At 53.6% G+C, this 257,427-nt stretch overlaps 3 protein-coding genes, 4 long non-coding RNA genes and 1 pseudogene across 31 annotated transcripts; 4 read left to right on the top strand and 4 right to left on the bottom strand.

Annotated features, from left to right (window-relative positions):
• Positions 1 to 14,360: 14,360 nt before the first annotated feature.
• On the top strand, positions 14,361 to 29,491 carry LOC117088178. 2 transcript variants are annotated; one of them, XR_004439040.1, is made up of 3 exons: positions 14,361 to 14,885; positions 28,689 to 28,966; positions 29,435 to 29,491. It is a non-coding gene; the product is annotated as an uncharacterized LOC117088178 (long non-coding RNA). The 2 variants fall into 2 exon arrangements; XR_004439039.1 differs by lacking the exon at positions 14,361 to 14,885 and adding an exon at positions 25,536 to 28,122.
• Positions 29,492 to 29,837: 346 nt separating this feature from the next.
• LOC117088177 lies at positions 29,838 to 35,407 on the top strand. The gene is made up of 4 exons (XR_004439038.1): positions 29,838 to 29,874; positions 31,236 to 31,661; positions 32,737 to 32,933; positions 34,777 to 35,407. It is a non-coding gene; the product is annotated as an uncharacterized LOC117088177 (long non-coding RNA).
• A 23,730-nt stretch (positions 35,408 to 59,137) lies between these two features.
• JPH3 (junctophilin 3) lies at positions 59,138 to 163,874 on the top strand. Of its 3 annotated transcripts, XM_033219262.1 has the most exons (5): positions 59,138 to 60,146; positions 100,279 to 101,056; positions 150,567 to 150,691; positions 155,875 to 156,755; positions 162,313 to 163,874. In XM_033219262.1, the coding sequence occupies exons 1-5, from the start codon at positions 59,765 to 59,767 to the stop codon at positions 162,391 to 162,393; spliced, it is 2,247 nt and encodes a 748-aa protein (XP_033075153.1). In that variant the 5' UTR covers positions 59,138 to 59,764; the 3' UTR covers positions 162,394 to 163,874. The 3 variants fall into 3 exon arrangements, with proteins under 3 accessions (XP_033075153.1, XP_033075155.1, XP_033075154.1); XM_033219264.1 differs by lacking the exons at positions 100,279 to 101,056; positions 150,567 to 150,691; positions 155,875 to 156,755; positions 162,313 to 163,874 and adding an exon at positions 60,708 to 61,258; XM_033219263.1 differs by lacking the exons at positions 100,279 to 101,056; positions 150,567 to 150,691; positions 155,875 to 156,755; positions 162,313 to 163,874 and adding an exon at positions 60,859 to 61,258.
• LOC117088185 lies at positions 158,118 to 159,660 on the bottom strand. Its single transcript, XR_004439056.1, has 2 exons — positions 159,254 to 159,660; positions 158,118 to 158,462 (listed from the first exon to the last, which is right to left on the bottom strand). It is a non-coding gene; the product is annotated as an uncharacterized LOC117088185 (long non-coding RNA).
• Positions 161,685 to 165,184, bottom strand: LOC117088182. 4 transcript variants are annotated; one of them, XM_033219272.1, is made up of 4 exons: positions 164,790 to 165,184; positions 164,654 to 164,700; positions 164,197 to 164,306; positions 163,864 to 164,042 (listed from the first exon to the last, which is right to left on the bottom strand). In XM_033219272.1, the coding sequence occupies exons 1-4, from the start codon at positions 165,127 to 165,129 to the stop codon at positions 163,997 to 163,999; spliced, it is 543 nt and encodes a 180-aa protein (XP_033075163.1). In that variant the 5' UTR covers positions 165,130 to 165,184; the 3' UTR covers positions 163,864 to 163,996. The 4 variants fall into 4 exon arrangements, 2 of the variants coding, with proteins under 2 accessions (XP_033075163.1, XP_033075164.1); XM_033219273.1 differs by having other exon boundaries at positions 163,864 to 164,306; positions 164,790 to 165,044; XR_004439054.1 differs by lacking the exons at positions 163,864 to 164,042; positions 164,654 to 164,700; positions 164,790 to 165,184 and adding an exon at positions 161,685 to 162,398 and having other exon boundaries at positions 164,197 to 164,584.
• LOC117088184 lies at positions 164,453 to 165,349 on the top strand. The gene is made up of 2 exons (XR_004439055.1): positions 164,453 to 164,585; positions 164,670 to 165,349. It is a non-coding gene; the product is annotated as an uncharacterized LOC117088184 (long non-coding RNA).
• Positions 165,350 to 166,070: 721 nt separating this feature from the next.
• Positions 166,071 to 168,667, bottom strand: LOC117088181 (annotated as a pseudogene).
• A 45-nt stretch (positions 168,668 to 168,712) lies between these two features.
• On the bottom strand, positions 168,713 to 232,290 carry KLHDC4 (kelch domain containing 4). Of its 19 annotated transcripts, XR_004439046.1 has the most exons (16): positions 232,064 to 232,284; positions 228,041 to 228,132; positions 222,425 to 222,508; positions 220,921 to 221,019; positions 217,172 to 217,250; positions 215,935 to 216,071; positions 198,776 to 198,868; positions 193,118 to 193,277; positions 179,524 to 179,599; positions 176,049 to 176,257; positions 174,117 to 174,519; positions 172,888 to 173,010; positions 172,472 to 172,644; positions 169,651 to 172,126; positions 169,037 to 169,115; positions 168,719 to 168,853 (listed from the first exon to the last, which is right to left on the bottom strand). XR_004439046.1 is itself a non-coding variant. In XM_033219268.1 (13 exons), exons 1-12 carry the CDS (start codon positions 232,157 to 232,159, stop codon positions 172,889 to 172,891), a joined length of 1,650 nt encoding a protein of 549 aa, XP_033075159.1. In that variant the 5' UTR covers positions 232,160 to 232,290; the 3' UTR covers positions 168,722 to 168,853; position 172,888. The 19 variants fall into 19 exon arrangements, 7 of the variants coding, with proteins under 7 accessions (XP_033075159.1, XP_033075158.1, XP_033075157.1 ...); XR_004439042.1 differs by having other exon boundaries at positions 168,713 to 171,529; positions 171,910 to 172,126; XR_004439044.1 differs by having other exon boundaries at positions 168,713 to 169,791; positions 170,208 to 172,126.
• Between the last annotated feature and the right edge of the window lie 25,137 nt (positions 232,291 to 257,427).

Consider the following 257,427-nt stretch of genomic DNA (forward strand, 5'->3'; position numbering starts at 1 on the left):
GCGCCAGGCTCAGGCTTTCCAGGGCCCGTGGAGGCCGGCAAGGGCGGTCGATTTCCACCAGGAGGCCCTGACTCACACCCACCGTCAGAGACCCCCGGGAGTGAAGAAGACAGGCTCCCCACCCTTTTCCAGCAGGGCTGGCTGCATCCAGGAAGACAGCGCTGCTGGTGAGTGGTTCGATTTTGTTTCAGACCTCTCCAAGAAATCATCTAGAACAACTTCCACAAGACTGGAGGTGCTCCCGTCCCCCATGGAACCTCTCGGGAACACAGCCTCCGACTCCTCACCACAGAGCAGCTGCGCCAGACTCCCGGACGGCAGGGCCTAGGGATCTGTGTTTTGGTTTTGGGAGCTGTGCAAATCCACATGACTCAATAATCCAAACATACAGAGAGCCTGGGAACCCTTACCCCACTCTGGCGCCCTATGTGTCCGCTTTCATTGGCTTCTTGTATTTCCGGCTTGTTTTCTTTAGGGAGGCAGCAAATACCAGATACGGTCCACTTTTACCTTTCCCCGCTCAGAAAATAAAGATGCCACAGCCAGCCGTCTGCACCTTGTTTTTCTCACTAAATGCTATTTTCCAAAGCTGTCACCAAATTCGCCGCTTCTTTATTTTTTTTCTTTTACGGTGGGACAGCGTGGGTTCCCTCCTATGGGTGGGTGTGCCCAGGAATCTGCTTGCATAACCAGACCTTTTTCCTAGGAGCAGTTGCCCAGATGCAGCCCCTAGGATGAGGATGTTTGCAGTGACTATTCAGGGAGTACTCCCTGGAGACACAGGTTGGGGGTGGGACGCTGGACTGGAAAAGGAAGGAAGCTGGGCAAGGTGCTATGTGGGCACAGTCCTTCCACAGCCTGAAGGAGCTGGGGCGGGCGGGGCATGCCCGACCCCGCAGGGGAACTGTGGAGGGTCAATCACACCCTGGGATATCCCAGTCTGAGACCAGGGAGCTGGGGGCTTCATATACCCATCCAGAACCCACCTGTCTTTGGTTAAGGGCGGTCTAGGAAGGTCTAAATTCCCAGGCATTTCCATGCATGAAGGCAAAGCGGCTTCGGGAAGCCCAAGGGCCGCCCTCTAAACCAGAGGTCTCCAACCCCTGGGCCACGGCAGGAGGTGAGCAGCAGGTGAGTGAGCAAAGCTTCATCTGTATTTACAGCTGCTGCCCATGGCTCACGTGAATGCCTGAGCTCCGCCTCCTGTCAGATCAGTGGCGGCCTGAGATTCTCAGAGGAGCGTGGACCCTATTGTAAGCCGCATATGTGACAGATCTAGGTTGCACACTGCTTATGAGAATCTAATGCCTGATGATCTGTCACACGGCAGTGACCAGCAAGGACACACATCCCTTCCCGCATGAAGTTTACATTCCAGACCAGTGTTGTCCAATAGAGCTTTCTGCAGTAATGGAATGTTCTAGATCTGCATTGTCCAATGTGGTGACCACTAGTCCCATGTGGCTGTTGAGGCTTTGAAATATGGCTGGTACTGGTTTGTGGCCTGTTAGAAACTTGCCTGCACAGCAAGAGGTGAGTGGCAGGTGAGTGAGTGAAGCTTCCTCTGTATTTACAGCCGCTGCCCATCGCTGGCATTACGGCCTGAGATCCCCCTCTGGTCAGATCAGCTGCAGCGTTAGATTCTCATAGGAATGCGAACCCTGTTGTGAACTGTCATTCGAGGAGTCTAGGTTGTCCGCTTCTTACGAGAAACTAATGTCCGACGATCTGTCACTGTCTTCCATCACCCCTAGATGGGATTGTCCAGTTGCAGAAAAGCCAGCTCAGGCCTCCCACTGATTCTACATTATAGTGAGTTGTATAATTATTTCTTTGTATATTACAATGTAATAATAATAGAAATAAAGTGCACAGTAAGTGTAATACGTTGAATCATCCTGAAACCATTCATCCTGCCTGGTCCATGGAAAAATTATCTTCCATGAAACTGGTCCCTGGTGCCAAGAAGTTTGGGAACCACTGCTTTCAGCAGCTGCTGGTGCTGGCTGGTGGAGGTATAAACGCCCCAAAGCTTTGGAGTGCACAAAAATGGTGAAAAGGGATCCAGGGATCCGGCAGGGGCCCTGCGGTTATCCAATACATGTTTCCAGTGGATTCTGTTACAACTGGTTCTGACAGGGAGCTGCCCTGGCTTAGAGACAATCTGTGAGCAAATTATCACCCATTTACTCAGCGCTTCCATGAACCAGGCCCCGGCTAGACCAAGGAGTCCCAGGTGTGTGGACCCCAGTGCGTTTCCTCCAGGGATATGGCACTGGGCAGGAGAGGGCTGAGGGCCCCTCAGCTGGAGGTAGCTGGTGGCCCCTGCGTGCTCGCAGCCCTGCTGCAGCTTCCTCAGAAATGACACGACCTCACTGCGCCTCCTGACCTTGAGGTGCACTGAGAAGCCCTGCAGAGGACACGCTGCTCATCAACAAGTTTTAGTTCTCTGTGCATTCAGCACAAAATATGTGTATTGGTATAATAGACTTTGTAATACGTTTCCAACGTTTTTTCTACAAAGTTTCAGGTCTTTCCCATAAGCAGAGCCCTTGAAGGTGCCGGCACAGATTCCACGATCTGAGGCCTCCTAACGGCCTCTGGAGCCCCTTTCTGGCACTTCCCACGGAGAGCTGCAGTGCATGGTCCGAAAATCATCCTAAAAATGGAACCTTAGGCTCAGGCAGGCACCGCACGGTTCTGTGTGAGCCGCACGCTTCTCAGCCAAGACACGGCTGTGTAGGAAGTTCCTTATAAGGATTTTCTACTCTTTGTGGGCCACCCGTTTATGTCATGACCAACCTCATTTGTATTCCCAAGTCTGTGCCTCCTGTGGGCAGGAAGGGCCTCGTTGCCTTTTCCCTTGTGGGTCGTCAAGTCCATGAAGTGGGGGCTTGGCCGGGGTATGAGATGTCTTTCTGCAAATTAGAGAAAGGGACATGCTGGGGTTTGTCCTCTCCGACGCTTATGCTGACATCGAATCCCTACCGTGGCAGTATTGAGAGGTGAGGCTTTGAGGAGGTGATCGGGTTGAGAGGGCTCTGCCGTCATCAGTAGATGAATCCGTTGGTGAACTCCCGGGGGAACGGGTGAACGTTGGCGGACTCCCGGGGGAACGGGTGAACGTTGGTGAACTCCCGGGGGAACGGGTGAACGTTGGTGGACTCACGGAGGAACGGGTGAACGTTGGTGGACTCACAGGGGAACGGGTGAACGTTGGTGGACTCCCGGGGGAAGGGGTGAACAACGTTGGTGGACTCACGGGGGAACGGGTGAACGTTGGTGGACTCCCGGGGGAATGGGTGAATAACGTTGGTGGACTCACGGGGGAACGGGTGAACAACGTTGGTGGACTCCCGGGGGAACGGGTGAACGTTGGTGGACTCATGGAGGAACGGGTGAACGTTGGTGGACTCACAGGGAAATGGGTTAATGTTGGTGAACTCATGGATGAACGGGTTAATGGGTTAATGGTTATCCCAGGAATGGGTCAATTATCATGGGAGTGGGACTGGTGGCTTCATAAGAAGAGGAAGAAAGACCTGAGTAAGCAGAGTCAGCCTCCACACTATGGGATGTCCTGTGCCACTTGGGGCCTCCGTAACTGTAAGAAATTAATTCCTTTTCTTTATAAATTGTCCAGTTTCAGGAATTCTGTTATAAACAACAGAAAACAGACTAAGGAAGCACTCCCTATCTGAGTGGACTCAGCCTGGAAAGGCACAGTCTTCTGCATGGAGGGATTTTTATAGGTGCCCCAGGATGGCTGGGACCCCATCCATGCTGATCACCCATGCATCATTAACCTGGGATATTAATGAGGACATTGGTTTGGGTGCTCTAACAAAGACAATCAAAGTGGCAGAGATGCCAGAGGTGGAAGGTGATTTCTTTCTCTTGTCTCTCACAGCTGGGGTCGAGCTGGTGTGGCCTGGGCACCTTCTCATTTGTCGTTCCACAATTCCCCTTGTGTGTGGTCCTTGTCCATGTGCTGCAGGGCAGGGTGCTGAGAAGCAGACCTGCAGTGGAGATTTGCATGCAGGAAGGACCTGGGCATACTCTTGGGGAGAGGCAGGACCAGCAGAGGGAGGAGGTGGCTGAGATGCTCCCATGGGAGCTCTGAGGCTGGCATGGGCCATCACAATTGTCCCAAGTGGGAGTGAGGGGCTTGGCCTCTATAGCCCCCCTAAAAGTAGGTGTGCCTCTACGTAAGCCAGCTCTCTTCTGCTAAGGGTCATTCCCAGAGAGAGCTGAGAGTGGGCCACACTCCAGCCAGCAGGAAGGGGCAGCGGAGGGGGAGACTCCGCAGTCTGTGCAGGGAGAGGCTCAGAAGATACATACATCACTTTTCATCCTCATCCTTATCATGTGGCCACATCTACCTTCGAGGGAGGCTGTGGGGTGCAGCCATATGCCTGTTCAGAAGTCAGGGTTTGTCTCACCATGAGATCAATGGGAAGACCGTAACACCTGGCACCTAGACGAGCCAGCCCACCACCTCGGTGCTTGGCAAATCAGTGCATGAGCAAAGGAGAGATTAGGAGCAGAGTGCCTGCTGTTGGTAGGAAGAACGGGATGTTTTCTCTTGGCTTGGGAGCACACAGAGTGATCCTGTGGGTATTTGTTTCCAGTGCTGCATTGTATCACACATTTAACCACTTAAAACAACACACGGCCAGGCAGGGTGGCTCACACCTGTAATCCTAGCACTTTGGGAGGCTGAGGCAGGAGGGTGGCTTAAGCCAAGGTGTTTGAAATCAGACAACATAGGAAGATCTCTCGTCTCTACAAGAAAAAAAAAAATTAACTGGGTGTGGTGGTGCGTGCCTGTGGTTGTGGTCTCAGACATTTGGAAGTCTGAGGTGGGAGGATTGCTTGAGATCAGGAAGTCAAGGCTGCAATGAGAGATGATTGCACCATTCCACTCCAGCCTGGGTGACAGAGCAAGACCCTGTCTCAAAAAACCAAGCCAAAACACAAACACACACACATTTATGATCTCACCATTTCTGTGGGTCAGGCATCCAGGCACAGCTTAGTTGGTCTGTGCTCAGGGTCTCCTGAGGCTGTATTTGAGGTGTTTGCTGAGCTGCATTCTCATCTGCAGGCCCGAATGGGGCAGAGTCTGCTTTGCGTTCATCCAAGCTGTTAGCAGAATGTATTTCCTGTGGTTGTAGGGCTGAGGGCCTGCTTTCATGACTGACTGTCCCCTGGGAGCTGCCTTTGTCCCCTGCTATGTGGCCCCCTCCAAGGGTATATCACCATGTGGGTATTTCCTTCCTCAAGGCTGGCAGGAGAGCTCCTCACTCTGGCCTGCTGAGATGGAGTTAACATAATGGAACGTGCTCACAGGAGCTGCCCCTCACTTTGCCACTTTCTGTTGTTCAAAAGCACGTTCCAGGCCCTGCTCACCCTCAAGGTGAGGGGACCACCCAGGGTGTGATTCCCCGAGGATCACCCTGGAATGTGTCTGCCACACCCTGATATGGTGAGGACAGATGCCAAAGGCCTGTGCTCCCGGCCCATTTCTGCTGCCACTGGGTGCCCTCTGGGTGCCATCTGGCCAGCCACTCACCTCTGTTGGGCCTTGAGGTCCTCCTCTGTCCAGCAAAGCCATGGAGGTCAGTGGTCATTAATTCAACACTGAAATTGATGCATTGTTTTTCTTGTGTCCAGAGAACATGTTGAGCTCTGTTTTTTTGTGTTAGTTGTAGGAATGCTCCCAACTGCAGCTGTGAAAGCTAAGGGTGGCTGAGAGCTCGCGTGGGCTGAATGTTTCACAGACACTTTTTGTGTAATCCTCAGAGAGGCTGAGGGACCTGCCCAAGCCACCCAAGTAGGAAACCATAGCGGGGAGCTCAGTAAGGGCAGGTAGGACTTCAGAGCCAGGCCCTTCCCACTACGGCACCCTCTCTCCTACTGTCCTTGCTCCCTGATGGAATCTAGCTTTCCAGCAGGCAGGGGGATGGTGGGAAGAGGCTACCCCTTTTAACCTTGATGAAGTGCCAGAGAAGACTTCGGCAAGCCGGGCCCTCATGCCCCATGCCTCCCACCCCTCCCTTCACCCCATTTTGCTGCTTTCATCAGCACTCAGGGCAGGGAAGGGCTGGTCTGACCTCCTAGGCTTCCCCAGTGTGCCGACCATAGGTGTCTATCTTTATGACAGCCCGTCTTGGGGAGCACAGTGATCCGACCTGGACACACACAGCCATCATCCGCCACTGCATTAGCTGCCTCTGAGACCTCCTAGGACGCCCACTGCCAGGCCTTTCTCACTTTCCTGGGGCGTGTCTCTCTGGGTTGGTAGGGACTGGGGGTCTCCGAAGGAGAAAGGCGGTGTTGGTCCCTCGGTCAGGAAATGCCTGGCACGCTTGCTTCAGAACCACCCCAGGGGATGATTTATAGAGGTGCAGGTTACCAGGTAAGGGCAGATGGGGACCACAGCAGGCCCAGGGATGCTCAGGAGCTGGCTGCAGGGCTGAGGGAGGAAGGCTGTGGCGCTGGAACCTGAAGGGGAAGGTGTGTGGAGTTCAGAGCTGCAGAGGGTGTGACCTTCAGGGAGAGACAGAAGGGCTCTGGGGAGGGAAGCACCAGCCCTCCTGCTGCTGCCCTGTGCTGATCTCATGCCAGGGCATCCCACAGCCAGCCAGAGGCCAGGGGGCAGCAGGGTCTACTTTTGCTGTCAGCACCTTGAGCAGAGAACAGAGTGGGCAGGGGCAGATGTGAAGGGCAATGGAAGGCATGGGGCGCAGGACCCCGGGTGCTTTTGGCTCCCTATGATGTGGCCGACACGGGGCAGGGTGTTTGGAGTGGGCATGGTGGCATGTTCTGTGGCTGGAATGGGGCGGGACATTCGGAGTTGACGTGGTGGCATGTTTTGTGGCCTTCATGGGGCAGCGCATTTGGAGTGGGTGGTGGCATGTTCTGTGGCACACATTGGTGGCAGGCTAAGAAACATGGTCAAGATCACACTACGGGCGAGCAATGGAGCTGGGCTCAGACCCAGGGCTTTCTGCCTCCATGTGCCCCCTTCCTGCTGTAGCAGACAGAGCAGGAATTCCGATCTGAAGCCACCCTGCCTTTCCCTTGGGCTGGGGCCGGTGTCTGCAGTCCATGCTTTTGTTGACCATGGTGTGGGCTGGAGCCGAGCTGGGAGGAAGTGCTGGGGAGGGTGGGGTTGTGCCGCACTCTAGCGTGGGGGGGAAGGGGTGTGGATCAGAGGGAGGAAGGAAGAGAAAATGGGGGTGGAGAGAGGGGAGAAGGCACCAGGGAGAGGGCAGGGGGCTGGGAGTGCAAACTACCCCTCAGTTCCAGATGGTCCTCTACTGGTGAGTTGGCTATTAACAGCAAAGAGGGCTCTAATTGCAAAAAGCAAAACACATTAAGGTTTTTTTGAAAAAAACTATAATATCTTTATGACTTTGGGGCAGGAAAGGATTTCTTTAACAAGATCTCCAAAGCACAAACTGTAGGAGAAAATACTGAGGACTTTGATGTCAAAATTTTAAAACTTCTGTTTAAAAAACATTCTTGTAAATAAAGTGAAAATGCAAGTCTCACAGATTAGAAGTGATCTGCAATGCAAGTAATGGACTAAGAGTAAGTGTCCACACTCTGTAAAGAGCTTCTGAAAATCTACACATAAAAGACAAGCAAGAAAATAGAAAGGTAGAGGCTGGGTGCAGTGATTCACGCCTGTAATCCCAGCACGTTGGGAGGCCACAGTGGGCGGATCACCTGAGCTCAGGAGTTCAAGACCAGCCTGAGCAGCATGACGAAACCTCATCTCTACTTAAAATACACAAATTAGCTCGGCGTGGTGGCGCATGCCTGTAATCCCAGCCACTTAGGAGGCTGAGGCAGGAGAATCGCTTAAACCCGGGAGGCGGAGGTTGCATCAGCCGAGATTGTGACACTGCACTCTAGTCTGGGTAGCAGAGTGAGACTCTGTCTCAAAAAAAAAAAAAAAAAGAAAAAGAAAAGAAAGAAAAAAGAAAAAGAAAAGAAAAGAAAGAAAGAAAGGAAGGCGGGCAAAGGGAGCCACAAGCAAGTCAGAGAAGAGAAAACGTGTGTGATTACTAAATGTCTGAAGAACCAGTGCTTTTGCTGGCTGAGAAATTGCAAGTCAAAGTCACAACGCGATGCTTGTCCGCGCCCAGCACACTGGCAAAACTTTAAAAACCTTGCCACCCCAGTGATGGAGGGGAGGAAGGGAAGCGGGCATCGTGCACTTTGCTGAAAAGAGGGTGGCTGCATGCAACGGCCAGTGGAGCGGACAGCCAGATGCCCCTCTTTCAAGCATAAGCTTCTATTGTTCACAGTAGTGTCGCCCAGGATAGCAGGCAACCTGGAAGCATCCATTGACAGAATGAAAAAATAAATTACGGCAAATTCACACAATGGGACACTGGAGCCATGACAAGAAATGAACTAAGGCTACGTGGATACAGGTCCAAAGCAGAATGTCAAGGCATAAAGGCTGAACAGTGGATGCTGCACAGCTCTGTGTACACAGGGCTGGAAGCATGCCCGGGAAAGGTGGTCGGGAGTTACGTGGGAGCTTGGGAGCTCCTTCCTTCTCCTCACTTCCCTTCTCAGGGAGAACTGCATGGGGAGAGCAGGGTGTGTGTGGCAGTGTGTGTGCATGTATGTGTGAGCAAGTGGCACGGTGCATGCATGAATGTGTGAGTGTGGCAGTGTGCGTGCACGTATGTGTGAGCTTGTGGCAGTGTGCATGCGTGGATGTGTGAAGGTGTGGCAGTGTGCATGTGTGGATGTATGAGTGTTTGTGGCAGTGTGTGTGCATGGATGTGTGTTTGTGGCAGTGTGTGCGCATGGATGTGTGTTTGTAGCAGTGCGTGAACATATGTGTGAGCATGTGGAACTGTGCATAAATGGATGTGTGTTTGTGGCAGTGTGTGTGCACATATGTGTGAGTGTTTGTGGCACTGCATGCATGGATGTGTGTTTGTGGCAGTGTGCATGCATGGATGTGTGATTGCGTGGCCGTGTACGTGTGCCAGCATGTATGTGAAAGGTGTGTTTGTGTGGGTGTGTGACAGTGTGTGTGTGGGTCTGAGTGTGTGGTGTGTGATGATGAGTGTGAGTATAAGTGTGCCGAGGATGAGGTTTTAAGGCTCCCTGGATGCAGGTGTCCTTCCTGGGCCACTGCCCGGGTCCTGACTCCCTCTTTGGCCCCTGCCTGTCACAGGGCATGGGGCCACTTGTGCCACCGGGAGCTCGGGAGGAAGGGGGCTCCTGGCCTTTTCCGCCCGAGGGAGTGGCCTCTGAGGGAAGGGTGGCCAGGCGGAGCACCTGGGGCTTTTTGGAGCCAGCTCCCACCGCGTGTGCTGCCCTTTCCGTCCAGCAGGTGGCGCGCCCGGGCAGTTTCCAAAGGACATCAGGCGTCCCGCCCGCCCCTTTTTGCAGGCGGGGAAACTGAGGCTGGACTTCTCCTTCCCCTGAACACCAGAGAATCCATTCTCGCAGTCCACGTGCTTGTGGGGCCTGGCTGGGTGCTGGGGTTGGGAGCCATGGTGAGCAGAACAGATGGGGCCTCCTCCCCCTCCGGAGCTTGCGTCCCAGTGAGGACACCGGGATGCATCCCGTGGGGAGCGCCCGACCCTGAGACACTGCCGCTCACCCCACACCCAGCACAGTTTGCACGTGAGACCCCTAGTGTCTGCAGCCCTGGGACGCCCTGCTGCCTACACAGCCATTGCTGTGCACCGCACACCTCTCCTGTTAGCCCGAAACCCCTGCGAAGGTCCCGCCTCCTCCACCTCCGTGTGCTTCAGGGACAGGCAGCCCATCCTGGTGGACCGAGTGTGGGGGCACAGGGTCCGCACACCCGGTCCACGAGGCTCCACCACGCTCGAGCTGTGTGGCCATGGGCAGGCTGCGTGTCCTCTCAAGTGGGTCAATGATGGTCACCACCACAGAGGGTCCTGGTGGGGCTGACTGGGTGTGAGAATGCCTTGCAAAGGCACCGGCCTCCCCACACAGGCACGCGATCAGACCATCCCTGCTTTCATTGGAGGGTGTAGAGAAGGGAATTTTGTCCCTAAAAAGATATATCCAACGCCGGGTTCAGTGGCTCACACATACAAACGCTCCTGAAAAGGATGGATGAATGACTGCTAAGACAACCCGCCCTTTGGTTTCCATTGGGAGGTGACCCAGCCCTGGAGTGGGGGGGCTGTCAGCAGGGTTCCATGGAGTGAGGGGTGGGATCAGAGCCCAGATGTGCATGTGGCTCTGGCTTGGCATTTCCTCAGAGGGACAAGATTTCCTCAAGGGCAGAGAGGGGAGAGTCCACATAACACCCACGTATTTGAGAGAAAGCAAAGGTTTTGCTGGAGGAACACTGGAGTCAGATGAACATTTGATGCTCTGAGGCTCCAGAGGGGAACCTGAGCACTTCGGAGGCGTCGGATCCAGCAGGAGGATTTCTGAATCGGGCGGAATGAAAGGTGCACGCTGGATCACGAGGTTTTCTGCAGCACATGTCAGAGATTCCCTGCCAGTGACTCACTTTTTCAATGAGTCCTGAAATTCATTCATGCCAAGAGGAGCAACGGATGACAGACCCCTTGTAACCAGCAAAGGCTCTGTTCCCGGAACAGAGGGCTCAGGAGCCCCACGAGGGAGAGGCACCAAACAGAGGCCATGAGCCCAGGCCTTTCCCTGCGCTGTTAGCCTGGCTGGAACACAGCAGCCAAGCATGTTTAGCTTCTGTGTGTAGGAGGAAAGGGAGCGGGAGCAGCAGTTCTGGGGGAAGCTTTAGGTTAGATTTTTTGCTTATTTACTCATTCTATTATTTATTTATATTTATTTATTTATTTATTTGAGACAGAGTCTTGCTCTGTCGCCCTGGCTGGAGTGCAGTGGCTGGATCTCAGCTCACTGCAAGCTCCGCCTTCCGGGTTTACGCCATTCTCCTGCCTCAGCCTCCCGGGTAGCTGGGACTATAGGCGCCCACCACCTCGCCCGGCTAGTTTTTTGTATTTTTAGTAGAGACGGGGTTTTACCATGTTAGCCAGGATGGTCTCGGTCTCCTGACCTCGTGATCCGCCCGTCTCGGCCTCCCAAAGTGCTGGGATTACAGGCTTGAGCCACCGCGCCCGGCCTTTATTATTTATTTATTTATTTATTTATTTATTTGAGACAGAGTCTTAGTCTGTCACCCAGGCTGGAGTGCAGTGGCACAATCTCAGCTCACTGCAACCTTCACCTCCCAGGTTCAAGCGATTCTCCTGCCTCAGCCTCCCAAGTACCTGGGACTACAGGCAGGCATCACCATACCCAACTCATTTTTGTATTTTTAGGAGAGATAGGGTTTCGCCCTGTTGGCCCAGTTGGTCTCAAACTCCTGACCTCAGGTGATCCACCTGCCTTGGCCTCCCAATGTGCTGGAATTACAGGTGTGAACCACTGTGCCTGGCCACTTCCTTATGTTTTGAAGGTTACATATTTCTGTGCAACTGTGTGTGCTGTTCTCCTAGTGGAGATGCTATGGCCTTGATACCAATGGACGCACAGTGATATGGGCTGGGTGTGTCCCCCTCAAAATTCCTATGTTGAAATCCTAACACCCAAAGTGATGGCGTCGGGAGGTAAGGCCTGTGGTAGGTGATGAGGTCTGGAGGGTAGAGCCTCGTGAATGGGATTTGTGCCCCCCTTCCTTCATGTGAGGACAAGGTGAGAAGGCATCATCTGTGAACCAGGAAGCAAGCCCTCACCAGACACCGAGTCTCCCAGGGCCTTGATCTTGGACTTCCCAGCCTTCAGAACTGTGAGAAATAAATTTCTGTTGTTTAGAAGCCACCCAGTCCCTGGAGTTTTTATTATAGCAGTCCACATGGACTAATACACACAGACATCTAGAGATAAAGCAGTTATAATTGTTAGTTTTTGCCACTCAGAGTTGAACTCCTTTGGCAAGTATGCTTGTTGTTGTTGTTGTTGTTTTTGTTTTTTTTTTTTTTTTGAGATGGAGTCTCTCTCTGTCGCCCAGGCTAGAGCGCAGTGGCACGATCTCGGCTCACTGCAAGCTCTGCCTCCCGGGTTCACGCCATTCTTCTGCCTCAGCCCCCTAAGTAGCTGGGACCACAGGCGCCTGACACCACACCTGGCTAATTTTTTGTATTTTTTTAGTAGAGACGGGATTTCACCGTGTTAGCCAGGATGGTCTTGATCTCCTGACCTCGTGATCCGCCCGCCTTGGCCTCCCAAAGTGCTGGGATTACAGGCATGAGTCACCGCGCCCGGCCAAATATGGTTGTTTTAAATGAACCGTCAAACACTGCCTTAAAGGTCCCTGTGTGTCCTCTCTGAGCCGATTCAACAAAACTACACAGCCAGGAAGCAATCCTGGGCACAGATGAAGCTTCACACGTAAAGATGCTCATCATAGTGTAATTCACAATAGAAAATATTGGAAGCAACTTACACATCCAGCAAGAGGAGATGGAAGAATAAATGATGCCTTTTTCTCTAGATGGAATATTGTGAGATCATCAAAAGAGACATTTTAAAGAAGGAGAGAGCGATGGTTGGAAATGTTAAAACGTGCCTACCCCGGAACCCCACAATTTCACTTCCCAGAATTTATCCCAAAGACAGGCACAGGGCAAGCATGAAGAAACAAGAGTAATGGGGTTTCACAATTATTGTGAAAACTCGGAAACCACTCACGGTCACTCCGTAGAGGCTTGGTGACCTGAACCGATGAACTTGCACAAAACAGAATGCAGTGACAGCATCAGGTTAGAAACAGACGGGCAAGTTCAAGGACCTAGTGAAGGGGTGGGTTTTAAAGGTGTGTTGAGGAGGGGGTGAAAGGAGGTTATCGAAGGATAGGAAGCAGCGCAGGACTGGAAGAGGGTAGCTGGGGCCACCCGTGGGCCCAAACAGAACTGAGGCTTTCAGAAGGCAAGGAGGCCCCGCCCACCACCAGCAACCAGGAGAAGACAGGCGATAGGCACGCCCCCCTCTCCTCCCACTCTCTGCTCTGCCCCAGTCTCCTGTTGGCCAAATCCAACTGAAAGGCAGAGGGCTCAGTGGGGTGGGGTAGGTCAGCCCCCAGAGCATGGGGCGGGTGGAAAAGAGAGGAGATTGGATGTGACGGGGCCGGCAGGAGAGGCCTCACATAGGGGCAAGCCGAAAAGACGGCACCACATCTGAAAACGTGCCGTGTGTGTCCAGAAATTCTGAAGATGACATATTTTAGTAGGCTCGCTGTCCTGATCTCAGCGGAATTGTAAGAGTATAAAATGAAATAAAAACATCATATGCATAGATGTAGAGTGTGAATATATATGAGTGTATGCACATGCATGTGCATACCCATGCAGATGATGTAAGAATATATATAGCAGATCTGTAGGTACGCTCTTAAATTTGGAAATCGATCATTCAATACATTCATGTGGAGAGTTCTGAAAATCACGATCTGGCAGTCCGCGCACCACGGGGCTCACAGTGATGACTCCTGGGTCATGAGATGATGGTGGCTTCTTGCCCTCCCTCCTCTCATTACGCTTTCAGTCTTCTGAAAATTTTGCAGTGAGTATATATGGCTCTCACAATGAGAAAAACAGCTATTTTGCAATAAATAAATAATTAATGTTTGCAAGGACAAGCAGTGTCTACGAGAATTACAGCGTAACACGCACTGCTGCTTAATGGCACGACATGAGGTGGGGAAAGCAGTCCGGTGCCCACTGTGAGTATCTGTTTGGTGTGATGATGAGTGAGGACATGTGTGAGGGGAAGCAGCCCTGTCTGGGATGGATCGGGGGAGTGGACTCCGATGGGGTGGAGGCCACGTGGGGAGTGGTGCTTTTGTTCTTTCTCCACATTGCATGCGCAAAACTAAACCAAACGAGCTTTTTTTTTTTAGACAGGGTCTCGCACTGTCTCCTAGGCTGGAGTGTTGTGGTACAATCTCGGCTTACTGAAACCTTGACCTCCTGGGCACAAGCGATCCTCCCACCTCAGTCTCCCAAGTAGCTGGGACCACAGGCATGTGCCACCATGCCCGGCTACTTTTTGTATTTTTTGTAGAGATGGAGTTTTACCATTTTGCCCAGGCTGGTCTCGAACTCCTGGACTCAAGCGATCCTCCTGCGTTGGCCTCCCAAAGTGCTGGGATTGCGGGTGTGAGTCACTGCACCTGATCCCAAATGAGCTTTTAAAGGAGAGCAGGAGGCTCCATGATTGGCCAGGGAGGGGGCTGGGCTCTGTTTCCAGGGAAGAGGAAGCAGTCAGGTCAGTTCTAGAGGTCAGCTCTCCCAGTTTACAACTGGGGAAGCCGAGGCCCAGAGGGCGCCTGTCGTTAATCAGCGCTGGCACGCTTCTCTCCCCCGCCCCACACGGGCCCTGCTGCACCTGCTTCCTCTTAGGACTGAATGCCCTATGATCCCCACCGAATGGAGAAGGACGCCAGAGGTTACAGGACTGGCCCCTAACCGCTCAGCCGGAAACGGGCTTTGAACCCTGCTGAACTCCGGTGGCACAGGCTGCGCAAGGCTTGCGTCTCCCTGGAAGGGCTACTCCTCTCTGGTCAGCGAAATCTCCTTCCTGCCCAGGAATCTGGCCCCTGACATTTGCCTGGTTGTTCCCCTACCTGAGAGCCCTCGATTTTCCCCTCTGGCCGGGGCAGGAGTGGCAGGGCTGGATGCCAGGGCCCCAGGGGCAGGAATGTGAGTGGGCACCACTCCTTCCCCCACGGGTAAGGTGGACATCCAGCTTTGGACCACATCACAGACACCCAGGCCCCCAGCCACAGCCGGGATCACTCAGCTGAGTCATGTCTCCACTTCCCAGCTGGGCCAGAACTTTTCCATGCTGCCAGGACTTTCAAGAAAACAGCTGTCTGGCTGGTGAGTAGAGGGGCCTGGCCCTGGGTGGCCTTCCTGGCTGGTTGGCCCCAGGGACTCAGCAGGCACAAAAACAGCCTCGCTTCTCCCCAGCTGCTGGCTCAAGGTCTGAGGGACCCTGACAGGCCTGTCCCCGGCTCAGGGCTGGCTGTGCTTCCCTTCCAGGCTGAACAGAAAGCAAAACATCGGCCTGCTGGCCCATGGGGGTTGGGAGGGCGGGTGTCATCGCCCTCTAACAGCCTGGACATTCTTGCAGCCACTTGAGCTCAAGAGGTTTAAAAGTTCCCACTGCTTGGAGGACAAGGACAGCCCAAGAGAGTCTGCTGGTGCAGGCAGTGGATGTCTGATTCCCCCAGGAGCAGGGATTTCTGTGGGACTCATGGAGGACTTTGCGGGCCTGTGAACCTAGCAAGAAAAATGTATGTACTTGTTTTCACCAACATTTAACTCACACACACAGACCCTGGACTCAGGCGGATCAGTCAGTTGTGACTTTGCTGCTCACAGAGACCTCGATAGGGATCCCGCAGCTATTGTCCAGAGAGACATCTCATAGCAGCACTGTCTTTACCTCCTCTTCCAGGCAGGTGCTGTGATCACCCCCACTTTACAGATGAGAAAACCCAGGCTGGGTGATGCCATTACTCAGGGTTCCCCAGCTTGTGAACTGGTATTTGAGCCCAGGTCCATCTGACCCCCTGGGGTTAATGCACTAAACCAGAATTACAGGATTCCACAGTGGCAGACCGCCCCACGCAGGCCCACCTCTGACAGAGGAGAGGGGATGGTTAGAGCTGGTTATTTAATGTGTTATAAAGAAATCCCTATCACTAAATCTCCATCTAGAGTTTTATATGAAACTGACTTTGATTATAGTCTATGCATTTATTTATGCATTTAAAACATTATTCTGGGCAGGGATCCACAGACTTTAATGGAATCGCAAAAGGATCCATGGCATGAAAAGTGTTGAGAACCCTTGCTTTAGAACCTGCTGGTAAAATCATAATGAGGAGGTGGAAAATACAGTGCCACTTCCATGAGGGCAGGGCCTGCCTGTCTCTTGTTCTGGCATCTAAAGGAGTTCTTGGTCAGGAAGAGCATCTGATTTCCCTAAGTTTACACCTTTTTCCTGTTCCCACCCCACTATCTCCATCAGTACCATCAAAGCTGTTGTAGAGTGTCCTGCAAATGCAGCCTCAAGACAAACCCTTCTGGTGAGGCTGCTGCCAGGACGGTTTTCCCATATAAACCCTGGAACAGCCATGTCCCTCAAAAACCACCTATGGGAAAGGTGAGTTCCAGAGGGGTGTACAGAAATGGCTCTGCAAAACCAGTCCAGGTGCAAATCCTGGCCCCATGATTCACTAGCTGGGTGACCTTGAGTGATTTCCCTAACCTTTCTGGCACTTGTTTCCTTATCTGTGACATAGGCTCAATCATAGAACAATAAAAATATTCCATATTTGCTTGATCACATATCTATGCATTTATTCACCCACCCATCCAACCATTCACTCACCCAGCCATCCATCCACCCACCCACCTATTCATCCAACCAGCCAGCCAGCCAGTCATCCATGCACCCATTCCTCCACCCACCCACCCATCAATTCATCCATTCACCCATCCATCCATTCACCCATCTATCCAGTTATCCATCCATTCTTCCATCTACCCATTCATCCACCCATTCCTCCACCCACCCACCCATCAACTCATCCATCCATCCATCCATCCACCCATCCACCTATTCACTGGCCCATCACTCACCCATCCACCTACCCACCCACGCATTCATTCACCCATCCATCTATTCATCTACTCATCCACCCATCCACCCATCACTCCACCTACCCATCCATTTTATTTTTTGATGTGTTTCAGAATACATACATTTCCCCCTAAATACTTCCACATGCAAATCATGAATCAGGCTTTAATATTTCAGAAACTTAATTTTACTTCTAGATATTAAGGTGGCCAAGTCCTGCCTCCTTCTTGCCTCTCCCTACTCCCACTCTGCCTCTCCAGGCTGGGATATCCTAGGGCAAGAACCAGCAGGACCGTGTGAACTCCTCCCAGGCCCCTGGTTTCTGGAGACCCCTCTATGGAGGAGAATCTAAGGACAGCCTGAAGTTGGGTGGTGGAGGTGGCGGTTGCTCCCCCTGAAGCCCCTCAGTGACAGCCAAGCACTTGCTTTTCTGGCAGTTGAGGCTTTTACTTAACTTCGCCTGGGGGTCTCATCAGCTTTGGCACTGGTGCAAGCTCATCACCTTGGACCAGCTGCCTCTAGAAGTGGTGAGCTCGCCATCACTTGAAGTGGTTAAGCAAAGACTGAAAGAAGCTCTGGTGGGGGTGGGAGAATGTTGTACAGAAAATTTAACCCAGAACGGAATTGAACTACATTGGGGCTTCTCAGCTTCTGCACTGTTGATGTTTTGGGCTGGATAACTGTTGCGGAGGCTGACCTCTGCACCGCAGGGCATCCTGCAATAGTCCTGGTCTCAATCTATTATATGCCAGTAGCATCCACCTCCTAAGCAAAATGACAACCCAAAATGCCTCCAGTCATTACCAAATGTTCCCTGGGGGTGAACTTGACCCCAGGCGAGAACATCTGGACTAGAGGAAACCTACAATCCCTTGGACCTTGAAACTCCGCGATTGATCCTGCTCCCCAGGCACCTCCCTCCTCGGTCCCCTCTGTTCACGGTCCTGTAGCCTTTCCGTTGCCATGGAAACTGGAATTGTCTTTGCCTCTTTTTCTTCCTTTGCCCACCCCATTTACACATTCTTTCAACCAACAAACTCCCATGTGCTAGGTCCAGGGAACACGGATGCAAACAGCCCCCGTCTCCTCTTCTGGGGCGAGAGTAACAATGGTCTGACCTCCCTAAGCGGTTTGAGGATTAAGTGAGACGGACAATGCCAGGAAACGCCGAGCAAAATTAGGCGTGGTGGACGTCGTCAGCTCTTAGAATTGCAAGCTCCAAAGAGGAGAGGGGCACCGGGCGACATAGGAGTGGCTGGTTCTGGCTGGGGGACCCGGGGGCGGGGGGAGCGGATACCTCGCCTGCCGTTGGAAGCAGGGTCTGCAGGGTGGAGGCGCTCTGAACGGCGGGGCACAGCAGGTGGCGGGGTTGGAAGCAGCACGTGTGTAGTAACAGAAAAGCCAGGGAGGCAAGTACCGCAAAGCCCCGGAACCCGTCTTGGGGCTTGGTCCTCACCATGGGGGCGCAATGCCCCTGGAGGGTTTTAAGAAGAGTGAGTGGCATGGATGGGGAGTGAGAAGAGGGCAGGAGTGGGATGAAAAGACCAGCAGGCAGGCAGTTTCAGCAGCCCAGGAACTAGGCCGTGGGGGCTCACCCAGTGAGGGAGAAAGAGCCTGGGGGCGGAGCCAGGCTTTTGGAGGAGGAGCCAGACCTCCCGGGGTGGGGCCATGACTGGGGGAGGAGCCATATCTCCGGGGGTGAAACTAGATCTCCTGGGGGTGGAGCCAGGCCACCTGGGGTGGGGCTAGGCTTGGGGGCAAAGCCAGGCTTCTGCAGAGAACCAATGTCCCCTGGTGTTGGAGCCATAACTCAGGGGAGAATCCAGATTTCCCTGAGGTAGAACTAGGTCTTGTGGGGATGGGGCCAGGCCTGGAGCAGGAGCCAGACTTCAAGGGGTGGGGCCAGGCCTCCTGGGGTGGTGCCTTGCTTGGGGATGAGGCCATGACCGTGGGAGGGGCCAGATCTCCTTGGGGTGGAACCCCGTCTCCCTAGGGGTGGGGCTAGGACCAGGACAGGTGCCAGGATCTTGGGGCTGGAGCCAGGCCTGGAGGAGAAGCCAGACCTCAAGGGGTAGGGCCAGGCCTGTGGGTGGGGCCAGGATTCCTGGAGGTGGGGCCATGCTTGAGGGGCCAGTTGTCCCATGGGCAGGGCCAAGTAGGGATGGGGCCAGGTCTTCTGGGAGCTAAGGGAGGTCCAGAGGGTGGAGCCAATTCTGGGGCGGGTCTACACTTGGGGGAGGGCCGAGCCCAGAGGTAGGGCCAAGCCACCGCCTGGTTGGAGAAGCAAATCAAAAGGGATGCCTCCTTGCTGGCCTTCTGGCTGAGCCTCACAGCCTGGTTTTCACAGGGCGCCTTCGGCTTTCGTCAACATCTGTCCAAATAGTACCTTTAAAAATCATTGCCAAAGCGTTTGCTCCCAACGGTTGGAAACGACCATCGGCAGGGGACGGGTTAAACCGATTAAGGTGACGACACCGCGCAGTGATGTGCAGCCAGCGTAACTGTCCCTGTGGAGAATGTCTCGGTGCATCGTCTGGTAGAAGGTACGAGGGCAGACAGCGTGGTCTGCATGCTCTATGCCACCATTTGGGCACGAAAGCAAAACAACGTATAATCGTGTGGTTATCTATGCGTCCAGAATTTCTGGAAAGACCCCAAGAAACTGGTCATATTGCTTGCCTCCAGGAAGCTGGGAGCGGAACAGGGCAGTGAAGGAGACGTCTCACTTCATTCTTGCTTTATTCCTGAGCCAGCCGGGGCTGCGTGTGGCTGCAGGCCACAGAACCAGACACAGGGCCCAGTGCGCCAGGGTGAGTGTTTTGTCCAGTGACAGGTGGCATCCAGGCACAGGCAGTCCTGGCCAGGCAGCAACTCCACTGGAACAGCGACCTCACCCATTCCTGTCCTCTTGACTGCAAGACGGTGGCTCCACCACCAAGGTCACCAGGTGTACCAGGCCGGAGGGAGAGCAGTGCATGGTACAGCTGAGGTAAAGGCTTTTCCAGAAGCCCCCGAACTGACCTGCAGATCTCACTGGCAGCGCTGGGCACATGGCCCTGCCAGCCACAGAGAAGGTCATTTCTCAGCAGCACCCTGGTGCGCTGGACAGAGCTGGAGCTCTGTAGGAAGGAAGGCAGCATGGAGCTCGGGCTGGCACCTCGGGAACTTTGCACTCTGTAACCAGTTCCCTGCCTAATAAATTCAACAGCAGCCAAGGAACCATGGCTGAGAACGTGCCCAGGGGAGCCAACTACTTGTCCCGCCATCCGCACCCCCAGTTCATGTCTGTGGCACGGCCTTGGTGCAGCACCCCCTGCCCCCTGTGGCAGCAGAGGCAGGCACGACTTGGTAGAAGGAGGTTCGAGGCAGCAGGGCCCTGCTTCCTGCTGACGGGAGGATGGGGGCCGTGCCAGGTGACAGGTGAGATGGCAGATGGTGGCGGAGGGGGGTGCCAGTCTGGGAAGTAATGAGGTAGCTCATTATCAGGCGTTGTTTGTGGCTGAGAACTCAGCACTTAGAGCACAGCACCGTCTGCATGCAGGGTCCTCGCTGCCCCTCTATAAAAAGTGCCTTCTGGTCAGCTGGAGATGCAGATCCCAGGCTCTATTACCCGGAGACTGAAACCTGGTGGGTCAGAAGGGGATCAGTAACCTGCATCTTTTTTTTTTTTTTTTTTTTTTTTGAGACGGAGTTTCGCTCTTGTTGCCCAGGCTGGAGTGCAATGGTGCGATCTCGTCTCACTGCAACCTCCACCTCCCGGGTTCAAGCGATTCTCTTGCCTCAGCCTCCCGAGTAGCTGGGATTACAGGCATGTGCCACGACACTTGTCTAATTTTGTATTTTTAGTACAGATGGTGTTTCTCCATTTTGGTCAGGTTGATATTGAACCCCAGACCTCAGGTGATCCGCCCACCTCGGCCACCCACAGTGCTGGGATTACAGGCGTGAGCCACTGCGCCCGGCCTCAACCTGCATTTTTAGACAAGCTCCCAGGTGACTGGGATGCAGAAAGTCCCTGACTTGACTACAGATTTATATCCAGAGGCAGTTTCTTGGGCGCCTCTATGGGTGGGCACAGCTCTACACCCGCTATACATTTGGTTCTGTTTGGTCCCCACTGGAGGATCGCTACCCATGAGGCCAAACTATCACCACCCCATTTCACAGACAAGGAAATGCAAGCCCAGAGAGGTGCAGTCCCGTGGTCTAGGTCACACAGCGCTTCCGGAGGAGCCTGCACCTGGCAGACAGCCTTGGCCTCCTGGGCCAAAAAAGCCCTTGCAGCTGCTCTGTCCTGTTTGGTCTTTTTTTTTTTTTTTTTTTTGAGATGGAGTCTCGCTCTATTACCCAGACTGGAGTGCAGTGGCGTGATCGCGACTCTGCAACCTCTGCCTCCCGGGTTCAAGTGATTCTCCTGCCTTACCTTCCTGAGTAGCTGGGACTATAGGTGCCCACCACCATGCCTGGTTACTTTTTGTATTTTTTAAGTAGAGACGATATTTCACCATTTTGACCAGGCTGGTCTCAAACTCCTGACCTGAAGTGATTCACCCACCTCAGCCTCCTGAAGTGCTGGGATTACAGGCGTGAGCTACTGCGCTTGGCCTGTCCTGTTTGGTCTTGCAACGTATTTGAAGGTCTGGTGCTGTTACCCGCCTTTAACAGACAGGGCGGACTGAGGCCTAAGGGGCTGGGTGACCACTCTGAGTTCCAGCCGTTTCAGAGAGTAGGTGTCTGTATTGGGGTTCTCCAGAAAAACAAAACCAAAAGAGTGCATATGGGTGCGTGTATGAGTGGGGGTGTGTGCGTGTGTGTGTCCATACATATGTGTGCATGTGTGCATTGTGTGTGTGGGTGTGTGTATGCATGCGTGTCCATGCATGTGTGTGCATATTTGTGCACGCACACGTGTGTGCACACGCGTGTGTGTAGGGGTATTTATTTTAAGAAATTGGCTCAAGTGATTGTAGAGGCTGACAAGTCCACAGTCTGCAGGGTGGCCACCAGGCTGACAACCCAGGGACGCGTTGATATTGCAGCTGAAGTCCCAGGTCGTCTGTTGGCAGAATTCCTTCTTGCTTGGGGAATATCAGGTTTTTTGTTCTGTGTTTTTTGTTTCACTGACTGGATGAGGCCCACGTTCTGGAGGGCGGCCTGCTTTACTCAAAGTCCACCGATCAAAATGTTCCTCTCATTCCAAAACACCCTCATGGAAACATCCAGAATAACATCTGACAAACATGTGGGCGCCATTGCCCAGCCAATTTGACACATAAAATTGACCATCACAACACCCAGTAACTTCTTGTTGAATGACTAAATGAACCGTCCCGGGGCCAGGCAAGGCCCGGTTCTGTTAGGACAGATTCCTCATTCATGGGCATGAACTCAGATCTGAAAAAGCTCCCTGTGGCCCATGGCTAGCACCTGCCCGGGTGGCCGCCTCTTGCTGTGGCCTTAGTCCTGGGCTCCTACCTGCTCCCTGCTGGAGGAGACAAGTCCAGGCCAGGGCCAGCTTGACTCCTGCCCGCTGCTTCCGCATGCAGCCATGCCCAGCCCTGCAGGGCATCTCCAGTTCCCGCCAGAATGCTGGTGGCCTCTCCGGAAGCCTGCTAGCTTGTTCCTCACAGGTGGTGGCCTCTGAACACCTACAACCACTTCCTGAGGAATTATGGAGCCTTTTGATTTTAGACATTGACCTTGAGCCTGCAGCTTGGTTTCTCTCTCTCATTATGTAACCTGCCACCTGGGGAGGGTTCCAAGGCTCAGCATGCTGATCAAACCTGGCCATCGTAGGGGAGTACTCGGGGCCCAGGTTCCCTGTTGGCAGGTGGTGTCGCATGGGGGCTCTGGAGTCCAAGTCTGGCTGGAATCCCCACTCTGCTGAGCCTCCCTGGGCCTCAGTATCCTCAGCTGTAAATGGAGAAAACACTAGGACCTGCTTCCAAGGCTGCTGTGGGAACCAAAGGGAAGGAAGCAGGAACCGTCTGCCGCAGGCCTGGGGTGTAGAGGGCTATCCATGAACCAAACACTGCCACGGCCATCAGCATCCTCATCTTTGTGCGTGCCTGTGTGTGTGTGTGTGTGTGTGTGTGTGTGTGTGTGTGTGTATAGGGGCATTTATTTTAAGGAATTGGCTCAAGTCCCGCCTTCTTCCCTTTCCCCACTGTCAGGGGAAGGCTTTGGTGGGGAGGTGGTGTTCTGCCAGGGGCCATACAATCCACCTATCTTCTTGCTAACTTTCAGCGAGTGGCTCACCCTGCCGCCACCCCAGGTGAGTTGTGGATTGAGGAACCCTAGTCCTGATCTCCCATCAGTGGTAGGAAGCCAGGTATCTGTATAGACCAAGAGCGGCAGCAGCCCAGGCCATCTAGAGTGTGGCCTTTGGCAGAATTGTCCAAGTCTGGCTCTGCCCTCTGTGACTGGACAGGAAGCTCGGCTTCTTTGGGCCTCTGACTCCTCCTCCATAAAATAAGGCAGCGCCTCCAGGACAGTGTCAAGAATGAAACAAGAGGCCGGGCGCGGTGGCTCAAGCCTGTAATCCCAGCACTTTGGGAGGCCGAGACGGGTGGATCACGAGGTCAGGAGATCGAGACCATCCTGGCTAACACCGTGAAACCCCGCCTCTACTAAAAAATACAAAAACTAGCCGGGCGAGGTGGCGGGCGCCTGTAGTCCCAGCTACTCGGGACGCTGAGGCAGGAGAATGGCGTAAACCCGGGAGGCGGAGCTTGCAGTGAGCTGAGATCCGGCCACTGCACTCCAGCCTGGGCGATAGAGCGAGACTCTGTCTCAAAAAAAAAAAAAAAAGAATGAAACAAGAGATTGCAGGTGCTGTGGTTTGAATGTCTGTCCCCTCTGAAATGCATGTTGAAACTTAATCCCCGATGGGCCGTGTTGAGAGGTGGGGCCTTTTAAGAGGTGACTGGGTAGTGAGGACTGTGCCATTCCTGGGTTAATGGGTTAACAGAGGAGTGAGTTCTCATGGAAGCAGACTGTGGCTTTATTCGAAAGACCTGAGCTTGATGCTCAGCCCCTGTACCAGGGGATGCTCTGTGCCACCTCGGGGTGCCACAGAGGGTTCCTATTGGCAAGAAGACTCCCCCCAACCTTGAACTTCTCAGACTCCATAACTGTAAGAAATTCCTTTGCTTTGTAAATTTCCCAGTTTCAGGTATTCTGTTATAAGCAACAGAACATGGACTAAGGCAGTAGGAAAGGGGCTTATCCTATAGCCTGGCAGACAGTGAGGACCCCAAATAAAAATACACACCAAGGTGTTGTCAAGAGCGGCCTGTCCATGAGGGGTCCGGGCCCTTCTTATACTGGGCTATTCGCCTGGTACTGCATTAACTTCTTTTTAACGTGTGCATTTAGTACATTCACAGAGTTGTTGCTACCGTTACCAGTATTTAATTCCAGAACTTTTCTTTTTTTTTTTTTTTTTTTTTTTTGAGACGGAGTCTCGCTCTGTCGCCCAGTCTGGAGTGCAGTGGCGCAATCTCGGCTCACTGCAAGCTCCGCCTCCCGGGTTTACGCCATTCTCCTGCCTCAGCCTCCTGAGTAGCTGGGACTACAGGCGCCCGCCATCTCGCCCGGCTAGTTTTTTTTTGTATTTCTTAGTAGAGACGGGGTTTCACCGTGTTAGCCAGGATGGTCTCGATCTCCTGACCTCGTGATCCACCCGTCTCGGCCTCCCAAAGTGCTGGGATTACAGGCTTGAGCCACCACGCCCGGCCTCTTTTTTTTTTTTTTTTTTGAGATGGAGTCTCGCTCTGTCGCCGGGGCTGGAGTGCAGTGGCGCCATCTCAACTCACTGCAAGCTCCACCTCCCGAGTTCACACCATTCTCCTGCCGCAGCTTCCCAAGTAGCTGGGACTACAGGCACCCGCCACTATGCCCGGCTAATTTTTTGTATTTTTAGTAGAGACAGGGTTTCACCGTGTTAGTCAGGATGGTCTCGATCTCCTGGCCTCGTGATCTGCCCGCCTGGGCCTCCCAAGGTGCTGGGATGACAGGCGTGAGCCACCGTGCCCGGCCCTGTACTAGTAGAGTTTTAATGGACGTATATGGCATACATGCGAAAATCGCACGAGTCATAAATGCACCACGAGCTGAATTTGCACAGGGTGCACACAGCCATGTAACAGCACCCAGGTAAAGAAATAGAGCATTACCGGCCCCCAGAAGACCCATTCATGTCCCCTCCTAGACTGTCCACACCCTGACAGTAATCAGTAATCTGACCATTAATCAGCTTTATCTCTGAGATTAGGCCAGGCTCAGCAGCTCATGCCTGTAATCCTAACACTTTGGGAGGCCGTGGTGGATGGATCACTTCGGGTTAGGAGTTCGAGACCAGCCTGGTTAACATGGTGAAACCCTGTCGCTACCAAAAATACAAAATTTAGCTGGGTGTTTTGGTGTGTGCCTGTAATCCCAGCTACTTGGGAGGCTGAGGCAGGAGAATTGCTTGAACTCAGGAGGCGGAGGTTGCAGTGAGCTGAGATTAAGCCTCTGCACTCCAGCCTGGGCAACAGAATAAAACTTCATCTTAAAAAAAAAAAAAAAAAGCCAGGCGCAGTGGCTCATGCCTGTAATCTCAGCACTTTGGGAGGCCAAGGCGGGTGGATCACAAGATCAGGAGATCAAGTCCATCCTAGCTAACATGGTGAAACCTCATCTCTACTAAAAATACAAAAAATTAGCAGGGCATGGTGGCACGCGCCTGTAGTTCCAGCTACTTGGGAGGCTGAGGCAGAAGAATGGCATGAACCCAGGAGGTGGAGCTTTCAGTGAGCCGAGATTGCTCCACTGCACTCCAGCCTGGGCCACAGAGCAAGACTCCATCTCAAAAAAAAAAAAAAAAAAAGGTTTATCCCTGAGATTTCCATCAGTGAAAGTAGACAGCATGTGCTTTCTGTGTGTCGGGCTTCTTTCGCCCATTGCTACATTTGTGCAAGTCATGCATGCTGTTGTATGCTGTTTTAGCTCATTCATGTTCATTGCTGCATAGTATTCCCTGATATTCCATGGTACAAATAGACCAAATCAGAGTATTCATTTGTGTGGGTTGCTCACAGTTAGGGCTGACACCATTCATGCTGCTGTGACTATTCCTGCATATGTCCCTTGGTGGACAAATGCAGTCACATCTGTTGAGCCCTGGGAGTGAGACCTGAGGTCATGGGCGGTGCGTGGTCAGCTTTCATAGATGTTGTCAGTTCCACAAAGTCCTGCAAGTAAAGACTCTCTAGTTGCATCAGAGAGTTCCCATTGTTCTACATTTTTGCCTTCCATTAACTTTTTTTTTTTTAACTGTTTTGTTGAAATACAATTCACATACCATACAATTCATCCATTTAAAGTTGACAGGCCAACAGCAGTTAGTGGATTCATGGGGTTGTGCAGCCATCACCACAGTCAGTTCTGGAACATTTTCATCACTCCTGAACTCCTACCTGTCAATCCTCAATCCTTCCATCCCTCAGCACTGTGTCTACAATTTGGGCATTTCATACACATTGAATCATACGATCTTTGTCTTTGGTTTGGCTTCGTTTACCCAGCATGATGTTTTCAAGGTTCATCCACACTGTAGCACGCGTAAGGATCCATTCCTTTTCATGGCTGAGTAATATTCCATCACATGGACAGATCAGGTTTTGTTTAACCATTTGTCATTTGATGGGCATTTGGGTTGGTTCCACCTTTTGGCTGTTGTGAACGTGGCTTCTGTGAACATTCACGTGCAAGCTTTTAGACGGACAGATGTTTTCCATTTCCTTGGGTAGATATCCGGCGCAGCGGGGGGCACAAAAATGTGGTAACTCTTGGTTAAACTGTTTGAGGAACTGCCAGACGGATTTCCATGGCAGTTGCGCTGTTTTACATCCTCACTAGAGCTGTCTCTGTGGCGAGAAAACATGCCGCTCCTCCACACAGTGCTGCGCACAGGCAAACCTCGCAGGGCTTGGCATCTTTTTGTTGGGGTCGGGAGGGGACGAGGTAGTGTCTGCTTCGATGATGGGGTCAGCATCTGGGCAGTGTCCAAGGGGCAGGAGGGGACGAGTTAGTGTCTGCTTCGATGATGGGGTCGGCACCTGGGCAGTGTCCAGTGTCTGCTTTGATGACGGGGTCAGCATCTGGGCAGTGTCCAGGACACTCTTGTTGGTCTGGCACGAATACTGTGGCCATGGCGATGTCTCAAGGTGGCATCCTGCCCAGAGTCCCCAGCAGGACCTGCTGCCCACAGCCTCGAGCCCCTCACTGTGAACTGTCACGTTCCCTGGTTGGCAGGAGTCTCCGGGGAAGAACAATTGGTGTGAACTCCCCGTGCGGGGTGGGGGCTGGGTGCAGGGAAGTCTCATCATTTCTAGGGAATTTCACAGAGGCTGCCCAATGGGCTGTTCCAAACCCATGTGTGCCCAAAGCCCACTCCGGTCAGTTGGAGAAGGGGGCCCTCAGACAGCCCTTGGTCCTTAGTCCCTTGTAATCCAGAGAGTTCCCTTTGGAATGGAGAAATTCCCCAGAACAAGAGGAGGGGTGACCTTGGGCAAGTCCCTCCCCATCCCGGGTCTTTGCATGCCCATCCGTGGGGCACAGGGTACACCTAGCGATGCCCAGGGCTCTCCCTGCCCTGAGCTCTCTGGGGAAGCTGGGATGAACTGCAAAGCAGCCAGCTCTTTTTGGGTAAAAATCCTCCAGGCTCATTTGCCAGGTGGTGGCTGTCCCTAAGGCCTTGTGAGTCTATATTCCAGAGCCTAAGAACGCCTGGTGGTGAAGGCCAGCCACCCTGGCCGCAGACTGCCCCGTGTCCACAGAGCCCTTGGGCCTCCCAGTGGTGAGGAGGGAGAAGGAACAGCTGCTGGAAAATGCCAGACGTCTTCATTGTGATCGGCATGAGGGTTCGCTCCAAGCACGGAGGCTGGTTCTCCTTCCCTCCTTTATTTGCTCAGCTTTGAGCTCACAGACTGACACTTACCAGGAGTTTAACAAATATTTATCGAATGAATGAATTCATTCATTTGCTTATTCAATCAAGAAGATTGAAATCTTACAGTCAGAAGCTGCAGCCACAGAGGCAGCCCAAAGCTTGTTTATTAAATGCCGGCTCTGGTGGCCGTGTCCTGCCAGCATGGTCTGGTGTGGCCTCCATGGCGCCCTTGGGAGGAGGCTGATAATATGGCACAAGGTGCTCACAGCTCCTGACATGGCCCCACCTGGAGGCTGGGGAGGTGGGGAGGGAAAGGTGAGCACCATCATTGCATGAGGGGGACTCCTGCCCAGCGACAAAGGCAAGGCTGCTGGGAACAGTGCTGGGTGCGGGGGTCGCCTTTCCCTCACCTGAACGCCATTCACACCCGTCTTCATTTTTCTTCTGAGTCACATTCTCGAGCCTGGAGGAGGTCATCTATTACTGGAGTTTTAAGCTGCTTTGTGAACCACAGGACAGCTGGCCGCTTGGTGAGGCCTGTTCCGCCCTGGGGGCCTCATGGTGCGGGGAGAGCAGGATTTTTAAAATCTAACCAGAGGTGGGCCGGGCGCGGTGGCTCAAGCCTGTAATCCCAGCACTTTGGGAGGCCGAGACGGGCGGATCACGAGGTCAGGAGATCGAGACCATCCTGGCTAACAGTGAAACCCCGTCTCTACTAAAAAATACAAAAAAACGAGCTGGGCGAGGTGGCGGGCGCCTGTAGTCCCAGCTACTTGGGAGGCTGAGGCAGGAGAATGGCGTAAACCCGGGAGGCGGAGCTTGCAGTGAGCTGAGATCCAGCCACTGCACTCCAACCTGGGCGACAGAGGGAGACTCCGTCTCAAAAAAAAAAAAAAAAAAAAAAATCTAACCAGAGGTGATGAGCAGAGCAGCCCCAGCAGAGCGAAGACAAATGAGGCAGGGGCCAGGGGACGTCCTGGGAAACCCAGATCCAGGTCATTTTTTGGCTGAGACCCACCGTGGGGCTGTGCTGGGCCAGGAAAGACCTATGACTGCTCAAGGCCATTCTAATGCCCTCAGTTCTTTTCTTTTTTAGGGATGGAGTCTCACTCCGTCACCCAGGCTGGAGTGCAGTGGCATGATCTCGGCTCCCTGTGGCCTCAGCCTTCCAGGTTCAAGCGATTCTCCTGCCTCAGCCTCTCGAGTAGCTGGGATTACAGGCGCCTGCCATCATGCAGGAGGCTACACCTGTGCCTTACTTACAGGCTGTGCACTGTCCATGAGCCCTGGTGGGGTTGTGATTATTGCTGGTAGGAGGCCGGGGGCAAGGCCAGAAGCCTGGAGGCCGTGTGAGGATCACGCCTCGTGAGCCAGGTAGGAGGCTGCTGGAGAGAGAGATGACAGGGTGCAAGCTGCACAATATAGAACTGAAGGCATTGGCTGAGCGCGGTGACTCATACCTGTAGTCCCAACACTTTGGGAAGCTGAGGCAGGTGGATCACTTGAGGTTAGGAGTTCAAAACCAGACTGGCCAACATGGTGAAACCCCCGTCTCTACTAAAAATACAGTAGCCCCCTGGCATGGCTCTGCTGCCTGGGCTGGGGTCTGCCCAATGCTTCTAGTTCCCACCCACACTCCCCTCCCCAGGAGGATGCCCCTGAGAAGTTGGCCTACCTGGTTCTCTGCAGTCTCTGGGGTACCTGCCCCCTGACCTTCAGCCAGGTCCTGCCCCTAGTATGTCCCCTGAGGTGAGAAACCTGTCTATCACCGTGTTTGTCAAGGACCAAACTTCGTTGTACACACAAATGTGCACTGCACAATTTTACTCCACCCTTTACCAGGAACGCAAGGATTTTGCCGATGGAGGGGAGACTGCTTTGTGTTCAGAACTCTGGTTCAGGCCGGGCGCGGTGGCTCAAGCCTGTAATCCCAGCACTTTGGGAGGCCGAGACGGGCGGATCACGAGGTCAGGAGATCGAGACCATCCTGGCTAACACGGTGAAACCCCGTCTCTACTAAAAAATACAAAAAAAAAAACTAGCCGGGCGAGGTAGCGGGCGCCTGTAGTCCCAGCTATTCGGGAGGCTGAGGCAGGAGAATGGCGTAAACCCCGGAGGCGGAGTTTGAAGTGAGCTGAGATCCGGCCACTGCACTCCAGCCCGGGTGACAGAGCGAGACTCCGTCTCAAAAAAAAAAAAAAAAAAAAAAAAAAGAACTCTGGTTCAGAACAGAGGTTTTCACACTTTGGAAAACCACATCCCCCGTGGCCAAGTGGTATAAGGTAGGGGAGTGCTCCAGGCGCCGCCCAGGGCTGGGTGCCACTGTTTGCTGTCATGCCCACTGTGGGCCACCATGGCAAGCAGATGACAGCCCTGTTCTCTTCCCCGGGGTGACATGGAAAACCCATTATTTTATATTTATGTTTATTCATTTCTGATCCACTGCATATTTCAGTTGGGGCGTTATTGAAAAGGTGTTTTGTAGGTTTACATGCATTTCATTTCAGGATAGCAATCGGCATATAAAATTATGTGCTGTAAAGAAGGAGGTTGATCTGTCGGGTTGAACACTACCAGCTGGGCAGATGCACCCTTGGGGCTGGTTGAATGCTTTAAAAAAATTTTTTTTAGCTCAGCCACTGCTTTTTATTTTTAAAGCTTTATTGAGGTATAATTAATATATTGAAATCTGGCCAAGTACAGTGACTCATGCCTGTAATCCCAGCACTTTGAGAGGCCAAGGTGGGTGGATCACTTGAGATCAGGAGTTCGAGAACAGCCTGACCAACATGGCAAAACCCCATCTCTTCAAAAAATACAAAAATTAGCCGGGTGTGATGGCACACACCTGTGATCCCAGCTACTTGGGAGGTTGAGGTATGAGAATCACTTGAACCTGGGAAGTGGAGGTTGCAGTAAGTCAAGATCATGCTACTGCACTCCAGCCTGGGCAACAGAGCAAGACTCTGTCTTAAAAAAAAAAAAAACTGCACATATTTAATGCATAATTTGATAAGTTTGGACATAGGCAAACAGTCATGATACCAACACCATGATCAGAGAAATCAACATATCCAGCACTTCCAGAGCACTCCCCATGTCCCCATTATTTGTGGTAAGAACACAGTGCGAGATCTGTCCTCAAAGTCTTTTTTTCTTTTTTTTGAGATGGAGTCTCGCTCTGTTGCCCAGGCTGAAGTGCAGTGGTGCGATCTCGGCTCACTGCAACCTCTGCCTCCAGGGTTCAAGTGATTCTCCTGCCTCAGCCTCCTGAGTAGCTGGGATTACAGGTGCCCGCCACCAAGTCTGGCTGATTTTTGCATTTTTAGTAAAGACAGGAATTCACCATGTTGGCCAGGCTGGTCTGGAACTCCTGACCTCAGATGATCCATCTGCCTCAGCCTCCCAAAGTGCTGGGATTACAGGTATGAGCCACCACGCCTGGCCTATTTTTTATTTTTATTTTATTTTATTTTGAGACAGTGTCTCACTCTGTCACGCAGGCTGGAGTATAGTGGTACATTCATAGCTCACTGTAGCCTCAAACTCCCAGGCTCAAGTGATCCTCCTACCTCAGTCTCCCAAGTAGCTGGGACCACAGGTGCATGCCTCTACACTGGGCTAATTTTTAATCTTTTTGCAGAGATGGGGTCTCACTACTGCCTTGAACTCCCGGCCTCAAGCGACCCTCCCGCCTCTGCGTGAGCCACCTCACCCAGCTCCCAGTGATGTTTTTACGTGATTTCTTAAAATTAGGATCCAAATATTATCCACGCCATGCATCTTGTGGTTCTGTTGCTTTTCCCTCCCTGGCCCCTACCCCGCTTCCCCAGCCTACCCCACCCTAAGACAGCAGGGACACCCACTTTCCCCGTCCAAAGTGGCCTTCCCATCTCCCATCTGTGCATCCAACCAAGATTCGAGGAGCACCCACCTCGTGCTAAGGACTGGGGCACATTCCTGAAGATGACTCTGGTCCCTGCCATGTGGACAGCAGAGACTAGAGGAGGAGAGAGCGGAGACAAGCGTTAGAAAAAGAGTGGCTGATCACTCCAGACTCTGCTGAGAGGTGAGGTGCCTCCCCCTGCCTGCTCCCTCCTCCCTGCACTGATCCCTTCCTCCTGCCCCCAGCGGGCCGCCTGGTTAATTACCGCTGCCTCCCAGCTTCTCCAGCTCCCACACCTCCGACTCCCCAGCCTAAGGGAGGGCTCCTTGGTCCCCTTCCTGAATGATATTTACATGCCAGCCACGCTGGGCTCCAGAAAGAGGAGGACTGTGGCAATTTCCTTTTTATCAACCAGGCTCAGAGAAGTCGATAACATGCCAGAGTCACCCAGAAATGAACCCTCGGAGGCAGGATTCAAACCCAGCAGGGCCTCAGGGTCACGCTGTTTTTTCCCCTAGGGTTGAGAGAGCGGGATCCGGGTGGACACTGAATTCCTCCGAGCTTAGATGAGCTGTATCAGGGTTCGGCAAACCACGTCCCTTGGGCCAAATCCCACGGCAGCCTACTTTTGTGAATAAAGTTTTATTGGAACACAGCCACACCTGTGCATTGACATATTACTTATGGCCGTTCTGTTTCTCCAATGGCAGAGCCCAGGGGTTGCAACAGAGACCATTTGTGCAAAAGCCAAAAATCTTCACTATCCAGCCCTTTACAGGAAAAGTTGGCCAAACCCTATGCTATATGTTTAGCAGAACAAAGAGAGAAAGAAACCTGTAGGAGCCTCTCTTCCCCAAAACCTAAATTATTTACAATTTAAATTTAAAGCCACTTTCATTCAGTGGCCTATTCTTGAACTGGCTCTGAAAAGGATTCCTTGTTCTGGAAGGCAGACGGTGTGAGACTGTAGAGGTGAGAGTGAAAATCTTAAGGCCCATGTCTGAATTCTAAGGATATACTTCCCAATCTGTGTGCATTCCTTGCATGAACTATTCAATTTAAATTTTTAAAAAGAGGAAGAAAATAGCCATCTCCATGGTTTTTCCTTCTCATTGCTCCAATTCCATAACAACAAGCCCTCCAGCAAGCCTCAATTTATTCAAATTCCCAAGCTGGGTTTGGAGGGGCGGGAGACAGAAATCCTGTCCCCCAGATCGGATCATGCTGTCACCAGAATGGGTTTGGTATTTTTTTCCAGCGAGTGTCTTGGTTTGTGTGAGGACAGATGATGGTGTCACGCCCACGCTGGGTATGAGAGGGGAGAGGAGTCCGCAGGGGGAGCCGGGAGACTGCCCGCTTCCTCAAAGCCTGGACCCATAAGGAGGCGTTCCCCGGCATCCATGAACCTCTCCAAGCAACTGCCTGCCCACAGCCGGCAGGAATCAGTCCTGGCCTGTAAGTGCATGAATTTCTCTGGGCTGCCATAACAAACACCACAGCCAGGGACTTAAGCTACAAGAATCATTCTCTCACTCTGGAGGCCAGAAGGCTGCGATCAAGGCGTGGGCAAGGCTGGTTCCTTCCCAGGGCAGTGAGGGGGCACCTGGTCCAGGCCGCGCTCCTCAGCTGGTAGCTGGCAACTTCCCTCTGTGTTTCTTCACGTCGTCTTCCCTCAGGGCATGTCTGTGTCCAAATTTCCCCTTTTTATAAAGACCCTGGTCATATCGGATTACAGCCCACCCTAATGACCTCATTTTAATTTGATCACCTCCCTGTCACCAAATAAAGTCACATTCAGAGGTACAGGGGTTATGACTTGGGAGAGTTCGTATGATAGCTTCACCCATGTCAAGGAGTGGACAGCGGGCTGGTTGGGCGGACGACGGAGCTGGGTGCAGAAAGCTTTGGTGGAGGTGACCCAGATGGCAGGTGCAAGCAAGTGTGGCAATGGTGGCCCCCACCCTCATGACCACAGGACCCCAACTCTTTTTTTTTTTTTTGAGACAGAGTCTTGCTCTGTCGCCCAGGCTGGAGTGCAATGGTGCGATCTTGGCTCACTGCAACCTCCACCTCCTGGGTTCAAGCGACTCTTCTGCCTCAGCCTCCTGAGTAGCTGGGATTACAGGCATGTGCCGCCACTCCTGGCTAATTTTTGTATTTTTAGTAGAGACAAGGTTTCACCATGTTGGCCAGGCTGGTTTTGAACTCCTAACCTCAAGTGATCCGCCTGCCTCGGCATCCCAAAGTGCTGGGATTATAGGCGTGAGCCACCACATCCAGCCTCTTTCTCCAATCCCAGCCTTCTGGACTCGGAGTCACCGTGGGCATCTATGGGGCAGGCAGCCTGTGGGGGTGAACACAGTGATTCATGCTGTCTGCCCCGATACGCCAACAGCGCCCGGGGAGGAATGGCTGGTGTTGCAGTTGAACCCCTGCAAGGCAGCCACTAGCATCTCATATTCCCTGGGTAACAGCAGGTACCCTCTCCCACTCATCCACTGGGGGGGTCTCGTGGCCTCCCAGCTGAATGAGGGGCTTACCCCTCCCACCCCTCTGTGAGGCACAGACTGCACCTGAACGAGCCTGTCCTCCACACCCTGGCACCAGCTACCCCTCCTCAGCTTTTAAAATACTTCAAAAAGCAGTTATCAAGAAATAATACTGATCAGGCCAGGCACAGTGGCCCATACCTGTAATCCCAGCACTTTGGGAGGCCAAGGCGGGAGGATCATTTGAACCCAGGAGTGTGAGGCCAGTCTGGGCAACATGGAGGGACCCCATCTCTAAAAAATAAAAAATAATTAGCTGGCATTATAAATTTAAAAATTTACTCCCAGTTACTCAGGAGGCTGAGGCAGGAGGATGGCTCGAGCCCAGGTGGTTTCAGTGAGCTGTGATTGTGCCACTCACTCCAGCCTGGGCAACAGTAAGACCTTGTCTCAAAAATAGGCCAGGCACAGTGGCTCACACCTGTAATCCCAGCACTTTGGGAGGCCAAGACAGGTGGTGGATCACTTGAGGTCAGGAGTTTGAGACCAGCCTGACCAACATGGTGAAACCATGTCTCTACCAAAAATATTTTTTAAATTAGCCAGGCGTGGTGGCATGCGCCTGGAATCCCAGCTTCTCAGGAGGCTGACGCAGGAGAATTGCTTGAACTCGGGAGGCGGGGTCTGCAGTGAGCCAAGATCGTGCCACTGCACTCCAGCCTGGGTGATGGAGTGAGACTCCGTCTCAGAAAAATAAATAAGTACATGAATAACACTAATCAGAATTTCTTGTGTTCCATATTTCACAGACGCTTTCACACAGAGCCCTTAGAAGCCCCATGAGGAAGGCCCTGCAGGGAGAATGCTCAGAGATGGAAAGTCACTGCGCAAGGCCACACAGCTGAGACCTAAACGCTGAATATCTCCAGGGCTGTCCCGTTGATATCTTCCAACAACACGTGCACAGAGACAGCCGTCAGCGGGGACGCTGCCTGGATGGAGGACAGCTAGTTTGGCATTCGCTTTGGAACAATCTGGGGGAGGTAGAATGGGGGTATGGAGGAGAAAAGATGCCTCCCAGGTGGAAGCTGGTGATAGGCCCCAGGTGGGCACCCCAGGTGGCACCCTAGGTGAGCACACGGGGTTCATGACACTCTGCCTTCTTAGATAGATGCATGTTTGTCATTTTCCATAGTAAATGTTTTTTTTTTCAATGATCTTGAGTAAGCATATGAGATAGCATTAAATATAAGGCAAAGCTTCCCTCCACTCCCAGAACAGATCCCTTTCAACAAGGGGTGTGGTGGATGTGGTGGAGCTAACACAAGGCTGGCTATGCAGGAGAATCGCTTAAACCCGGGAGGTGGCCGTTGCAGCGAGCTAAGACAGCGCCATTGCACCCCAACCTGGGCAACAAGAGGGGAACTTCGTCTCAAAAAAGAAAGGACTAGCCACGTATTGATCATTATGGAAGGTCACTGGCAGGTACACGGGTGTTTTTTTTTTTTGGGAGGGGGGAAGGAGTTTTGCTTTGTTGCCCAGGCTGAAGTACAATGGCACAATCTCAGCTCACTGCAACCTCCACCTCCCACGTTCAAGTGATTCTCCTGCATCAGCCTCCCGACTTGCTGGGATTACAGGTGCGCACCACCACGCTGGGCTAATTTTTGTATTTTTAGTAGAGACAGGGTTTCACCATCTTGGCCAGGCTGATCTCGAACTCCCAACCTCAAGTGATCCACCCACCTTGGCCTCCCAAAGTGCTGGGATGACAGGCGTGAACCACCGCACCCAGCCATGGGTGTTTATTATACTATTGACACTACCCTTTTATGGGCTTGCAAATCTCCAAAATAAAAAAGAAATAATCATAAGAACAAACTATATCAGTTTAAAAAGAAAGTCATCTCATAATTGAGTCTTTACAGGTTAGTTTTTTTTTTTTTTGAGGCAGAGTCTCGCTCTGTCGCCCAGGCTGGAGTGCAGTGACGCAATCTCGGCTCACTGCAAGCTCCGCCTCCCGGGTTCACGCCATTCTCCTGCCTCAGCCTCCTGAGTAGCTGGGACTACAGGCGCCCACCACCGTGCCCGGCTAATTTTTTTAATTTTTAATAGAGATGGGGTTTCACTGTGGTCTCGATCTCCTGACCTTGTGATTCGCCCGCCTCGACCTCCCAAAGTGGTGGGATGACAGGCGTGAGCCACCGCGCCCGGCCTACAGGTTAGTCTTTTAATGATTTCACGTTGCACAACCAAGTATTGTTTGGGGAAGACACCTTGTTCTGAAACAACCTCAAGTGAGGCTCTACTAAGAAATTCTGAGGAGAAACTGAGGGAAGCAATAACAAAGGAGGCAAAAATAACAACAACAACAACAACACCACCCTACAAATTCAGCAGCTGTCCCTGGGTGAGGAGCTCCCAGTGTAGATGTGGCATGAATAAGCCTTTTAAACATGTCTTTAAAAAGAAATACTGGGCCAGGCACGGTGGCTCACCCCTGTAATCTCAGCACTTTGGGAGGTTGAGGCAGGAGGATCACTTGATCCCTGGTGTTTGAGACCAGCCTGAGCAACATAGCAAGACCTTCTCCCTACAAAAAATAAAATAAACATCAATTAGCTGGGCATGGGGGTGGGCGGCAGCAGTCCTGGCTACTCAGGAGACTGAGGCGAGATAATCGCTTGAGCCCAGGAAGTCGAGGCGACAGGGAACCATGATTGCACCACTGCCTCCAGCCTGGGTGACAGAGTGAGACCCCGTCTTGAAAAAAAAAAAAAAAGAAAGAAAGGAAAAAAAGAAAAGAAAAAAAGAAACACTGGTTGTGAGAAGCAGAACCCAAGCCAGTAAGTCAGAAAGCAGGGGTGGGTGGGCGGGGGGGCACGGAATAAAACCTGTGGTAATTTTCTTTTTTTTTTTTTCAGAGTCTTTTTTTTTTTCAAAGTCTTTCAAAGTCTTTTTCAGAGTCTTTTTTTTTTTTTAAAGTCTTGCTCTGTCGCCCAGGCTGGAGCGCAATGGCATGATCTTGGCTCACTGCAACCTTTGCCTCCTGGGTTCAAGAGATCCTCCCACCTCAGCCTCCCATGTAGCTGGGACTACAGGTGCACACCACCATGCCCAACTAATTTTTTTTTTTTTTTTTTGAGACGGAGTCTCGCTCTGTCGCCCAGGCTGGAGTGCAGTGGCGGATCTCAGCTCACTGCAAGCTCCGCCTCCCGGTTTACGCCATTCTCCTGCCTCAGCCTCCCGAGTAGCTGGGACTACAGGCGCCCGCCACCACGCCCGGCTAGTTTTTTGTATTTTTTAGTAGAGACGGGGTTTCACTGTGTTAGCCAGGATGGTCTCGATCTCCTGACCTCGTGATCCGCCCGTCTCGGCCTCCCAGAGTGCTGGGATTACAGGCTTGAGCCACCGCGCCCGGCCCCAACTAATTTTTATATTTTTTATAGAGACGGGGTTTCACCATGTTGGCCAGGCTGGTCTCAAAATCCTGGGCTCACATGATCTTCCCACCTCGGCCTCCCAAAGTGCTGGGATTACAGGCGTGAGTCCCCATGCCTGGCAGAGGGTTGTGTCTTGACAAAATGACCCTCAACAGTGCCCCGAGTGGATTAAAATCTCAAAGAACTCAGAAGCGAAAAGAAGATGATGTGCTTCGGAAAACAGAGCTGGAAGACTCAAGAAGTGGTTCTTGAAGATAATGACACCGATGTTGATGACACAGGTGATGGATGGGAGTAAAGGGACCCGAATGTGACGCAGAAGAAGCATGTCTTCTAAATCAATGCATTGCATGAGGGTGAGTCAACTGCTGCACTGTCAACCCAGACATTTACAAGAGGTGACGCTGTGGGCTTCTTCACACAAGTTCTAGTTGGGTGTGTGTGGGTGGTCTTCCACATGGTGACTCAGGGCCCAGGCCCTCTGCTTGTGGTGGATTCACCATCACCTAGGCTCCAGTGTCTGGGGAGGATTCCCGGCATCCAGCCAGCAGATGGTGAAGACTTGGGAAGGCTGGGTGTGGGGAGTTTCCAAGGCCAGGCATGGAAGCAGTGCCCACCATTATGTCCCAATCTCATTGGACAGACTCTGTCATGTGACTGTCCTGACTGCAAGGGAGGCTTGGAAATGGAGACAACCTGTATTGTTAGGAGTAAGAGGAAGCAATTTGATGAACAACTGGCTACTCTCTACCACACATTCTATCTTATCTCACTTTTGATTTCAAAATGCATTTCTAATTTAATCAATGAATTATATTTTATAAGCACTCTTGTGACTTTTCCATCCACAATCAAAACATTTACATCTTCAAGATGGATAAAAAACATTTTGGAGGATCCAGTTGGACATTGCCCTGTATTTACAGTTCCCTTGTATGTAAGGCACAAGTGTTAGTTCTTGGTTTGGAAAGATGTTTGCATTAGAGTCAGTGAAAAAAGCAAGTTAAAGAGCTCACAGCTACGGAGTTCCTACTGTTGCCCACACGTCAGCAACTCGGGAGGTGAGTGGCTTGGCTGGAGGGTTCGGCGTGGGACCCCCACAGCGTGGCTTCAGCATGTATTGCCTCCTGTGACGACACAGGAGGTAGAAGGTGATTTTATCTCTCTGAAAAAAAAATGTGGTGTATATGCATGGAAAAATGTGTATAAAGAAACACCCCAAAATATTAATAGTGGCAATGCCTTGAGAATAGAAAGGGGGGGAATTTTAGCAAAATAGTCGTAAACATTTTATTGCCCGGACATATGGAAAAGTGCACAAATTGTGAACGTCCGGCTTCAGGAATTTTCACAAATGAAATTCCCACGTATAATCAGCATCCGATTAAGCCATAGAACATTCCAGACCTGCTTCCAGGCCCTCCCTCTTCTCCCAAGGGTGGCCAGCCCAGCTCTGAATGCCCCAGGCCAGTTTCCAAGGTTGTGGTCTCTGAGTCATCATAAACGGAGCCTCCTAGGGTCTGGCCTCTTGCACACAGATTCATGCTGTGAGAGTCATCTTTGCCGTGTGTGCACGAAGCTGTTCATTCCCTTGCTGTAGAGTGGAGTAGAGGCGATTTCAACTTTATGATGATTTATATTTCCCATTTCTCTACAGTGAATATATATTGCTTGCAGAAGGAAACAAATTTTCAAAAATCAAATGGAGAAAAAAAAATACAAGTTGATTTTCCAACAACAAAAACCCAGCGCTGTCCTGGGACCTCCGGTCCAGGAAAATCTGCAAAACATACCATTTCTGGCCTGGGCCAGCCTGTCTGTCGGCAGCGTCACCGCAGGCGGCGTCCTCTCGGGTCCCATGATCCAACTCCAGCAGGCAGCTGAGGCCTGGAGCCAGGCGGGAGGCAGCCCAACTCCGGCTAAATATACGTGCGGGAGGCTCCTCCCAGCCTGTGGATCTCTCCTGGCCCTTTTCTTTCCCAGTAAAGGCGGAGGAGGTTCGGGAGAACAAAGGCAGGTCCCGGGAAAGAGCCAAGGCCAGGCAGGAGGAGCCCTGGAGAGCCGGAGAGCCCGGGCAGGGCTGCCTCAGACCAGAGAGCTGGCCCCGCCAGCCATCGGCGGTCGGAGAAGACGTGCAGCTGACGCAGACCTCGGGTGATTTTGGAGCAAAGCTCCCAGCACTTCGCTGAAACGGAAAGGGCTCTGCAGCCCGGAGGACATGTGGGGTTCGCCCTCCCCTCCGAGGCCAGGCTGCGGGCAGGCGTTCTAGAGCCTCCCCGTCTCCCACACCACCCACGCCCCCTGAGCTTGCAGGAGCCGCCTGCCTCCTGGAGTCCTTCCTCCTGCGTGTGGAGTGAGCACACGCCCTACATACACGCTGGCGTTCTTGCCTTCCCAGCGTGGGAAGGAGCTAGAACCAGGGGAAAGATGGCGGGCCAGAGCGTCCCTCTGCCACGTGGCTCAGGGGAAACAGCTCTGCTCACATCTCCAGGATCTGCCTTGGAGGCTCAGGAGGAGGTGGGTCTGGAGCCAGCCGGAGGGCTTGGCATCCCAGCCCCGCTGGCCACCACCTGTGTGATCGTAGGAAAACCACTTTGCCTCTAGAGTCTCAGTTCCCTCATCTGTAAAATGGGGATGACTGTAGGACCTGAATTATAGGGTTGTGAGAATTAAGTGTATTAAAAAAAAATAAAACTCTTAGAACAATATTGGGCTCATGATAAGCACTTGATAAGTATTATTAGGTGTGCAAACTCACACATGCACACATACACTAATACACACATATACACACACGCACACATTCATGCATGTACACACACACCAGTACACACACACATATACACAGCCATGCATACAGGGACAGTTCACACATATACACACACATATATACATGCAAGCACACATCTATACATATGTACATTACACATGTACACATGCTTACACATGCAGAGACACTCTGACACACACATGCACACATGAGTCACCTAAAATCTGGACCAGGGCCACGTCCAGCCCTAGAGAAGGAGAATCTCGCCTTGCCTGGTGCAGTGGCCTTGGGAAGGTCTCCTACTTGTTATTCATTCTCCTTCTAAATTATTATTCATTCTTACTAATGACAAAGCGGTTCCTCCCTTGGGCCAGAGGCTGGCCCTGCTGTCTTAGATTGGATTCTCTGGGGAGCCGGTTCCCTGGGAGCTGGGATCTGAGTAGAAAGAGTCTGTCGGGAGGGGATCCAAGAAGCACAGTGGGAGAGCGGAGGTGCGGTGGAGAAGGGAAGGAGCCAGACAGGATGTGGCAGTGAGCAGCTGGGGCTCTGTCCTGCTGCAGGGTGGGGGCAGGGGCGGTCGTAGGACAATCCCCAAACCTTGACTCCTGTTTGTTGTTGGACGAGGGCTGCTCCTGGGGTGTAAACTCCCAGCACTTCCAGCCTACCCTGTGTCCCGGACTCTGGCGTGGCCCTCACTCCTAGATGCACAGGCTCCCTGGCAACATCTCTGCACAACTGTTGGCTCACACGTGGTCCTCTATTCACAGGTGAACAGATGCTCAGTACAGGCCTTCATGTGCCATGCCAGGGTTCAGGGGAGCGAGGCACACAGCCGTGCCTGCAGGAGGCTTACCCCCTTCATCCGGAAGTTTCCACAAAGCCAAGTAGAATGGAAAAGCGTAGGGGAGGGATATGAAGGAGATGGACAAAGGCCAGACAGCACTGAGCTCTGAGGGGCGGGTAAGGATTGCATGTGTGGGGTGGTTCCTCAAAAGTATATGGAGAATCATCCTATGACCTAGCAATTCTGCTCCTAGGTGTCTGCTCAAGGGAATTCAAACAGGCGCTCAGACAGAGACCTGCGTACCCGTGTTCACAGCAACATTATCCACAACAGCCAGACGCCGGACACTACCAAGGGTCTGTCACGGATGAACAGATAAACACGGCATGCATACAATGCGGTGTTATTCAGTCACGGAAAGGAGAGAAGCTCTGAGTCACACCGCAACATGGCCTGGAAACTGTGATGCAATCGTAAAATATGATGACACATTGTGGTTCCATTTATGTGAAATGTCTGCAATAGGGCAAATCTATAACCACATAAAGCTCACGAGTGGCTACCAGGAGCGTGGGGCAGGGGTCAGGAGGGGAAGGGGGAGTGGCTGCTAACTGGGACGGGGTATTTTGGGGTGATAGGAATGCTCTGGTGCTACATGGACGGTGCTGCTGGTTGCAACAACTCTGTGAATGTACGAAATGCCACTGTATTGTTCAGGTTAAAATAGGCAAGGCGTGGTGGCACATGCCTGTAGTCCCAGATACTCGGGAGGCCAAGGCAGGAGGATCACTTGGGCCTAGAAGGTCAGAAGCTGCAGTGTGCTGTGATCACACTGCACTCCAGCCTGGGTGACAGAGTGAGATGTCATCTCTAAAACTAAAAAATGAAATCAAATAAGTAAAACAAAATGATTAAAATGATACATTTTGTTATGTGAATTTTGCCTAAATAAAAAGAGTTAGTAGGGAGCAGGGGAATTCCAGGCTGAGGGATTGGCATCATTAGGGCCCAGGGACAGAGGCACTGCTCAGCGTGGCACCCAAAGCAGCAGCAAGGCCTTGTACACAGCAGGAGGGATGCAAGAGGGAGCCTCTCTGGCCAATCCCCAAGCTTGCCTGGACCATGACCTGAGATCTGGCATGCCCTATGCACTGGCTGCTTCGTCTCCCGGGATCTCTGTCATCTGGAGGTAGGTATTTGACTGATCCCACTTCACAGATGAGGGGAGTGAGGCCTGAGGCTCAGGGAGAAGGGTGGTGGGCAGGGTTGGGAAACCCAGGTCTGTTTGACTCCCAAGCCCCTCAGCACTCGGGGGAATCCCAAACCCCTCCTGTGGCGAAGGCTGCTGGGTTTGGTGTCAGCATGTTAGACCCAGTAAGAAACCTCCACTGAGGGCTGGCTCTGTGCTGATTCCAGAGTCAAGGCAGCGAGGGAATTGGCAGAGGACAGGGGAGAGAGGGCAGCTGACCCGGGGAGAGGGAGGGGAATTGCGAGAGGGAGGCGTCACTATCCCCATATCCCTGTGCAAATGGATGTGCTGGGGGTCGGCCCCTGTGTGGGCACAGCTCAGCACACTGTGATGGGGTCCATGTCGGTGGCTGCGGCCTCAGGCCCAGGGTGTGCGTTGTCACATGCCCTCTGAGGCCAGGACATGATGGGGAAGAGACGTCTCAAGGCTGTGGGGGGTGGAACCTGTTGGGCCCAAGTTCATCTGTGTCCCCTTGCCTGGCCTCCTTGTGATGAACACATGCATCTGTTATCTGCTGATGCCTAACACACCCCCAGCCTCGGGGACTTAAGACAATACACATTGATCATCTCATGGTTTTTGTGGGTTGGGAATGTGGAGCTGCCTGGCTGAGTGGTGCCAGCCCAGGGATCTCATGTGGTCAGAGTCAAGGCACTGGCTGGGGCCGGGGTCACAGGGCTCCAAAGCAGGCTGCGGGACCCACTTCTATGTCATTGGCCAAGCCTCAGGCCCTTGCTGGCTGTTTGCGGGAAGCATCTGTTACTTGCTACCTGGGACTCCGTAGGGCAGATCACAGCATGACAGCAGCTTCCCATAGAGAGCGAGAGAGGCTGAGACACTAAGGCGGAGGTCATGGTCTTTTTGTAACCTCATCTCGGAAGTGACATTCCATGTCTGCCGTAATCTCTTGTTAGAGGTGAGTGACTAAGTCCAGCCTGCACTCAGGGGCAGGAGAATTAAGCTGTCCGTCTTGAGGAGCAGAGTGCCCAGGAATTTGCGGACCTGTCTTTAAAACCAGCACCAAGGGTGTGCTCAGCCAGGGGTCTGTAGTTTCACCCAGGCTCTGTGAGCTGCTGTGTAAACTCTGGCCTATGACGTGGCAAGAATGGGAAATGTGGGGTTTGCAGCCTTGTGTGCATGTCCCCGTCTTGCCACTTCCTGGCTGGGTGGCCTTGTGCTCTTCCTCTGAAAACAAGGACTGTAAGGGAAAATTGGAAACAACCTTTCTGCCAGGAGGATGGTGCCTGAGCTGTGGCGTAGCTGCAGGTGGAGAAGCATCCCGCGCCACGTTTCAGGTGAACAATGAGAGCTACCTGAGTTAATGTTGATCAACCAAAAATGTTATATCAGTGGGGAATGGTGGCTCACACCTATAATCCCAGCACTTCGGGAGGCTGAGGCGGGCGGATGGCTTGATGTCAAGAGTTCAAGACCAGCTTGGCCAACGTGGTGAAACCCTGTATCTGCTAAAAATAAAAGAATCAGCCAGGCACAGTGGCAGGTGCCTGTAATCCCAGCTACGCAGGAGGCTGAGGCAGGAGAATGGCTTGAACCTGGGAGGCAGAGGTTGCAGTGACTGAGATCATGCCGCTGCTCTCTAGCCTGGGTGACAAAGCAAGGGTCCGTCTTGTAACAAAAACAAAAGAAAACAAACAAAAACGTAATATCGAGTAGAAAAAAGCCAGTTGTTAAAGGATGTGACAGTGTGATGCCCTTTACACGAATCCCATGGTTTCCGGGTGTTGGCATAGGAGCAATGGAAGCAAAGCCGCGTGAGAGGCACGCAGAGCTTCAGGGAGGGGTGACCTCTGCGCAGGCACAGGGCGAGGGGGGAAGAGCTGCAACTCTAACTTTCATCTCCTTAACAAACACTCTAAAGCAAATATGGAAAGGATGAACATTTGTTAAATCGGGGGGTGGTACAGGGGTGTCTGGTACATGTTGAACTGTTCATAGCTGGAAGTCGTGAGTGTATTTTGACAGGCTCACTGCTGTGAGGATGCTCTAGGGAGAGGCCTGGGTGGAACACCCCCCATGTTGACGGGGATGCTGAAGTGCCAGAGCTCACGGGGCCGTCATCCTCCGTCAGGGACACACGTGTGAACACAGATGTGTTCACCGCCCCTTGCTCTCTGCCCCAGACCCAGGCAAGGTGATGAGAGGGCCCAGGTGTCCCCACTAGACCTGGTGCTAGCACAAGCTACAGCCCTTCCCACGTGTGCGGAAGCCCTCACCCGCCCCACACTCCGACCACAACACAGCCCCCAGGGGGTCTCTGTCTCTTGCTCCAGTAGCCATTTTTGGCCTGGCTTGGGCAGCCAGCCTCCTCTCCCAGAGAGCCTCCTTCTGTGGGAGGCTCGCTTCTCCCTCCCGTCCTGGTGTGTCGTGACATCTAAATCCAACTGCAGGTTGGTGGGGGGCCATTCCACTTCCTTGGTGTGGCCACAGCACGTTGATACCTGGGAAGCACTCACCTCCAAATTCTGAAAGGGCAGGGCCAGGTGAGTCAGGCCTCCATCAGCTGGCACTGGCGCCCTTGTCTCCTGGGCTCAGCCTCAGCTCGGCCCCAGCCCCTGGGTGAACCTTCTCCTCGCTGACAGCTTGCAGTCTGGCCTCCCTCTCCCCACCACAGTCCACGGCTTTCCCCTAGGACTGTCCCTCAAGGCCTTGGTGGTAAGAACTGCCTCTGCCTGCAGGAGGCAGATACTCGTGGGTGGGTGGGGGACGCTTTCTCCTGGGCCAGCTCATCAGTCCTTACAGGTGTGTGGCTCTGGGCATGCACAGCAGCCCTAAAACACTGGGGAGAGCAAACTGTTTGCAAATCTGCAGAGCTCCGTCAGCAGCTCGCCTCAGCTGTCACCAGGCAAAGGGGCCCAGAGCCCCTCACGCTTGGTGGCATCTTAGGTTCCATAGAGGGTATAGCAAAGGCCATTGGCAGTTGTGTGATGATGATTGTGCACGGGCCTGCCAGCATCGTGTGTCCTGTGCATGCAGTAGTTACAAAAACTACCCTGAAGGTTTGCTGGGAGGGTGCACATCGGACCATGTGAAATTGCCCTTTAAGAGATGTAAAACAGCCAAATGCTGACGATTTCATATGGTTCATTTGAAAAGTAAAACAAACTAAATATTTTGCACTCTTTCCCCCAACATTCACATGGGTAAGAAGGTGGGTTATTATTCCCCCCAACCCCGGGGAGCGCACAGGTATTTGCAGCCTTTTGGGGGTGGAATTGGCAATACGGGCATTTCCATGGAGAGAAGGCGGCTGTAGTGCTGCACGGTCGCTGCCGTCCAGACGGGGTCTCCCTTGGTCCGTGATCCTCTCTGGGCCTGCTCGCCAGGCGGCCTCAGGAATGGAGGCCCACAGGCTGTGAAGCTGCAGGAGAGCTTTCCAGCCCCTCTGCGCGCGGGGCTCCGGCCTTTCCCGATGCCTCCGGCCAGGCCCTTCACTGCCTGGTCTCCATACGGAGAGCGGGTGGCTCTGATCCTCCCTGGGGCCGATCGGCTTGGCAGGAATTGGCTGCATCAACAGCCTGGCTGAACTGGCGGCTGATGGCAGAGATTCAGGTACCACGGAGAAGGCAGGAGCCCTGCCCAGACGCAGGCAGCGTCCCAAGAATGGGCTTCTCCAGCCTGATGACCACATGTCAAGCCTGGCCATGAACACACTGCCCTGGGCTGCCATCGGCCTCCGGCTTCCTGCAAGAGGGGTAGTAGGGGGAGACATGTACACCTGGGGCCCTGGCCACTCAGAATGTGGGCCCCAGACCAGCAGCATTAGCACCACCATAGAAATGCAGAGTCTCGGGCCCCTCACAGACTTCCTGGACCAGAACCTTCATTTGAACAAGTGTCCAGGGACTCTGATGCATGTGGGCAGGTTGGGCAGCCTGGCACACAGAACCACCGGGCAACAGACAGAGGGTTTGCAAAGTGCACATGCTCTGCTGTTCCACCTTTTGGGATTTATCGGAAGGAAGCAGACACACACACACACACACACTCACACACACACACGGAAACATTTGGAAGAGTGACTCCGTGCTCACCACAGATGTCATGGTGCCCTGGCTATGGTGGAGGCTCCCATTTCCTCTTCTCAGCAACCTTGGGAGGTGGCTGCTCTGACAGGGAAGAAACTGAGGCTCTGGGGCCCTAAGGAGCCTCAGGCTGCCCAGCCAGGAGGAGGTGGCATTACGAGTTGAATTCAGACAGCCGGCTTCTAGACCGCTTGTCCCAGCCACCAGCCTCCCCAGCCTCCATGCGCACATAGTCCCTGCAATGGCGTTATTTACAATCGCGAGGCAGTGACGCATGTCTATGCGACTCGCGTCCTGGTCTTTACTTTGGGGCATGAGTACCACCCTGCCTTGTGATATGTTCATGTTCTCTTCACCCAACTCTCCAGGAAACACACAGAGCTCCCAGGCCAGTGGCTCTGCCTCTCCCACCTCTTGAGGCTTCTGTTCCCTTTCCTGGGGGTGCCTCCTAAGGGGGATTGTGTGGACACAGTGGAGTCGTGCTTAGCTCTGGTCCTGCCTCCCGAGTGGGACTGTGTGGGCACAGCGGAGTTGTGCTCAGCCCTGGTCCTGCCTCCCGAGCGGGGCTGTGTGGACGCAGCGGATTCGTGCTCAGCCCTGGTCCTGCCTCCCGAGCGGGGCTGTGTGGACGCAGCGGAGTCGTGCTCAGCCCTGGTCCTGCCTCCCGAGCGGGGCTGTGTGGACGCAGCGGAGTCGTGCTCAGCCCTGGTCCTGGTACACAGTTGTACATGGACAGGAGGGATTGCTGCTGTTAACAGGGACAGTCAATTACATTTGCAGTGTGCGCACAGCCTCATTCTGTGCAGAGAGGAGGGGGTGTTTTCTTCTTCCCATTTGACAGGTGACAACTCACAGGCTGAGGAAGGCTGTGTGATTTGCCCAAGACCACGCAGTTAGCAAGGGGCAGAGTCAGGACTGAACACAAATCTTCAGAGCTCACTTCGGGTTTTCAGAAGTTCTTTAGTTCCTATTCAGTCCGGAGATTCTGAAACTGACGTAACTACTTGCCAGCCAGACTCAGTCTTCAAGTCATCAGCAACTGTCCTCACCGATGGCCCACCGAATGCCCTGAGCTTCTACAGTGGTGTCATGCGCCAGCCACACGGGTAAGGTCTGCGTCCGTTTTGCTCTTGATCGCATTCCCAGCCCTGGCCTCAAGTTTCTTGGATGAATACTGAGTGAGCTGTTGAATGTTCAGGGTGGAGGGTCTGGTTTGGGGGCAGCAAGGTGGGTGGGGAGGGGGTGGAAGCATAAAGAAGAGCCTTGATCCCGCCCAGCTCCCCACCTGGTGAAGGGCAGAGACTCATTCCTGCTAGCCCAAGGCAAGACATGTTCTTGGATAAGATGGAGCTCACAGAAGCCGTCATGGGGTGGGCGAGTCACTGAGGCTTAAGGGAGCTCCGCGGTCTTTGGCCCCCAAAGGGGTGGGGTTCCACTTGAGCTCTCATTCTGTGACCTCCCCCTTAACCATGTCTTCCACTCCCCGATGGCCATTCTGGGTCCAGTTCTTCCTCCAGGAAGCCCTTGGATAGCCCATCAGCTCTGGCCACAGTGTGGGGCAGGAGTGAGTGTCTCAGAGCCAGGTCTATCCTGGGCTGTCCAGGCTCCTGAGTCACTTTCTTCAAGAACAGATCATGGGGGTGGAATGAGACTCATGTCTTGGTTCCAACACATGCCCCATCCTCAGGGCACAAGGCTCTCATTTGAGAGGCAGGGCTGCCACATCTGAAATGGCGGGGGTCGGCATCCCACGCTGAATTCCTTGTCCTCACAGGGCCATGAATGCATGGAGCAGAGGAGGATGGATGCGGGTGAACATCCTCACAAAGAATGTGAGTGTATCACTTAGGCTCCTGCAGCCACAACATCCAAAGAAGGAGCTAAAAAAAGAGAAAGATTTTAGATTGGGCTTCATCGAAATTAAAAATTTGTGCTGCAATTGATACCATGAAGAAAATGAAAAGACAACTCATGGAATGGAAGAAAACATTTGCAAATTATATATCTGATAAGATATTTGTATCCAGAATGTATAAAGAACTCCTATAACACAGGGCAGGCACGGTGGCTCACACCTGGAATCCCAGCACTTTGGGAGGCTGAGGCAGGCGGATCATGAGGTCAGGAGATTGAGACCATCCTGGCTAACATGGTGAAACACCGTCTCGACTAAAAATACAAAATATTAGCCAGGCCTGCTGGTGGGTGCCTGTAGTCCCAGCTACTTGGGAGGCTGAGGCAGAAGAATGGCGTGAACCCGGGAGGCGGAGCTTGTCGTGAGCCGAGATGGTGCCACTGCACTCCAGCCTGGGCAACAGAGCGAGACTCCATCTCAAAAAAAAAAAAGAAAAAAAAAAAAAAGAACTCCAAAAAAAGAACTCCCATAACTCAGTAATAAAAGTACAGATTTTTAAATGGGCAAAGTCTCTACCAATAACTTGTAGAAAAGTAAAATAAAATGGGCAAAGGATCTGAACACGCAATTCTCTAAAGAGGACATAGAGATGGCCAATAAGCACTTGGAAAGATGCTCAGCACCTCTCATCATCAGGGAGTGCAAATCACCACCCAGCTGGACGCCCCCACACCAGCGAGGACGCCCGATGGATGCCCCCACACCAGCCAGGACACCCCCACACCAGCGAGGACGCCCGATGGATGCCCCCACACCAGCCAGGACACCCCCACACCAGCGAGGACGCCCGATGGATGCCCCCACACCAGCCAGGACACCCCCACACCAGCGAGGACGCCCGATGGATGCCCCCACACCAGCCAGGACACCCCCACACCAGCGAGGATGCCCGATGGATGCCCCCACACCAGCCAGGACACCCCCACACCAGCGAGGACGCCCGATGGATGCCCCCACACAGCCAGGACACCCCCACACCAGCCAGGACACCCCCACACCAGCGAGGACGCCCGATGGATGCCCCCACACCAGCAAGGACACCCCCAAACCAGGGAGGACGCCCGATGGATGCCCCCACACCAGCCAGGACACCCCCACACCAGCGAGGACGCCCGATGGATGCCCCCACACCAGCCAGGACACCCCCACACCAGCCAGGACACCCCCACACCAGCGAGGACGCCCGATGGATGCCCCCACACCAGCCAGGACACCCCCACACCAGCGAGGACTCCCGATGGATGCCCCTACACCAGCAAGGACACCCCCACACCAGTGAGGACGCCAGATGGACAGACATCCCCACACCAGCCAGGACATCCGTCGGATGCCCCCACACCAGCGAAGATGCTGTCATCAGAAAGACAGACAAAAACAAGTGTCGAAGAAGATAGGGAGAAACTGGAACCCTGTATGCTGCTGGTGGGAAGGAAGGATGATGCAGCCGCTGTGGAAGCAGTTTGGCAGCTCCTTAAAAAGTAAAACACACAGTTACCATGTGATCTGGCAATTTTACTTTTCAGTATATACCCAAGAAAACTGAAAAAGTATGTCCACCCAAACACTTGTACATGCATGTTCATCATAGCCCCAAGCTAGAAACAGCCCACATTTCATCCACTGATGAATAGACGAACAAAGTGTGATGCAGCCACGCAGTGGAAGATTAACTGGACAGAAAAGGGACGAAAGCACCAATGCACACTACAACACGGAGGAACCTCAAAAACACTAGCTGAGTGAAGGAAGCCAACACAGATCACATATCACAGAGTTATATTCACAGGAAATCTCTGGAACTAAGAAATCCAGGGAAACAGGAAACAGGTGAGTGGTTGCCAGGGACTGAGGGCACTGTGGGGAGGGAGGGACTGCTAATGAGTATGGGCCTGCCTGTCTGCCTGCCTGCCTTCCTCTCTATCTCTTTCTTCCTCCCCTCCCCTCTCTTCCTCCCTCTTCTCTCCTCTTTCCTTTCCCCTTTCCTGTCCTTTCCTTTTCTTTTTTGAGATAGGGTCTCACTCTGTCGCCCAGGCTGGAGGGCAGTGGTGCCATCACAGCTCACCGCAGCCTTGACCTCCCGGGCTCAGGTGATTCTTCCACCTCAGCCTCCCGAGTAGCTGGGACCACAGGCACGCGCCACCATGCCTGGCTAATTTTTTGGTTTTGGTAGAAACAGTGTTTCACCATGTTGGCCAGGCTGGTCTCTAACTCCTGGGCTCAAGGGATCTATCTGCCTGCCTCAGCCTCCCAAAGTGTTGGGATTACAGGCGTGAGCCACTGCGCCTGGCAGGGCATGGAGTTTCTTTCTGGGGTAGTGAAAAGGTAAAATGACATTGTGGTGATAATTTACAACTTGATGAATCACTGAAAACATTGAATTGTACACTTCAAACAGGTGAACTGTATGGAATGTAAATTCTCTCTCAGTAAATGTTTTTTAAAAGTTTTTCATTTTCAGCCAGGCACGTTGGCTCACACCTGTAATCCTAGCACTTTGGGAGGCTGAGGCGGGCAGATCACCTGAGGTTGGGAGTTTGAGGCCAGCCTGACCAACATGGAGAAACCCCGTCTCTACTAAAAACACAAAATAAACTGGGTGTGGTGGTGCATGCCTGTAATCCCAGCTACTCAGGAGGCTGAGGCAGGAGAATTGCTTGAACCTGGGAGACAGAAGTTGCGGTGAGCCAAGATCATGCCACTGCACTCCAGCCTGGGCAACAAGAGTGAAACTCTGTCTCAAAAAAAAAAAAAAAAAGATTTTCATTTTTAAATGCTAGAAAATCCAACTTAAAGTGATTTAGGCAAAAAGTGAACTTGTTGGTGCCTATTCCTTGGTAAATGGGTCAGTTCAGAGGTAGTTTGGCTTCAGGTACTGCTGGATCCAGGGTCTGAAACAGGTTGTCAGCACCCAGGCCAAGCCCATCCCACACAACAGCTGAGTGTACCGAGACACCTGAGTGCTTTTGCACCAGTAAAGGGGAGTTGCCCTTGGGCAACCCCAGCCCCCTGCAGGCTGCACTGGCACAGGGGTGGAGGAGAGCAAGGCCTTCCCGGCCGTCCAGGCAGAAGGCAAGGTTGGGGAAGTTCTGGGAGAGAAAGGGAGCTGTCCTCAGTCCCTTGTTACTCTCAGCTGCTCTGTGATCCCAAGAAAATTCTTCCCCACCATATTCATTCATTTGGTCACCCCCACACATTTGTTGAGTACCTAGTGTATACAGACACTTACTGCCCTGGGGAAAGAAAGTGAACACAGCAGATCTGGTCCCTGCCTGAAGCATTTAGTGACAAGCATTGATGATGATACAAACCCGGCCACAGGGGTGCTGAGCGCTGATACAAATGGCCTGAGAGGTGACAGGAGCACAGGGCAGGAGCACCCATCCTGGCCTTGGGTGGGGTGGGAGGCCGGGCAGGCTTCCTGGAAGAAGGAGAGACCTGAATGAATACACCAGGCAGAGGGAACAGAGTATGGACGGGCAGAAGCCAGCTCAAGTAGGTGGGACATGAGAACTGGAGCATGGGGTGAAGATGGGGAGGCAAGAGGGCTCGGCAGACAGCAGCTCGGGAGAGTCTTGGGATCCGTGTGAAGGAGACCAGGAGTTGTCCTGAGGCCAGTGAGCACTGATGAAAACCTGCCTTGACGGGACAGGTGGGAGCTCGCCTGGGCTGCGCTGCACGCTGCAGGAAGCTGGTTTACAATGGCCAGGGCTCTCAGTGCACTATTGTGACTTTTGGGTTCATCTCCCCAATTTCTGAGCCTTTCCACCCTAGCTTTGACTTTTAGGTGCACCCACCCTCCTGGAGTAGCTCAGCCCCTTCCCAAAGCCTTGCCCAGACTCTATGACTGCTGCTGCCTTCCTGGATGAACCAGCAGATTCACGAACCTCTTCCTGCCGCCCACACTGCTCAGTGACCTTCCACGGGGATGGACGGATTCACGGTAGGTAAGACAAAGGTGTGAGGAAACCACTAGCCACCTCATTCTAACGAGGTCTAATCATAGTTGTTAGCCCTGGGAGCCAGACAAGGAGGAGGGAAGATATAAAAGCAATCTATCTGGGAAAGTGTTTCTTTGGATGTCTTTTTCTTTTTTCTTTTCTTTTCTTTCTTTTTTTTTTTTCTTTTTCTTTTTCTTTTTTTTATTTTGGAGACGGAGTCTTACTCTGTCATCTAGGCTGGAGAGCACAGGCGCCATCTCAGCTCACTGTAACCTCCGCCTCCTGAGTTCAAGCGATTCTCCTGCCTCAGCCTCCCAAGTAGCTGGGACTACAGGTGTGTGCCACCACGCCTGGCTAATTTTTGTATTTTTAGTAGAGGCGGGGTTTCACCATGTTGGCCAGGCTGGTCTCAAACTCCTGACCTTAGGTGATCCACCCGCCTCAGCCTCCCAAAGTGCTGGGATTACAGGCGTGAGCCACCGCGCCCCGTCTGGATGTCTTCATATGCTTGGCATCATCTGCTGAGCAGGAAGGGGTGAGTGGGACCTCTGTAACTCTCTATAGCCGTCCCCAAGTGCCATGTTGGCAATATCAGCTCATGTCAAACAAAGTCAAAACATAGATCACAGAAATAAGCATAGCTGAGTGTCTTAAAAGCACTTTCAGACTACACCCTTCACTTCATGTGACAAGCATTGATTCAACAAATGTTTAGGGGAGGCTGACTTCCCAGTCATGTCTTTGTTTGTTCATTTATCATTCACTCAAAAATGTAACGATTGCATCCCTACTGTGTGCCGGACACTGTGCCAGGTGCTGAGGAGGAGAAGAGAGAAGGAGAGAGAAGAAGAGAAATCTAGCAGCGCTCCCCACTCCCCACTTGAGTGGATGAGACCATGAATTAGAAGATAGTTACATGGCAGAGCGGCATATGCTATAATGGGGGTGCATGGGGTGCTGACAGAGCTCAGAGACACCTAAAGTGGCTCCAGGGGACCCCTGGAGAGGGTGTTTATGGTGAAGGCAGAGAGTGAATGAGTGTTCTGCAATAAAGAGACGTGTGCACGCATTCTAGAATACACAGACAAGAAAGTGAAAGCAGTCGTTTTGAATAAAAACAGCCACAAACCATAAGCAACTCTTATGTCTACCTACAGTAGAAGGGATCAGTCACATTGGAGATATTCATAGGATGGAATATTATACAGCAAAGAGAACAAATGAACCTAAGGGACCCAGCCACAGGAGTGAATCCCAAGCATGATGTTGGGCAGAAAAGAAAGGATTTGGTATGATTCCAGTCCCACGAAGCTCAAACACAGGAAAAACTAGGCCACAGAGCTTAAGATGCACATAGACAGGTGGTAACATTATAAAGAAAAGCAAAGGTGATCACAAATTCAGGTTAATGGCTCTGTCTGGAGGGAGGAGAAGGTTTTGATTGGAGAGGGATACACAGTGGGTTTTGGGGGTTTCAATAATGTCTAATTCCTTGACCTGGGTGGTCATTATCTGGGCATTTACTATTTAGATATTCATTAAATTATACAAATATGTGGGTTGGCCAGAGACAACTCATTTTTTTCCCAGCAAGGGGACATTTGCACACTTGAGACAGAAGAGTGTGGTGGCTGCAAGCCTGTGCTCTGCTATCAACTGCTTCTTCACTTCCACCTTAGGTAAGTGAGTTGGCCTTTATGAGCTTCAGATTTCCTCATTTGTAAAATGAGGGTAATAATACTACCAGCCTCATAAAGTTGCTTTAGGATTAAATACGATATGATAATATAGGTTCAGCACAGAGCCAGGCACATACATGTAATAATTATCACTATCATTATCACTACCATCATCACCATTCCCATAATCCTCATCACCATCACTACCATCATCACACTACCATCATCATCACTATCACCATCATCATCACTACCATTGCCATCATTATAATCACCATCATCACTATCCTCACCACCATTACCATCATCACCATCATCACTACCATCATCACCATCACCATCACCACTATTGCCATCATTATAATCATCACCATCATCACTATCCTCACCACCATTACCATCATCACCATTATCACCATCATCACTACCATCATCATCACCACCATTCCCATCATTATAATCATCACCATCATCACTATCCTCACCACCATTACCATCATCACCATTATCACCATCATCACTACCATCATCATCACCATCATTACCATCATTATAATCATCACCATCATCACTATCATCACCATCACCACCATTACCATCATCACCATCATCACTACCATTATCACCATCATCACTATCACTATCACCACCATCACCATTACCACCATCACATCACCATCACCATCACCATCATTACCACCACCATCACCATCACCATCATCATAATCATCACCACACCATCGTCATCATTACCATCATCACCATTACTGTCATCACCATCATCACCATCATCATCACCATCATCATCATCATCATCACCATAACCATCCTCACCATCATCATCACCATCACCATCATTAACATTGTCACCATCTTTATCACCATCACCACCACCATCAGCATCACTATCATCATCATTACCATTATTACCATCACCACCACCACCATCACCATCATCATCATCACCACAATCATCCCCATCATCACTAACACATCATCATCTTCATTATCCTTTATATCATCATCACAATCACAGAGTTTATTTTTCTTTCGTGTTAATCCATCCAGATTACTTCTGCTTTATCCCCCTCTTCTTCCTTCCTCCCACCTCTCTTTTCATAATTATCTTCATCTTGAAATTGAATGACCAGTGACAGCACTATCTGGAGTCATGGGTAGTTCTAGATCTTAGTAAGTAAGGAAGTAAAATCATGCTTATCATTTTGTCAAAGCTCTTCCATTCTCAATTTTACATCATGTCTTATTGACAGACCCCTATATCCCAATTTTTGGCTCAGTTTACTTCCTCTACTTGTACTAGAAATGCTGATCACATCTTTCTGCCATCATGAGGGAGAACCCTGGACCCCACTACTTGACCACAGCTAATCGAGTCAGAAAGGGACACCTGACCCAAGCTGAATGTCTCTCCTAAGACTCAGGCATCAGGATCCCCAGAGTTCAGGTTAGTGACTGTCAGGATGGGAAGAGCAGATTGCAGCAGATAAAGCTGGTCTATGGAAGGCAGAAACATAAGGCAGGATGGCTGAGAGCAGAGATGTAGGGCCCAGTAAAATAGAGAGGTTTGGGTCGTGTCATAGTGAGAAGGTGGCCATCTGCAAGTTGGGCAGAGAACTCTCACCAGGGACTGAATCAGCCAGAAGCTTGATCTTAGACTTTTAGCCTCCAAAACTATAAGACATTTCTGTTGTTTAAGTTACCCAGTCTGCGGAATTTTATTATGCTGGCCCTTGAAGACTAGTACGCAGGGCTTGGTAAACGTTTTCTGTAAAGGACAAGATGGTAAGTATTTTATGCTTTATAGGCTATATGGTGTCTGTCACAACGACTCCACTCTTACGTTACAGTGTAAAAGCCACTCCAGACACACAAATGAATGGCCATGGTTGTGCTTTGCTGAAATTCTGTTTATGAAAAGGCAGTGGACTAGATTTGGCTTCTGGGTTACGGTTTGTGTGGTGCCTGGCTTAAAACAACAATTTTTTTTTTTTTTTTCAGAAAATTGAAATGATGACAAGGTGTGATGGGGAACGTTTGTCTCAGCTGCCTGTGGCTTTAGCTGGGGTGGCCTGTATGGGGTCTGGAGGGTCTACTTTCAAGATGGTACGCTTTTATGGCTGTCAAATGGTACTGGCTGCTGGCTGGGAGTCTGGCTGGAGCTGTAGGCTGGAGGACCCTGTATCTCTCTTTGTTGGCATGTCCAGGGGCTGCTTGAACCTCCTTACATCATGGCAACTTGGTTCCAAGCTTGAGCACCCCAAGAGCATGAGGCAGAAGCTGTGTTGCTGTTTCTGAACTGACCTTTGAAGTCACATCATGTCACTTCTGTGATAATCACACACTGGCCCAGATTCAAGGGAAGAGAATGCAAAGCCCATCTCTCAACAGAGATCTAGAAATACCCAAATGGCCGTCCCACTTTGCTCCCCCAAAGCACTCCCTCAACAGGAGGGGTGTCAACACCACCCTGAAAGAAGATCACATGGAATGGGGGATCTTGTGGACATTTCACAGTGTTATGGTAAACACAGGCAAAGACAAGAAGGCAAGCACAGATAAGTTGATTGTGGCTCAGTTCTTTGAAGGAGATCAGTAGGCTTTTGTGGGGATGAAGGGGGAACTAACTTTCTGCAGTACAGTCAGGAAGCCTCTCTGGAGCTGAGACCAGAAAGCTCTGCTGTCATGGGAAGAGGCACCAGGCAACAGAGGCAGTAAGGACCCACACCTGGAGGCTAGAAAGGGTGCAGGCTGGAAGGCCAGGCAGACTTGGGCTTGAATCCTGCCCAGTCATTATTTTCCCTCTGGCAAGGCACTTTACCTTGGTGGGGAAAAATGAGTCTTTTAAAAAGGAGAGTGTAATTCCAAATCACCTGAGTCCACAAGATGACTAACGTGCTGTCTTCATCCTCGTGCCTGGCTCACATGTGGGTTACAGCTTTTTTATCTTTCTCCATGGTTTTTGTTTTTAAACTGCTGGGTGGTACTATGTTTATGGGCTTGGAGAGTTTCCTCCAAAATGAAATCAATACTGCCAGCCCTACTTTATGGGGGAGTGATTTCCAAATTGCACAGAATAAATGCCTCTAATATCTGCATTTCAGAGACTAGAGCCTATCACCGCTGGAGTGACTGACTGCAGGAGATGAGAGAGGGTCAGTTGGCGGTAGGGGTGGGGGGCTTGGAACTGCAGGAGCAGAGGGTACACTGGCCAAGGGTGGAAGGTGCTGACCAGTAACTGCTTGGAAAAAACCACCATGTTTCAATAGGATCTCAGTTGCGATCCACTGCTTGTGTGAAGGAGGGCTGCTGATTCAGCAGCAAAAGGGTTGGAAATAAAATGGAAGAAATGAAAAGAAGAGCATATGAGTGGTGGCAAAATGTTTATTTCAACAGGCAGAGGGCTGGGCGCCTCCATGTGGGAATCCATGACCCTCCCTGGGAGGCTGGCTTCTGGTAACATTACTTCTCACTGCCTGAGCTCTTACTGAGTGCTGGGCGCCTAGCTTTTGAATTCCCACGGTAACCCTACGGGAACTATGTCATCTCCGTTTTACAGATGAGAAAACTGAGCTCAGGGACATTAGGTGACTGCCCAAAGCCACCCTGCTGGTGGGCCCTGGAGCCAAGGTTTGAACCCGAATCTCTTGAGGACAAGGTGCAGTTCCTTTGGCCCATACATTTACAATAGAGAAATTTTCATGGACATGAAACAGCCCAGAGATATTATTTCATATCCATTTAGATGAATCAAGTAAAATAAATGGAAGGAAAATCAGAAGTTTGAGGACACCAGTGCTGGCCAGGAAATAGAGAACCACAAACCTAGGCACACTGAAAGGTGAGAGGTCAACTGCTCCAGGTGTTTGGAAAGCAATTTGGCAGCTTCCAATAAAGTCCAAGAGGTAGCTGGTCCAATGATGCCACCGCAGACATTTCGAGAACTTCTGTAGAGGGGCACAGGGAGACAGCTCTAGGAAGTTCACTGAATCACTGTAACTGCACAAAACACAGCCGACCACCCTAAATGTCCCTCATTGACAGTGGGTGTATAAGGAGGTGACTGTCCTCCTGGCTGCTGGTACTCTGGGGAGGAGGCTTTGGTGCCCAAGGCAGGAGACTGAGGTTGAACTCTGGGACTCCCAGGAGGGGCTAATTTTCCTGATAGCCCCATGAGCCAAGAGTGAGCCAAGAGTGGGGACAATCGTGATTCTCTCGGACAGGGGAAGATCTGAGCAGGGCTCCTGGCTGATTAGAGGCTCCGAATCGCACCTCTTCTCCTGTCCTAATCTCAGGCTCCAGGCCTGGCTTGCAGTTCCTGGCTCACCGCGCCGCGAAGTCACCGGCCCACGCTCCCAGGAGCGAGGACCCTGGGCAGCCTCCCCACCTCGATCAGCCCACTGCACCGGGCTGCTGCCATTTCCTTCACGCATTCCAGGAGGGCTGGGGACGCCGGCTCCTGCCTGAGGATTTATGGTCCAGGAAATGCATTTTAAATGGGTCCCAGGATGCTCGGATCCAAGAATCAGACACCATCTCTTGGGGGAGGGTGGGGCGGAGGGTGAGAGTATGTCTGGAGAGAGACCTAGAAACGCCCGAATGGCGGTCCCACTTTGCTCCCCCAAAGCGCGACCGTTCCCCGAGTGGGAGGGCTACCTGTTGGCCAGGGCGCACGGAATTCGGGTGACTTTGCTCCAAGATACGTGCGTGTGCCTCGACTCTCACTTAATTTATAGGGGAGAGGGATTCGCCAAATCCCTGTTTTCTGGGGTAAGCCCCCCTCCCCCCACCCTTGGATCCAAGCTGCCCGGAAGGAAGAAGGAAAGAGTGTTTGTCACCGGAGAAAACCACCTGTGGTTTGCAAAGGGCCTCAGTCGAGTCAGGGGCAGGCGGGGCAGATCCGAGCCCGGCGGGAGGGGCGACGCGCGGGAGCGGGCAGGGGCAGGGGCGCTCAGCTCGCCGGGCCCCCTCTGCCAGCCTCACCGCCTGGCTCCCGGGAGGGGGCCGAGGGCGCCCTGGGTGCTGGGCGCCTTCCCATTACGCAGTTCCTGTGCCTTTAAATCCCAGTCCCGGAGGGGGCGGGGGTGCCCCGGCTGGACCCCGGTTTACAGGCCGGCGGGGTACCCGGGGAAGCCCCGGGCGGGGAGCGCGGGGCGGGGGGCGCGGAGGGCGGGGCGCCCAGGGTCCCCGCCCGCGCGCCGAGCCCCAGCCTGCCGGGCCGCGCCCCTCTTGGGACCGTCGCGCTCAGGGGGCGGGGGCCGGGGCGGGGGCGGGCGGGGGACGGGCGGGGGCGCGCGGGCGGGCGGGGTGCGGGCGCGCGCCGCGCGGCTCGAGCGCGCGAGCCGGGTCCGGAGCGCACGCCGCCGCCACCGCCGCCGCCGCCTCCCGAGCCGCCGCATTGCTGCTGCCGCCGCCGCCCCGCGCCCGGCCCGCGGCCCCCAATATGGTGCAGCCGCCAGCGCCGCCGCCCGTGCCGCCGCCGCCCGCGGGCCCCGCCGCCGCCCTCGGGCGCCCGCAGCGCGGCAGCCGCAGGTGGGGGGCCGCGGCCCGGGCCTGAACCGCCCCCCGCCCGGCCTCGGCGCGGCGCCCTCCCCGCGGGGCTGCCGGCGAGGGGCCCTCTCGCCGCTGAGGTGGAGCCGCGGGCCCCGCCGCCGCCGCTCCTGCCCCCTCCCTCCCTCCTCCCCTCCCCCTCCCCTCCGGTCCTGTCTCCAGCGGGAGCGCGAGACGCTGGTCAGGCTCCGCGGCGCAGCTCGAAAAGGAATAATCGCCCCCGATTGACTGAAATTCCTCCGGAGCCGGCGCCGCGGCCGCCCGCGCCCGAGACCGCGCTCCGGGGCCGCGTCCTCCTCTCCTCCGGAAAACGCTCGCGACCCAGGGCCGCCGGCGGCCGCGACTCCGCTGTGTCGATCGCCTGAGTCCGTTTTCACCGTTTGCGGGATCTGGAACCGAGTTACATGCATGTCCAGTGGGGGCAGGTTTAATTTTGACGACGGAGGGTCCTACTGTGGAGGCTGGGAGGACGGCAAGGCGCACGGCCATGGCGTCTGCACCGGCCCCAAGGGCCAAGGCGAATACACCGGCTCGTGGAGCCACGGCTTCGAGGTGCTGGGCGTCTACACCTGGCCCAGCGGCAACACGTACCAGGGCACCTGGGCGCAGGGCAAGCGCCACGGCATCGGCCTGGAGAGCAAGGGGAAGTGGGTGTACAAGGGCGAGTGGACGCACGGATTCAAGGGGCGCTACGGGGTGCGGGAGTGCGCGGGCAACGGGGCCAAATACGAAGGGACCTGGAGCAACGGGCTGCAGGACGGCTACGGGACCGAGACCTACTCGGACGGAGGTAGGTGCCGCGGGCCGGGCCGGGCCGGGGCGGGAGGGGACCTGCTTCCGATCGCACCCCTTCTGTGGATCTCCGGGGAAGTTGAGCTGCGCCCTCCGGTTGGGCCGTGGGCACCAGGGGCCTTTCCCGGGCTTCCCTGGAGGCCACGGAGGCTCCTGGCTACAGGTTGCCCCGCTGCCTGGTGGGGACAGTGCCCCTGTGCCAGCTGAAGGGTGTTGGGGGCTTTCCAGGGGCACAGCCAGGCGGGGCCCAGCAGAGCCTCCGTGCGTCGGACACAGCAGGCCGGAGACCTGCGGGCAGGGCCAGGCTGGGCCCGCGGCCCTGGGGAACCCAGCAAGGACAGAGGGGCCTGGGAGAAGGGCCCCTCCCACTGTTGGCTTTGCCCCCCACCCAGGAGGCCGCCCTTCGATCAGGCCTCAGCTTCGCTTCTAGTGTTCCTGCGGCGCCCGAGGGCCTTCCTCAGCCCCGAATCTGCCCAAGCGGAGGGAAAGGGAGTGATGGGGAGCGCTAGGGGCGGGGGATGCCAACCCGAACCAAAACAGCCAGGCAATAAACTTCTAGGTGGTTGGACGCGGACTAGAGCTGTCGAAGCAGGCTGCTGGAGGGAGGAGGGAGGCCCATCTGCTCAGTGAGAGCCCAGGAATCTCGCCTTTCAGTGGCTGCATCATTTTCACCATTAGTTAAGGGAATCGGTCTGTGCTTTCATTCTAAGATGCCACCACATTCTGGGCAGAGCCGGGGCCGGAAGCCAGGGAGCTGCCTGCTGCTGCTGCTGTTGCTGCTGCTGCTGTAAGATGGTTTCTGTGCAGGGAGCCTTGGCCGGCTCTGCAGCTGCCCGCCTGCCTGGATACTCCGATATCCACTCCTCAGTGCACCTGACACATACGGAGCCGGTCCTTTCCTGGAAGCCAGACCCCAAACAAACAGACTGGCTTCCCCGACCAGTCCACCCCATGTGGGAGCTCATCCTCAGAGGCCCTGGGTCCCCTGCCTCCCTCGGGCGGCTCGCCTGTTTCAGGCATGGATGCCTGGGAAGGGAGTGAGGTGCAGCGATGACTTGTGCTTCTGCCGGGAATAAAAATCCTGAGCTTACGTGTGGTCTGGTCCTCCCCGCCCGCTCGCTGCCTCCGAGTCTCATGAAGAAAGCTGGAAACACCTGCTCCCCGGCCACATCCAGGAGTGGCAGGGGGCTGGAGAGTAATTATTATTTTGGCTTATGCAACTGAAAAGCAGGGTTCATTATTACCCGAAGAGGAGGAGGAGTCTGGGGCAGTTAATTATATAATGCTCTTGCCTGTCAACCAGCCCCGGTCTCAGGCGGCCTTTTCTGTGCCGTTGTTGTTTTCATGGGGCAGGTTGGAGAGCTTCCCTGACCCTGGGGCGCTGAGGGCCGGGCGGGAGCAGACGGTGCTCCCTTGGTTCCAGGCTGTGGGCCTGTGTGTGTGTGTATGTGTGTGCGCGCGCGTGCAGGCACAGGGAGGCCCGGGCAGCAGATGTGGGTGGCTGAGACAGGCAGGCAGCCTGGCGCTTCCAGCTGGGCTGTTTGGAGCCCAGGGGCTGCTGTCACCCCCAGACTCTGGCCACAAGGCTCTGCAGACCTGTCCTCCAGAGGTGCTCCCAGCTGAGCCTGTTCCAGAAGGACTGTGCAGACTGGGCTCATGCAGGGCATGGGGAAGAGAGGAGCCAGGGCTTTCATCGTCTCTGAAACTCCCGAGAATATCTGGGGGTGAGGCTGAGCACCCCACTCTGCCCACGCTCCTCAGACATCTCCAGTGTCCTGAGGAATCATTTCTTTCATTCAACAAATACTGATGGAATGTTTACTATGAGCCAGGTGTGCCAGGCTCTGGGAAAACCACACTGAGCAAAGCAGACACAGATCTTTGCCCTCATGGAGCTTACATTTGAGGGAGAAGGAGCAGCGATTATGTTGTGGCTTTTGGGGGAAGAAAGGATCTGATTCTGTGGCTGGCCGTGAGTTTAGGATCTGACGGGTTAAGGGGAGAGATGTTTTTCTCCATAGGTCCACTTCCCTGGGCCCTCCACTCCAGCCAGCCAGCTCCCTCAGCGTCCTGCTCCCCTAAGCCCTTCCCCTCCTTGTGGTCCTGCCTGATCGTGTCCATTCTACAGATGAGGCCAGTAAGGCCTGGGCTGTGTGATTCAGGAGTCCCAGCCTTTGTCTGCAGGGATCCCTGATCTGTCTGGGACCAAACCCCCCTTGTTCCGGCATCACATTGCACGGAAGAAGCCCAGATTTTCACCATCCTCTCAAGGGGTGTGCGGTTCTCAGCTGTCCCATAGGCAAAGCCAGGCAGGGACGCAGATGGGGAGCTGCATGGCCGGCTCTCCCTTTTGGTTGGCGACATGGCATGACGGGAAATAGAATGGACCCTTCTGGTCTTGGGGACTCGGGCCTGGACATCTGGGCCATTTTTCTGGAGGGCTCTCAGCTTCCTGTTGGGAAAGGGGTGACTGTGGCACTGAGTGTCCCCAGGCAGCCCATGGAGGGAGCCCACAGGATATGGGGATCCCCGGAATGGGGCAGAGGCCTCCATGCCTCCTTCCCAGTCAACTGGTGGGTGGTGACAGCCATGTCCGAGGGGCAGTGAAGAAGGCGTTAATGGCCCCAGCTCCACTCCGACTTTTCCTTTGCACAAGAAGTGGGGGAATATTGGGCAACCATCAGCAAAGCTCCGGAACCTTAGCCTAGCTCTCGGCGCTGACTTGGGGAATGATGCACCAGCGGCCAGTGTATTCCACATGTAGCTGGAATTGGTGTGGAATTTCAGCTGGGGACACCTGTGCCAACTCCTCCTTCTCCAGGTGTGTCCTCCCCTTAGGGTCCTCCCTGATGGGGCTGAGGAGCTTCTACTCTCTGCATGGTGAGGCCTGGGGTGTGGGGTACAGGCACACATGCTTGAAGTCACAACCCCAGCTTGCATCCCAGGCTTGAATCCCTGCCCTACATGCCCTGTTTTGTGACCTTGGGCGGGTTACTTAACCTCTCTGAGCTTGTTTCTTCCTCTTTACAAAAGGTTGATAACAATACCTATAAGGTGGGTGAGGATTAATTGAGAATGGTGTATGTGGCTATGCCAGGAATATAGTAAGCATACATTATTATTTACCATTAGTTTTGTCATTACAGTTTCCAGGCAATGCATGTCACTTACAATGATCATTATCAGAACCAATATCTAGACATGAGACTGGTGATCATGTAAATGATGATAAATAGCAACATTAGATAGTTACTGTCTGCCAAGCATGTGGCAAGTGTTAAATGAATTATAGCGCTTAATTCTTACACCTCTAGAGGGCGATTTTCTTGTTATTCCCATTTTCCACACTGGGAAGTGGAGGCTCTGAGTGGGTGTGGCTTGGGAGGAGCCACAGGCGTCATGCTCAGGACAGCCGTCCCAAAACCTGGGCTTTTGCTAGGTACACCTCTGTCTAAATGCCCCTGTGCAAAAATACCTCCTGTTCTTTCCTCTCCTTTATATCCCTCGTTCTCATGTGTGTACAGTGGCCCGGAATTGTAGGTGAATGCCCATGCACAGATGGGCAAATCCACACCCTGCCCAGGACCCCGGCCCCCTGAGGCACACCATGCACGCCTGTGCTGCACTGTATGGGTAGATCTTTCCTTTGGGTGCTGTGTACACAGAACCCCTCAAATCAAAAGTTATCCCCTCCAATAAGCCCTCCTACACCCTGAAAGATATGAGTCATCTCACGCCCAAGCCTCTCCCCCTCATACTCAGGTCCCGTTCACCGGCCCAGATTCCTCAACCCACACAAATCACACACACCCACAGTCAGAATTCAGATCCCCCCAGGCGCCTGCGCACACACACGCGCACAAAACACCTGCCACCCGGAGACATTTTCCACCCTGTCCCCCAAAACGCAGCCACTGTGCCCTCACGGCCTTGCTTGCTCCGCACTGGCCAAGGATTCTGAATCTCCACCAGGCCTGTAAACCAGGCTCAGATGACTAGAGGCAGTAGTGTGCTTCGTTTCCATTTTAAACACACGTTTATGCTGTTAGTGCCCCTTTTAGGGAGAAAAATCTCTCATCTAAACAAAAGAAACGCCCATTGGGCATATGCTTTGTGCTTGGCCATGACTATGCGACAAGTGAATTCTTTTTAAAATGAGTGCCCAGGTTAGGAGGAATCAGGTTCATTGGTGCAGAGGTTATGCCAACAGAAACTCATTTCAGAAACAAGAAGTCAGCCCTGAGCAGTTGGAGATGAAAGCGTTTTCTCTGAGATTCTCTTTCCGCTACTTTGGGGGGCGGGTGGTGAAAGGCTCCGTAAGGTGAAAAGGGAAGGGAAGAAGCAAACAGCTAGTTTTTTTGTTGCCAGTTATAGCTGAGAAACAAATGTGGCTGAAGAGCACCCCTACCCACGTCGGTCCTCAGGCCATTTGACGGGCTTTATATGAGGAATCCTGAGATGAGCTGGCCGGGGAGTAAGGACCAGCACCCACCTACAGCAGCGATCTGGAGTAGTGAGTGAGCAGTCCTAGCTGACACAGAGAAGGAGGGAGAGAACTCTGACCCCTTCTCTTCTGAGGACATCCAGCAGGAGAGAGCAAGAGAGGGTGGGGTGTGAGGTTGGGGGCAGGAGCCTCTGCTGTTCCTCTCCAAGACTTTTTCTTCCTGTTTTCCCCAAGCCTCCACGACTCTAAATATGACGAACTCTCAACTCTGAGCTAATAATGTTGAATGTAACGCCCTTTGTGTCCTTAGATGACAAAAAGACTTGTGAGTACTAGAGGAGAGGGTGATGTTGGTGTGAATTTTCCACATTGGTCCGTCTTTCCGTGGGTTGGCCACTTACCCCGCTGGTAGCTTCCTGGCTGTGAAAGGCCACGCGGTGGATGGAGTCACTGCTGCACTGGGGTCCTGGCTGGAACTTGAGTCAGGTGCTGGCTTCCAGTCTGGAGAGGAGAGAAGAGAGGCAGTCCCTTCAGGACCTTGGAGAGCACTCCCGGCTGCTGCCTGGCCTGCCTGGGTTTGGTGGACGGCTGGGCTCACTTTCCCTCTAGGCATCCTCTTCAAGCCAAACCGCCTCTCCTTGCCAGTGACCGCCTGGCCCCGGACCCTCCAGCACACTCAGCCACCAGAAGTGTGCCTATACCTGCACCAGACGTGGGGGCCACGCCTGCAATCCCAACACTTTCGGAGGCCGAGATGGGAGGATCACTCGAGCCCAGGAGTTTGAGACCAGCCTGGGCAACATTGTGAGACCCCGTCTCTACAAAAAATACAAAAATTAGCCAGGTGTGGTGATGCACGCCTGTGGTCCCACTACTCGGGAGGCTGAGGAGAGAGGATTGCTTGAGCCCCGAAAGTCAAGGCTGCAGTGAGCCAAGATGGTGCCACTGTGCTCGAGCCTGCTGACAGAGCCAGACCCCATCTCAAAAGAAAAAAAGGAAATGTGCCTGGTTCTACTCAGTCAGTACATGGATTCCATGCTCTAGGAAGGGCCGCCACCTGGCATGCTGCCTATTTTTTCACCCTCATATTGTCAGTCCTTCCTGAAGAAGTGCGTGTCTTTTGGGGTCACATCCTCTTCTGGTCAACTGGGAGAGCAGCTCCCAGCTTGTGGAGGTGGGTTTGGGGGGGAGACTTTATTTTTTTGTTTTTTTAAATTTATTTATTTGTCTATTTTGAGATGGAGTCTCACCCTGTAGCCCAAGCTGGAGTGCAGTGGAGTGATCTTAGCTCACTGCAACCTCTGCCTCCTGGACTCAGGCGATTCTTGTGCCTCAGCCTCCCGAGTAGCTGGGATTACAGGCGCCTGTCACCACACCTGGCTAATTTTTTTGTATTTTAGTAGAGACAGGGTTTTGCCATGTTGGCCAGGCTGGTCTTGAACTCCTGAATTCAGGCGATCCGCCTGCCTTGGCCTCCCAAAATGCTGGGATTACAGGTGTGAGCCACCGTGCCCGACCTGGGGTGAGACTTTAGTAAGATGTATAGAAGTTGCTCTGAAGTCTAAGGTGTATTCCTGCCATAGGTTGTGTGTGTTCAGTTCTCTTGGAGCATAATAGGGGTCATAGGTGCACAGCCGAAGGCAGGCAAAGGAGTGATTTGTCTGTATCAGTTAGTGAGACTGGCCACCGTTCTCTTTCCATCTGCCTCAATGGGTGACTCCTCTAGACCAACGGTCTCCAACCTTTTTGGCACCAGGGACCAGTTTCATGGAAGACAATTTTTCTACCGACCAGGGTTGGGGGATGGTTTTGGGATGACTCAGGCACATTCTATTTATTGTGTGCTTTATTTCAGTTATTATTACATTATAATATATAGTGAAGTAATAATATAACTCACCGTCATGTAGAATCCGTGGGAGCCCTGAGCTTGTTTTCCTGCAACTAGATGGTCTCCCCTGGGGGTAATGGGAGATAGCGACAGATCGTCGGACATTAGATTCTCATAAGGAGTGTGCAAACTAGATCCCTGGTGCGAGCAGTTCACAATAGGCTCTGCATTTCTATGAGAATCGAATGCTGCTGCTGGTCTGACAGGAGGCGGAGCTCAGGCAGTAATGCAAGTGATGGGGAGTGGCTGTAAATACATACGAAGCTTCACTTGCTTGCTTCCTCATTCGCCACTCACCTCCTGCTGTGTGACTGGGTTCCTCACAGGCCACGAACCAGGACCAACCACATTTCAAGGGCTCAACAGCCACATGGGACTAGTGGCCACCATATTGGACAATGTAAATCTAGAACATTCCATCAGCACAGAAAGCTTTATTGAGCAACACTGGTCTGGAGTGTAATCTCCATACGGGAAGGGGTGTGTGTCCATGCTGGTCACTGCCATGTGCCCAGTGACTAAAATAGTGCTGGCACGTGGTGGTCAATAAATATTTGTGGAATGAATGAATTGTGCAAGTAAATGCGGTAGTATTTGGTAATTTTGTTTACCATCATTATTTCATATGCCTGTTTCATTGCAAGACCTTAGAATTGGACATAGTTAAAGGGAAGTTTTTCCCTGAGACCCTCATGTCCACAGGTCAGTCTCACTTTACAATTAGCGTTAAAACATGCCTGTTCAAATTCCTTGATCAGTTTTGCTTTGTGGTTGGCTTTGTCATTGCTCCTTAAGAGACTGCCAGTGTTTTATGTGAGAAAGACGATGGTGTTGAATGCCGTGAATCATGGAGTGATACCATTCTAATGACGAGAAGCAGTCATGACTGGGAGGCCTTTTTGGACCACAATTTAATGAGTAGCATTCATTGCAAAGTACGAAGAAAGACCCACAGAGAGATGAGTACCCTCCAGTCTGCTTAATTTCTCACTGTCTTTTTATTGCTCCCTTTTCCTTGGCTTGATTCGTTCAGTCATTGGAGAAGCATTTGCCCAGTTCAGACTGTGTTCAAGGCACAAAGACAGAAAAGCTCAGGTCCAACCTCAGTGAATCAGCCTGTAAATATTTGCTGAGCACTCACTGTGTATGCAGTACAGAGTTTGCGGTAATGTGGAAGATTGGAAAGAAAGAAACAAATGAAAATGCAAGAAATAGGAGTCCTGTGTTCTACCTGGAAGAATAAGAAGTCTGAACAGGGGTGCAAAACCAAGATATATGGAATAATTGAGGGTTTTTCATGCCACAGTGGGGATCCTGAATGGGAGCATCGCAGGGCGGGGCCTGAGGAGGGGCAGGGGAGGTGTGTATGTCCCTGCAGGAGCAGCAGCGGCTTCTGGGGGCAGGCAGTGCCTGAGTGGAGTCTGGAAGGGTGGTAGGGTGAGAGTTGTTATTCCAAGCCCGAGGCTGCAGATTTGTTGGAAGCCACGTCTCCCTCAGCCTCAGCTTCCCTGTCTCTATGATTTAGTCATGACATTTTTTTTCCTTCTCAACATGTACCATCTCCCTCCTTCCTATGAATGTAATGGTGTCGTTCTGGACCCAGGGAAGGCTCTCTGGTGCAAATGCTTTCCAAAAACAGCGAGAGTCGCCCTCTCTGCTGCTGGTGGAGTCTGAGTTGGGCAGGACATGGGCGTGCCTCTGTCTGCTGCTCTATGCAGGTGCTTGCCAAGCTTGAGTGTTATAAGAACCACCTGGAAGGTGTGTCAAGACACAGATTGCCAGCCCCACCCCTGAGTCTCTGGGCCTGGGATGCCACCCAGGAATTGATATTTCATACAAATTTCAGGTGATGCTGAGGCTGCTGATCTGGGGACCTCACTTTAAGAACCACAGTCCTGGCCGGGCACGGTGGCTCAAGCCTGTAATCTCAGCACTTTGGGAGGCTGAGACGGGCGGATCACGAGGTCAGGAGATCGAGACCATCCTGGCTAACACGGTGAAACCCCGTCTCTACTAAAAATACAAAAACTAGCCGGGCGAGGTGGCGGGCGCCTGTAGTCCCAGCTACACGGGAGGCTGAGGCAGGAGAATGGCGTAAACCCGGGAGGCGGAGCTTGCAGTGAGCTGAGATCCGGCCACTGTACTCCAGGTCGGGCGACAGAGCGAGACTCCGCATCAAAAAAAAAAAAAAAAAAGAACCACAGTCCTGGGCTTGTACCTCCTAAGTCTGGCTACACATTCGAGTCGCCAAGAATGTGTCCCTGGGAGACTGTTAGAAATGCAGGGTGTCAGGCCTGCCACCGACCTCCAGGGTCAGAATGTGTGTTCGGAGATGCTCAGGTGTCTCCGATACAGGAGACGCTGCTTTAGTGTACTCACTTTAATCTTAGCTGTGCATGGGCTTCATCTAGGTTGCTTTAGAAAATGCAGATGCCCGGCCGGGCGTGGTGGCTCACGGCTGTAATCCCAGCACTTTGGGAGGCCGAGGTGGGGGGATCACGAGGTCAGGAGATCAAGACCATCCTGGCTAACACAGTGAAACCCCATCTCTACTAAAAAATACAAAAAATTAGCCGGGCGTAGTAGCAGGCACCTGTAGTCCCAGCTACTCGGGAGGCTGAGGCAGGAGAATGGTGTGAACCCAGGAGGCAGAGCTTGCAGTGAGCCGAGATTGTGCCACTGCACTCCAGCACTCCAGCCTGGGCGACAGAGCAAGTGAAAATGCAGTTGCCCGGACCCCACCCATAGGTGCTGATTGAGGTCCTCTGGGTACAGCCTGGGCATTGGGATTCTTTTTATTTTAATTTTTTTGAGACAGGGTCTGGCTCTGTCTGTCATCCTGAAGTGCAATAGTGTGATCGTGGCTCACTGCAACCTGTGCCTCCTGGGCTCAAGCCATCCTCCCACCTCAGCCTCCTGAGTAGCTAGGACTGCAGGCATGCACCCCTACGCCCAGCTAATTTTTGTATTTTTTTAGAGACAGAGTTTTTTCATGTTTCCCAGACTGGTCTCAAACTCCTGAGCTTGAGCGATCCGCCCACCTTGGCCTCCTGAAGTGCTGGGATTACAGGTGTGAGCAACTGCGCCTGGCCTGGGATTCTTTTTTAAACATTCCAGGTGATTCTAAGGTTCAGTGCAGGTTGAGGACCACTCCTCTGGAACATCTGTAGCTGGACATCTCTTGGGAGCTTTGATAACTGACCCATGCCAGGGTCCATCCAAGACCACTGACACTGGAAACTTTAAGGCTGGGGCCTCGGCCTGAGTATTTGGTCACAGCAAGCAGGGCCTAGAGTTGCAGCTGTAGAATTTTTCAAACTCTGGGTCAAATGGTTCATGAAATTAATATAGTACATTAAAATAGACTGGAAAATTTCCAAGCACAATACCTACGTTTCTTTCTTTTTTCTTTTCTTTTCTTTTCTTTTTTTTTTTTTTTTTGAGATGGAGTCTTGTTCTGTCACCCAGGCTGGAGTACAGTGGCATGATCTTGGCTCACTGCAACCTCTCTCTGCCTCCCAGGTTCAAGAGATTCTTGTACCTCAGCCTCCTGAATAGCTGGGATTACAGGCGCCCACCACCAGGCCTTGCTATTTTTTTTGTATTTTTAGTAGAGACAGGGTTTCACCATGTTGGTCAGGCTGGTCTCAAACTCACAATCTCAGGTGATCCGTCTGCCTTGGCCTCCCAAAGTGCTTGGATTGCAGGCATGAGCCACCACACCTGGCCAGTACCTACATTTCTATAATGATAAGTGCTGCTCTTTTTCTTTGTGATTTTGTGGCCTTCTCCTCTGTGTCTGTGTCCTCTCTTCCTCTTTCTTTTCTTTTCTGTTTTCTTTTCTTTCCTTTCCTTTCCTTTCCTTTTCTTTCCTTTTCTTTCCCTTCCTCCCTGCCTCCCTCTCTCCCTTCCTTCCTTCCTTCTTTCTTTCTTTTGAGACAGTCTTGCTTTGTCACTTAGGCTGGAGTGCAATGGCACGATCTTGGCTCACTGCAGCCTCCGCTTCCCAGGTTCAAGCAATTCTTTTGCCTCAGCCTCTCAAGTGGCTGGGATTACAGGTACATGCCGCCATGCCTGGCTAATTTTTATACTTTTAGTAGAGACAGGGTTTCACCACGTTGGCCAGGTTGGTCTCGAACTCACAGCCTCAGGTGATCTGCCCATCTTGGCCTCCCAAAGTGCGGGGATTACAGGCATGAGCCACCATGCCCAGCCGATACCTACATTTCTATAAGGATAGATGCTGCTCTGTTTCTTTGTGATCTTGTGGCCTTCTCCTCTGTGTCTGTGTCTTCTCCTCTTTCTCTCTTTCTTTCTTTGACAGTCTTGCTTTGTCGCTTAGGCTGGAGTGCAGTGGCACGATCTCGGCTCACTGTAGCCTCCGCCTCCCGGGTTCAAGCAATACTCTTGCCTTGGCCTCACAAGTAGCCGGGATTACGGGTACCTGCCACCATGCCCAGCTAATTTTTGTACTTTTAGTAGAGATAGGGTTTCACCATGTTGGCCAGGCTGGTGTCGAACTCCTGGCCTCAAGTGATCTGCCTGCCTCGGCCTCCCAAAGTGCTGGGATTACAGGTGTGAGCCACTGCACCTAGTCTCCTCTTCTGTTTCTTACAAGGACACCTGTCATTGGATTTAGGGTCCAGCCTAAATCCAGAATGATCTCATCTCAAGGTCCCTAACTTAATTACATCTGCAGAGATTCTGTTTCCAAATAAAGTGCTGGGGGTTTGGACCCAGGCATATCTTTTGGGGGACACGATTCTACTCACTACAGTGTCTTCCAGATGTCGGTTGGAAAGTGCTGCAAAGCCCATACGGTTGTCCCTTGGCATCTTCAGGGGATTCGTTCTAGGACCCCCTGTAAATACTGAAATCCTCAAATGCTCAAGTCCTTCATAGAAAATGGTATAGGCCGGGCACGGTGGCTCACGCCTGTAATCCCAGCACTTTGGGAGGCCGAGGCAGGTGAATCATGAGGTCAGGAGATCGAGACCATTCTGGCTAACATGGTGAAACCTCGTCTCTACTAAAACAATACAAAAAATTAGCCGGGCGTGGTGGTGGGCGCCGTAGTCCCAGCTACTCGGGAGGCTGAGGCAGGAGAATGGTGTGAACCCGGGAGGTGGAGCTTGCAGTGAGCTGAGATCACACCGCTGCACTCCAGCCTGGGTGACAGAGTAAGACTGTGTCTCAAAAAAAAAAAAAAAAAAGAAAGAAAAAAGAAAATGGTATAGTATTTGCACATAACCTACACACATCCGCCCATACACTTTCAGTCATCTCTACATTACTAATACTACCTAAATGCTATGTGAATAATTATACCATGTTGGGTTTTTTTGTATTATTTTAATTGTTGTACAGTTATTTTGATTGTGTTGTTTTTATTCTTTTATTTATTTATTTTTTTTTTTGTTATTCTTTTTTTCTGAGATGGAGTCTCACTTTGTCACCCAGGCTGGAATGCAGTAGCGCGATCTCGGCTCACTGCAGCCTCTGCCTCCTGGGTTCAAGCCATTCTCCTGCCTCTGCCTCCCGAGTAGCTGGGATTACAGGTGCCTACCACCACGCCCGGCTAATTTTTGTATTTTAATAGAGATGGGGTTTTACCATATTGGCCAGGCTGGGCTTGAACTCCTGACCTCAAGTGATCTGCCCACCTCAGCCTCCCAAAGTGCTGGGATTACAGGTGTGAGCCACTGAGCCCAGCCTATTGTGTTGTTTTTAAATATATTTTTGATCTGCAGTTGCTTGAATTTGTGGACTTGCAACCTGAAGCTATAGAGGGCTGACTGTGTCTGATAACTTAGAACTGCAATGCCAGGGAATTCCTTTGAAAGCAAAACACTTTTTCTTTCTAAAACATCTGTTTTGTTCCAAGTATTGTGCTGGGCATTTTGTCATAGACGTTATGTCTTTCATTCCTTAAGATAATGCTTTGAGATAAGGCATTCTGGTCCCATTTAAAAGACGGGAAAGGTGAGGCTCACGGGGTCACATTTGTTGAGTTCACACCGCTGCAAAGTTGTTTCTGGCTGCAGAATTGTTTCCAGTGCCCCAAGATGCCTTTCGTGATGGAACCAGCATTCCAGGGGCCCCCTTGCTTTACAGATGAGGAAACTGAGGCCCACCAAGGAAGGGGCCCTGCCCCAGGTCTCACAGTGAAGCAGGGGCAGAGTTTTGCCCAGCAATTTGTAAACTTGGGGGACTGCCAGTGTGGTGTGGACACAGAGCTCTGCATCCCCCCCCAGGGTAAACACTGGTCCCTGCACACATGAGGAGCCGCGCATCCCCTCCCAGGATAAATGCTGGTCCCTGCACACATGAGGAGCCGCGCGTCCCCTCCCAGGTAAATGCTGGTCCCTGCACACACGATGAGTTACACGTCCCCTCCCAGGGTAAATGCTGGTCCCTGCACACACAAGGAGCTGTGCATCCCTTCCCAGGATAAATGCTGGTCCCTGCACACATTAGGAGCTACGCGTCCCCTCCCAGGGTAAACACTGGTCCCTGCACACACGAGGAGCCACGTGTCCCCTCCCAGGATAAATGCTGGTCCCTGCACACATGAGGAGCCGCGTGTCCCCTCCCAGGGTAAACACTGGTCCCTGCACACACGAGGAGCCACGCGTCCCCTCCCAGGATAAATGCTGGTCCCTGCACACATGAGGAGCCGCACGTCCCCTCCCAGGATAAATGCTGGTCCCTGCACACACGATGAGTTACGCGTCCCCTCCCAGGGTAAACGCTGGTCCCTGCACACACAAGGAGCTGCGCATCCCCTCCCAGGATAAATGCTGGTCCCTGCACACACGAGGAGCCACACGTCCCCTCCCAGGATAAATGCTGGTCCCTGCACACATGAGGAGCCGCGTGTCCCCTCCCAGGATAAATGCTGGCCCCTGCACACACGAGGAGCCGCGCGTCCCCTCCCAGGATAAATGCTGGTCCCTGCACACACAATGAGTTACGTGTCCCCTCCCAGGGTAAACGCTGGTCCTTGCACACGCGAGGAGCTGCGCATCCCCTCCCAGGATAAATGCTGGTCCCTGCACACACGATGAGTTACGTGTCCCCTCCCAGGGTAAACGCTGGTCCCTGCACACACAAGGAGCCACGCGTCCCCTCCCAGGATAAATGCTGGTCCCTGCACACATGAGGAGCTGCGTGTCCCCTCCCAGGATAAATGCTGGTCCCTGCACACATGAGGAGCTGCGTGTCCCCTCCCAGGATAAATGCTGGTCCCTGCACACATGAGGAGCCGCACGTCCCCTCCCAGGATAAATGCTGGTCCCTGCACACATGAGGAGCCGCACGTCCCCTCCCAGGATAAATGCTGGTCCCTGCACACATGAGGAGCTGCGTGTCCCCTCCCAGGATAAATGCTGGTCCCCTGCACACACGATGAGTTACGCGTCCCCTCCCAGGGTAAACGCTGGTCTCTGCACTCACGAGGAGCCGCGCGTCCCCTCCCAGGATAAATGCTGGTCCCCTGCACACATGAGGAGCTGCGCGTCCCCTCCCAGGATAAATGCTGGTCCCCTGCACACATGAGGAGCTGCGCGTCCCCTCCCAGGGTAAACGCTGGTCCCTGCACACGTGAGGGTTGGTAGCTCTCCTGAGGGTTCACGGGTTCCTGGAGACCCATCCACAGATCCCCAGATAAGAGCCTGTCCATCCTCCCTGGGGCCTAAGTGTGCCCAGATTGATCTCAGTTTGCACAGTGAGTAAAAAAATAGTCTGGATTCAACAGATTCCTACAGGCCTGGTGGAGGCTGGGGCTGGAGTAGACCCAGGCAGAGCTGGTCTTTCACCTCACCCCGTCCCGGAGGCCCTGTGCCCTTGGGGTCAGCATCCAGGCAGTGTGAGATCCCCAGACGCTTCTTTCTTGTCCTGAGCCCTTCTCCGCCAGCTCGGCATGGACTTGAGTGATGGCTGCTGTGGTTCTTTCCTGCCCAGAGAGTGGGGCCGGGCACTGGAGCGTTCCCTGTTCATTTGTTTCGTCTCCTTGTGAGGAAAGCATGTCTCCCCCATTTTCCAGATGGGAAACAGACTCAGAGAGGCAACGGAAGTGGGAAGTGATGGAGCAGCGACTCCGTAACTCCAGTCACGAGTCTCAAACTCTGTGCACATCTGGGTCGCCTGACCCGGCCTCCCTGACCTAGGCTGCCCAGAAGGGAGCCCGGAAATGCCTGGGAGGATCACATAGCCAGGGCTGTTCAATGCAGGTGGTGCTGGGACCGCCCCTTGAGAAGCCATAGTCACCTTCCTTTCTCTGCTTCTGGAAACAAGCAGAGGAGGCATTGCTAGGGGGAGGCAGGTGGGGGCAGAGACCAGGTCTGTCAGGGTCATCCCCGGGCACAGCGCCTGACAGCAGAGGAGAGCTCCGGAAGTCATGGCTGGATGGATCAATGAGTGGTCAATCAGCCGAGCTCTGAGGGACGGGAGGGGCCGGCAGTGTGGAGAGAGGGAGGAAGAGCCTGCAGGAGGGAGACGGCGCATGCAGGGGTGCCACGGCCAGAGTCTGCTTGGTGTTCAGAGAGCCCTCTGGCTGCTGCAGTTGGGAGAAGGGCACGGGGTCTGAACACAGAGAGCTTCCAGGCCCCCGGGTCGGAGGACTTTGAATTTTGTCTAGGGCCTGGGAAGGACATCTGATTTAAGCAGAACAGCAACACAATCTGGTTTTGTGTGTGTGTTTTTTGTTTGTTTGTTTTGTTTTTTTGAGACAGAGTCTCGCTCTGTCGCCCAGGCTGGAGTGCAGTTGCACAATCTCGGCTCACTGCAAGCTCCGCCTCCTGGGTTCACGCCATTCTCCTGCCTCAGCCTCCCGAGTAGCTGGGACTACAGGTGCCCGCCACCATGCCCGGCTAATTTTTTGTATTTTTAGTAGAGATGGGGTTTCACCGTGTTAGCCAGGATGGTCTCGATCTCCTGACCTCGTGATCTGCCCGCCTCGGCCTCCCAAAGTGCTGGGATTACAGGCGTGAGCCACCGTGCCCAGTCAGGTTTTGTATTTCTGTAATTACACTTTTTATTTTGAGATCACTGTAGATTCCCAGGCAGTGGTGAGGAATAGATCAGAGATCCAGTGTCTCCCTCGTCTGGTCTCCCCCGAGGTAGCATCCTGTGAACTGATGGCATGTCGGAACTGGATATTGACATGGACACGGTCAGGATGGGGAGCACCCGCGCCCCAGGGTCCCTTGTGTTGCCCTTTTGTAGCCACACCCACTGCCCCCGCCTGGCAGCCTCTGAGCTGTTCTCCATTCTTTCAGTTTTGTCGTTTCCAAAATGCTCTGTAAACGGAATCACACAGTTCATCATCTTTGGGCCTGGCTTTTGTCACTCAGCCTCATTTGCTGGAGATTCTTGCATGTGTTGCCTATATTAATAGTTCGTTCCAGGCTGGGCTGGATGGCTCACCCCTGTAATCCCAGCACTTTGGGAGGCCGAGGCGGGTGGATCACCTGAGGTCAGGAGTTCGAGACCAGCCTGGCCAACGTGGTAAAACCCCTGTCTTTACTAAAAATATAAAATTAGCCCGGTGCAGTGGTGTGCACCTGTAATCACAGCTACTCGGGAGGCTGAGGCAGGAGAATCACTTGAACCTGGGAGACAGAGGTTGCAGTGAGTCAAGATCATGCCATTGCATTCCAGCCTGGGTGACAGAGTGAGACTCCGTCTCAAAAAACAGACAGACAAACAAACAAAAAAACAAATAAAATAGTCCTTTCCTCCTTATTGCTGGGCAATGTCCCACGGTGTGGATGGACCAGTTTGTTTAACCATCTGTCCCTTGAAGGGCATCCAGGGTGTCTCCAGCGTGGGATGTTGTGAATTTAAAAAGCTGCTGCCAGCTCTCAGGTCCAGGTTTTTCTGTGCACAGACGTCTTCGCTTCTCCACAGTGGATGCCAGGAGTACTGGTGCTGGACCATGTGGGAGTTGTATGGCTGAGTTCAGGTGGTCACTCTGGTGCTGTGAAGACAGGGAAAAGGGGGGCCAGAGAGGAAACGGGGGGTCGTGGGAGGGATGCCACCTCTAGGGAGGGGTGCCTGTGTCCGAGGAGTGGAGATAGTGGCTGGGTCTGGTGGGGACTGTGGAGATGGGAGGCTGCACGGTAGGGCAGAGGCTAGGGGTCTGGGGCTGGGTGGTCCTGTCTTTGAGGGGATTTGGAGGAGGAGCAGGTGCAGGTGCAGGGGCTGAGAGTTGCCCTATGAAACATGCTCAGCAGAGAAGCTGTGCACAGCTGGGGCAGGGGTGTGTCCGCGGTGGGGATGGTGTGTCTGGGTGGAAGGGGTGGGGCATCTCCCAATCGCGGTGGCATTGAATAGTGGGAGGGGAGTGGCTGGGCGCGGTGGCTCACGCCTGCAATCCCAGCACTTTGGGAGGCTGAGGTGGGCAGATCACTTGAGGTCAGGAGTTTGAGACCAGTCTGGGCATCATAACGAAACCCTGTCTCTACAAAAAGTACAAAAATTAGCTGGGGCATGGTAGCCTGCACCTGTAGTCTCAGCCACTCCGGAGGCTGAGGTGGGAGAATTGCTTCAGCCCAGGAGATGCAAGTTGCAGTGAACTGAGATTAGGCCACTGCATTCCAGCCTGGGCGACATAATGAGACCCTGTCTCAAAAATAAATAAATAAATAAGAAAACTTGGAAATAAGGCAAAAAATATTATTTAAAGAAAACAGAAAGTGGGAGGGGAGAAATGAGCAGGTTGGAGCCTAGGGGAGCCCCAGGACTTGAGAATTGGGCAGAGGAGGAGGAGGAGGGAAAAGGAGGGAGGGAGGCCAGGCAGTAGCTTGGGGAGGAGGGTGTGGACGCGCCGGGAACAGGAGCAAAGGCAGGATGAGATGCCACACTGGCCTGTGCCTGGCCTTGTGGCAAATACCTCATCCCTTAGGCCATTGGCCATCGTCCCTGCTGTCCTACAACCCCGTGAGGCCAGGTGCGTCCATGTGCCGTGCCGATTTTAGAGACAGTGTAGCCCAGGTCTGGGAGACAGTGACAGTCATGTGGCACTAACTCCACCCCAGCCTTTTTCCACCTGGCTGCACTGTTGACTCGTTCCTGCCAGCAGCATGGGGGCTCCGGTGTCTCTGCGTCCTCGTCTGCACCTGTCATCGCCTGTCTTTTTGTTTGCAGCTGCTTCTGAGATGGATTTCCTGGTGGCTGGTGCTGAGTCTCTCTGTGCTTGCCGGGCATGGGCACATCTTTGGAGCGATGTCTGTTCAGATCCTTGACGCTTTAAAAATTGGGTTATTTCAGTTGGGGCATAGTGCTCACACCTGTCACTCCAGCACTTTGGGAGGCTGAGGTGGGCGGGTCTCCTGAGGCCAGGAGTTCGAGACCAGCCTGACCAACATGGCAAAAACCCATCTCTACTAAAAATGCAAAAATTAGCTGGGCATGGTGGCGTGCACAGCTACTCAGAGGCTGAGGCAGGAGAATCACTTGAACCTGGGAGGCAGAGGTTGCAGTGAGCTGGGATTGCGTCACTGCACTCCAGCCTGGGCAACAGAGTAAGACTCTGTCTCAAAAAAAAAAAGAAAAAGGGGGGGCTTGGGTTTCAGCCTGGGCAACATGGTAAAACCCCATTTCTATAAAAAACGCAAAAAATTATCTGGGCATGGTGGTGCCTATAGTCCCAGCTATGAGGAAGGCTGAGGCAGGTGTATCACTTGAGCCCAGGAAATCAAGGATGCAGTGAGCTGTGATCATGCCACTGCATTCCAGCCTGGGTGACAGAGCGAGACATTGTCTTTTTTTTTTTTTTTGGAGACGGAGTCTTGCTCTGTCACCCAGACTGGAGTACAGTGGCCCGATCTCAGCTCACTGCAAGCTCCGCCTCCCGGGTTTACACCATTCTCCTGCCTCAGCCTCCCGAGTAGCTGGGACTACAGGCGCCCGCCACCTCGCCTGGCTAGTTTTTTATATTTTTTTAGTAGAGACGGGTTTCACCATGTTAGCCAGGATGGTCTCGATCTCCTGACCTCGTGATCTGCCCGTCTCAGCCTCCCAAAGTGCTGGGATTACAGGCTTGAGCCACCGCGCCCGGCTGAGACATTGTCTTAAGAGAGAGAGAAAAAAAGGATTATTTGTCTTCTTACTGTTGAGTTGTGACATTTTCGTAGGCTGTAGACACCCCTGTGACCCCCCGACTCCGCTGCACCCCGGCCCGCCCAGCTGCAGGCTGACTGCTCTGTTGGAGGTTGGACTTCTTGAGATAAACTGCGCTGGGTGTCTGTCTTGGCTCCAGAGTACCAGGCACGGTGCCATGCACACAGTAGGTGCTCGGTAAGCGGCGACAGGACAGAGCCAGGATCACACAGTCTGTGGCTTGGAGGGGTCTGGGGTCCGGCTGTCGCTATCCAGCTCTGTTCACCAGCTCCGGTCCTCGGATACCACAACGGCTGCAGGCAGAGGGAGGAGCCACGGAGTCTGGGGGAATGTTGGGCCACACAAGTATCTATTGAGTGCCGACTGTGTCCCAGGCAACAAGCTGACCCTGAGGACAGTGGTGAACAAAGAGCCCACGGACTTCTTGGCTGGGGGAGTGGGACCTGTCAGTCAGCCCTGCACAACTCCCTGCCGGGCAAGGATGGGGCGGGGCACAGATGGAGCTCAAGGAGGGGCTGGAGATGCCTTCTGGGGAGTGAGGCTGGTGAGCGGGTCAGGGAGGAACCGTGGGGCCTTCTAGACGTCAGGAGGAGCATCTGCGAGCACCAGGGGCAGAAGGAACAGGACCACCCTGGGACCCAGCACACAAGGAGCCCAAGGGGCCCTCACACTTCACCCTTGGGTCTGCCCAGAGCCAATCCGGTTGTTAAGAGAAACAAGAGTCAGGAGATAAACCCTCTGGGAAATGGAGGGCCCAGCCCACAGTACTGCACGGGAGGGAGGGAGAAGTGTGGGAGTCACCTGGGCTCTGGGGTCCCTTGGGCCAGCAGTGGGGACTGGGATCCCAGCACAGACTGAGCCCGAGTGGCCGTGTCCACACTGCAGAGACCCATCCTGAGTAGGTTTATGGTGCATTCCTGTGTGGAAGAGTGCAGCAGAGGCCAGTGTGGAGGCGCTGCAGAGACAGTGACCAGGAGACACCCATAGGAGCAGGGTCCTGGTGTCCTGGGCCAGAGTGACGGGAGCAAAGGGAAGGAGCATTTGAGCCTGGATGGGGGTGTGGTTAGCAGAGAGGTGGGAGGGGAGGGAGAGAGAGAGAGAAGGAGAGAGGGAGAGAGAAGGAGAGAAGAGAGGGAGAGAAGTGAGAAAGAAGAGACAGGAAGAGAGAAGGGGAGAGAGAGAGGGAGAGGGGTGGGCTGTGGGGAAGGGGGGGAAGGGCTGCAGAGGGGGAAACGTCAGTCCTGCTGTGGCGGGGGTGAGGGGGGTACGCATTGTTCCTCGCTCCTCCCTTCTAGGTTTTGACACTGCCATTCCCTGCATTTACACCACAGCTCTTTTTGCGTCTTTCCTTGGATTCCACATGGCAGCCCTGTGAGACGCTGTCCTCCTGCTGTCGAGAGGAGGAGACTGAGGCCAGAGATGTGGCAAACTTCCCGAGACCGCACATCCGGCTGTTGGGGTGGCACTGGGCCTCCCTGCCTGCCTGCCTCAGTTTCTGGCCCTGTGAAAAGGTCTCATGGGACTGTTAGGAGCATTCGATAGAAACTGGGCCCCTGGGCTGGGTGCAGTGGCTCACGCTGGCAATCCCAGCACTTTGGGAGGCTGAAGCCTGATCACTTGAGGTCAGCAGTTCTAGACCAGCCTGGCCAACATGGTGAAACCCCATCTCTAACAAAAAATACAAAAATTAGCCAGGCATGGTGGCACGCACCTGTAGTCCCAGCTACTCAGGAAGCTGAGGCGGGAGAATTGCTTGAGCGTGGGAAGCGGAGGTTGCAGTGAGCTGAGATCAGGCCACTGCACTCCAGCCTGGGCAACAGAGCGAGACTCTGTCTCAAAAAGAAAAAGAAACTGGTTCCTTGGAGCACGGGGGTCAACAACGAACTTCTCACCCTGGCAGCTGGACCCGACTTGGTCCAGAGTGTCAGGGCCAGTGCCCCCGTCTGCTCTGTGTTTGGAGGGGCTGCTGGCAGGAGGAGGTGGCCACTGCAAAATCCTACAGGAGGAGGGGAGTTCCGGACGGGAACAGCCCAGACCTGGGATCCCCAGCCACGCAAGGGGCTCCAGGGTGGTCTGTGCCTGGTTCTGAGCTCTGTGAATCCAAGGCCACAGGGCTGGGCCTGGGAGCTTCTGGATCCCCACCAGTGCCTTCTTGCTCTCAGGAGTGTTGCCTGACCCCAGGCCCCAGGGCGTCCCCTCCGATTCTCCTCTGAGAGAAACACACCCACCCACAGCCGCCTGCGGGGGGCAGTTGGTATGCAAACACCCAGGACTGTCTCAGACAGTGGATGCAATCAAGCCCCTAGAAGACTCTGGTTGAAGGGCCGGGTTTGTTCCTCCCTGCAATGAGGGCAGACACTCCCCCAGGAACCACGGGGCGAGAGGGTTTGGGGTTTGGGTGGGTTGTAGGGAGGGGAGAGTCTAGGGATGTGGGGCTCACTAGACCAGGTGCTGTTAGAAAGGGGTCGATTCTCTTGTGGGTACCTCGGTCACTATCACCTGTGGACATGGGAGACCTGCACCAAAATAATGCGGAGATTGGTCAAGAAGCAGCCCCTCATCTTAGCTGAGAGAGGGGGTGATTGGCGATTGTGGGTGGCACAGTGACCTGTTTTTGTCTCACTCCACTGTGATCTCAGAGTGACCTTGTCCACAGGTGGTGTTCTGGGAGATGGTTTATATCCAACAGAGGAACAACGCAGCCTGGTGGGAGCTCCAGGTGTCAGGGGGGCCCCTTTGGGGTGCAGGGGACACCTCAGTGCCAGCCACATGCCATCAGCTACCTCTCTGCCACCGTCTGCCCCAGAGCCACCTGCCTTCTGAGTCCTCCGCTGGTCCTGTGCGTCCCCGCATCTCCAGGACGTCTGCCCCAGAGCCACCTGCCTTCTGAGTCCTCCCCTGAGCCTTGGGTGATGGCTCAGGGGAAGTTTCCAGAAAGCCCAGCCATTTCCTTCTCTCCTCCTGGGCTTGGGTCTGAGGTCAGCATCCCGGGGGCACCAAAGCCTCTGAGAAAGGGCAGAGAGTGGCTGGAGTGAGAACGGGTGCTGCTGACCTTCGGCAGGGGCAGGGGGCAGTGTCTTCAGCTGTGTTCCCAGTTCTCAGTGGCTACCAGGTGCCGTGGCCCTTGGCTGCAGATTGGGGTGCAGCCAGCCCCTCCTGCCTGTGTAGCAGCAGCTGTGACAGGACCGGGAAGGAGAGCTCCCTTCTGCGAGGCTGTGGCTGGGGTGGGGGTCTGCCAGAGGCAGGCTCAGAAGAAGTTCCATGAGGAACTGAGGGCTGGGACCTGCAGGAGGAGCTGAGGGTGCATGGGGTCTGGGGGAGCCCCAGAGATGGTCAGGGTCTCCTTCTGATAAATCAGACCCTCCCTCCCCCTAGAGGCCTGGTCCCGCTCCAAACCTGGAGTGGACCGGGAGTATGGGTTGGGGCTGGGGAGATGGTGTAGCCAGTGCCCTGCCCCCAACTCAGCCTCTGGTTACCCTTCCAGTGCTGGCAATGCACTGGGGGTGTGAGAGGGCCCTGGGGTCCCAGGGTCGCTGGAGGACTTGTGTTCTCTGCAATGGCCACTACTACCTGGGTCCCGCAGGGGTGTAAGGCCAGAGGGGGACCTGGTGGAGGTCGGCTGTGGGCAGGGGAGCCACAGGAGTGTCCAGGCCCCTCCCAGGCCAGCCCCACAGATTCTGAGGCAGCAGTGGGGGCCTTGATGGAGGGGTCCAGTCTGCCTACCCGAGACACTCCCCGGCCAGTCTGGGTTCCAGTGTGGGCCAGGCTCTCATCCTGGCCTCCTGGGAGCTATGTGGTCCTGCACACTGCAGATCCTCAGCACCTTCCTTGCCTTGGGCATCCCTCCCACAAGGCCTGGCTGACACTCGGAGCCAGTGTCCATGGAGGGCTGCAGGGGCAGGCGAGCGTGGACACTGCTGTCCTTGGCTCATTCCTCCCTGGCTGGCTGCTCTGACGTCCGGCAGGGTGGGCATGAGGCTCGTGGCGGGCTCCGCAGCCAGGGCAGGCCTTGGGGTAACCTGTCCTGGGGTGTTAGATCCTGCTGTGCTGGGACGTGCCGTTTCCGTGAGTGACAGAGTCACCAATGTGGCCAGTACCACTGTGGGCTGAGGCATCTTCTAGTTTAAGGAAATGCTAAATTTTGAGTAAAGCTTAGTGGAAAATAAGGACACGATTTCATTCCCTGACAAAACAACCTCTAATTCCCTCTGTGAAAGAACCCCTTGGGAGCTGCAGATCCCAGGTTCCGGACCCCTCACCTCACCCCCTTTCGGAGCGAAAGTGGTGCGTGAGTCTGAGGCCCCGTCTCTGAGTCCTGCGTTAGTCCTGACCAGCACTCCCCCACGACACATGGGCCGCAGGGACCCTCTGGGCAGATTTTGGGGTGTCTGTGGAGGTTTAGGGGCACAGCTTGGAAACTGTGGGGTCCTCCCTGGGGACCACATGTCCAGCTGTGGGGTCCCCCGAGGCTGCAGAGCAAGCTTTCTAGGAAATCCTCCTCCTGTGAGAGCCCCCCATGGAGCCCCCATAACGGGAATGGAGGGTGTTGCTGTCAAACGTGGCCTTGGCATTGCCCAGAAGTCTAGGTGTGTCCCTGCAAGCTGGGAGGGAACAGGGTAACTGTGCGGCCCTCCCCAGGGCTGAGGCTGGGGCAGCCTCCAGAGGCCAGGTTGTAGCTATCGCTCCCCAAATGGACGGTCCCCTTTGTTCTCTGATGGCAGAAAAGGGCTCCAAAAAGCCTGGCTTTTAAAAAATACAGCTTTCCTGGCGTCAGTTTCACACACCGTCCAATTCACCCACTTCAAGTGTACTGTCCAGTGGTTTCTAGAATATTCAGAGTTGTGTCACTCTCACCATAATCAATTTGAGAACATGTTCATCGTCCCAAGGAGAAACCCTCTAGCTCGCGATCGGTTCCCCGTTCCCGCGGCTCCCGCCCCCGGTGGCCCGACTCATTTCCTGTCTTTGTGGGTTTGCCTGCTCCTGATGTGTGGCGTGCATGGAGTCCTACGCCGAGTGGCTTGTTGTGTGTGGCTTCTGTTCCCAGCGTTGTTTTCAGGATTCACCGGTGCAGGGGCTGCCTGAGTCCACTCCTTTGTATCGCTGAGTGATATTCCACTGGGGGCGCCGCGTTCTGTGTGACGCTGTCACCACTCCGGACAGCCCACAGGTGGAAGCAGCTCAAACCTGGCAGAAGTGTGGGCTGTTTGCTAGCCCTGGGTCACTTTTGGGCTGTTTCCACCTGTGGGCTATCCGGAGTCGTGCTGCTGTGAACATTTGCATGGTTTCGTTTCATCCTGGGTGGAGATTCGGGGGTGGCCTGATTGGGTTGCTGGGTAGCTCTGGGTCCAACTCTCTGAGAAGAGCTGTTAAACACATACCCTACAGCTTCTTTTAATGTTTATTTATTTCATTTTATTTTTTGAGACAGAGTTTCACTTTTGTTGCCCAGGCTGGAGTGCAGTAGCACGATCTCGATCTCGGCTCACTGCAACCTCCGCCTCTCGGGTTCAAGGGATTCTCCTGCCTCAGCCTCCGAAGTAGCTGGGATTATAGGCATGTGCCACCATGCCTGGCTAATTTTGTATTTTTAGTAGAGACAGGGTATCACCATGTTGGCCAGGCTGGTCTCAAACTCCTGACCGCAAGTGATCCACCTGCCTCAGCCTCCCAAAGTGCTGGGATTACAGGCATGAGCCGCCTTGCCTGGTCTTAGTTTATATATTTTTTGAGACGGAGTCCCTCTATGAGCCTGCACACCTGGCCCATGGCTTCTTTTAAAAGGAGACTTCTGAAAGCTGAGAAGTTTTTTCCAGGGCTCCACCTGGGGACTGACCACTGGGCGTGTTGAGGTCTGTGTTTGGAGGAAGTGGGGTGACAGTGACAGCTGTGACTATTGGAGCACGCAGTTGGTACTGGGCCATTCCTGAACCCTCAGTGTTCCCTCCTCGGGGGTCCTGGCCTGCTGCTATCCTTCTCCTCCACACCGGCCCCCAGCAGCTCGCAGGCTGCCTGGACCCAGCCCCATCGTCAGCCGCCGAGCACCCACGTGAGAGGTCTGAACCCTGCCCTCGGTGCTGCAGGGTCACTGGCCATTTCCGCAGAGGGGCCCTCTGAGCAGGAGAAGCAGGGCCAGCACGCACGCTGCAGCTGAGGTCCCGAGAAGGAAGTGGCGAGGAGGAGGAGGGAGGAGGAGGACCCGTCCCACCTGCTGCCCATTGTCTCAGAGCGCAGACCCGGAGGGGGACATGAGGATCTAACAGGGATTCCTGGGGGGCCTTCATGAGGCTGTAACAAATGTTGTGCCAAACCCCTGTCAACACCAGTGGGTACAACACAGGGTTCAAGGGCTGAAGAAGTGACCCAGGGCTAGCAAAGGAGACCCGGGGTTTATTGCAGGCCACGGGGTGGGGTGTGGAGTGCGGCGATGGGAGGAGTGCAGCGATGGGAGAACTGCAGTGGCTTGCAGACAGCGTGAAGTTCATATGGCATGTTCACCCCATACCCTCCCCTAACAACCTCCACCTGGCAACCGTCATTCAACCCAAAACTCAGGGCCTCAAGCCTCTGCATAGCACGTGTTCCACGGGACAGGCCAGGGGCTCAGCGGTTCCTCATAGCCTAGGAGGGACTCTCCAGATTGGCCACTCCCGGATTCCTTAGCTCAGGTTGTTCTTGGATGATGCGAAAGTTACTGCTATCGAGGGCGTTTACCCTATAACAGGTGTTTGGTGGGGGAAGAGCCTCCTTGGGGGTGCCAAGAGCAACAGCGGGGCTGGGGTCTAATGTCTGTGAGGCCACTCCTGTTGTTTCGTGCTTAGTAACTGGGTCTTCAAGGCAGCCCTGTGAGGTAAGAATCTTTTATCCTATAATATTTCATTTTGCACATGTGCAGACTGAGGTTGCTTAACTAGCCCCAGGCCGCATGGTTATCACCATGGAGCTGGGATTTGTACCCTGGTGGCTTAGCACGGAGCCTGAGCACACGACTCCCACCAGCCTGCCTCTGTCTCTGACCCTGAGTCCTCCAAGAGGACTGGGGTCTCCTCCCAGCACTACCACGGCCGTTGAGCCCAGTGCCCAGGAGACTGAGGCCTGTGAGGTTTCACCTGGGGCCCAGAGACAGGCTCCTAGTGGTGTGGGGGCCTCTGTGCCCAGGTTTTCCCCGAGGTGCCGGCTCATAGCTCTGCATACCCATTGGCCTGCCTGAGTCTGTTGCTCCAGGCCATGCCCCGAGTGGGTGGCCTCCCTCCCACGCCGTCCTCAGCCTGAGGCCGCCACACAGAGCCACCCAGCCTATGGGGTCATGCACGTCCAGAACCCTGACGCTTGGGAAGGTTGGGATGGTTGGAAATGCACATGTTCCGAGGGAAAGTGGCGGGAGCAGGTGCCGGCTGGGGCCAAGGGATTCTCAAGAGAAGACATGAGCTTCACTCAGGCACAGCTCTTCAGCCACGAGACTGTTGATCCTAAAAGATCATGTAAATAGGGGAGGGCATGGTGGCTCATGCCTGTAATCCCAGCACTTTGGGGAGGGTAAGATGGAAGGATCTCTGGAGGCCAGGAGTTCAAAACCAGCCTGGACAACATAGTGAGGGCCCATCTCTATTCATTTAAAAAAATGTATTTTTTAAAAGATAATTTAAAAACGTGGTTGGGTCTGAAGTAAGAATCACCTGGGATGCTCTTAAAAGCCTTGAGCCCGGGCCTCCCCCAGCCCCGCTGAAGCAGCACCTCTGGCCGGACGGCGAGGCCGGTCATTAGTTGCCAAAGTTCTCCAGGTGATTCCAATTCAAGCCTCTGCTCTCGAGCCGTGGCTCAGCTTGAGCGTCGGGGCTCCTGGAGGTTGTTAAACCCACGTTGTAGGGCCCCAGCCCCCAGTTCCTGGATGCAGCTGTTGGAGTGAGCAGCCTGCATTTCAGAGTTCCCAGGTGGTGCCACTGTAACCATAACAGCAGCAGTCTCCAGAACCTTCTGTAGGCCTCTACGTGCTCACGGGTTAGACCACCAAGACCACCCATGGATTTTATGTAGCAGACACACGGTGCGGGCCTCGTGCCCAGTGTGTCTAACGTGCTTTGTAAATGCAGACCCGTTCCAGTGCCCTTGGAGGTGGAGACTGTGGTCCTCATTTTATAGGCAGGGACAGTGAGGGGACCGTGACCGCTGTTGGTGCCAGGCATCTGGCTGCAGCTCCCAGGCTCTCATCCCTTTGCTGTGCTCCTTTGTAGCTTGGAGGGATTGATTTTTATCCCCATCTTGCAGATGGGGGAAAGTGAGGCTCAGAGAAGTCAAGGACTTGTTTCTGAGGTCACGTGGCTAGGAAGCTAACAGCCAGGAGCCGCGCTCAGATTTGCCCGACTTCCGCCCATGCCGGCGGGTGGTGTGTGTTGGGGGATCTTCTCCTTGGAGAGGGACCAGTCCTGCCCTACGGTGCCGTCCCTGCACAGGTAACAGCATCCGTCAGGCACCCTGCATTCCACCCTGCGCCTCGCAGGGGTTTCCACTAACCCTGCTATCTGCCAGGCCGGCCTGTGGACCCCACCGCCCCCTGGGTGAGCGCTCCCAACATCAGAGCTCTGCAGCGGGCAGTGAGGGGAGCATGGGGCAGGGTGGGGCGGGACTGGGAGGGGCGCCCTTCTGTGCTGCATCCTGCCCCTGCCTCCCTTGGGTTCACACCCCAGGGAGGAGGAAGAAAGCCGGGGTTGGGGGCAAGGGGCATTTCCTGCTCTCCTAGGCCCCACAAGGCGTGCATGAGGCTAAAATTCAGAAGCCAGCAGGACTCCCAGGTCTCGTGAGCCTGTGCATCTAATCTGCTCACCCGGGAGAGGACGGCACAGGCGTGGGCGGGTCAGAAGGAGCAGCAGGACCCTTCCATGGCCCAGGACAGGCTGGCCCTCAGTGACCAGAGCCCCCATGCTGGGCACAGGGCTACCACCCTGGGCAGTGCCCTCCCCAGCTGCCGCACTTCCGAGTGGGCCCTGCCTCACTGGTGTCTGCCCTCTTGAGTGAGGGAGGGGCTGGGTAGGGCCAGGTCATGATCAGAGCCGGAGTTGGCTTTCGTGGGTGTTGGCCTTCCCTGCTCTGTTGCCCGGTGGCAGTAAAGAATATTTGTACAGTGTGGGCTTTGGAAGCAGACATGCCTGGTAGGGGTCCTGGCTCAGATGCTTCCCTGATGTTAGCACCTGGGCAAGTGGCTTAACCTCATCACTCGGTGTTGGCATCTGTAAAATGAGCACAACATGCTAATGTCTCCCTCGTGGGGCTGTGCGAGAATCGATTCAGTGGCCTGTGGAAACCCCTAGTGTGGCCTGGATGCATGGTGAGTGGCTTTGGCGGCGTCAGCCTTCATGGTAGGTGGGAGACCCTAGCCCTCCCGGGTGAGATCAGGGTAAGAGAAAGCAGAGTCGGTCCCCAGCAGGTGTGGCTGGGAGGATGCTCAGGGCTGGTGGGAATATTGGGGGTCACTACTCCCAGTGGACAGGGTGTCTGGTAGGGTCTATAGATGAGCCCCACTTCTAAGCCTTGCCCTGGGTCCACAAATCAGCCAGAGTTACTGGGTGTGGGGCTTCCTCCATGTCAGGGATGAGGGGGGAGCAGAAGGGCTGGGTCCAGATTCTCCAAGGCTCCTTCCAGGCTCCAGGGCTAACCCTGGGGGGAGGGCTCAGGTCTCTACCTCTTGTTGCTGTGTGGCCTTGGGCAAGTGCTCACCTCTCTGAGCCTCTGTGTGCCATGGGGAAGTGACACCATGCCTGCTGCTGTCTTGGTATTTCACAAGTGCTCAGCAAATGCCAGCAGACCGTGTCCTTCAGACATGGCAGCTGGGGTTCCTGACTGCTGGGCTACTGCCGGGGGGGCTCATGAAGGTTTTTCTGTCCCCGCTACAAAACAAAAAGCAGCTGACGCAGGAGTTTCGGTAAAGATAACGTATATTTGATTTAAAAGAATGCTCTTTATTCTGATATTTGGCCATCCCATCTTTGTGGGTTTTTTTTTTTTTAATTTGGATGTGAAAAAGACATTCCCTTTATTTGTAATTGCCCAAAGTCGGAAGCAACAAAGATGCCATTAAATAGGGAAGTGGATAAGCAAACAGCGGTGAGGACGCAGAGCAGCCTTCGATGTATGTTGCTCAGTGGGAGAAGCCCGTGTGAAGAGGCCACATCCCATGGGGTTCCAACTAGATGTCATTCTGGAAGAGGCAAAACTCTGGAGAAAGTGGCAAGATCAGTGGTTGCCCAGGGTTGGGGGCAGGAAGGGACGGACAAATGGAGCCCCGGGGATTTGTAGGGCAGTGAAACTACTGAGATACTGTAATGGCGGGTATATGTCTGGATGCCTTTGTGCACACCCATGGAAGGCATGGACCCTGATGAAAACCATGGCTCTGGTTAATAACGTATCCGTCTTGGCCCATCAATTGTGACAGATGTACAAGATGCTAATATGAGGGGAAGTGGGGGGCGAGGGGATACAGTATATGGGAACTCTCTGTACTTTCCACTCATTTTTCTTTAAAGCTAAAACTGCTCTAAAGTATTTTTTAAAAAGGAAAAGTTAAAAAAAAAAAAAAAAGACCTAGTACAATGAACCAATGTGGAGAGTAGAAGAAGCAAAGTAAAAATGTTACCTGGAGTCCACCTCTGGAAGCTGCTTGGAGTGTGGCTGCTCCACTCAGTTGACTGTCTGAGTCTTGTCTCCATAGCACAGATTGGTGGACCTTTAGCCCCCACACTGGAGGCACTGGCCTTCCGAATCCCTTCTCACCTGGTTGGGGTGAAGACGCACCTGGGTCCTATTTGCTACTCTCCTCCGGGTGAAGACCCTCCTCTGGGTCCTATTTGTTGCCCACCTCTGGGGTCAGCTGCTGTTCCTGGCACCTCCCACCCTAGGGGGATGGTGTCTGCACACAGTGCTTTTGGCCTCTGGCATGTGCACCCTGTCACAATCTTCTTCCTCGCCCTCATCTGCAGACCTTCTGACACCAACCCTGCTGACTCCTCTCCCCTTGTCCTTCTGAGATCATGGACCTGCCCCTTCCTGGCATTCCTCAGCATACTTCCAAATACGCAAGGACAGGGCATCTGCCAGCCAGTCCTCTATGGGGAGCAGGACTGTGCATCGAGGCTGGGCTCAGGTCTTCACCCACCTCGACAGCGTATGAGTCCCCTCTGAGCCTTAGTTTCTGTGGCTGAAAAAATGAGGTTACTATCACTATTGTGAGAATTTTCTCAAATGCATCTTTCCTTCCCCTCCCCTAACATTTTTAATCCTTACTGAGATACTATGTGCCCATAGTTTAAGTTGTCATTTGGTGCTAAAAACAAATTAGAGGTTGGAGCAAAAATCGTGTGTTTTCAGAGACCACCATGTTTCCAAGTGCGTGTGATTGCCGCTTCCTGAGCTCATGCTAACTTTTAGCCATTATCTGTTGACTTTCTACTGTAGTAGATGGAGATTTTCAATCTCTTAGACCCCCATCCTCTCCCCGCTATCTCAATATTGCTATGTTGCATTTTTTGTTTGTTTGTTTGTTAAATCCATACTCAGTGTTTTTCATTATGACTATGTGAGTATTGCTTACTGCTGAGCCAGGCAATGGAGTCTGATTCTGTACACATCTCATGCATAGCTTGAGTTAGTAATTGTCTCGCCTTTTTTCAATTGCAGTTTTCTTTAAATCACCAGTTAATTCTTTTTTCACCTTCCAGCTGCTCAGTGAAACACCTCTCAAATGCAGCTTGTACTTGAGCAAACCTGCCAGATTCTCTCAGTAATACACACAAACGTACAAATACGTTTGTTTATTGATTGATTGCCTTCTTCCCAATTCTTCCCCTGCCTTCCTGGATATTCCTTCCTCTCCTTCACACTCTCCTGTGTCTCATCTCCTCATGTCTTCTTTCATGGTTTCCTCCCTCATTTGAGTGGAGCACATCCTGGAGTAGCTTCCTGAGAAAGGATGCAAGGAAGATACAGTTTCTGTGGCCTGATTATTTGATAAATTGGTATGCATAGTATGCTAGGTTGAAAATCTTTTTTGCTCTTCATTTGGGGCAGTGGAGGTGCAGTTTCCCACTGATTCTAGGTTCAATGTTGTTCTTGAAAAGCCCATGCGGTTCTGATTCTCAGTCCTTCATTTGTGATCTGTTTTTGGTTTTCTCTGGAAGCATTTAGGGTCTTTGTTGTTTGAGTTCTGAATTTCATGCCACTGTGTCTTGGTTGGGTGTCTCTCCCCTCATTGTGTGGTATCTGTGAGCCCTCCAGTCTGGACGCTCACACCCCTCCATTCCAGGAGACTTTCCTGTTTAAATCTTTGCATATTTTCCCATCCTGCTTTCTAGAACTCCTGATATTTAGAGTTTGGGTGTTCTGGATGAATCCTTTAATTTTCTTACTGTTTTGCCTACCTCTTTTTTTGTTGTAGTTTCTGAAAGATTTTCTTGATTTTTATCTTCCAGCTCATTTACCAAAATATTTCTTTTAGCTATTACACTTTTAATTTCCAGGAGCTTTTTTCCCTGGTCTTTCCTTTTTAATAGCATTTTATTCTCATTTTGTATTTTATCTCTGAGGATTTAAACCCTGGTCCCTTGCTGTCTTCTCCCACCTGCTGCATTTTTTGATTCCCCCCCTTTTTTTTTTTCCCACTTATTTGTACTTTTGGTCTTTTTCTTCCCTGCCAAGGCTTCTCCTTGTGTCTGAGGACAGTTGACTGTTCATGTATGAAAGTGAGGTACCAAAAAGCTGAGTGGAAACTCGTGTGTGTGGCAGCCTTCGCTTCTGGCTGCAGTCTGTTTTTTCAGAGGAATTCTCCATCTCTCTCCTGGATGAAGTAATTTTCCTGATTGGGTGGGGAAGCAGGCAGGGTCTCTCAGTTCAGAACGAGCACTTTCTCAGTGCCTGCTGAAGCATTGGTGGAAAAAAGAGCACTTCCCTAGCATTCCTGTGCCTCCCCGACCCTCCTCCGACCCTCTTCTGCCTGGTGCCCCTGGGGTGAGCTTGTCTGGTTCTGTTTGTCTAGAAACTTTTCTTCCTGGGTTCTGCAGAAGGAGAAAAAACTCTCTTCCTTTCATTCATTATTTACATTTTTCAGCAATCTGGCTTTTTATCCTTTTTCTTGGTTTGTCCTAACTTTGTTTTCAGAGATGGAGTCTTGCTGTCATCCAGGCTGGAGTGCAGTGGTGTGATCACTGCAGCCTCAACCTCCTCGGCTCCAGCCCCTCCTGGGCCGAAGCAACCGGACTACAGGTGTGCGCCACGACACACACTAATTAACAAAACTGTGGCTGGGCGCAGTGGACTACAGGTGTGCGCCACGACACACACTAATTAACAAAACTGTGGCTGGGCGCAGTGGACTACAGGTGTGCGCCACGACACACACTAATTAACAAAACTGGCTGGGCGCAGTGGACTACAGGTGTGCGCCACGACACACACTAATTAACAAAACTGTGGCTGGGCGCAGTGGACTACAGGTGTGCGCCACGACACACACTAATTTAAACAAAACTGTGGCTGGGCGCAGTGGACTACAGGTGTGCGCCACGACACACACTAAACAAAACTGTGGCTGGGCGCAGTGGACCACAGGTGTGCGCCACTACACACACTAATTTAAACAAAACTGGCTGGGCGCAGTGGACTACAGGTGTGCGCCACGACACACACTAATTAACAAAACTGTGGCTGGGCACAGTGACTCACTCCTGTAATCCCAGCTCTTTGGGAGGCCGAGGTGGGTGGATCACTTGAGGTCAGGAGTTCAACACCAGCCTAGCCAACACAGTGAAACTTCGTCTCTATTAAAAACACAAAAATTAGCTGGGCATGGAGGTGTGCACTTGCAATCCCAGCTACTCGGGAGGCTGAAGTGGCAGAATTGCTTGAACCTGTGAGGTGGAGGTTGCAGTGAGCTAAGATCATGCCACTGCACTCCAGCCTGGGCAACAGAGTGAGACTTTGTCTCAGAAAAAAAAAAACAAAAGGAAAAACAAATTTGGTAGAGATGGGGTCTTGCTGTGTTGCCCAGGCTGGTCTGGAACTCTGGGGCTCAAGCAGTCTTTCTGCCTCAGCTTCCCAAAGGGCTGGGAATACAGGTGTGAGCCACTACACCTCTCCTGTCCTAACTTTTGCTTCATTATTTATATAGTTAATCACCTCGCTAGAGACTAAGAATTCTGTGTTCTTGGGCTGCCATCACAAAATACCACAGACAGCGTGGCTTAAACCACAGTTTATTTCCTTGCAGGTCTAAGGCTGGAAGATCAAGGTCAAGGTGCCGGGAGAGTTGGTTCTTCTTTGTTTTCATGGGCTTGTCCCTCTATACCTCTGAGTCCCTTCTTAGAAAGACACCAGGCCCATTGGATTAGGGCCCCCAGTGCCTTCATCTTTAACTCAGCCACCTGTTGGAAGACCTTATCTATCTACAAAGAAGGTGACATTCTAAGGTGGCAGAGGGTGGAGGGATGGGTGGGCAGGACTTCAGCATATACATTTTGGAGAAATACAATTAATTCCATAGCAAATTCCAGCAGACGTAACTATTCAGAGCTCTGCTAAGATTAACAAAAAAAAAGAAAAATTAACTGATGGGCCAGGCGCGGTGGCTCACACCTGTAATCCCAGCACTTTGGGAGGCTGAGGCAGGTGGATCACCTGAGGGCAGTTTGAGACCATCCTGGCCAACATGGTGATACCCCGTCTCTACTAAAAATGCAAAGATTAGCTGGGTGTGGTGGCAGTCGCCTGTAATCCTAGCTACTTGGGAGGCTGAGACTGGAGAATCGCTTGTACCTGGGAGGCGGAGGTTGCACGGAGCCAAGATCACACCTCTGCACTCCAGCCTGGGCAACAGAATGAGACTCCATCTCAAAAAATAAAAAACTATCTAGTGTTGGTAGTAACAATGTAGGGGACATTCTCTCTTAGAGTCTTTTCTGAGGGTAATTTCTTAAAAACTATAACCCCAAAACCTTGCTTTTGATCAAGCAATTTCCTTCTAGGAATTTATCCAAAGGATAAAGTTTAACATCATACAGAGATTAGCTATGAAAACGGAGGAGTGACCTGAATACCTTGCGGCATAGGATTAGCTTGTAATTGATGTGCTTGTGAAACAGCCATGCAACGATGGGGCTCCCTGCAGCCGGGGACGAAGCAGGTGCAGAGAGGCAGGAGGGACAGGCACGGGGCATGGGGGCCATCCGTGGAGAAAGCCCTGGAGCTTTGTGAATGCCCTCTGTTGGCCAGCGTAGGACTCTCACCATCACATCGGACCTGTGCCTGGGGCCTGGTTGCTGCGAGGGTCCCGGAGGGGGCACAACAGGCGAAGACTCCAAGGACAGGGGTCTGTTCCGGGGCATCTTGGGCAGAGAGTGGGTACAGGGGACAGAAACCCAGCCAAAGCGGCTCAAGTGAAAGATGGGTGCTGGTCGCTATGGGCCGGCCAGAGGGGTGTCGGAGCTGGGAACGGGGAGGCCATGGGAAGCCCACAGGAGCCACTTCTGAGTCACCTCTGAGGGTGGGGGCTGTGCTCTCCCCAGCTGGGAGCCCAGGCTCCGAAACTAATGTTTTGGGAAGAATGTCAGCTGACGGGTGGGGCTTCAGAGGAGGAAAATAAACAAGTGTGTGAGATGTGCGGGCCCTGGCGAGAGACAGGCAACAGCAAGAGCCTGCTGGCTGCACTTACCGGCAAGGCCCGCCGAGGGGCTGTGCTGGCCCAGGGCTCTGGCTTTCGGACCCAGACAATGCTGCTGACCACGCAGGCCAGGTGCTGAGTGACCGTCCCAGTGGATCTCCAAGTGGGTTCCCTGAGCATTAGGAATGCAGCTTCTCAGGCGGCGCCAGCCTGGCAGAACAGGAAGGGAGGGGTACAGCCCTGCGGGGACACAGCTGCGGCTCGAGTGACACCTGCTGGTGGCCTCATCTCGTCTGCTCTCTGCGAGTCTGGTGGTTCTAGCCCGTGTTTCACCGGCAAGGTTTAGGGGGTTTGGTCCTCACCTGGGGTCCACCCACGTCTTCCGACTCCATCTCACCGTGTTTGGGCCATCGGTGGGTGAGGTGGCGGCAGCAGAGCCGGGGTACCTGTGTGTGGAGGCAGCACCGACATCGCCTGCAGCCACACCCTCCTGAGAGGGTCTGGAAGGAAGCAGGGCACCCTGTCAACCCACCTGCCTCTGGGCTGTCTTCCGGGGCCCCAGGGCCAGGGCAACTGGAGCAGATAGAACATTATCTAGCTCTGGGGGCCATGCTGACTGAGACAGACCCTCTTGGCGGCCCATAGGGATGGGCAGCTGGCGGGGCAGCTTTGTCCCCCCGGCACTGGGTCCTGTCTTTTTGCACATAAGCCGTCTGTTCTGCAGGTGACCAGTTGGGTTCGATGGAACAGGCTTTGGGAATTGGCGCCTGGGATTTGTCCCCCACAGCTTTGGATCTTGACCTTGGAAGAGGCCTCCACCACGTGCCCTGGGGTGGGGTGGGGGGTGTCCTGCATCTGCACCATCCAGCTCAGTTGCCCTCAGCCGCAGGTGGCCGCCAAGCACTAGGATGTCACTGGCACAGCCAAGAAACTGAGCCCAGGCCGGGCGCGATGGCTCAAGCCTGTAATCCCAGCAGTTTGGGAGGCTGAGATGGGCGGATCACGAGGTCAGGAGATCAAGACCATCCTGGCTAACACGGTGAAACCCCGTCTCTACTAAAAAATACAAAAAATTAGCTGGGCGAGGTGGCAGGCGCCTGTAGTCCCAGCTACTCGGGAGGCTGAGGCAGGAGAATGGTGTAAACCCAGGAGGCAGAGCTTGCAGTGAGCTGAGATCCGGCCACTGCACTCCAGCCTGGGCGACAGAGCGAGACTCCATCTCAAAAAAAAAAGAAAAAAAGAAACTGAGCCCAGACTTTTTGTTTACTTAATCAAGCATAAATGCAGAGGGCTGGGGGTGGCCGAGCTGATGGTGCAGGTGCGTGCGCTCAATAGCTCCATCACAGTGGATGTTGCTTTGAGGGAAGGAGGGGGAGGAGCAACTGCGGTGAGTGTGGAGGCCCAGCCTGCAGAGCTTCCATCTGCGGGAAGCCCTGTCCCTCGCTGTCTGTCCCTGGCGCTTTGGTGCCCTCTGCTGTGGGGTGGTGAGGTCAGGCTATGCAGGCAGTCACGACAGAACTGAATGAAGCCCGTGTGCTTTCGTGTAGCCAAAGCCCTTTTCTTACATCATTTATAAAATCAGAGCTATGTTCCCACGGGGGGCAAAAGCCCAGCACCGTGCAGCTGCAAACACGGGGCAGGAAAGGCTCCGGTGGCCCTCGTTACTCCGTGCCGGAAGGCATGGCCAGAGCTCCGTCAGCTCATGCGTCACTTAAACCTAGAGGTGGGTGCCATTATCACCTCATCTTTAGAACTTTCTCATCTTCCCAAACCGAAACTCTGTCCCACTAAATACTCACTGGTCATCCTCCCTCCCAGCCCCTGGCATCCTCCGTTTTACTTTCTATGTCTATGAATCTGATGACTCCAGGGACCCCATGAGAGTGGAATCCCACAGGATTTGTCTCTTCGAGCCTGGCTTATTCCACTCTGCATGATGGCCTCAAGGCTCATCCAGGAAGCAGCAGGTGCCCAGCTTTCCTTCATTTTTAGGGCTGAGGAATATTCCACTGTATGGGGGGGCCACGTCCCTTTATCCGTGATGCCTTCACTTTTCAGGGGCAGTCGCTGAGGGTGCAGTCTTGGGGTGATGGTCCCTGCGATGCAGCCTGTGCCCAGCTTGGACTGGCTGTGGGAAGGCCACTGTCTGGGCAGGTCTGGCCTCGGTAAAGGGACACCCCCTGAGACCCACTGAGCCTGGTTCCAGTTTCCCCCTCATAAACCCCAGCCTGGAAGGGCATTCGGGTATGGAGCAAGCCACAGGGTTTCCCCCCACTGTGGTTCGCATTGGGGTGCTGCGGGGTTCTGAGTCAGCTGCCCCCTCTGCCTTCTCCCTGTGCCCACCACAACTGCCCCCAGTGCTGGGACCTCTGAGGCTGACACTTTGGAAAGGTGTGCAGCGGTGCCATGGGGTCCCTGGGGTCAGGTCCACATACATCCCTGCTTGCAGGGCTCTCGGCCTCCTGGGGGAAGGTGCCATGGCCTAGCGGGTGGGAGGGCAGGAGCCCCATCACTGGAGTCGGAGGTCGCTTCCGATGTTGATGGCAGTGGGCTTGCCTCCAGGTTAGCTGCCTCCCAAAGCAGCTTTGGGGTTACAGAAGGACCGACCAGTGTGGGAATACAAACGTCTGACCCCCTTGCCTGAAAGTGGGACGAGGCTGAAGCTGACCTCCCGCTGAGACCACCTCACTCAGCCCGGTCCCCTGCTGCCATGTCCTTCCTCCTGGCACCCGCCTTCTCCTGCCCCAAATAAGTCACGTTCACAGGATCCCCAGCTCAGGCTCTGCTCCTGGAGAAGCTGCCCTCAGAGGCCACGTTGCTGATCACTTTTCAACAAAGAAGCTGCAGTGTGTGGCAGGTGCCACCATCTCTTGGAGTGAGGCAGCCTCAGGGGCTCTGTCTGGGGCTGTAGCCTGATTGGTGATCCTTGCACGCCCCTCCTCTGCCTGGCTGGGCCATGTGCCATGTGGGGCATGAGGGGCCTGCAACGCAAGTCCCTCTGGGGGCTCGTGATGTGGTTGAGCTGGAAGATACATTCTGGAACATCTAGGACCCCAGCCGCTGTCCTAAGTCAGGATGCCGCGGGTGCCGGGCATGGGGGCTGTGGGCCTGGGGACTGGGGTGTTGGAGGTGCTGTGGAGGAGGGGTGGGGCTGGCTTGGAGCCCATGGGATTAGATTGGAGGGTGGGAGTCTGAGAGAGGAGAGTGTGTGAACAGAGCCTTGGACAGAAAAGCCTGGGAGGATCAGGACCCTTTGCGGGGTGGTGAGTGAAGGTGGCAGGGTGTGGGGATACCCTGGGGACGGACAGGTCACTTGGGGCTATAGGACTTTGAATTCCACACTTGGTTTGAATCCCGCCCTCTGGTGAGGGGCGCATGCGTGGAGGGGGCCTGGGTAGGGAAGGTGGGGGCAGCGGGGAGTGGAGGGCTACTTTGCTCCAAGAGGTGGTGGTACCTGCCACCCGCTACAGCCTCTCTGTTTAAAAAGTGACCAGCAGGGCCGGGCACGGTGGCTCATGCCTGTAATCCCAGCACTTTGGGAGGCTGAGGCAGGTGGATCACGAGGTCAGGAGATTATAAGACCATCCTGGCTAACACGGTGAAGCCCCGTCTCTACTAAAAATACAAAAAATTAGCCGGGCGTGATGGCGGCCGCCTGTTAGTCCCAGCTACTTGGGAGGCTGAGGCAGGAGAATGGTGTGAACCCGGGAGGTAGAGCTTGCAGTGAGCTGAGATCGCGCCACTGCACTCCAGCCTGGGCAACAGAGCGAGACTCTTGTCTCAAAAAAAAAAAAGTGACTGGCAGAACGGGAGCCACTGCTGCCAGCTCCTGTCCATTTTGTCCTCTTAAAAGAGAGGTCAGGGGTGGCCAGGTTGTCATTTTTCAGGAGACATGAGAGAGCTGAAGTTTTATGTAAAATCTCTTGGTTTTGAGATGTTGGCAGGTAATTCCAATGTTTTATGGAAACAGCAGGGGATGAATAAAACCTTCGTATCAGTAAGTCTCGGCCTCCAGGCCTCTGGTCTGCAGCCGGTGCTATCGTGAGCTAGAAGAGTGGTGGACGGACCCTCTGTTCTCCCCACAAAAGCCCTTTCCAGGGTGGCACGTCCACTCCGTTAGTGCCCGGCTGCAGTGAGAAGTGTGAATGACAAATGAGGCTTGAGGTTTGCCGCACTGGGCACTGTGCTGAGGCCCAGTCATCCTCACGGTGACCTATGGCATGAGGAGTCTTGGTTCCACTCTATAGACGAGGACACTGAGGGCCAGCAGGGCCCAGAAACTTGCCTGAAGTCACAGCTCACTAAAGCAAGACATGGGCGCAGGTCTGCCGACCGAGTTTCCTTTTTATTTTATTGTGGTAAGAGAAATACAAAATGTACTGTGTTAGCCACTTTTTTTTTTTTTTTTTTTGAGACGGAGTCTCGCTCTGTCGCCCAGGCTGGAGTGCAGTGGCCGGGTCTCAGCTCACTGCAAACTCCACCTCCCGGGTTTACGCCATTCTCCTGCCTCAGCCTCCCAAGTAGCTGGGACTACAGGTGCCCGCCACCTCGCCCGGCTAGTTTTTTGTATTTTTAGTAGAGACGGGGTTTCACTGTGTTAGCCAGGATGGTCTCGATCTCCTGACCTTGTGATCCGCCTGTCTCGGCCTCCCAAAGTACTGGAATTACAGGCTTGAGCCACCGCGCCCGGCCAGCCACTTTTAAGTATACAATTTAGTGGCATTAATTACATCCGTGGCATCGCTATTTACCTCCAAGACTTTCTCCTCATCCCACTGCAAAACTCTGTCCCTATTCAACACTGACCCCACAAGCCCCGCCCCAGCCCCTCCACCCTCCACGCTACTTTTTGCACCTCTGAGCGTGACTACTCGAAGGACCCTGTGTACATGGAATCATCCAGTATGTGGCCTTTTGTGCCCAGCTCAGTTCACTTTGTGTAATGTCTTTGGCATTCATCCACGTTGCAGCCTGTGTGAGAATGTTCTACCTTTTCAAGGCTGAATGATGTTCCATTGTATGGACGGACCATATGGCGTCTGTCCATTTACCAGGTGATGGACTTGTGGGTTGCCTTTACCTTTCCAGTCATGGGAACAGTGCTACTGAGAGCCCAGGTGCACAGGCAGGTGCTCCAGTCCCCACCCTCCCTTCTTTTGGGGATATCGCGTCTGCTGACTTTATGTCTGAAGGTCTTGGGCCACTGCCTCTTCCCTGTGCCCTTGAATCTCTTCTGTGGTGTGTCCAGTGTGTGGTCTTCTGCAAGCTTCTTGGATACCTCCAGCAATGGGAGCTCACTCTCTCCCAGAGCAGCCCACCCCAGTGCTTAGTGTGTAACCCACACCTGTGTCCCTGTAGCTGCCACTCATTGGCCTCCTGACCCAGGACACATTTCCTTGTCCCCATGGCAGGGGGCTCCGTGTTCACTCTGGGTTCTGTGGTCCTCACTCTGCACCACTGGCTCTGATGCCTCCCTTCTCTCTCCCCGGTTTCCAAGAGAGAATAAGATCGAGCCATGAGAAGCAGAGTGGAGGTGTGTTCAGAAACAGCCACTGGTGATAGAAGTTGTAAGGCACCGTGGTCTGTCTGCCTCCACACAAACCTCACCAGGTTTCATCAAGATAGAAAGCACAGTAGGAATGGTGTGGCTTATGCCTGTAATCCCAGCGCTTTGGAAGGCTGAGGCAGGAGGATCACTTGAGCCCAAGAGTTAGAAACCAGCCTGGGCAACATGATGAGACCCCATCTCTACAAATAATTTAAAAATTAGCAGAGCATGGTGATGCGTGCCTGTAGTCTGGCTGCTCAGGAGTCTGAGGCAGGAGGATCGCCTGAGCCCAGGGGTTCCTGGCTGTAGTGAGCTGTGATGGCCTCACTGCACTCCAGCCTGGGCAACACAGCGAGAACCTGTCTCAAAGCAAAACAACAGGAAGCTCAGACAGGACTGTGGCCGCTTCCACTCTGTCCGTGGCCAGGCTGTGCCCTCTTCTCTGTCGCTAGGCACTCACCCCTGCTCCTTTTCTCCCCAGGGACCTACCAGGGCCAGTGGGTCGGTGGCATGCGCCAGGGCTATGGCGTGCGGCAGAGCGTCCCGTACGGCATGGCTGCGGTCATCCGCTCGCCCCTGAGGACGTCCATCAACTCCCTGCGCAGCGAGCACACCAACGGCACCGCGCTGCATCCCGACGCCTCTCCGGCGGTGGCCGGCAGCCCGGCCGTGTCCCGCGGGGGCTTCGTGCTCGTGGCCCACAGTGACTCCGAGATCCTCAAGAGCAAGAAGAAGGGGCTGTTCCGGCGCTCACTGCTGAGCGGGCTGAAGCTGCGCAAGTCGGAGTCCAAGAGCAGCCTGGCCAGCCAGCGCAGCAAGCAGAGCTCCTTCCGCAGCGAGGCGGGCATGAGCACCGTCAGCTCCACGGCCAGCGACATCCACTCCACCATCAGCCTGGGCGAGGCCGAGGCCGAGCTGGCGGTCATCGAGGACGACATCGACGCCACCACCACCGAGACCTACGTGGGCGAGTGGAAGAACGACAAACGCTCCGGCTTCGGCGTGAGCCAGCGCTCGGACGGGCTCAAGTACGAGGGCGAGTGGGCCAGCAACCGACGCCACGGCTACGGCTGCATGACCTTCCCGGACGGCACCAAGGAGGAGGGCAAGTACAAGCAGAACATCCTCGTCAGTGGCAAGCGCAAGAACCTCATCCCCCTGCGGGCCAGCAAGATCCGCGAGAAGGTGGACCGCGCCGTCGAGGCCGCTGAGCGGGCTGCCACCATCGCCAAGCAGAAGGCTGAGATCGCGGCTTCCAGGTAGGAGGGCGAGGGGGCGGGGGCCCTTCTTGGTGCCCAGAAGGTGTTTGTGAGCCCAGTCTGTTCAGTCCTGCTGTTGCTCCCGGCCTTGGGCTGGGCTCAGTTTGAGGCCTACGCTGGTGTTTCTCCAACTATGCCCCATGGAACCCTAGGGTTCCCTGGAGGTTCTCAGAGGTGACTGTGGGCGGGATTGGTGCAGAGGAATGATTGATTTGTGAGGGTGCAGAGACCTACAGCCTCCTTAAACCGAGTAGTGTCTCTTTGTTCTGTATGGTGATGTTTAGTGTAAAATATTGGATAAAGAAGGTGGTCTGTTCTGTTGGTAGGATGCATTGGAGCACTGCTGTGCTGGCTAGGAGGGGAGACACCATCCGGTAGGGGTGGCAGGTCCAGCACTGCAGGGTTGTAGGAGGCGGCTAGGAGCTGCCTCAGCTACGCAGACCTGCGGTCTGGATTCTTCCTGGACCCTGGGAGATGGCAGCAGTTGGGAGGCCAATTGTGGGTGCCTGGCAAGGGGCTCATGCAGGCCTGGTGCTTTGGGGCAGCCGCTGTTCTAAATCACTGCATGACTTGCTGAATTTGGGGTCCAGTGGGGCCTGCAGGCCCTAAGGAATGGGTTCAGAGGTGACTGTGGATAGGGTCCACATGGCTTGTGGGTACCTTTAGGAGTGGGTGCAGGGTGGGCCCTTCAGGGCTGGAGGAAGGCACCCAGGGTCTGGCTCCTGTGGGTGAGTGTGTGAGCCAGGGGCTGGTCCTAGGAAGGCTGTGGCCGGCAGGAGCCGCCTGCTGCAGGTTGGAGGAAGTTCACCTGTGGAAAGCCACGGGTCCCACAGGTAGACATTTGGGTTCTAAAGTAACTGAGGTTACTAAAGGGCTTTGTCAAGACTTGGGAAGGTGTTTCAGAAAACCCAGAGCCTTGTTATCCACCGGCGTTTGCTTTCCTGGGCCAGAGGAGGGCCCTTGGGGTAGCCCGGAGAGGCTTGGGGCAGGGATCTGGAAGCTGCATGGGAAGCTATGGGCTGCCCAGGCAGGAGGCTTCCTAGGGGACGTTTCCCTGCATCTTTCTGGATGGTTGTGTGTTCTCAGCGGGGCACACGTGGTGTTCCTCCAGGAAAGCTCCCAGCTTGGGTGCGACTCAGCCCTTCCTGACCTGTCGCTAATTAAAGTTCAGCCCATTTGGTTCTGATTTTCAGTGACCCTTGATCTACAGTGAAAAACAAAAATGGTGGCTGTGGTTTGTTGGCAGAATATGTCACTCGTGACTTCTATTGTTTTAGAGGGAAACAAGATTGATTCTAAGAAGCTGAAAGAAACATGAATTACCACCTGACACTGAGGTCCAAAATTGCTTTGTTTGCCCCTCCCTGCTCCCCCAGAAATGTTCAGGCAGGGAGGTAAACAGGAGCCCACGTGTGACTAGTCACCTGGGATTTTAAGAACAAATTAGAATCAGTAGTTATTTTTTCCATCATAAATGTAATACTTGTTCCACAGGAAAATAAATAATACTGAGGAGGGGGAAAGCAGTATTAGCTCTGGTCTGATGAATCGGCCGAGCGCTCTCTGTGGTATTTTGGTGAATTTCTTTCCTCTGTGTTTCGTTTTTCGACCCTTTCTATTTTGTATAGTTGCTTTTTTGACCCTAGTGGACAAGAAGCAGTTTTGGGGGCTGGGGGACAGCGGCGTCACGGAATTGAGGAAGCTCGTGGCAGCTCCCGTGTGACCTGCTGATTGGTTCATGAGTTCATCAGTTCATTAGTTCTCAGCAGCTCGGGGACTTAGCAGACAGTGCTCTGCAGGACTGAGCTTATTTCATAGCTCTGGCACTGGGTGGATGCCTATAGGACTGGGGGGACATGGGACCTGGGACAGTTTTCAGACGAATTCCCCTAGACATTGAGAGAAGCAGGTTCCTGTTATGGAGCCAAGGTGGCCTGGACAGGGCTGGGGCAGCGCAGGTGCAGAGCTGCCCCACGGCGAGTTGTCAGCCTCTCTGGACCTTGGCTTCTAATCTCTGAAGGCCTGTGAAGCTTAGGTGGTAGCAGCTCCCTTCCTGGGCCATCCAGCCTCTTCCTGGGGTTTCGGGGTCCCAGGGGCTCTGTGGGAGCATTGTTGGGGGAGATGCCTATGTACAAGTGGGCACCATGCTGGTGCGAAGCCCAGGGGCTGGGTCGGGAGGACGAGACCTGAGACTCATGTAAAGGAGCCGGGGCGGGGTGGGCGCGGCTCCTCCTGGGTCCCCAGCCCTTGGGGCACTGGCCAGCCAGCCTTGGCAGACGGGTGGAGGGAGTGAGAGGGAGGGGTTTGCAGGCCTGTGCAGCTGTGAAACTGATGGAACCCACCCCCCACCCGCCCCGACAGCCTTCAAGACCCAGCAGCCCGTGCTCCCTGGCAGGTTGGGGCCTGCCTTCTGCACTGGTGGAGTCTGAGCTGACTCCGTCCCTTTGCCCGAGCAGGCGCCGTGAGGAGGGAGGTGGTTCCTGCTTCTGCATGCGCACAACTGGGGTCTTGGAGTGTAGCTCCTTTGTGAGAAAGGGACTGGCTCACCCCCTGTGTCCTGCTGTCCACGCACATGGTTCTGCACACCACTCACAGCTTCCACACCACTGTGCACAGCCTGCACATCCACGCACACCCATGGAGCCAGAGTGTACGGCTGCACAGGTGCGCCCAGGTGGGGGTGTGTGGCCTGGGTGGTCTCCAGGTCACTGGCACTTAAAGTGTCCAAGAGAGGAGGTGTCACGCCTCAAATGGGCACTAGGAACTGGCTTCTCACCCTTGCCTCTGAGACCTGCAGACTACGTCCAGCCTGGGCTGTTGTGGCCGCACATCCCAGAGCGGTCGCCTCCCCTCTCTGGGCTGGGTTCCCCACTGAAGGGGGGCGGGGCTCCCTTCTCCGTGTAGTAGCCTTGGCGTGGGGCCAGGCCTGTGGTTGCACCGTCTCCATTGGTGTCATCCTCCCCCAGCCCTGCTGTGAGAAGCATGGGAGGCACGTGTGTTTGTGAGCTCACTGGTGTGACCCTCGGAGGCGGGAGGCTACACAGTATTTTTGGTCATCAGAGGATGGGGGATGAGCCTCCATTCTGGGCTGCAGGGCCTGCAGTTGTGTTTTCTCAATGGACTTAGAATTTGGAAAAAAGAAGGGAACAGAGTCCGCCGCCCTGGAGAGTGAAGCTGATGAATGACTGGCTCAGGCGCCCACAGCCCGGGGCCAACCCTCCACTGGAGCGTGAGAGCGGCCGTACCACGTGGGCCGAGGAGTGACTGGCCCCGGGCGGGCTCCTGCCACTGTCAAAATCGAGAGATGCGAGAGAGCTGTAGGGCAGCTGGCGCTGTCCTCGCCCGCCCCGGCCGGCAGGGCTTGTCAGGCCGTGCAAAGTGAGAAACGGTTTGCTGTGTCCTCTGCAGAGTGCCAGGCCCTTCCCCTGAGAGCAGCTCCGCAGGGAAGGCCGAGGAGGATGGAATATGGGTTTTCCTGGAAAACGGGGCGGGAGATGTGGAACTCGGAATCTGAGAGCACCTGGTGCCGTTGTTTCCACTTGGCAGAGGGGGAGACTGAGGTCCTGTGCTGCTAAGGGGACTGGCCCTGGTCCTCGGCTGGGAGGGTAGGATCCAGGACTCCTCCTTAGGCCGGGTCTCAGCCCCAGGCCCTGAAGTCACCGTGGGTTCTAAGGCACACGATGCCCTCCCCGGCCATGTGACATCATTGTCTGGGATGCGCCGGGGATTCAGAGCCTTCCACACTCTCCAGGTGCCTGGAGGGCTTGTAAAAATAGTGGTCAGGCCCCGGACTTTATCTCATCATATCTAGGTGGGACCCCAACACCTGCATCTGACCTGGTCCCCAGGATGCAAATGCTGCTGGCCTGAGCGCCCCCGGCTCTCTCCTGTCTGGTGTGAGTGCTGCCACCGGGGGGCCTTGGCCCTGCGGGGAGATGAGGCATCGCACATGCAGCCGCAACACAGGTTGGAGGCAGAGTCCAACCCAGCAAGGGTGTGACAGTGGAGAAGGGGGTGGGGGTCATGGTGAAGCAGGTGGTTCCAGGAGGTTCCGTCTGGGTGAGACCCTCTGCTGCAGAGAGGGGCAGGAGCCGGTGGCCCCGCGGAGCTGAGGTCAGGTGAGAAGGGGCTGCAGTCTCCCGTGCAGTTCTCCTGTGGGGTCCGCCTCACTCCAGTGGGAACTCCCACTAGTGAAAGTCTGAGATGGCTCCATCCCGCCGTGTCGCCTAGCAGTGGACCGCAGGGCATTGGCCCCTCCTGCCGTCACACACTCAAGATGTTTTCATGACGCATCTCCTGCCGGGAGGGCACACACAGAGCACCTTTGCACAGCGTTGCCTGTCCTGAACCCCTCGCTGTCCCCGGGCAGACATAAGGAATTCATCGCAGTCCTCAAAGCCTGGGTTGCTCTAGAAGATGAAACTCAATCGCTCTTCTTCATCTGCTGCTCACGAGAGGCCTTGGGTTGGGAATCGGAATGTAAACGTGTCGCCCATCCTTGAGAGGAAAGTCCCACAGTGTGGCATGGCTTTATTTTCAACAGCCGACCCCTCCGCCACAGCAACTCTCACAGCCCCCTCATCCCCACCCGCTGTGGACACCAAATAAAAGCAGAAAGCTCTGGTAGAAGCCAAGCTGGGGGCGACGGGGCAGACTGTAGCCCATTTCTCCTTCCTGTTCCCATCCCCACTTTGTCCCCTGGGACCTGCTGAGAACCCCAGGAGGCATCTCAAGTGTGACCCATTGGCTGCCTGTGCCGCAGGAGAGAGAGAGACGGGGTGGCCCATGTGAAAGCTGTGCCTCCTGCAGACCCGCAGAGCCTGAAAGAGCTCAGCCGGGATCTGATGGCATCGTTTCTGCTGGGACCCCCTCTCTGCTGCGTCTCGTGTAAATGTTGCTGTGAAGAGATGCCAAGGGGTTTTGCAAAGCAGAAACCCCAGCTGAGAGGAGGAGGAGGGATTGTTCTGGGGGCCAGGCATACCTTGTTTCAGGAGGCTTCACTTCATTGTGCTTTGCAGAGGCTGTGTTTTTACACATTGGAGGTTCATGGCATCCATGCGTGGAGCAAGCCTGTTGGTGCCATTTTCCCAACAGCACATGCTCACTTCGTGTCTCTGTGTCACACTTTGGTAATTCTCAGGGTATTTCAAGCTTTTTCATGATTTCGTCTGGTTATTTCAGGATGCCACACATCATACCCACGTAAGACAGTGAACTTAATAAATGCTCTTTGTTCTGACCAATCCTCCAACCAGCCGCTCCCCCATCCCTCTCTCCCCTCCGGCCTCCCTATTCTCTGAGACACAGCAGTATTAAAATTAGGCCGACTAATAACGCTACAGTGGTCTCTAAGTGTTCATGTGAAAGAAGAGACTCACATCTCCCACTTTAAATCAAAAGCTGGAAATGATTAATTGTAGAGAGGAAGGTGTGTTGAAAGTCGAGATAGGCCTCATGAACCAGGCAGCCTAGTTTTGGATGTAAAGGAAAAGTTACTGAAGAAGATTAAAAGTGCTACTCCAGTGAATACACGAATGATAAGAAAGCAAAACAATCTTAGTACTGATATGGAGAAAGTTTTAGGGTCTGAAGAGAAGATCACACTAACCACAACATTCCCTTAAGCCCAAGCCTGATCCAGAGCAAGGCTCAACTCTTTCATGCTGTGAAGGCTGAGAGAGGTGAGGAAGCTGCAGAGGAAGAGCTGGAAGTGAGTGGAGGTTGGTTCATGAGGTTTAAGGAAAGAAGCCACTTCCAGCACATAAAGTGCAAGGTGAGGCCGCGGGTTACCCAGAAGATCTAGCTGAGATTGTTGGTGAAGGTGGCTACACGAAACAGATTTTCAGTATCTTTCCATTGGAAGAAGATGCTGTCTAGGACTTTCATGCTGGAAAGAAGCTAATGGCTGGCTTTGAAGGACATGCTGGCTTTCTTGTTAGGGGCTAGCACAGCTGAGACGTCAACTTGAAGCCAGTGTTCATTGAACATTCTGAAAATCCTAGGGCCCGTAAGAATTGTGTAAAATCTACTCTGTGCTCTAGAAATGGAACAACAAAGCCTGGACGGCCGCACGTCTGCTTACAGCATGGTTTCCAGAATAGTTTTAAGCCCAGTGTTGTGATCTACTGCTCAGAAAAAGATTCCTTTTAAAATATTGCTACTCACCCAAGAGCTCCCATGGAGATGTACAGGGAGATGAATGTTGTTTGCATGCCTGCTAACAACATCCAGCATTCAGCTTTCAGGTCTTATTATTTAAGAAATACATTTCGTGGCTGGGCGCGGTGGCTCATGCCTGTCATCCCAGCACTTTGGTAGGCCAAGGCGGGTGGATCACGAGGTCAGGAGATAGAGACCATCCTGCCTAACACGGTGAAACCCCGTCTCTACTAAAAATACAAAAAAAAATTAGCCAGGTGTGGTGGCGGGCGCCTGTAGTCCCAGCTACACGGGAGACTGAGGCAGGAGAATGGCGTGAACCCCGGGGGTGGAGCTTGCAGTAAGCTGAGATCGCGCCACTGCACTCCAGCCTGGGCGACAGAGCGAGACTCTGTCTCAAAAAAAAAAAAAAATACATTTCGTAAGGCTGCCATAGTTAGTGATTTCTCTGATGGATCTGGGCAAAGTCCATTGAAAACCATCTGGAAAGGATTCAGCATTCTAGATCCCATTAAGAACATTCGCGATTCAAGGGTGGAGGTCAGAATATCCACATTAACAAGAGTTTAGAAGAAGTTGATTCCAGCCCTCATGGACGGCTTCAGGGGCTCAAGACTTCAGTGGAGGAAGCAACTGCAAACGTGGTGGAAATGGCAAGAGAACTGGACTTAGAAGCGGAGCCTGCAGATGGGACTGCATTGCTGCAAGCTCACGATCACACTTGAAAAACTGCAGAGTTGCTGCTTAGGGGTGAGCCAAGAAAATGGTTTCTTGCGATGGAATCTACTCTTGGCGAAGATGCTGCAGACATTGTTGAAGTGACAGCAAAGATTTAGAATATTCCTTCAACAGAGTCGATAAAGCAGCAGCAGAGTTTGAGAGGATTGACTCCAGTTTTGAATGAAGCTCTACGGTGAGTCAAATGCTATCAAATAGCATCACATGCTACAGAGAAGCCTTTTGTGAAAGGAAGAGTCCATTGATGCAGCCAACATTGTTGTCTTATTTTAAGAAGCTGCCGCCTCAGCCTCAGCACTCACCACGCTGATCATCCACAGCCAAGCCAAGGCCCTCCGCTGAAGGCCCAGATGGTGGTTCACATTTTTTAGCAATAAAGTATTTAAAAATTAAGATTTGTAATTTTTAAAGATATAATGCTATAGCATGCTTAATAGACTACAGCATAGTAGAAACATAACATTTTTTCTTTTTCGAGACAGGGTCTTGCTCTGCCGCCCAGGCTGGAGTGCGGTGGTGCCATCATGACTCACTGCAACCTTGAACTCCCGGGCTCAAGTGATCCTCCTGCTTCAGTCTTCAGTGTGTGGGGAGGGTGCACACAGCTAGGCTAGGATGGCCTGGGTGGAGTCAGCCCCCATCTATCCTGGAGGCCAGGCAGGTGCGGAGCTTACGGAGGTGGCCACCTGATGACGGTACCTACCCTTGTGAGTTGAGGCCCTTGGATCTCTGTGGCAGTCAACAGGACCGTGGTGGCAGGCCCATGTGCTGGTCGTCAGGTGATGTCTCTGTCTGTGATTTTTCCATGTGACTGTAGCCTTGACTGGGCATGTAGATCAGAGGTGACACATCCCGGGCACCTCTGCCACTCTTCCTCTCTTCCTCCTGCCCTGCACCCACTACAGACACAGCTCATTGGTGGCTACGTTCAGAATCTTCTCACCAGGCGGGTCCTTCTAGCGGCTCAGGACTGTCCTGCAGGCATAACAGGAAGTGAGCTGCAGGGGGAAGTTGGGGCCTCATTGCTAAGAAGGGCAGTGCCTGGTCTCCAAGCTGGTCAGCGCCTGGCGGGGACTAGAACTCTCACCCAGGCCTCTCTTTCAGTCCTGTTCCTCTTCTCACACCCTTCACACCCAGGCTAGGCTCGGGGATTCTTGTTGATGACGGCCTTGAAATGTCCTCTAAACAGTATTGCTCTGGGGGTGTGCAAAACCCAGGGTAAGACCTGCTCAGAAAGGGGCTTCCAGATCCCACTGGGTCTCCAGCACCTGCTGTGTGCCTGGCCCAAGCTGGAGTCTGCGAGCTGTGCCACAGGGCCTCTGCCTGTCCCTGCTCTGCACTCTGCTGTGGCTTCCTGGCTGCAGGGTTCTCCAGTGAGTTAGGGATCTCGACGGGCCATGCCTGGAGCTGAGGGTGGAGGGAGGCCCAGCAGGAAGCCCCACGAGTGGGCTCTGGGGAGGGTGAATTATCTACAGGAAAGTCACCTGGGACACTCTGATGGGCCGTCTAGGAAAGGCAGCCTTTAAGGACCTGAAATGGAGGGGGATATTTTTGATTTTTAAAAATTATTTCTCATTAAAATTATAACACATCCTCGTAAAAATGTTAAAACAGTGAGACAGATGCGTATAAAGTCACCAGGTCCCACTGCACGCTGTCCACCCCCGTAGAGGCCATTACAGCGTCTTCAGAGTTTTTTCAGCACACAGTCAAATCCGTGTCACTCGTACGCCGTTCCCTTTTGTAGAAATAAAATCGTACCGTGCATGTTGCTTTATAGCTTGTTTTCTTTCCTCCTCACTGATATCAAGGTTGTCTTTCCACGTCAGGGTATCTACATGTGTGCGTTTCCTTAATAGCCACGTCGTGTTCCGCAACGCGGATGCACCGTGTCGTCCTAGCCTTACCCTAGTAATGAACATTTTGGACACATCTGATCTTTCAGTCTCATAAGACTGCAACAGCTATTCAAGTCCACCCTCCCTTGCTGCTAGCCTGGGGAATTCTGCACCCCGGTCTCCTAGAGCAGGCGTTGCTGGCTAGGTGATGTGTGCATTCAAAGCTGTGGGTAGATGCTGCCTCGTTACCCAGTTCAGGGCTGTCCTGATTTACCTTGGTTGGGAGGGAGGGCTCCAGGAGGAGGTGACCCGGTGGCCTTGACTGCTGTGTCACTGAGGGGCTTCTCCCTGCCGCAGGAATGATGACTCCCATAGATGTCCACATCCTAATCCTGGAACCTGTGGGTGTCACGTTCCCTGGTAAGAGGGACTTTGCTGATGTGACTCAGTTGAGGCACCTGAGACGGGGTAATCACCCTGAATTATGCAGATGGGCAAATAGAGTCACAGGGGCTTTGGGGGAGGGCCACAGAGTCCGTGCGAGGGACCCTGGAAGCAGAGGCGATGCTACTGGAAGGTGGAGGGGGAGTCACAAGGCCTGGAGTGCAGGTGGCTGCTAAAAGCTGGAAAAGGTGAGAAACGGATTCTCCTCCAGGGAGGCAGCCCTGCTAAGACCTTGAATTCCAGCCCCATAAGACTCCTCTTGACTTGTGACCTCTAAAGCTCTACATGAATAAGTGTGTGTGGTTTGGAGCCACTGTGTGTGGTCGCTTTCGGCAGCTCCCGAGACCCGTACACTCCGCATTCTGGCTGGGGCGGGTCTGTCCCCTCTGGTGCTCCCATTTCTAGAATGGACATGCCCGTCCCCTCCCTAAAGTCCCCAGGGAGCGAAACTCCAAAATGCTCCTGACAGTCTGTCCCAGGTCCTGGTGACTGCCACGCACGTTTTCCACAAATCGAACCCCAGAAACCCCTGTGGCAGCTGGAGCCCAGTTCTCATTGGTCTTCCTGAGAAACGGCAGTGGCTCTGCTCTTTGCTAGCTGTGTGGCCCCAGGCAAGGAGCTTCAGCTCTCTGGGCCTTGTTTTCAGTTCTGTAAAATGGGTTGAGCATGAGCATCCGTTCGTGCATGGAAATAACTTATTATTTTGAACCACCCAGTGGGGTTTCTTTGTTTCTTGGAGGGACTTGTTACTCGGCATTGCTGTGATAGCCGCTGACTGATGCTGATGCAGGGCCTGGCGGGTGGCTCTTGAAGGCATACGGGAGAATCCTGTCCATGTGCTGTCCTCACACCATGGGCTGCAGCCACATAGGACCATTGCTCCTCCAGGACATGCCTCATCTTCCCCATGTGAGTCTCCTGCCCCTGCCATAACAAAGCACCATAAAGTGGCTCAGAACAGCAGAAATGCACTTCCTCACAGCCCTGGAGGTCACAGGTCTAAACTCGAGTATCATCAGGGCTGCACTTTCTCCCAAGGCTCTCAGGAGGACCCTCCTTGCCCCTTCCAGCTCCAGGCGACTTCAGGCATTCCTTGGCTTGTGGCCACATCACCCCAGTTCCCACCCTGAGTTCACAGGGCTGTCTTCCCTCTGTGTGTGTCTGTCTCCCGCTCCTAGGGACAACAGCTGCTGGGTTTAAGGCCTGCCCTATTCCAGTATGACCCCATCTTAACTATTCCACCTGCAGAGGGCCCATCTCCAGTAAGGCCACAATTGGGTTCCCCGTAGGTGTGGATTTGGCTCCACTGTGGCCCAGGCTGCCGCCCTGGGATTTTTTTTGGTTTTGTTTTTTTTTTGGTTTTTGAGACAGAGTCTTGCTCTCTTGCCTAGGCTGGAGTGCAGTTGTGCAATCTCAGCTCACTGTAACTTCCACCTCCCAGGTTCAGGTGATTCTCCTGCCTCAGCCTCCCGAGTAGCTGGGATTATAGGCATCCGCCACCACGCCCAGCTAATTGTTGTATTTTTAGTAGAGATGGGGTTTCACCATGTTGCCCAGGCTGGTCTCGAACTCCTGACCTCAGGTGATCCACCCACCTCAGCCTCCCAAAGTACTGGGATCACAGGCGTGAGCCACCGTGCCCAGTCCTCTCCTGGGTTTTGAAACCTGTGCTGCTGACCTTCCCCCTCACCCCCTGCCCACCACGGCCCCCACCTCGGATTCACCGGTGTTTCCCGGTGTGTTCAGAACTGGCCATTCACCTGGTATAACCTGGATGTCAGCTCAGCCCCTCCCCCTCCTCTCCCCACCAGATTTTCTTTATATCCTCAGGCTCCCGTGTGCTCACAGTGGTGCCCCACGCCTGTGGCTCCCGTGTCCACACACCTGGTGCTTTGCTGACCATGACAGTGTTCCGTGGAGAAACTACCCGCGGGAGCACGAGTGTGCGATCGACTTCACAGATGGCCAAGTGGAGGGTGGGTTGTCTCGGTCCCCAGGAGAACACGCCCCTGCTTTCAGATGCCACGCTTTTCACACGCCCCTCACCCTCACTATGTGTGGCTCTGCGCTGCCCCCATCTCCACCTCTGCGTCCCCAGCCTCGGCCCTGGGCCTTGCTTTGTCTCTCCAGGGACACGGGGGACTCTGCTGTACGGTGGGTCACCTACCTCACCCTCCAGCTCATTAGGCTCCCAGTGCCTGGGCAGTCACACCATTCGAGCACTCAGCTTACAGTTCCACCCTCCCATCTGGAGGCAGAAGAAAGAAACAGGCAGGGAAGAAAGGAGCAAGACAGACCTCACTCCCTAGCATCTCTACAATGGACTTGGAGAGTCCATTGCTTAAAGATCTGTATGTTTTGCAGAACAGAGCTCCTACACACATAGCCCTGACAGATCTTTATAAGAGTGATCTGGGAGCAGGCACGGTGGCCCATGCCTGGAATCCCAGGACTTTGGGAGGCTGAAGTGGGTGGATCATTTGAGGTCAGGAGTTCGAGACCAGACTGACCAACATGGTGAAACCCCGTCTCTACTAAAAATATGAAATTAGCATGGTGTGGTGGTGCATGCCTCTAATCCCAGCTACTTGAGAGGCTGAGGCAGGAGAATCGCTTGAACCCGGGAGGTGGAGGTTGTGGTGAGCCGAGATTGCACCACTGCACTCCAGCCTGGGTAACTAGAGTGAAACTTGTCTCAAAACAAAACAAAAAAAAAAGTGATTGGGACCACTGAGGTTTCCTCCATATCCACATCTGTGTAAAATGTGAGCTGACTGTATCAATCAGGACTTGATTGCGAGAGGCACAGTCACAGCTCAAATTAGCTTCAGTGAAAAGTGATTTCATTGGCTCTTATTCCCTGGGTAGCTGCAGGCATAGCTGGATGCAGGTGCCCACAGTGTCAGAGCATGCTCTCCCTCACTCCCTATCTTGGTTCTGCTTTCCTCCTTGGGTTTAATTTCATGCTGCAGCAGGTGTTCCATGTGTGTTAGGAAAGGCCAGCGTGTCTGTGCTCACATAGTCCTTAAGGTTCTCAGTCCTGGAGCCGGGGAGAGACCCGTTTCTCCAGGGCCTAGAAAGGCTTCGATTGGCTCTGCTGAAGCCCCCTGCCTGATCTCTGCCTGTGAGGGATGTAATTTCTGATTGACCAGGCCGGGCACGTGCTCACTGCAGATGTGAGGGCAGGTGGTTGTGGGAGGGACATGCTGACCAGCAGCTCCCCTAGGACATGGGCAGGGGATGGTTCTCAGAGGACACTGAAAACACTGTCCCAAGCCCAGGGGGAGCGGTGTGGGAGCTCATTCCTCACGTTCACAAGGAATGTGCCGGCGCCTTGTCAGTCTTCTTTTTTCTTTCTTCCTTTCCTTATCTTTCTCCTTTTTTTTTCTTTATTTCTTTTCTCTCTGCTTTTCTTTTCTTTTTTTTGAGACAGGGTCTTGCTCTGTTGCCCAGGCTGGAGTGCAGTGGCACAATCTCAGCTCATGGCAGCCTCCACCTCCTGAGTAGCTGGGACTACAGGTGTGCCCCACCTGTAGTCTTATTGTGTTATTTTTCTATTTTATTATTTCTTGGTAGGGATGGGGGTCTGGCTGTGTTGCTCAGGCTGGTCCTGAACTCCTTGGCTGAAGCAGTCCTCCTGCCTCAGTCTCCTGAAGTGCTGGGATTAAAGTATGAGCTACCACACCTGGCCCAATTTTCTTTCTTTCTTCTTTTTCTTTTCTTTTGAGACTCACTCTGTTGCCCAGGCTGGAGTACAGTGGTGTAATCTTGGCTCATTGCAACCTCTGCCTCCTGGGTTCAAGTGATTATCCTGCCTCAGTCTCCTGAGTAACTGGGATTACAGGCATGTGCCACCGCAGCTGGCTAATTTTTGTGTTTTTAGTAGAGACAGGGTTTCACCATGTGGGCCAGGCTGGTCTTGAACTCCTGACCTCAGGTGATCCGCCCACCTCGGCCTCCCAAAGTGCTGGGATTACAGGCGTGAGCCACTGGGCCTGGCCCAGTTTTCTTTTTATGGAAGTATGTCCACATACCATAACATTCGCCCTCTTAAAGTACACAATTTGGTGGTTTCTTGTGCATTCACCAAGTTGTGCAACCTTTGCCAGTGTCTACTTCTGGAACATCTTTACCCCAAAAAAGGAAATCCTCATTCATGAACGGTCCATCTCCCTCCCTTTGCCCCTCCCTTAGTCCCTGGCAACTGCTGAACTCTTTTCTGTCTCTCTGGGCTTACGTATCCTGGACCTTCCATGTGGATGGAACCGGACAGTACGTTCTTCTGTGCTGGCTTCTTTCACTCTGTGCAATGCCTTCAAGGCTTACCTGCATCATAGCGGGTGTCGTCAGGGCTCCCCTCGCTTTTGTGGCTGAACGATAGCCCCAGTGTGGATGGTGCGTTTTGTTCATCTGCTCAGTAGTTGATGGATATCAGAGTTACTCGGCTCTTGTCTCTTACAAATAACACTGTTACGAACACTGTGTACACACCTTCATGTGGCTGTGTGTGTTCACTTCTCTCGGGTAGACACCCAGGAGAGGAGTTGCTGGGACCTGGGGTGACTCTGAGTTTAACTTCCTGAGGAGCAGCCAGACTGTTTTCAACAGCAGCTGCACCTTGGCGTTCTCACCAGCAGTGCCGGAGGGCTCCAGCGTGGCCTGTCCTCGCCAGCATCGCCGCTGTCTGCCTCCTGCTTACAGCCATGCTCAGGGCTGTGAGGTGCAGCTCGCTGTGGCTGTGATTTGCATCCCTGGAGGCTGATGGCGGTGAGCACCTTTCCGTGTGCTTGTGGACCACTGTGTATCTAGTTTAGTGAAAAGTCTGCAGCTTGGGTTTTTCATAAGTATTTGCATCTCATTCCATGTTGAGTGTGTTTGTGTGTCAGCATCAGCCTCTCTGCCTGAGACCTCGAGCTCCCCCAGGGCAGGGCCCTGCCTGGTTCTGTGTTCAGGAGAGGTCTGGGCTGTGAGTTTGGGTAGGCACTGAGGGACAAGGCTGTGCGTCTGGTCCTGGGTATTTATCCGCCTGGCTGCAAGCCCTCCTCACCAGGCACCGTCTCAGAAAAGAAGGGGCAGGGAGCACCCTGGAGCCAAACCTGAGGGTGGCCCCCGGGCGCACGTCGCTTTTGCGGCTGTCATGGGAGACTCGGTATTTGATGAGCTCACCTTCTAGAGGGAGTGGCTGCAGAGCCTGCCGAGCTTTTGGCTTTTGTGGGAAAGGCAAAAGCTGCCTGGGTCCCTGAACCTTCCCGTGCCACCCAAGTACTAGGGAAATTACTAAAGTGTCAGAAGTCTCCAGGGTGACGTTCTCCCAGCTCACCTTTACCTTTCTGGCTCCTGGGACCCCTGGACCTGGGCTCCTGGGGAGGAGATAAGGAAACAGCCTGGGTGTTAGAGCCCTGGCTCTGCCACCCAGGGCCTCAGTTTCCCTGTCCACCCCCCCCATAAGCGGATAAGAGTACCCACCCTTGAAGCTGCTGAGGGGTTATGTGTATGAAGGAGGTAGCACAGTTCCAATCACAGGGGTGATCATGCCCCTAAAGTTCATGCCAGTGAATGTGATCATGACTGTAATTGGAAATAGGGTTGTTGCAGATATAGTTAATTAAGATGAGGTCCCACTGGAGTTGAGTGGGACTGGTGTCCTTAGAGGAAAGAGACACAGACACACACAGAGAAGGCCATGTGGGACAGAGGTCTGCTGTCTACACCTGTGCAGAGGAGACACCAAGGAGAGTGGGGCATGACCCCTTGCCCAGGACACCCGCCTCTGGACAGGCACCTAGCTACCCATCTTTGGTGCGGTCATCTCTGCAGGCGACAGAATGGCAGAGCAGCAGTCTGATCACTCTACTCCATTGTGTAAGAGTCCCCGGGATAAAGACCAGGCTCCCCAGCAAGATGTGCAGCCCTCCTGGAGTTCTGGCCTTGTTTCCGGCTGTCGCCTGGTCGGTATTCTGCACACCTGCCCACCGTCCTCTGGACGTTCCACGAGTACGTTGTGCCTTCCTCTTTGCGTATGCTGGTCCCTCTCTTGGGAATGCCCTTCCTTCTTGTTTTTTTTTTTGAAACGGAGTCTCGCTCTGTCGCCTAGGCTGGAGTACAGTGGTGCAATCTCGGCTCACCGCAAGCTCCACCTCCCGGGTTCATGCTATTCTCCTGCCTCAGCCTCCGGAGTAGCTGGGACTACAGGCGCCTGCCACCACGCCCGGCTAATTTTTTTGTGTGTTTTTAGTAGAGATGGGGTTTCACTGTGTTAGCCAGGATGGTCTCGATCTCCTGACCTCGTGATCCGCCCGTCCTGGCCTCCCAAGGTGCTGGGATGACAGGCGTGAGCCACCGCGCCTGGCTGCCCTTCCTTCCTAGTGAGCTCCCATGCACCCCTCAAGACCCAGTTCAGATGCACCTCTCTGAACTCACCCCCAGCTCCCAGATGGGGTTGGCTGCTCCCTTTTTCAGATCCTGAAACTCTTACTTTTCCGCCTTTGTGTGGGCATTTATCTTTTCGGTATTGTTGCAATTGTGAGCTCCCTGAAGCTAGGTCAGCTTCCTTCTCAGCATTCAGCAGGCGGTGGGGGAGGAGGGAAGGAGAGGAACATTCTAATAAAGATGAACAGCTCTTCATGGTTAGGTGTGGTCAGACCAGCCTGTGCCTGTGCGACCTGGTGCAAGCCTTCACCAATCTGAGCCTCGGTTTTCTCATCCGAGCCTCAGACACGACAATCTGGTAGACTCTGCTCCCCAGTGGCAGCTGGGGAATGGGATGGGAAGGAGCCCTGGGTTGCTCAGGTCATCCCTGCCACCAGAAAGTCCCCAGAGTCATGACCATCAGCATCTCAGCCTCACTGCTTTGACCTTGGGGTCCGCAGGGGCAGGTTGCAAACCCCGCACGCTGGCTGTGCAGTAACCTGCAGGGGCTTCTCCAGCAGCACCTCTGAGGCCCGCCTGCCACGTGGAGATGCTGCTCCCATGAGCTCTGACCACCGCTCTGGCCTCTGCTCACAGGAACCGGTGGCCACTCGGCCTGGGCGTAACCACACATGTCCACTGGTCACCTGGTGGCCTTCGACAAGCATGTGTGATAAATCCCTGCTGGAGTTCGGCTCCGGGAAAGTGCTGTCACCGCAAACCAGCTCCTCTTTGTTGGAGGCGTCCGGGGGCAAGGCCCGGCGAGTTTCCTCAGCCAGGGGCCAGTTTGCCTGAGGTCAGCGGGCAGCGCCTGGGGGTCGAATGTCTCGAGTGGGGCCCTGCTTGGTTTCTCCCTGAAGGTCTGGCAGGGTCAGACGCTGCATCAGCAGTAACCGCGGAGATGGGAGAGTCGAGTCTGCTGCTGTGGGTTTCCTGAGCCTTCCTGCCACCCTGTCAGGGCCCTTGGGCTGCATATTTGAGGCACACAGCCTGCCAGGCCCTCCGGCCTCCCTGCGTGGCCATCAGGGAAAGTGGCTTCACTTTGCTGAGCCTCTTTCTCCCTGGTTACAAAACAAATAATTTTATGTTTTGAGACAGGGTCTTGTTCTGCTCTGTCCCCCAGCCTGGAGTGCAGTGGTAAGATCATAGCTCACTGCAGCCTCAATCTCCTGGGCTCAAATGATCCTCCCACCTCAGCCTCCTGAGGAGCTGGGACTGCAGGCATGCACCACCATGCCCAGCTAATATTTTTATGTTTTGTAGAGATGGGGTCTCACTATGTTGACCAGGCTGGTCTCCAATTCCTGGCCTCAAGAATTCTCCTGCCTCAGCCTCCCAAAGTGCTGGGATTACAGGTGTAAGCCACTATGCCCAGCCAATAATGTTCTATTTTAATTTCCTGTATTCCCTAAAGAGTCATAACTGTTTCCAAGGGTGATCTTCAGAACATGTAACCAGTGCAGTGCAGGCACCAGCCCACGTCCCGGCCCCCCATGTAGGGAACCAGTCTGGCCATCTCATGGTCCCCGCATCTGCTCTGCCCTCCTGATAGGAGGCTCTGGATTGAATGAGGTTCGACAGAAAGTGCTGACTGTGAGCCTGGCCCTGAGTCTGCTCAGGGGTCTCACTTGCCGCTCTGCTGCTGTCACCATGCCATTCCCTTTGCCCACGTGCCCTCCTGGCCTCTGCACTGATGTCCTGAGTGGGACTGCTGGGGGTGGGGCACTGCTGCGTGGCAGTGGAGCTCGATAGTAGGTCTCGGGGGATTGTTGGCAAGCTGCACCCCTTGAAAGTTAACCGATCGGGGTGCATGGCGTCAGCTTCCCTTCCTGAGCTGGTCAGCCCAGTGTGTGCTGTGAGCCAGGAGCCCTGCAGGCGTCTCTGCCTGCCTATGTCGGAGAACACTCTCAGTGTTGCAGGTGCCGTGACACCTGTTGTACAGCCCAGGAAACAGAGTCTTTCATGCTGTTCCTTCCAGCCGAACCTTCAGCTGGAGTCATCCCAAAAGCCGCAGGCAGGAGAGTTCCCACAAAGGATGCAAACCTTCCTGAGATGCGGGTGGGTTAGGATTCCAGCAAAGGAAGCTCTGAACACCAGGGTGGACAGTCCGTGGCATTTGTTGGAGGGACTTACAGAGGGGGCTGCAGCTTCCTCGTGGGAACGGGAGATGAGCAACATTCTGCCCCGGTATGTCTGCAACGACGGGATCGGATGATGGAATTCATATGAGGGTGAAGGAACTTGGCTCAGGGCTGGGGCCAGTTTCCAGGCTTGATCTTCCAGTGTTTGGGGGCAGCAACCTGCATAAGTGAATCAGTCAGTGCCTGGGAACAGTTAAGGCCCTGGCTTGGGTTCAAGCCTGCAGGAAAAACGTGCAGCTGGTGGGTCGGGGCGGTTAGGACAGAGGAGGAGGAACGCGGGCCCCTACGTGCCTTGGGCGTGTGCTTTTCTTTCTCTGGGTGTTCGCCTTTCTCCTCTACCTCATGGCTCACCTTGGGCTGCCATAACAAAATACCATAGACTGGGTGCGTTTTCTCCCAGTTCTGAAAGCTGGACAGTCTAAGAGCATGGTGCCTGTGGAGTTCCACCGGGGGCTCGCTCCTTGGGCTCCTTCTCGCTGTGTTCACAGGGCTTTCCTTGGTGCCTGGAGAGGATCTCCCTCTCTTCCTCTTCTTATAAGGCCACCAGTTCCATCAGATTAGGGCCCCACCCATAGGGCCTCGTTTAACCTTAATGACCTCCTTAAAGGCCCTATCTCCACATACAGGCACCTTTGGAGTGGGGGCTTCACTTGAGAACCTGAGGGGGACTCAGCCGGGAGCACCTGGTGTGTTAGGAGGAGGCCAGGCCAGTGCTGAGTGAGTGAGCCCTGCTTCTCAAGAAACAGTAAAAAATAAAAATAAATAAAAAGGGGGAGGCCAAACTGACCAGACCTAAAATAACAGCATCTTAAGGTCTGACACTGGCTGCAGCATGAATGAGCCTGAGAACGTGATGCTGAGTGAAGGAAGCCGGTCACAAAAGGACAAATGTGGCATGTGAACTCTCTAGACCAGGGAAATTCATGGGGACAGGGAGTGGACTGGGTTACCAGGGGCTGGGGTGGGAGGAACGGGAAGTGGCTGCTTCCTGGGTGCAGGGTTTCTGGTGGGGGCAACGACAGTGCCCTGCAAGTAGACAGAGGTGACCGATGCACCAGCGTTGAATGCGCTGAATGCCACTGAACTGTGAACTTTAAAATTGTTAAAATGGCAAGTTTTATGTTATGTTTAAAAATCATATATAAATAAAAAGGATGTCGTATTAAACGAGAAAAACACATCTCTCTCAAGTACCAGTCACTCAGTGTGGAGACTGCTCTGTGAGGTCACTGTGCCGAGGCCTCTTCTGTCTTGAGCCACTCCATCTCTAGGGTGTGACCCTGGCTTACCCCCATGACCGCAGGAAGACCATGAGCGGTCTTTTAAGAATGTAACCCAGGAGTTGCCCCGAGAACGGTGCTCACATTCTGTTGGCCAAAACTCAGTCACATGACCACACCTAGCTGCAAGGGAGGCTGGGAAATGTAGTCCTTATCTGGGAGGGGGCATGTGCCTGGCTGACAATGAGGCTTCAGTGCCGTGGGAGAGGAGGAGCTGGTGGCTGCCAGGGGATGGACAGCTGTCCCCACCACACCTGGCCTCACAGTGGTCATGCTCCAGGACATAAATGTCCCCTCTGTGGCAGAGTCTTCCCTGAGTGTGGAGGGGACTGGGGACCCACATCCTGGTCTTCACAAGATGGCCCCCTACTCCAGAAGGCACCATGTGGCCCACGCTTTGGTGTGAAGACACTGCCTGTGTGTTAACAGGCCCGACACCAATCTGGGTGCAGGGCAGGTGTTCAGCAAACAGTGAATGGACACTTGGGAGCTGGCTACCTCCTGTGGTCGCAGGGCTACCAAACAGTGCACAGCATTTGTACCCCAGCTTGGGTGTCCTTGCGGGGATTCTGCATTCTCTGCCTTTGAGAAAAGGGTGGGAGAGTTAGGACAGGAATTTTCTCTGTTTCCCTCCCTCCCTCCTTCTCCTCCTTCCCTCCCTCTCCCCACTTCTCCCCTTTTCTTTTTCCCTTTCTCTTTTCTTCCCTCTCTGTCCCTCCCTCTCTTTTCTTCCCTTTCTGTGCCTCCCTCTCTTTTCCTATCTCCCTATCTGCTTTGCTCTGTCTCTCTCTCTCCTAGTTTTCTCCATCTCTCTTCCTCCCTGTTTTCCTCTCTCTCTCTCCTCCCTATCTGCTTTACTCTCTGTCTCTCTCTCCTAGTTTTCTCCATCTCCCTCCCTCCCTGTCTCTTTTTCTCACTCTCTGTCACTGTTTCTGTTTTTGCTCCCCCTTCTCTCTCTCCCCCCTACCCCTGCGTTTGTCTGTCTCTTCACCTGTGGGTTCCTGAAACAGACCCAGGGCATGATGTAGTGGAAGGCAGGCCCCAGAGGTGTCCAGGTGACCCCGTGTGGGCGTTTGTAAAGCAGGAGGCCCCAGCAGGTGGAGCACTGGGGAGTCAAGAGCTGCCTTTCCTAAGCTCCTCTCTCCTCCAGGCACCCCTCACCTGGGGCCTGATGAGAGGGACATGGTGGACTGGGGCTTGCTGTGGGACTGGCGCTGAGGCAGGGGTGGGTGGCCCCCCAGCCCCCATTTCCTCCTCTCCAAACCCAACCATCCCAATTAGTTGTGTGCCCAGCAGGGCAGCTTGACTGGCTGGTGCCTTGCTGGGTAATAAGCAGCTGAATAAGGGTGCAGTTGCTGGAGGCGGGGGTACAGTTGCAGACCTCGGCTGTCACTTAGCCCGGGATAGCTGCAGCAGCCACAGTGAAAGCCGCACAGCCAGCCCCATGCCTGGCCTTGTCACGACCGCTGCTGGAGCAGCTGGGTGTGGTGGCTCATGCCTGTAATCTCAGCACTTTGGGAGGCCAAAGCCTGCAGATCACTTGAGGTCAGGAGTTAGAGACCAGCCTGGCCAACATGGCAAGATCCCCTCTCTACTAAAAATACAAAAAAAACCCAGCCAGGTGTGGTGGCAGGCACCTGTAATCCGAGCTACTCGGGAAGCTGAGGAACGCGAATCATTGGAACCTGGGAGGCGGAGGTTGCAGTGAATCAAGATCGTGCCACTGCACTCCAGCCTGGGTGACAGAGTAAGACTCTGTCTCAAAAAGGAAAAGAAAACTACACACACATACATACCACATAAAATGTATGATTTTGGCCGTGGCTCACGCCTGTAATCCCAGCACTGGGAGGTTGAGGTGGGTGAATCACTTGAGGTCAGGAGTTCTAGACCAGTCTGGGCCAACATGGTGAAACCCCATCTCTACTAAAAATACAAAAATTAGCTGGGCATGGTGGCAGGTGCCTGTAATCCCAGCTACTCGGGAGGCTGAGGCAGGAGAATCGCTTGAACCCAGGAGACGAAGGTTGCAGTGAGCCGAGATAGCACCACTGTATTCCAGCCTGGGCGACAGAGCAAGATTCCATTTCAAAAAAAAAAGTATGATTTTAACCATTTTTAAGTGTACAGTAAGTGGTGTTAAGCATATTGTACAATCATGACCGTGATCTGTCTCCAGAACCCCTTTCACCTGGAACCTTGCAGAAATGAAACTCTGCACCCTTTAAATACTAACTCCCCCTCCCAGGTTCCCTGCCCCAGCCTGGGGATTAAGCACTTAGCAGCTGCTGTCTGGGGCCGGATAGCATGGCCCTGCTCTGCGCCTTCTGGGCCCATTGAGCTCTGCTGTGAAGGGGATTCCTTTCCTCATCCCTGTCATTCCTGGTTTCCCCAGCCCTGCCACCGGAAACCCTGGGCAAGCAGCATCACCTCCCTGTGCCTCCGTTTCCTCATCTGTAAAGAGGAGCTGAGGACAGGACCTGCCTCTGAGGCTGGGGAGAGACAGTGGTGCACAGGGACCAGCTGTGCGTCTCAGTAATAATGGAGAGAACTTTCCAGGCCAATGGCATCCCTCTGAGAAAGACTCTGCCTGGATTCTGTTTCAGAGAGTTGAGCCTTTCCCCAGACCAGACGCTTTGAAACAGTCTCGGGTGGACAGAGGGGCCTGCAGGGAGGACACACAGGACTTCCTGGGAGTGAGGTTTCCTGGGATTGGGTCCCAGCTCTGCCGTAAGGCTGTAGTGAAAGGGGCTATCCCAGAGAGCCTCTCCCAGGACTCTGTCCCGAAGTGGCCAAGCGAATTCAGTTCCATGCTCCCCTTTCACCCACTCCCACCAGGGGCCACAGGCAGGACTGGGTGCCACTGCCCATGCTCCTGTCCTGGGACAGCACAGACCAGTGCACCAGGGTCTGGCACGTGTCCATTGTAGTCACTGCGGCCCCCCCAGTCTCCCCGTTTTGTAGAGGAAGCCACAGTCCAGGGCGAAGCCACACCTCTCAGTAGACAGGTGAGTCCCTGCCTCCCCACCAACTGCCTGTTCCACGGATGGACCCCCAGTCACACTGTCACATTGCCTGTCTGAGCCTCACTGCGCTAGTCTGTAGGAGGGGGTACCTCCTTATGGGCCATCCACATAAGGCGGGAGACAAACAGCTCTACCCAGTTATCGGAGTCCCTCCCATGCCCTCCAGGGCACATCCAGGCAGGTCTCCCATAGCCCATCACGATTCCTCCGAGACTCGGTTTCCCCATCTGTCCAATGGAATGATAATGGTACAGGCTGTTGAGAATCCCTTATCCGAAATGACTGGGATCAGGAGTGTTTCAGATCTTGGCTTTCTTTAAGTTGTAGAGTGTTTGTGTGCACATAATGAGATACCGTGGGGATGGGACCCAAGTCTAAACATGAAATTTGTAACACCTAAGTTTCTGGAGGCTCCAGGGAGAATCTGTTCCTCGCCTTTCCCAGCTTCCAGAGGCCGCCTGCGTTCCGTGGCTCAAGGCCCCTCCTCTGCTTTCAGAGCCAGCGAGGCAGCCTCTTGTCTCCTCTCCTCTCTAACCTCCTGCCCCTCTCTTACAAGGACTCTTGTGGTTCAGGGTGGCCCGCCCATATAATCCAGGGTCATCTCTCCCTCTCCTGATCCTTAACTCAGTCATGTCTGCAGAGTCCCCTTTGCCACATAAGGGGACACATTCAAAACAGGGACATCTTTGAGGGCCGTGATTCTGCCAGCCACACCCTCTTCCGGGCCTGCCTTTTGGACCTGAGGACAGCAGTGGACTTTCTTTAGGGGGAGCAAAGCCTCCTGCTCTGAGCATGGGCTGGACTTTGGGGGTCCAGGACTGGGGAGGGGTCGACATCATGGGTCACCAGTGTGTGTGACTGTCAAGGGAGGCTGGGCGAGAAAGCCGAGGGTCTGACTGGGGAAGACCCGAGAACACACCCCACTTTCTCCGGAAGGCCAGCTGTGCCTGCTCAGAGACAAGAGTCACGGGATGCTCCCCTGTCCAAGAGCCAAGACGGGTCCGAGGGCAGGGTCAGCACCTCGGAGAGTTCCCCACAGGCCGCCGCGGGGCGGGGAGAGAATTCATGGGGCTTTGACTTAGATGGGGAACATACAGCGTTGTGGTCTTCGCTGCCTCTGGCTGAAACTCGGCATTTCCCCAGTTACGAAGCCAGGGCCTTGGCCCCCAGCAGGAAACCTGGGTATTTCATTACCTCACACTCACATCCCATTCGCTGAGGGGCACTTAATGCCTCCACTACTCCTAAGTGACAGTTGATTTTACGCTCGTGGATTCATCTTGTTATTTAGTATGTTAATTCAGAAGGATGTGCATGGCTGTCTCACAAATTTGATTTTTAAAGAATTTAACATTTCAAGATATTTGGTTTCCTTTGTAACTCCGTACCTTTTATTTTCTGTACTTACGGTCATCCCTCGAGGGATCCGTAGGCCTCCCTGCCTGCCCTGGGCGCAGGGACATCCCGAAGCCCCCGTTCCAGAGCCTGGGCTCTGCTGCTGTTTCTCTGTGACTTGAGGCAAGATATCCTACGTTGCCGAGATAGCGGCCCCCTGCCTGGAGAGGCGAGTGTCAGGCACCCGGTGTTCTCTGTCGATGTTTGAGGGTCGGTGGGCGCCAAATGCATAGTTTCTGTCAGCAGCACTTTCTGCATTTCCTAAAACGAAAACCGAAAGGACAGCCAGATTTTTCCCCGCTGCCTGACTTCACTAGGCGCGTGTCTGGTTCTTTTAGTATCGTCAGCAGATGGGCCTGGGTTTATTCTATGGTTGTTGATAGTGGAATTTGGTGTAGTGTCCCGATTTGTTTTCCAGGATGTTTGCTTTGGGGTCAAGAGTCTTTGGGGTGGATGAGGCGGGAGAACCAGGCTTGAGTGAGGCTCTGCCCTCCTTTCCTGGCCCCCGGTGGCCCCTCCAGAGTCTGTCCTGGTCATGGACCCCTGTCCCTACTGAGCTGTGTGGAGAGTTTGGGAGAAGTGCATACCTGCCTCGGGGGCTTAACTGGCAGCTGCTTTCCTCTGGCTCACCTTGAAGTTAAAATGTGGCTCGGACCCTCCTCAGCCCCACGCAGGGGCGCAAAGTCTTCCATCTGTCTCCCTGTGAAATCCACCCTCCACGGGGCAGCCTGGGACCTGGGACGGTCCTACCTGCCTAAACTATTTCAGGCCTTCCACTGCCTGCAAGGAAAAGCACAGCCTCCTTTCATGGACTTCCAGCACCCCGTGGGGCCTGCCGCTGCCTGATTTGTAAGCCGCGAGCTCACTAGTCTCAGCCGTCACATGCTGTTGGGCACCAACCTGTCTCTTTGGACCATAAAAATGCCATGTTGGGTTGGCAGGATAAGTAGGCAAGTTTTGATCCAGGGCTACAGATTTCCTGGTGTATTGTTTCAAGGTTAATTTCTTTCTCTTTTCTTTCTTTTTTTTTTTTTTTTGAGATGGAGTTGCGCCCTGTCACCCAAGCTGGAGTGCAGTGGCACAATCTCGGCTCACTGCAAGCTCCGCCTCCTGAGTTCAAGCAATTCTCCTGCCTCAGCCTCCCAAGTAGTTGGGACTATAGGCCCATGCCACATGTCTGGCTAATTTTTGTATTTTTAGTAGAGACAAGGTTTCACTATGTTGGTCAGGCTGGTCTTCAACTCCTGACCTCAAGTGCTCCACCTGCCTCAGCCTCCCCAACTACTGGGATTACAGGCGTGGGCCGCTGTGCCCAGCCAAGGTTAATTTCTTGATAGTGATAGTTGGACAGTCAGTTTTGCTACAAAGCTTGTTTTGAAAATGAGAATTGGTTCCAGCATGATTGATATATCAGGGAACAGTTTGAAGATAACACGTTTTCTGTTTTCCTTTGCAAGATTTCACCCACCAGAAGCACTGGGTGAACACAGCCACCGTCCCCAGCCGGCCTGATGCACCTGTGTTCACATAGGAACACACAGGATGCATGCACACTTCACACAGCCCCAGCTGCCCCGGGTACCCTATCCTCGTCAGGATAGGGCACAACTTCCTCCTGTCTCCACTGACCCGCCTCTGCCACTCTGCAGCAGCTCTCCAGCCCACCTCCCTCGGTAAACTTACAGCATTCCAAGCCCAAGTGCGGTGTTCATGTGTCTCTGAACCCCTTAACGTGTGAAGCCGTGCTGCCATTTTTATTAGGGTTCCTGTCTGCTTTGAGTGCCCTTCCCCAAACCCTGTTTCCCCACAAGCCCTGTTGTTTTGACTGTGCAATTTTGCATGCAGTGATTTCTAGGAACGCAGATGTCGAGTTGTAGCGGAATCGACTCTTCTGTGCTCATGTGAGGAATGGCCTTGTTTCGAGGAAATACGTGTTGAAGTACTCAGGGGTTAAAAATCATACAGCCAGCCAGGTGCAGTGGCTCACGCCTGTAATCCCAGCACTTTGGGAGGCTGAGGTGGGTGGATCACTTGAGGTGAGGAGTTGGAGACCAGCCTGGCCAACATGGTGAAACTCTGTCTCTACTAAAGATACAAAAATTAGCTGGGCGTGGTGGCCGGTGCCTGTAATCCCAGCTACTCAGGAGACTGAGGCAGGAGAATTGCTTGAACCTGGGAGGCAGAGGTTGCAGTGAGCCAAGATCGTGCCACTGCACTCCAGCCTGGGCAATGAGAGGGAAACTCCATCTCAAAAAGTAATAATTCGGCCGTCTCCTCGGCCAGTGGAGGCTGGGGCCAGGGTGGAATAGGAGAGCCACGGTGAACCACCCCCGAGTGAAGGCCACTGGCCCTCCTCATCCTTGCTGCAGTGTGGCAGTGTGGGTGTATGACCCACAGCTCACATGTGGGAACACTGAGGCCCCGGGGGCTATGTGACTTGCCCACAGTCCCAGCTAGCAGGTGGCAGAGCAGGACCTGCATGCAGAGGCCCGAGGAGGCGTCATGAGGACGCAGGTCACCAATGCGTCTCCAGGGTGAGCCTGGCCCCTGCCCAGCGCATTTGCCTGTCCCCTGAAACCATACCACACAAAACTCTGTGCACCTTCACAGCAGGAGGTGTCGCCACTGTCTGTTTACTCCTGTTTGACGGTCAGTGATTGCTTCTTGAATGGATAAACAGGAGCCAGCCGACCCTCTTCCTTGCCTGAGCTCATCCCTTTGACTCCAGGGAGGGAGGTCATGAGCACCACAGTCTTTATGGGGGAGCTCACTGGCCTGCCCCTCAGTGGAGAAGCCAAACTAGAACCTTCTCCCCAGGGCCAGCTCATAGGCTTCCCATCCGGGACCCCCAGTGCCGGATCCCTGAGCCAATCAGCTGCCCGGGACCTTCCGTTTTATCAGGGGCTCCCATTGCAAAGCCCCTGCCTGGGCTGACTTCCCTGGTTTATCCCCGATGTGCAGGGTCTTGAGTTAGGGTCTGAGCCAGGTCACCCTGGAGAGCCGACAGCACCGGCCCAGCCCCGCTGTGCCCTACTGACCCTGCACTTTACTTAGTGCTTTAGGTCTGTGGGAGTGATCTTTGGAGAATCCTGATTCTGGGACCTGAGCTCTGAGTGAACGACCTTCTCTGAGCCTCCCAAGGCCCCCCAACATGTGGGGTGAGCCCTACCTCACAGATGCTGAGACGGGCCTAGAGGCATGGAGCTCCCAGCCCCACACCCCACATAGCTCTGAGGCCCAGCCTCACTTGCAGGTGAGGGTCCTAGGAAGCTGGGGGTGGGAGCGGGCCTGGGAGAGGCACGCAACAACCACAGTTCAACATGGTGTAGAAGTGCCCCCCGCTTCCTCCCAGCTGCCCCAAGTCTGGCTTCCTTCAGACCCGGCCTCCTTCCCCCGCCCGTCCCTCTCCCTCTTTGATGAGGCCGGTGTGACCAAGACCTTTGCTTCCCAGAATGTTCTGTCCCTGGTTGGAACACTGGTCACTGGGACACAGCCCTGTCCTCAGCTTTGAAGTCAGATCCCGTCGCTGCCCCCCAGGTAGCTGGCCGGCTTCTGCCAACCTCAGCCTGGTCGCAGCTGGCACCTCCTCACCAGGTGCTAAATCAGGGGTGTGCAGGTTCCTGCTCGCTCCATGAGGCAGATCAGCAAATGCTAGTGCAGGATGCCCATCATATTGATATCAGATAAATAACAGGAAATTCTTTTTTTCCTCTTTTTGTTTTTGTTTTTGTTTTTTGTTTTTGAGACAGAGTTTCGCTCGTCACCCAGGCTGGAGTGCAGTGGCATGGTCTTGGCTCACTGCAACCTCTGCCTCCCAGATTCAAGCGGTTCTCCTGCCTCAGCCTCCCAAGTAGCTGGGATTACAGGTGACCGCCACCACGCCCAGCTAATTTTTGTATTTTTAGTAGAGACAGGGTTTCATCGTGTTGGTCAGACTGGTCTCAAACTCCTGACCTCAGGTGATCCGCCCCCCTTGGCCTCCCAAACTGCTTATATTACAGGCATGAGCCACTGCTCCTGGCCTATTTTTTTTTTCCTTGGAGACAGGGTCTTGCTCTTTTGCCCAGGCTGGAGTACAGTGGCGCAGTCATGACTCACTCCAGCCTCAAATTCCTGGGCTCAAGTGATCCTCTGCGCCGTAGCCTCCCGAGTAGCTGGAACTACAGGTGTGTGCCACCATGCCCTATTAATTTTCTGTAAAATTTTTTGTAGAGACAGGGGTCTTGCCGTGTTGGCCAGGCTGGACTCAAACTCCTGGGCTCAAGCCAGAGAGGGGCTGGGCTGGTGCTCTGGGTTCTCCAGACCCCGTCCTGCATCGGCCTCCCACAGTGCTGGGATTACAGGATGAGTCACGGTGCATGGCCACCTGATGGATAATTTTTAATATAAGGGAACCCTAATTTAGCTGTGCCTGTACGCTTGTGAGGTAAGCAGTATTGTTGCCTACATTCTATAGATGGGGAAACAGAGGCCACAGAGGCCAAGCAGCCTGCCTCGTCACCCAGTGGGAGCTTGGCAGGGCTGGGATCTGAACCCAGGTCATTGGCTCCTGGGCCTGTGCGCCCCCTCCATGGCCGTATCAGCTTCCTGCAGCTGCCATGACAAAGCACCACAAACCTGGGCTTAAATACAGACATGCAGTCCCCTGGCTTCGGGCAGAAGCTTGAGACCAGGGTGTGGCAGGGCCACGCCCCCTCTGCAGGCTGCGGGGAGGGTCCCTTCCGGCTTCTGGGGGTTGCCGGCCTCCCTGGAGTGGCCACATCGCTTGTTGCTGCGGTCTCCATCGTCACGTGGCCTCTCCTCTGTCTCGTATCTCCCTCTGCCCCCTCCTGAGCACAGCTGTGATTGCGTTAGTTCCCACCTGTACAACCCAGACCACCCTCCTCTCAAGAGCTGCACCTTGATCTCATCCGCAGAGATGCTTTCCCCAACGTGAATGGAATATTCTGAGGATTAGGACGTGGACCTACCTTGTTGGGGGCCACCATTCAGCCAACTGTCTTTGCCAAGCACAGGCAGTCGAGACAGTGTCATGCTCTGATCTGAACAATCGTCCTTCTCTCTGCCGTGCTACTTCCCCAGCCCTGTTCAGAAAGACAGGAGGACATCCTGCCCCACCCTCAGCTGAAGTCGGAGCGTCAGGACCCTTTATCTGGTCTTTGGAGGCCAGGTAGGTTCACGGGCGCAGGACAGCATCACAGGCAGGGCCTGGCATTGGGACACCTGGGTTTTAGTCCTCGCCTGTGACAGCGGGGGGACTTGGGCAATGTCCCACCTCTCTCTGGGCCTTGAAGATGAAGGGGTTAGAGACTGGCCTCCTGGAGCTCTCCCTGGCATAGGATCACACACTTTTTCTATCAAGGACTAGAGAGTATTTTAGGCTTTGCTGGCCCTGTGGTCTAAGTCACATACTCTTCTCTTTGTTTTTTTGTTTGTTTGTTTTGTGCCCGTGAGGCAGCCGTTTCCTAGACCCACAAGGCCCTGATGGAGGCTTCCCCACCCCTCAGGAGCAGAGGGTAAGGCAGGGTCTGCACTGGCCGACGTGGGCAACTGTTGCACCCTTCGGAGCCCAGCAGCAAGGGTGGGGTTCTGTGGGTGTCGGCCGCAGCCACCAGCATTGCTGGAATGTGCCAGAATGGTGGTGCCTCCTGCGAACAGCCTTGGCCTCTGTTCATCCTGTCACCAGGGTCCTGGGAGAAGCAAACCCACGTGTGGCCTCTGCAGGGTGGGCGGGGAGGTTCTCCTGGCCAGGCCTGACTGACGCCCCTGCCGCTCCCTGCGGTTCAGCCTGGCCTCGCCACCAATTATTCTATCAATGGCCCTGCACTGGGCACCAGGATCCAAGCAGTGGACTGTCCCAGTGAGCGGCCTGTCCCTCTCCCCAGGCCCTGGTCAGCCTTCTGTCGGTCGTCCTTCTGAGCCCATGCCAGGGCTGTGCGATCCGCCTTTCCTCCGAGCACTCCTCAGACAAATCTCTGGAGCACCCACTGGGTGCCACACATGGCACATGGGACGCAGGGCACCACACAGCACCGGTGCTCAAGGAGCCAGCGGGGACAGCGCTGGTGAGAAGCCACAGAAGTACATTGATGTCACTTCAGCAGCCCCACCCTGTGCCAGGCCCTGTTCTTGGGGTGAGAGATGAAGACCTTGTTCCCCTGGCATGGACGTGGGAAGTACATTGATGTCACTTCAACACGGGCCCACCCTGTGCCAGGCCCTGTTCTTGGGGTGAGAGATGAAGACCTTGTTCCCCTGGCATGGACGTGGGAGAGATCCACGGGCTCCGGCAGCTTGTATGGCGGAATGGGGAGGGGAGGGGGTCAGGAACAGGCTTCTCGAGAGAAGTGACATTTGGTCGGAGGCCAAAGAGCGGGAATCAATCCTGGCCCTCCCTGAATCGGGGTGGTGTGACCCCTCCTGCCAGGTGAGGGTAGCCAAGGTAGTGCCTGGGGCTGGCATCCTGGGGCTGTGGCCCATACAGTCGCCCGGGACCCATGTCCAGCAGGGCCCTGCACCCAGAGTTTAACACTGAGGTCCCCACCTTGAAATTCCTAATCATTGTGTCTTTGTAACTTGTGCTGGGGAGTCCAGCGAGACAATGGGGTGTGTGCGGGGCTCTTTGGAGCTTCAGCCCATGCACAGACACCTCTCTCTGCTCCTCGCCTCCCAGCAGGCACTCAGCTGCCTGCCCCAGAGACCGAGCCCCACCTGGCCACCCCAAGGTGGCGACTGGATCATGCTGGAGGAGGGAGCCCCACATGCCACCACTGCTCTCTGCCCCATCAGGGGCCCCGAGGACCTGGTTGGTCAGGGCTGGGCACTCCACCCACCCCAGATGACAGCGCCAGGCTCATGTGACAGGTGACTCAGCAGGGGCCACTCACCAGCCTCACCTGGTGTGTCCTGGGCAGCGGCCACTGTGCTCGCTCCCGTCTTCCGTGGTTGGGCACAGGCTGGGGAGGGAGGTGACCACCAGACCCTAACAGCAGGAGTCACCCACACAACGCCTGCCCCCAGCCCTAGGGTCCAGGCCACCTGTACTGGCTCAGCCCTGCACCAGCTCAGTCCTGCGCCTGAGCTCCCAGCTCCTGGGTCCAGGCTGTCTGCACGAGCTCATCCCTGCACCTGAGCTCCCAGTGCTGGGGTCTCCCCTCCCTTGGTATTGCCGCATCCTCCCTGACCCCAAGGTTCCTGGAGCTCAAGAACCCCCTTCCTCCCTGACGCTGGAGGCCGGACCAGTCCTGAACCCACTCCAGACACGGGACAGACCTGCTTCCTTCTTAACTGAGTAGAGCAGAGTTATTTTGAAGATCAGTTTTCAGCAGGGCACTGAAAAGGTGAACCACGAGGTTGTTCATGCAGCAGCTTCTAAAACCAGTTTTTAGATAAGTGCATCTTCGTCCGTGGGGGGTGGCTGTACCCAGCCTCGCTTCAGGTGCCTGATGGGGTACGTGCTGTGTTCAGTCCCAGGCAGGTGTGGGGCGGGCAGGTGGAGACGTGGTGCCCTCGCTCAGCGGGATCTAGGCTCCTCGCCTGCTATTCCCAATGTGTGGGGGCGGGAGTGTGGGGTGAGGGAGAAGAGGGGAACGCTGAATTGAAACATAGGCTGTGGCCTGTAGGTGAGGGGAGATGGCGGGAAGGAGGGCGAGGTCAACTCCTGAAGAGACTCCGTTTCTAACGCGCCGGGACCCCCGCGGTTCGTCACGGAAACTGGCAAGAGTCCCTCTCCGTCCCTCCCCACTCCCAGAAACAAGATGGTTTCAGGCTAATGGGCTTCTCTCTTGGCCTGGACCTGCTCCCAGACCCCTGCTGAGGGTGGTCAACACCCCAGCCGCGCCCCTGGCAGGGGTTCCATCCCAGGGGCCTCTGTGTTCTCACTGTGAGGAGTCGGGGATGATGGGCAGCTTTGCAGAGCCTCCTCAGCACAGAGCCACACACGGGGGGGAGTGGACAGACTGTGGCCCCACAGCCGTCCATCACTTGCATCTCATGTGGGGGGAGAATGGGGCTTGGTTGGGGTCTGTGCTGGATATTCATAATGCTGGCAGCGATGGGGCCAGTGAAGGCTCTGACTGGTGCGGGTGACAAGGACATAGTCACAGTAGGAGTAGACCACCTGAGCAGGGCGTCCACGTGGCGGGCCACGTTTAGCTGATAAAAGTGGTATTTATAAGTGGGCTTTGGGTGCAGAATGGGTGCCTCATTAAATGGTATTGGGCCACTCAGGTGACCGGGAAAAGGTAAGGCGGGATCCCTACCTCATACCAGAATAATTCTAGGTGGATAAAAAGTTTAAATGTAGGCCAGGCAGTGGCTCATGCCTGTAATCCCAGCACTTTGGGAGGCCGAGGTGGGCAGATTACCTGAGGTCGGGAGTTCAAGACCAGCTTGGCCAACATGGTGAAACACCATCTCTACTAAAAATACAAAAAATTACCTTTGCATGGTAGTGCATGCATGTAATCCCAGCTACTTGGGAGGCTGAGGCGAGAGAACCGCTTAAACCCGGGAGGCGGAGGTTGCGGTGAGCCGAGACCGTGCCATTGCACTCCAGACTGGGTGACAGAGTGCGACTCTGTCATTTAAAAAAAAAAAAAGTTTAAGTGTAAAACATAATAAAAGCTGGTTTCCTTACTGCATAAAACACTTCTACAAATCAACAGGAAAAAAAATCAACCGCACTCTTAATAACAGAAATGTAAATTAAAACTACAATGAGATCATGCTGGGTTTCGCTTGTCTCGGGAGAGATTTTAAAAAAAAGTACTGATCTACTGAATTACAGAAGATGCAAGGAAACAGGCCCCCTCATGCTTTGCTTGTGGGGATGTAAATGTTCTCTCCTCCCTGGAGAGAAAATTGTGAATCTCTAGCAAAGTTCAGACTCCAGGACCATTTAAACTACAGCTTTGATTCAGCAGTTGCACTTCTGGAAGTATCTTCTGAAGATGGATTTGTGTGTGAAATATCAGATTTACAAGGTTACTATTAGACTGTGAATTGTAATAGGAGAAAATGGAAGACAGCTTTCATGTCCATCAGCATGGGCAAACTTCATATGTTCTGGCACGGTCATTAAAAAGAACAAGAGGCGGCCGGGTGCTGTGGCTCACACCTGTAATCCCAGCACTTTGGGAGGCCGAGGTGGACAGATCACAAGGTCAGGAGATCGAGACCATCCTGGCTAACACGGTGAAACCCTGTCTCTACTAAAAATGCAAAACATTAGCCGGGCGTGGCGGCGGGCGCCTGTAGTCCCAGCTACTTGGGAGGCTGAGGCAGGAGAATGGCGTGAACCCGGGAGGCGGAGCTTGCAGTGAGCCGAGATTGCGCCACTGCACTCCAGTCTGGGCGACAGAGCGAGACTCCGTCTTAAAAAGAACAAGAGGCGCTGGGCGCGGTGGCTCAAGCCTGTAATCCCAGCACTTTGGGAGGCCGAGGCGGGCGGATCACGAGGTCAGGAGATCGAGACCCTCCTGGCTAATACGGTGAAACCCCGTCTCTACTAAAAAATACAAAAAATTAGCCGGGCGCAGTGGCGGGCGCCTGTGGTCCCAGCTACTCGGAGGCTGAGACGGGAGAATGGCGGGAACCCGGGAGGCGGAGCTTGCAGTGAGCCGAGATCGTGCCACTGCACTCCAGCCTGGGCGACACAGCGAGACTCCGTCTCAAAAAAAAAAAAAAAAAAAAAAACAAGAGGCTGGGCACAGTGGCTGATACCTGTCATCCCAGTATTTTGGGAGGCTGAGGTGGGAGGATCACCTGAGGTCAGGAGTTCAAGACCAGCCTGGCCAACATGGTGAAACCCCATCTCTACTAAAAATACAAAAATTAGCCCGGCCAACTTTTGTATATTTTTAAAAATAAAATATCCAGCCACAATCCCTGAGAATAGCTAGACAGTAGAAGGATGATTTCTACTACCATCCCATGCCCCACCCCCGAGCAGATGCCTCTACCCCCGGCTGGCAGAAGCTTTCACCACCCCCGCCTTTCCCGACTCACTGACCCCTCCCCTGCCCCTGGGCCTTTTGCCTCCTGGAGCTCTCTTCCCCCTGCTGACTCCTTCTGCCTCCCAGGCCTCAGCCACACCTGCTTCCTTTGGGCTGATGCTGGGCACCAACCCAGAGTGTTGGTGATGCTCATGACTCCAGTGACCCCGTCCAGACCAGCCTCCCCCTCCGGCCTTCCTCTTGCTCCTGGGCAGGACCTGCCCTGTGCTTTGAGGCCCTGGCGCCTGCACATAGCCAGCATGTGGATGTGCCCTGTCTGTGTGTACCGGGCTGGTGGACAGAGGAGCCTGACAGACACTGCTGCAGCCGCAGGCGGCCGGCAGCCCGCAGTGGCACAGCCATGCTGTGGGAGGACCTTTCTGTGTCTGGGCTGTGTTTTCCACACTCCTGCTCTGGGTTTTACCGTTTTGCTCTGGGAGCGTGGCTTTCTAGAGTTTTGTCTGATTTTATAGCAGAGTTTCTGTTAACTCAAAAAGGGACTCCACAGTGAGGGTTTAGAGGTGGTCCCAGCTGCAGCAGGAAGCAGGTGTGGGGTGCCTGCTGCCCAGGCCCTGTTCCCTGGCATCGCCTCTGACCCAGGAGGGGCTGGGGAGGGGACCACCTTTCCTCACCTTTCACACACACCCACTCCCATCCTATTTCCCACCCCACCCACCAGGCTGCCTGCGCCTCTGCCCTGCTGGCCCTTGGCTCCGTAATTCCTCTCTGAAAGAAATGCTTTCCACGAAACAACAACAGCAAAAAGAAAGCAGATCGGCCATTGGCAATCTGGGAAGAGGGATGGAGAGGGCAGCTGATGGATATGGAGTTTCTGTCACAGGGGACGAAAGTGCTGTAAAATTAGATCACGGTGGCAGTGGCCCACCTCTGTAAATGTGCTAAAAAACCAATGAATTACACTCTCAACAGGAGTGTAATTGCTGTCTTCATAGAACGTGTGGCTGTGGAAATGTGCTCTTTTTATGTGTTTACCTTTTTATCAGCCATCTTCTCGATGAGACCAGAATCCCTGTCAGAGCAAGGAGGGTGGTTGTCTCTCCCTTTTCCTCTATGTCCTGACACACATCCGTGTGTTTAGCTTGTAGCAGACACTCAATTTAACATCTTTTTGAACGAGTAGATCCATAAATGCATTAAGTCGCTCTGTCAGTCCCTTCAGACTTCCTTCTTCATGTTTACGGTATATAAATATATCATTTATGATATCTTCATTTATGGTATATAAATTATATATCTCAGCCAGGGGTGGGGAGTGGCTCATGCCTGTAATCTCAGCACTTTGGGAGGCCAAGGCGAGCGGATCACGAGGTCAAGAGATTGAGATCATCCTGGCCAACATGGTAAAACCCTGTCTCTCCTAAAAATAAAAAAATTAGCTGGGCGTGGTGGCACGTGCCTGTAATCCCAGCTACACAGGTGCCTAAGGCAGGAGAATCCCTTGAACCCGGGAGGCAGAGGTTGCAGTGAGCTGAGATCGCACCACTGTACTCCAGTTTGGGTGACAGAGCAAGACTCCATCTCAAAATAAATAAATAAATAGCTCAGCCAGGCACAGTGGCTCACACCTGTAATCTCAGCACTTTGGGAGGCTGAGGCAGGCGGATCACATGAGGTCAGGAGTTCAAGACCAGCCTGACCAACATGGCAAAACCCTGTCTCTACTAAAACTACAAAAATTAGCTGGACATTGCGGCACACGCCTGTAATCCCAGCTACTTGGGAGGCTGAGACAGGAGAATTGCTTGAACCTGGGAGACAGAGGTTGCAGTGAGCTGTGATCATGACACTGTACTCCAGCCTGGGTAACAGAGCAAAACTTCTGTCTCAAAAAAACAAACGAACAAAATAAATGATAATAAAGCTGCTGAAAAAGTAAAACTCACCCACCAAGTATCCATCAGGTGTCTTATCCAGCATAAGCACAGCTGGGCTGTGTGCTGTCTGCACCTCATCCCATGAATCTTTGCAGGGGTTCTGCAAGGGTCCTTCTTACTAAACCCCCTGCACAGGTGAGGAAACTGAGGCCCAGAGATTATACAGCCTGCCCCAGGTAAAGCAGCTGGTGAACGTGGACGGCGTGACCCCCATCATACCTTTTCGCCAGTTGAAGACGCTGTCCAGGAAGTCTGGAAAGCGGAGATCCAAAGGAACTGGCTGGGCTGGAAGGCTCGTTACAGAAGAGCTCACTTGCCCATTCACTCATCATTCATTCAGCTGAACACCCACCTACAAGTGTGCTCCTGCCTCCATGGACCACACTCACAGAATTGTGTAAACGAGGTAAAGCTGGAGGCCTGAGCTTGTGGGGATGGGGATTGAGGTCAGGACTGTTTTTCCAAGGAGTGACATTTGGCCTGGAATTGAAAGTCACTAAGGAACTGAACATTAAGACCCTCTATGTAGGGCCGGGTGTGGTGGCTCCCGCTGTAATCCCAGCACTTTGGGAGGCTGAGGTGGGAGGAATGCTTGAGGCCATGAGTTCAGAATCAGCCTGGGCAACATAGTGAGACCCCATTTCTACAAAAATAAACAAAATTAGCCAGGCATGGTGTCTTCCTACCTACTTGGGTGGCTGAAGTGGAAGGACTGCTTGAGCCTAGGAGTTTAAGACCACGGTGAGCAGTGATCGTGCCACTGTACTCCAGCCTGGGTGACAAAGGGACACCCTGTATCTAAAAAATAAAACTATAAACCAGCCAGGCATGGTGGCTCGCATCTGTAATCCCAGCACTTTGGTAGGCAGAGGCAGTTGGATCACCTGAGGGTTTTGAGACCAGCCTGGCCAACATGACAAATCCCTGTCTCTACTAAAAATAGAAAAAGTAGCCAGGCTTGGTGGCACATACCTGTAGTCCCAGCTACTTGGGAGGCTGAGGCAGGAGAATTACTTGAACCTGGGAGGCAGAGGTTGCAGTGAGCCGAGATCATGCCACAGCACTCCAGCCTAGGCAACACAGCCAGACTCCATCTGAAAAAAAAAATTATATATATATATATACACACACACACACATACACACACACACACAGACTCACACTCTCTCTAGTGGGCTGAATGGTATCCCCAAAAGCTACATCTGCCTGGCACCTCACTTCCACCTTCTTGGAATAAGGGTCTCTGCAAATGGAATTAGTGAAGGATCTGCAGATGAGATTCTCCTGGATCAGGCTGGAGCCCGGTCCAACGATGAGTGCCTCTGTGAGGCAGAAGAGGAGAGAGACACGTGCCGGAGGAGGCCACGTGAGGGCAGAGGCTGAGAGTTCCGAGTAAGGTCGCCACGAGCCTGGGAACACCGAGGATGCTAGCAGCCGCCCGCAGCTGGAGAGAGGACGGATGGAGGATTCTCTAAAGTCTTCCCTATGGGGGCGTGACTCCTTGAATTTGGACTCCAGGACTGCAGGACCGTGAGAAAAGAAGTGAGTGTTAAGTCCACGTAGTTAGTGGTCATTCATTACTGCAGCTGGGACACTTACACGAACTCCAGACCTCAAATCCTCCCCGTCCCACAGCCCCAGGCGCAGACCTGGGCAGTGGGGTCCCCGTGTGCCCATCCCCTGGCTGGTCAGGCTCAACTGAGAGCTCCTCAGCCTCCCGCCTGTCCCTTAGGAGGCCTAAGGCCACCCTTAGGAATCTGAGTAGCTGGACCTGCCTGTGGCCGGGACGCCACTTCCTTTATTGCTTTGGGTTCCTCTTTTTCTTTCTTTAAAATGTTTTTAAATGAAAAATGGGGCTAAGGGAAGACTCGGTCTAAAGATAGAGAGGGGTCACCTGTCAGGGCTGGATCCAGAATGTTCTCTGGCTTTCCAGGCTGCTCTGATCGCAGACCTCCTGTCTTGAACAATCCAGCCTGCGTCTGATCTGATGAAATGCACTTTCCAGGGAATGGGGCTGGCCTGGGCTCTGCAGAAGCGTCCCTCTTCCATCCTGGCATCGGCAGAAAAGCCCATTACAATAATTGCAGGGAGAGACTGTTACCGAAGTTTCCTCCCCTTGAGCTGTTTGAGCCCTTCTTTGACCGTAATGGTTTTTAAAACCCTGCCAATCCTTGCCTTGACCCCCTGGACGCGTTCAGCCAGGGGCTTGGGAAGCTGGTGCTCACTGTCTGGGCTGGGTCGTGCTGGCTCTCCGTGTGCACACGTGTGGGTCTGGCCTGGGTGTTGACCTGCTTCTGGGCCAGGGCCCGCGAGAGCCTCCATCCTGGTGGTCACCATCTACGAGGCCTGGCCGTGTGCTCTCTGACCACAGTCCTCCAGGCACTGGCCAGGGGCCCCCTCAGCACACATGTCATAGTTGGTCCCTCCCTGCCCATGGCCCTTCAGAGGCCCCCAGCTGGTCTTGGGAGGAGGCCTGTGTGGACCAGCTTTCAGTGCAGCCCCCGCCCTTTGCTCCAGACTTGGGTGCACCCCAATCCCACCCCAGGCCTCCAATGCAGTCTCCCAAGTGCCTCCAACCTGTATTACTCTCCTGCTCACCCTTCAAAGTTCAGCTCACTGTCATCTCCTCCAGGAAGCCCTCCCTGACCACATCGGAGTCTCTGTGGAGGCTCTTAGCACCGCTCCTGCCCCCTGCAGGGATGCATGACAATTCCACCCAGTGGCAATGGTGATGGCCAGTCAGTGCCTGTCTGACCCACTGAGCTTCCTGGGGGCAGGGCTGGGTCCACCTCCCTCCCTCCCAGGGGCTCAAGGAAGGCGACTACCAGAGTGAGTGAAAGTGGAAGCTTCTCCTGACTCTGGTCTCAGCATCCTGACTAGGAATGCAGAGCCAGGGTCACAGCCACAGGCAGGGGCCTTACTCAGGCCCTGTGGGGTGCACAGCCTCCACCCTGGGACAGGCACCCAGCTCTCAGAACAGCCCCAAAGTACAAACCCCAGCTGCGCAGCAGTGTCTCACCATCATCTGCAAGCTGGACAGAGCTTGGCTCACTTGGAGGGATGGGCAGGGCGGCTCCTACCTGGGCCTCGCCCTGCTGCATTCCCTGGGCTTTCCTTTCAGGGTGTGGCTAGGTCTGCACCAGTGGTCGTCACGTTGGCTCATCTGCCCCTGGAGGTGTCCCAGGCGGGCCCAGCCGCTGGTTCTAGGCTGCACCTCCTCCCTCCCAGCCTCCCTCTATGCCAGCCCCAGAGGCAGACACAGCAGCAAATGGAGCTTGTGCTCCAGGCCCCGGGGGCTTCAGCTGTCCACGTCTGCATTTTCTATTTTTTGTCTCAAAGGAGGAGGCCCCCAGGCATGTAAGCCTCAGGGTCCACAAAATGTGGCTCCTCCTGTGTCCCCAACTTTTAGTGTCATCAGGGTTGAGATGCAGGACATCGCCCCACACAGGACACAGACTCAGCCAGGTTCGCAGCAATAAATCCCCTGGAGGAGGCTGAGGTCAGAGCTCCCAGTGCCTCTGCTCGGAGGGCTGGGAATCTGCATTTCTGTGATGCACTCTCCCCCCTTCAACACACACAAACCCTCCCCAGGTAATGCTGCAGGTCTGGGAACTGCACAGGTGGGGGCACCCCTGCGGATTCCACCTGTCCTGAGCATGGCCCCCGCTGAGCTGTGCCCACTTTTCTTCCTGGACGGGAGTCCCTGGCTGTGCTCGGGCAGGTCTGTCAGCCTTCTAGCCCCTGGGGGTCAGACGCCACTCGTCTGTTTTGGGGGACGCGGTTCAGCCCGTCACGTGTGCGTCCCCACCTTGCAGAGCTGAAACGTCTTCCTGTAGTGAGAGAAACACAGTTTAAAACATGCAGAGTCCACCTGCCTTCTGGCTGCAGCCGCCTGGTGGCCTGATTTGCAGCATGGGGGCCGTGAGCCCCTAGGTTTGAGACCCTGAGGCCCCCGGTGTGACACTGGGCATGTCCCCTCCTTTCCATGGCCTTGTTCCTCTCATCTGTGAAATGGGTGGTGGGGGGACTCCACCCTCCCCCCACGCTCCCCCGGTCTGGTTCCCATCCTGCCACGTCAGAGCTACCCTCTCCGTGGTCTCTGTCAGTCTGTAAATACGACCAGCCCCTCCATCTCTGGCCTGGCCCCTGCACTCCTGTGTGGCCAGTGTCCCCTGCAGTGGGTGTGGACAGGGAGACAGGTGGGGGTGGTAAGGGATAGGAGCGGGAGCTCGAGTCCAGAGGACCTTCTGAGACCACCTGAGAAGCCTCAAGAGGGACCCCAGGCAGAGCCTGTTTCTGTTCAACGATGTCACTCCCCTTTAAAAATGTAAGGCTGGGTGCGGTGGCTCACGCTTATAAACCCAGCATTTTGGGAGGCTGAAGTGGGAGGGTCTATTGAGACCAGCCTGGGCAACATGGCGAGATCCCCTCTCTGCAAAAAATGCAAATATTAGCTGGGCACAGTGGCACATACCTGCAGTCCTTCTGTCCATTACGTAAAGTGCCTCCCTGGGAGACAACAGGACATGGACCACACCAAGGCTGGCCGGCCGGTGCCCCCAGGGCTGGGGACTTAGTGCAAAAAAACTCAAGACCAGGCTTTTTATAGGACGTAGACACGGGTGTGGTGCCCTGAGCTGTCCAGGGTGGTCTGGATTCTTGACGCCACTTCCCCAGGGCCCCAGGCGAGCAGCTCAAGTCTGGCCTTGCGTTTTCTCATCTGCAAAATGGGGGTCTTACATTCCTCATGGAGCCGGGGAAGGGTCAAATGGCGAATGTGTGTGGAGGGTCAGAGCACAGCCAAGCCACCCACCAGAGCTCTGCAGAGGGGCTGCGGGGCCGTCTCCTGCAGCCCTGTGACACTCCGTACACGGCCAAGGAGGAGCAGCAAATGTTATGATTCCTACCAAAGCCAAAGGCTGACTTGTCTGCCCCCAGCCTCATCGGTGGGGACCCAGTGGATGAGGGCTCTTCTGGGACGCAGATGCTGAGTTCTCGTCCATGACGCCCCATGCTTCATCTCATTCCCGCGTATTGATCATTATTGAGACACGTTCGTCTCAGGCTGCAGGCATTAATAATGCATAAAAAGAAGGAGTGTACCAGCCAGCCGCCTGGGAAGGGCAGGCATTACACAAAGGGAAATCGGTCTACATTTACTTTTCCCTGAACTCTAGCTCTCATCCGCCAGCTTCTCTCCGAGGGAACTACAGTGATGGGCTCTGCCCTGAGGACGCCTGGTCCCCTGTGGCCCCTGCTCACAGCCAGGAGGACGCAGACAGTGTGTCTGCACTGGGACAGGCTGGGCTTCGGGAGCTTGCAGCAGGGATCCAACTCAACTCGGGGTACTCGAAGGCTTCAGGGAGGGGTGTCCTCACGGAGAGGGGAATGAGCTGGGGGAGGGACAAAGGCTGCCTGAAAAGAATTCCTTCAGGAGCAGGAAGAGCCAGAGGCCTGCATGGCCGGCCGATTCCATGAGACCAGCCTTTCGTCAGCATTGAGGACCCCACAGGGGCCGAAGCTCCTGTGCTGAGACGGCCTCTGAGGTTTCGTGTAGCTTTCTGAGCACTCGCATTGATCAGCAGAGGGCCCGGGACGTGGAAACGCCCTCCATATGCATCCCTGTAAGAGTCTGAAGGGGCACAGCCAGAAAGCAACGCTCTCGGGGAGGGTGTCAGTTGGTGGCGAATGGGGCCACAGGGCCCCTCAGTGCCCCTTCGGCCCAGGCTCTGTGCAGCGCGAGGAAGACAGGAAGTGTGAGATGTGAGGCCAGGTATCAGCAGAGCGTTCATTTCCCACCCGAGAAGCCACTGTCCTGCCCTCAGGGAAAGAGACACAAGATCAGGAAGCAACGGCTGCTGGGGCGTCGGAGCCTACTCCTCACTCCAGGATGCTCCCCGGGCTCCAGAACCTTCCGCATCAGGAGATGGGGGGGGCCTTCCCTGCCTGGCTGCCCTACCCTTGGCCTTTACCCCTGTGGTGGCTCCTCCTGGGGCAGCCACTGATGTTGGTCCAGGCCACTGCCAGGAGCAAAAGGCCCTCGGCTTCTCCTGTGCCTCCCTCCAGAAGGCTGGCTGGGCCCCAGAATTCACCCTGAGCCTCAGCAGTGAGCCCAGCACCATGGGGCAGCGCCTGTCAGGCAAGTGGGCCTGAGAGTGCAGGAGAGAGGCTGCATGGGCTCCGCCCTTTGCTTGAATGAAGCCCCTCAGATGGGGAGAAAGGAGGAGGGGCCAGGGAAAGGGAGCTGCTGCCCAGTGGTTGTCAGGGCCGAATGGAGGACACCTGTGCTAACCACGGCACTTCCCAGGGTCGCGCCTGCCGAGGGATGGACGTGGGTGCAGAGAGGAGAGCAGGCCAGGGCTGGCCTCACAGGGCCTCGGCTACTGTGGAGCTGCAGCCGATGGCCACAGATTCAACGGCTGAGAACCACACGCTGTCCTTTCACCGTCTGGGAGGTCAGAGGTCAGACGTGGCTCTCACGAGGCTGAAATCCAGGCATCTGCAGGGCTGGCTCTTAGAGGCCCCAGGGAGAATCTGGCTCCAGCCTTTCCAGATCCTGAAAAAGCCTCATGGGGAACTTGTTAGGATGCGGATTCTCTGGGCTACCCCAGACCCCCTGAATCAGAAAACCCTGGTGCGTGGCCTGGCCCCTGCATTTCAGCACGTTCTCTAAAGGGGTTCTGATGCGCGCGCCCGGGTCTCGCGGATGGACCCTTTGATCAGTGTGGTCACCTCGGCTCCCTTCTGGTGACTGCTGGAGTGGTATTTTCTAGCATATCACTGTTCCTTTTCCTATAAATCTCTGAATTATTTTCTCGGTGGTTACCCTGGGGATCTCGTGAACATGCCAACAGGTGACAGTCTGACGTGGATGCACACGTCACATCTGCATACAGCGCCCAGCAGCCCGTGTGTCAGCGGGCCCTTTGGGGAAGGACGGGGTGGGGTCGGTCCCAGCATGTGCACACTGCGGGGCTGCACGCCCTGCTTCCTGGGGACTCAGATTTGAAACTGGGCAGAGGGTCAGGACTTCGGGGGGGATCAGAGGCCGTTCCCAGCCTCCAGATCACCCACCCTTCTTTTCGTTGTATAAATTCGGCTGCACCCCTGTTGCGACCCTTCTGTGTCTAGGAATGCCCTGCCCTGTCCTGTTGACCCCCAGCTCTCTGCAGGGGGCCCTGGCTGTCCTCTGACCTTACTTCCCATTGATAACAGGTCCCACCCGGCTTCTGGGGGTGAAGTGTTCTCAGCTGGACTCTGATTTTGGCTCCTACTGTCCCGTTGCTATCAGGGAGGCGGTTCAGGAGCTCCAGCTCCTCCTGCCAGCCCTGCCCCTCCCTGGGCTGCCCCTCAGCTCTGTGCCCTCACCTGTGCCTCCCGGCAGTGCCAGCCATACATTGCTACCTTCTTCCAGCTGCACACCTGCACCCTGGGGCCGTAGTGTTGACTCAGGCCACCCCCTGCCCCAAAGCTTCCGAGAGCCTCCCTGGCGGACCGGTAGGCACCCATGGTCCCACAGAGTTTTTGCCAGGTAATGACGTCTGGGTCTCGGCAGAGCAAGTTCGTGTTGATCCACTCCCCGTTCCTACTTCTTGTGCTTGGATCCAGCAGCCTAGGGATGGATCTTGAGCCCCCTTCTGGCCCCTGTTGGCCAAATCCTGCTGGGAACCCTGACCAGAGCCAGCCTGGCGCCTCCCTGGGGTGTGCAGGGATCTGCCCTTGTGACTGGTTTGGTGTCCGGAGGGCCAGGGAGATCCTGGGAGGCAGGCCTCAAGTGGGGAAGTCTCTGCGGGGTTGGGGGGGGGGGTCTTCCAGCAGGAAGGGCTGCTTGGGTCTTTGCCAAGGGGGCGAAGGTCACCACTGCAGGCCCCGGAGGGAAGGTCAGACCCTCAGCTCTGTCTGCCCTGGTTCCTCCGCCCTGGGTCTCCAGTCCTGTTCTTTCTTGTCTGGCTCTGGCCTCAGCACGTGATGCTGCCCTGCTGAGTCCGGCCTTCTGGGTCCTGCCCTCCCTCTGCTCCTGGCTATAGGAGGTGGGGGTTTCCCGAAATGCTGCCAGGGAAGCCCCTTAGCTCTTACACTTCACCCTGAACCACCCTAGACTGTCATTGTCTCTTGGATGAGGCAGGGGCCTCCACAGAGTCTCCCATGGCCACAGTCTTCCCAGCTCTCTGGCCCCTCGGACCCTTCAAGAATCGGCAGAGCATCCCTCCCCCTAGGCTCGCAGTCTCCGTGGGGATGGCCACCAGGGGCTGTCTGCACCCCAGTCACCCACGCTGGGGTCCTCCTGGGCTACTGGAGCCTTTTCTCCAGATCCATGCCTCCTTGTTGCACGCCTGCTTGGGGTACCTGCTGGAGATGAACCTGGAAGGAGGGAGGATGGCAGGGCTGGGCAGGGAGAGGCTGGCATGGATCTTCACAGATGGAATTATGAGGCCATCCTGGATTATCCAGGTGTTCTGAGAAGGGAAGAGACCACATAACAGAGGCAGAGATGAGAGTGAGGCAGCCGCAAGCCACGCCGGGAGCCCCCAGAAGCTGGGAGACAGGAAGGAGTCTCCCCCTGAGCCTCTGGACGGAGCACAGCCCTGCTGACACTGGGTGGAACCTCCAGCCTCCAGAACCGTGAGAAGGAATGTTTCTGTGTCGGGTCACCCAGCGTGTGGTCACGTGGGTGACCGCTACAGGAGGCTTGTGCCCTCACCGCCCAGACAGACCGAGCCTCACTGGGCTGGTACCTGCTGCCCAGAGAAGACGGGCCTGGTACACCGGGCCGTGTCGGCGTTATGCCCAGCCCCAGGAGAAATGTCGCTGTGACTGCCTGTGTGCCATCGAGATGAGGAAGAATCCACCAGGGACACGGCTTTCTGAGATGCATCTGGGATCACTGTGATGGAGGATGGCACTCAGGCCTGGGACCCACCTGCGACCCACCTGGCTGCATCTGACTCAGAAAGGGCCCATGGAGATTTCAGGTGCTCCAGTGACCTGGGGGGCAGGTGTCTAGTCTCCTCTGGACCTGGCCAGCCAGTGGTCTTGTGGCTCGGTAAGAAGAGGGAGTCCCATTGTCAGGGGAAATCCTGCCCCCAGCCCGGGGGTAGGCTTGGAGGCTCGGGTCAGTTCAACTTGGAAGGGGAGGTCCAGGCTACATCGAGCTGACCCCCTGGACACCTGAAGATGGGGACGTGGGCAGGGCCAGAGCCACCATCCTGCAGCTGTGAGACCCCCATGGGGCTTGGAACCACCTGGGCTGCCAAGGTGGAGTCTTTGTGCCTTCATTTCCTCGTTTGTCAAGGAAGAGTGATGCTCAGGGTTGTCACGGGTGTGGAACGGGCCCTCTGGAAAGCTAGGGGCTGTCACCCAGGCCCAGCTATCACCTGAGATGTGCGGAAGACCCCTGATCCCAGGGAGGAGGCTTTCCTGCTGGAGGGGAGTGGCCGAGGGCCAGTGAGAGGCAGTGACTCCAGGCCTCATCAGGAGCCACCTCCTGACTTCTTGGCTCCCCCGTCAGCTCACCTTAGATGCCCTCTCTTCCAGGAAGTGCTCCGTGACTTCACAGATCAGGAGCCGCCTCCTGACCTCTTGGTTCCCGTGGCAGCTCAGCTTAGATGCCCTCTCTTCCAGGAAGCACTCCGTGACTTCACAGATCAAGAGCCGCCTCCTGACCTCTTGGTTCCCGTGGCAGCTCAGCTTAGATGCCCTCTCTTCCAGGAAGCCCTCTATGACTTCACAGTAGTGCTCATCTGGCTGCTCTGCTCGCCTGCTCCTCTGGCTCTCCCCAGCCTGGGGATGATTCTCCAGGACGGGCCCCTCCTGGCGACCTCTGTCCACCCAGCATCAACCTCCTCCCTCGAGAATGTCCTGGTCAGCCTTTGGCTCCCTGCAGCCCCCGCTGTACCCCATCTTCTCAGAACACTTCTGTGCTTGCTGGGGCCCCTGGGGCACCAGCCGGCACAGTAAGGGCCCAACAGTGTCAGATAAAGGCTGGTTGGATGGGAGGGGTCCAAGGAGAAGCCCCAGGCCCGTTCTGGCCCCTGGGTCATCAGCATAGGTAGCAGCTGGGAACGCAGGGGCCACGTGCTATGAGGACCTGAGATGGACGCTCTGGGACTAGCATCTTCCAGTGGACCTGAGCCAAGGAGCTGTCACTCATCAAGGAGCCGTCAGCGGTGGGGAATATCACGTTCTGACCTGGGCCAGGGTGTGGGGGGCGGGGACCCCACTGTGGGGATGTAGGCTGCGGGATCTCGTGGCCGCTTCTGCGGCAGGCAGGAAGGGCCAAGCACCATGGGAGTGGTGCTGGCAGGGCAGGAGCCCTCAGCTCAGGAGTTGAGGAGGAGGAGGAGGAGGGCTGCGTGCCTCGAGCGTGTAGCTGGGCCAGTTCCCCTTGCGTGTGGGTGAGTGGACATGGTGGGGGGACGGCTGGGATGGGAAGTTGGCTTCTAGCAGAGTGGCCATCCAGCAGGAGAGAGGAGCTGCCAGGCAAGGCACAGACTGAGAACTCTGGAGTTTGCCTTTTTGCTGTTTCTCCAAGCAAGGTCCCTGCACCAGCGGGGGCCACCACCTCACCTGGGAGATAGAAGTGCAGATTCCCAGGCCCCACCCAGACCTGGGGAATCAGACACTCCGGGAGTGGGTCAGGCTGTCTGGGTTTTATTCCATCCTACAAAGACCCTATTTCCAAATAAAGTCATATTCCCAGGTCCACGATGAACGAATATTTTGGGAAGACACCATTTAATCCAGTGCAGGTGCCGATGGTAGGACTAGAAGTCCCCACAGGCCCCACCTGCCCCTCCATCGTGTGTATCTGTGGCCTCGTCTTCTGTCGGCTACCATCTCTGTCCTCAGTACCGTCCACAGCAGAGGTGGCCTGGGCAGTGAATCCTGCCGGCATCCACTCCACTCCCACGTTGGAGGAGCCCAGGCATCTGGCCCAGCCAGCCTATGGTCAGCAGTGGCCCAGGAACCGTGCCTTTTCTTGGCACTTGCCTCTGAGTCAGAGCAGGTCATGGGAGCCTCACATGCAGGGCTGGAACGATCACGACCTGTTCCTCCGGGGAAGGTTGTAAAAAAGGCGGGATCTGTGACGTGACCAGGTGGAGGCGCCACAGAGCCACGGTGCAGGTGTGGGGGGCCCCGGGTGAGCTCAGATGCCCTCTCTGCCTGTGTCACCGCGGCCTGACCCTCCACAGGTGGGAGCCACAGGCATCAGGAGCCATTACCCCTTGGAGAACTGGGGGCCCGGCCGAGGCCTGGTGTCTCATAATGAACCTCTGCCGTGCGTTTGGGAGTCGCCTCCTTCGTGTGATGCGCTTGTCTGGATTCGTTTTATTTTAGTGTTGGCACCACATCGTCTTTTTATATATGTGTGAACGTATATATGTAAATATACGTATGATGTTGGTGAGTTAATGTTGGTGGTATTTTTACTACGCAAAGATGTGAGAAACAAATAGGAGCCCCTCCGGGGAGTTTCCCATTTGGTGCCACGTGTGGTGGGGGGCACTGTGGTCGAGGTCTGAGCAGCCGGGGAGGTGCAAGACCCCATCCTCTCCAGGAGCTTACGGGAGTGGAAGAGACGTTCACGAAATATCACCCAGTGCAGGAGGCAGGGGCATGCGGTCATGATAGTTCCAGAAGGTCAGGTGCATAATGGTTCCGGAAGGTCAGGGGCATGCGGTCGTGATGGTTCCAGAAGGTCAGGTGCATGCGGTTATAGTTCCGGAAGGTCAGGTGCATGCGGTCGTGATGGTTCTGGAAAGTCAGGTGCATGCAGTCATAGTTCTGGAAGGTGTCCCTGGGGCAGGAGATGCTTTCCTACTTTCCTGGGCTTCCGGGGAGCTCAGAGCCTGCTTTCCTTCAGGTCCTGGGCTGATTCTCGGGCAGGAGCTGGGAGTGCTGCAGCATGGCTGAGCCTTGGCGTCTCTGTCCAGGGCCAGCTGTGTTCAGACTGCACATCTTTAGTTTTGGGGCATTGCAAATCTTCCTGGAATCTGATGAAAGCCGTGGACCTTCTGCTTGTTGGCAGGGGATCATGCAGACAATTTTGAGTACAGTTTCAGGGGATGTACAGACCACCCAAAGGCCTGGGATCAGAGCCCCCACAAGACAGCAGTGTGCTCTCTGGGCCAGCGTTTGGGGCACTCTCTGGCTCTTGGAGCCCTGATGGGGCATTCTCAGCAGCTTGCTCCATTTCCTGGACACATGTTCCTGGCTGTGGTTTATATTTACTCTCTGTATGAAATGTCACAGGTTTATTTTCTTCTAGTAAAATTGTTCCTAGTTAGCACAGTGGAATTTTGAAAAAGGAAAGCCGTCTTTCATGAACAGTGTGTGGATTCCAGGTTTAGCCCATGGACGTGGAGTGACAGGTACATGGCAAAGATGGGGGGTCAGGCTGCGTAGAAGGTGTTTGTGCCCCCAGGTGCATGTGTTAATCCTCTCCCCCAGCGCAATGGTGCTAGGATGTGGGGCCTTTGCGAGGTGATGGGACTGAGGCTGGAGCTTCGTAGTGGGGATTAGTGCCCTGATGAAAGAGGCCTCAGGGAGCCCCCTTCCCCCTTCTGCCACGTGAGGACCCAGCAGGAAAGTGCTGTCCAGGACCCAGAAAGTGGGTCCTCTGCAGACACTAAATCTGCTGGCAGCTTGATCTTGTACTTCCAGCCTCCAGAACGGGGAGAAGAGCAATGTCTGCTATTCATGAGCCACCCAAGCTACAGTGCTTTTTTCCAGCCCAACAGGCTAAGTCAGGAACCGTGAGCAGGAGACCTCCCAGGGAGTCACTCGGAGGGGGATTGGTCATTGTGCCTCAGTTTCCCCAATGTCAGGGAAGTGGTGCCCATGGCACTGGCAGGCCCCCCTGGAGCCAGCACACCAGGTAGGAAGAAATGCAAGCCCCAGGCCGTTGAAATGCGCAGAACCCCACATTCTGCCTTCGGGGCGTCCATCTAGTCCCTCGTTTTATAAAGGGCAGGCAGGTCCCCTGCAGGACTCAGCAGAGACATGGTCAGGGAGAGGCCAGAGGGGCAACGTGCCTGGCCACCCACAGGTACGGTGGCTCCTTCGTGCCACACATGGGTGTCGGCATCATCTTTTGGCTGGGTGAGGGAACTGCCCACCTGCCCAAGCCCTGGGTCCCAAGTCAGAGTTGCTGGGATTACTGGGCAGGGAGGTGGTCCCGTGAGCCACACCGGGGCAGCGGCAGGAAGCACAGACACACACAGCACAGCGGCCCGGCACCGTGTCCACCCTGTGGGGTGGGTCTTCTGGGCTTGGACTCTTCCTGTCCATGTGCTGGTGTTTGATGATTAGAACAGAAGCATTCTCTTTTTTTCTTTGTTTCCTTTTCTTTTTTTGAGATGGAATCTTGTTCTGTCGCCCAGGCTGGAGTGCAGTGGCGTGATCTCCGCTCACTGCAACCTCCGCCTTCCGGATTCAAGCAATTCTCCTTTCTCAGACTCCTGAGTAGCTGGGACTACAGGCATGTGCCACAACACCCTGCTAATTTTTGTAATTTTTAGTAGAGACGGAGTTTCACTATATTGCTCAGGCTGGTCTTGAACCTCTGACCTCGTGATCTGCTTGCCTCAGCCTCCCAAAGTGCTGGGATTACAGGCATGAGCCACCGTGCCCGGCCCCCCCCCCCCCTTTTTTTTTTTTCTGGAGACTCGCTCTGTTTCCCAGGCTGGAGTGCAGTGACACGATCTCAGCTCACTGTAACCTCCGCCTCCTGGGTTCAAGCAATTCTCCTGCCTCAGTCTCCCGAGTAGCTGGACCACAGATGTGCGCCATCATGCTCGGCTAATTTTGTATTTTTGGTAGAGACGGGGTTTTGCCATGTTGTTCAGGCTGGTCTTGAACGCCTGAGCTCAAGCGATCTTCCTGCCTCGGCCTCCCAAAGTGCTGGGATTACAGGCGTGAGCCACCAGGCCCCACCCAGGGGTGTTTTCAAGCACATCCTGTGCTCTGAGCCTGGTTGGTTGGTGCTCAGCGATGTTCACTGAATGAATGAATGAATGAATGAATGAATGAACGAACGAACGAACAAGATCCAGAGGTCTGAGGGTAAACATGGGGCGCCGGCATCTTGTCTTAGCCCAGCCCGTTGTTGGGGGGTTGGCGCAGGACCTCGACCCAGACCCCCGTCAGCTGTGCCTCCTGCCCCCCTCACTCTCCTCCCTGTCTCCCTCAGGACCTCCCACTCTCGGGCAAAGGCCGAGGCAGCCCTCACAGCGGCTCAGAAAGCCCAGGAGGAGGCGCGGATCGCCAGGATCACTGCCAAAGAGTTCTCCCCTTCCTTCCAGCACCGGGAAAACGGTAAGTCTCGCCCGGCCTGACACTGGCCATCATGGGGAGGGGGTGCGTGGATGGCTGGGCAGTCCTGGCAGCAGATGCGTCCTCCAGGGCTGGCAGGCTCAGATGGGCTTGGCCCCAGCTGCTCCCCTGCCTGGTGTCCGCCTCTCCCCCAGAAGGTGCCTGTTTGTGCCGAGGCCTGGCCCAGCTCCCCCGGACACAGGTCATGTGTCTCGGCAGGTCTCTCCCGTTCCCACAGCTGCGTCCTTGTGGCACCAGGTGTCGCTTGCCGGCTGTCCCTGACGGTGAATGCCCACCTGCCCAGCTGGTACTATCTGCCTGCCCGCCCTCCCCCAGTGTTGTTCTGGAACCTTCTTCATCACGATGGAACTATCCTGTCTGCTGGGTCCAGTGTGGCAGCCACTAGCTGGGTGTATCTGGGGTGCTGGATCTTGACCTGCCTTTGATGTGAACTGACGTATGATTAAAGACACACGGTGGCTGCTGGGTTGGACAGCGTCACAAATGGCAGCTCCCACTGTGCCCCTTGGAAAGAGCTGGAAGCTGCTGCCTGATTTAGGAACCTCGTCCTCCCTTCAAGGGGGGATCATGGGTGATACGGCCCAATGACAATGGTGGAGGCGTGGGGTGGGTGACGGAGAGGCCGTGGCCAGCTGCCTCCCATCGCCTACCTCACCTGGAAGCTTCCTCTGCACCAGGAGGCCCCAGAGAATGGGGTTAAGATCATGCACCCTCAACCCGAGCTCTGACCGGTGAGAGGCATTCGGATTAGGCTTTGCACGCTGGAGGTGCGCACCCTGACACCACAGCCTTGCATCTGCTTGCAGCGCCTGCTACTCTGGCCTCCAGGACAGGATGAGGAGCCCAGCCTGGGGGCTGCTGGGCTGGGCGCTCACCTGACTGGAACGCGAGCCCACGTCATCTGTAGAGGTGACCGTCCACCACCACTCCAAGGCCTTTCCTTCACCGGGCAAGGGCTGGGCTGGGCCCTGCAGAGCCTGCGGCTGCAGACTGGAGGTCAGGAGGATGAGCCCCTGCACCCCCACTGCCTTGGGCAGCTTCTGTTCCAGTGCATCCCCTCCACTCTCCTGGCCCCTCCAGACACGCGGACCCCAAAGTATCCAAGTGGGAGGGCTGCAGGTCAAGTGCCCTGTGGTCAGTGGCATCCTCCATGGTCTTGCTATCAGGCCCTGACTTTCCTTCTGCCTGGTGCCCCTACTTGCCTCGCCCATGACCAGCTGCCTGGGCTGGGAGGTGGTGGGGCACACACTTGGGGGCACACGTTTAGCGTGCACGTGCATGTGGGAGTGGGCGCGGTGCCTCGGGATGGATGAATGGAACAGGGATGCCGGAGAGGAAGCCAGGGCCGTCAGGGGCACCTGCTAGAACCCTGGCTGGGCCACTCCCCGCAGAATGCACGTAGGACAGGATGGGATTCCTCGTACCAACCTGGCCCGTGGTCGCCCCGGCTCCAGCCCTGCCCGCAGCTCACATTCCACATTCCATAGCCTGTTTCGCTTCCTCTCAGAGCCTCCGTTCTGTGTGTGGAAAGGGGACCGGACAGGGAATGCTGAAGCCTCCATCCTGTGCTGAATCCCCCAGAGACGCATCCACTGGATGCTCCCAACGTGACTTATTTGGGAAGAGGGTCTGTGCAGGTGTCATTATGGAAACAGACTTTGAGACGAGATCAGCTTGGATTGGGGTGAGCTCTAGATCCACAGTAGTGTCCTTAGAAGAGACGGAAGAGGAGGAGACGGGGTGAATGGAGTGAGGTCAGAGATCGCCGGAGCCACCGCAGCTGGAGGGCGGCTGGAGCAGACTCTTCATCGGAGACCCTGGAAGGAAGCAGCCCTCCTGACACCTGGATCACGGCTTCCAGCCTCCAGAAGCGCAAGGATGCCTTTCGGGTGTTTCCACCCCCACCCCCAAGTGGCACTTTACTGCTCCAGTCCCAAGAAACGGGTGCAGCTCCCCTGTCCTGAGAATTCCAGTTAAGACTTTCTAGTTGGCCAGGCATGGTGGCTCACGCCTGTAATCCCAGCACTTTGGGAGGCCCAGGAGGGCGGATCACAAGGTCAGGAGATCGCTACCACGGTGAAACCCCATCTCTGCTAAAAATACAAAAAACTAGCTGGGCACGGTGGCGGGCGCCTGTAGTCCCAGCTCCTCAGGAGGCTGAGACAGGAGAATGGCGTGAACCCGGGAGGCGGAGCTTGCAGTGAGCCGAGATGGCGCCACTGCACTGCAGCCTGGGCGACAGAGCCAGACTCCATCTCAAAAAATAAAAATAAAAATAAAAAACAAGACTTTCTAATCAGAGATGCTTCCTGGAGGGCTCAGGTCCCTGCGGGAGGGGCCTCGGGCTGACCTTTTAAATCCCGGAGCTGCCTCCTCAGACAGTTCTTGTCTTCATGATACAGGCGTGGGCCCCCGCGGGGGCCGCTGCTGCCTCACTGGCGGGAGTCCAGTCCTCGAGGGTCTGGCTGAGTTGGCCTCACCTCCAGCTGCTGCACCCTGGTCTGATTTGCTGCTTCCTTGGGTGACGCCCCTGGGGACTTCTCTGAGCAGCATCTTCCCTGGAGGGAGCGTTTGGACCGTGTGTGTTTTACAAGTGCTGGGACTGGTGTGAGATTTGATCCAGGCATTTCCTGTTTCTACCTCGGATGCATTCAGGATCAGTGTTCCCAGACCAGGCACCCTGGAGCCTTCTTGGCAGCTGGGGAGCGGTGGGGCCAGGGGAAGCTGTCCAGGTCCTTCCTTAATCATCCTCACAGCCAGGAGTTGAGGTCACCAACAACAGAAGACAGAACGGAGCCTCCAAGAAGGGAGCAGTCTTGCCAGAGCGCTGGTGGTGGAATCGAGATTTAAAACAAGAACTTCAGCTGCAGAGAAGGGCTGGCTCCAGCCTCTTGCTCCCTGCCTGAGAGGGCCCTGGCAGCCTCCCAGCCTGAGAGCTCTGACGGTCAGGGTTCTGCGCGAGGCCAGGTGAAGGCAGGACCACGAAGGAGCCTGGCCACATGGTGTCCAGTGCCCAGGCCACTCCTGGTGACACCCGCCCCTACCCCAGAGGCAGGAGGACTGAGCGTCGGAAGCTGCAGGATGCAAGTGGCTCGAAGGCACAGGAACGGAGCTGCAGGGGCTTCACGAGGACCCACCCTGCGTCTTCACCACGATGCTTCTAGGAACGTTACCTGCTCAGGAGCTCATTTTAGCTGAGGGTGCCCTCCTGCTGGGAGTTGAGGCCCCCTCTCGGGTGGGGTCTGCCGGTGGTGCTGGGAGTCGAGGCCCCCTCTAGGGTGGGGTCTGCTGGGCCAGCCAGGCCTGATCTCGGCTGCAGTGGGTGGGCAGCCTCGTGGGAAAGACTGGGGCGCCATGCGGGGGGGCCTTGATCCCAGCCTGCTAGGTCCATAGTGTCCAAGGCACAGGAATGCGGGCCCCTCAGAAGTCCCATCCCGGCCAAGGAGGAGGTGCAATGTGGGTGATCTGTGGCCTTGATAGGGGGCCTCTGACAGGGCCAGCGCTGCCCTCCACATGGGACCCTCACAGGGAGACAGAGGTGGTGGGAGGGCCCGGGGCTGGGTGTTGGGTGGGTACATAGATGTCAGTGCAGTTCTACACAGACCCTCTCTGGCCCGTTCCCTGCTCTGTTGGCGGAACACCCAACCAGGCCAGCCCTGCTTCTAGGGAGTGACCACAAAGGAACAGTCATTGAGTGAGACTTTAGAATGGCCTGCCTATACCCCCGTGTGACACGACTCAGATTTGAGAGGGCTGGCACCCACCCAGAGCCACACAGCTGCGCCCCAAGCCCCATGCCAGGGCCATAGTCTTGCTCTGCTCAGCATTGCATCTTAGACCACCAAGGAGGAGGATGCCACAACCCAGCCTCGTGTTGACACAGCGCGCCCCGAATCTGCTTGCTAATATCTCTTTACAAATGGAGGGCCTATCCGGTGCCACACCAAGGGTTTCTGGCCACGCCGAGGGTAGCTGTGTCTCCCAGACCGTCTTCTGCCCAAAGGTCAGACTTGGGGTACAGGCCAGGAGGATATCTGAGCATCAGAGACTCTAAGATGGGGAGTGGCTCTTGGTGTCTGAGCTGGTCTCATGAGGTGGCAGCTCCAGGCAGAGCTCTGAGACCTCCGTCCCCAGAGGGAAGGCCCCCCAAACTCCCACAAAGCTCTGCGCCATTTTGGCTCGGGCGGGATAGGGATGTCAGGGGTCCCACGGTTCTGCGCTGAGCCTAGGACCCTACTTGAGATGAACATGTAACTGCGTTCCCTGGAGGGTAAGAAGCGCCGCGTTCTTGGGTTTCTGCTAATGGAATCAAGTCGGGCACAGCTCCCGTGTCCCTGCGTTGGCAGGAAATGAGGTTCCAGTCACGTTCTTGCTTCTTGGAACCAAGACTTCTCCTATGGAGAATCTTGGGGCTAGTCCTACGATGCTGCCCCTCCCTACCCAGGCCTTGGGGTTGGTGCTGCCACCGGCAGACCACGGGGGCACTGCTGGCTGCAGAGTTGGCCCTTGGGTCCTGCTGGGACCTCCCCTTCCCAGGAGCCCCCTGTCTTTGCAGCTCTTTAGCGACCAGGGGTTTCTTGACTCCCTGCAGGGGAAGAGGAGCCCCGCCCTAGGACCCGAAGCCCCATCAGTCTCTAAAGGTGGGGAGGGAAGCTGGCTCCTGGGCTCTCATGCTGGCCCTGGCATTGGCTGTTTCTCAGCAAGACTGTCCCAGCACCCTGAGACACAGTCCCAGGAGGTATGGGTGTCAGCAGCCTTGCTGTGACAGCTCGGCCTCCCCAGGCAGGTGGTCAGCCAGGGTGAGGGGCTTCCTCTCACCCTCAGGACAGGCGAGTCAGGGTGGGTGGGACCTGAGTCCACACCCCAGCGTCCTCAGGCGCTTTCTGAGCCTTGGGTCTCCCTTGTGGCGTGGGAGCTGCTGTCCGCCCCTCCTGTTGTGCCTGAACCCAGCCAGTCTCCCTCCAAGTGTCTGTAGGGTGGGGACCACAGGGGTCCCCCAGAGGGCTTTGGGAGCCACGGTCCCCAGTTCCCTTCCCCTGCCTGCAGCCTTTGGGTGAGTGGGAAGCACCTCTGCTGCCCAGAGTGTCCGCCTGGCCCCGGGACCCAGCCTTGCTGCAGAGCGTGTGGGGTAACACCCCCCGGTGTCGTCTTGTTTTCCCACACAGGGCTGGAGTACCAGAGGCCGAAGCGTCAGACCTCCTGTGATGACATCGAGGTGCTGTCCACCGGGACGCCCCTGCAGCAGGAGAGCCCCGAGCTGTACCGCAAGGGCACCACCCCCTCCGACCTGACCCCCGACGACAGCCCCCTGCAGAGCTTCCCCGCCAGCCCCGCGGCCACCCCGCCGCCCGCGCCCGCCGCCAGGAACAAGGTCGCCCACTTCTCGCGGCAGGTGTCCGTGGACGAGGAGCGGGGTGGGGACATCCAGATGCTCCTGGAGGGCCGGGCCGGGGACTGCGCCCGCAGCAGCTGGGGCGAGGAGCAGGCCGGGGGCTCCAGGGGCGTCCGCACCGGTGCGCTCTGCGGCGGCCTGCCCGTGGATGACCTCCGCTCCCGAGGTCCGGGCCGCAAGCAGCCCGGGAACCCCAGGCCGCGGGAGCGGCGGACGGAGTCGCCCCCGGTGTTCACGTGGACTTCCCACCACCGGGTCAGCAACCACAGCCCCGGGGGCGCCCGGCTGCTGGAGCTGCAGGAGGAGAGGCTGAGCAACTACCGCATGGAGATGAAGCCCCTGCTGAGGATGGAGACGCACCCCCAGAAAAGACGCTACGGCAAGGGCGGCGCCTGCCGGGGCTCGGGGGACGACCACCGCCCCGAGGACCGGGGCTTCGCGGTGCAGAGACTGCGGTCCAAGGCCCAGAACAAGGAGAACTTCAGGCCGGCCTCCTCTGCGGAGCCCGCGGTGCAGAAACTGGCGAGCCTGCGGCTGGGCGGGGCCGAGCCCCGGCTGCTGCGCTGGGACTTGACCTTCTCCCCACCCCAGAAGTCCTTGCCTGTCGCTCTCGAGTCCGACGAGGAGAATGGGGATGAGCTCAAGTCCAGTACGGTGAGTCGGCGGCCACCGGGCTGATGCCAGGGGAGGCGACATCTGCCTCTCCGCTGACCTGGGGTTCCTGAGTTTCCAGCTAGGTCGCTGCTCCCCTGTTCCTCTCCAGGGGTGGAGTAGGGCTGGGGTACAGCTGGGAGCGGCAGCCCTCAGGTCACTGGGAGTGTATCTGGGAAGCTGGGACCATCCCCTAGGAAGCCAGGTGGGGGCAGGCATCACACCTTTTTCCGTGAGGGGGCTGCCCCCAGGCTGTCCAGAAAGCACAGGAACCTCCTGACTTCTAGGCTGCATGGGAGACTGCAGTCCCGCAACTTGCTCAACCCCAGCTGCTCAGCAGTCTGTGCCCTGGTCAGTGGCCTTGGGCCTTGGACGGTGAGATGACCACTTGAGTGTCCAGTTACCTGGACAGGAACCCAGAGATCTAGAGATAGCTGGGGGCTGGGCTGGCCTGGGGCTGGGAGTCAGGTCAGACACCCCAGGGTGGGGGGTCTGCCAGTCCAGGTTTCTCTCACCCATGGGGGTGTTGAGGTTGGGGCCAGCTCCCATGAGGCCCCCCCTGAGCCTCACCCAGCACCCCTTGCCCCCAACCCCAGATTCGCTCCTCCAGGGCAGGTGGCTTGGAGGGAAGAACAGCATCCCCTGGGCTAGGCTCGGTGCAAGGCTGGGGGTCCTGGGCTAGGCTTGGGGTGTGAGGCTGGGGGTCTTGGTGCCTCACCCAGGGCTCGCCCCCCTTGAAGAGACCCTCCCCGTGCGAATCCCACCCTGCTCCCGTAGGGAATGAAGGGCTGTGGGATGGTGGCTACGTGGGATCTGTGCACGGCCAGGCCCTCACCCCAGCAGGGCTCTGCTCGCCCATGGCTGCCGAGGCAGTGCTTGGTGCTGAAAAGAAGTGCTGCAAGCTCGTCTGCCCTTTGGGTGTGAGGATGCAGGGGGTTGTCTGCGTGGGGTGCTCAGGGCACGTGGGGCGGGCAGGGGGGCCATCGGTAGGTTTACGGTTGATGCTGCAGCAGGCGTCGGTGTCTGCCCCTGTGCGTGGCCTCGGGGAGCTGTGGTTTTCTTCTTCTGCCAGCCCCACCCCCAGAGGAGTCACCACGTGACACCCCTTTGAAGGGGCACATCCTGCTGGGCAGCAATGTCCGTTTCTGCCTCTCCTTGGTACCACTGCAGACGTCTGTCTGTCCTGCTGTCAGGTTCCTAAAAGGCCTCCCCCTTCCTCAAATGCCCACAGAACAGCCCCTGTGCTCCTGCTGGGACCAAAATACCAGCTCACACTTACAACCTGATTTTCCCCATCGCAGCCGGAGACATGTGCGTGGCTGTGCGCGCGCGGTTATTTTAGTAACAGCCAAGCAGTGGGCAGGGTGGGAGGTGTAGGGACGGGTTCTCTTTTTAGCCTGCTTAATACACTGGCACTTTTGGGTGCTTTTAAATGAACCTCCCTGGGGTCAGTGCACAAGCTGGGGACAAGGGCCAAGCTGGCGTCGGGGGTGAGTTCGCTGTGGGACACCCAGGGTGCTACATGCTGCCCTGGTCCTGCCCGGTCTCCGGCTGGGGCTGGTTTGGGAGGTCCTGTCAGCCGCAGCATCACGTCCCATCCGCCCTGGAGGAAGCCAGCTGAGCTCCTTGGAGGTGGCTGCCGAGGTACCTGGTGCTGGTGCAAACAAGGTTTCCCTCCCCACACCTTTGGAGCTGTGTTTTCTGCCAGGTCTGTGAGGGGAGATGGGGCGGAGAGGCGTGGTCACTTCTAAGCACTGTTCCAGGTCCCCTCCGTGGGAAGCAGGAGGGGCCTGTGCCGGCCAGCATCCATGTCAGGGGACAGGTGTCAGGGCAGCTGGGTGCCAGGCTGGGCTGGGTGCCTTTACTCTCACCCCTCACGGAGGTGCAGCTCTCTGCAGTGTCTCCCCTGGGCCACCAGCAGGGTCTGGGGGGCTGTCTTCTGGCCATCCCCCTCCATTCCCAGCCCACCAACAGCCACGTGCTGCAGAGCTCACAGGCCAGAGGTCCTGGGTACCACTGGCTACAGATGGGCCTGGGATTCTGGCCTGCATAGGGCCCTGGCAATTCAGGGCAAAGTCCCGTGGGACGGAAGCACAGGTTCTCCCTACAGCTTTGCCGGTGACTGAACTCTGTGGTCCTGGCTGAGTTTCCCTCTGGGTGAAATGACAGATATGACCTGATGGCGGAGGTCCAAGGTAGGGGGATGGCTGGGTAGACAGGAGCCTCCCTCCTGCAGGCAGCCATGCCCTCGCCCACAGCATGCATATCTGCTTCCCGGCCCAGAGCATGGCCAGGACTGTGGCAGAAGAGGTGCCACTCGCCACCCCACTCCACCCAGCTCCCCACTGCAGGCCGACGAACACCCAGCCCTTCCTCCTAGCGGGGATGGTGGGGCTTTCCATGAGGGGTGGCATCAGTGGGCAGGGCTGGGCCCTTGGCTGTTCTCTGCCCCGCTGCCGGCTGGCCTGACCCAACCAAGTTGTCACACACCCAAGACTCACAGTGTATCTGCCTGAGGCCAAGATGCCATGGAAAGCCGGGCTCAGGCGCTGCCCCTGGTGCAGAGCGCTCGGAAAGCTGGCTTTCTCTCCGGTCGAGTGGAGGCCCTCGTGTCCACACCTCCACTTCCATGTGTGCCTCAGGTCCCTGATGGGCTGGAAGGTTGGGGAGGGGGTTGGCTTGGTGCTGCTGCGGCTCCAGGTGCCTCCCTCGGCAGGACCTCACCCTCTGAGGACCCTTCTCTCTGAGCTGCAGCCCCAGGGGTAGAGTTTACAAAGCCCATTGCTGACTGGGGTTCAGCTTGTCTGTTGAGCAAACTTTTTTTCAAAAAGTTTCTTGGCCAGACAGGGTGGCTCACCTGTAATCCCAGCATTGTGGGAGGCCGAGGCAGGTGGATCACCTGAGGTTGTGAGTTCGAGACCAGCCTGGCCAACATAGTGAAACCCCGTCTCCACTTAAAAATACAAAAATTAGCCGGGCATGGTGGCATGTGCCTGTAATCCCAGCTACCTGAGGCTGAGGCACAAGAATCTCCTGAACCTGGCAGGAAGTGGAGGCCATGGAGCTGAGATCATGCCACTGCACTCCAGCCTGGGCAAGAGCAAGACTCCATCTTAAAAAGTTTCTCAAGCCAGTGTCTCTAGGGCATGACGGCTCCAGTCCCCAGTGTGAGGAGAGGCGCTTAGGCCTGGGAGCTGATCCCCAGGACACAGCAGGAGGTGCCCCCGCCAGGTGTGGTGCAGAGCCCGGCGGGGCTGAGACCTGAGGATGGCATCTGGATGTGTTTCTTTCACGTTTAACGGGAATGAGATAGGCTCACTGTCTGCTCGTCCCCAAATCCAAATGGAAAACCACCAGCTGGGGCCAGGCAGAGGCGAGTACGCCCACCTGTTGCCGCTGCCGTGCCAAGTGGCTGTTGGCAGGGGCCTCCCGAGGAAACCGTGCCGATGCAGGAGTGGCTAGAGCCCGCCCAGGCCACAGATGGGTCCATGATGAGCAGTGCTGCCCAGGGCAGGTGGGGGCAGCTCCTGGAGACCAAAGGGAGGGGAGGTGGGCACCCAGGTGTGGGCAGGACGGGATGAGGGGCCACAGCTTGCTCAAGGCAGGGCCTCTGCCACAGGGCCGGAAGGCTGGGAAGGGCTGAGGGCGTGATGGGTTCCTAGTGCCCCAGGCAATGGCTGGTTTGGGCCACATGCTTAAGTGGGTGCCCAGGGAAGACCAGCCTAGGTGCTGGGACCAGGGCCTTCAACGTTGGCTACGATGCTGCTTCATTGGGGGCACAGCCTGGGAAAGGATGAAACTGACCCGGGAGATGAAAGGGCCCCCGGGCCAGTCTAGCAGGAGGCTGCTGCTCTCCCGTGGGATGTGACATCCAGGCTAGGCAAGGGGACCACAGGCTGATGTCCCCGGAGGGAATTCTGGCAAGGCCGTGACCCCACTGGGGCTCTGAGAAGTGGCCCCTCATCCGTATCCCTCCTGCGTGGCGAGAGCAGAGCAGGCCACTGTCAGCCCATCTCAGGCACTGCTCTGACCGTGTGGCCCTGGAGAGCTGACTTCATTCGGGATTTCTGCTGTTCTTTGTGCAGCTTTAGCTCTACTGAGAGAGAAGGCATGTACTGTTCACTTCACCTGGCCACAGTGTACCAGTCAGGGATTTGAGTGTATTCTGAGTTGTACAGCCATTACCTCCAATGCTATCTAGATCAGCTCCATCACCTTAAACCTCAGGGCCATGAAGCAGGCACGTGCTGTCCCTCCCCCAGCTCCCAGACTTGTCTGCCTCTGGCCAGGTCCTGGCGCCTGGCTTCACTCCTGCACCCGTCCCTGTGGCGTCTGCTGTTGCATGGCCCGTTTTGCTGGCTGCGTTCATCTGCCACCAGCCAGCTGGCTTTGCTTCCACTTCGTGACTGTTGATTCCTGCTGCTGGGAATGTGTGTGCACACAAGGTTTTAAGTGGACCGGGCTCTCTGAGCAGCCTCCTGCCTTGGGCAGGTCCCCATGCAGCTCCTTTCCTGAGTGGGGTCTGCATCTCCTTCCAGGCAGCTGTGAGATGCGGAATGTGGGGAGGGGCGCGGCTCAGGGGCAAGTGTCCTCTGGAAGCAGACCCTTGGCAAGGCTGGAGTGGGTATCCCCTGCCATTCCTGGGCTGGGGCCATCTTCCAGGAGGCACCCGTTCCCTGTGCAGCAGGTACTGTATCTATAGGGTGGCACCCAGCCCTGCCCTCCCAGGGGTGGGGGGCTTCCCAGAGGGGCCACACTGCCTCTCAGCCCTGCCTGGTGTGAGCCTGAGACGGTGGCGTGCGGGTCGGCAACAATCACTGCAGATGGGTGCCCCAGGAAGAGGCTCTGGTGCGAGACGCGTCCTGCCTGGTCCCACCAAGCACAGGGAAGGTGGCAGCTTGGTCCAAGTGCCCGGGCTGTGCGTCTGAAGGGGGAGCCTGGCACTTGGGGCTCTGGCAGAGGTTGAGGACTCGTGAGCCACTTCAGGGGGGTGGTGGCAGCAGCACTCAGGACTGTGACCTGAGTCCGAGGCAGCTTGCAATTGGGCCAATTGGACACAGCCCTCCAGTGGAAGCTGTGCTCACAGACTGGGAGGCTTGTGCTGAGTCCCAGGGCCCCCTCTGCTGGGCCGCATCTGACACTGGCTACGGCAGCCATGCGGGGCCTTCTGAGGTTCTCATCACAGTGGTCCCAGTTCCACAGAGCAGGGGAAACCTGCTGACTGGCACACACGCAGCACACACTGAGACGTTTGCTTACAGAGAGGCCGTGGTGGTTCTCTCCAAGGGGACCCGGGAGAGCTGGTATTCAGGCTCTCAGGACTGCAAGGGAATTCCAAGACCAGCAGCCTCAGACTTACAGGCCAGTGGCTTCCTCCCCAGTCTGGACTTGGAGGGGCTCAGTTCCGGTGGGCCTTTGGTGTCCAACCGTTTCAAACATCCTCCTGTACACCTCCACCCCCAGGGTCTGCCAGTTTGGTGAAGACACGTGGGTGGGAGGCGTGGTGGCCCAGGCCGAGGCCCCGTGGCTGTCGCTCACCTTTCCCCTCGCTCTCTTCCAGGGCTCGGCTCCTATCCTGGTGGCGATGGTGATCCTGCTCAACATCGGAGTCGCCATTCTGTTTATTAACTTTTTCATCTGATGAGACTGTCGCGGTAGCAAAAATAGAGAAAGGGTAGGAAAAGGGGACATTAAAAGCAAAACCACAAGAAGGGAAAGACCGCAACTCGGACAGCCCAGCGACTCCCAAGTCCTCTCACAGAAGAACCACATGATTGGGTATCACTCACAGTTTGCCTTTTTTTCTGGGTAATGTTTTTTGGATTTTAGCCAAAATTCTTTGCTTGTATAACACTGCTGTGTGGCATGGCAGAATGAGGCCAGCACGCAGCCCCTCCAGCTCCACATGGAAACAGAAGGGATCCCGGCCCATCAGTGGTAACAGTGGACGTCGTCCTCGTGGTCACACGTCCCTCCTCGGGTGTGGATGGAGGGCAGCCCGGGGCGGAGCCTCAGCCCCGTGCCCCCTGAGCAGCAGGGCTGGCTCCCGTCGACATGAGCTTGGAAAAGTGGATTCACTGCTTCCTCTGTCTAGAACAGACGGGTGACAAGTACGGGCGGGAGGCATGGGGCAGGGTGGCCCACCCCAGCGGGCAGTAGCCCGGCCTTTTTCTGTGTGAGATCTGTGCTGCACACCTGAGGGAGGGGAGGGGTCGGCCACCTCCTCCCTGGGAGACGGATGCAGGTCCTTCCCTTTTCTCGGCACTGCCCCCGGCCTCCTGTGAGAAGCCGACTCCCCACACCGAGTTTTAAAGCAAAGCCCTTTTCTTCTGCTGCCCACTCCCTGTGGGCCCCATTCGGCCGTTTCCCCCACCAGACCCCAGGGAAGCCGGGGCCCACTCCAATCTGCCTGGGCTCAGCTGAGCACGGAAGCCGAGGCGCGTGCCGTGGAGTCGGCCTCGCACGGGGCTCTGGGTGTGTGCACTTGGCGTGCAGGGTGGACACGTGGGCTTCCGTGTCCCCAGGAGTAAGGGCCCTAAAGGACGCCTTCTCCCATGGTTACTGACCACCACGGGTGTTCACATCTTTGTACTGTGCCTGCCTCAACTTTCCCTAACAGATATGCATATTCCTTCCAGATGCCTCAGTGCTACACCAGAGTGGGCCTGGTCCCAAGACAGGAATGCAGTTCAAACCCAGTGGCTTGAAACTTCCTGAGAAATTGTAGCATATCCAACCCCCCAAAATGTACAATGTCACTTGTTTCAGTCCAACAAAAACAGGTTCCTTATGTTTCTGCCTTCTCCACCAGGGTCACACCATCACCCAAACAAAAGAACAAGGTTTGCCAGGATGTCCGAGTGCCCCCTGGCCCTCGTGTGCATGGACGTGCCTGAGGGGTCCGGGCACGGCCATACGCAGGACCCCTGTGCCCGGGGAGGCACTGCAGGGATTCCCCATCCGGTCGCCTTGGGGCCAGCCTGTCTTATGGACTCTGCCTTGCTTTGCTTATGTTTAGCTGTTTCTCTGCTACCTTTCGAGCAGACTTCTTTACTACACTGCACTGGATTGCTATATTTTTAACCAGAAATAAACTAAAGATTAGAGCATGTTCCAGTTAAATTCAGTTTTATTGTTTTCCGTTATATGTTCACTCCCGGTTCCTTCTCGCAGCCTGGTCTGGGGGCGGCACAGGAGAGGGAGGGAGGACTGAAGGTCACATACGTTTCTGATGATGTCGCTTTCTAAAGGGATGTGACATCTTTTCCGTTTTTTAATATCAAGTGGTTGCTGCAGACCAGAAGTGAACCAAATAAAGACTCCTGCTCTTTGTAGCTCTCACCATCACCCATGCTGGGAGATGAATTTTGTCATTGTCTGCAACTCTTTGCAAAGACCACAGCTGCTTTTGTACATTCCAGTAACTGCATGCACAAAATGGTACCTGTGAGCAGGAGACATGTTCACACCATGAGACATGCACGGAGGCAGGTGCCCTGAGCGAAGCCATGCAGATCCAGGCCTAGGGGCCGTCGGCTGCTGCCGTAACACAACCTAGAAAACCAAGCTGAGGCTGGCCCCTGGCCTTCTAGCAGCAAGGGCAGAGGGCAAAGCCACTTCCCTGTGAATTCCAGGAGGATTCAGCCAGGATTCAACCAAGGCTAAAATGCCCTGGGTCTGAGAGAATCGAATCTTTAATTGGTTTCCACATGGGGTGATTAAGAAGACTGCTTCCCACCTGTCCAGAGCCTCGGCCTTCCCTGACAGGCGCACAGTCCTTCCACCCAGGCCCAGGGGGACCGGCTCACCTCCATAGTCGGGCAGGGCAGGGCAGTGTGTGCCGGGCTGGCTGCTGACAGGCGCACAGTCCTTCCACCCAGGCCCAGGGGGAACCCGCTCACCTCCATAGTCGGGCAGGGCAGGACAGTGTGTGCCGGGCTGGCTGCTGCTGCATGGAGAATTTGGTGAGTTTTCATTAGCCTGAGAGCAGCCTGGTGAGAGCCATTTTCCTCCCCAACAGCTTCTTCCATGCTTTACCTGTGCATCCCAGAGGCCAGGAGAAAGTGGCATCCCCTCCGGATGGCAGCATGGTCTGTGAGGGGTGGGCACGGACAGCCCATAGGCCAGGCTGGCGTCTCCCCACCCTTGCGAACCTGCAAAACAGATCCACCCCTGGCCCAGGAACAGATGAGCCCTGTCCTGGAAAAGCTGGAAGAGACCCTCTGCCCCGGGGTCTCTGGTGAACCTGTGTGTGCCCATGGCTGGCCCGTTGACCAAACTCTGCACACTGGATGGACTGGTGCTTTCTGAAGTTCAGTAGCGCACAGAATGTGCCTGGATAACTTCGGGAACTTGAAACAGTCTCTTGATCCATCATTTTGGATCTAGAACCATTAGCCCACAGGATTCCCAAAGATACAGCTTAGGTGTGCAATGCCTGAGCCGAGCTAACTGACACAACGGTGGTGATGTAGAAAAGCTGGGCACGGCCGGGCACCTGTAATCCCAGCACTTTGGGAGGCCGAGGCGGGTGGATCACAAGGTCAGGAGATCGAGACCAGCCTAACCAACGTGGCGAAACCCCATCTCTACTAAAACAAATACAAAAATTTGCCAGGCGTGGTAGCAGGTGCCTGTAGTCCCAGCTACTTGGGAGGCTGAGGCAGGAGAATCGCTTGAACCTGGGAGGCGGAGGTTGCAGTGAGCCGAGATCGCGCCACTGCACTCCAGCCTGGGCAACAGAGCGAGTCCGTCTCAGAAACAAAAAACAAAAAGATATACATCGTAGAATGACAGGCCCTCCCCGCATGCACTCAACGCGCTCCCCTGTGAGGCCCCAAGCCAGGCCGTGGGGCCAGCGGTCGACCGGGTGTCCACACTCCAGGCTCTAACCACGCCCCTGGCTCTACCCACACCTGCTCCTTTTCACCTTCAGAATCACACGGCCACCCGGTCTCACTGACGGCCATCAGTCACTCCCAAGGCACTGCAGACCTAGTGGGGAGAACCCGAGGGAAATGAAATGTTTTTCGTACTTTTTCAGTTCCGGTTTTTGATTGTCCTTTACTCCTTCCCGGGAAGTTTTATCGTCAGCTGAACCCGTGGGAGTAAAGAGGCCCTGGGGCCTGTGGTGGCCCCGGACGGCACATCCAAGACCTCCCCTCAGTCTTCACAGGACAGTGTGGATTTCACGTCATATGTGCGACAGAACGCTCGGCAGGAGAGGAGGAGAAGGGCCATCTGCCTCTTCTAGGTCATGCTCAGTTTCTCTGACTTAGTTCCTAAGTTTGGTCCGACTATTCTTGCCTTTGGTCTTGGAAACTTGACATCAAGGTGCGTAACAGATATTCAGACGTCACCTTCCATAGCTGTGGATGCTGTGACTGTTTCTCCCTTCAGCCGGCTGACAACACCGGGCACAAGCTTCAGGACATCATGACGCTGCCCTCCCGCAGTGCCTTGAGAACCTCTCCCGGGCCAGGGTCTGCCTCTAGCCCAGGACCAGGACTCCAATTCCAGATAAGGCAGAGGGAGGAGGGTGGAGGGAGGAGGATGGAGGGAGGAGGATGGAGGAAGAGAAGAGATTGGAGGTTGGAAGGAGGAGGGAGTCAGTCAGCTCAGGCACCTGGTTGGCTTCTCTCACGCCCAGGCTGTGTGTCAGGTGAGGCAGGCGGTACGCAGAAACTGAGGAAGCAACTGGCCCCAACTGCCAAGGAGGTTGCCGGCTCAGCCTTCAAAACAAGTGAGGAAAAGTGCAGCTGCCATCGTTGAAAAGAAAAAAAGCCAGGCTGTATTTTCACTACGCGTCCCCTGCCTGGAAAATGAACTACGGAACGCACAGCGGGCTGGGGGTGGGTGCTGGAAAGGGACGGAACAAGGGTCTGGCAAACCACGAAGGCCCTGCAGGCCAGCGCCTCCCGATGAGAAGAGGCGGGGACCAGCTGGCTGCAGAGGGGCAGTCAGCGCCCCCAGAGGAGAGGACCTCAGCACCCCAGGCTAGCAACAGGGTGGCAGGGCACTCAGGACAGGTGAGGCCGTGCTCTGGAAAGCTGAATGCTCCTCCCAAACTTCGGCCCACCCATTAGGAACAAATAAACGCTTCTTAAGTCTGTTTCTTCATGAACCCCCCAGTAGAAGTGCCTGAGCTGTGAATGGCTGTGAGTGCTGCCACGCAGTGAAACGTTCTGTGCCAGCTTGTTCCCAAGCCTGGGAGAAGCAAGCGGCCCCATGACAGGGACAGGTCACAGCCTAGGCATGAGCTCACTCCATGTGTGTCTGGGTGCTAGGCCCAGGCCGCTGGGTTTCCGGGGTGGTGGAGCGGACCAGGCAACAACTTCACGCGCCAACCTCACACGCCTACCTCACGGCCACTCGTCCGCCTCGTCCACTCCTGGCCTTTGGGATAAACATCCTGTCTCAGACACACCCTTCTCGTGCGCCTGTGCCGCCTGTTCAGGCCAATGCCACCCGCCTATCCTCCCGAGCGTGCACATCCATCTGCCATCCTTCACGCCATGTCTGTGCCCCACAGAGGCCTCCGGCCAAACCACCACTGCTTGTTAACAGATGCCCTCCATACCGAGGAAGCCTCTTCCAGCCCAAGGAGTGGCTGACGGGGCTCTGCTCTGCCTTTCTTGGTCATCTTCCTGGGCCTGCAATGAAGCTCAGCCCAGCAGCCAGGCAGCTCCCTAAAAAGCCTAATGCTGGGTTCTAGTCCCTGGTGATCCCAGGCTGCTGTGAGAACTTGTGACCCAAGATCAGAACAGCCTTCGGGTCCCAGAGCTTCCCGCACGATTGTGTGTGGAACAGACCAGGAGATTCCACCGGATATGGGTTCAACCTTGACCACCAACGGCACCCAGCCCAAGGGCTGCCTCCCCCGACCATGACAACCAACTCCTCCACCACAGTGGCTGTCAGGCGCCCAGTCCATAAAGGGCGGCCACTGCTGGGCAAGGAGGGCCGGTCTGCCGGGGACTCCCAGGCCCTGGGGTCAGGCTGAGAGAGGAAGATGGGTGTGAGGGTGCGGGGGCAGGGGGGTGGGCCCTGCAGGGTGGTGCCTGGCCCGTCCTGCGCCCACAGCCTGGGAACCCCCGGCTTTCTCGCATGAGAAAAATTTTTTCTCTGCGGAGCCCGCATGTCCAAGTGCGGCCACATCAGAGCAGACTTCTCGGGCACCACCTTCCCAGGCACGTCTGTGGCCTCCTCAGGCGCAGGCACTCTGCCGATGGCATCCCCTCCTGGACGCTGAGCTGACCTCTCTAGCAGGACTCTGCTCATGCGCACCATCTGCCATTTCCACAGAAACCCCGTCCCCAGAGCCCAGTGGAGAAAAAACCCTCAGGGGCCTCTCGGCTCAGGGGAGCCACGCAGGAGAGGAACTCTCGTTCCAGCTGCGGAAGCAACTGAGCCTGCTGCAAACTCCTCCGTGAACTCGGACAGAAAACGGTGTTAACCTGCCTTTCCTTCCAAGTCGGACCGGCGCATGTGAACTGTCTGCTAACACTGTGTACAATCATTCCGTGCAGTGACAAAAACAGAACTTCTCTTATTGACGAAGGGGTTTAAAAAGTTACCCTGAGCCTTTTTTCTTTGTTTTTAAGCTGGAAAGATAGCTTGGTTACTTACAAAATGAAAATCAAATAGTTTTCCTAAATGAACGTAACAGTTTAAATCCTACTGTTACGAAAGCAAGGAACACTGTCAAGATGAAAGAGAAATTCTGCTCCTTTTAGCAATAAACAATGTCGTGTGACACTGGAACGCTTGTCTCGTCTCATTACAAACCAGTGTCTTTACTGAAGTTCCTTCTGCTGCAGAGCTGTGTGATGGACACGTAGACAGAGCTGGGTGGCAGGTGGAGGCTCTCCTGGTTTCCGAGCAGGAAACGTGCTGTGAGCGGGAATCTCGAGTGAGTACCGCGGCGTCCCGGGGTCAGCACACGCCGGGTCCTCAGTCTCGAGTGAGTTCCGCGGCGTCCCCGGGTCAGCATGCGCGGGGTCCTCAGTCTCGCTGGCTCACCAGTGGTGGCCGGGGCATGACTCCCCCAGCCCTGAGTCTCCCGGCAGTGCAGGCAGTGTGGGCACGGGGTTTGTCACAGCCTGTAAGTGAATGGGGGGACACAAAAATCACCAGAGAGGCAGGCTCTGCCCTCCAGGAGTGCACAGGTGGTTTTTAAATGCGCGCGTTCATGTAATTAAATGTCCCCGTTTCTGTTTCTCAGGGAGTGGTTACTCAATCTCTCTCTTCCCAACCAGAGTTTTGTAAACCTGCGCCTCTCACACCTCAGTGATGTCTCTCTGAGTCCAGCCTCTACAGGTGGGTCCCTGGGTGGGCTGCAGCCAGTGGGGGCTTGGAAGGGCTCTGAAGGTTGAGACAAGGAAAACGAGGGGCATGAGCTGAACTCAGGGAAGCCAGGTCGCCGTGGTACCTGCACTGTGGCCCTTGGCCCTGACAGTGCGTCAGCATCCAGCAGGGACTGCTTGTGTGCCTCGGGACACCACTGTTCAGGACGCCAGTGACCAGGTGTGGCCAGGCCCCAGATGGCATTGCTGTAGCTCTCTCGTGAAAGAGAAATGGAGGTGACCGCAACCTGCGCTGGGAGCCATCTGGGTTATGAAAACGAGATGGGCCTCCAGCGCCCACGGGCCTCCACTCAACACTCTTACACTGCCCGGGAGAGCAGCGGTCACTAGCAAGTTCCTCCCACGCACAAAGGAAGGCAGGCTGAGGTCGTGATCATAGCTAGAGCTCGGCCCCTTTTCCTTTTGGGCTGGGGAACCACCATCCCCTGCTCCTTCTGGAAGAAAGCAGACTCTTCTCTGATGGAAGCCATCCAGCACACGGCGCCACCTCCTCACTGCAACACCTGAGTGCCACGTCCAGCGTGGGGTCTCACCTCGTTACCTGAACGTCACGTGGAAGGAGGCCCCTCTGGAAAGCTCTGGAGAGGGTCTCTCTCACCAATAGGCATCTTGGCATTTGGTCCCTCAGTGACTCTGTAACTGTCACCCAGCCAATGACATCCTGCTTGTACCAACTCAATTAAAAAAAAACCAGATGTCAAATTGCAGTAAACACCACTCTCGTCTAAAAACAAACACAAACTAACCACCTGGCAAGGATTTCTAAGCTCAACGGGTAGTTCCCTTGATGTTCGTTCCACCCAACACCCCCCCCGCCCCAACCACGAAAAAAGCCACCGCTCATGGCCAGTCCCTCCAGTTCATCCTCACACAGAGCATGGCGCGCAGGGGCAGCAGGGGGAGAATGGAGAACAAGATGATTCATCCTTCGAAATCCCACAAAGCCCTGCGAGCAGCTGTGGCCCTGCTGCCAAGCGGGTCGGCCAGAGCGCCTCACCTGACATGCCCGCCCACCCTGCAGTCTGGGGTCCGGGGGCTGTGTGGGAGGGCCGGAGCTAAGGGAAAGCCTTCCTAACAGCCAGCAGCTCACCACACCGAGGACCTGGAGGAAAACGTGGCACTGAGTATGGCGTGTCCCAGCCGCGCTGTGCCAGCAGCTCCCGGGAGACAGAGGCCCTGGGCTTTCATGCTGGCTGCTCACGCCCTATGGCGGCTGTCTGGCCACCAAGCGGTTCAGTAAACTGGGCTCCAGCAGACAAAGCAGACCACAGGCCCGTGGGGCAGGCAGAGCTCTGCACGGGAATCCACCACCCTGTGTTGCGTCCTGCGTCTCCCGCGGTTCCGCATTCAAGGGGCGCTGCTGTTTTCCTCACGGCCGTGGCAGCCACTCCATGCTGGGAGCTTGTCTGTCTGATCCCCATTGGTTCTGATCAGCATCTTTCATTCAAATCAAATCTTTAGCAACAAAAGCAAAATGCTTTCTGTACAAGAAAGTGTACAAGAAGTTTCTTCCTCAGGGCTGCTGTCATCTTTCTTTCAACTTGGTTGATTCAAAAGTATCTTTTTCCTTGGAATCCCATCTAATTAGTTACAAGCTCCTCTGAAAAAAAATCTCTGATAACAGACAACTGCATTGAAGCCAACAAGATCTTTCCATTCCTTCCTCCAAGAGCAGGAGGGAAGAAAGAACCGGCCACACAACGGGGTCCATCTTCAGGACAAGGGCCAGAGCCGCAGAGCCTGTGTGGGCGGGGACGCTGCTGCCTGCACTCTGGCTTCTCAGCCCTGCCCGAGCCTCTCCCAACCAGCTCAGCTGAGAGCGTGAGGAAAGAACCCTGCCTGCCCTGCACTCGAGACAAAGTGCCCAAACCGGCCGCCAAAGCCCGACACCACAAACACGAGCTGCAGCCCTCGGGGGTCGGCGGGGGGGCCTGCACAACACACACACGAGCTGCAGCCCTCCAGGGGGGCTACGCCTGCAGCCTCACCCATCGGCAGTGCCACCCACACATCCGGACGCACCAGACGGGTGTCCCCACCAGGAAACAGGCAGTGCTCGGAGCCTGAAGTGAGGTCACACCCATGGCAGTGGGCAGGGCCCTCGGGGCCAGTTCAAGTGCCACCCATCCGCCGAGGCCTCCTGAACACCTGGCTACACCAGGGAGCTCAGCACGTGCCCCTGCTGGGGAAGAGCTGGCCAAGTGCCCCTGAGGTGATCCTGAGATGACGCTTCTGAAGCCACTGCCCCATGGTGACCCAGGTACTCCTGGGCCCACCTGGAGCCATGAGGACGAATCGGCCAAGGAAGCAGGGAGGTGCTCACAGGTGCTCGCTGCCAAGTCAGCTTCTAGTCCTCTCTGCTCAACACTGGTTCCGCCAGGAGAGGAGTCTCCCCACCACCCTTGTTTTCAACTCCCAGATAAGAAATGGGACCACAGTTATGTCGGCCCATTACAGAAAGCTAAGGATCCTATATTCCCACTGTTCAAAATATTTAAGATACCCACAAAACTGCACCGGGTGTGGTTTCAGTGCTCAACTTTTCACCCCAATTGTGCCAATCTGAACTGGCCTTCAGTCTTGGACTGGAGCAGACCTCGGGTGGGGGTTAGCGCACCACAGCCTTCGGGGGCAAGGGCGCTGCAGCGCGGGCGCCAGGAGGAGCTGGCCGGAGATATCTGGTGGCAGCCACGTGGGAACGCTGGGAGCCCTCGCCCTCCGGCCTCCCATCCTGTCGCTTTGCAAATGCTAATCCTAAACCCTAAACCCGACAGGGACCACCAGGGCCTCACCAGAGACCATGCGGCGGCACGGGGGCTCCCAGGAGTGAGGCCGCTGCACACGAGGGACCCCCACCAGGAGATCGGCGTGTGGAGCCGGCCAGTGGTGCCGTACATGAACGAGAACAGGGAAGGTGTGCGCTGGCCCTGGGCTGCTTTTCAGTTTCCAGACGTCAAAGGCTGATCCCGAGTGTGAAGATGGATGGGCAGTCAGGGCCCTCTTCTGGTTCTGCAGAAGGAAAGGCTCACAAAGCACAGCATATTCCGGGGTCTCGGGCGCAGACACCTGCTTCTCGAGGGTCCTTCGTGTCGAAGGTTCCACCCTCCAGCGTGGGGCAGTCTTGCCCTAGGCCAGCCCTGGCCCGGGCAGAGGCCCCAGGAAGACTGCAGTGTGCCTAGGGCCGCACAGAAGACAACCCTCACAGTGGTCTTGTTTCAAGTCCCATTTATTTTACACAACACACAGGCTGCTGAGGGAATCCACCCGCACGGCACTCAGTGGAACTCCTGGCCCAGCGCCGCATCAGAGACTAAATCATGGGAGAAAGTTCACGTCCTGGCCTGGGCCACCCACCTTCAGCTCTCTCCCATGTGTCAGGGCACAGGCTGGCCCCGAGAGCTTCACCCAACACGGCTGGGTCCTGGGCGGACGTGGGCACAGCACTTGCCAGGCGCCCCTGGAGGGGGCTCTTCTGATACGCAAGGAGGAAGGAATGAGAGAGAAACACATGCAGCCGAGCGGGAGGCCTGTGCAGGGAGGGTAGAGAGAACACCGGCTTTTCAGGGAAGATCTCATCCAAGAGCCCACAGGCACGCCGCACTCATCAGCAAGCTGCCGAGATTACTCCACACACCACCGTTTTTAAGAATTTAAACTTGCCTCAAGGCATCTACAGAACAAAGCTGAATTCTAATAAAAATCCAATAAACATGAAAAGCCTTTCACCAACACCCTGCAGCCACACCGCCCGCGAGCTCCAGCCCGCTCACCTCAGTCCTCCGCACCGCTCTCCTCTCCGCTGTCTTCGTCCTCATCCTCGTCTCCACCCTCAGCACCTTCAACCTCCTCACTGTCCTCTTCCGAGTCTGTCTCCTCCAGCCACTCCTGAGTTTCTTCAAAAGCAGAATGAACACACACAGATGTCAGCGCAGCTGGGGCAGGCAGGGGAGGCTGCAGGACGGTGGTGGCTACTTACCGGGGGATTCCATGTTCTTACTTAAGAATCATGATGTGAAACCTAACTCCTGGCTGGGCACGGTGACTCACGCCTATAATCCCAGCACTTTGGGAGGCGCAGGTGGGTGGATCACCTGAGGTCATGAGTTCAAGACCAGCCTGGCCAACATGGTGAAACCCCGTCTCTACTAAAAAAAAAATACAAAAATTATCTGGGTGTGGTGGCAGGCACCTGTAATCCCAGCTACTCAGGAGGCTGAGGCAGAAGAATCCTTTGAACGCAGGAGGCAGAGGCTGCAGTGAGCCAAGATCGCACACTGCACTCCAGCCTGGGCGACAGAGTGAGACTCTGCCTCAAAAAAAAAAAGAAAAAGAAACCTAACTCCTCTTCCCAGACCCCCTTCAGATCCACAAAGAAAACAGACTGTGTTCCCCTGGGCATCAAGGCAGAGACCCGAGACGGCAAACATGCAAAAGCACCCCCATAAGGGAGCGGCTGGCCAAGAGGGCCTCCTGCCACCCTCCACGCTGGCTCACGGTGCTCTCAGAAAACAGCAAACATCCTGTGCCAACGGTTCACTACCTTTCCCTAGATTTGTGGATTCTGCTTTCATCTCAGATCTTTAGAAACTGCACGGTGACTCAAGTCCAGCAGCAGTCGGGGTAAAGGGGACGTGTGACTACGGCAGCAGAGGGGCCCTGGGTCAGACAGCAAGGCTGGAGGCTCAGACCCAGGGCCTCGGGGCCCGGCACGGACGGCCGCCCACAAAAAGCATGTTGTGGACAGAGCAGCAGATGCGCCTGTGTCCTATGCGGCCCGAACTGTAGCTCCTGTCAGCACCCGGGACAAAGGACAGACGTGCCCAGGATGGGCCCTCCTTTCCATGACAGGTCTGACCGTGGAGGCAGGAGCACAGGCCCCTGCGAGGAGCACTGGCATGGGCCGCCTCTGGGCAGCTTGCAGGGCTTGCTTTTGAGTGACGCGACGCATGACCGTGGGCTCTTGCCCCCAGGCACGGAGGTACCAAGTCGCCTGGCTCACCTGGGTCCATCTCCACCAAGGCCTTCCACGCCTCCATCCTGTGCAGATCCAGGCAGTGCAAGTCGCTGAGGGTGACCTGGCGGTCGCCGGCCTCAAACATGCCCCCATAGACATAGAGCACCCCGTGCTTCACAGCCAGCATGGCGTTGGAGCGTGGACACGGCCCGGGTGCGGGGCGGCCGGCCTCCTCGAGGCTGTCTTCGTCCTCAGACTGGGGCTGCCCTGCCGAGCCTGGGGCGGCGAGCACCTGCTTAATGATGACCACAGTCCCATCCTCAGCCACCACCTCCTTGACCACCTCCACAGGCGCCTGCGTGCCGGCTCCCGCACACGCCAGCTTGCTGCCACCTTCGGGCTCCTCTCTTCTGCCCCACCTGCGCTTCTTCCTCTCCGACTTGGGCCCCTATTCACAGACCGAGGGAACAGAGAGCAGCAGCTTCAGCGAGGCAGGGGTCAGTCCTGCTACGCTCACGAGGCCAGGCAACGGTTTGCAGGGACCACCCACAAGCATTGGGAGTGTGTGACCCAGGAGGGCGCCGTCCCTGACTGCCCTGGGTGCAGGCAAGCGGTCGCAGGAGCACGCTCCTGTCTTGCACTGGCCTTGCCATTCACTCCTCGGCTGGGGGAGAAAACCCCCCGTCGCGTGTCCTCACTGAGGGGCAGCTCCACACCACCGAGAGGTGGACAGGCCCACCAGACCCCAGACACAGTGCACCAGCCCCTCGGGCTCCGACGCTCACCTTGGGAAAACCCAATCCACCAACAGTGCTGGCTCCCGGAAGCGCTGGGGAAGCCAGGCTGAGGGGCTTCCTCCCCTTGCCCAAGGAAGACCGACGGCCAGGCCCACAACCCCAGCTCATTTACTACAAACGGCGAGTCGGAGAGGGGCCCTTCCTCACCAAACGTTTCTAAAGGGGAGCTCTCAGGTCAGGGTGCCTCCTGCAGGACAGCCGTCCATCCCTCTCTGTCCCACTTCCCTGGCTGTGTGGCAGGGGTCAGTCTGGACCCTTCTGTCACAGCGCTGCCAACTCACGAGGTGACATTTGCCAGGTTATTTCCAAATTTTCCAAGGATCACTACCTCCAGATCAACTCAAAGTCAGCTTCACATTATAGACTTCTAAGACCCACTCTGTATCTGTATCTGCAACAACGAGTTTTGAAAGGGAAAGCTCCCTGAGGTCCTCCGTGATCCCGGGGAATGTCAAGGGTCCTGTGATCACACAGTTTGACAACCGTGACACTAGCTGGGGTCAAAACGTTCTCTGGAGAAAAGCCACAGGGGAAACCTGTGCAGACTCTGCTTGGAGTAATTCCTCCTAAAGTCAAAGAGCGAGGCGGACTGTGGGTCCAGAAACGAACCCTCGTGTTTTCCCAGTGTCCAGCCCAGGTGCCACCACGCGTCAAGAGCAGCTCTTTGCAACAGGGACCAGCCCTCCTTGGCTCTTTCTGGGTCCAGTTGACCTGGTACACTCGGAGACCCTGAGGCCAACTGCGGGATCCCCTTCTGGGACTGTCACCCACTGCTGTGCCTGTGCTGGGCTGGCCCTGGACAGCAGCTGTGCCCATGCGGACAGTAAAATGGTGCCGGAAACCAGGGGAGCTCAAATGTCGTAACAACACAGGCTGGTCTGCACCAGGACCTCCAGCAAACCCTTCTCACACAGAGGGCCAGGGAGGTCCCGGGCACCTCAATCCGGGGAGAGTGGCTCCTGAGGCAGCAACACCGCCAGCATTAGGGATGGGCTGAGGGGACCGTGACCAAGGGCTGTCCAAGCCCAGTCACCCAGGACACAGGCAGAGACGGAACCCCCGCCCCTCTTGAGAGAGCTCATGGGCTCTGGGGGCCGCGACACCCAAAGGTGCTGGAGGGAGGCAGGGACCCGAGTTAGGGCCGCGCACCACGGCACATACCACTCAGAGGTTGCCCTACCTTCAGCTGTCCCTCAAACCAGCGGTTCCTGGTGGCATCGTAGAAGTACAGATCGTTGAAGAACTCGCCCGCCAGGCTCTCCTCCTCTTCCTCGTCACAGACACCCCCGAAGAACAGCGTCTGGTGATTCGGGGCCATGGCCACAGAAAAGCCAGACCGTGGGGTGGGCCTGACCCCCGAAGGGTTCATCCGAGTCCACACCCACTTGTCTGTCAAGAGAGAGCAAGGGAATGGGATAAGAACAGAAGGAAGGACCCTGAGAGCCAGCCCAGGACACACCCAGGACCCCAGGGGCCCCCCAGAACGGGGTAAATGAAAGCCATGAGACTGCAGGCAAAAACCCTGCTCCCTCTGCAGAAAAACAGACCCCATTCCACACCCCTTGAGTTCCACCGTCTCCTTAAGACAGCTGGCATTCAACAGCTTTCCACACACCCCAAGCACCTCTAACTACGGGCAGCTTCAAGCCACAGTGGAAAGGCAGGGATTGGGCAAAAGCAGCACACACGCTAGACACACAGAGGGGCTTCTGTGGGGAGGCTGCCCTGCACAGGGACCCTCTGCCCTGCATGGGGACCTGCTGGCCTGTGCCAGTCCCCCTTGGGCCTGCAGTGTGGCCAGCTCTACTTTAAGAGGGGTCTGCCCCGTGTTCTTTCTTGGCCCACACCCATGTGACGTGCCAACCCTCCAACGGAGCCCGGTGTGCAGGTGGTGTCTTCCCACCACTTCTAGGAGAAAGAATGGAGATTTTTCTCCTCTAATGAACACTTAAAAAAAAAAAAAAAAAAAACCCACACAGAAGCAGCAAATGGCCATATTTTGTGTGGTGCTAGATACCACCCACCCATGCCCAGTGCGGGTGTGGCTCTGGGGCCACCCGCCTCATTCCCACCAGCACACGACTGTGTTAAGGAACAGGTAAGACCACCATAAGAACTCGCCACACAGGGCAGGACCCTCTCCAGTGACAGAAACCCATGCACACAAGGTGTGCCGCTCCTCACCACGATGCTTTCCTCCTGGGGGCTGAGGAGCAGAGCACACAGGCTCAGGGCCACCCTGCGGGAAACAGAGTCCAGCATCCAGGTTCAAGTTCACTGGGGTGTGAGCTGGGAAACTGACTGGAAGAACGAGTCTGCCCTCATCAGCCAGGGATGCGGTAAGACAGGGCCATGGCAGAGGCACCTCGGCCTTTTGACAGGCAAGTGGGTGTGAACTCAGATTAACTCTTCAGGTATTTCTGAGGCCTCAGCCTGAGGAATTTTAGTGCAAGGAGGAGGTAAAAACACTTTGCACAATGGTCCCCTCTCCTGGGGAGGTTGGAGAACTTGCTGTGCGTCACAAAAGCAGACCTGGCCTAGGCACTGCGTCTCCTGGGTCTAGCCCAGCCCTCCGGTCCCAAGCCCAGCCTCCCATGAGAGCTGTTCCCTGGTTTCCTAACGGCACTGGGGATGTTAAGCTCCATGGCAAACACCCTGGACCAGTGCCTCCTGGTGTCACTCCCTTGCTCTGGAGCAGAACAAATGCCATGGTCTCCTTTTATTTATTATTTATTTTTTGAGACAGGATGTCGCTCTGTTGCCCAGGCTGGAGTGCAGTGGCATAATCTCAGCTCACCACAGCCTCCACCTCCTGGGCTCAAACAATCCTCCCATCTCGGCCTCTCGAGTAGCTGGAACTACAGGCACGCACCAGCACACCTTGCTACAATTTTTTTTTTTGGAGATGGAGTCTCGCTCTGTCACCCGGGCTGGAGTACTGTGGCCGGATCTCAGCTCACTGCAAGCTCCGCCTCCCGGGTTCACGCCATTCTCCTGCCTCAGCCTCCCGAGTAGCTGGGACTACAGGCACCCGCCACCTCGCCCAGCTAGTTTTTTATATTTTTTAGTCGAGATGGGGTTTCACCATGTTAGCCAGGATGGTCTCGATCTCCTGACCTCGTGATCTGCCCATCTCGGCCTCCCAAAGTGCTGGGATTACAGACTTGAGCCACCGCGCCCGGCCTTTTTTTTTTTTTTTTTTTTTTTTAAAAAAGATGGTGTCTCACTATGTTGCCTAGGCTGGTTTCAAACTCTTGGCCTCAAGCAATCCTCCCACCTCAGCCTCCCAAAGTGCTGGGATTACAGGCATGAGCCACTGGACCCAGCCAGTAACAAATGCAATTTTTTTCAAAGTCAAGAAATTAATGATTGAAAAGCAGCAGCCCACTCCCATCCCCCCCCCGATGCTCCCCACAGACACGGCTTCTCCCCATTCAGAGGTCTGTGAGAACAGACGGGCAGCCACTGGCAGGAAACGCCACCAACAGTTCATCTCAACGCATGACCCACGCCCAGGAACATGAAACGTGCATAGGTGGTGGTGAGAGTAGGCTGGGTGCGATGGCTCACGCCTGTAATCCAGCACTTGGGGAGGCCAAGGCGGGTGGATCATGAGGTCAGGAGATCAAGACCATCCTGGTTAACACGGTGAAACCTCGTCTCTACTAAAAATACAAAAAATTAGCCGGGCATGGTGGCAAGTGCCTGTAGTCCCAGCTACTCGAGAGGCTGAGGCAGGAGAATGGCGTGAACCTGGGAGGCGGACCTTGCAGTGAGCCGAGATCGCGCCACTGCACTCCAGCCCGGGAAAGAGAGTAAGACAGCATCTCAAAAAAAAAAAAAAAAGGTGGTGGTGAGAGTGGCTGACACATCTTGGGCCCTCTGGATGTGTCCCCTAGGTCATCCCATGTCGTCCTTTTAACAAATCCCAGAGAACAATGATTGTTCCCCTGTGCTTTAGTAAGAAAATTTTGATTCTTAGATCCAAGTTTAGCTAGAAGCTTTTAGAAATCTAGGCATTCTGACAGCCCTCCGAGTTCAGTGACTCAAGCTGAGAGGCCATGGCCATTCTTGGAGGCTGTCCCTGTGACGGCCAGCAGCAGTCTCGGTGATGACTTTTGAAGTTCTGTAGACGAGCAACACTGGCCCCTGGCTGGGCAGCCTCACACCCAGCCTGCCCAGCTGCTGCCCGCAACTACTCCAAGAGCGAGCCCTGTCAGCACAATGCCAGGCGGCCCCAGTGACTCCAGGCGGCCCCAGTGACTCCAGGTGGCTTGTACTCGAGGCCCAGGATGGTTCTCCCTTCGAGAGCTCGAGACCCTTGCAGGTGCCCATCAGGAGCTGCTGAGGGGCACTGTGCTCACTGCTCCATTGCGGGGTATCCGCAGGGTAATAGCGGCCGTGCGTCTGAGTCAGTCCGTCATCAATGTCCCCAGATGTGACCACCCAGCAGGCATTCCTTTGTCTGCAGACACCAGGGCTATGGAGCCTGTCCCGCCCAGCCCACCCCAAAATGGGCCATCTCCAGCGGGCCCTCCGCTCTGGGCAGGGTGCAGGGGCTCACCGGCAGCCCCACATCGATGGAAGGGTGTGGGCTCCGCCTCCCGCCACAGGCAGACCAGCCAGCTCCCGCCCGGGAGGCGCAGCGCCTCTACCTTCTCTCCCGTCCTCCGGCTTCAGCAGGAACATGTCTGAGTGCCGCGCGCCCTTGTCCACGTCTTTCTTAACTCTCTGCAAAAGAAAGGAATTGTGTGAGAACTGGGGGCAGCTACGGTGGTTGCTTACAGACCCCCCGCGCTGTGGGCGCATTTTGGATGGAAGGGGCTGGAAGCCTTCCCTGTAGACCAGCTCCAAAGCTCCAAAGTGTGCCTGCAATGTGCTCAGGGCCGGCACCACCCGACAGGCTTTATCCCCTGAACGGGTCCATCTGAAGAGGCCACCCTTCTCATGGCCACGATCACACAGTACACTAGAGCTCCTGTCAGAGCGCACACAGCTTCCACAGCAGCCCTGGTCTGTGTGGAAATCGCCACGGGGTCTCTGACACCATGACACAGTCACTCTTCATTCCTGATCCCGGTGGATTCTCAATTCCCACCGCCTTTCAAATAACACGATTCGGGCTTCAGAGCAGAAATCAAGTTACTACTGTGTGCAGAGGGCGGCCACTGCCCACTGAAAGACTTCTCCAAGCTTCGAAAACAACAAGCTCCATGTGCCTTAACCCTTGGTCCTCTGCCTCAAGTGAGCCTTAGCCGGACCAGGCGCACTGTCCCCCGCACCCATGCCCTACATCCTGGTGTCACACCCCTTACCTGGGACCTAAGGTGGTGAGGGAGACAGCCAGCAAAACGTTCGCCCTGGGTGGAGGGCCCCCATCCATTTCCATCTCATCTTTGTATTTGTCTGCACTTTAATTCTCTATTTTTAATACACTTATTTTAGAAGTTTCACATTTGCAGAAAATTGAGACAGTACCGAGAGCTCCCACGCACCCATACCAGTGCCCCCCGGCAAGAATACCTTCCTCTCCTTGGTGCCCTCGTGAGGGCTCAGGAACCGGCACCGACCCATTACCGGGATTGCAGCCCACCGTTCGTTCAGAGCCCCCAGTGCTCCCCGCAGCTCCCCCTGCCCAGGGATCCCATCAAGGGTCCCGCCAGCCGTTCCGTCCTCTTGCCTCCTCAGGTTGCTGGGGGCAGCGTCTCTGACTCTCCTTGTTTCTGAGGACTGTGATAGCTGTGTGGATGGCCCAGGTGTCTTACAGAGTGCCCCTCTACCGGGACTGTCTGCTGTCCTTCTCATCAGACTGGGGTTATGAATCATCAGGACGACGCCGGGGTGGAGTGCCCATCTCATCACGTCCCATCAAGGGTCCACACCATCAACAGGATTCATCACGGTGGACGCTGACGCTCACCCTGACCGCCTGGCTGAGGTCGTGTCTGACAGTTTCTCTTCAGCTATGCTCTGTGTTCTCACAGATACTGACACAGACTTTGGCCATGCTACTGTGGTCGCAGGGGTACTGACGCAGACTTCAGGTAAGCTCCATGTCTCGTGGATACTGACACAGACGTCGGGCACGCTCTGTGTCTCATGGATGTTGACACAGACTTTGGGCACATTCTAAGCTCTTGCGGGCATTTATGTAGACTTTAGGTAGGCTCTATGTCTCGTAGATACTGACAGACTTCAGGTATGCTCTGTATATCGTGGATACTGACGTAGACTTTGGGTACACGCTGTGGTCGTTAGGATATTTATGTAGACTTTGGGTACACTGTCTTGTGGATACTGACGTGGAGTTTGGCTGTGCTGTCACCACCCATCTTTGTTGCTCAGGTTGTTAGTTCGGCTGGGCTCTGTCACCATCTCTGTTGCTCGGGTTGTTCAGTAACACATGGCTGCCACTAGGAGCCTTTACAGCTACTCCTGGGTCCCTGTGACTTGCACTATCTTTGTGGGTTTCTTTCAGCACTGCCTCAGGCTCTGGCACCACAAGATGCTCAATTCCTCCTACATACCCCCTGCTCAGCCCTACGATTAGCCATTTCTCAAGGGAGTCCTGGTTCCCTTTGTTGCAGAACGGTATTAGAAACCAAGATTTGCTGTAATCCCAGCACTTTGAGAGGCCAAGGTGGGCAGATTGCTTGAGTTCAGGAGTTCAAGACCAGGCTGGGCAATGGCAAAAACCCATCTCTACCAAAAAATACGAAAATCACTCAGGCATGGTGGCATGCATCTATAGTCCCAGCTACTCCCAAGGCTGAGGTGGGAGGACCACTTGAGCCTGAAAGGCAGAGACTGCAGTGAGCCAAGATCACGCCACTGCACTCCAGCCTGGATGACAGAGTAAGACGTCTCAAAAATTAAACAAACTAAAGAAAAAGACCAAGATCTGGGCATGGATGTGTGAACGGCTCCCGGGCAGTACTGTTTCTAGGCCCGCCCATCTGGTAGAGCAAGCAAGCATTTGTTTATAGCTATTTTTCTTATAGCTAACATGCACTGTGTTTACTATTACGGAAGAGAAACATTTTCCTTTTGAAACATGAAATGATCCACTGTCCACAGAGCCTTCCTATTTCCACCTGGGCCTGAGTGTCCTAAAACCAAGAGGGCTCCACAGTGGCCACACGGAGAGCGACCTGAATCTCAGGAAGTGAAAACTGAGTCTGGGTCTCCTTTGTTCTCCTTCTGGAAACATCTGTGCAATTCAAGTGATGCAGTTTCTGCACATCACAGATAGTGACTGAGACTAGTCTCTTTCCATAGCAGGTTGATAGAAAATGACTGTCATTTCTGTGCCTGCTTTTCCAAACCTAAAGGCCTAGCATTATTGGGAACTGACTGACACCCAGAGACTTCATCTGGTGGGGGGACAAGGAAGGAATGCAGTGACGTCTCTCTTTGTCATCAGAAACGCAAATCGCTGCTCAGCTTCAGCAGGTCTCTGTCTCCTTGTAGTACCCTGCACCTGTCTATGTGAACTGTCTTGTTTTGCTGACAGTAACATTTTCTTCTTAGAATTAACAGGCTATGAGGCTATGGGGGAATCTTTTATGGTACAATACTTAAGTACTTTCCCTTCAGACCATGCAAGCCAGAGAGCTGGAGCACTTCACAAGGCCTGCTCTGCTCACACAGGCCCACAGGTTCTTTCCAGCACACGGCTGGCGACAGCACCCTCTAACAGGGCCCACAGGTCAACCTCCTCAACAGCTTCTAACTCCTCCTTCTACAGCAGTTTTTCTTGAAGTTTTGTGACTTTTCCCAAAATCTAACCTATCTGTCTTCAAAGAAAGTAACAGGCCGGGCGCGGTGGCTCAAGCCTGTAATCCCAGCACTTTGGGAGGCCGAGACAGGCGGATCACGAGCCGGGCGAGGTGGCGGGCGCCTGTAGTCCCAGCTACTCCGGAGGCTGAGGCAGGAGAATGGCGTGAACCCGGGAGGCAGAGCTTGCAGTGAGCTGAGATCCGGCCACTGCACTCCAGCCCGGGCAACAGAGTGAGACTCCGTCTCAACAAAAAAAAAAAAGAAAGTAACAGACAGCAGCCTTGTTGCCCTCTGTTTTTCTGGATCACCTGTGCTCAAGTTCTATTAGTGTACACCAAACCTTTACATTCATGCAGTAAGTCTTTCCACAAAAACCAATTTGACTATACTAAAGAAATAAACAGAACCTGCATGAATTTTTGGAGAAGTTAGACTTCATTCTAATACATTATTGCTGGAATTCAAAGACATCTGAGAGAGAGATCAAGTGTCAACACGGAGGGTAAGCGCAACCTGGCTGGCTCTGGAATTACTTAGCATCCAGCTGAGATCCCAGGGCCCAGCACGGCTGAGCCTGAACGTTTCGAGGAGCACCAGCCACACACGCCAAGTCCCAACCGCCCCCACCTCCCGCACAATGTACTACAGGCCACCTAGCTTAGCCTGCAGCCACATCCCCTCATGAGACCCCCACCTCCCGCACAATGTACTACAGGCCACCTAGCTTAGCCTGCAGCCACATCCCCTCATGAGACCCCCACCTCCCGCACAATGTACTACAGGCCACCTAGCTTAGCCTGCAGCCACATCCCCTCATGAGACCCCCACCTCCTGCAGAAGTACAGGCCACCTAGCTTAGCCTGCAGTGAGTCCTCAATGCAGCCGCTTTGGCTCACCTGGCCGTCGGCTCAGACACTGACCCATTCCAATCATCGGGAGAGCAGAAGACACTCAGGGCCGTCCCAAGGCCCTGTCACCGGCTCAGGTCACAGAAGGGGCCGGTGATGCAGTGGCTCAGGCCGGGTCACAGAAGGGGCCGCGATGCAGTGGCTCAGGCCGGGTCACAGAAGGGGTCGGCAGTGGAAGGTAGATAAAATCAGGCCAAGTCACAGAAGGGGCGGGCGATGCAGTGGCTCAGGCCGAGTCACAGAAGGGGCCAGCGATGCAGTGGAAGGTAGATAAAATCAGGCCGGGTCACAGAAGGGGCCGGCGATGCAGTGGTAGGTAGATAAAGGCTCTCCATGGCTGGGGAACGTGTGTGGCAAGACACGGCCAGAGGAGTGGTCTTGGGAGAAGACAGTGCTGACGGCAGCACCGATGTTCACCGAAAGTAAAATCAGGCAGGGAGAGGGTGTCAGTTCCAAGTGGACGTGTGTGAACACAGAAACCACAGGGGCCGCTCCTTCCCATACCACTGAGCCTGTCCCTCCACGCGCCCGGGGACGACTCCTAAACCACCTTCGCCAGACGCGGGTCCAGTGGCCCATCAAGAGCACAGCTTGGGCAAGCAGCAACCACACGTACTGTGCCCTCCTCACCTCACACAACCACAAGTGATGAGCCCTGCAGAGATGCTGACCCCCTGCGGAGACACCAAGCCACACTGGTGCACAGGAGGCATCTCACGTTTCGCAGGGCTGTGGGAGAGGTACCCATGACGAGAGGACCCCCACCCAACCACCTGTCACGTGAGCAGCATGAACTCGCATACACCCTCTCGGCAGGGCTGCTGCTACAATAACACCCTGTGGATTACCTTTAGCATCACTTCCATCAGCACAACTCCCAGTCAGCTTCCTTTTGAAAACTGCTTCAGGCAAGCTGTTCGAGAAGCCCATGCATGTCCCCTGCCACAGCCGCAGGCTCTTTGGGGACACTGCTGTCAGGATGGTTTCTGCAGAGCCAGCCTAGGACCCCACCATGTCTGCCTTTCCAGCCACTCAGTCCTTTCTCCTGGAACCTGGTCAAGCCCCTCTGCGTGACTGTGTGCACCGGCACAAGACCCTGCCTGCCTCTATACCTGAAGCCGGGCCCCAGGGCACCTTCCCATCCACATCCGAGACCACTTTCTTAATGGTCAACAGCCACTGAACACCCCACAGCCGAGACTTCTTCCTGTCACTTTCCAAGACGGAACATTTTCAGGTTCACCATTAAAAAATACACCAGAAACAGGTGTGACCACAGGTCTGTGTGTACTGGAAGGTGAGTAGGAGCCACTGTCATGCCCAATTCCCCAGCACAAGACAAGGTGAGCCACCCTGCAGCCGGTGACCTGGGAGAGCTGGTCACGGAGCTCAGGGGCCTGGTGGGCATGGAGCTCTGGCTCCGGGGTCAGCCGGGATCTCACGAGTCACACAATCCCCACACTCACAACAACTCTGTCTGCTTCTGGTCTTCCAGGAGCTCAGCTCTCAAGTGGCAAAGCAAAGGATGCTCTGGCCTCTGCCAGCACGCTCCACGGCCATATGGAAACAGTGGGGCGTACAGAGAACAGCCCTCTCCTGGCTGGACACGGACGCTATCTCCTGACCACTAGGCACACGATGACGACTGAGGTCAAAACACAGGCAGGAAGGAGGGCCCTGTCCTCAGCAGGACTCGGCCCTTGGCTGCCCATGTGTCCATGGAAAGAGACCACCAGGTGATAAGCCTTCCAGTGTCGTGCCCCCACCCTCCCTATTCATACGCCATTTCCAAAGAGCTGTGCTCTTTCCCTGATTCTCTAAAGGAACGAGAATTCCCCCTCTCCGGAAGCTCCCACAACACCGGAAGCACATACTAAGGACTGAGTCCTCGCACAGGCGAATGTCGCTGGGTCTCTGTTATCCCACAAGCTGCATCTCTTTTGTTAGGATACAAGTCATCATAGTAAAAGCACTACCTGGATCCAGACTGACTCGGAATTTATAAAACCTGGTTACGATACTGACCAAAGCTGCCGGTTCTTCGTGGCAGTGCAGAGCCTACTCAGATGCATCTCCTGAGGGAGCCTGGGATGGGATCTGGTTACAGGAGGAGGAAGGAGGGCAGGTGTCTGTGAGTTCCTCTTAATCTAGAGCCAGGTTCAGCCCCAAGGTCAAGGCTCTGAGCATTACTGTCCACTTCATGAACCTGAGTTCTTAACATGTCAAACTCCGGAGCCTTGCCATGCAGGACCAGGGTCAGAAGGTCTTCATCCGATCACACACTGTCAAGCATGCCACTGTCCAGGCACCAGGCACACAAGTGGACAAAAGTCTGTCCCTGTGAGACTCTTCTCCGGGTGGGAGACAATAGCCAAGTCTGTCTCCAACAGGGAGGACGGTGAGCAGAAGGACAAGGACATGCAGGGGGATGGAAGCTGGGGGCAGCCCTGCTGAGACGAGGACCATGGGGGTTCTGCATGGAGGAGACCTGGCCTGGCTTGCATCTCTGCAGGTCACTTTGGCTGCTGCACTGTGGCGTGATCCTGAGAGGGCAGAGAGAGGAGGACCCACCCCTGGGGAGGTGCCAGCTCTGGCAGGAGAGTGGAGTGCATGGCAGCGGGCAGGGGTTAGGCATTCTCCAAGCCACCTCTACTTGCTCAGTGAAATGTGAGGTGCGGGTAGGCGGCGGGACCTCCTGGGAGCATGGACGGGGCCTGCATTGGGCAGAGGCGTGTGCCCACGGTGTGTGCGGTCTTCTCTGGCCTGGGCCACACAGCAGCAGCAGCACAGCACAGCGGGGTCCTGCCAAGAGGACAGAGCACGGGGGGTGGGGGTGTAATGGCGCCAGAGCAAGGAAGAGCTTCCCCCAGCTCCAAGCTCAAGCACAGGCCATGTACCGATGCTTCCGTCAGTTCTCGCAGGCTGCCGCTTTGGCCATGGCGCAGCTGACAACCTGCTTAGGCTGCCCACTTTTTTTACACTCCATACCATTCACAACTCAAATCTCTCACTAATTCCAATAAATTCCTCATGAATCCAAACAGACAAGCTTTTCACTGCAATTCCAAATGCCACAGGCTCAGAGCCAAGAGCTACTGAACTAAGTGGATTAAGATCATCCACCGTCGGACTAAGGGCGGGTGCACGTAGCTGCAGACAGCAGCTGCTGCGAATGACATGCGATTCTGATGAAAGCGATACAGTTTAGCAGGTCTGGCTGTTCACCGTCCTGCTGCACTCTACGATGCACCTGCTGGGAGAAAGCACTACGCCGGGACACCCTGCCCGGCTTGCGGCCAAGTCAGCCTGTTCTCGGTGCCCTCCCGGACGCCAGGGTATCTAGACAAGCCTGACCGATGCCAGCCTCTACTCCAGAAAATAGTGTGATTTTCTCTGTGCAGAACAAAAGATCACCAAGAAAAAAATCGGTTCATTCCGACCAACTTGGTTCAATCTCTGACCAACTGCCATTAAAAGGCTGAAATCCTTTATTGCCAGGGCAGCAGAACGAACTCCAGCTACCTGGATGCGCTGCAGACATGTGTTCACTGGCGTGAGGGCGGGAGAGGCTGAGGCCCAGGACACTCATGTGGGGAGTCTGAGAGTTGTTTCGTGACTGGTCGACAAGTGTGCATTCACCGGCCAAGGTCTCAAGAACGCCCCGAGGCGTCTCTGAGTTGAGGAGGGCCCCCCGGCTCAGCGGCCCCGTGCGCCCGTGCTCCAGCACTCAGAGAGGAAACTTCGCTTCCTCTTCTGGAACCATATGCCAGGGAGTGGCCCCTCCTCCAGGAGATAAAAAAAATCAGTAACAGAAATAAAAAATCTTGATCCTGCAGTTACTACCTTCACTGTAAACTTTTATTTTTGTTTTGAGACAGTCTCAGTCTGTCACCCAGGCTGGAGTACAATGGTGAGATTTCGGCTCACTGCAACCTGCACCTCCCGGGTTCGAGCGATTCTTGTGCCTCAACCTCCTGAGTAGCTGGGACTACAGGTGCACACCATGACACCCAGCTCATTTTTGTATTTCTAGTGGAGACAGGGTTTCACCATGTTGGCCAGGCTGGTCTCTAACTCCAGACCTCAAGTGATCTGCCCACCTCGGCCTCCCAAAATGCTGGGATTACAGGCATGAGCCACCATGCCCAGCTCACTGTAAACATTTTAAGCAATGGCAGAAACCTTCTGTTTAGTACTAGGTCTTAGAATCCAAGTGGTCAAAAGAACCGTCCAGGAGAAAAGCTCTCCAGTGAGGCAGCTCAGGACCCACGGACGCCTCCCCTGGGAGCTCTCCAGGCATGAGGGTCCCGCTGCCTGGGGCCTACACTATTTACACAAATAAGCTACGGCTTCCAAATACAAGATCATAATTACCTAACTATGCAAAAGGAAAACACAGGCCTCACACAGATGAATGGCCTGAAACTTCCTTGGTGCCTCTTACGAAATGAGGTGAGAAGAAGCAACTGCAGCCCCTGCCAGCTTCCCTATACAAAGGCATCCTCCCTGCCTCAGTCATCCCACCCACTCATGGGAGTCACACACGGCACCAGTCCCAAGCCAACTCCTTTCCTTGTGTCTCATCTAGGAGTACTTACTGCACAACGGCTGTTACCAGGCTTGCTGTTCCTTAACTCATCTGCCCTGCCAGCCCCCCACCGGAACACTGCACTGTTGATGCCAGCTCAGCACCCCCCCCCTCAGGTACTGCCTTGCTGGAACCGGTTCCCGAGGGAGGAGCTCAATGCCTCCTGACATCCTGCCCTTCCCAGCCCTGGGCTCTTCCCACCCTCACAGACCTCTGAATTCCAGCCACACTGGGCTTACCAACTTCCACCAGACGTACTCTGCACGTTTCCATCCCTGCTCCTTTGCTCATAAACATGTCCTTGTTTGAAAACCCACCCTAACCATCTCTTTCCCCTCCCCTTCGTCCCAGCCCACACCATGCCTCCCTCTTCGCGGGTCTGTCTGGGTCCAGCCACCCAAGGCACTGCCCTGCTCTAGGGCAGTCAGTACTCACTTGGTCCTCTCAGCTGCACTCTTGGCCAGCAGGGATGAAATTTAAAGCTTACAGAGACCCCAAGTCCCACACTTTATGAAGGAAACACTCAGTAACACATCCCGAAATCCTAAACTTGACCATCTAAAATAAGACTTGATGGGCACCAAATAAGCATTCGAGTTTTTCTGCGTTTTGCAGATGAAATTAAAAAGCAAAGATCATTTTTCTACAGCTGCAAGAAAGCAAATCCCCTGGTGGGAAGGACTATAGGGAAGAAGGAGGTTTAGAGCCACATCTCCACTTGCAACACACAGAGGGAAACTGAGGCACAAGATGCTGTCCGTGGTCTCGCAATCACAGGCTGGAGGACACGTCCACTCAGAAGGACCTAAGTGGACTCTGGCAGAGTTCAGCTGTCCTCCTTTAGGGAGCACTGCTCACAAATCAGCCCAGAAATATTGGGCCAGCCTTTCTTCACAGTGTCCAGGGAAGACCCCATCTCAGGACACTGAACACAGCACAGCGGACGGGAAGAAGGACCGAATGTGAGGACCGGAGGGGAAGAAACACACTTGCAAATGCCACGATCATCGAGACAGAAACCTCAAAGCACCTCACAGATGAGTAACTGACCACAGATGAATAACCTCACAGAGTAACTGGCCATCAGTCAGGCTGCAGACGCCAGGCTCAACACACAGAAAGCTGCTGCATCTCAACATCCTGACAACAGGCAGAGACGCCATTCTGAATTCACAAACAGTATGTTTTCTAGTCACCATGGAATAAGCAGAAGTCACGACCAATAAGACTTGAGAAAATCTCAATGACTTGAAATTAAACAACGCGCTCTGAAGTAATCCACAGTTCAATGAAGCCACAAGGGAAATGAGATAATATTTTATATATTGATAAAACTTGTAAAATGTAACTAAGAGTTTTAAAAAACTGAACAAAAGAGAAAAACTATACAATCAATAAATGGATTTAACAAAATCTTTGCATTCATTCATAATAGAAATTCATAGAAGAACAGAACAGAACTTAAAGGACATCTGGGAAGCAGCCACAGCTGGTGGTCCTGGCGGTGGGTGGCTGGGCACCTCCCTCCAAAGACAGAACAGCCCCGGCAATCTCACTCTGCACACCTCCATTCAACACTGTGCTGGAGTCCCAGCTACTGCAGGAAGACAAGATGAAGAAATGAAAAGCATAACGATAAGAAAGGAGTAAGTAAGACTGAAAACTGCCCCATTTGCGTTATTACGATTGCTTTCATAATCTTAATGAATCTGAAACTAGTAAAAATAAGTGAATTCAGCATGATCACAAAATGCAAGGTGAATATACAAAAAAACACAAAATGTGGTTTTTTTTTTGGAGACAGAGTTTCACTCTCATTGCCCAGGCTGGAGTGCAATGGTGCGACCTCGGCTCACTACAACTTCCACCTCTGGGGTTCAAGTGATTCTCCTGCCTCAGTCTCCCAAGTGGCTGGGATTACAGGCATGAGCCACCACGCCGGCCAATTTTGTTTTTTTTTTTTTTTTTTTTTGAGATGGAGTCTCGCTTCTGTTGCCCAGGCTGGAGTGCAGTGGTGTGATCTCGGCTCACTGCAACCTCCGCCTCCCGGGTTCAAGCTATTCTCCTGCTTCAGCCTCCAGAGTAGCTGGGACCATAGGTGCATGCCACCAAGCCCGGCTTTTTTTTCTTTGGTATTTTTAGTAGAGGCAGGGTTTCACCGTGTTGGCCAAGATGGTCTCGATCTCCTGCCTCGGCCTCCCAAAGCGCTGGGATGCTGGGATTACAGGTGTGAGCCACCGCGCCTGGCCTAAGATGTGTTTTTATACACTAGCAGGAAATAATCGGAAAGTATAATTTCAAGAATTCCACTCACATCAATAAACATAAATTTAATAAAATATATATAAGTCCTTTACACTGAGAAATAAAAAAACACTGCTGAAAAAGAGTAAAGAAAACTGGCTGGGTGCGGCGGCTTATGCCTGTAATCCCAGCACTTTGGGAGGCTGAGGTGGGCAAACTGCTTGAGCCCAGTAGTTCAAGACTAGTCTGGACGACGTGGCGAAATCCTATCTCTACAAAAAAACACAAAAATTAGCTGGGCATGATGGTCCCAGCTATTTGTGGGGCTGAGGCGGGAGGATCACTTGAGCCCAGGCAGAGACTGCAGTGAGCCGTGATTGTGCCACCAAACTCCAGCCTGGGTGAAAGAGTGAGACCTTCTCTCAAAAAAAAAAAGAAAGAAAGAAATGAAAGAAAACCAAAATAAATGGAGATAAGCCATGTTCAAGAACTAGAAGACTCAAAGACGTCAAATCTCCCCCAAACTCATCTACAGATTTAAAGCAACTCCCATCGTGATTCCCAGCAGGCTTTTGAAAAGGTTTTTTGCCCCCTTTTTGGTAGAAATTAATAAGCTCATGCTAAAATGCATACAGAAATGTTAAGAAGCTAGAATAGTCAAAACAACTTTGAAAAAGCAGCAGCTGACTTGTATTATAATGACTTGTATTTCAGGAGTTACTAGAATGGTATAAAAACGAGGCTGGTGGGACACTGGCATCAGGACTGACGTGGATCAGAACGGAGAAACAGACCTATGTTCCTGGAGGCATATGATTTTCAACACAGGTTCCTAAGGTATTCAATGGAGAATAAAAAGTCTCTCTTTTTTTTTTTTGAGACAGAGTCTCGCTCTGTTGCCCAGGCTGGAGTGCAGTGGTGCGATCTTAGCTCACTGCAAGCTCCGCTTCCCGGGTTCACGCCATTCTCCTGCCTCAGCCTCCCAAGTAGCTGGGACTACAGGCGCCCGCCACCACACCTGGCTAATTTTTTGTATTTTTAGTAGAGACAGTGTTTCACTGTGTTAGTCAGGATGGTCTCGATCTCCTGACCTCGTGATCCGCCTGCCTCGGCCTCCCAAAGTGCTGGGATTACAGGCTTGAGCCACCACGCCCAGCCTAATTTTTGTATTTTTTAGTAGAGACGGGGCTTCACCATGTTGCCCAGGCTGATCTCGAACTCCTGACCTCAACTGATCCACCTGCCTCGGCCTCCCAAAGTGCTGGCATTACAGGCGTGAGCCACTGTGCCCAGCCTAAAAAGCCTTTTCAACAGATGATGCCGAGATGAGTATCTATACGGGGGAAACAGATGAGCCTCAATACCCACCTCGTGCTACTCCTGAGAATTAGTCCAAGGCAGATCACAGGACTAACTGTAAAACCATGTAATTTTTAGAGAAAAATATAAGAAAATCTTTGTTACTGGAGGTAAACAAGGTCTTCCTGTATCACAGACAGCAATAATCACAAAAGAAAAACGTAATAAATTAGATTTTATCAAAACTCAAAGCTTCTACTCATCAACAAACACTTCGGAAGGTGACTAGCCATGCCACTACTGGGAGGGTCTTTGTAATCCACACACCTGAAAAGGACAGGTATCCAGAATGTCACCTTCTGCAACTCACTAACAAAAATACAGCCCATTAAAAATAGCAAACGACATGAACACACACTTCAGGCAAGATAAGCTCATGAAAAGCGCCCAACACCAGCAGTCATCGAGAAATGTGAATTAAAACATGAGGTACCACACATCCACCAGAAGAGCTAAAAATGGAAAGACTGACGCCATCAGGGCTGGTGAGAACAGGGAGCAACCGGCACTCCCCGACATTTGCAGCACAAGTGGAACCGGCCACTGCTTTGGGAAGAGAGCTGACCATTCCTTATTAAATGACACCCACACCCACCCCAGGGCCCAACAGTTCCACTCTAGGTATCTATTTACCCAAGAGAAACCAACGCATGTAGCCACTCAAAAGATTGGTCTGGAAATGCTCAGAGCAGCTTTAGTCACAGCTGCTTCCAAAGGCTGTGTCTTCTGAAGAATGGAAACAGCCCAGGTGTCCACCCATGAAAAACAGAACCACAAACTGTGGGACAGTCACATAATGGAACACCTCAGCATGAAGCAGCAATGAATGTGCACGGAGCACACACTCCATGAGCGGGAGGCTCCGGTGTGGGCACGAGAACATGCCTGCCAGCACTGTTCTCAGGTTACAGAACAAACAAGCCCGTTAACAGGAGCAAGGAGAATTTCATTCCACAGGGAATAGTACACAGTAGTGAGCACCCATGGTGCAGGAAGCAGACCCTCAGAACACAGAATCGCTCACACTGCACTGCTGAGGGGTGTGGAGAACAGAACACGGCCCCAACAGTCGCACCAAGTTCACAGCGGAGCCCATTAACACTTCTCTACTTCTAATTCAATATAAAAAACTTGTTTATATTAAACCAGAGTAATCCCATGTGAAAGTTTCAATGTTCATGAAACTGAAGAGACCACAGACAGCAGTGCCTCTTTCCCCACCCCGCGCCTTACCTGTCTCCCCACGCGCGCCTTCCCTGTCTCCCCACGCGCGCCTTCCCTGTCTCCTCACGCGCGCCTTACCTGTCTCCCCACGCGCGCCTTACCTGTCTCCCCACGCGCGCCTTACCTGTTTCCCCACGCGCGCCTTACCTGTTTCGAGTAGCCCCCGTAGACGACGATGCCGCCCTGGGGCGTGACGGACATCTGGCAGCCTGATCTGGGTGTGGGCCCTGTGCCTGACGGGGACAGCTTGCTCCATGTGAAAGTGTCCAGATGAAAGGCGTACACATCATTGTAGTAGATGTAATCCCTGGTTAGAATGAGGTAACACCAACTGTCAGGGTCTGGAACACTGGGAAAAGCCCTGACATTAAAAACTGAACCTGATTTAAATTAAAGGTAAATTTTCTACTATTTGGGAAAACACTCAACCATTTCTCTCCTCTGCTCTCACACCAACACAACCAACAACACAGAAACGTAGGCGCTTTCCCTGCAACAAGCCAGAGACACCAGCCAGGTCTCCTCAAACTCAATCTTGATGCAATCTACCTGGAGACAGCGCAACATTTTTACCAAGTCACCCGGTTAATTCAAGTTTGAATTTATTTGAAAGGACCACAAGCATGTGTGAGTTTGCATTTGAAAATCAGAAATAATGCTGGCCCACAGAGGCAGAGGAATTCAATCTGAAAGCCATACTGCATTTTCTTACACAGTTAACACAATGACAAATAATTCCATTAGGTTACTAGGTGTGCAACTGTAAGAGCAGCAATGAATGACACCACTAACAGAATGATCAGAACGGAGGGGTGAACAGCCTGGCAGGAAGTGCGGTAAGGCCCCAGAGTGGACTGGAGGGGTGGGCGAAGGGACTGGGCGCTCCAGGAAACTGAAGACTACAGAAACCGATCCTCTGTGCCCGAGATCACAGCGTGGCAAGAAGGCCCCACAGCCCTGCCCTGCTCAGTGCCTGCTGGACCCAGAGATCACAGTGTGGCAAGGACGCCCCGCAGCCCTACCCTGCTCAGTGCCTGCCGGACCCAGCACACAGGCTGGGCCGAACAGGGAAGTGGCAGCTTTGCTGCAGGCATGGGGAGACTCAGAGGCACACCCAGAATGTCCCGTCCGAATGTGGAACTTTGACAGAATAATTGTGAAAGGGTAAGAGGCTGCTCTCCAGCTACTCAAAAAGGAGAGCTAAACTGATTTTTTAAGGAAAGCATGGAAGAGCAAACAGCCCTAGCCCAAGTCTCAACTGCCCAGTTTTCTGTTTGTTCCTGTTTTGTGTGAAGCAGGAAAAGTCACAGGGCGTTTACCCACCACCAGCTGCCACACCTGGTCTTAAGATAAACAAAACAGGCTAGGTGCACTGGCTGACGCCTGTAATCCCAACACTTTGGTAGTCTGAGGCAGGTGGATCACTTGAGGCCAGGAGTTCAAAACCAGCCTGGCCAATATGGTGAAACCTCCTCTTTACTAAAAATACAAAAAAATGGCCAGGCATGAGGGCGGGTGCCTATAATCCCAGCTACTCAGGAGGCTGAGGCACGAGAACAGTTTGAACCTGGGAGGCGGAGGCTGCAGTGAGCTGAGATCGCGCCCCTGCACTCAAGCCTGGGTGACAAAGTGAGATTCTGTCTCAAAAAAAGAAGAAAAGATAACCTGAACTTGCTGACTGCAACTCTGACCACATCCTTTGCAGGACCATAGCTCTTAACATAGGTAGAATCTGAGGAATGTGGAAATGTGGAAGCTTGTAGTCTTTAGAAGACTGCTACAGACGACTGTTCTTTCTGATTTCACGTTGCAGATTTTCAGTACAAAGATTCTACTTTGCACGTAAGACAAATACAGAATATTTTCTCTATAAATGCAGAATAGAGTTTAAGGAAAACTCAAAGTTGGTATCTAAATAACTTTAAACAAGATAACAATAGCTTTGAACAAAGTTCTGATTTTAAAATGGTTGCAACTTAAAACAAACATGAATTATAATTTGATTTATAACTTGTAAATTCAAAGGAGGAAGGGGCTGTATGATCTCACTGTCCTACACATAGTAGGTGATGGATTAATGCTCTGACAAGTTCATGAAGCCCATGTCTGCATTCTGATAATTATTTGTTTTAAAATAAATTTTGGCCGGGCGCGGTGGCTCAAGCCTGTAATCCCAGCACTTTGGGAGGCCGAGATGGGCGGATCACGAGGTCAGGAGATCGAGACCATCCTGGCTAACACGGTGAAACCCCGTCTCTACTAAAAATACAAACTAGCCGGGCGAGGTGGCGGGCGCCTGTAGTCCCAGCTACCCGGGAGGCTGAGGCAGGAGAATGGCGTAAACCCGGGAGGCGGAGCTGGTAGTGAGCTGAGATCCGGCCACTGCACTCCAGCCTGGGGGACAGAGCGAGACTCTGCCTCAAAAATAAAATAAAATAAAATAAAATAAAATAAAATAAATTTTAAGAATGAACACAAGGCTGGGCACAGTGGCTCACGCCTATAATCCCAGCACTTTGGGAGGCCGAGGTGTGTGGACCACGAGGTCAGGAGTTTGAGACCAAACTGGCCAACATAGTGAAACCCTGTCTCTAATAAAAATATAAAAATTAGCTGGGCATGGTGGTGCGCACCTGTAGTCCCAACTACTGAGGCTGAGGCAAGACAACTGCTTGAACCCAGGAGGTGGAGGTTGCAGTGAGCCGAGATCGTACCACTGCACTCCAGTCTGGGCAACAGAATGAGACTCTGTCTCAAAAAAAAAAAAAAAAAAGAATGAACATAAATGACTGCATGTCGTCATATAAAATTTTTTTAACTGGCCCAGGCTCTCTTCTCCAAAATGGCAGTAAGCAACCAGTCAGTCACCTGGTACAGGAAGTCGGAGCCAGCTGGGGCAGGGAATGGGACCCACTGAAAAACCAGCAGTTCAACTACTTGTTATTCATTCAACTACTTATTATTCAACTTACTATTAACTACTTATTATCCAACCACTTATTATCCAACCACGTATTATTCCTTCAACTACGTATTATTCATTCAACTACGTATTATTCATTCAACTATTCAACTTATTATTCAACTATTTGACTACTTATTATTCGACTTATTATTCAACTACTTATGTGACTACTTATTATTCGACTGCTTATTATTTGACTACTTATTCAACTACTTATTATTCAAGTACTTATTAGTTACCTTGACTTCCTCATCTTTAATGTGAGATGATGACCTGCTAGTAACAGCTTGGTCTTGAAGAGAGTGAGTGTAAAAACACTTACAAAGCACACAAAATTACAGCACTGTTGCATCCAACCAACCCCTTCAAGGACACAAAACCATTACTTGTTATAGTTTGAGTTTGTCCCCCACCAAAACTCACGCTGAAATGTGATCCCCAGAGCGGCAGCGCTGGGAGAGGCGCTGGGAGAGGCGCTGGGAGAGGGGCTGGGAGAGGGAGAGGGGCTGGGAGAGGAGCTGGGAGAGGGGTGTGTGTCAGGGGGCGGCAGTGCTGGGAGACGGGTGAGGGTCAGGACGTGGCAGTGCTGGGAGAGGGGCTGGGAGAGGGGTGTGGTTCAGGAGACGGATCTCTAGTGAGTGACTGGGCACTGCTCTGGATTCATTCTTGCAGCATGGCATTAGTTCCTGAGAGTGGGTTGTATAAAGCTAAATCTTTTTTTAAATTAACTAGTCTCAGGTATTCTGTTATAGCCACACAAAACGGACTAAGATACTTTTTTTTTTTTTTTTTTGAGACAGAGTCTCATTCTGTTGCCCAGGCTCGAGTGCAGTGGTGCAATCTTGGCTCACTTCAACCTCCGCCTCCCCGGTTCAAGCAATTCTCTTGCCTCAACCTCCCGAGTGCCTGGGATTACAGGTATGCACCACCACACCTGGCTAATTTGTTTGAAGTAGAGATGAGTTTTCGCCATGTTGGCCAGGCTGGTCTTGAACTTTTGGCCTCAAGTGATCCGTCCACCTCAGCCTCCCAAAGTGCTGGGATTACAGGTGTGAGCCACTGTGCCCAGCCTTAAGTATTTTTTTAGTTTCAATTACATTTTCAAAATTTTCCCCCTTGCAACGTATTTAAGAATTTGGGGCCGGGCGCGGTGGCTCAAGCCTGTAATCCCAGCACTTTGGGAGGCCGAGGCGGGCGGATCACGAGGTCAGGAGATCGAGACCCTCCTGGCTAACACGGTGAAACCCCGTCTCTACTAAAAATACAAAAAACTAGCCGGGCGAGGTGGCGGGCGCCTGTAGTCCCAGCTACTCGGAGGCTGAGGCGGGAGAATGGCGGGAACCCTGGAGGCGGAGCTTGCAGTGAGCTGAGATCCGGCCACTGCACCCCAGCCCCCGCGACAGAGCCAGACTCCGTCTCAAAAAAAAAAAAAAAAAAAAAAGAATTTGGATTCCTTTTCCCCTCAATTCACAGAATTAATGAGAATGTATTAGTGAAGAAAATCTGAAACCTGGCCGGGTGCAGTGGCTCATGCCTGTAATCCCAGCACTTTGGGAGGCCGTACAGACTTATCACCACAGACCAAGAATCACCAGAGCATGCAACTGGACTCACAATGTCACCAAGCCGTGACTGCACCATCACATCAATCAGTTGCAATGCTGTTTCCAAAGGGACCAGTAGAGAAAGACAGCTTCAAACGAGGCCCCGGGGATGAAGACAGCCACTGTCTCTGACACCACAAGGCCAGCAGAAAGCCCTTCAAAGATGGCCTTCACCAGGGTCAGAGTCTGCGACACTTCACCCAGAACGCTGCTGCGCTTAGGACAGAAACAGGCATAACCAGCTCCCCACGTCTTGCTTTTCTAGACTGAACTAAGGAAGCTCAAGAAGGTATGCAAGCAGATGACAGGCCTAAATCAATGAGAGAGCCGGCAGCTCACCCTGGGCAGCCATGCCGGCTGCACAAACATCCACGTGACATCAGAAGAGAAGCACAGGCCTCCTCTTCCGGCATCGCGGCGGAGGGTGTGCTGTTGCTGCTCCCCTGGACAGGAGGGTTTTGAAGTGATCACAGACCTGTGGCTCTCAAAGTGAGGTCCCCTGGCTAGCAACGTCAGCATCACCTGGAGCTTGTTAAAATGCAGATTCTTGGGCCTCACTCCAGGCCTCTGAGTCAGAGCTGCCATCAGCCCTCTAACCAGCCCTCCAGGGTATTCTGAATCAGGCTAAGGTTTGAGAATCCCATTTTATTTATTTATTCCCCCAAACAAAGTCTCACTTTGTCATCCAGGCTGGAGTGCAGTGGCACGATCTCAACTCACTGCAACCTCCATCTCTTGGGTTCAAGTGATTCTCCTGCCTCAGCTCCTGAATAGCTGGGAATTACAGACCCCTGCCACCATGCCTGGCCAATTTTTGTATTTTTAGTAGAGACAAGGTTTCACTATGTTGGCCAGGTTGGTTTCGAACTCCTGACTGCAAGTGATCCACCTGCCTCAGTCTCCCAAAGTGCTGGGATTACAGGCGTGAGGCACCGTGCCCAGCCAAAACCCCATTTTAGATACAACTAGCCACATCATTTGCAGGGCCTGGTGTAAAATTAAAATGTGGGGTCCCTTGTTCAACAATGGTTACGAATTTCAACAGGAATACAGCATGAAGCCGGTGTGAGGCCCTGTGGAGGGCAAGGCCCTGTGTGGCTGCCCAAGCCACGGTCCCATGAAGCTGGATTTGGGAGGATAAGTGCGTCTTTCTTATGTATTCAGAATGTTCTTCCCATAAGAAGCCCACTCCTTAATGCTTCAGGAGAGAAAGATTTTTCCATTCTTGGTACCAACCGTGTACTCTCATGGAAGCCACCAAAAAGGATCAATTGTCTCTTCCAGGCTACCATCCGATGTCCACTCCGACCCGAAGGACCCCCTGTTGATCTAAAATGAAAGAAACAAAAAGACACCATCAACTTGCTTAATTTCTGGTTCCTCTAAAGACAACAACAAACAAAACCCAATTTTTACACTAATTTCTGTTTTGTGAGCACTTAGTGTTCACAAATTAAATACCATTTAATCTGATCCACGAGCTACCAAACCATCCTGCTAAGAGCCCAGCTAGCTATGCTCAAACCTCAAGAATAAAGTAGGAGACCATCTCCAAGACCCTGGACTGCATAAAGATTTCCTAGGTAGGATATTATAAACTGGACTCCGCCAAAATAAAAAAAACTTCAAAAATACACCATCAGAAAATAAAAAGGCAAGCAACAGACTGGGAGAAATAGTTTGAAACACATGACTGACAAATGACTTGTATCCAGAATCTATCTTTTTTTTTTTTTTCTTTTTTTGAGATGGAGTCTCCCTCTGTTGCCCAGGCTGGAGTGCAGTGGCCAGATCTCTGCTCACCACAACCTCCGCCTCCCAGGTTCAAGTGGTACTCCTACCTCAGCCTCCCGGGTAGCTGGGATTATAGGCGTGCAGCACCACACTCGGCTCACTTTTTTGTATTTCTAGTAGAGATGGGGTTTCGTCATGTTGGCCAGGCTGGTCTCGAACTCCTGACCTCAAGTGATCTGCTCGCCTCGGCCTCCCAAAGTGCTGAGACTATAGGCATGAGCCACTGCCCGGCCCAGAATTCTATCTTAATAAGATAAATGACTCCATAAAAATATAGGCAAAAAATCTGATCAGAAAGTTCGTTAGAAAAATGAGGGAAAAAAAGATGGAAAATGGCCAATGAAAAAAGGAAAGATGCCCAACATCACAAGTGGTCAGGGAAAACATACGCCAAGCTCACACTGACCTCCAAGCACACGTGGCTGGACACCTGAGATCAAGACAATATCAAGTGCTGGCAAGGACGTGGGGCGGCTGGAGCCACAGCACCGGTGAGAACATAAGACAGTGAAACCACCGGTGAGAATCTAAGACAGTGAAACCACAGGGACTGTTTCTTGTCATGTGAAACATAAACTTAGCGCACAGCTTAGCAATCTGACGCTAGACATTTACTCAAGAGAAAGGAAAACACCGGTCCGCACAGACGGACGTGCACACGTTTATAAATGCTCTTGTGTCACCGCCAGCAGCCCAGCTGTCCCTCAGTGTGTGGTGCTCCCCACATGGGGGAGGACTTCTCCAAAAAAAGGAATTGTTTCCTGATGCACACAGCAATGTGCATGAATCTTAAAAACATAGAAAGCAGGTTCTGCTGGACTCCATGCACACGAGCATGTTAAAGGCGAGATCCGTCTTTGGCCCAGGGTGGCTGCCCGGGGCAGGGGCTGGGAGAGGACAAACTACAACTCTCCGGGGTGGTGAGGTGAGAGGGGGCCACATCTTGACTGTGTTGGGAATTACGTAAGTGTGCATATTGCTTTCTTTCTTTTTTTTTTTTTTTTTTGAGACAGAGTTTCGTTCTTGTTGCCCAGGCTGGAGTGCAGTGGCGCAATCTTGGCTCACTGCAACCTCTGCCTCCCGGGTTGAATCAATTCTCCTGTCTCAGCCTCCCAAGTAGCTGGGATTACAGCTGCCTGCCACCACAACCGGCTAATTCTTGTATTTTTAGTAGATATGGGGTTTCATCATATTGATCAGGTTGGTCTCAAACTCCTGACCTCAGGTGATCCGCCCGCCTCGGCCACCCGAAGTGCTGGGATGACAGGCGTGAGCCACCATACCCGGCCAGGTGTGCATATTTCTTAACACTCATCTAAGTGTACACCTAAAAGGTGTGCATTTTATTGAATTTTAATGTAATTATGCCTCAATAAAACTGATATAAAAATACACGGCATTAAAAAAATACAAAAATCAAATTTAAAACCTTAAAAATATATACAAATAATAAAAACAAAACTATAATCAACCTCCCTAGTAATCAAATAATTTCAAATAAAGCAGAGATACCATTTTATTCTATTAACTTGACAAAGATGTTTAAGAATCAGATTCTTTACAATACTGCATGTCGCAGTAGGTGAAAAGGCAGGTGCAAAGCAAATCCTATCCCAACTTCTACAGAGAGGGTTCTCAGTGGTTTTCTCATCTTGATTCTTTTCTGCATCTCCCAGCAGTCCTCCAGTGAACAGGCGCAACTGTCACAACCAGAGAGAGGAGCAATGAAACAGAGAGGGGTGGGGAGGAGGCGCTGGCGAGCAGGTGCTCAGAAAGCTCGCAGAGGTGCTCACGCCTGCCGCGGATGTGCAGGGCGCCCAGGCACAGAGGAGGCCGGGCACACAGGAATGGCTTTGGGCTGCAACATCGGCCTGAACAGGCTGTGCGTGCTGGGACTACCCAGGAAATCTCCTAGAGCCGCAAGTCCCAGGGCAGGGCCTTAAGGAGAGTTGTTGGGCACAGTCACTACAGCCACTCCCTGGGATCCTCACTGATGACCCGCCTCACCTCCTACTTAGGAATCCACTCCCTGGGATCCTCTGTGGCTTTCACACCTGCTCTCTGCCTGGACCTCCCCCTCTCCACACAGTTCACAGTGACTCTGGGCTGCAAAGGCTGATTACAGCTTCAATCACACAAGTCAGTTCCTATTCAGGTAATGCATTCTTCCTCCATTTATTTATTTTTTTATTTTTATTTTTTTTGAGACGGAGTCTTGCTCTGTCACCCCAGGCTAGAGTGCAGTGGCGCGATCTAGGCTCACTGCAAGCTCCGCCTCCTGGGTTTACGCCATTCTCCTGCCTCAGCCTCCCGAGTAGCTGGGACTACAGGCGTCCACCACCTCGCCCGGCTAGTTTTTTGTATTTTTAGTAGAGACGGGGTTTCACCGTGTTAGCCAAGATGGTCTCAATCTCCTGACCTCGTGATCCGCCCGCCTCGGCCTCCCAAAGTGCTGGGATTACAGGCTTGAGCCACCGCGCCCGGCCCCTCCATTTATTTTTTGTGCATGTTACACAACTGTCCCCAAAACCCACTTACAGGGTTTTATGTAAAAGCCCACCAGTGGGCAGGTATCCTAAAACCGTATCAGGATGGCCGGGCGCAGGGGCTCACGCCTGTAATCCCAGCACTTTGGGAGGCCAAGGTGGGCGATCACAAGGTCAGGAGTTCAAGAGCAGCCTTACAACATGGTGAAACCCTTTCTCTACTAAAAATACAGTAATTAGCCGGGTGCAGGCGCCTGTAATCCCAGCTACTCGGGAGGCTGAGGCAGGAGAATCGTTTGAACCTGGGAGGTGGAGGCCGCAATGAGCTGAGAATGAGCCACTGCACTCCAGTCTGGGCGACAGAGCAAGACTCCATCTCAAAAAAAAAAAAAAAAAAAAAAAAACCACAAAGAAAACACATCAAGACATGGAATCCCAAATGTAAAAGGAAGCTTGAGTGATCTAATCCAAGTTTACTAGAGTTCAGAGACAGAATTCACCGCATCGTCAGGGTGACTGCTAGGGGTCTTTGCTTGCCCCAAGCTGGAAGAACAAATTCGGTTCTCACTGTTCAAACGTGGGGTCCCACCAGCTTCTCTCCTCTAGCACCCTCCATCATATCAGCATCCCTTTTAATGTATCACTCAGAATGACCACCACACCCATCCATGGAATGTCAAGCAGAAGCAGTCAGTACCTTTTGCTAGACACCAATTCTATTAATCCAACCCGGAGCTGGCAAGGGCCTTTGGGGTGGCCCCTCACACACTGACACCTCGCAGGACCTCAGCTCACTAAGTTTCTCCAGAGTCCAGCAAGCTGGCCTTACTTCACAGTTCCAGAGACTCCAAAGCAGCTCCATCCCCTCCGGGCTGGGCACCCCAGGGACAGGGCCATCCAGCAGACATACTACACCAGTCAATTGAGAAGAAACCCCCACACATACGGAACAAGAAACGAACGCCCCTCCTGACAAATTTCCTGATGTATTACTTTATAAGAACAATCTGAGGATCAGACCTTCATCCAAATCTAAACCAGTACTGAAACCTCGTCTCTATTAACAATACAAAAAACTAGCCGGGCGAGGTGGCGGGCGCCTGCAGTCCCAGCTACGCGGGAGGCTGAGGCAGGAGAATGGTGTGAACCTGGGAGACGGAGCTTGCAGTGAGCAGAGATCAAGCCACTGCACTCCAGCCTGGGCGACACAGCAAGACTCTGTCTCAAAAATAAAACTAAACCAGTGTGTGTGCATCCAAGTCCGCTTCAAAAAAAGAGGAGAACCGAGTGCTGCCACTGCTGTCCCCATCCAGCAAAGGAAAACAGGTCTGGGGCCTGCAGCAGCCCCGTCGCTGAGGGGTGCCCCCAGCTGCCCTAACCGCGCTGGGGCGGGGCCTCCTTCAGCTGCCTGCATGGGAATCCCACCAGTCTCATCCTCTGGCTGACACAAAGAACTCAATTAACTTTTTGTGGCAGTAGCCAAATATCACTGTGTTTTCTACCTAAAAAGGGAAAATTTTTATATAAAAAGATTCCACGTCCCTCTTTAGAAAAATAAAGTTACTTTAAAAAGCCCATTTATATTTGAATCCCCAACAGGCTTTTCAACTGCTATCATTCCTAAATACGGAGTCTTAAAAAATCCACATGTCCTCCTCAGTCAGAGGCCTTTGGACAGCACAAAATACAGAGGAATGTCGTGGGGGCAGCTGCCTCGAGACTCAGGAGCTGCATGCAGGATGGAGCTCCAAGCAGGGCGAGCTGCCAGGCAGTGTCACCACCAGGCCCTTCAACTGGGCCGCTGCCGTGACATTTACAGAAAAGATACATACCAGGTAACTCTACATGCTAAGGGTATAATCAGAATTAAGCACTCTATGCAAACGCTTCTCTGAGAGTTAGTGTCTACACCTTACAAGATTGTACAACATAATAGTCACGCACTGCTTAATGACAGAGACAGGTTCTGGGATACACCACATCGTTAGGCGACCTTGTCACTGTGCTGTCCGAGCGCACGCACACACTCCTGGAAGGCACAGCCTGCCACACACCCGGGCTGTCGGGAGAGCCCACTGCTTCTAGGCTACAAACCTGGACAGCATGGTACTGTCCCAGATACTTGAGGCCACGGTAACACAACAGCAAGTATATGTCTCAGCACAAAAAAGGAAGTAAAAACAGTCTGATCATCTCAGCGGACCACCACTGCATGCGCAGTGTGTCGTGGACAAAAACATCGTGAAGCAGCCCAACAGCAGGAGCCTCGAGACAGCTGCCGAGCAAAGGAGCAATTCCTGCCAGACCCCTGAGAGTTCGGGTCACAGGGACTGAGCCAACAGGAAACTCAGTCTAGTGGCTCATCCTCAGACTAGAGAACCCCGTCTTTCAAGAGCAGTCACAGCGCAGCCAAGGGGGAGCCGTGTGCATGCATCTCTCCTTTCATTTCAAACACATGCCTTTGGAATTTCGCCCTGCTTTTCCAAGTATCAAGTCCATCAAGTAACAAATGATGGCGTAGTAAAGACAGAGCACTTAATCACGTTGTGTGGCATGATGAGTAGCTGTCTCCAGAATTCAGAGCCTAGAAACCACAACCTTGTCTCATCTTAATGATTACCACTCATAGAAAAACCACAATTTCTGTTTATTCTATGCCAGACACAGTCCTTTTATGTGCATTTATCCTCACAGCAAACTCGTGGTGCAGACATCACCTTTATTCTCATTTTACAGATAAGAAAATCGGCCGGATGCGGTGGCTCATACCTGTAATCCCAGTACTTTGGGAGGCCGAGGCAGGTGAATCACCTGAGGTCAGGAGTTGGAGACCAGCCTGGCCAACATGGTGAAACTCTGCCTCTATTAAAACTACAAAAGTAGCCAGGTATGGTGGTAGGCACCTGTAATCCCAGCTACTCGGGAGGCTGAGGCAGGAGAATTGCTTGAACCCGGGAGGCAGAGGCTGCAGTGAGCTGAGATGGCGCCACTGCACTCCAGCCTGGACGACAAGAACGAAAATTCTGTCTCAAAAAAAACAGAAAGAAAATCAAGACCCACAAGTCAAGAAACCCACGAAACCAGTCTGTGGCACAGCCAGAATTTGAACCAAGGTGTTCTGGCTGTCAACACTGATTAAGACACTAAATTACATCAAATGAAGTTAGAGGCCTCAGCACCAATAGAAATCTATGGGTCAAAACCCACCTATCCTAGGCCAAGTGCCATGGCTCACGACTGTAATCCCAGCACTTTGGGAGGCCGAGGCAGCCAGATCACTTGAGGTCAGGAGTTCAAGACCAGCCTGGCCAACATGGTGAAACCCCGACTCTACTAAAAATATAAAAAACTAGCCAGGCGTGGTGATGCGCACCTGTAATGCCAGCTACACAGGAAGCTAAGGAAGGAGAATCACTTGAACTCAGGAGGCGGAGGTTGCAGTGAGCTGAGATCACACCACCGCACTCCAGCTCACCTTCCCGGTTTCTCTATAAATCAGTCTTTTTTTTTTTTTTTTTTGAGACAGTCTCGTTCTGTCACCCAGGCTGGAGCACAGTGGTACGATCTTAGCTCACTGCTACCTCCGCCTCCCGGGTTCAAACGATTCTTCTGCCTCAGCTTCCCGAGTAGCTGGGATTACAGGCACCTGCCATCATGCCTAGCTAATTTTTTTTTGTATGTTTGTAGAGATGGCATTTCACCATGTTGGCCAAGCTGGTCTTGAACTCCTGACCTCAGGTGATCTGCCCGCCTCAGCCTCCCAAAGTGCTGGGATTATACGCATGAGCCCACGCCCAGCCCAATCTCTTTAAGTACACGTGGGTCTCGCCTCCGTCCTATCAGAGATACAAATGATCATCCGTCAGCAAACCGCACAACGGGAAATGCATACACACCCGGCTTTCCAGTAGGGCAGTTTCTGTCTTCACACCCCGGCTTTCCAGCAGGGCAGTTTCTGCCTTCACATCCCGGCTTTCCAGCAGGGCAGTTTCTGCCTTCATGAGCTCCTGCTGTTTGCTGTCGACAGAACCCAGGTGGTTCTGGCAAGTCAGAGCTTCAGACCATGTAACCCAACCTGCCTACACCCACGCCCACACCCAAAGGGCAGAGCAGGGCCTGTCCATTCCTCTGGTGACCTGTACTTCATGCCTGCGACTCTCAGAGGCCAGTCACTATTAGCTAACTCATTGCTGTCCTTCACTACAGAATCGTAAAATAACAGAATCATCCTGCCCAGGAGCCTTCTCCAGGAAATTGACTTTCACTCAGATGCAGCTTTAGCTGAGGACCAAATGATGACCCCTTCCTCACATCAGGAGGAAAGAGTGCTTATGCTTGCGCGCACACACGCGCGTACACACACGCACACACATTCGTGAGCATCACATCTATATCTTCATTCAACCAAACAGTATCAATCATCTCCCAAGTGCTCCGGTGCACACAAAGATGCACGCACTGCCCGGGAACATTCACAGCAACACTGCAATAGCAGAAAAGTGGAAACCAAGTGCCCAACAGAGAACAGAAAAACAAAACGTGGTCCATCCATACACCAGCACCTCATCCACACACCAGCCCTCACCCATCCACACACCGGCCCCTCACCCACCCACACACCGGCCCCTCACCCATCCACACACCGGCCCCTCACCCATCCACACACGGCCCCTCACCCACCCACCCACCACCGGCCCCTCACCCACCACACACCGGCCCCTCACCCACCACACACCGCCCCTCACCCACCCACACACCGGCCCCTCACCCAGCCACACACCGGCCCCTCACCCACCCACACACCGGCCCCTCACCCACCCACACACCGGCCCCTCACCCACCCACCCACCGCCCCTCATCCACCCACCCACGGCACCTCATCCACCCACCCACCGGCACCTCATCCACCCACCCACCGGCACCTCATCCACCCACCCACCGGCACCTCATCCACCCACACACCGGCACCTCATCCATCCACACACCGGCACCTCATCCATCCACACACCAGGACCTCATCACACACCAGCACCTCATCCACCCACACACCAGCACCTCATCCACCCACCCACCAGCCCCTCATCCACCCACACACCAGCCCCTCATCCATCCACACACCAGCCCCTCATCCATCCACACACCAGCACCTCATCCACCCACCCACCAGCACCTCATCCATCCACACACCAGCACCTCATCCACCCACACACCAGCAACTCATCCACCCACCCACCAGCAACTCATCCATCCACACACCAGCCCCTCAACCATCCACACACCAGCCCCTCATCCATCCACACACCAGCACCTCATCCATCCACACACCAGCCCCTCATACAGCCACAGGAGCGAAGCGCTGACACCCACAACAGCAGGACACGTCCTGACAGCACCATGCGGAAAGAACATGCGGAAAGAACATGCGGAAAGAAGAGCCCCTCACAGAGGCCACGTGTTTTGATTCCGCTTTTGTGAAATGCCCAGAAAAGGCAGATCTACAGACGCAGACGGCAGGGACCAGGGGTGTGGGGGTGACTACTAGGAAAGATGGGGTTTCTTTTTGGGAGATGAAAACGCTCTAAATTTAGATCATGGTGTTGGTTGCGCAATTCTGTGAATATGCTAAAAACCACTGAATTATACATTTGAAAGGGTGACTTGATGGTAGAGAATCACATCTCAGACAAAGCTGTTAAGAAACACCTATGGGGCGGGGTCCTGACGTGGCCTGGCCTCCATCTGTGGTTTGTGAATCACAGATGATCCCTCAGAGGGCACTGGCTCAGACAAATCTCCCCCAACCCCCTGCACCTCCTCCAGGGGACAGAAAGAGAAGGTGGCGAGCGCCTGGAGAAACGCTGGCTGTCATGTGTGGCAGGCCAACCTAACCAAGGTGTGAATATTCAAGCCAGCAAGCTCAGCAGGCAGGGCAGGCCCACCGTGACTGAGGAGGCAAACAAGAGAGCTCCAGCGCTCCCACCCGACATGTGTGCGTCCTGAGGGGGAACCGCCCGCTCCAGCTCTGCTCCCTTTTACAGAGGTCCCGGGCTGAGCAGCACAATGGGAGACTGACAGGTTGCGGGGCAAGTAGAGGGGAAACCCTACTTTGGGGGGTTCCCAGGCGCAGCCACCTCCCCTCCTGCTCCAGAGCCTGATGCTGGGAGGATCCAGGCCAGACTGCGCAACAGGGTCTCTCTGCCTTCCAGCCCAGCACAGGGGGCGTGACTCCGCCTTCCTGGGAGCTGCCTGCACCCCCAGCTGTGACCCATCTTCACCATGACACAACTTCCTTAAAAGAAAATGCTCTGCAAACACCAGATGCTGGCATTTCTAGTGTTTCACAATGTCCAGTCACTCTTGCCAGGAACTGCAGACAGACTTTCAGCCACCAGCATCTGTTTACATGGGAGGGAAAAGGGGAGTCTTACAACCCCCTCCTCTTCCCAGCCCCTCCCACACCCTCCATGATTACCACCACTGCCCTGAGCACAGCTCCTGCCTTTGCATCGAACTCCCTTCAAACTCACATGAGCACACACACACTTAAACACGCAGAAACAAAAATAAGAAGCGGTTAGTACGGAAATCTGTGCTGCAAAGTCGGATCGGGGCAGCTTTGCAGGCAACTCCCACTCAAGGGAGAGACTGAAGAGATCCCAAAATAGCTGCGAGGGCCACACGCAGCCGTCCAATGAGGCGGGATGCTCACGCGCCTGAGTTTTGGTCTTGACATCAGCATTGCTATTTTCCCCCTCATTTCCAAACCATTATGACCTCAAGTATATGTGTCTACTGCTAGAATGGAGATGAGAGACTGTTACAAAGTATCCACAGGACACCCTGTCTGTTGCTAGAATGGAGAAGACAATGAAGACTGTTAAGAAGCATCCACGGCCGGGCGCGGTGGCTCAAGCCTGTAATCCCAGCACTTTGGGAGGCCGAGACGGGCGGATCACGAGGTCAGGAGATTGAGACCATCCTGGCTAACACGGTGAAACCCCGTCTCTACTAAAAATACAAAAACTAGCCGGGCGAGGTGGCGGGCGCCTGTAGTCCCAGCTACTCGGGAGGCTGAGGCAGGAGAATGGCGTGAACCCGGGAGGCGGAGCTTGCAGTGAGCTGAGATCCGGCCACTGCACTCCAGCCTGGGCGACAGAGCGAGACTCCGTCTCAAAAAAAAAAAAAAAAGAAGTATCCACTTGGCCGAAGCAGTGGCTCAAGCCTGTCATCCCAGCACTTTGGGAGGCCGAGAGGGGCGGATCATGAGGTTAGGTGATCCAGACCATCCTGGCTAACACGGTGAAACCCCATCTCTACTTTAAAAAAAAAAAAAAATAAGTATCCACTCGTCATTCAAGTGCTACAAAAACACCCACCAATCAACCAACCAACCAACAGACAGGAGAGGGCAGCCAGCAAGTGCTCGCCTGGACAGGAGGCCCCGGCACCCTGCTGCTTGCCAGTTTGAGGTCCGTGGTCTGTGAGGAACCAGGCCGCACAGCAGGAGGTGAGGAGGGCCAGCAGGCAACACAGGCTGAGCTCCACCTCCTGTCACATCAGCAGCAGCATTAGACCCTCACAGGAGTGCGAACCCTATTGTGAGCTGCAACGCGATGGACCCAGGTTGCGGGATCTGGGTTGTGAGCTCCTTAGGAGAATCTAAGGCCTGATGATCTGAGGTGGAACAGCTTCATCCCAAAACCATCCCCCTCCCCACCATCAGGGAAAAATCGTCTTCCATGAAACCAGTCCCTAGTGCTGAAAAGGTTGGGGACCACTACTATACATTAACCCGACTCAAATCAGATAATCAACATCCCAAAATATACATCACTGTTAAAAATGACCAGGTAACAGGAGGGAATCTATTCTGCCTTCCTACAAGAAAACCCTTAAAAGCCAAAGAAGAGACTGACTACTCCAGATACTGAATTCAGAATCCGTGCGCCTCTACGAATATCTAATTCCCCCCAACTTCAGTCCCTCAGCTGAAAAACTAACTCCCCCACAGAAGTAAAACATATTCACTAAGGCCGGGCGCGGTGGCTCAAGCCTGTAATCCCAGCACTTTGGGAGGCCGAGATGGGCGGATCACGAGGTCAGGAGATCGAGACCATCCTGGCTAACACGGTGAAACCCCGTCTCTACTAAAAATACAAAAACTAGCCGGGTGAGGTGGCGGGCGCCTGTAGTCCCAGCAACTCGGGAGGCTGAGGCAGGAGAACGGCGTAAACCCGGGAGGCGGAGCTTGCAGTGAGCTGAGATCTGGCCACTGCACTCCAGTCCGGGCGACAGAGCGAGACTCCGCCTCAAAAAAAAAAAAAAAAAAAATTCACTAAAAAGCGAAAGCACAGTGCAGGGCTGCGTCGCAGCAGCCACGTCTATTCCGTCTCCTGACGAGCTCTTCCTGGACTTCTTAAAAGACATACGCCCAACCCATGCGGATTGCCACACAAGGCCTGCCAGAGCAATCTTCCCCAGAAAAGGCAAAAACCATCTTCACTGCAGCTGAAGCTCCTGAGCTTTCCTTTTAGTTCAATTAAAAAAAAAAAAAATGACAGGAAAAACCGCCAGAGTAGTCCTCTCTCAGCAGCGGCCACAAAGTGTGTGAACCACAAAGCCCAATTACTGCCCCAGGATGCCACACACCACAGCCCAGCCCATGAAATCAACAGGCCGCGCCCTCCAGTCCCCTGTACCATCCCCAGCTACACTAGCCCATGACGATCTGGTCACACAGCACTCAGAGCCTGACCAGCCAAACAATCATTAAGAGAATGCTTTCATTCTACTATCATTAGTAACTTACAAAAGCAAAACCTATACTACTTTCATTGTTAAGGATCTAAGAGATATTTTACATGAATATTCTTACTTCTTTTAAGCAGCAGCTAAAAAAATTCACATCAGTTGAACAGTATTCAAAATAAGCATGCCTTCTACCAGTCATGGAGGCTGATGGATCGATCAGACCATAACTGGACCCAGTCTATGGTCCACAGCCGTCAGGATCGGGATCGTGGAGAGGGTACAAGGAGGGGTTGGGGTAAAACACAGATTCCTCAACCCCACATCAAACCTGTTCTGAATGGGACCGATGTCTGGAGTGGGAGGGCAGGAAGGAGCATTCTCCTGGGCTCCCTAGGGGCTACGTGGAGTATGAAGATTTGAGAACCACTCCTCAAGGTCCTCTTCTCTGCTAGCGGACGGCACTGCTGGCCATTGTGCCAGGAAAACCCCCCACTGTCCTCTAAGTTCAGGATCAAAACACGGCCCCTGCAGACGAGTTGCCCACAGCGCCCTCCTATCAGGGCAGGCAAGACTCATTCTGCAAGGTGCCGCAGCTTAGTCCACCGTCTGCCACAGTTATGAAGTGAGGATGAGCACGGAGAACACTTGAGGAAAACCATGAAGAATATCATGAAACAGGAGCGCCCGCACAGGCATCAGCGCTAACAGTCAGCCCTCCCTCCATACGCCAGCACCGGCACTAACTGCAGGCTTTTGGGGGAACCATTAGACACAAGGTGAAAGGCTTTCTAAACGTATATGCCTTGCATTTTGATGTTCTGTTAAGTCTCAAGGCCTCACTTGTGGCCCAGGTTCCAGTGTAGTGATGCAATCACAGCTCACTGCCACCTTGAACTCCTGAGCTCAAGTGATCCTCCCACCCCAGCCTCCCAAGTAGCTGGGATTATACACATGCACCAGCACACCTAGCTAACTTCTTTTTTAGAGATGGGTGTTACTATGTTGTCCAGGCTGGTATCAAACTCCTGGGCTCAAGTAATGCTCCCACCTCCGCTTCCTAAAGTGCTGGGATTACAGGCATGAGCCACCGCACCAGGCTTGGACTCTACAATTCTACTTCAGGCCATTTTAAACTTGACTGAAGGTTAAAAAAATAAACCTAACTTTCCAGGGGGTTTACTGGTTAGGATGTGACACTCTTTACCACCACAGCCCAGGTTTAAATTCTTAAACAAATAAACTCAACTAAATGGAGAGATGCACAATGCTCCCGATGGGAGGACCGAGGGGCGTGATGGTTGTCACTGCCTAAATGCGATTTACCAGCAAACACAATGCAGTCAAAATCCTTCTGGACTCTGGCTGGGCGCGGTGGCTCACGCCTGTTAATACCAGCACTTTGGGAGGCCAAGGCGGGTGGATCACGAGGTCAAGAGATCAAGATCATCTTGGCTAACATGGTGAAACCCCATCTCTACTAAAAATACAAAAATTAAGGCTGTGTACAGTGGCTCACGCCTGTAATCCCAGCACTTTGTGAGACCGAGGTGGGGGGATCACCTGAAGTCGGAAGTTCAAGACCAGCCTGACCAACATGAAGAAACCTGATCTCTACTAAAAATATAAAATTAGCCAGGCATAGTGGTAGGAATCTGTAATCCCAGCTACTCAGGAGGCTGAGGCAGGAGAATCGCTTGAACCCGTGAGGTGGAGGTTGCAGTGAGCCAAGATCATGCCATTGCACTCTAGCCTGGGCAACAAGAATGAGACTCCGTCTCAAAAAAAAAAAAAAAATTAGCCAGGCATGATAATGATGGCGGGCGCCTGTAATCCCAGCTACTTAGGATGCTGAGGCACGAGAATGGCTTGAAGTGGCAAGATGGAGGTTGTAGTGAGCCGAGATTGCACCACTGCACTCCAGCCTGAGCAACAGAGCTAGACTGTCTCAGAAAAAAAAAAAAAAAAATAGAATTTGAAAACCTGATGGTAAAGCTCATGAAAAAAAAATACATGAAAAAGCAAAGACTTTAAGTAAATGAGAAAAATCCTCCAACCTATCAAAATATACCATAAAGCTACATAATTAATTAAAATGGCATAAAGAACGATACCAAGAAAAGATCAATGAAGCAGAAGAAACCTCAAAAATACAGACCTTCTCCTGTGCACATACAGTGTGCACGCACCAGGTTGTCTGGGTCACTGTGTGAATGCGCACACACACTTGCAAGTGTACACACGAGAGCATGCACACGCATGCACACACATGCACAGACATGCTCACACACACATCTGGGCACACAATCATGCAGGCACACACATGCCCAAAGATGCATGCATGCTCACACGCATGCATACACCTGCACACATGCATGCACACACGATCACTCATGCATGCACACACGCATGCTCACACGTATGCATACACCTGCACACATACATGCACACACGATCACTCATGCATGCACACACACATGCACACACGCATACACCTGCACACATGCATGCACACACGATCACTCATGCATGCACACACACATGCTCACACGCATGCATACACCTGCACATACATGCACACACGATCACTCATGCATGCACACACACATGCTCACACGCATGCATACACCTGCACACATACATGCACACACGATCACTCATGCATGCACACACGCATGCTCACACGTATGCAAGCAGTCACACGCACGCACACACCGGTACACAGAGGCACATGCACGCACACATGCTCACACGCATGCATACACCTGCACATACATGCACACACGATCATTCATGCATGCACACACATGCTCACACGCATGCATACACCTGCACATACATGCACACACGATCATTCATGCATGCACACACGCATGCTCACACGTATGCAAGCACGGTCACACGCACGCACACACAGGTACACAGAGGCACATGCACGCACACATGCTCATACGCATGCACGCACCTGCACACATGCATGCACACACGATCACTCATGCATGCACGCACACATGCTCACACGCATGCATACACCTGCACACACGCATGCACACACGATCACTCATGCATGCACACACACATGCTCACACGCATGCATACACCTGCACACACACATGCACACACGATCACTCATGCATGCACACACACATGCACACACGCATGCATGCACCTACACATACATGCACACACGATCACTCATGCATGCACACACACATGCTCACACGTATGCAAGCACGGTCACACGCACGCAGGTATACAGAGGCACATGCACGCACACATGCTCACGCTCACATACATGCCTGCAATCATATGCACACACACACACAGGTGCAGACACACAGGCTTTTTTCCAAGCATATGTTGTTCTGCATCCTGTTTTTTGTACATATTTTGTACGTTTTTTGTATAAAATGAGAAAGCATTTCTTTAGGGTATAATCCTTAAACTTGGGGGCCAGGGGACACGCAGATTTAAAATTCCATTGAACGGGTGCCACCCACTGAGCGGTGAGGGCATGTTCTCTCCACCCTGCACCCATTGCCCAGCACTGCTCTTGCAGCACCCGCCCCGGGGCCTGCCTCGTGATGCCCTCTGCCCCGCCTTCCGCTCTGCTTCAGAGGGCACCACCCTCCCTGAATGTGAGCTCTGCTTGATGCTGCAGGTACTTTCTCCCCATCGGTCACTATTTTTAACTTTCCCTGTGGCATCATTTTCCACACAAAGACCTTCCTATTTTATATGGGCAAATCCATCCACCTCTTCTAGATTCTGCTGAATGTCTTGCTCAGAAAACCTTAGCTAAGATGTGCTTGGAGCTGGTACACAACAGACTGCAGCCAATTGTCACTGCAAGAGAAGGGGCCGCTCGCATTGAAGGTCTTCAAGATGACATCGGGGCAGTGTGGGAGAGGGCAGGCTGAGGCTATGGGGACAGTCAAGGCGCCTGGTGTTTATCAAGGCAAGGGCTCAGCACCCCGAGATGACTACAAGGTGGGAGAGAACGCAGAAAGGGACGTGGACATCAGCTGTCAAACAACATCTCCTGCAGACTATTTGTTACCGTTGTATGTCTCGTCAGGGCCTTAACGAGGCTCAACATTAGGCATCTCCCAATCACAAATACGTTAAGCAGCAGTAACCGAATCCTGCTGAGCAGTAGAAATACAGAAATTAAGCAGCTCAGCCTGGCACAGTGGTTCACACCTATAATCCCAGCTACTCAGGAGGCTGAGATGGGAGAAGCACTTGAGGTCAAGACCAACCTGGGCAACATAAAAAGACCCCCTCTCTAAAAAAAAAAAAAAATTTTTGTTTTAAATTAGCCAGGCATGGTGGTGCACGCCTGTAATCCTGGCTACTAGGGAGGCTGAGGCAGGAAGACCATTTGAGACCAGGAGTTTGAGGCTGCAGTTTGAGCCAGGCGGAGCAGCGGAGCCAGGAGAACAGGCCTTGACATCCTGACATGGTTCACCGCAACATAATGGAGCCCAAACTCCAGGAAACACCCTGAAATGGCTCATGACATAACCAAGCGTGGGCTCCAGGGAGTGCCGCTGCCCTCCAGCTGAAGCCCCAGGATGTGGAGAAGGCCTGCATGCAGCGGCCTCTCTCCTGGAAGCAAGGGCACTTCTGCTCTGCTGCTTTAATGGCAGAGAGATGGTGTGTGTAAGGGTGGGTCATGGCAGCGGCAAGCGAGCCAGGCCACACCTAGGAGAAGGACGCTAACAACTCTACTTCAGTCTGTCATTCGACTAGATTTCTTAAATAACTTATGTGCAAACACGCCATCTGGCTCTCTACACAGACAGACATGCAGCTCTTGACTAATGGGAGACACCCGTTGTAAACGTGCATCAGAAACCCCATCAGTGACATTCCCGACAGAGGTGGAAATCAACAGAGGCTGAGTGGGGTTCACTGAAGAGAAATGTCAATGTCCTTCCTGTCTCATACCAGCTCCACGGTTTCTACACCAACTCGACACAGAAAGGGGACACCCTTTTAGTCAATGACATATCCCTATGGGGCTCCCCTTCCAGCAAGCTGGGCACCCAGAGCTGCCTCCAAGGGTATAAACAGAAGACCACAGGAGAAGAGCTGCAACACAGACGAGAGGCTGGCAGCCGACGACAAGAGGAACCTGGAGAACAAAGCCAGGCAGCTGGTGCCCCTACACCTGGCCCAGGCTTCTCTATGAAGTGTCCAGAGAAAACGTGGTCTCCCAGGACCCAGCGAGGCTGGGCTCCTGGACTGTGACCCAGGTTCCTCTGAGCCCTGGTATTCTGAGGTCTGCTCCCAGCACTCGGGCTCAGCACACAAGCACAGAAGAGCCACGCCTGGAGCTCAGCTTCTCATCTGGCTTCTTACTTGACTTGTTCCCAGGTCTTGGTGGCCAAATGCAGGACCCAGAGATCCTTGTAGTGGTAGAACTGCTCTCCGTTGGGAGAGGCAAACTCCCCTCCAAAGACCCACAGCTGTCCGCCACCTTGAGGCACCACCACCGCCTGTGAAAAGAAAGGTGACAGGTCAGGGAACAGCCACACAGCAGCAGGGCCAGTGTCATGGGTGACTGGCAGTGGTGAGCGCTTCAGTACTATCTCAGCTGCCCCGCAACGTGACCGGCCCCACACTCAGCCACTGTCCTCTCCTGCCTCTGAGGGGAGGATTCCAGAGAAGCACCCTCGTAGGAAAGCGTGTCCTCAGTCAAGGGTCTGACAAACTTTCATGGATTCCTAGGTTGTAAAATAAACATCCATTTAAATGTAGACAATGCCATATTCCATTAAAGTGGACCAGCTAGTTACCTGAAATATTAATAGTGGCGTGGTGCAACCTAGCAGTGTTTTCCTTTTATTAATAAATACAATAAAGCTGTCTGCCTGCTCTTGTTAATCCCTTTCCTAGCTATTATGGACCAACAAAATTAGCCTCACAAGTACAATGTGCATGTAAAATAAAGTGTTTATGGGCCAGGCACAGTGGCTCACGCCTGTAATCCCAGCACTTTGGGGGGCCAAGGCGGGTGGATCACGAGGTCAAGAGATCGAGAGCATCCTGGCCAACATGAAACCGTCTCTACTAAAAATACAAAAATTAGCCAGGCGTGGTGGCTCACACCTGTAGTCCCAGCTGCTTGGAGGCTGAGGCAGGAGAATCGCTTGAACCCAGGAGGCGGAGGGTGCAATAAGCCGAAACTGCGCCATTGCACTCCAGCCCGGGTGACAGAGCAAGACTCTGTCTCAAAAAAAAAAAAAAAAAAAAAGCATTTATGTAATGTTTTCTCCTTTTAGAGACAGGGTCTTGCTCTGTCGCCCCGGCTGGAGTACAGTGGTACAATCATCAGTCATCACTCACTGCAGCCTCGACCTCGTGGATTCAAGTGACCCTCCCACCTCAGCCTCCTGAGCAGCTGGGACTACAGGCATGTGTTATCATGCCCAGCTGTTTAATTTTTTGTAGCGAAGGGGTCTATGTTGTCCAGGCTGGTCTCAAACTCCTGGCTTTAGTTAATTCTCCCGCCTCAGCCTCCCAAAGCACCCTGGGATTACACACACAAGCCACCGCACCCAGCCTTATGTGACATTATTAATAAAGACTTCAGCACCACAGTAAAGGTGAAGGAGCACAGTGGGAGTAATGTCCTCCGGGCCACACACGGAAAGGCACTCCAGCAGCAGGGGATGCTGAGGAGAGAGCAGACCACCAATCAAAAACAAGGACATCCCTGATGGGTCATCAGACACCACCACCAGCTACTCCACATGAGGTCCTCCGTGGCCCACTCCCTCGCAGGGCCGCAAGAACTGCGGGCGGCAGAGTCTTTAGGAGAAGGCACACATCCACCTGTGGGAAGAGCTGCCTGGACAGACTGCTGGGCTGCAAGCAGAGGCGGAGACCACCAGGCTCCACCGGGTCTTTCCTCCAAACCTGCAAATTAAGCAGCGACTGGGGTCCAGGATGAGAAGAGCACACCTCTAGGCAGTCCGTAGTAGTAACCACGCTGGAGGGGGACCCTCAGTGCTGCATCTCCACAGGTGAGAGCCGCCCACCCTGCCCAGGGTCATGCAGCCCAACTTCGCGTGACTATAATGCACCTGGCGGTGTAATTAAGCAAGAAAAAAAGGCTGGGCGCGGTGGTTCACGCCTATAATCCCAACACTTTGGGAGGCCGAGGCGGGCAGATCACGAGGTCAGGAGATCGAGACCATCCTGGCTACAGTGAAACCCTGTCTCTACTAAAAATAAAAAAACTAGCCAGGTGAGGTGGCGGGCACCTGTAGTCCCAGATACTCGGGAGGCTAAGGCAGGAGAATGGCGTGAACCTGGGAGGCGGAGCTTGCAGTGACCCGAGATTGCGCCACTGCACTCCAGCCTGGGCAACAGAGCGAGACTCCGTCTCAAAAACCAACAAACAAAAAAGGGACAGAGAGAAAAAGCAACCTGAGCACCCCAGCAGCAGGTGAAGCCCCATTTCCCGGCTCAGCCGTGGTCATCTCAGAGTTGGTTCTTTCATAAAAGCCTGTTGTTTTATGCTCTCTCGTTTCGAGGTAAGAGTGAGGATCTAACAGGATGAAGAATGCTTCCACACAGGGCGCAGACGGGGCTGGCAAATGAGAGTGCCAACCTAAGGTCAAGTGCGCCCAGGTGGGGCAGACGATGGTCCTCAGCAGGCTCCCTCCCAGCACCTCTGAGGTGGTGCTCCGCCCGCCCACACTTAGGAACAGCCACAGTGCCGCCCCTCTGCACCGATGCGGTTCCTTCTTGGGCCAGACAGCGGGGGCAGGGAGCAGCAGCACATGGGGGTGGCATGTCCCTCTCCAACCCACCCACTTCCAGTCGTTCTTTGCATCTGTCATCTCAGCACAGATGACTGACCTGTAAAAGGACAGGCCAGGTTTCCTATCATTCTAAAAGCCCAACAGTCCCATAGGAAGAAATTGACCAATTTACACCTTTACAGCAGACATGATGACTGGCTCAAGGCTGAAACTTAACAAATGTTTTGAGTCTAGAGGAAGTTAGGTGGCACAAACATGCCACATGGTACAACAGAGTTTTAAAATGTCATCTCGTGGAAGACTATTCAATGCCATAGAACAATCCTACAATACATCAACGGGAGAGAACACTATAGAAAGAACACATACACGCACGCTCCAGTTTGCATGAAATAGATGCACAGAAATATGAACTGGCTGGGCGTGGTGGCTTGCATCTCTGATTCCAACGCTTTGGGAGGCTGAGACAGGCAGATCATGAGGTCAGGAGTTCGAGACCAGCGTGACCAACATGGTAAAACACTGTCTCTACTAAAAATACAAAAATTAGCCGGGCGTGGTGGTGGGCGCCTGTAATCCCAGCTACTCTGGAGGCTGAGGCAGGAGAATCGCTTAAGCCCGGGAGGCAGAGGTTGCAGTGAGCCGAGATCGTACTACTGTACTCCAGCCTAGGTGACAGAGCAAGACTCTGTATCCAAAAAAAAAAAGAAAAGAAAAGAAATATGAACTGTATGTGCAGAGAAAACATGCAGAAAATATAAATTCACAGTTTAGGGAGAATGGACAATGGACTTTCCTTTTAAGCCTTTTCATTTTTTACAGAATGAATACTTACGACTTACATAATCAGTCCCTAAAGCCATTCCTGGCCAGGTGTAGTGGCTCATGCCTGTAACGCCAACACGATGGGAGGCTGATGTGGGAGGACTGAGCCCAGGACTTTGACACCAGCCTGGGTAACAAGCAAGACCCTATTTCTAAAATACAAAAAAAAAGCCATTCTTAAAAAATGAAGTCAAACGGCCGGGCGCAGTGGCTCACGCCTGTAATCTCGGCTATCAGGGAGGCAGAGGCAGGAGGATAGCTTGAGCCCAAGAGTTCAAGACCTGCCTGGGCAATATAGCAAGACCCTGTTCTCCACAAAAACAAAAACAAAAATAAACAAACTAAACAAAGACAAAAAAAAAAGAAGTCAAACTCCAGGCAAACGAGTGTAACCCACAGCACTGCTCTAACATCCTCTCCTCCATCTTAGTTAGAATCCCAGGCCCGACCCAGTCCAACCCAGAGGATCACACAAAGGCAGGCTGATCAGTGGTCTAAGAGCTTCGTACAGCCTACGCCCCAAAGATAATGAACACCAGGGAACAAAATAAATATGATTCGGCCGGGCGCGGTGGCTCAAGCCTGTAATCCTAGCACTTTGGGAGGCCGAGACGGGCGGATCACGAGGTCAGGAGATCGAGACCATCCTGGCGAACACTGTGAAACCCCGTCTCTACTAAAAAAATACAAAAAAACTAGCCGGGCGAGGTGGCGGGTGTCTGTAGTCCCAGCTACTCGGGAGGCTGAGGCAGGAGAATGGCGTGAACCCGGGAGGCGGAGCTTGCAGTGAGCTGAGATCCGGCCACTGCACTCCAGCCCCGGCGACAGAGCAAGACTCCGTCTCAAAAAAAATAAATAAATAAATAAATAAATAAATATGATTCAAGCGAAGATTAAAATTATGAAGACCCACAGGTCAAACTTCCACTCCTGACCACGATGGAGCACATTAGCTCCCCACTGTCAACAAGGAAAAAACCAGATGAAACCTATGAAGCAACAACCTCCAGACAACGGGAAGCAGGAAGTGCAGGACTGGGAACCTGAGAGCCAGGAAACATGCCCGGGAGCCCGGACCCACGACTCCGGCCCCTGCAGGCAGCTTCTTCCCTGGTGCAGGGACGAGGGGCCCAGGCAGGGCAGGCGGTCTTGCATAGCTGAGGAGACAAGGACTGGAGTTCAGGGACACAGAGGCAGCTAAAAGTGACAGGGTAGAGCACTGGAGAGAGGAAGCTACGGGAGAAAGAGCCCTGGCAATCTGCACGGGGCGTCCCCTGGAGTCTCGTCTCTGTACACTAAGCTGCACCCTGGGAGGGGGAGACCAAGGAACCACTACTGTGAAGACAAAAGCATCTTCTGATGCTGAGAACCATCTGAGTTTACACAGGGCTTGGAAACAGGCAAGTTCCAACCAGACGAGGTAAAAAGATGTCACTGACCACACAGGTCATTTACTAAAGACTGCAGAAAGGCCGCCACTGATGGCTAAGCCAGCCCTAGGGAGAGTGTCAAAAGGATCAAGATGATCTGCAAGGAACTGAATCACCTGCCAGGACAAAATGTAACACTGTTTGATAGATGAAAAAATCCAGACACTCAGGCTGGGAGCAGCGGCTCATGCCTGTAATCCCAGCACTTTGGGAGGCCGAGAACTCCGCACCAGCCGCCCACTGCCTATCAACTCTCCATGTGTCTACCAGACTCTCATGTGGGAAGAGGGAGGGTGGCTGAGAGTCAGTGCTGACATTACCTGGTGAGCACAGCGCCTCGGAGGTGGACTGGGGATGTCAACTTTGGTCCAGGCGTCCTTTCTGATATTGTAGACGTAGAGCTCGTTATACAAAAAAGTCTACAGGAAGGAAGAAGAATGTCAGTGTCACGAATGATACGCCGCTAAGACAGTGGTGAGAACAATCTTTTTTGAGACGGAGTCTCGCTCTGTCGCCCAGGCTGGAGTGCAGTGGCGGGATCTCAGCTCACTGCAAGCTCCGCCTCCCGGGTTTACGTCATTCTCCTGCCTCAGCCTCCCGTGTAGCTGGGACTACAAGCGCCCGCCACCTCGCCCGGCTAGTTTTTTGTATTTTTTAGTAGAGACGGGGTTTCGCCGTGTTAGCCAGGAGGGTCTCGATCTCCTGACCTCGTGATCCGCCCATCTCGGCCTCCCAAAGTGCTGGGATTACAGGCTTGAGCCACCGTGCCCGGCGAGAACAATCTTAATCATGACAGTTCCCTGGGAAACGGACATCCTAAAGCAATGTAAACGATACCAGTGCAGGGAGGCCATGGGGCTGGATCCCCGGGGGGGCCTCCGGGACGGTGACACAATGAAAACGACCCACGGCCCGTGAATCTGGAAGGCACTGAAAGCCCTTGCTGTGGTTTACTAGGGCTGGTCATTCTCCTAATTCAAGTCTAGTTTTTATGTTTTTGTTTTTTCTGAGATGGAGTCTTGCTCTGCTGTGCAGGCTGGAGTGCAGTGGTACAATCTTGGTCACTACAACCTCTGCCTCCTGGGTTCAAGCAATTCTCTGCCTCAGCCTCCCGAGTAGCTGGGATTATAGGCACCCACCACCACGCCTGGCTAATTTTTGTATTTTCAGTAGAGACGGGGTTTCACCACATTGGCCAGGCTGGTCTCAAATTCCTGACCTCAGGTGATCTGCAGCCTCCCAAAGTGCTGGGATTACGGCATGAGTCCCCATACCCAGTCAAGCCTAGTTTCTAAATGCACGAAAACTGAGAGAGGAAGATGGACAAACCCCCAGGTTTGCCCCAGCAGCTGAACCCCCAGGGCCCATCCCGGGCTGCAGGGAAGGTGAGCTCCAGCTTTTGTGTTTCACACACAATTGTGAGACACAGGTCTTTCTGGCCTGCTCAAAAATAAAAATTAGCTCTACAATGTATCAGCACTTTCCCTATTTAAGACAACCTGAAAGCTGAGTGTGAAACCTGGAAACCTACTGGGAGGAAGAAAGGCACAGACAACCACAAAGACGGGTGAGCCCGTCAAGAGTGATGACGACGGAACTGGGGCTCAGTCTAAGTCTGAGGAACGGAGACCCCAGGACACTGACGTCATCAACAGTCATGCCAGTGCCTGGAGCATCCTGGCGACATCTCACATCAGGCCTGACAGCTCAAGTGCGTGATACGAGGGGGTGAAGGGGCCAACGCGTATTTGATGTCACTGCCTTAAGTTAACTTTCTATCAAATGATACTTATGCAATATGGGAAGAAAAGAAAAAATATATACTTTACTTTTTGGCCGTTGAAATATTCACCTCCGAAAAGGATTAATTCATCTTTCTCAGGATGAACCGAGAGGGAGGCATTTAACCTACAAGAGACACAAGCAGCAGGTCAGCACGGTCACCCCCCAACAACCACCGGAGCGCCATCCCCTTCCTCACAGAATCCTGTCACCACAGACTGGCTGCCTCTGCACTTCCTGAAAGGAGAGCCTGGCATCGAGAGAGGAAGCAAAGATGCCACTTGAACACCAACCCCTCTACCAGTGCCCAGGGCCACACTCCAAGAACAGCCATGGAGCTGGGCTGGCACAGCGTCTGGTTGTTTAAAAAAAAAAAAAAAAAGTCCCCAGGCAGGAACAAGTCCAGATGCCTCTACTGATGTATCAGATGTTCCAGGACTGTCCTCTTTTTTTTTTGAGATGGAGTTTCCATCTTGTCGCCCAGGCTGGAGTGCCATGGCACAATCTCAGCTCACCGCAACCTCCACCTCCTGGGTTCAAGCAATTCTCCTGTCTCAGCCTCCCGAGTGGCCGGGACTGCAGGTGCCTGCCACTACATCCAGCTAATTTTTGTATTTTTTCACTAGAGATGGGGTTTCAGTGTGTTGGCCAGGCTGGTCTCAAACTCCTGACCTCAAGTGATCCGCTCACCTCAGCCTCCCACAGTGCTGGGATTACAGGCATGAACCACTACACCCGACCCTTAGAACTGTCCTCTTTTAAGAGCCTATTCTCTCAAATCACCTCAAAATTGTTCTAAAAAGTTCAGTATCTAGGCCAGGAGTGGAGGCTTACGCCTGTAATCTCAGCACTTTGAGAGGCCGAGGCAGGTGGATCACGAGGTCAAGAGATCGAGACCATCCTGGTCAACATGGTGAAACCCCATCATAACTGAAAATACAAAAATTAGCTGGGCATGGTGGCACGTGCCTGTAGCCCAGCTACTCGGGAGGCTGAGACAGGAGAATCGCTTGAACCCAGGAGGTGGGGGTTGCAGTGAGCTGAGATCGCGCCATTGCACTCCAGCCTGGTGACACAGTGAGATTCCATGTGGGGAAAAGAAAAAGAAAAGTCCAATATCTAAGTATTTTAAATATTTCAATATACATGCCAGATACCTTCCATCTAGAAAATACAAACAACTTTTTTTTTTTTGAGACTAAGTCTCGCTCTGACCCCCAGGCTGAAGTGCAGTGGCGGGATTTGGCTCACTGCAAGCTCCGCCTACTGGGTTCATGCCATTCTCCTGACTCAGCCTCCCGAGAAGCTGGGACTACAGGCGCCTGCCACCATATCCAGCTAATTTTTTGTATTTTTAGTAGAGATGGGGTTTCACCGTGTTAGCTAGGAAGGTCTCAATCTCCTGACCTTGTGATCCACCTGCCTCAGCCTCCCAAAGTGCTGGGATTACAGATGTGGGGCACTGTGCCTGGCCAATACAAACAACTTTCTATCTATTTCACAGGAGAACAAAAAAAGAGCTATAAGGAAATTATATAATATTATGGGCTGGGCACGGTGGCTCACACCTGTAATCCCAGCACTTTGGGAGGCTGAGACGGGCAGATCACCTGATGTGAGGAGTTCAAAACCAGCCTGGCAAAAATGGTGAAACCTCGTCTACTAAAAATACAAAAATTAGCCAGGCATGGTGGTGGGCATCTGTAATCCCAGCTACTCAGGAGGCTGAGGCAGAAGGACCACTTGAATCTGAGAGGCAGAGGTTGCAGTGAGCTGAGATTGCACCATTGCACTCCACCCTGGGCGACCGAGTGAGACAGTCTCAAAAAATAAATAAATAAATAATAAATAAATAAATAAAAACATAGGACCACTCCAGTTGAAAGTAATGAAAGACACAGTGACTATCTGGCGAATCACGGGGAAAGATCCTCCCTTCAGAATCCTCTGTGGTGGTGTTCCCCAAGGCATGCTCCATAACGCCAGCTCCAAAAGATGCTTCTCAAAGGAAAAACAGGTTTCCAGGTCAAGTGAGTTTGGGAAATCTGAGAACTCTACTTTCTGTTGGGGATTTATTTGCATAGAAACACGTCACAGGCTGGGGATTTCTGCAGGAAAGAAACCAGTATTAAAAGCTAAACAAAGAATCACCACATGATCCGGCCACTCGTTCCTAGGCATCGGTTCAGACACCTGTATGGAATGCTCATTACAGCCTCACTCACCAAAGCCAAACGGCAGAGATAACCTAGGTGTCGGTCCACAGATGAGTGGACAAGCACAATGGGGCATATCCACAGACGGAACAGGATTCAGCCATAAGAAGAAATAACGTTCTCACACATGCCACAGAGCTGATGAACCTGGACATACCAGATGAAGGAAGCCAGTCACACAAAGACAATTCTATCACTCCACTTATGCAAAATCCCTAGAATAGGCCAATTCACAGTGACAGGAAGTTGACTAGAAGTGACCAGGGGCTGGGGGAGGGGAAATAGGGAGTGACCCTTGAAGGGTATAGACACTTGTCCCATCTTCTGGCTTCCCTGGGCTACACTGGAAGAAGAATTGTCTTGGGCCACACACAAAATACACTAACAATAGCTGATGAGCTTAAAAAAAAAAAATCTCGGCCGGGCGCGGTGGCTCAAGCCTGTAATCCTAGCACTTTGGGAGGCCGAGACGGGCGGATCACGAGGTCAGGAGATCGAGACCATCCTGACTAACACGGTGAAACCCCGTCTCTACTAAAAACTACAAAAAACTAGCCGGGCGAGGTGGCGGCGCCTGTAGTCCCAGCTACTCGGGAGGCTGAGGCAGGAGAATGGCGTGAACGGGGAGGCGGAGCTTGCAGTGAGCTGAGATCCGGCCACAGCACTCCAGCCTGGGTGACAGCGCGAGACTCCGTCTCAAAAAAAAAAAAAAAAAAAAAATCTCATCATGTTTTAAGAAAGTTTACGAATATGTGTCAGGCTGCATTCGAAGCCTGAACCCGTCCTAGGGTACGGGTTAGATGAGGTTGGTCTAGAGTTTCTATTTGGGGTGATAAAACAATGTTGCAACTGGATAGTGCTAATGGTTTCACAGGAGCATGAAGTAATCCCACTGAACTGTACAGTTTTAATGATTAAAATGGCAAATTCTGGCCAGGTACATTGGCTCACACTTGTAATCCCAACACTTTGGGAGGCCAAGGCGGCTGGATCACCTGAGGTTGGGAGTTCAAGACCAGCCTGACCAACATGGAGAAACCCCGTCTCTACTAAAAATATTAGCCTTAGCCAGGTGTGGTGGCACATGCCTGTAATTCCAGCTACTCAGGAGGCTGAGGCAGGAGAATTGCTTGAACCTGTGAGGCAGAGACTGCGGTGAGCCTAGCGCACCCTTGCACTCTAGCCTGGGCAACAAGAGCGAAACTCTGTCTCAAAAAACATAAAAAGATTAAAAAAAAAAAAAAGTGTTTCCCAAATTCCTCTGACCCTGAATCTTTTCTCACTGAACACAGAATGATTTTGGCAGAAAAGTACCAAACACAACTTTGGGGACAATCCACAGGAGGCCCCCACCCAGCCACCAGCGGCACTAGCCCAGGTGTTTCTGCCACACAGGCAGATGAGGGACCGAGGCAGCTGGCATCATAGCCCCATTTTCCAGGTAGGTCACATCAGAGCCAATCCTGAGGGTGTCTTCATTTAGAAACTGGTCATTCTCACGAGGTTTTCAAGTCACGCGATTGAGAGGTAGGAGGTTCGAAGTGATTAGGTTACTAAGCAAAAGGTCTTCATCTCAGGAGAGCTGCTTCAGCAACTGTCCCCTCCTAGGAAGCATTTCCGGCTGACCCAGGGAACTGCTAACACCTTAAATTATATCCTGACATGAAATCTGACTTTCAGGCAACATTATTTATGGAAAAATTCTAAAATGTCATTTAAAAACAAAACAAAACAAAATGTAAAAGGCCGCGCACAGTTACCTGAGCCCAGGAACTCAAGACCAGCCTGGGGAACGTAAAAAACGTCTCTACAAAAACAAAAATAAAACCAATCCCCATTCAAAGTGGCTTTCCTCGGGAGTGCTGCAACGTCAGAAGCCTAAGATGAAGGATTTATTTGCTCCAACAACTCAAATGAAAACGTGGCCGGGCGCAGTGGCTTACACCTGTAATCCTAGCACTTTGGGAGGCCAAGGAGGGTGGATTGCAAGGTCAGGAGATGAGACCATCCTGGTTAACACAGTGAAACCCCATCTCTACTAAAAATACAAAAAATGAGCCAGGCGTGGTGGCGAGCGCCTTTACTCCCAGCTGAAGGCTGAAGCAGGAGAATGGTGTGAACCCGGGAAGCAGAGCTTGCAGTGAGCTGAGATCGTGCCACTGCACTCCAGCCTGGGCGACAGAGCAAGACTCCTTCTCAGAAAAAAAAAAAGAAAAGAAAAGAAAAGAAAATGTACATTTACAGCCGGGCAAAGTGGCTCATGCCTGTAATTCCAGCACTTTGGGAGGCCAAGGCAAGTGGATCACCTAAGGTCAGGAGTTCGAAACCAGCCAGGCCAACATGGCAAAACCCTTCTCTATTAAAAACACAAAAATTAGCCGGGTGTGGTGCCTGGCGCCTGTAATCCCAGCTACTTGGGAGGCTGAGACAGGAGAATCACTTGAACCTGGGAGGCAGAGGGTGCAGTGAGCCAAGATCATGCCACTGCACTGCAGCCTAGGTGACAGAGTGCGACTCCATCTCAAAAAAAAAAAAAAGTACATTTACCACGTGTAACTTACATTTGGCCCTGAGGGCAACATGCAAACTAAAGGAAAAAAGAAAACCCAAATCCTAATAGATATTAAGTGAAAAACAGGAAGGACATTGGCCTACGGGAATGGCCCCAACACCACTCTCTCTGCTCAGGGGCTGGTCACCGCGCTCCTCCCACCTCTGGGCAGGTGATGATAACTCCGCCTCTGAGGCCAGTGGGTGGGACTTGGGCATCAGAGCCATCACATGCACCTCGTTAATGCGAATGCAGCACAACTGAGAGCCCCCAACTCCCGACCGGCAACCCCAGCTTCCACTCGGGCCTGCAGCAGCTTTATTAAGACGGTAAATGCTGCAAGGTTAATCTCCTACTGAGGGAAATAAAGCAAACCATTTCTCACTCCCGCTCATCCCACATGTGTATGAAATACTACAGATTCGGAATGTTTTTACGTAATTTTCAAATTCATTTAAAATGGCTTATACTCAATTTATGTTTACAAACTTTTCAAATGAGAATTTAAAAACATTACAAACACAGCAAAAACCATGGTGATTTTCAGCTTTCTGCCTACAATACGCACTTTTAAAATACCTTAAGAACCAAAAAAAGCTCACTGGGTCAACACTTTCATCCACACATCATGATCAGTGGAGGAGCTTTCAAGGCCGGCCCAGGAGTCCAGAGGCAGCGGCTGTGCCGAGGCCCTGCTCCCAGGTTCTATGACAGTAAAGCTCAACAGCCTCATTCCATTTCTTCAGAAGAACGTGACCGAGAACAGGTTTTAATAATGAAAATGTTCCAAGTGCCTGATCATTTACGAAACCTGGTGCTATTTAAAGCAGTTTTTCAATGTATAGAAGAAAAGGAAACAGATATACAATGCGAAAAATGCTACTTGCTCACCTTGGTGAGGGCGGGGGGCACGGAGTTTCCACAATCTGAGTCCTCTTGGCATCGAGTGTCTGGAAATGGGCTATGAGCGCTTCCAGGTCTTCCTAGGGCAAGCAAGCAGGCACAGATGAGACTGGTTCCCAGGACCCGCCGCGGAGCCACAGCCTGCACAGCCTTCCTCCAGTCAGTGTGATTTGACTGGGCTCAATCACGTCTGTGAATCGTAACATACTGTGCCTGTGTCTGAAATGCAGAGTTTCTTGACACATTCAAAAGTAACCAGAGCTTGACCTCAAAGGCAGTTTGCTTAAAGGGTAGATGTGTGCACCAAGTACTACCTCACTCCACACCCCTAATGCTCCCCCTGCAAGACCTTCCACTTAGACAAGCCCATCGTGACTTCACTGCAGACACCCTCAGCACCTCTCAGAGCCCAGGTCCAGGCGTCGCACCTGCCTGCCTTCCTGTCTGCGGAGAAGTGTCTGATACATTTCTCTTGCTCGTTTGTTTCCTCCACATCCCTCCGCCCCAACAAAATAGTAAAATATGAGTCCACCAGAGCAAGACCGTGTCTCATTAAAACACTGCCTACACAGCAAGCGCTCAGCAAATCCCTGCTGCAGTCGATCCGTGTAAGAAGGTGTCAACTTTTACTACCATGGAGAGTGACTCGAGGCACTGATGTGCCAGCACAGAGGGCAGCACTGGAACCCAGTGTTCCTGCCTCAGTCCCAGTGCCCGTTTCCCAACATTTACGAGACACTCCCATACCACACCCGAGCCTGACATTTCAAGTTCCTTCTAGCCTTCGGTGTCCTTCTTGCAGCCACGCACACCTGCAGACCATCTTCCCTCCCCCACACCCGTCTCTCCAACCTCACCTCCCACCCTGCCTCACTCTCCAAGCTACATCGGCGTCCTCTCCGTTCCTTTTATGGAAACACCGGGTTCCCTCAGCCTGCCACGCCCCACCTCGTGCTTCCTTCAGCCCACCCCTCAGTCTCGGGGTGGACGCCAATCCCTCCCAGAGGCTCTCGCAGCAGGGTACACTGCTTAGTATTCTAAACTATGCAATATTTAAAACACACAAGTTACAGAACTTTATCCAAGACTCTCCTGTGCACCGTTCCCAGGATAAGGAATAAAGTGTCACCCGCATGTACCCACCCACACATCCCCCGAAGTAACCATTACCTGGAACTCGTGCTTATTAGTCTCAAGCTTTTCTTCACACTTTTATTACACATGTGTATCCCTAAGTAACATATAGTATTGTTTTACTTTTTTTTTTTTTTGAGACGGAGTCTCGCTCTGCCGCCCAGGTTGGAGGTGCAGTGGCATGATCTCGACTCACTGCAAGTTCCGCCTCCCGGGTTCACACCATTCTCCTGCCTCAGCCTCCTGAGTAGCTGGGACTACAGGCACCTGCCACCACGCCCAGCTAATTTTTTTTTTTTTTTTAGTAGAGACGGCGTTTCACCTTGTTAGCCAGGATGGTCTCAATCTCCTGACCTCGTGATCCGCCCGCCTCAGCCCAGCCATAGTACTGTTTTACATTTTTAAATGTCATTAAACAGACTGGGCACAGTGGCTCACACCTGTAATCCCACCAATTTGGGAGGCCGAGGCAGGTGGATCGCTCAAGGTCAGGAGTTCGAGACCAGCCATGACCAACATGGTGAAACCCCGTCTGCACTAAAAAATACAAAAATTAGCCGGCACAGTGGCGCACACCTGTAGTCCCCAACTACTCAGGAGGCTGAGGCAGGAGAATTGCTTGAGCCTGGGAGGCGGAGGCTGCAGTGAGCTGAGATGGCACCACTGCAACACTCGCTCTGGGTGACAGAGCAAGACTCCATCTCAAAAAAATAAAAATAAAAAATAAAATGTCATTAAAGGGTATCATACTGTATATTCTTTCAACTTGTTTTGCTCGACGAGGTTAAACAAACAGTTCAAATCCTAGCATCTACGCACCAGGAGAGTTCTGCTGCTGCTACTCGAGGGCAGCAGTCTTTAACCTCGGCTGAACCTCGTCATCACTCGGGGACTGAAGGAGAGCAAAGTGGTAGGGTCTGGGTGACGCCAGTGGCCTCGTCAGTGACAGCCTCTCCACAGTGACAACAAGCTGAACGCTGAAAAGACGAGCCAGGCGGAGTATGGTTGGGGTACAGGTAAGACCACGGACAGAACTTGGCATGTTTGAGACACTAAAATAAAGGCATTGTGGCCGTAGTGAGCCCAGGGAGACAGGTGGAAACACAGGCAGAGGCCAGGGCCAAGTGAAGGTGCGAACTAGGTGACCTGATACTGAGACAGGAGTTCTGTGGGAGCAGAATTCCAAGCTGTCCCCAAGGTCCCCCTTCCCCCAATAATTCCCAGGACTGCAAAATCATGGGATACCACTCTCGTGATTAGGCTGTATTACAGACACAGCTGAATTTAAAGAGATGATCTTCCGTGGGAATAGCCTAATCAGACGACCAGTTATTTTAAAGGTTTGAGAGTTCATTAAGATAACATACAAACCCCAGGACTGATAGACTCTCTCTCTTAAGGGAAGCTACTGTCACAATCACCTTAGTTTTGGGCACTGGAGGGAGACATGAAGATGAGTAAAAATGACAGGTAACTGGCCGGGCACGGTGGCTCACGCCTTGTAATACCAGCAATTTGGGAGGCCGAGGTGGGTGCATCACCTGAAGTCAGGAGTTCGAGACCAGCCTGACCAATATGGTGAAACCCGGTCTCTACTAAAAAACACAAAATTAGCCGGTGTGGTGGTGCATGCCTGTAATCCCAGCTACTTGGGAGGCTGAGGCAGGAGAATCGCTTGAACCTGGGAGGCGGAGGCTGCAGTGAGCCGAGATCGCGCCACAGCACTCCAGCCTGGGCAACAAGATGAAACTCCTTCTCAAAAAAAAAAAAAAAGCAGAAAGCAGATAACAGCTGGTTACTGAGTGCTTACTTTCTGCCAAGCACCATTCTGAAGATGCCACACAGATGAACTGACTTCCTGTGCCACAACCCTAGCCAGCAGGCCATGCTACTGCAGTCCAGCCTGGGCGACAGAGCAAGACTCCCGCCAAAAAAAAAAAAAACTGTCAGAGCCTAAGAGGAGTGTGAGGGAAAAGTCCAACCCCATTATTTCAGAGATGAGGACATGGAGAGATCAATGACTCAGGAACAAAAGGGACAAAGGAATGTGGTCAAGAGCTCCTGTTTCAGGACATCTGGTCACATCCCAGTTCCATACCACTTCATGGTTCACCTGTTGGTCTGACTTCCTGTCAAATGGGAATACCAGTGCTAGGGAACTGACCTGGTTGTGAGGATTAAAGCCCATGGAGCTGTGCCTGGCACATGGCAGGCCACAAAACTGCCCCCGGTTAGCGAACCCACGAGCAGTAGCCGCAGAACACTCAATCCCAAGTTCAGGACGGATCCTCCTGCAGACCCTGGGCTGAGGACGAGAGGGAAGGAGACAACCGTGATGGCTGCCATCAGCTGCTATGGGATACCCCGTGGCTTCAGTGCCTTCTTCACTTAACCATCTGCTGCTTACTCCTCAGGGCTGCTGTGATGACTATCTGTCCTCTTTTGAAAAACGAGAAGGGTGAGGTTCAGAAAAGTTAAGAGTCTTACTCCCAGGCCACACATCTTGCAGAGGCAGCCCCAGGCTCAACCTCAGGTCGTCCTACGCCAAACCCCTGCCTCTTCTCACCACCCAGCCTACCTTTAGAGGGAGGGAGGAGTGGGAGGAAACGCAGAAAAACGCCCATGACACCACACGAAGAAAAGCAAGCACGTTAAAGGAGGCAGCTCCGTCGCTCTTCGAGAAGCGGCCAGACACACGTGGAGACTCGGGAGGGGGCGGGCCCCGTCCAGGCTGCCCGGACGCGGCGCCGGGGCAGTTTCTACGGCCTCCAGCTCTCCCGCGGGGCCGGCGCAGCTCCCATGGCGACCCGCAACCCCGGGCGGAGCAGGCAGTCGTACGAGGCTGCACGGCCGCCAGGCCAGGTCTGACTCGCTCACCTCCTCCTTCCGCGAGCGCTTAGACACCTTCTTCTCCATCTTGGCGGCCGTCTTCTCCGCGCCGCGGCCCTTCTCCTTCTTGCCCTTCTTGCCCATCTTCCCGAGTCCCAAGCCGCGATGGGACAACAGGGTACGAAACCGCGCGCGCTCTCCGCCCGAAACCAGGTGCTCGTGGGGCGGAGCTCGGCGCACAGAAATGGAGTCACTTCCGGCCTCGAGTTCGAGTCGCTTCCGGGTGGAGGTGCTGCTGGGCGCCCTACGAGGTTCAGTCTTGGAGCTCGGTCTTCGGCAGCGGGTTCGGGGGCCTCGGACTCTACATAAGGCCTCGGAGAAGATGACCCGGCCTGGGCGCGATGGTTCATGCCTGTAACCTTGGCGCTTTGGGAGGCCTTGGCCGGAGCATCGGTTGAGTCCAGGAGTTCGAGACCAGCCTGGGCAACAAAGCGAGAACCACCCCTCCCCCCCGCCCCGCCCCATCTCTACAAAAGGGAAAAAAAACGCTAAACGGGCGTAGTGTCTCGTGCCAGTGGTCCTAGCTCCTCGGGAAGCTGAGGCGGGAAGATCGCTTGAGTCAAGGAGTTCCAGGCAGCAGTGCGCCACTGCACCCCAGCCTGGGCGACAGAGCAAGATCCTGTTTCGAAAAACAGAAAAGATGGCAGCCCCGGCCTGACATACTCGGGCCATGCTCGCCGTTCTCACGCCCTGTGCCCCCACCTAGCCTGTCCCCGTGTCCTAGGAGACGGGCCCTCTGGGTTTTATTTTTTTATTTTTATTTTTTGAGACAGGGTCTTGCTCTGTTGCGCAGGCTGGAGTGCAGTAGCGCGATCTCGGCTCACTGCAACCTCCGCCTCCTGAGGAGCTGGGACCCGAGGAGCCCACCATGCCCGGCTAATTCGCTTTTTCAGTTTTCCCAGGGTGCACGTGCCCCCTGTGAAGGCAAGTTGCTTAGCCCTGTGTAGAACTGCCTAAGTGGGTAAATCTTGGGGTAACCCCATTTTTTCCCCTTGGACCAAATGAGTGCTGTGGCCTCATTTCCTAGAAAAAAAATTAATACAGTTACAAGAATTTGCAGACCCTAAGTAAGACAGTCCCGACTGGGCGCGGTGGCTCATGCCTGTAATCCTAGCGCTTTGGGAGGTCGAGGTGAGTGGATGACGAGGTCGAGAGTTCGAGACCAGCCTAGTCAACATGGTGAAACCCCGTCTCTACTAAAAATACAAAAATTAGCCGGGCGTGGTGTTGGGCACCTGTAATCCCAGCTACTTGGGAGGCTGAGGCAGGAGAATCGCTTGAACCCAGGGGACAGAGGTTGCAGTGAGCTGAGATCAAGCCGCTTCACTCCAGCCTGGGCAAAAGAGCGAAATTCCATCTTAAAAAAAAAAAAAAAAGACGGCCCCTTTCACCTTCCCATTTAAACTGTGCCAGACACTGTTAGGTACTAAGGATATGTCCTCAAATATCGTAACATGGAGGACTTTTGTTTCTTCATTGGTAGACTAGAGCTAATGATAGCACCCTGCGAGGGTACTCAATTTGTGGAGCCTGAGAAATAAAGATGGGTAAGATCCAAATGCCTGCTAGGAAATTGTACTCTAGGATTTCCCTCAAATTATGTAAGAAATGGCAAAATCATCTGCAGACTATGGAATGTTACGATTTGAAAGAGCAGAGTAAAAATGCTTATCATTCCTTAGAAGATGTCATCTTTGGACTGGTAATCAAGGAATAAGGCAAATTAAAGACAAGGACAAGCCAAAATTTGGCAACGCGAAAGCATAAATCAGGAAATAATCTAGTTTATTACTTTGTGTGTGACTCAGCCTTTAATAAATTATCTTAGGCCGAGCACGGTGGTTCATGCCTGTAATCCCAGCACTTTGGGAGGCCAAAGCGGGCTGATCACGAGGTCAGGAATTTTAGACCAGCCTGACCAATATGGTAAAACACTGTCTACTAAAAACACACACACAAAAAATTGGCCAGGTATGGTGGCACACACCTGTAGTCTCAGCTATTCGGGAGGCTGAGGCAGAATCACTTGAACCCAGGCGGCAGAGGTTGCAGTGAGCCAAGATCGCGCCACTGCACTCCAGCCTGGGCAACAGTGCGAAACTTTGTCTCAAAAAAAAGAAGAAGTTAACTCGGCTGGGTGCAGTGGCTCACGCCTGTAATCCCAGCACTTTGGGAGGCCAAGTTAGGCAGATCACGAGGTCAGGAGTTCAAGACCAACCTGGCCAACATGGTGAAACCCCATCTCTACAAAAATACAAAAAAATTAGCCAGGTGCGGTGGTGTACGCCTCTAATCCCAGCAACTCAGGTGGCTGAGGTAGGAGAATTGCTTGAACCGGGAGGCAGAGGTTGCGGTGAACCGAGATCGCGCCACTGCACTCCAGCCTGGGCAACAAAAGCGAAACTCTGTCTCAAAAAAAAAAAAAAAGAAAAGAAAGAAGTTACCTTAGATCCAATCAATGACTAGTCACCGAGCAGCCAAGGAGGAATGATTTTCCAACCAACTCCAAGCCTTGTCCATAAACCTAGTTCTTTAAGAAGAAAAATGAAATTAGGGGAAATAATGAGAAGAATAGAATGGGTTGAAGGCCACCATGGTCTCCAGCATTGCTTGTAGGAAACCTGTGTGGTGGTAGAGAAAAAAAAAAAAGAACCAGTTAGAAGCTGAGCAGAAAGGAGCTGGAGAATTTCACAGAAAGCCAGCCTGGGCATCCAGGCATGATTATCTTCTATGATGAGCTACAAAAGGCTAACTCCGGCCGGACGCGGTGGCTCAAGCCTGTAATCCCAGTACTTTGGGAGGCCGAGATGGGCGGATCACAAGGTCAGGAGATCAAGACCATCCTGGCGAACACAGTGAAACCCCGTCTCTACTAAAAATACAAAAAACTAGCCGAGCGAGTGGCGAGCGCCTGTAGTCCCAGTTACTTGGGAGGCTGAGGCAGGAGAATGGCGGGAACCCGGGAGGCGGAGCTTGCAGTGAGCTGAGATCTGGCCACTGCACTCCAGCCTGGGCGACAGAGCAAGACTCCGCCTCAAAAAAAAAAAAAAAAAAAAAAAAAGGCTAACTCCTCACTATTGCCCTGGGGAAATAATTCTGTCCCCTCTAGTGTGCTATGACTTTAAGAACACACCTAATCCTTTAACATTTTTCTAAAAATTCTGGGTAACCCTGAGGCCACACACTTGAAGCAGAAAAGCCCTTCATTCATAGCTCATCTGTCTGCTGTACATTACAGTGGCGCCCACTTCAGGCCGGAGAGGGGCAGAGCGTACAACCTATTGAAGATTTAGGAGGATCTGGTGGACACGGGGTTTAATACTTTTATTATCTGAAAGAAGCTTGAAGCTAAATTAGAAGGCTCTTGGATTACAGGCATCATGGTGATTTATGTGAGATGGAAATTCTCATTACTGAGAAAGACAGCAAATAGAACATCTAAAAATGAGATCAGATCCTAAAACAGTCAAAAGATTAAGTACAGGGCTCTATTTTAGTAAAATTCACATTGTTGAAACTTTAATGGATTATCTTTAATCTATCCCAGCTTTTAGAGTGTATCTTTTGTGCGATCAGGCGCCCTCTGCTGCCTTCAAGTTAAAGTGCAGAAGAGAAAAAAAATCTATTAATACTAGACTAAAGTTTTGGAAAATATGCTGACTTCTAATTACCCTCACCACAAGTAATCAATGTGATTGGAAGGTTCTGCCAAGTGTGGTATGGATTACGTGGCTCTTTGCACGTTTCCCATCAGGAAAGTGGGAATAATGAACTAGTTCACTTCCTACACGGGATTCTTCGGAAAATCAAGTGAAACAATAATATAGTTTAGGAAAGTAAAAAAGCAAAATCCAAAGGTTTTTGGTTTTTTTTTTTTGAGGCAGAGTCTCACTCTGTCATCCAGGCTGGAGTGCAGTGGCACAATCTCGACCCACTGCACCCTCCAGCTCCCAAGTTCTTATCTCAGCCTCCCAAGGAGCTGGGATTACAGGCATCTGCCACCACAACCAGCTAATTTTTGTACGTTTCGTAGAGACGGGGTTTCACCATGTTGGTCAAGCTGGTCTCAAACTCCTGACCTCACGTGATCCACCCAACTCGACATCCCAAAGTGCTGGGATTACAGGCGTGAGCCACCGCGCCCCGGCTGTACTGAATTTTTTCTACTTCTTTGAATCCATTCCAGAGAGAGGAATCATAAGATTTCCAACTATAATCAGAGATTTATCTACGTGTTGCTTATATACAATAAACTGTACATATTTCAAGTGTACACAGGCGGCTAGGGTGAGGCAGGTGGGTGCTGAGGAGTAAGAGGGATCTACATTTGGCCCCTGCTGTCTGAGAAGGGCCACCCACTCAGGAGAGGCCTCAAGGGATGAGGAGAAACAAAGATGGAATTTGTCAGCCTTGAAGTTCCAAATTGGAAACCTGGAAACATGTGTCCCATCTTCTTCATGAAGATATTCCAATGTCTTTCTTTCTTTTTTTTTTTTTTTTTTTGAGTTGGTGTCTCGCTCTGTCACCCAGGCTGGGGTGCAGTGGTGCGATCTCGGCTCACTGCAACCTCCGCCTCCTGGGCTCAAGCAATTCTCCTGCCTCACTCTTCCGAGTAGCTGGGATTACAGGTGCCCACCACCATGCCCGGCTATTTTTTTGTATTTTTAGTAGAGACAGGGTTTCACCATGTTGGCCAGGCTGGTCTTGAACTCCTAACCTTGGATGATCCACCTGCCTCAGCCTCCCAAAGTACTGGGATTACAGGTATGAGCCACCGTGCCCAGCTGATTTTCCAATGTCATAGCATAAAGCAATATGTGATGTTCTTCTAATTAAAACAATAAATTAAAGTGTTTTAACATGTATTAATACTATCAAAGCCAAATAAAAATCTAGAGATGGATCTCTAAACAAAACATCTTGTATGGGAATCATAGAATTATATTTTGAGGCATATCCACAGGCTGGAGTGAACTTCAGTATGTCCAAAGAACAAAGATAAGGTTGGGGGTTTTATTAAAAAGAGAAATGTGGCAGGCACGGTGGCTCACGCCTGTAATCCCAACACTTTGGGAGGCCAAGGTGGGTGGATCATTTGAGATCAGGAGTTCGAGACCAGCCTGGCCAACATGGTAAAACCCTGTCTCTACTAAAATACAAAAGTTAGCTGGACGTGGTGACACATGCCTGTAATCCTAGCTACTCAGGAGCCTGAGGCAGGAGTATTGCCTGAACCCAGGAGGCAGAGGTTGCAGTGAGCCAAGATTGTGCCACTGCACTCCAGCCTGGTCAACAGAGTGAGACTCCATCTCAAAAATAAAAATAAAAAGAGAAATGTGGCTGGGCGTGGTGGCTCACGCCTGTAATCCCAGCACTTTAGGAGGCCGAGGCGGGCAGATCACCTGAGGTCAGGAGTTCGAGACCAGCCTGGCCAACATGGCGAAACCCCGTCTCTACTAAAAATACAAAAATTAGCAGGGTATGGTGGCTGGACACCTGTAATCCCAGCTACTAGGGAGGCTGAGGTAGGAGAATCATTTGACCCCAGGAGGTGGAGGTTGCAGTGAGCCAAGATCACACCATTGCACTCCAGCCTGGGTGACAGAGCGAGCGTGGGTCCATCTCAAATAAATAAATAAATAAATAAATAAATAAATAAATAAATAAATATAAACTCTTGATTAGTTTGCATTTTTCTAGGGTTTTACAAAATGGAATCCTACAGCCAGGGACAGTGACTCACACCTGTAATCCCAGCAGTTTGGGAGGCCGAGGTGGGTAGATCACCTGAGGTCAGGAGTTAAAGACCAGGCTGGCCAACATGGTGAAAACCCGTCTCTACTAATAAAAAACAAAAATTAGCCAGGCATGGTGGCACATGCCTATAATGCCAGCTACTTAGGAGGCTGAGGCAGGAGAATTGCTTGAACCCAGGTGGCGGAGGTTGCAGTGAGCTGAGATGGTGGCACTGCACTCTAGCCTGGGTGACAAGGCGAGACTCAGTCTCAAAGAAACCTCCCCAAAACCCACCATTTAAAAATGAAGCAATGCTGCCTTTTAAGGAATATAGTAGATACAAGTTATTTGGACCATTCCTCTCATTCAAAACAAAAAAAAAAATACTGGATAAATGTTGAAATAACATCAGACAGGCATCCGAAAGCTAATAAGGCATCACCAAGTCAAACCTTGACGGAAAGTAGCAACAAAAACAAGCCATTGGACTCTGAGACAGCTTTTACTTTCACGCATGAGCCAGTCTTGCCATACTTAACTTTGGTTTTGACAGCTTCCAAGGGCAAGATAAATGTAATCAAATCCAAGGGTGTCCAAGGTGGGATATAACAGAGAACTCCCCAGATTAAGTCAAGATTTCAAGAGTTCTGCCCCAAAAGGGTAAGATTGAAGCAGGCATCACCCTACCCCCGTGACCTAAGGAACCACAGAAATCAGCTCAGTGCTGTGGGAGACGATCTCACAACCCGGCCAATTTGTATATTTTTAGTCAAGATGGGGTTTTGCCATGTTGGCCAGGCTGGTCTTGAACTCCTAACCTCAGGTGACCCACCCGCCTCAGCCTCTCAAAGTGCTGGGATGACAGACATGAGCCACCGCATCCAGCCCCTGTAAGCTTTTTAAGGAATCTCTTAGAGGCTGGGTTTCAGAAAACCAAAATGACAAGATATCAACAGAAAAACTGCTGGGAGTCTAGCTGGATTTTTTCCCCTTGGACCAATCAAATGAATGCTGTGGCCTCATTTCCTAGAAAAAAAAATGCATACTGTTACAAGGGTTTGCAGACCCTAAATAAGACAGCAACCCAAACATGCATTACCAGGTGCCTTGATAAAGTGTGGTACATTCACCCTACTCAGAATGCACAGGAATGAACTACTGATTCACACACAGGAACTTCAAGGATGAATCTCAGAGTGAGGCTCAGTGAATGAAGCCAGAGTTCACCATGTTGGCCAGGCTGGTCTCGAATTCCTGACCTCAAGTGATCCCCTGCCTCGGCCTCCCAAAGTACTGGGATTACAGGCATGAACCATCACACCCAGGTAAATGACGTTTTTTTATCGTTGTTGTTGTTTTGAGATGAAGTCTCACCCTGTCACCAGGCTGGAGTACAGTGGCACAATCTTGGCTCACTGCAACCTCTACCTTTCAGGTTCAAGTAATTATCCTGCCTCAGCCTCCTGAGTAGATGGGACTACAGGCGCCTACCACCATGCCTGGCTATTTTTTGTATTTTTAGTAAAGACAGCATTTCACCATATTGGCCAGGCTGGTCTCAAACTCCTGACCTCAAGTGATCTGCCCACCTTGGCCTCCCAAAGTGCTGGGATTACAGGCGTAAATGATGATTTTTAGTGTGTAATTAAAATATACTCATTTTCAAAATTTGGAAAATGCAGATGAGTACAATGAAGGAAATCTCACGGTCACTTATAGCCGTCTCAGCTGCACGCCAGCACTCTCGTGTAGCCTTCTCCGCTGCACGCCAGCACTCATGCAGCCTTCTCAGCTGTACGCCAACACTCTCGGCACTTGGGGTGTGTTTCCTGCTGACGTATCGTGAGCAAAGGTCCGTGCTATGGTGTCACTAATCTTAGTGTTGTGCACAGGGCCTCCTTCCTTCTTGCTGTATCCCTATCCTCTTTATCACTGATCTCAGAAGGAGCACATGAAGATTACGGACACTCTGTAAGATACCAGATGCAAAGATAAGGAAGAAGAAACTACTAAAACCTATAAAATAGCACAGAAAATGGAACAGAAGATAGAAGCTATGCTGGAAATGCTAATTGCAAACTAGAAAACAGCTTGCTTTATTTATTTATTTATTTATTTATTTATTTATTTATTTATTTATTTATTTTGAGACAGAGTCTCACACTGTCGCCCAGGCTGTGCAGTGGCGCAATCTCGGCTCACTGCAACCTCCGTCTCCCGGGTTCACGCGATTCTCCTGCCTCAGCTGCCTGAGTAGCTGGAATTACAGGTGCACACCACCATACTCGGCTGATTTTTTGTATTTTTTTGTAGAGACGGGGTTTCACTGTGTTGGCCAGAGTGGTCTTGAACTCCTGACCTCGTAATCCACCTGCCTTGGCCTCCCAAAGTGCTGGGATTATAGGCGTAAACCACCTTGCCCGGCTAGAAACACTTTTTTTTTTGTTTGTTTGTTTTTTTGAGACAGAGTCTCCCGGTCTTCCAGGCTGGAGTGCAGTTGCACCATCTCGGCTCACTGCAAGCTCCACCTCCCGGATTCACACCATTCTCCTGCCTCAGCCTCCCGAGTAGCTGAGATTACAGGTGCACACTTCCACACTCAGCTAATTTTTTGTACTTTTTTGTAGAGACAGGGTTTCACTATATTTGCCAGACTGGGCTCGATCTCCTAACCTTGCAATCTACCCACCTCAGCCTCCCAAAGTGCTGGGAATACAGGCGTGAGCCACCTCGCCCGGCTAGAAACAAATTTTTTTTTTTTTTTGAGACAGAGTCTCACTCTGTTGCCTAGGCTGGAGTGCAGTGGCACAATCTTGGCTCACTGCAAGCTGCGCCTCCTGGGTTCATGCCATTCTCCTGTCTCAGCCTCCCGAGTAGCTGGGACTACAGGCACCCACCACCTCGCCCAGCTAATTTTTTGTATTTTTAGTAGAGACAGGGTTTCACTGTGTTAGCCAGGATGGTTTCGATCTCCTGACCTCGTGATCTGCCCACCTTAGCCTCCCAAAGTGCTGGGATGACAGGCAGGAGCCATCACACCCAGCTAGAAACAGCTTTTAATGTCATATCAACAACAGTGAGCCAAGGATTGGCTCTGAGGAAGCCATGGACCTTGTGTGCTCCCTGTGTGAGACTGCAGGTTCACGTCTGTCCCCCGTGCGTGTGTTCCCTAACCCTACCCAGACATAGCCAAAGCCTCACTTTCCTGCATGCAGTCATCAGAGATGCCAGACCAGAGGAAATATAGCAGTCAAAGCAGGCAAACTTGTTGCTACATATGTTTTTGAAAGAGTAAAACTCCTTGACCAGGCCGGGCGCGGTGGCTCATGCCTGTAATCCCGGCACTTTGGGAGGCCAAGGCGGGTGGATCACAAGGGCAGGAGTTCAAGACCAGCCTGGTCAACATGGTGAAACCCCATCTTTACTAAAAATACAAAAAAAATTAGCCGGGTGTGGTGGTGCGCACCTATAATCCCAGCTACTCGGGAGGTTGAGGCAGAGAATTGCTTGAACCTGAGAGGTGGAGCTTGCAGTGAGTTGAGATGGCACCACTCCACTCCAGCCTAGGTGACAGAGCAAGACTCTGTCTCAAAAAAAAAAAAACTCCTTGACCAAATACTTCAAGACACTGATGATTCTCAAAGTAAGCAGATTTTTTAAATCCTATAATGTCAATGTTTTGAGCATCTGGCTTCTTAACCCAGGAACGAGCTGTTTTCCAGCCTGATAATCCCATAGTCAACAATGTATGCTTAGGGTTCATAGTGGTAGCCCCTGAAATTCTGGCTGCCTGGCCGTGGAAACAGTTTGCACTGAAACCCCCTAATTCTAAAAAAGAATAGCTTTTTTTTCTCATTGTTCCTACATAGACTCTCATCACGAACCATCTGGAGAAGGCCAGATGTTTACATTTCACGGAAATGTGGTCCTGAAACCTTCATTCTGAGTGCAGAGCTAACCACATCCTCCTATTCTTGGCAACACTGGTGAACGATGTATTACTACAGAGCAGGTGAAGTGCAGCAGAGGCATCTACGCTAGAACCTGAGGGTTGCTATGTTGTAAGAAGCATGCCCAGGCTTATATTAGGACTCTCTGCTGGAGAATTGGTTCACTGCTGTCCAGTATTTCAAAGACATACCAGAAATAACATTCTTATTATCTGATTTCCAAGTAAGTCAGGACGTTCCTACTAATAGCACTTCCTTTTCTGGTAGTGAGAATATTCCCGAAGGCCAGGCGGGGTGGCTCATGCCCTGTAATCACAGCACTTTGGGAGGCTGGGGGGTGCGGGGGGGTGGATCACGAGGTCAGGAGTTCAAGATCAGCCTGGCCAGGATGGTGAAACCCCATCTCTACTAAAAATACAAAAAATTAGCTGGGCGCGGTGGCGGGTGCCTGTAATCCCAGCTACTCCGGAGGCTGAGGCAGGAGAACTGCTTGAACTCTGAGGGCGGAGGTTGCAGTGAGTCAAGATCACGCCACTGCACTCCAGCCTGGGCGACAGAGTGAGACTGTCTCAAAAAAAAAAAAAAAAAAGAATACTCTTGAAACTTAGTGCATTGTGATAATTCATGTGCCCTGGCTCTCTTCCAGGGGATTTTAATCTCCCTCCGGCCTTGTCTTATTCACTTTATGTCCCAGGACAAAAATGTTAGACTGTTTGTTAGATGTTAATAAATGATTGATAAACAGTGAATGAAGGCTGGGCACAGTAGCTCACACCTGTAATCCCAACATTTTGGGAAGCCGAGGCAGGCGGATCACCTGAGGTCAGGAGTTCAAATCCAGCCTGGACAACATGGCGAAACCCCATCTCTACTAAAAAATACTAAAAATTAGGCCAGGCACTGTGGCTCACGCCTGTAATCCTAGCACTTTAGGAGGCTGAGGTGGGCGGATTGCCTGAGCTCAGGAGTTTGAGACCAGCCTGGGCAACACAGTGAAACCCCGTCTCTACTAAAATACAAAAAATTAGCCAGGCATGGCAGCATGCGCCTGTAATCCCAGCTACTCAGGAGGCTGAGACAGGAGAATCACTTGAACCCAGGAGGTGGAGGTTGCAGTGAGCCAAGATAGCCTGGGCAACAAGAGTGAGACTCCGCTTGCAAAAAGAAGAAAAGCCAGGCGTGGTGGTGGGCAAATCCCAGCTACTCAGGAGACTGAGACAGGAAAATCGCTTGAACCCGGGAGGCGGAAGTTGCAGTGAGCTGAGATCACACCACTGTGTCACACACGTCCGTCCGAAGAGACCACCAAAGAGGCTTTGTGTGAGCAACAAGGCTGGGGTACAGGCGGGCTGAGTCCGAAAAAGGAGTCAGCAAAGCAGCAAAGGGTGGTGAATTATCATTCGTTCTTATAAGTTTGGGATAGGCATACAAAGTACCTTCTCAAGGGCAGGAGAATATTACAAAGTGCCTTCTTTTTTTTTTTTTTTTTTTGAGACGGAGTCTCGCTCTGTCGCCCAGGCTGGAGTGCAGTGGCCGGATCTCAGCTCACTGCAAGCTCCGCCTCCCGGGTTCACGCCATTCTCCTGCCTCAGCCTCCGAGTAGCTGGGACTACAGGCGCCCGCCACCTCGCCCGGCTAGTTTTTTATATTTTTTAGTAGAGACGGGGTTTCACAGTGTTAGCCAGGATGGTCTCGATCTCCTGACCTCATGATCCGCCCGCCTCGGCCTCCCAAAGTGCTGGGATTACAGGCTTGAGCCACCGCGCCCGGCCACAAAGTGCCTTCTTAAGGGCGGGGGCGGGGTGGGGGGGAATATTACAGAGTACCTTCTTAAGGGGGGGAGACTATTACAAAGTACATTCTCAGGGGTGCCGGGAGAATATTACAAAGTGCCTCCTAAGGGGGCGGGATATTACAAAGTACCTTCTCAAGGGTGGGGAGAATATTACAAAGTACCTTCTTAACGGTGGGGACAGAATATATCCTATCAGTTAGGGCGGGGCAGGAACAAATCACAATGGTGGAATGTCGTGAGTTAAGGCTATTTTCACTTTTGTGGACCTTCGCTTGCTTCAGGCCATCTGGATGTCTACGTGCAGGTCACCGGGGATACGATGGCTCAGCTTGGGCTCAGAGGCCTGACACACTGCACTCCAGCCTGGGCAACAAGAGTGAGACTCCGCTTCCAAAAAAAAAGCCAGGCATGGTGGTGGGCGCAATCCCAGCTACTCAGGAGGCTGAGACAGGAGAATCACTTGAACCCAGGAGACGGAGGTTGCAGTGAGCCGAGATCCGGGCACTGCACTCAAGCCTGGGCAACAGAGTGAGACTCTGTCTCAAAAAAAAAAAAAAGGTCAATGAATAATGGCCCCAGTGGCTCATAACGGGGTGCAGGGAGCATGTATCCAGCATGGTCAGAGTAGGGGAATGTTTTAGTTGGACGTGGAATACATAGGGCTCAGTAGTCTCACTGCAAATCAGTAACTCTGACCTTTAACATCCCCATTAAAGAATTTGCTGTCAGAGCCAGTCACAATGGCTCACACCTGTAATCTCAGCACTTTGGGAGGCCAAGGTGGGCGGATCACCAGAGGTCAGGAGTTCGAGATTAGCCTGGTCAACATGGTGAAACCCCATCTCTACTAAAAATACAAAAATTAACTGGGCGTGGTGGTGGGCACCTGTAATCCCAGCTACTTGGGAGGCTGAGGCAGGATAATCGCTTAAACCTGGGAAGCGGAGGTTGCAGTGAGCCAAGATCACAGCATTGCACTCTGGCCTGGGCCACAAGAGCGAAAACCTGTCTCAAAAAAAAAAAAAAAAAAGAATTTGTTGTTGGCTCTCACTCTGATTCATATCTCATATTTGCCTATGTTTCTTTCTTTTTCTTTTTGCTGTAGCCTGGGGCAGAGCAGAGGGGACTGCTGTAGCCAAGCACCTGGAAACATGGTCAACACCGAAAGTAAAAACACAAACTTGGTTTTTCCAGGGAGCTGGTGGAAACTGACCCAAGGCAAAAGCAAGGCGCAGGTGGAATTACTGAGAGGTTGTGGAGGCCTCCTGCTCCCCTCTCTGATGCCAGACGCTCTGTGTGGGGCCCCCCAAAACGTGCCTGGCACCCCAGTCCCTCACATGTTCCCTGGATATGGGGAAATTGTTTGTTGTTGTTGTTTGTTTTTTGTTTTTTGTTTTTTTTTTAGACAGAGTCTTGCTCTGTTGCCCAGGCTGGAGTGCAGTGGCATGACCTTGGCTCACTGAAAGCTCCACCTCCCAAGTTCACACCATTCGCCTGCTCAGCCTCCCGAGTAGCTGGGACTACAGGTGCCCCCCACCACGCCCGGCTAATTTTTTTCTATTTTTTAATAGAGATGGGGTTTCACCGTGTTAGTCAGAATGGTCTCGATCTCCTGACCTCGTGATCCGCCGATACGGGGAAATTGTTGACTAACGACTTTATAAGTCATGGACATTTCTTGGCTGGGCGCGGTGACTCAAACCTGTAATCCCAGCACTTTGGGAGGCTGAGGCGGGCAGATCACGAGGTCAGGAGATTGAGACCATCCTGTCTAACATTGTGAAACCCTGTCTCTACCAAAAAATACAAAAAAATTAGCAGTGTGTCGTGGCGGGCACCTGTAGTCCCAGATACTCGGGAGGCTGAGGCAAGAGAATGGCGTGAACCTGGGAGGCAGAGCTTGCAGTGAGTTAAGATCACGCCACTGTACTCCAGCCTGGGTGACAGAGCAAGACTCTGTCTCAAAAAAAAAAAAAAAAAAGTGATGAACCTTTCTCTGCAACGTGTGCTATCAGGGATATATAAACTCTAACAGCCATGAGAAGCCATTGGACACGTCTCGCTGTGGCCAAAATCCAGAGCACGGACAGCGCCATACGCCGGCCAGGAGGTGGAGCATCTTTTCATGTAAGTCATGATTTATCCAAAAAACAGAACATGATTTATCCGTGATACCAGTGCTGTGCAGAGGCTGGGATACAGCGGGTGGGTGCCTAGAAGCCAACTCCCGCCTTCCAGAAAGTAGGGTTAGGGGATGTACTCACCCGGACACCGATGTGACCCTGCAGCCTCCCACAGGGAGCACGGGTCCCACTTGCTTTAGAGTCTGATCACGGATGCTGTTGCCAAGGCAACGTGAGGTGGCCCTGGCTCCTGGATCTTCCTGGTGGCTCTGGAGGACCATGACCGAGATGCGGATATTTCAGGCCAGGGCAGCAGCTGGCAGGCAGGGGGCGACAAACACACCGCCCATGAACAGTTGGCTCTGCCCAGGTGCACACGGCGCTTCCCCATTAACATTCATTTAATAATAATAAAAGAATAAGCAACGAGAGAGAAAGCCAGAGTTCTACATGACTAGACTTGCTGCATTTCTAAATTACCAGGTACGACGTGAGCCAAGCATCTGCCCCCTTCCCCTGACCAGGTCCCCATTTCTGACCCTCCGCTCCCAGCCCTGGGCAGGAGGAGTCAAGGGTCAGAAACGGTCGAGGTCTGCCAATACATTCCTTGGTAATAGTATCTTTAAAGTAGCAAGTGGCAATCTGTTTTCTTTCTTTCTTTTCTCTCTTTCTTTCTTTCTTTTCTTTCCTTCTTTCCTTCTTTCCTTCCTTCCTTCCTTCCTTTCGCTCTTTCTTTCTCCTTCCTTCCTTCCTTTCGCTCTTTCTTTCTCCTTCCTTCCTTCCTTTCGCTCTTTATTTCTTTCCCCTTCCTTCCTTCCTTCCTTCCTTCCTTTCGCTCTTTTTTTCTTTCTTTTCTTTCTCTCTCTCTGTGTCTTTCGAAACAGGGTCTGGCTCTGTCTCCCAGGCTGGAGTGTGGTAGTGTGATCTCGGCTCACTGCAGCCTCTGTCTCCTGGGCTCAAGCACTCCTCCTGCCTCAGCGTCCCAAGTACCTGGGATCACAGGCGTGTACCACTACGCCCGGCTAATTTCTTAATATTTTGTACAGAGATCGGGTCTCATTATGTTGCCCAGGCTGGTGTGGAACTCCTGGGCTCAAGTGACCCACCCACCTCGGCCTCCCACAGTGCTGGGATCACAGGCGTGAGCCACCGCGCCTGGTCACGTTTCGTTTCCTCTTAACATCACGTCACTTGGGTCTGTGGTCCAGGTGCGCGAGGGCAGCGCAGACCGGGCCCTTTTGCCCACTGCAAGGAGACGGCCTGTGTTGTCCCTAACGGGTTCATGAGGGCTGGGCTCAGCAGCAGCCGTTGGAGCTTTCCTGGGGGTTCCTACCTGGCCGCCAGCTCCAGGAGCCAAGCCAGGTGCTCTTCCAGACATGGTCCCAACAGAGGACAGACCGAGCCTCGGAGAAATGAATGTCCTAGACCATGGGACTCAGACCCCTCACCCCACCCGCCACACCTCCCAACTCCTGGGCTGCAGGGTGGCAGGAAGCCTGTGTTATTTGGCTTCCTTAGGCCGTGTTGGCTGATGCAACATCGCTCAGAAAAGTCCAAGACCCAAGCCCGCCATGCCTGCCTCGGTCACCAGGGGTCAGTCCTCCCCCGCAGAAGGCGGCCTCGGCAGCCTGGCAACCAGGATTAAGAGGAAGGATGGGGACCAGCCCGCGCCTGAGCCTCCTGGCAAAGCCCTTTGTCAACGTCAACAGAAGCATCTGGCGACCTTTCCAGTCACGGACGTCAGAGCTGGCTGCTCTGGCACTCAGCCAGGGGGTTGGTCCCTGGGCAGCTGCTGGGGCCCTGCCACTGGGTCTCACTTGGCCCAGAGGGAGTCAGGATGCCCTCTGAAGCAATGTCCCGAAGTCCCGAATTCAGTCCTACCCACAGGTCAATAATGTGCAAGAAGCTACATTCCTTTTTTTTTTGTTTTGAGAGGGAGTCTCACTCTTGTTGCACAGGCTGGAATGCAGTGACGCAACCTCAGCTCAACGCAACCTCTGCTTCCTGAGTTCAAGCAATTCTCCTGCCTCAGCCTCCCAAGTAGCTGGGATTACAGGCATGCGCCACCACACCTGGCTAATTTCATATTTTTAGCGGAGACAGGGTTTCTCCTTGTTGGCCAGTCTGGTCTTAAACTCCAGATCTCAGGTGATCCACCTGCCTTGGCCTCCCAAGGCATTGGGATTACAGGCGTGAGCCACCAGGCCTGGCCGTTGAAGCGACATTCTTGTTCCAAAGTTTTAAGCAGGGGCTTTGATGCAGACATAGCAATCCTTTGCGAGGATTAGTGGAGGGAAGAAATAGTCACTGATATTCCCACTGCTCTCACCCACAGCCCCGGGATCCACCTCCTCTTTACTGCCTGGGCCACAGAGAGCACACGTGGGCTCCTTTCCATTTGCTAGTCCAATCCAGCAGTGGTCACCACCGGAGCCCTGAGACCCCACCAAGGTGTTCTGCCCAGCTCTCCTCATCCACAGAGGTCAGAGGGGGTCAGGGAAAAGAATATGAATCTGAGCCAGGCGCGGTGGCTCACGCCCATAATCCCAGCACTTTAGGAGGCCGAGATGGGCGGATCACGAGGTTAGGAGATCGAGACCATCCTGGCCAACATGGTGAAACCCCATCTCTACTAAAAATACAAAAATCAGCTGGGCGTGGTGGCGCACACCTATAGTCCCAGCTGCTCGGGAGGCTGAGGCAGGAGAATCGCTTGAACCTGGGAGGAGGAGGTTGCAGTGAGCCGAGATTGAGCCACTACACTCCGGCCTGGTGACAGAGCAATACTTCACCTCAAAAAAAAAAAAAAAAAAAAAATGAATCTGACGCTGGGGACATTTGCAACCCGTGGAGTCACCAGCACCTGGTATCTCTTCAGTGTTTGTGGAGACCAGTAAATGACTATTTGCTCAACGGTTCTGAGAACAAATGAGTGCAGAAACAGTCTTCTTCTGCTCCCTGCCTGGTGAGAGAAATGATTGCCAACAGCTCAGCCCAGGAGCCAAGGGTTTCCTTCTCGTCCTAATCTTCAAGGTGGTCATCTTCAAAGGATGTGAGAGGGCAAGAGCCGAGCTCTGCTTCCTGCAAAGAGAACCACACGTGCCCCTCAGTGAAGCTCCCAGTCCAGCTTTCCCGTGCCTGCCTTCCTCCCTCCACCCACAGGTCCTTCCCCCTCTCCCCACAGGCTCAGCATTCTGGAGCTATTGTCTGTGGCTCTTTATTCATTTCCCTATTTTTTTTTTTTTTTTTTTTGAGATGGAGTCTCAGTCTGTTGCCCAGGCTGGAGTGCAGTGGCATGATCTTGGCTCACTGCAACCTCTATCTCCCAGGTTCAAGCAATTCTCCTGCCTCATCCTCCTGAGTAGCTGGGATTACAGGCATGAGTCACCATGCCCGGCTAATTTTTATATTTTCAGTAGAGACGGGGTTTCACCATGTTGGTCAGGCTGGTCTTGAATTCCTGACCTCAAGTGATCCACCCGCCTCAGCCTCCCAAATTGTTGGGATTACAGGTGTGAGCCACCACATCTGGCCTCATTTACTTGTTTTGATTATTTTTTTCTTTTGGAATAATCATAGGTTTGCAGGACAGCTAAGATAGTTTCTGGAGTTCTCTGGTGATCATCTTCCATACAATGGTACATTGGTCAAAACTAAGCAACCAACACTGGTATATTGCCATCAACTAAACCCCAGACTTGGTTTGGATTTCACTGGGTCTTTTCCCATTTACATCCTTTTCCTGTTCCCATCCAGGATCCTGCGCAGGAGACAACGTTGCGTTTAGATGTGGTTCACTTTTCAGTACAGAGATTTTAGACCCTAACCCATCTCACCCTGTGTGGCTCCAGGTGTGTGGCCTCCTGCTGCTGCTGGGAGGAAACGCACCGAGTCATGGTGCTTAGTGTACCCTAAATGCCCTGGCGGCCTGTGAACCCTGAAAATCTGAGACAGGTCTCAATCAATTAAGAAATCTGGCCAGGCGCAGTGGCTCAAGCCTGTAATCCCAGCACTTTGGGAGGCCGAGATGGGCGGATCACGAGGTCAGGAGATCGAAACCATCGTGGCTAACACGGTGAAACCCCGTCTCTACTAAAAATACAAAAAACTAGCCGGGCGTGGTGGCGGGTGCCTGTAGTCCCAGCTACTTGGGAGGCTGAGGCAGGAGAATGGTGTGAACCCGGGAGGCAGAGCTTGCAGTGAGCCGAGATCGCACCACTGCACTCCAGCCTGGGGCGGCAGAGCGAGACTCCATCTCAAAAAAAAAAAAAAAAGAAAGCTTATTTTGCCAGGTCAAGGACAGGCGCTGTGACACAGCTGAGGCAGAATAGAGCCTGGAGGAAGGGAACCAAGTGACTACCTAGAACTAAATCAAATGTAAGCGCTGGGCACAGTGGCTTACACCTGTAATCACAGAACTTTGGGAGGCCAGGTGGGCAGATCACCTGAGGTCAGGAGTTCAAGACCAGCCTGGACAACATGGTGAAACCCCGTCTCTACTGAAAATACAAATATTAGCTGGGCATGGTGGTGGGTGCCTGTAATGCCAGCGATGCGGGAGGCTGAGGCAGGAGAATCACTTGAACCTGGGAGGCGGAGGTTGCAGTGAGCTGCGAACGCGCTACTGCACTCCAGCCTGGACGACAGGGTGAGACTCCATCTCATAAATAAATAAATAAAATAGAAACACTTCAGCTATGACAGGAAATATCCTCTTTACTTACATAGAGCCTCTAGGTAAATGAAGCGTAAATGATTTCATTGACAAATGAGTGACTTTTAACTTTACTTCATCCTCTTCATTTACACAGGGCATACACCCAGTAAATGACTTTGTAACTTCACTTTAGCCTCTTCATTTACAAAGGGCAAACACCAAACAACCAATGGAAACCTGTAGAGGGTATTTAAATCCCAGAAAATTCTGTAACCAGGTTCTTGAGCCCCTATGCTGGAGCCCACTCCTACCCTGTGGAATGTACTTTTGTTTTCAATAAATCTCTGCTTTTGGTGCTTCATTCTTTTCTTGCTTTGTTTGTGCATTTTGTCCAATTATTTGCTCAAGGCACCAAGTACTTGGACACCCTCCACAGCCTCAGGAGGTCCTGAGGACATGTACCCAAGGTGGCTGGGGCACGGTTTGGTTTTACACCTTTTAGGGAGACACTGAGACATCAATCAATATATGTAAGATGTACATTAGTTCCATCCAAAAAGGCAGGACAACTGGAGCAGGGAGGAGGCTTCCAGGTGACAGGTCGGTGAGAGACAAACCGTTGCATTCTTTTGAGTTTCTGATTAGTCTGTCCAAAGGATGCAATCAGATAGTATTTATTTCAGAGAACAGAGGTGTGACTGAACAGAATGGGAGGCCGTTTTTCCCTAAGCAGCTCCAGATTGACTTTTCCCTTTAGTTTAGAGATTTGGGGGCCACAAGATTTCCAAGATGTATTTTCCTTTCACAAGCTGAAGAAGTGGTGGAAGCTGCCTTTGGCGCTTTCCCCAGGGACCCGACTCTGGCCTTCCCCTCCCTTTACCGCCATGGGTCCTTTGTCTCTGCAGTTGCCATGCTCACGAGATTCTAAATATCAGCCGTTTACTACTTAGGAAAAACCGCAGGTCTTGTTGCAGCATCACCCATTGCTGGGATGCGCAGATGTCAAGTTCTCTGGATGGGAACCATCTAGAATCTTAGTAGTCACAGGCCGGGTGCAGTGGCTCACGCCTGTAATCCCAGCACTTTGGGAGGTCAAGGCAGGCAGATCACTTGAGGTCAGGAGTTTGAGACCAGCCTGGGCAACATGGTGAAACCCTGTCTCTCCTAGAAATACAAAAATTTGCTGGGCATGGTGGTGCACGCCTGTAATCCCAGCTACTTGGGAGGCTGAGGTGGGAGAATGGCTGGAACCCAGGAAGGGAGGTTGCAGTGAGCCAAGATTACGCTACTGCACTCCAGCCTGGGCAACAGAGCGAGACTCCGTCTCAAAAAAAAAAGAATGTTGGTAGTCATGGGGATTGAAGCCTCTTTGGGAGTCCCACCCCTTCACTCCTTCTGTGCCTTTTAGCCCCTCACTGTGAAGGGCACAATCCCAGAGTGCCCAGGCCAGGCTGGTTCAGTGCCACCCACCCTCCAGCCTCTCCCAACTCCCCACAGCCAAAGCACCGGCACGGAGATCACAGGAGACTCAGGCCACGCGCATCCAGATGCCGACAAAGTGAGTTCTTTACCCAGAAAATGAAAGGGAGACCTTCCCGAGGCACTTGTCCATCCAACTGCACGAGGATCACAGGGTTCCACTCTAGCCAACCAAAAACATCCTCAGATAAGAATACACAAAATAAAGCCAACCCACAGCAAACCCACGGACTCAGAATCCAACACGCCTCCCCTCGTTGTGTTGTGACCAAGAGAGTCAGAAAGAAATGCCACATTTTGAGATAAATTAAAGGGTCCTTTATTAGCTGGCGACCGAGAGGCAGCTAACGCTCAAAATTCTCTCGGCTCCGAGGAAGGGGCTAGTTTTGTTTTTTTTTTTTTTGAGACGGAGTCTCGCTCTGTCGCCCAGGCTGGAGTGCAGTGGCCGGATCTCAGCTCACTGCAAGCTCCGCCTCCCGGGTTCACGCCATTCTCCTGCCTCAGCCTCCCGAGTAGCTGGGACTACAGGCGCCCGCCACCTCGCCCGGATAGTTTTTTGTATTTTTTAGTAGAGACGGGGTTTCACCAGGTTAGCCAGGATGGTCTCGATCTCCTGACCTTGTGATCCACCCATCTCGGCCTCCCAAAGTGCTGGGATTACAGGCTTGAGCCACCGCGCCCGGCCGCTAGTTTTGTTTTTACACCGAGCGCGTCCCCAGGAGCTGCTGGTGCGGCTTGCTTCAATATCTTATTAGTACATGCATCCCTGGACGTGCTTTGAGTCAGTTTACACTAGTTATGCCTTAAGGGAGGGAGGTGAAAGGGGGCTGCAAGTGAAGAAACTAAAATGGCATCTGTCCGGCTCTCCCTCTGCTAGGAGAGAGTCACTCAGGTTAAAATAAGGTAAGGTATCTCAGTTGAGCCACAGGGGACGCCAAGTTGTCAGTTTTTCCTGCTCAGGGGCCGCTGGCCACACAGCAGCCGGAATGTGGGTGGTGGCATTCATAGGGCAATCCGAATTTCACCGTGATTAGAAAATGAGACCAACACGGCTCAGGCTCTGAGCATTGCTTCTCTGCCTTGGTGACTGCAAGAATATCCCTCATGCCTTTGAAGGGCCATGGAGAAGATGACATAGCTCTCCTGGGGTTCCCAAATCTCTTGCCCAAAGTAACTTGGCCCTTCAAGGCAGAATTGGAGAAACAGAACATCCTCACACCCAAGTCCCATTTTCTCTGTGGTGACCTGCAAAACACACCATACCTTCTGGCTGCGACACCCTCAGATTTCAGGCCAGAACCTTGGAAGAGGTAGGGCCACTCCCTGGCTTCTGATGGGGCCAGAGTGCTGGGTTGGGGACGTTGCCTCCAGAGCTGTTTCTGGGGACCCTGATGCTGCCGTGTGCTGGTAGTGAAGGAGCTCCTACCTCAAGGGCCAAACCCACTCCCACTCTACCCCAGGCTCCAGGGATAAAACTCTAGACTGCTATGTCTTGCTTCCTGGGTTCTTTCTACCTGCCATGCCTGGGTGCAGAATACTGAAACTGCCTTTGCAAAATTATGACTGAAACAGTGAAAGAGATCTAATGTAACTGATATCATCTTGCTTCTTTTTGGTGGCGGAGGGGGGACGGAGTTTCACTCTTGTTGCCCAGGCAGGAGTGCAATGGTATGATCTCGGCTCGCTACAATCTCCACTTCCCGAATTCAAGCGATTCTCCTGCCTCAGCCTCCCTAGTAGCTGGGATTACGGCACCTGCCACCACGCCCAGCTAATTTTTGTATTTTTAATAGAGATGGGGTTTTGCTATATTGTCCAGGCTGGTCTCGAACTCCTGACCTCGTGATCCACCTGCCTGGGCCTCCCAAAGTGCTGGGACTACAGGCATGAGCCACCGCACCCGGCCTCCATCTTGCTTCTAACCTCCAAGCAGTCCTTGTTCATTCCGGGGTGTAGGCTGAACTAACTTTGGGAGAAACTTAGTTTATAGTCTAAAACAAAGATGAGAATAGCCCTTTCCCAAAGCAGATCTCCTTCTTGCCTGGGGACTAGATTGTCTTTGTAGGACAAACATTTGCCACAGATTAGAAGTCATGGTTTAGGAGTCATGAAACTGGAGGCTACAAGATCCTGACCCTCCCTAAACTGCTCCTAAAATGCATGCTTGAGATATTTTCCAGACCCTGCACTTGGTGGATCAGCTGGCACCACCCAGATCGATGAACTGACTCATCTGATCTTGGGGTGCCCCCCTAGGAACTGACTCACACAAGGGGACATCTTCTTCGACTCCCTCTGATTTCGTCCCTGATGAATCAGCAGTCCCGGCTCACTGGCTTCCCCCAGCCCACCAAATTGTTCTTAAAAACTCTGCTCCCTGAATGCTCGTGGAGACTGATTTGAGTAATAATAAAAGTGTGGTCTCCCACATGGCTGGCTCAGTGTGGATGACCCTTTCTCTATTGCAATTCCCCTGGCTTGAGAAGTTGGCTCTGTCTAGGCAGCAGCAAGATGAACCCACTGAGCCATTACAATACCCCTGGCTTCATTTTGTAAATCAAGGAACCAAACACCAGGAAACTCAGCTGCCAGCTCAAGCCTGCCCAGACGGCCCATGACCCTCGATGTGCAGCTCCTCCTGGCCTCCCTTAGGCCCTAGGTCAGATCAACTCCACGATGTTTCTGTGCAAGGCAAGGGAACAGAGCTACACCCTGCACAAATCGGAAAAGGGACTGGCCACCCCTTGGGGTTCTACAGACCCCGTGCCCACCCCAGCCCTTTGGCTCCAGCTTCCTGCCCTCCTGCTCAGCCTCTGTCTGAGGCTCAGCGTCTGTCTGTCCTCTTGGTTCCCACGGCCTTGCCACATCCATCCCCACCTCCAGCTCCTCCAGACAATGAGATAAGAACAAACTCCTTCCCACAGCCCAAGAGGCCCAATAGTGACCTCAGATGCTCAGCAACCACCTACAGACAGAATGGACTTGCTGTTAAAGCACAGTGAGACGGACGGCTCGCCTCGGCCTCCCACAGTGCTAGGATGACATGCGTGAGCCACCACGCCCGGCCTTTTCTTTTTTTTCCCCTGTGGTTGTCATTGGCAGGAAATGGTATTTCTTTTTTTTTTCGAGATGGAGTCTCGTTCTGTTACCCAGGCTGGAGTGCAGTGGTGTGATCTCGGCCCACTGCAAGCTCCACATCCAGGGTTCATGCCATTCTCCTGCCTCGGCCTCCTGAGTAACTAGGACTACAGGCACCCACCACCATGCCCGGCTAATTTTTTTTGTATTTTTAGTGGAGACGGGGTTTCACCGTGTTAGCCAGGATGGTCTTGATCTCCTGACCCCACAATCTGCCCACTTCAGTCTCCCAAAGTGCTGGAATTACAGGCGTGAGCCACCACGCCCGGCCAGGAAATGGTATTTCAAGACCACAGTTTGGGCTCTAGAGATACATATTGCTTCTAAAGGGCTTCCTTGACTTTCTTTATATTACATTTGCATCTTCTGTCTTTGGCACTGAGAATCCTGAGTCTCACAGACACATAGGTGGATAGAATTCGAACATCCCTTAATTACTTATTAGCTTTATCTCACATTACACAAACAATAGTCTCCAAATGAAATTATTGGGCCTGTTATCCCAGCACTTTGGGAGGTCAAGGCAGGCAGATCACCTGAGGTCAGGAGTTCGAGATCAGCTTGGCCAACATGGTGAAACATTGTCTCTACTAAAAACACAAAGCCAGGTGTGGTGGTGGGCACCTGTAATCCCAGCTACTAGGAAGGCTGAGGCAGGAGAATTGCTTGAACCTGGGAGGCAGAGGTTACAGTGAGCCAAGATCATGCCATTGCACTCCAGCCTGGTCAAAAAGAGTGAGACTCCCTCTCAAAAAAAGAAAAAACATAGATAAATAGATAGATAGATAGATAGATAGATAGATAGATAGATAGATAGAGACCACCACAGGGTTTGACTCTGAAACACTTATAAATTTCCCTTTAACCCTTATTTAATTTTTTGTTTTTTTTTTTTTGAGACAGAGTTTCCCTCTTGTTGCCCAGGCTGGAGTGCAATGGCATGATCTCAGCTCACCACAACCTCTGCCTCCCAGGTTCAAGCAATTCTCCTGCCTCAGCCCCGAGTAGCTGGAATTACAGGCATGTGCCACCATACCTGGCTAATTTTGTATTTTTAGTAGAGATGGGGTTTTTCTATGTTGGTCAGGCTGGTCTTGAACTCCCAACCTTAGGTGATCTGCCTGCCTCGGCCTCCCAAAGTGCTGGGATTACAGGCATGAGCCAGTGCGCCTGGCCTTAACCCCTATTTTAAATGTGCATAATTTCTACATTGTCAAATCACAGAGTCATTGCATATGATCACATCTCTCATTTTGTCCTAGTCCTTCAAACAGCTATGCACGTGTATCTCCCACTCCCAGCAGTCCTTCTGTTGATATCTTGTCACTTTGGTTGTCTGAAACCCAGCCTCTAGGAGGTTCCTTAAAAGGCTTATGGGGGCTGGACACGGTGGCTCATGCCTGTAATCCCAGCACTTTGAGAGGCCGAGGTGGGTGGGTCACCTGAGGTCAGGAGTTCAAGACCAGCCTGGCCAACATGGCAAAACCCCATCTCTACTAAAAATATAAAAGTTAGCTGGGTGTGGTGGTGGGCATGTGTAATCCCAGCTACTCGAAGGCTGAGGCAGGATAATTCCTTGAGTCCGGGAGACAGAGGTTGCAGTGAGCCGAGATCATGCCATTGCACTCCAGCCTGGGGGAGACAGAGTAGGACTCTGTCTCAAAAAACAAGGAGGCTGGATACTGTGGCTCATGCCTGTAATCTCAGCACTTTGGGAGGCCGAGGTGGGCAAATCACCTGAAGTCAGAAGTTCCAAACCAGCCTGGCCAACACAGTGAAACCTTGTCTCTACGAAAAATATAAAATTAGCTAGGTGTGGTGGCACATGCCCCTAGTCCCAACTACTCAGGAGGCTGAGTGAGGCAGCAGAATCAATTGAACCCAGGAGGCTGAGGTTGCAGTGAGCCGAGATGAAGCCACTGTACTCCAGCCTGGGCAACACAGGGAGATTCCATCTGAAAACAAAACAAGAACAAAAACAAAAACAAAACAAAGGCTTATGGGAATAATGAGTTCTTGCACGTTGATGCTTTGTCTATGCCCTTTGTACTTGAAGATCAGTTTTGCTTGGCGTGGCTTGAAAGGAGGCCCTGAGCAGTCATTTTTGAGACTTCACAGAGGATGTAGAACCTAGCCTCTTTCAAACATAACCAGGGTCCCCTCGCACTCACCCCCTAATGCAGAGAAAACCACTCTGCCAGTGATAATCCTATTACATGTGAATGTAAATAAATTGTTTTTTACTGTAAAGCAACTATGTTTCTAAAACCACAACATATTTAGTAAGAAGGATGGCTTGTTTTGTGCTTTTGCAAATATAAAACAATTGGATTTTTATTTTATTTATTTATTTATTTAGAGACAGGGTCTCACTCTGTCACCCAGGCTGCAGTGCAGTGTCGTGATCATGGCTCACTATAGCCTTGACTTCCCCGGCTCAGGTGATTCTCCCACCTCAGCCTCCCAAGTGGCTG

This window comes from Trachypithecus francoisi, unplaced genomic scaffold (assembly GCF_009764315.1).
Source record: "Trachypithecus francoisi isolate TF-2019V2 unplaced genomic scaffold, Tfra_2.0 Lachesis_group10, whole genome shotgun sequence".
Lineage (NCBI taxonomy): Eukaryota > Metazoa > Chordata > Mammalia > Primates > Cercopithecidae > Trachypithecus > Trachypithecus francoisi.

Coding starts and splice junctions, on each gene's coding strand:
- KLHDC4 (XM_033219268.1), bottom strand. CDS start 232,159: ATGGGCAAGAAGGGCAAGAAGGAGAAGGGCCGCGGCGCGGAGAAGACG. Junction 198,869..215,934: donor AAGACCTGGGAACAAGTCAA/GTAAGAAGCCAG, acceptor CTTTCATTTTAG/ATCAACAGGGGGTCCTTCGG. Junction 174,520..176,048: donor GGTTTGAGGGACAGCTGAAG/GTAGGGCAACCT, acceptor GTCTGTGAATAG/GGGCCCAAGTCGGAGAGGAA.
- JPH3 (XM_033219262.1), top strand. CDS start 59,765: ATGTCCAGTGGGGGCAGGTTTAATTTTGACGACGGAGGGTCCTACTGT. Junction 60,147..100,278: donor CGAGACCTACTCGGACGGAG/GTAGGTGCCGCG, acceptor TTTTCTCCCCAG/GGACCTACCAGGGCCAGTGG. Junction 101,057..150,566: donor GCTGAGATCGCGGCTTCCAG/GTAGGAGGGCGA, acceptor TGTCTCCCTCAG/GACCTCCCACTCTCGGGCAA.
- LOC117088182 (XM_033219272.1), bottom strand. CDS start 165,129: ATGATGGATCAAGAGACTGTTTCAAGTTCCCGAAGTTATCCAGGCACA. Junction 164,701..164,789: donor CTGGCCTCTGGGATGCACAG/GTAAAGCATGGA, acceptor TTCTCCATGCAG/CAGCAGCCAGCCCGGCACAC. Junction 164,307..164,653: donor TGCCCTGCCCGACTATGGAG/GTGAGCGGGTTC, acceptor TTGGTTTTCTAG/GTTGTGTTACGGCAGCAGCC.